Source organism: Cygnus atratus, chromosome 4 (assembly GCF_013377495.2).
Source record: "Cygnus atratus isolate AKBS03 ecotype Queensland, Australia chromosome 4, CAtr_DNAZoo_HiC_assembly, whole genome shotgun sequence".
Taxonomy (NCBI): domain Eukaryota; kingdom Metazoa; phylum Chordata; class Aves; order Anseriformes; family Anatidae; genus Cygnus; species Cygnus atratus.
Genome location: NC_066365.1, coordinates 52,262,391 through 52,536,030, shown reverse-complemented (window position 1 = coordinate 52,536,030; position 273,640 = coordinate 52,262,391). Strand labels below are relative to the sequence as shown.

Below are 273,640 nucleotides of genomic sequence, written 5' to 3'. Positions count from 1 at the left end.
AGAAATCACTATTTTGCTTAAGCAAAATCAATCATAAATCTTTGTTTTCCAACTGACTCTTTGATTGCCTGTGCTTTAAAAAAAATATTGTACTGTAATGCAAAAGAGAGAATGGAAATAACTGGGAGAGAAACGTTGCTCCCACTTCAAAATGATATGTTTAGATGATGAGCTTCAACAATTTAGTGTTCGAAAGCCGTTGAAGAATGGACATGGAGGCCATCGTTTGGTCAACAGCTGGCTCTGTCCGTGTCCTCCACCTCCTGTCCTTGTCTCATCTGCCACAGCTACAACCCACAGCTATCTGAGGCCAGTAGGGCAATAAAATCGTATAAAGTTAATATTAGGCTCTTAATAGTTAGATTCAGATAAATTTAATTAAACATTCCCAAATTAACTGCTCGACTGCACTGAGTTGAAGGAAACAACCCTTGCTTGCCACAAGCCTCCCTATGGGTCCCCGCAACTCAGCTGGCTCCAGGCCGAAGCCGGGTCTGTGTGGACATGAAGGTAGAAGCTGATTTGGGGATAACGAGGTCTGAAGCATCTGAAATGGGCTGGGGACCTCAGTCAGGAGGAAAACGGAGCCCATACTGTATGCACTGAATTTCCTTCTGTAGAGACTTCTGACAGTGCCCATCGTTGGACTACCAAAATGACCCTTCAGTTGTCTTGGCTTTTCCTCTGCTCTGCTCTCCGTGACTCTTCTGGGGCTGTAGACCTAAAAATGTGTTTCATTCTGTTTTGTTTTCCCTACTTTCCTCCTATGACTCTTTTCCCCCCAGTTTATGGCCCAAAGGCTGTGTGTCATGCCTAACCTGCTTGCCTCCTGCAGCTGAACCCCATGGAGCTTTTGGCTTTGCAGGTTGCCCCTTTTTCGGGGAACACCATTTTCCTTAGAAGCTCCAACCAGGTATGCAGCCCCTTTTGGAGGTGGAATAACGTGGCTTTGCAATCAAGGAGCAAGGCCCTAAAGTGGCAAAAAAGCAGGCTGGGTTGAGTCATCACTCAAGTGTCAAGGTCTGGGGCGATAGATGCTGCTGCACCTGTGTGAGACATTGGGGGGTGGGCATCCCTCTTCCATGCACCACCGCAACTCCCTGTGACACATTTTACAGCACCAGAGGGGTCTCGTGGGCAACAGCATGTGGTCATTAACTTACTAACTATTTAGCTCTGAATTACAATCCTGTTTTGGTTGCACACCAGATTAAACTGTTAGCACGTTGTCCTCAACCTTGATTATCCCCCCCCCAAAAAGCCTTAGCTGATACCAGCAGCTCATTTCAAGAAAGCCAAACACCTTAATTTCCCTTAGACTGCGCAACCACTTGGGATTTGACCCTGAAGCAATGACTGAGTCTTTGCCTACCTGTTTATTGATGCAAGTTTCTCTTGGTTTACTGACAACAAAGGTTTGAGATCTGTAACAGGATTTTTTCAGAGTACTCTGAGTGAGTGGAAAAAGGATGGGGAGGAACTGACCCTCAAGAAAAAGAAAAAAAAAAGCTATTCAAAACAAAGACAAAGGGCACAACGAAAAATAAGAAACCCAGCATTGCTGCAATATATGCTCTCCTGCTCCTAGAAATCACTGCGAGGAGAATATTTGTCAGTATATAGAAAAATACCCAATCTAGACACAGGCTATCAATCACTGAACATGCCTGTGTTGAAGGTACCGTGAGGTACTCAAAGAACAAAGGTGTGATTCATCTCTATCTTCCGAGCAGGGGCTAAATCTTGCGCTACTTATTCATGGAAGCAGAGCTACAGTGCTAACGAAAGCGTGCAGGATTTGGCCATGAACTGCCAATATTGCTCTGCACATTTGGAGTACATGATGAGAGCTGAGATTGGCAACTCTCCCCTGTAATCTAAACCACTCTGCAAGCAGGCTAGCCGTAATTTGCTGCCCTAAACATTTAACCCCAGCTAGTTAATTTAAGCTTAGCTCAGTTGCTCATGTTTATGGATAAAGAAACAAAAGGGAGAGCATCAAAAGGAAAAGATGACTGTGGAATTCAATATTTCAGCAGCTGTTGATAGGTAAATGTTATTGAAGTGTGGCATTCAAAACCAAAGGCCTGCATTTATGATAATGAGCCTAACAAGGAAATGAGATTGACACAGCAATTCTCTGTTTTTGTTGTCCCCTGAGGTTAGAGATTATGCAGCGCATGGTTCTGTTTTTAGCCTCTTTGGTGATTCCAACTGTGAGAGACAACGCTGCGCATATTTGTCAAGGTTGCACTTCAATCAGGTGACTCAGGAGCTTTTGGAGAGGGAACACGAATCACTGGCCTCACCAGCCTTAATCCACATCCCATGTCAGAGAGCCGTCCACTGAGCCATGGGCTTTTAGCCCCTGGTTCTCCTTTGTGCTTACTCAGTTCCTTGCGAAAATGCTTCGAAATAATTGAAATATATCCATCACAGCTACATTGTGTTTTGAGAATTACTGGAATTCTTCTCAATGACATTAATTGGTTTTAAAATATTTTTCTCTTTCTAATTAGTGCAAGATTGATGAGCAGTGGAAAGGGCATTTATACACAGGCAGACACGTATTTCCATGCTACATTTGTGTCTTAATAAAATGATAACTAACTGGATTCTTGTGCTGAGTAAACATTGGCAAGACAGAAAATATCCTATAACTGTAGGAGGAGGAAATACCCTATCTTTTAAATGGGACCATATTGTGTAAAAAAAAAAATCAACAAAAAAACTGGTTTCCCCGAGGGCTGTAAAATGGATAAATGAATTATTTAAATGTAGTTATGTAGTTAAAGGACACACAGGAAAAATGGCTTTGATACCCAGTGTAGGAAAAATTATTAATATTTTAAGGAACCAATTGTGGACATATGAAAAGCTCATTTTAATTAAAGGTAGCTTACATAGAGCAGTTTGAAGACAGCAGAAGTTGTATAGGGGACCGTTGCTTAGAATTTTTTAGATATATGTCATGAATAAGGCTGATGACAGAACACATTCATAACTTTATCCTGCCCTGTTGGGTTGGGTTTTGAATAGCACCCCCTCCCTAAGGTCTTGCACAAACTTAGTGCAGTCATGTTGGCCAGCTTATAACTGCTCAGTGGTGTTTAGACCTCTTCTTGAGGTGCTTCAGGCTTTGAGAGCAGCACCTCTGAAGGTCTGATTGCTGCTGACTGAAGGAGCCAATGCTCTGTTGGGTGAGGATCAAGCTGCTCCACCAAACCAGTGTGACTACCACCAGTGCCCCTATTCCCTGTACCTCCTATACTCTCAGACCTATTATCTGGGATTCAGAAAGGCAGTCCTTGTAGGACAGAAGTCACAGTGACCTAGAACTCAATTAGAGTAGAAAACCTTGCTTTTCCCAAGTAGAGACACTGATGTTTTTTATTGAAGCATTACCCTAGGACCTAGCACCCACACAGTTAGGTGGTTGTTCAGGAGAATTTTGTCAAGCAAGGTGAGCATATCAGTCACGGTTAAAACACAGATGGGTTGGACAGGGTAAAACAGCTGGAAGCAGGATCTTCCTTAAATTCACCCAGATGGGCGGTTTGATGGTGGTTCAAACACAACAGGATATACACGTTCAGTCACGCCGTGTCTACAAAAGCACAGCTGACTAAGTTTGGTGAACAGCATAGGTCTGGCAGAGCCACTAGATACTGCTGGTGCTGGAAGCACAGGAGTTGCACCTGGTTCTTTGCTGAAGGTGTGCTTCACCCCAGAACAGATGCCTTTCCCAGCTTTAAATAGGGCCTGTTAGGAATTGAAGGGTGTAAGATCTTCCCTGCATGTGTCTTCATCACTCTTCCGTTCTCAAGCAGCCCCTAAAACTGACATTAAATCATGACAACAACTTGTTCTTAAATGCACAGTTCAAACACTTCATGGAGATGAAATAAAGGGCTTCCTCTACATTAATAATCTTGTAGCAGTAATGCTAGTAATCCTGTGGGAAACCCCCCAGAAAGCTGTCCTCGGGGGCAAAATCATTACTTACAGTCCCAGTCCAGAAAAGAGAAAAGCAAGGGGCAAAACCTGGAATCCCCTGAGACCTCGCTCGTGCTCTGAGTGGTGTAGCACAGAATGACTCCACTGGGAGAGGTGCTAAAATCTTCAGAACACAAACAGAACCAGATGCCATATTAAAAGAAACAAAAAAGAGACAAAAGTACAAAAAGGCAAAATTGTGTGCGAGCAGGGCCAGGAGACCACTGTGGTTTCAAGCAAGAAGAAATTCTGTCACCCTGTAAGTGCTGTGCACCTGGGAACATGTCCATCACAAGCTGCATCTCCTTAGGGGGAAAAAGAAAAAGGTGAGACCAAGTTTGCTCAGTGGTGAATGTGCAGATGTTTTATTTGCAGAAGCTGAAATTCACGTGCTGCATCACCCACCTCTGCACACAGACGAGTTCCACTCAAAAGACATCCAGAGGTGATCTTGGAACAGCACCTCAAATGAATGGCATCCTGTACAAACGTATGCTTTTACTTGTTTAAATGCAAAGAATCTGAAAAAAAAAAGATGGTATGTCTGTAGTTGTCACAGAAGATGCTATGGTAATAACCGGAGCATATATCAGCTTTACTCTCATGATTACTGTATCGTGAGACCCTCTCTATGTCCTGGTCATTATTCAGCATCTTCATTATTATATTCTTGTTTCTTTGCTATGTGACAATGGGTTTAATTCTTCAAGTGGGAGGGACACACGCCCGTCAATGTCAACAGAGCAGTGACAGTTTACTTTAGCCAATGCTCTGTCCCCAAATATCTTCATTTATAGTTCAGGCAATCTTATATCCCCTAGCATCCTTAGAAATATCTGCTGGCTTGGGTGCTGATTTTGCCAGCCTTAGTACAAGAAAAGGAGATGAGAATTTAGGTAATTTACATTATTTTAATCTGGACTAACATTTAAAAAATTACCCAAATCTTTCACTCATCTGGTAGAAGAGTGGCTCTTGAAGGAAGACCTTCATTTTCTTTTAGTGGGATAAAACCCCCTCCTGCTCAGCTCTGTTAATGATGGAGGAAACCATTCTTTCCAAAGAAAGGGCTTTAGCTTACCTAATTGTTGTTTTCAGACCACATATATGTATGAAAGCAAGACATTGTGACTCCTGGAAAATACAAGTAACAAGAAAGCTGTCTGGATTTGAAAGAAAATACATTGCACAAATACAACCGGGCGAAGTATGTACACAGACATGGCCTTTCTTTCTTTCCAATTTCTTGCAGACACATCCAGAAAACAAGAAAACTAAATATTAAAATCTGACACTTGCACAGTTAGGATTTTACTGATTCACTTACATAGACATCTGATTAAAAATGCAAATGAGGCTGACTTCTGTGAAAGGCTGACCTGAGATCAAGCTTTCTGAAGACAGGCTATTTCCACTTTGCACAGAAGAAAGAAAAAAAGACTAAAGCATTTTTATTCACCTGGATGAAGCAAAAAAGAAATGTGTAAGAACTATTTATAAATATGTATGAATAAATATTTTATGATATATATGCTGAACAGTTTAACTGTTGTTCAGCAAATACATAATTTGTTAATTTTGCCTGCTTTCACTGAATAATTTATTCAACAGATCAGCTTTTTTAATATTCACTAGATGATCGGCTGATCAAATCCTGTTAGCTGAATATGTTATTTGATTTTTTTGCCCTTTTCAAAAATCACTTAGTTTATTGGAAGAACATTGCTGTGATTTATTAGAGGTATATTCCATCCAGTCCATGGTGACATTCTTCAAGAGTAACCTCTGAAGACAGTAGATTTCTTGCTCCTGTCATATGATATTAACCTTTTGTAATCCTGACATGCATTAGATGTCTTTGACCAGGGAAATAAAACCTCATGTCCAACAGCCCCCTTTTGTGTCACACATCCATGACAACATGTGTATGATGCAGTTTATTTTTTATTTGATGACTGAATATTGAATTATTTAGATTAGCTACATCAATCAATCCTGCATTCTGGTTCATCCAAGCGTCTTCCCTACAGTTCACTCAGCAATGCATCTCTGCACAGGATTTCTTCTAGCCCCTAAAATTGTCGCATAGCTTCAGAGAGACCCTGACATTACAGTGCAGAACAAGATGCAGAAAGGACAGTGTCTAATCCTTTACAAGTCAGCCTTGAAATCAATCATCTTGTGTCCCTTTGTAGCTAGAGAAGGACTTCTTACACTTCCTACTTGAAAAGGGAGATTCCTAGCCTGCTATTGTTCTGTCTTTGCACCCGGGGAGGTCTTTGGAGAGCAGGAAGTAAAGGCATGACATCATACATTTGGAGCATTATCTTATGATTTATAGTGTTATTTTACATTTTTTTTTGTAATTTTTAAAGCTTCTGAGGATGTGCTTTTTCTCCTAAGTTACTGAAGCCTAAATACTTGAATAAAGCTAGCTTTGTAAAAAAAGAGGCTGTAAAAAGCAGCATCAATTCATTTTTAAAAAAAAAATCCTTCTACAGCTAATTCTCTGTAAAACTGCTCTATAAGACCTATAGTAAATAGAGAATAAACAACAGGGCAGTAACACACGAAAGGATTGAGAGCAGCACTCTGCAACAGCCTGTGTAACTTTGTGCTGTTGCCATCAAGACTGATGCTGACATCTAGTACTCAGATGTGTGTGCCATAATCTGTGTGGTACAGCCTAATGTATTCCATATTTCAATATGCATGCATATGTAATAGGCTATATAATATTCCATACAAAAATTGCATTAAGAAAATGTTAAAGTTGCCTAATTCGGCATTTAAAAGTCAGGAAATAAAATTAAGGTTGTACATGCAACATTAACTCTGTTCCCTAGTGCATTTGCCTATGATACAGTCTAATTACATGATCAAATATTATTTCTCAGATTATACAGTATAATATCTAGATTTTTTTTTTCATCTTCCAAAGAGTGAAGTGAATTATGCAGGACTCAGCCAGATTTCTATAAGCCTCCATATGAAGAGTTTCTAAATAAACATAGACTCATCAGTCTGGAAAAGGGATGACTGAAAGAAACCTGACACAGTGTTATAAAACCATGAGTGGTGTGGAAAAGGTGAATGATTACTCACTGTTCCTTCTACTGGGAAAACTGAGGAACATCACTCAAGTAGCAAGTTTAAAACAAGCCTTTATATGCCACACACTGTCAGGCTGTGGGACTCACCACCATTGCCTGGGAGGTCCAATGTGTAATGCACCCAAAAGGCAGCAGAGAAAAATGTACAGCATATTTCTCTCCCTCTCTCTTTTTTTTTTTTTTCCTTTTTTTTTTTTTTTCATGTGTGTGTGTGCTAATTATTAAATATGAGACGTGGGTATGCTGTCCGTGCCAAGAAGTCACTGTATTGTTGGTGACTAGGAGCTGGGAGCGTCTACCTGGAAAAGGCTGGAAGGTTTCATCTTCCTCCTATTCTTTCTCCAAACTACCACTGCTGACCAAAGTTTTGGACGAGTAGCAGTTTTCAAGGTTTCCATACAAAGTAATGGATGATGATGATGATGATGATGATGATGGTGGTAATACCTGGTATTTGGGATCCCAGCCACAAGGAAAGAAGAGGTGGGTGCATGCCCCTTGTCTAGGGAAGATGTGACCACTATTTACGAGCTGAGAACCCCATCCTCTGAGCCACTTCTTACAGGAGACATTGCCGTGCCCATAATCTGACCTCCTGAGAACATTGTGGGACTGTCCCTGACTCCACTCCTCCTCACTGCTCCATGCTCTAGCAGGATCTTGCTTTAGGTCTGTAGACCAGGATGTTTTAAGAACTAAGTGGAAGACTCGTACAACTGTATCCTTCTCTGTATTCCCCCACAGTTAGAGGCACACATAGCTGTGCCTCAGTGGCTTCTCTTCTGACTCAGATACCAGAAATGTTCATTATATGATTGTTGCATCCCACTTCTGGCTGGCATGGGATGCCCTCAGTGGACCAGTGAGAGACTATGTGCATCCCTGGGAGCTGTGGACCAAAGGGGCCCAAAGGGGTGTTGGAGATGACACCCACCAGGCACAGGTTGCATTCCCACACGAGCTTGTGCCGAAGTGTGCAGCTTAATATATGACAGCACTGCCTAATGCATGGGAGAAGACTGGAGAGGGAAACTTAAGTGGGGCTGTTTTCATATAGCATGGAAGTGTGTGTCAGAAAAAAGCAGGTGGAGATGACAGCCATGTGATAGACAATATTCACAATAAATTCCATTTACCTTGCATATATTATCTGCCTGCTTCACCTGCACTGTGACTGCTAATTCATTTCTACCAGTCTTTTTCTCATGCTAATGAGGTTTAAACAATTGTTGGTAAAAACTGAGTTGCTAGAGAAATGGTCCTTTCTTTTCCCAAAATGCAGAACAGTCCTTCCTTCACTTGCTGACAGGCCTGAAATGACAGCGTTATTCCACTGGCAGCTCTAAGGTCTGTTATTTCACTCTGTTGAATCTGGGAGTCAGTATTTTATACAGTTAAAGATCAGCAAATATTAGTTCGGGGTAGTAGATTTTTGTGAAAGGCTTGTCAGACAGCAAGATATTGTATATAATTAACAGGAAATAACCTATAATTAAAAGATTATGTATGTACAAAGGTTATTTTGGGAAAATCATCGACAGTTTAGAAAATATATTAGTGATATTTATTCCTTCTGAAGTCTGAGGTTCTGCATGCCTTTGCAGATAGAGCAATATAAAAACAACATTTTTTTTAAGGCCTCAATTCTTAATTTTGTGTTCTGTAAAACGTCTGTAACATCTCAAGATTACATCTGGCTGAGGTGTCAAATAAAAAAAGCTGGGCTGTCTTTACAGAGGGAGGAGTTAACTTTCTCTACATGGAGAAAAACAAGCTTGATGCTTATGCCTGCCATGCTACAGTGGCTCATACAATAGGATTTTCAGGCAGGGAGGGGAAAAATAAATGTGAGAGGAATTATGATCCTGTGGTAAGGACTCAAACTTCCAGTGCCGACTGTGTGCAGGATTTGTCACTCACCCTGCAGGTGACAACATCACAGGAACAAAGCACAAAGGCATTGCTGTCCATGAGCACTGTTCATATGGTTCTGTCCAGTTTGTTGCTGTTATAAACTCAGTCCCAACTTGGTACTAGTGAAATCCCCTATTTAGACCAAACCAGTCCTTATTCCAGAATGAAAAGCAACAAGATGAACGTATTTACATTCCTCTTTCTACATTCCTCTTTGTACATCTTTCATCTTTCTTTTCTTCTTATATTTACTCTCCTGCTTGTTTTTCTTTTAATTTTTTGATACTTCATTTACTGGTTCATCCCACCAAGCAAACAATCCGGGGTTGGAAAATTCACAGGGGAGGGCAGCATCAGAGATTTTGGACACTGACTCCTGTCCTTTAACAAATCACACTGGGCATTTTAAGATTTATGAGATCTCAGCTCTCTGTCCGCTCTTACCCCCGAAGTTTTCTGTGCTTGTAACCTATCACAGGAAGAATAAGGAAAGAATATGGTTTTGTGATGTATCTGTGTGGTTCACAGTCTGAGCCTACGAGTTGGTCTGCCCACAAAGCAACAGAAAAAGAAACAATGCTCAAACACCTGAGATCTCAGGAGCTTGCACCTGCAGGTAGGAGCAACCAGAGAGGGCTTCTTTTGAATACCAGGAATGACAAAGATACTTAAGGAGGCAGGAACTTATGGTTTCATTTGTGCAGACTGATAGAAGCCATTAAATGTTTGCAAAGCAGTTTTTCCCTGTAACATTACACTTAATGGGAACAAATTAGCTGAAAGATATGATTGCAAGGATGGTAACAGCAGGATCCTGCGTGAGCTCTGAGTTACAGAGTGTTTTTTTTTCTGCTCTTCCATAAAGGAAAGAGCTCTTTATGCTTAACTTCTGTGGAATTGTATACATACATTTAAAGCAAATAAAAGAGGACATAACTCTTTGCCCTTAAATTGATTTAAGTTAGATGATGCACAGACATGGATGAGATGTAACTCTGAACATTCTTTAGGGCTGGCACAGTTCTTGTAGATCAGGACTTGTAAAAACAACAGGATGAGCCTGGTTATAATGAATTAGTAGAAGTTACACGGCCCAAATTCTACGTTAAATGGGTAAAATGTTAATGCTGGCTGTGAGAAAATAGAAAGTTAGGGAGAGAGCATTAGTAAGACATTCGCAGAAAGAACTGGGTGAAGATGTATCCAAACTGACTTCAGTAGCTGGGCTGTGGGACTGTTATCAAAACTGCTACTCAGTAAATCAATAAGACTTTGTGTGAGAAGAGAAGCACCCCAATCCCTAAGTCTTAAAGCTATTGCCATCAGAACGTGCACTGATGTCCAGCCACATGCTCTAATACAAATGAAATGTCTCTGAAGCTTAGTTCTTCCATGTTTCTCTTCTAGATTTGCTATATTAAATAGACTCCTGCTATTCCTAGCATCATACCTGAACCCTGTTACAACAAAGAAACTGCAGAGGACATATAATTTCAACACCACTATGCAATATTTCACAGCTAGTATATGTTGTGGACTTATGCAGTGCTCAGTTCTTACAAAAATAAAAAGAAAAAAAAAGTTTAGGGGTTTTCCCAAGACCATATAGCAAAGCTAGCAGAGCAGAATATGATTTAGGACCACCCGCCCACCATATGGCACTCACTTCTCCATCCTATGCTGCTTCTTGATCATGCTAAGTTAGTCACAGCTCTAGCAACAGAGATAGGAGGGGTTGTTTATTATCCTCAGCACAGTAATGATACCTCAGGCCACAGTGACAAGTAATTGAAACAATGGGGGTCTCAGAGATACTTAAAAGCAGAGATCTTAAAATATACAGAAGCCGGTGTAGACAAATGCAATGTGTAACTAATAAATTGCCAGCTATCTGCAGGGCAGGATTGGAGCCTGAATTCGGTCATTCCAGAGAGTTCCACAGTGCCACTTGCATTTTGCCATTTACACCTCAGAGTGTAAATCTCCATCGAGCCAAGGCTAAAATAACAGCAATAATAATAATTAGTTATTCACACATACATTTGCCTAAAGGGATTTCCACTTGCAAATCCCAGGCAGGTGAAGAGTATATTTAACACAAAGGTGTGACAACAATCACATCCAATTACAGGCCCACAGCTATGCAGTGCTGAATATCTATGGCCTGAAACTGATGAGGAGTTAATCAAGTAAATAGCGATCTTTATAAATATTGTTGACTTATTGTGCCATGTTGTGCTGGCCTGAAAATATGTTATGTCATTCTGATGACAGATTTAGAGATGAAAAACAAAACGTTTCCTCCACAGTTGTATTTGCCCTAAACAGATGTCATGGAGACTTATATGCTCTCAGGAAGGAAGGATACAATCTTCAAGGTAAGTCTTGAGCCATTAGACCCACTGATGTGTATTTCTCTGTGTTCATTATTAAATAAGATTGCATTTGATATTTTTCATTTGTCTTTATGATCTATTAATAACACTTTACCTACCCATCAGTCTGTATTTTCTGCATCATTTTATCCAGGGCTTTTGCTTTTAAGATGGTCCTAGAATTTATAGTACTATTCCATGTACTGTATGCATTTTGGGCATATATTTTATGCAGCTGAGATATATCATACTTAACAGAAAGTTTTGCAAAACCATAGTCTCACATTGTAATGAGATACAGAGAGATTAAGGCTATTTTAGTACTTTGGCTACTGGATGGCAGATGAAGGGCAATATGATTAAATGCAAGATAAAACTGTGAGCGGAGTGATAAAACCAGACAAGTACATGAAAGATTCCTCTGTCAGAGGTTTTTCTTATTTGTCATGTAAATATTGCCTGAATGTGCTATTACTGAAACTAAAGTTTGTAATTTTGCACCTAGTAATTCTCCATTAGAGGAACCATTTCATTTATCACTCTGTGATTGTCGTAGGGAGAATAGAAAATGTGACAAAGTCGTACAACAATAATCTCCCTTAACTCATGCTAACCTGAATGTGCTGTTTACTTCTAGCAATGGGCACCATTTGCCAGGGGTGAGATCTAGCAAGGTACCATCAGTGCTGCCAGCATGGCTCTGCAGTGTATATAATCAGTAGCTGGCTCCAACAAAATGCTCAAAAAAAGAAAAGAAAAAAAAAAAGAAGAAAATCAGAATCCTAGGCTCTCTAGATATTCAGTTGGAGGATGTATGTATGTATATATGATGGGTGGTTAATAAGCAGAGGAGGGGGAGCCAGAAGAGCCAGTAGGGTAAGCGTGGCAGCAAGATTCTTCCAGATCTGCACTCTTCAGACATCCCAGTGTCCCACTGACTTCAGTACGGAAGCATTAAGCTGTTTCCATCTTTGCAGGTCTCCTGTCTCCCTGGTACTTTCCACAGAGCACAGCTGAGACTTAACCACCTCCCAGAGCTTGTATGGGAGCTGCACAACTGCCCCGTTTGTTCCATGCATTTCTAGCCCCTGGGCTGGATCTAAGCTGAATGTGACCTGCTGCCTGTCCCCTGCCACTCTCTTCCCCAAGGCTCTTCAAGTCACCTGGGAGTGGAGATCTTGCTGTGCAGCCCCGGGTGCCTTGGTAACAAGCTATCTAGATGCTCTTGCTGAAGTTCTGGGGTCCCTTGTGGCTATGGGGCACCCAGGAGTAAAACGGAATTACCACTATAAAAAACCCAATCTTTTCATGTCCGTAATTTGTTCCTATGTTTGTGTGTTATTGCATTGCATTAAGCTCCCTCTAAAAATAAAAAGCTACAATTCATAATCAGAGAGAGAGAGAGAATAATGCTGGGAATCCCAGATTACTGAAAAGGAGAGGAAAAAAAACACAACACAAAATTGCTGCCTGAGATGATTAAAGACACTTCAGAATTTTATAGGGAACAGTCAAAATTGCTACTGAAAATGGTGAGAGATAAGGAAGGAAAAGGGTTGGATATCAGAGGGAGAAGTCAGGGTTCTTTTTGAAAAAAGTTGCCATATGGAAATATCCTCTCTGGTCTCCAAGAAAAAAGTGCCAGGAGCAGATACAACCAACGAACATATAGATGATCTGTGTCCCATGCTTCATTCAATCAGGCAATCAAGATAATTAGAAAGTATGGGCAAGATTGATTAATGGCCAAGACAGACATTGAGTTGACCTTTTCTTTATTACTACAGCAGTACATTTAAATAGTCTCCACTTAGTAGGGTTTAAAATAGAAAAGTGAGCTGTTATAGATATAGTAAATGTGTAACTAAGAATGCATGATCTAACACCCCTGCTCTGTAGCTTGCTTCCCACCTTTAATCTCCATGACACCTCGTCTGAATGTGAACTAGTTTAATTTCTTGAACCCGTGCTCCAGCAACAGTACTAGTTGCTACCTTAGAGGCAAGAATTGATGTAATGGTAGTAAAATAAATATAACTTTTAATGTTTTTGCATGGAAAACACAAAAATATAGGGGCCAGTGTCACTTTGTGAATTAGCAACAGAAGTGTTATCCAGGAGGTAGGACCAGGTAGGGGAGCTTGCCCAAGGCTTTCACGGTGGCACCCACTGCAACACCTGTACTGGTTAACCTGGGCTGCTCCTTCTTTGTGCCAGAGCTTCTTTTTGGCTCAGAGACCCACAAGTGGAGACAAAGGAACTGCCATGGCATTGGTGACTGCAACAGGCTTTGCAAAACGTAGAGCGGACAGATGTCTCAAGGGGGAAGAAGCTTCACTAGGGCATCTTCAGCTGTATTAGCCAGTCTCCTGGGTATGGAGGGAGAGCTAGCAGGAAAGAGACATCAGGAAGAAGAGGCATGCAAGGATGTATGCTACCCATCAAAAGAGATCCTGAGCCAAAACCTCCTGATGTTCAATGTTCACCTGAGAGGGGCTGAAAATGTGACACAGGTTGCTGGTGGCAGGGGCTGGGCTGACTCGTGCTGCTTGGATGGTGGCACGGGGCTGGCCCTCTCCTGGGCTGGGGCTGCCATCTGAGCAGCAAACTTCAGGGAAGCTGGAATCAGGTGTGTACCTCCTCCTTTGGAGAAGGGTTTAACCCACATTTTTATACAAATATCCCTTGCTCTGTGAGAAATGCATACACCTGGAAGGTATTTAGGAAAAAACAGATGCTTGGAAAAAAAAAAAAAAACAAATAAATTCACACCAGCCTGTGTGGTATAACACAGATGAAATCAATGCATTTCTCCAGACAATGTTTTTGCAGAAGTTTGTGAAATCTGCAGGAAAATTATGACATTAAGCAATGTTTACAACTATGCAATGATGTTTGATGCAAAAAGTGTTATTAGAGTTGTTCATTTGCAGTAATCTTTACCACCACTTCCCCCCCCAACACCAGCTATCGTGCTAGCTTTTAAGTTTTGTAGAGTTGAGAGCCACTGACATGTTGTATAAAGTTTTATTTTGTGAGGTATCTCTATTAAGTAGAAATAATCTTGCACTAACATTAGAGCAGACGTTCCGCTTACGTAAATCAGTAAATCAGTAAATCAGCAGAACTCCTCTGGTGTCAGTAAAACCACCTTGATTTACAGTAGCAGGAGATCTGGACCATACATAGCTTTGAAAAATGGAGGCGTGCATGCATTCCTTGTTTCAAAGGTAGGGGTGTGATTGTTTCCACCTGGACATCACCGAGCTGTGCCCAGCAGCTCCACCAAGGTCCCTGCAGGTGCAGGGGGATCAGGGCTTGCTTACAGCATGTATTTTGTGGGACTGGCTGCTCACTGAACAGGGAGACATTCCAGCACTTCCCGAGGAATGCCTCTTTACCCTATCCCATCAAAAACACCCTTGGAACGGCAATTAATTGGTTCTGGGACACCCTCCAATGCAAATGGCCGGATCCAAAGCCCTCTATTCTGCTGGTTTCAAAGGGCACCGGCTTAGTGTCAAGGGCCTCAGTTTTTTGAGGCTGGTGCTGGTGCTTTATATGCATCTGGGTCACATTTTGTCCGTGGCCAGACAAGTGAGCTGTGACCCTGTACTGATCTCGAGCTGGGTGTAGGGCCACACGGAGCCTCTTTTAACCCATATTTCAGCATCGGTATGGAAGTGAAGAGGGGCTGCTCTTATGCTTGGAGGTGCTTATTCTTTTGGTGTTTGCTGGACTGGTTTTGTAGAGGTTCTGTTCCTTGTATCACAGGTAGGTAGGTGAGACTCCTGGTCTTGGTCAAAATGGTGCTGTAATTCAAATAAATATATTTAAATAAAGAATAATTAAGAAACATCTACCTCACAATATGAAAATGAAGCTGCATTTTAAACGAGAGGGCAACAAACAAACGTTTTGGAGACTGCAGAAGGTGCCAGAGCAAGGTCAGAGCAGGGTTTGGTTTGGTTTTTATTATGCATTAAACACTCCAGAACTGGTGGTTCAGTGTGGCAAGATGCAGAGCGCTTCTGTCTGGTGCAGAGCCTTTTCCACTCTTATTGACTCCACCGGAGGCTACCAAGGGAGCTCAGCACCTTGAAAGGTGACTGCAAGCTCTGACATTTGAATCATATTAATAAAATAATTTCCCATAGTGGGATATGTATTTCCCCTCCCCGTAAGTTTCAAGTCATACCGCTCCTTAAAGTAGGAACAAACATTTTACTTATGGCTAGAATGCATTTATTGGTAATTTTCACATAAGTCAACTTATATGAAAATGTATTCATAATCCAAGCTTTCTCTATAGTGATAAAATGTTTCTGCTTCTGTGGTAGAAAATAGCTTATTATGCAAACAGCATTGCTAGTGTTACATTATGCATGGGAGTCACCTGGAGAACATCACAAAAGCTTCAACCAAAAGAAAAAAAAAAGAGGGGAGGAAATCGGGTGTTCCATTTACTGCACCACTTGCCTATTATAATTAGCTGTAAATGAGCTGATATCTGTACTTTGAAACGTATCTCATATATGCCTTGGTAACACTATACAAATAAGAAAAGCAGAACAGAATGGAAGAATATGAAACTCGCCCAGGAATGGTCTTGCAAAATGTCACCCCAATTAAAAAGGGAAAACCAGTTTCCATTTTAAAACTGGTTAGTTGTATTTACTTTGAGAATACCTTGGTTTTATTTATATAATACTTGATTTAATTCAGGATGCTGTAAGTTCCCACTGGACTGTTGTTATTCAGAATGACACTGATGAGAAGTTTGATTAAATAGTATCTGTTCAGAGAAGACAAAAAAAAAATTGCCTTTTTTTTTTTTTTAATAAAATGCTCCTTTTTAAATAAAAAAGAATTAGTCCCAGCACCAACATCTAAGAACCAGTGTCTCAAGTGGCCTTTCTTAATTTGGGATTTTAAAGTAAAGTGGGAGGACCACTGCAATAGAGGTAAATCCTCTGTGTATAATGAAATCCTGTTATTGTCCTTGTGGCACATTTTTTGGAAGTTTTGGGGCTACATCGCATACCAGAGCTCCTGCCCAGAGTAGGTTTAGCGTTGAGGTTGTTCAAGATGAGGTGTATGTGGTGTCTGTGGTCTGAAGACTGGTATTCAATAACTCTAAATCTTTCACAAGCCACAAGACTCAGTTTAGATAATGTATGTGACTTTCTCTACCAGTCCTATCTTGACCACTGTCTTTATGTGTAAAATGTTAGATCTTACAAGTTTTCACTGGATGGATTGTTTTGGCTGCAGTCTTGTTGCAGGGGCCAAATGTTTCCATTGCCTTCTCTACATCAGCCTGTGAAGTGAGATTTCAATGATGTTCTTGGCTTTGCCTGCAATCTAATTGAATAACCAGTATCCCCCTGAAACATTTGTTTTTAAAAGCATCTGGCTCAGCCAAAACCAACTCTGTTATGAAGCATTAATTCGATTAGTACTTGTGGCAATGGCAGAATGAGCATGAGCAGGGCTTCACTGCCTGTGGCAGAGCTCAACCTCAGCACTGAGCCATGTCAGCCAGCCAAAAGCCAAAGTCAGCCCCCAGGAAAACAAGATGAGATGGAGGTGAGGGAGATGCTGTGAAAGAGCTGTGAGAGAGGAACTTCTTGAAGACCCAAGCTGTAGAGAGGATCCTGAAGGAGAAGGATGGGGCTGGGCATGGGGAAGCAGGGCAGAAGGGCAAAGCTGCAGGGAAGGGACAACTGTAGAAGGAGACCAGCAGCACAGCTCAGTCCATCACTGCTGGCAATAAAGCATAGGGACAGTCCCCAGGGCTTGTACTGGGACTGGCCTGGATGGAGTATAACTACCAGTGCCTGGTTTCCCTAGCCCAGTCCAAATTTGCTGTCCTGTTTGATGCCTCTGGACGATATGGCTGCAAGTTCACCCGACCTGGAGGAACTGAAAAAGTTCTGCAGTGCATGATCGTGTGATCTCCCAATAGCCCAAGTGCTCGAGGGGCTGGTCGGAGCTCATGGGCCTCCAGGCACTTGCCAGCCCAGGATAGCACACTATGACCTTGGTACTCTCTCACTGTGACCTGCTCTGCTGGGCCCCAGGACTTAGAAAGTCCATTCTGCCCCGTGAGGCCTCACGTCAACACCACAGCTGCTTTGCTCAAGCAAGAAACTCTGTGGGGTTTAAACTGTAGGGAAGCTTTCCACATGAACCAGCTTAGACCAGCTGATATGCAGCAGTGGTGGCGGTAGCTGGTCAGGTAAACTTGGGTACTGAATACTGTGCATTTCTTTTGCTTTTTGGCTCTGCATGACTACTGAAGAGCACAGGGTAGTAGGAGGAGAAGCAGCTAAGAAAGCATCATGAGAAGAAGGCTGGAAGTTGAACATTACAAGGTGAAACTCTGAAAACTTGCCAGACACCTGGGGATGGTTTCCATCTCACTTCACCATCCACAAGACATGGAAGCCAGCAAACAGGAAGATAATTAGAAGACAATTTTGTTTTTGGCAACACTTTGATCTGAGGCAGCTCATGTGCTTAATAGTTTTCATTTAACTCTCTCTTGGAGAGATCAATGGGAAATTGTACATGGAAATGTGAGATACACTGTCCTGCCCAGAAGTAAAACCTGTTGCTAACATTGCATACATACGCTATATATATAGTATATATATACACATGCTTGTACGTGTGTGTGTGTGTGTGTGTCTGTCTTCAAAAATCCAAGAGTCAAAGCAGAGAAACATAGCCAGTGATACATTTAATGCTAAAAAGACAGTTCTGGGGTCCCACGTCTTTAGTAAAGGACAAGATCATGACAAGAATTTGAGACAAAAATGCTCACAGGAGCAACTGTTTGAGAAATCAGAATTAATTTGTGGCAGACAAAATAACATTTTTAAAAGGCAGTAACTGAAGTTGCATTATTTCTTATGGAGGTGACACTGTGGCTGGTAAGGCAATCCAGAATATTATATGAAAAGAGAGTGGCAGACAGTCATGGCCAACAAAAATACCATGTAGAAATGCACTGAAAACCAAGGTAAGCAAAGATAATGCCTGATATTTGGGAAGATATGCAAAACTGAAATGGATTAGGTTACTTTGCAAGACTGCGTACGCCAGCAGCGTGTGCACAGAATGGACAAAGAAGATGACAACAGTATCACTAGCTCAGAGCTATTCCTTCTTTGAACAATGGATGCTGCTGCAGAAGACGAGTGGAATATTAGCTTGAAATCAAACGGAACATTTATGAATTTTAAGTTGGACACAGGTAGACAAGCTGCTATGGGGCCAGAAACACTGATATTATCATGGAGATAAAAGCCAAAGGCAGAAGGAAATGAGCTGGAAATGTTGGGGTTTACACTGGGAAGCTTATCTCTACCAAGGGAGTGTGTGAAATAAATGTATGAGCAAATAATAAATTAAGAAAAAAATTAAAAAAAAAAGATTTGCAGATGTGCCAAAGGTGTGGGGAGGGATCTATTTTTGAATTACAGTTACAGGCTATTACAGTGAAAAGAGACTAAATCTGTTTGGTAAGAATTTGAGTATATCTTCCAAAAACTAGGGAGGGAAGCAAAGAAACCCAGAGTAAAACTGAATAAATCTATTTGTCCTACTTTTAGTGCTTCCAAGACAGGTTTTTTCCTCACCCTAAACCAGAAAGCAAAAGAGCAACTAGTCAAGTCATTGCTGTTGAATCACAGAGTAAGTGAAGCAACCCTTCAGAGCAGATACAATTTCTGGGCATTGCAGGAGAAAAGAGAACCTGTGGTTACTTGTTGATATATTAAGTGTAAGGACGTAAGAGGTAAAGTCTGATTCTCAGAGAGTGACATTTTTGGAAACAAGGACCTTGTCAAAGATACAGGGTGTGTGATGTGCCAGTGCCATCCAGGAAGGTCCCTTAGTTTTGCCACAATAGTGTCTGTCACCCCGTGTTGTGTCTTCTCAAGTATCAGCTGAGCAGAAGCTAGCTGTACTAGACCAAAGGAACAAATTATGCTCCTGGGCAGAGTTCAGCAGCAAGCCCACCATTCTGCACCCAGTTTTCCTAATCTCACCTGAGAAATTTGTCTCTACTTTCACAGTCCTTCTGTCCTATCTTCACCTTGTTTATGATCCCACCTATGTTTCAGCACTAGTGAGTTATTTCCTTCTCTTTCTGGCCATTATTAAATGAATCAAATGGCCATTTTAAACTGAATTACTTAAAAGATATTTAATGAACGTACTTTGAAGCTCTACTACTTTTCAAGCCTTGGGAGACTGTGTGCACCTCTGGTTCGTTCTGGGCTACTGAACCCCCCACTCCGTGGTGCCCTTTACTTTTTTTGTCTCAGGACACAGGTCTGTGTTGCTCTCCAAAGCTGGTATAGTTACAGAAGAAGACTTATCTCAGCAGGCAATTCCATCATTATTATTATTTTTTCCTTTCATAGCTTCATCCCTGCAGGTGGCTGGTAGGCTGGACTAGCTCGCAGTCATAAAGCTGCAGAGAAGTGATTGAGGAATACCATTAACCAAAAATGAACTCTGTCCCCCAGATAGGCATGACAAGGGCCCCGCTTGGTTTACTAGTGAAACAATAGGTCTGTGTGAAAACAGGAACAAGTCTCACACAACACGTGCAGATTGCAGTAATAAGAACAGAGCTACAGGTTGCTGAAGATCCTGCTGCTCTCTGAAATCCTATGGAAAAAAGACAAATATTTTCTGGTACATAAATGGCAGTATTCCATCCTGCCTGTGTGTCTGACTAACTGGTTTACTTTTTATGACATGAAAATATGCCACATCTTCATGTCCCACCAACCCCACCAACATGTCCCCACTTTCTCAGAGAATTTTATCTCATAACTTTAGAGATGAAAAAGTCCTTCAACATTCAATGTACTTAGGAGCTTAACTAGAAATGAGCAAAAATGGGTTTGAGGCATAGCAGAGAAGCAGAGACAATTTAGTGGAATTACCATTCCTCTTCCCAGAGTTGTGGTGTCATCTGTAATTACTTGGTCCGTGAGAGAGGCAGTAGCTGGGCTTGAAAGGCAGTCACTGCATCCCTGCGCCGATGAACAAGATGCTACAGGTTGTGTCGGCCCAACAGCAGGTCCTTCAGGGCTGGCACAAAGGCCAGTGGGATCATGCTGGTTTTGGCACACTGGCTTGAGGGGACTGGGTTTGAAAAGGAAGGTTCCATTACTGATGTGACTTCTGGTGAGGTAAAAGACAATTGCCATGCAGCAAGGGGTGGCCTCAAGGACCCGAAAGGGGCTTTCTGTGAGAGCCTCCCAGGGGTGCTAAGTGAGGTCTTAAGATGGTGGCTGGAAGTCAGAAAGGAGCAGAAATCACTTTGCGGGGGTCGAGGAAGGTGGAAATATGGCTGTGGGACCATGGGAAGGTGTCCTTTCAGGCTGCTAGATGAGAGGGAACAGTGCTGCTTCAGACACAAGGCTGGGCTGATAGGGTAATGGCTTGCTATAGTCAAACTGCAGACTGGGATTATTATGGCTTTAGATAAGAGCTATTAACTATTGTTAAGGTGATTGATGACTTTTATCATTTTGTTATGGAAGGAGATTCACAATCAGAGCTAATCACGGGGCATTGCAGTGCCCCTGTCTGCTTAAATGCTGAGATCTGGAGGGACAGATTGTGAGATGATTACAGAAATTGCAAGACTGTCATTTCCATATTGAATGTGGACTGGGCAAAAATCATAACAACACATGTATTGCTGAGATACCCCGCATAGGGGAAAACACTTGTGAAGTTTGCTTTCAGCCTTTGCAGAGGGAAACAAACAAGTTTGCTTACTGTCGTGTTTAGCTCTCCCAGAACACAAAGTTTCTCCAGTTTTAGCACTGTGCTACCGTGCACCTCCTATGGCATATGATTGTCTAGCTTCTCTGGTACTGACTTCTGCTACTGTCTGCAAGATTTGCTGAGAATTTGGCGTGGAAAGCTTGGAGAGAGGTTTTCCTGTGAACATATTTAAAACAAGGCTTAATGAAAATGCACCTCATGTGCAAAAGGATGGAGACTCAGATAAGGAAACAGATGTGACCTTAGTGTTGCATGGCAAAAGAGTGCTCGCATTCAAGTGTCTCCAGGGCAGTGAGATGCTTTCCAGGAACACAGACTTCCATCTTACCCTTGCACATGGTCTCTGTGAAGCCTTTTGTGAGGCTTTCATTTGAATTGTAGAAGAACCCATCTCAAGGTCTTATTGTATTTGATGGTGTCCTGGTTTCAGGTAGGACAGAGTTAATTTTCCTCCTAGTAGCTGGCAGGGTGCTATGTTTTGGATTAGAATGAGAAGAGCGCTGATAACATGCTGATGTTTTAATTGTTGTAGAGCAGTGCTTACACCAAGCCAAGGACTTTTCAGCTTCTCGCTCTGTCCTGCTAGCGAGCAGGCTGGGGGTGCAGCAGGAGCTGGGAGGGGACAGACCCAGGACAGCTGACCCAAACTGGCCAAAGGGGTATTCCATGCCATCTGACGTCATGCTGAACAATATATATAGGGGTGGCTAGCCTGGGGTGGGGGGCCGGCTGCTCGGGGATAGGCTGGGCATTGGTCAACGGGTGGTGAGCAATTGCATTGTGCATCACTTATTTCATACACATTATTACTATTAATACTATTATTATTATTATTATTATTATTGTTATTATTTTTCCTGTCTTAATAAACTGTCTTTATCTCAACTCACAGGCTTCACTTTCCCGTTTCTCTTCCCCATCCCGGAGAGGGAGGGGGGAGGGTGAGCGAACGGCTGTGTGGTGTTTGGCTGCCAGCCGGGCTAAACCACAACAGATGGGCAAAGAAAAATCCTTATGAAGTAAAAAGTATATAGGTTCTGAGAAAAAACAGATGGATAACATCATATAAGGTCTAGGTGAATCCAGCCTGGAGATCTATTCAGAAACCAGCCCATGAGACACACTCAACAGCAACATGTGGCTGATCCTACATTGAGTTTTGAGATGTCCAGAATATATCAAATAAATTCATGTCTGTGCCTTGATTTCACTAGTGATGGATGAGAGCAAAGAGAATACCTGGTACCATACACTCAGCATCCAGGAAGCAGCTGTGCTTTTTAAAGGATTTTTTTTTCCTTTGGCATTCCGTGAAGATCTACCTACCGAAAGAGTGGATATCCACTATGAAAAATTTAATGCGCAGCTCCTTTTGGAAAATGCGTGTTCAGCTTGACCTTGCAGAAAATGCGCACATAACAGTAAACACAATAGCAACAAGAGGTGCAAGACTGCATCAGTACTGGACTGAATGGGAAAGTATGAATGATGCTGGCCTAGAAAGCCAGGCTTTAATTAACTTGTACAAATAATAAATGGAGCAATAAGAATTATGTAACTAAGTGCTATGTTATTGTACATAATATTAATAATGTGCAAGACCAGCAGTTCATAATCTATGAACTGGAATGTCACCAAAGATCTACATTTTATGTTTTTGTTTGTTTGTTTATTTGTTCTTTTTTTTTTTTTTTTTCTTTCTGAATCACTCAATTTCAGCAGAAATCCATGTCCATGGATTACACCAAAGATTCTTATATGTATTTCTTGTACTTCTTTGTCATGGATGACCAGAGTCAAGAATTTAACCCACTTGTCTCGGTTCATCTGTCACTTATCCATAAATAGGCCTGTTCGTATGTATTATATGAATGGACAGAATGACACATACACAAGATAAATTTGGAGGTGTTTTATATGGCTAACTATACCTGCCTTGGGAGATGATGAGTTTACAGGGGATGGAGGAGAACCAGTCTCAGCTAGTGTGCCCAGATTTCAGACTGCTGAACAAAGGGGAAAACCAGCTCTAAAGTCTTTGAACGTGCATGCTAGCTAGATTAGATTTGTACTGATAGCTTTTGTTTCCGTTCCTTTCTCTCTTGCCTAGTTTAATATGCGTGGCTATATATGGGGAAAATGTGTCTGTGCTGGCATAGCAAAGATAACCTTGAAGAGTATAAATGAATGTACGTATTGATGGAGCAATTTGTGTTTTTATTGATTTCTTGCTGTGTCTCACTGAATTCCTAGTATGTAGAATAGGCTGTAACTATTTTGTTATGAAGAATGCTACAGAATATATTTTCCCACACCAGTTCTTAAGGGACTTGGGCAATTTGTACATGAGAATATGAGAGAAAGCATATGGTATATATTGATTATAATTATTTATCACTCTAAGTAGGATTTAGGGCTCCAACTAGTGATACAAGACTTGAGATCAAAACAAAGATGGCATATTTTCTATCTAGACAGGCAGAGCTGCCAAGATGAAAAATCGGTTTCAGTCTAATATATATGGGCATAGGAGCCTAATCTTCACATGTTATATCAGGGATCTCCTATCTGTAAATTAAGGATCCATTTTGAATTGGTGATACGATAACTAGTGGTATTAAACTGAGAACTTGTAGATGTTTCTGTGGGTAGCTTGGTTGGATTTCCTTAGGTTTGTTTTTTTGTTCTGGTCTGAGCAGAGAAATAAATCAGAGAAACGTGTTGAATGCTCAACCCTGTGCAGCCTTGCTGGGCTTCAAGAGCAGACACTGCAAGCTCCCCAGGTAGCTTTAAGGCAGCTCTATCCCAGATTTCAAACAAATCTCCATTCAGTGCAAGGAGATGAAAGTGTACACTTCTTGTCAGGTTGCTCGTGAACAAGAAGTGTAGAGTGTCCATCCTCCCACACAGAAATTAGTAACACCAGAGACACCATGCTGGGAAGAATGCACTTTCATTGAGTCCAATATTTTGTCTCTCTAAGTGCCCAAAAGTGGATGCCTAAGAAAGCACATAAACATCAGTGCACATTTAGCATGGTGCTTCCCTCCAGATACTGAAGGAGTTTCTAAGCTAGAAACTTCTGTGCCCTGTGTTTAATAAGCACCAATGGGATCATCCTCCACATATTTGTCTCATCTCATCTGAGCTCATTTGTGCTTTTGGCCTTTGTAACAACCTCTGGTAATAAACATCTCAATTTAATTATACTTTGTGAGAAAAAGTGCTTCCTTTGATTGCTGTGTAGATCTGGTCCTCTTAATTGTAAATGAACATGCATGTCAATTAATTAGTTTTTTTAAAATGGAGAAGGAAAGTCAGAGCTGCTTGTATAGATCTGGTGCGTGAGCCTGGACACTAAATTGTGGAAGCAGGCAGTGCCAAAAGCCCGATCAACTAATGGCCAGGACTGACAAAGCAGAATAGCAGCACTTTACCACTTGTAATTTTGCTAGATTTACAGGTTTCCAAGAAATGGAGAGAATAATTATGTGAAAACATAAAAATGTGTCAGAGCAATGATTGTGCGATGTGCATTACCAGTGAAGATGTGGATCATCACCCAGGTATTGGTGTGTGATGAATGCCTGTAAATGAAGACAACTTTAGCATATTTCCTCTCCATTCATTGTCCTTACTAAGACTTGAACTGCACAGTATTCAAAGTTTGCGTATACCAGGGTTTTGTATCATCATTCATTGGTATAGTATTTTCCTCTTTGTTCTCAGCCTTTTGTTACTGTTTCTTAAATGCTACATTCTCAACAAAGAAATATGGGTCTTTATTATCGAAGAGTGACAATCTAAACCTAGGCCAGCTTTTAATTCCTGCATTAATATAGAAATATGCAGATTTTACAGCAGTGACAAAATCATGCAATTTCTATGCACAGGCAAGCTGCAAAGCTCCAGATATGTTAAGGCAGCTCACGCTTGAAGGTAGTGGACAAACCCATTGACCTTTACAATAACGTGGAGGGCAAAGCATGTTGGTACCCTTAGAGGATGGGTGCCCTTTGAAACCTGGTACCTATGGTCAAAATGCCTTTTCACAAAATGGTGCATTAAGTCCAAATCTGTTGATCTTCAAGACACCATTTCTTCATCAAAGAGCCACTGAAGGGAGAAGAGGTGATGCTAGCAAGCTAGGGCCAAGAAATTCCCACAGAGCTGACTACACAGCTGTTGTCTTTAGTGACAGCCATGCACAGATTTCTGTGTTGGTTGAAAATTCCAGTAGCCCTTCCATTCTGTGGAAGACACATCATCTCAAAATTTCCCGTGGAACAAGATATCCATGTGTTTTGGTTGGCATGACTCACATTTACAATTTTATTTTTAATTTAAAATTTCTAAACTAAATAACTTAAGGATAAAATCAAATTGTTCCAGACCAAATACGTTGCATCAGATGTTGTAACTTTTTGACAATGATTTATTAACTGAAACAAAATGTCATTAAAAATCTTCCTGCAAAACATTTGAGTATTGTTATGGATTTTTTATAATTGAAAAGTTTTCTGATAGACGTTTTTAAGCACACCATATTTAAGTTTCTATGTGCTTGTAGAGTTTTCAATGCATTTTTTTAATTTCAGAAGTAAATAAATAAGGAATGATAAAGTCAAAAGAAAACATCTCTGGGTCTGAGAACATTTAGTAATAATGTGCAGCGCAACCTCAGGAAGTATTATTGAAATGGCCTGTACCCTCTGCTGATTTGCACTGAAGAGTAATCAGTTTTGTAAGCTACCAGCCTTATTTTATACAATACTCGTACGTTACTGTGCTTTCATTAATATGCTGACCACAGTGTAAAAAAAACAACCCTCTAGAAGAGCACAGGAAAGGAAAGCTGATTTAGAGGAAAAACACCAGTCAGCTATCAAGGTAACTGAACAAGGGAAGATCTTTCCCCCACTCCTCTCCTTCCTGTTGTGCCCGCGAGGACCATCTGCGTGATGGCATCTCCATGGCACCTCCTAGTCCATGTACATCTGGAGCCCAAGAGGACAAAACACTTAGGTGCCTTGCAGTCTTACCTCCTACATGGAGCTCCTCTTACAGGGAGATTTGGCTAAATCCTCCTAGGGAAGTTTCACATCTCATGGACCATTTATACCATTTGGTTTTTATAAGAGTTCCCTGTTTTCACATATCTCTCTCTGGAAGGAAGAGAGGGGTCTGGTGACAAAGGAGCACTCAAAATATATCCACATTACCAAGGCAGAAATATAAAGCAGCAATTTGTGGATCTTGAGGGCACTATGCAGACTATTAAACTAATGGAACAGCTGTTTGTGACAGAGGGGCATGGGTTTCAGGGCTTTGGGAAATTCTTGTAATTACTTACTGGGTTTAGTAGCATCGTTGCAGATGTTGGAAACCTGGCCGCTAACTGTGCAGCAACTAAATGTAATAAAATCTTTTCACAAAAGCAACTAAAGACTAGAGGGGAAAGCATTTTCCACAGGACGACACCAAAGCCATTTAATGACCACCCAGAAATGGTGCCATCTCCCCCCAGACTGCAAGAGGGCTATTGGCTAATATGTACATTTCAGAGTCTTTTACACTGCTAAGAACATGCATATATTCCTCAAATAGTTGGAGTGGAGATAATTGTTTCTCTTTGGGGGTTTCATGGCTTCAGAGCATGAAATCCAGTCAGAGGGCCTGCTAGCTCTTCAGCAATGGTCTGCAGTTGGAGCAACAATATGAGACGTAGGACGTCTGGGGCGAGAGCCCTATTCAGCTCAAACCCACAGCTCTTGTCTAGCAAGGCTGTCGTGTGGCTGTTGGGTACAAACTCCTGTGTCTCTGACCATGGTGTAAAAAACATTATGAACTGCTCCGTGGGCCAGATTCTGGTAATGACCAGGGCCTAGCAGACAGCAGATGCTTGGGATTTAGGAAGTTTCTGGATTTTGGTTGTGCTTACAGAGGGGGTCAATGTGTGCTGAACTGGAGCTTCCTGAAGAGAGCCGCATTTCACTAGACTAGCCAGATACTGAGGGGGATTTCTTTGGATTTTAGCAGCCTTTTGGTATTTAAGACCATGTTTGGTCATAATAGCAAATTTGGAATGGCGTGAGAAAACCAAGACCTCTAAGTGTTCTCCTTTTGATTATCAGTTTTTCAAGTCAAGTGTTAAATTGAATAAAGAAAGCGAAGGGTTTGTGGCTTTTGAGTTTTAAATAGCTGCCATGGTGTCTCTGAGAGAGGTTGGTCAGTCTGTTTTGTAATCCGAATACTGCTGCGATCCTGTGACTCTACCTGGCAGTGACTACACGATACCAGGCACTGGGCTCTTGTTTAAGGGTTTCGTGATTTGGGCCCAGGTGACAGTCACAACAGAAACTGCATAAAATCTTCACTTATTTCTACATAGGTATCTAAAGTAACTTCTTTCTGTTATGAAAGACTTGTTTTTCAGTACCTCTGGTCAGAATCTCATCAGTCTAGGTCTTGTATGAATAAACAGCAGGTTGTGATTTCCAGACCGAGAATTGAAGCCCCTGAAGCAAAATCCTGATCATCACATTTAGTGCCTTCCTTACCAAATTTTCCAGAAATTTCTAGAATCATGGGATTGGACTTCATTTTTTTTTAAATTTATTTTTTAATGACAACAGAGAACTTTTTACAAAAATGAACACATTCGAAGCAAGTGCACAAATGAGTGTAGATAGTGCAGAAAATTAAGAACTGAAGGGCTGTATCTATATTGATTCTGTGGTTGTTGTTTTTTTTTCTTCTAATAATCATATGGTAAGAAAATGCTAAGCTAATAGTACCAAATACAAAAGAAAAAGAAAAAAAAGTCAATGCTTATTATATTCAGCCTAAGAATGGTCAGATAAATATGAGCACTTTTTGACACATTTGCCAATATTTCCTTCCCCCCTCCTGTTAGCAACTGTCTGGTGAAACCTGATGAGTGGACATAAAGGGACAAATCTATCTAGTGTCTAACTTCAGAGGAATTGCTCGAGGGACGTATTCAGTCCATTACGGTGAGCAGGGAACGCAAGTTGATTAGAATGTTGCTGGTGTTATATGGCTGTGTTTAAAGCTAGAAAAATTATGTGTAGCACATATTGTTTGTCCCCCAAAATGTACACACAGTAGCTCACGCTCTATTTTCAGGAATTTGATTGCCTTTAAAAGTAAGCTGATTTGACATATTTTTTATTCTTCTTATTTACCTATGGATTTATAGTTTGAGGGTAGTTTCTGGGTGGTGGTGGTGAGGAAGTTGCTTTGTTTGGGCCTGTTCTGGGATGTAGCCTTTTTAATGAGAAAGACGGACTCTGTAGGTGTTTGATTAACCTAAAGTAAAAGTTGGAAACTGCTGTCATTACAAGTTCAGGAAGATTTATTCAGGCTGCATCTTTCCTTGAGAAACTCCAGTAGATCTATTTTGGTGACGCTGCAAAGACCAAACCTGGCAAAGGTCTATCTTGGAAACAAATATGTTTATTTACGTGTGAACTTTCAAAGGTTTATGAACTTTCATACTTCTAAAGTTGGCTCTCTGGAGTGTCAAGGAGCCAGAGCAGGAGCCAGCCTGTTGCTCTGTAGTTGCTCTGTGTTTTTTTTCAGAGGGGTCCAGGTTGTGACGAGGCCACTGAAGTGCTACGGCAATGAGGAGAATTGCCATGTTCCTTGCTCAGACCTACCTTCCTTTTTTAAAATTAGCTCCTTCAGACAACAGCTATATGTGTTTGAGGGGACTGACATACCAAAATCTGCCAAAAGTAAAGTAGGAAATATTGTTACATCTGAGAGGATGTATCTTCATGCCATTTAAAAGCACAGTCTGAGTGATCTGCAGCTTGGCTATAAAGCCAGACAGTTGCTCTACTGTACAGTGGTGGTGATTTGTGACCCTGGGCTACATCGGTCACTTTCACATATCCTGCACTTCAGAATGACAAAGAAATTGGAAAGTCACAAGTGGCCACAGAACCAGAGCCTTCATCTTCACGCAGTTTTTCTGGAAAGTTAAGTGGTAGATAACACTACTGATAATATAACCAGATGGCCAAAACACATTTGTACCTAGGCAATCTGTGTTGTATTATGTCTCTGAGAAATGAGAATGTCACAGGAAAATGTCTTTGGCAAGAAAAACATATTAAAAAAAATAATTTACTTCCAAGCTAAATGATGCTGGATTATGTCTGGATGGATTATGCTAGCACTCACTTTTGGGGAGGTTGCTCAGGCATTGCAGGCCCACCATCACCTGGCTACTGCCAATGAGTTGCAGACTTTCTTCTGGTCATGGTTCAGGTGTGGCACTTCACTGCAGCCAGGGGAGTTACAAACAGTGCCCTGCTTCTTCCTGAAGCATTACCTGGAGGTCACACATTGCTAGCCAGAAATAAACTACATCATTCCTAAAGGCTTTAGGGCTGCTGGCTCCCTTTCCCAAACCTAAGGGTCCTGAAATCTCTCCCAAGTGCAGCATCAGGAGAAAGCCCAGCACACAGAAGCACATTTGGGATCTACTAGGGCAGGCTTTAGAGATGACAAATGTTTTTTCCTCAGTCTCCCTCCTGCCATGGGGTACCACCAGTCTGACAACGCCTGGGTAGTTCTTGTTACTTCCCTGTCACCGCAAACTCACCTGGCATTTCAACTTGCAGACATCGCAAGTAACAGCATCCTTTTATTCATAAGGAGCACGGGCAGCCCGAACAGGGATGAACACAAATTGGTGCACGTGGGGAGTGTAATTCCAGGCATTCATGATTTACTGAAGGGGTAATTATTTTGGCCTGTCCAAAACCCAAAGCACCTCTAGAGGGCACTGTCAGACTCCTTTTGGAGCCCGTTTGCCTCCGCCGGGTTGCTGTGGCCGAGCGAGATCTCTTTTCCTGTTCAGCAGGTAAAGCATCTGGTGCAGGCATTTTAAGGCACTGATTTTAACAGAACTAAAATGTGTATAAGCAACCTATCCGTACCCAGACCACACTTACTAATGAAACCTACTGGCATGAGCATCAGACTTTCCAGAAAAAGGCAATAAAATGTATAGAAATATATATATATATATATATTCATTAAGGACCATTGTTTTGATTAATATAAAAAGCTCTTGAAATACTTGGAGGCTTACTGCTGCAAAGACCATACACAGAGAAATGGGGTGCAGACATGTTTCCATAAGCACTTAATCTCAAGAAGTAACCCACAGCAAAAGGGGAAGGAAAGGTGGTCAGAGTCTTGTGTGGGCTGCCAGTGGTGGGACTCAGGATGGGTTTGAGATGCTTTCTCCTGCCACCTTCCCTCTCCCCTGTGATTTACCTATGACTAATTAATAAGGGTTTCCCATGTTACGGATGGCTTTGAGCATTGCTGAAAATGCTGTTGCTTAGTACTCTTACTTTTACTTAAAATCAAAGGAACTGTGGGTAAAATAAAACCCCAAAGAAATCCCAGTACTTCAAGAAATCTTACTGAAAGCATGAGTTTCTGAATTAATATATCAAATGAGATAACTTTGATTTCAGTCATAATTTTTTTCCACAGTTCTCTATACTGGATAATTTTGGATAAACATAGATAAAGGAAGGAGGTAGGATGTGCTATACTTTCTAATTCCAGTGTTTTTCCTTGTATCAATATCTTTGGGGTGGATCTCACTGGAAAGTTTTCCAGCCTTTCATCTGGCAGTGTATGGAGTTGGCCTCAGATAAATATGGATGCTCCTGTCCTGATGGTGAATTCAAAGCCTGTCAAGGTAGTAATGAGGCTGTCTGAAAATAAAGGAATATCAAGAAAAAGTCCACGGCTTTAATTTATTCAGACTGCAAACAATTCAGTAAACCCCTGTGAATGTTTGGGATGTGTCAGTGTTTCCCTGAATCTGACAGTTATGGCTTTTCAGGGCACAGCTCCTATTTGTTTGCACACGCTGGCAGGGGAGACAGCGCGCTCTGACGAGCAGCGGGCACAGGCTGCTCCAGCAGATTCCAGGGATTTGCTCTCACTGTTTATTCCAAAAATAAGCACATCTTCCCCTAATAAATGTTGTATGCAAATATGGCTCAGTCATTTCTACACGAGATTTTAATTCATTCATTTAAAGACGTTCATTTTGTAGTGTATGCAAATTTGCATATGTAGTTCAGCAAAGGCAGGAGCAATCTCTTATTCTCATCACTTCTGACATTTTAATCAATGATTTACGTCTTATTCTTACATTTATTAGCCCTCTCTCAGGATGCTAAAGCAGATTATTATGCATTGATATTTCCATACATATATAAAGCTCATTAAGACTCTCTGATAGAGGGATGGCCAAAGTGCAGGAACGGGGGCAGGCATTTGGAGGCTTGTGCTTTACCTTCTCTCTGGGCTGGTTGTACTTGTTTGATAAACAACTTCCCTGTGTCATCGTTGTTCCAGCTGTACAATAGAGATAGCATTGCCCGAACTCAGGGGTGAGGCTAATTGGAGTTTTTAAAGCTTATTGAGCTCCTTAGCTGCAAGCTGCTGTATAAATATTCTTCTGGTCACAAAGAAAATTAATGAGGTGCAGCCCTACGTAACAGAGATATCATCTGTTATTTCTATTTTTCACCTGCTCTTGAAGGTGGCTGCGGAAATGGCATCCTCTTTTTTGAAAGACTGCCGTTTGTAGGTATTCATCATCACATACCTGCTGGTTTTTGACAAAATACAGCTTTTACTGCTGTTTTCTTCCTCTAACTCCATTGGCTTTGCAGATCTGAAGGAGTGAACTGCATTTTATTACCTCCTAGGCACCATGAACAGAATAATTTATCTACTCTCAGTGCCAGGTGGTCGCTCCTCTGTGAGTCCTTGGAGGGCGGTTGAGTTACAGGGATGATTGGGAAAGGCCGGACTGTAAGGCAGAAGTACCGAGGAGCAATTTTTAAGGCCTAATTTAACCTACAAGACCTTCATAGCTGGGATGACTGTGTGAATAGAAAGAAAAGAGCTTGGATCACAGACCACATTTTGAGTCTGAACCTATTTAAAATGCTTATCTGTGATGACAGAAAACAATAAGGGATTTCCTCAAAAGTATAACTTCAACTTAAAGAGTGTAGTGATAGGACAAAGGGTAATGGTTTTAAACTAAAAGAATATAGATTTAGATTAGATATAAAGAAGAAATTATTCACTATGAGGGTGGTGAGGCACTGGCACAGGTTGCCCAGAGAAGCTGTGGATGCCCCGTCCCTGGAGGTGTTCAAGGCCAAGCTGGATGGGGCCCTGGACAACCTGGTCTGGTGGGAGGTGTTCCTGCCCTTGGCAGGGGGTTGGAACTGGGTGGTCTTTAAGGTCCCTTCCACCCCAAGCCATTCTGTGATGCTATGAGTCTGTAAATCTGGCCCTGTAATTTCCTCTGATCTAGAGCTGTGTTCATGCGATCTTTGGAAATATGTTTGTTTTCATATATGCAATAAAGGCATCTCTGTGCCCTAGTGGAATCCAGTTTTCATTTCCAGAAGTGTAAATCCATTGATGGTACTTGTGAAAATCAAAATCCCAAACATATTTACACTTAGGAATGGAAACAATAATTGCGCACTTTGTGCATGGAGGTGTGCATTTGTTAACTACTACACCATGTTCTCAGAGAATGCACACGTGTGAGAAAACTGTTGTTTATTTGGTACAAATGCTGTCACAGCCACTGTGCACCCTACAAAAAGAAAATTTCTGGAGGACATCTGAAGTCTCAATTTAAACTCTCTTTCAATGGAATAATGTATGAATTGTCCATATGTGTACTCCATTCTACATTCTTTGTTTGAGTAAATCCATGTGACTGCAGTTACTGACACAGCTGACTAGTTGTCCCAAAGTAAGGATGACAGCCATGAGAGACCTAGAATATACAACTGGATAGTTTCATTGTAGGAAAGTCTGGCCCGACATCTAACTTTACTCAAGTATTTTTATGGGTCCTATGGCCATCAAATATACTCAGTTTTGATGCCATGATGTCAAGCCCAGGATAATGGGGATAAGTAGGACAAACAACTTGCATTATGAGTTTTTTTGTAAGAACAATATGTAACTATAGTGACACAAAAATAAGCATTTTTGATATTCCTGGAATGCTAAAGGTCCTAAAGAGAGATATATGCACAACTGTCAAGAAGTGTCATAATATTTTGCTGATTTCACCTCTTTTAAAACAATTAGTCAGGACTTTCCTAAGCAAACTGTAGCAAGAATAGCCTCATTCTACAACTCCAAGGCTAGACATGAAACTGAAAAAAAAAAAAAGTCTAAAAAATAACTTGATTCCAGGGGTTGGAGCTCTAAGAAAGCCCTTCTCCTCCTCTGTTTCTGCCCAGATGGGAAAAAGCACCAGTGTTTCAACCAGCCAATGGCCCTTTCTAACTCCCCAAATTAGCTTCCACAAAACTTTCTCCCCACCAGAGGAATCTTCCTCAACACTTCTCAGGGTTTCTTCAATCTGCAATTAAATAGACAGCACTGCAGATCTGAATTAATAATAACCATAGCAAATATAAACCTAAAGGAAAAGGAGGGATGGATATGGTCTGAAGAGAATACAACAAAGGACTGACTGGAATATTAACACACTGGTTGCAAAGAAACATTTGTTCTTTCTGCTATGACAAGGCAGACTCACAGCTGGATCCCCACAGAGGAAAAGGCACAGGCAGCGTAGTGCAAGCCACCAGTAGTTGCTCTTATCTTTGTTTTAGAGCATCCACCATCATGTGGACACCTTCAAACGTGCTCCAGGCCAGAGGCAAGATTGCAACGAGATCAGCAATGTTAGTGTGTTACCAGAACTGTGGTGTAGTCCCACTGGCCTCCACCATCCCACAGGAGGGTGAAGACCCTGACACATGCCCTCTTGGTTCATCAAGGACCTTATGAGAAGAAGACCTTGTTAGTGGAGGTCAGGAGTCTAAGGATGAGTGGGGCCTGACCTGAGCATGACAGCAAGACAGACTGTGGACCTCAGTTGAGTCCTTGGTTCCTACACTGCAGCGTCTCTTCTCAGCTGGGGTTTTGGCTATGAATCTAACATAAGTCACAGCACTATCACTTCAGGGACTGCTTCTCTGGTGCCAGAAAGGTCCTGCAGAGCAAACACCAAAATTCCCTTCAATGGAAAAACAGCATACAAAAAGAGAATTGGACTATTGAGAATGAACTGCAAAGTGATTTCTGCTTCTGTATCAGATGCCATTGAAATAGACACATCTTCAGTCAGGTACCCATGTTTTGAGCTTTTAATTGCACAGTATGTTGAGTCACTGGACAACACACATAGAAAGAACATCAGGTTCTGTGTGGCTGCAGAGCTTGCCGAACAGTGTAAAAACTTCTGTAGCCATTCAAACGTTCATGAAATCTGCATTTTCAGGTTTGATGTGTTTGCCAGCATCCCCACAGGTCCTAGCAATTTCTTTTTTTGGTGGTAAGTGCTACTCATTCATTCAACTTCAGGGTTTTTCCTGTGTGGTTTTAAAAGTAATTTGGCCAGAGGCAAGAGCTGCAGGCCCCATGGTCTGTAGTCAGCATTTGCTTCACATCAATCATAGCTTGCTTTAGGTTACATTTGTTTTTGAATGGAAATTTAATTTATTTAGTTATGTTAGTCTGAGAGCATCAGATTGGGCCATATTGTCACTGGTAACAAAAGGAAGCTCAAAGGTTGCTCGAAACATCAGTAATCAATCAAATAGCTTCATCCAGGCACAACTCTAAAGGTAGATGTCTGATAAGTTAAGCCAAGTTTCACCTTTCATGAGCTGTCAGTCCATACATCACCCTTGATGTGAAAAGGGCCTCATTCCCACAACTTTAGCACCATTTTTTCCATGGTGTTTTAGTCTTAAAAACAACATCTGTGCACACGATAGTCTTGGAAATTTTATACCAGCAACTAATATTTTACTAAATCAGACCTTAAGGATAGTTCTCCTTGAGTTTATTTCGTAGTTGTACTACTCATTCACTGATTTGATCACCTTTCAAGTCAAACCTTACTATTACATCCAAGCAAAAGTATCAATTATGCTTCTAGATTCTAACAGTAAGATGAAATGAGTTAAATTATTTAGTAGAATTATTTATGGGCAAGTGACTTAGTAGCCTCTGTCATTATTATGTCTCAGAATAACATAACAAATTTTTATTAAAAATAACTTTTTAATTCATTAATTATTTGGCCTCTCCTTTTAAAACTTTAATGCCAAACTTCACAGATTGTAAAATAATTCTAAGGAAAAAGACAACGGTCTCATTTATGGATGACATGAGGATGTTCCCTCTGCTCCAGAGAAGGTGTTACTAAAACCCTGGTGGTGACCACCACCATGCCCATTTTCAGTGGACTCCCCATCCAGGTGTCCCAAAGCTTTCTTCCTTTGCATTAACATGGAATTAACCTTGTCAAAAAGAGCTATCTCTAATACATGTTACTGGATATGGATCCAGATATCTTGTTCCTCTCCTTAAATTGGCTTTGCTGAAGAATTAAAATTCAAGAAAAGATGTCTCTGCGCACCAAACTTGGTTACCTCCTGATTTTTCTTTTCTTTTCTTTTCTTTTCTTTTCTTTTCTTTTCTTTTCTTTTCTTTTCTTTTCTTTTCTTTTCTTTTCTTTTCTTTTCTTTTCTTTTCTTTTTTCTTCTCTTCTCTTTTTTCTTTTCTTTTCTTTTCTTTTCTTTTCTTTTCTTTTCTTTTCTTTTCTTTTCTTTTCTTTTTTCTTTTCTTTTCTCTTTTCTCTTTTCTTCTCTTTTCTTCTCTTTTCTTCTCTTTTCTCTTTTCTTTCCTTTTCTTTTCTTTCCTTTTCTTTTCTTTCCTTTCCTTTTCTTTCCTTTTCTTTTCTTTTCTTTTCTTTTCTTTTCTTTTCTTTTCTTTTCTTTTCTTTTCTTTTCTTTTCTTTTCTTTTCTTTTCTCTTTTCTTTCCTTTTCTTTCCTTCTCTTCTCTTCTCTTCTCTTCTCTTCTCTTCTTTTTTCTTCTCTTTTCTCTTTCCTTTCCTTTCCTTTCCTTTCCTTTCCTTTCCTTTCCTTTCCTTTCCTTTCCTTTCCTTTCCTTTCCTTTCCTTTCCTTTCCTTTCCTTTCCTTTCCTTTCCTTTCCTTTCCTTTCCTTTCCTTTCCTTTCCTTTCCTTTCCTTTCCTTTCCTTTCCTTTCCTTTCCTGTCTTGTCTCTATTCTATTCTATTCTATTCTATTCTATTCTATTCTATTCTATTCTATTCTATTCTATTCTATTCTATTCCCAAGCTTTAATAGGTCTGGCTGCATTGATTTTGATCAAATTAATAGTCAAAGGTGTTAGCATGACCAAGGCATTGTACAGCAATAAATAGTAAAACAATATACAGTGTTTCAGATGCAGGAACTTCAGCCTCATTATTATGATGATCTTTTAATGTTGTAAGGAAAGAAACATTAGGTAAAGTATATGAGATGTGACTCATTAAACTTTTTGTTCTAACAGCATTCCTTGTAAATGTTTTCTAGAAATAAATAATTAAATAATTTATATTCTTTCACATATTCTATGCATCTTTTCTTTGACAGGAAGGAAGAGAAAATTAAAGAGAGAACAGAGAGAGGAAAAAAAACCCCAAACCACTCAGTAATACTAAGAAACTGTTTTGTGTGCTGCCACTGGAATCCCTTTTTTTTCTCTTGGTGCTCAAACAAGCAATCTATACACAGGGAAGGAGAGAAAGTTGAGGCAAAATAAAACTAGTACCAGCTCCAATATGCAACCTGGGGAAAAGTGGGTGTACTAAGTGCTCCTGGCAGCTTCTCTGACTCCATCGTGGTTGGAGGGCCATGAGCCTTGACCAGCAGTGACACTATAGGCTGCAAACTCAAATGAAAGGGAAAATCATGACAGACCTTGAGTGCAATCACCCCCTCTGATGTCTGGCAAGCTTATTCCAGTCAAGCTGCTTGCAATACTGCTTATGGTTGTGCTCCCACTCACATCAAGTTTTATCTTTTCCTTGGATGGAGTATTTTCCTACAAAATTGTCTGGTATGGTGTTTTTGTGTGTGTGTGTTTCATAGATATTCTTTCAGAGTTTGAAATGTCCCATCCCAAAGTGTGATTAGAATTTTCTAATTTTATAGCCACCACCTGCTGCTACTAGAAGATACAGTGAGCAACTGCACCTGATTCACTTTCTCTGTGCTATTCATACTCTGACTATATCCTTCCCACATTGTTTCTGTTCTGTGCTAAAGAACTATGATTTGTCATTGCTCCTTGTAATGGATACTCAGTCTGTTTACCCATTCTTGGCACCATGCTTTTTTTCTTTTCCAGTTGCACTGTTGTCTTTCTGAGTCTCAGATCATCACTTCTAGCACATAGCTATTTATATGCCTGCACCACACAGTTTATAATCAAACTACTTTGCATGCATCATTTAGTAGGAATTCTGTCTCCTTACACATATTCTAGTATTCAAAGGATGTTACTTCTACACTAATACCCAAATATCCTAATGATAAGCAGAAATGAACAAATCAGCAATAATATACCAAACAGATCTCAGTATGCAAGTCTTGTACATAGAATTTATTGGACTGTATATAGAGAAATTGGAATGTTTCTTCCTGAAAGTCTACTATGTAAAGTATAATTTCAGCTACTACACAAGAATCTGAGCAGACAAGAGATGCGAGGCTTTATTGCTCTCTTCTTCAAAGTTGGGGTACAAGCTATTGAAAACTGGACAAAATATTAGGCTTTTAGCCCTTTCCATTAATTGCTTATTACACTTTTCTACATGTTTTCACATTACAACAACTCATTCCAATACATGATCAGGAAAAGAAAATGGAGGCATTACAATATCAGGGAATTGCTCACCTCAGCTCAATAGCTCTATCTTAATAAATATTGATTAAAAATTAGTCTCTCTGAGGGCTGCTGAAATACATTTTCATGATATATTTTGCTCTAGAAATGCCAATACTTACTGTTCAATAGTTCTGCCTTCAGTTTACCTAGTGCCTCATCATTCTAACTTTGAGATCAACAAATGCTCCAGAGACACACGTTTAATAACCACTTGATAATCACCGTACAGGAAGAACTCTGTGCTTTGATTGTGTGTTTGCGTTGTTGCACATCATGAAAGACACCGAGAATGATCTGTTGTGGAGATCTGTGGAAAAATATCTGTTGAATTGATGGATAATTTCTATCTCTTGGATTACTGGAGCTGTAGCATTGTGTACAAAATGCAATAATAATCCTTTGTTTAAGGCTGGGAGCTCATCTCAACACATGATGTTTCTTGGAAGCCAGATTCTGCCTAGTGAAAATGAGGTCCCTTCGCCCCCCCAAGGCCACGAAGAACTCATCATTGCCTTCCTCTGTATCATCAGCTTCCAACCTGGGGAATGTATTCCAGCTGGAGTACGAAGTGTGGTTGCAGATCTGACAGAGAGCGTGGTGTTTTGCAGATGCAGGTACTGGTGTGACCAGAGGAGAGCAGACAAGGGGCAGCGGGGAGGACAGGACCCACGGTTCCCAGGGCCAGGTTGGCACTGAAGAAGCAGCTTCTGGCACTTGTGAGGTTTCATGCTGCCTCTGTGGTAGGAAGCACAGGGAACACCACCATCTGACTGCTAGCAAGAAAAAATAAGTCCACCAAGATGATGTTTCCTGTTTCTTCAAGGTTTGTAGAATATTTCCAGGTTTCTTTCTTGCTCCTTCTGTACATGACGAAGTGCCAAAGCCTCTCCTGGTTTTGGACCTGAATCCTATGGGGCCACAGAACTGGTTAGTCTCAAAAGGCATGCTGTTGTTGAAGACTGTCAGGCATTTTAAAATTGTGCAGTCAACAGAAGTTTCACTACATACCTGTAATTTTTTTGGAATGTGCCCCAAAAAGCTTTGCTCCCAAAGGATGTTCATTAAAAATGTTAATAGGGGCTTTAACAGCCAAGCTACATGAAAATGCACAGCCTTTAAGTACTGTCCTCAGCATTAATACAATTAGCAGGGTACATGCTGCATTTGTGTAACAATTATCCCTCAGTTTCTTTTTTTTCCCCTCTAGATCATCTTGCTTGCTTCAAGTTTTCTGTCTCCATGATTTATTGCTAGATCGCCTTTGTCACCATCTGCTCTGCTGTTGCTCAAGAAAGAACAAATCCCCAGAAAACATTACTGTCCAGACTAAGCACCATATAAGCATCCTTTGCACATTCAGCCAAACGTTGACTAATGGAGAGCTAAGCTATAATCACAAATTCCCTCCTTTCCCATTCACTACAGTTCAAATTCATATCAAAAACTTGGTGGAATTCAGCTATCCTCCTTGGGGATATAGGTTACCATCTGTCTGGTTTCCAGCGGTACATTTAAAAAACATTTGTCCTATTTTCATAAAACATCCTGCTGCACAGCAACCACTTTAATATCTAATTACACAGCATTATGTATCGTATGTGTCACAACCAGAATAATTTGACCTAAGTTTCTCTTATCTAGTCTAGTCTGTTTTGCTATTTTAAATTAAGTTATCCAAACACCTACAAATCTAAAAGTATGCCTGCAGGTAATGTAATTAGAAGAAAAAAAAAAAAAGTAAATATTGAACTGCCTGAGGAATATTTGGGATTTAATTTTGTAATTTATATAAGATTTCATTTCAAAAGCAAGCCTGATTTGAAACTAAAGTTTAATGTACTTAGCGTAGCATAAAAAAAAGAAAAAGAATCCAAGTTCATAAAAGCAAGCAAGAAAACAGCAAAAGATATCAATTTTCACACTGCTCACATAAACATACACAAATGCCAGAAACGTAGCAAAACAAATGTCTCCTCCCCACTCCTGAAATCTTCCTGGCTGTCTCCAGAGGCCAGTGCAGAGGACAGGCAGTCCTTCTGTGGCTGGCCAGAGAGGAGTATCTTCCCAAGCCCATCTTCCCATGGTGCTTGACATGGAGCCAGCTCAGGTCTGTGGGAAGCTTCTTGTTGACTCCCCCAAGCCTGGGCATTGCTGGGGAGCTCCAAAGAAAGGCTGGGGAGAGGCAGCCAGACTGCCCCACAGCAGTGTCCCTCCTCCCTGGCCAACCACTGAGAACCTTTACAATGCAGTTAACAATGATCCAGGCACAGATGCAATGGGATCACTATGATTGTAAGTGCACATGAAATTGCTTGATGCCAAAATCCCAAGAGGTGGTGGCATTCACCAAAGTTCTTTGCCTCGCACTGCCTTGCTTGGCTCTATTTCTCTCCTGCTCATGAAGGGGCGGTGCTCCAGCAGTGGAGCCTCCCGTGACTGGCATCTTTCTTCCTCCCAGCCATGTGTTGAAGCAGAGCAGAGTTGTCGTGAACATGGATATGGGGGTAATGGTCTGTAGGTCCTTCAAGAGATGTCGAGGGTAGGGGATAAGGAATGGAGTGACCCTTGTCTTGGAGACCCCACTCAGTTCTTCTGGGAGAGCTCTCAGCCTAGGAGCAGGATGAAAGTCTTGGGACTCAGCAGGAGGAGAAAGAGAAACACAGGGGATAAAAAAAATCTTTCCCTTTTCTACCTATAAACTCATGCAGACTCCTCGGCCAAAAGTTTTGGTATCCATTACTTAGTTGTGTCACAATATTTTTTTCTGCTGTGAAGTCCTGGAAGATTCAAATGGTGTTTGCACAGGGATAACAGTTGCAGCAGACCACTCTAGAGATGATAGATGATGAATAGTAACATTTTTTTCTTTAAGTACATGTTCTTTTCCATCTGTATCTTGTCAGAAAACAGCTATCTCATTCACAGCTATTTATATAAAAGAAGCTATAAATTTAACTAAAGTTCATAGGGAACATCAATTTTCGGGGGATGTAGTGTACTTCACCTGTAATCACATCAGTTCTGTCTGCACTGAATCTGAGACAAATTACTCAGAATTGTCCCTTAATTTCTCTGAGTCTTTCAGACAGTATGATGTAATTAGCCAAAAGAACAATGCTACTGATGGAGATAACCCACTGCACCATGAGTCTGTAGTGCAGGATTCTTCCCAAAATCTCAGTACCACCTTAGAATAACATACAACATCATGAAGCTTGTCCTGAGAACAGCCAAGCTTAATCAACTGGCTGGTGTGCACAAAGAAAAGGTCCATTCAGAGGAGGTTGTTTGTATTGTTGGAGAAGGGGACAGATGAAGTGGCTGAATAAACCGAGATAACTTGAGAGACTAACTCTGTAATTCCTCGAGCATAAATTACCTTTACATAAGGTGCATGACAGAGCGAAGAAGGCTTGCATGTCCTGGGACTGGTCATGGGCTGGTTGTATGTTACAAATATCAGTTGCCTGGTAGCAATGTCCTGAAGACACTGTGGCCATCAGCCAGACTCTCAGACTCAGAAGGAGAGGCAGGAGGGTCAGCAGTGCAGGGCAGGAGGCACACAGGTAGTTGGAGCTACCCATCTTTTGCAAATGATGATAGTTTTCATCACATTATTGGTGTTAAACTGAAGGGATGAGAATTCACAGTAGTAAATGACAGATTTTACAAACAAAGAATGATGCCACTTAAGAAACGGACACTGAATTCCCAGGAAGAATTACAGCAAAAAGGAAAGTTTGTAAATCACTCCGTTTTTAGAGAACACTTTCTATTCTACAAACATCCCAGTAGGACAGAAAAAGCTCTTTGTAGGAAATACTGCACAGATATCATATAACATTTCACTATACTGCCGAGCTAGTCAACGAGATACAGAAACTATTTGGACATTGATACCAAAGCCTATTTTCTGACTACCCCCAAAGGTAGTATTATAGTATCAGGAGCAGCTAGCTGTGAGAAAAATAATCTGATAGTCATTAAAATTTGTCTTCTGTTTCAGGACAGATTATCTGACCAAGGTCAGTATGACTTTGAAATTACCTCAGAAGAGAGTTCTTGAGCTCTATGATATACAAACCAATGTCTGAAAGAGTAAAAAAGAAAGCAGGTAAGTTCATAACTAAGGAGACATTTCATTATAAGTCTATCAGTGGACATCTTACCTCTTCAACTAGATGATAAATGAATAAATACAGAGGGACGGTGATCTCTGTTTATCATAGTGTAACCTTTTGCTGGGTGACAGAATATATAACCTTATGTCTAGACCTTCATTTAAACATCTCCTTTTGAGCACATTTGCTCATATGCCCGTGATTGCTGAAACAATCATGCTTGCACCCAACATATAAGATAACCCTCCATTTATGACTTGTCCATGAATAGTGGTCTAAACACTTCAGTAAAGACCAGATTTAACAGTTCATCCCATTTCTCATCATGGAATTAATCAGAACAACTAATGGTAAGGCAGGCTTCCCATTTAATAATCAGATAATAGCCATAAGTTTTACACACATAAAGAAACAGTTTCCGACCTGTACAGTGGGGGAGAGAGGTGAAGAAATCTGCTAAAGAAAACTGAATGTATCTTATCTTTCATCCCCTAATGATGTGAATACAGCTTTCTTTGCATAAATGTGAAGTATGCACTAAGACAGGATGTTAATTCCATTTCATTACTGCTGATAAATGGAAGACAGCGAATACACATATATCATCCCAGAACATAAATGATATCAACAAAATAATATCAGCAATAATGAAAATAACAACAACAACAACAAACTTTGATTTTTAAGAGTCTCAGACAACCAAAACTGAATAATATGAAGTGTTTTTTTTTTTTTAAATGATTTTCAAAACTGATCATTGTTTTGGTGTCTTAAGTCTCAAGAGGACTTTTCCAACTAAATAAAATACCCCTGCTGGTACAATGAACTTGAGAATATGAAAAGTGTCCTCAATTTCAAACAAGGTTTCTGTTAAACAGGTTTTCAAACAAGGCTTCTGTTAAACAGGTTACCCAAATTGTCTTTTAGGAAACAATTGATAAAATCTTCTTGGTTAGTTAATAAGATATTGGAGTGAGTCCACAAAGCACAAATGTGACTTTAATTACAAACTGGTAGGACAAAATGAGGTGTATTAGCAAAAATGAATCTGAACATTTCTATTTTGACTGCTCTAAAGACTGTGATTGCCCAAAGCACGATTGTAATCCCCACAGGATATTTGATAGAGGGTGTGAGAATAAACTATTTTGAAATCTGTGAATGGTCTAGCATATGCAGCTGAAAATGCCTGATGACTGGGTAGTGATGGGAGAACTACCCATGTTTAATGTAAAGATGTGAGAACAGACAGCTTATATCCTGTCTGAGCTCTTAGGGGTAAAGACCGCGCAATTTGCTAGCAGAAAGTTTTGCAAAAGAGTTTCTTGATACTTAAACTGAACTCTTAAGTGCTTGTGTAATAGAGTAATAATGATTAACCATACAGCATGTGAGCTGCAGAACTAAAGTTTATGCTAAGAAAAAGACAAATAGGTGGCTGTGGAGAAATGCAGTAATTCATAATTTGAAGACTGTACTAAAGAATGAAACAGCTTTAGAGCAAATAAAAAGCTTCTCACAGAAACATGAATTTAACTCTTAACCAGGTTAATCTGTGTGGCATTTAGCTGTTTCACTCCTTGGTACTCTAAATAGCAGGATTTGCAATAGCTCTATTAATCAAAGTGATGGACGAATAAAATCTTCACACTCAGCCAGGAAGGCATCAAGTCAATATCAAAATCATAACATTTTAAGTTAAAGCCGTCTATCTGGGCTTTGGAAATGTTTAGACTACGCAACTGAAAGTTAGAAACCAAACATTCGAACTAAGCTGATAACAAATGATCATTAATTAAGACTGAAGTCAACAATCTGGCTCTGAAGAAATTTCTAAGACACTAAGCCAAAAGTCTAAAGATGTCCAAAGTAAGTTCATAATAATTCATCATCAATTCAAAATGAGATAAGCTCACTGGAAGAAGCCAAACATGGATAATACAGGGGACTATTGGCCGTCTGGATGATAAACATTAACTTCTTTTCTGCGAGTAAAGTTAGCAGGGACTCAGGATTCAGCTAATTTAGGACTGATTTTTACTACTGAATAAAGAATACTTTAAGGCTGAACCTACTATTTATTACTGATATTTGTTAAGACACGTATTGAGATGCCAGTTAACTACCCAAATCAGTTGTTGGACCTGGATGTACTAGGCTTTGTCCCAGCACATATTAATGCCAACCCTTGCTCCACCTGCCTTTTAGTCTAAAACCCAACAATTTTTAGTACAGAAGAAAAAACAGCATGGGTAATAAAGTAATAAACACAGTAGGATGTGCTACTTGGTAGTAAAGATCTTGGCAGCTAGGTCAGGAGGATGATGCTCTGCTGAGTGCTGGGGATTTTCTGTACACAGAAGTTGGTGGCTAAGCAGAAGCTGCACATATCACTAGTTCTTTTGCCCTGTGCAACGGTTCCTAATTTCTTTCAACCATCTTGTGCCCTTCAAAAACCCATTGAAGAGGACTGTTGTGCTTAAGTTAGAATACCCTTGGGAGCTGAAGGAAGGGAGTTGAAGGCTGGGAAGTTGAAGGACTCTGCACCACTGGGTTTTCTCTTGAGCATTTTCTTTTGCAAGAGAGAGCACTGGGGAGAGGGTAAAAGGTTGCCCAGGCACTATGTGTATAAGCTATGTGCACAGTATGCTAGGCACCCTCCTGCTTCTCTTCCTTGCCACCATGAGTCACCATCGAGTGAGTGCTGCAGCCTGGGCCAGCCTCCTCCACCTGCAGTCGAGGCCCAGCGCACAACCTTGGTGCGGGGCTGTGAGGCCTGCAGCCCAGCAGCCATGCCAGGCCCAGCGGCTGCGCTCCTCCTTCCCTCCCTCCAACATGGTTCCCATGTGGCTGCTCTCAAATACACCCTTAATGCTCTCAGCAAAATCGTTTAGAAAAGTGATTATTCTCCTAACTTTGTGTTCATTCTCACTCCCTGCACAGCAGCCATTCATATTCTGTATTATAACGGCCCTTCTGCAGAGTGTGCTCTACACCAGCAGAAGCTGCTGCCAGAAAAGGGGACAGATCGGGGACATGTTTTCTGTTATGGACACCCCCGTCACCTTTGCTATTTGTAAGCAGCTACTGCAGTACCCCCGGCCTGCACCGCAGATGGCGGTGTGCAGTTACTTTCCTTGGCACCTTCACGTTTTAGCCAGTTCCTTGACATTTGCTAGAAAACTACTTCACTCAGTAAACAGCAAAGACGATAACATCTGAGACTATATTTAAACACTATTAATTTCGTATCTGAAATAGGAGTATTTGTTGAGTGTTTGCTGTAAACTTTACTGTAGCATAAATCCAGTTGTTTTTATAGGTCAGGTCCCAGAAGAAATCTAAGCAAAGAGACTGAAATGTAGATAAGGAAAAGAAAATTTCCTCAGGCTGTTATATATAAGAATAACAAGTAATACTTAAGAGAAAAGTTATTAATTCCCCAAACACATGACTACATTCAGCCTATGTAACTATTGTAAGTCATATTCAAAAGCTACATATTTTAAGTCAACATTATTGCTCTCCAAAATAACTAATAACACCAAAACATTTATGAATCTACTCATAGTTCTTGAAAGATTTAGTCCTTGTTAGGTCTTCTACACGCATTCTGTACTTATTTCACATTCAAAGACATCTTCTTACTCAGTATTTGCCATTACTATTATAATAATAATACATATTTCTATATATTATAATATAATAATGTAATATACATATATATGTGCATAATACATAGTAATAGCAAATACATATTGAGTATTTCCTACTCAACATATGCTATTTCTCAATAGCAATCAGACTTTGTAACTGTATTGTACCTACACTATGGTAATGCTCTAAATTGCAAAGGGTGAAGTGGGCTCATGTTTTGTTTGGCTCATTGAAGGTAGGTCAGTAGATGTTCCTTAAAGCTGACCTCCAAGACAGTCAGCTGATGACTGGCAACCAGACATATAAGGATAGATAAAGCATTTGCTTCTTCTCCCAAGAACTGGTGTGGAGATCAAGCTGGGAAAGGACAGGGAGTACCTGGGGTTTTCTGGCTTGAGCAGAAGGGTTCCTGAGGCTGACTTGGGAGCCCCTAACATCAGGCTTGTGTTAAAGGCACCAAGTTACCACCAAGCACATGATCATTGCACTCACACACAAAGATGGAGGCACAGGTGGTCCAGGCCCCTCAAGGAGCAGGCGCAACATTTGAAACCTACTGCGGTGACAGAAGAGCTGCTCACAGCCATCATGCTGGGGACACTGCAAGGTAGCCCATCTCACAGGCACCCTCCAGCTGGGGAGAGACTCCTGCCCTGCAGCTGTTAGTGTGAAGGAAGGCGCTATGGGGTGCAAGTGCAGCAGCATCTCATGTCCCATTTCCAACAAAGGCAATGGACAGCCACTGGCTAGTAGAAGAGGTTGCCCCAGAGAAACCTGTGGTAGGAGGCAAATACTGACCATGCCTGGCACTGCTGAACTGGGTTTGTGATGGTGGTGGGAGCCAGTTTGCAGTTTATCAGCTTGTCTGAGGATGAGAGATCTCAGGAGACAGCCAAACAAAGCAGCCAAGTTTGGAAGAACTTGTGAAGAGACCTTAAGAAGTTAGGTGAGAAAGGAACACAAAGGCAAATGAAATGCAGAGCCCATGAATACAGTGTAATACAGTTTAGAGACACACATTCAGGCTTCAGTTTAGACACGTTACAGGACTTTCAGTTGACTGTATTATTTCAGGAAAAGGACAGCTCAATGAAGACATCTGCTCAGTGTTCAGCTGCTATCAAAAATATTACCGGTGAAATATTTTGGAAAGAGTGTATGTGTGCCTGCTCTAGGACTTGAGTTAAAGCCAATTGCCAAGTATTACTAATCCAAAGTTTAAAACTATTATATATTGGGCTGTCCAACATAAGACCTATTTCCTGCACATCAGTTTTGTTTGTGTAAAACTAGGGACTGTGCACTTCAGACCAGAAACCCCAATATTTCTTCTACACGGCCCTCACTCAGCCGTACAGCACATGGCCACCGCAGCTTGCTTGATGCATGTGGGAAGTGGATATGGTGCTGCAGTGGGGCTGTGATGCAGCTGGTGGTGGCCAGAGCCAGAGAGGGGTTTGGGTAAGGTGAGTGGCAGGAGCCCCTGGTTCGGGGTGTGGAAATACAGCACATCAGGAGCAACAACTTGTGGCAGCTCTGCAGTTTCTCCAAAAATGATGCCAGGTTGAACCAGTCCCTGACTTGCCTTACACTGGTGGGAGCAGAGGAAGATCTCTTTCCTCAAATCTTAACTTCATTTTACCTTAAATCCTGCCCACTTGTGGCCAGAACACACAATATAGTTCTCAGCCTTTAAACTCACCTAATCCTTCACTCAGTGACTGAATAGATCTAATTTTATGTCATCAAATGTTAGCATTTTCAGACCTGGGCTGTTTTACCTCTTTGGGGGAATCTGCTGTACATAGGAAGTATTAAGAGGCCATACCAAAGACGGGAAAAATGCAACAAATGAGCAAAATCTAGCTATCTTGAATGAATGTGAAATGACATAAATGCAAACCTGAGTGGATTGTTTTCAAGTGGGTGAAATGCAGCCTGAGGAAGCAGGCTCGGGAGGACCTGTGCCAGAAGAACCGAGGGAATGACCCCATATTCAAAGATGCAAGACTTGTCCCTGTTTTCTAGCATTGGACAGTGGCTATTTAATGCTTAGAATGAATTGTTAACAGCAGTAATATAAGTATTTTTTAAATTCCTGTGTGTACTACTAAAATATTTAATAAAGTTATCTGATTGACTGAAGTGTAAGGGAGCAGTTTAATTTACCAGGCTCAGTGCTACAATGGAATTATTCTTTTAGGTCAAGAGGATCTGTTACTAATGAGCTACTTGTGTAGAACTTTGGCGTGTTAAAAACAATCTACTTGTGCAAGGGATTAGCATATTTTATAGAAATTGTTCTCCTGTACTTCTGTAAAGGATGAATCTTGCTTACGGCTTAGGGAAGTTTTCAACCGATCTATCTGAAGGTTTCTTTACACATTAATTGTTAGTTATTCTCATGCGTTAGTTTAATAAAAAAAAAAACACAACAAACAACAAAACAAAACAAAAACCCCAAGAAACTGTCTACCTTTAAACTTAGGCACATGTACACTGCTAATTTAGGATTGAAGCTATGCCCTCATGTTGAACACCATATATTTTGAAAAAAAGACATTGCATTGGTTGGTATTCACTCACTCTTCTCTTTTTGAATCTTCAAAAGTAATTTTTAGTTGGTGAGAATGAAAAACAACATTCATCTTCATGCCCTGGTAGGAACACTCTCTTTCTATACCCAAATATTATGTTCTCTCACATCCTTTCTCTCTCTCTCTCTTTTTTTTTTTTTTTTAATGATTCTCAGGATTGCAAGGAAAAAGAAGCACACACCTTGCTGCTGAGTGAAGCAAGTCTGACTGATGTTATCTCTCTTCTCTGCCCTTTCTGTAGCACTGTTCATTAATATGACTGCAGCACGAAGTCTTCTCTTCAGGGGATTAGGAAGTTGCAAGGCAATAGCATGTTGAGCTTTCCCCCTCTAGCTGGTAAACTTGGTAGTGCTTGAAAATGGTTACAGTTATGAAGATTGTTAGAAAACATAGTTATTTACTAGCAATAACTCATTCTTTCACTGCAAGTTACAGAGGAGGAGCTATGTGCCAAATTGTAGCTGATAAAACATTTTTCTACTAAATCAGTGGTCCAAATGTGGCCATTTTTCAATCTTTTCCAGTTCTCAATGTATTTCTCCACATTCAAAGCTTTGAAAATAGCTGTCAAAAATATTAAAAAAGTCAATTCTACATATCCTTTTTTACTTTTTCTTTATCATTATTATTATTTGTTTAACATTTTAATTCTATTTGTATTTTATTTGATTCTTACTGTACTAATGATCAGAGTAATTACATGTATATATATATTTCAGAATTGAGAAATGTCACTTGGAGAATTTGTTTCTGAGTTTAACAGCACAGGAACTTCAGGTTTAATGGCAAATTAAACACCTCTTCAGAACACCTGGAGAAGAGATCACAGTGCTTGTCAATAGAAGAGAATAATAGACTGAATAAGTTTCAGCATTTCTGTGAACTTGTGTTGCACTTCGCTTGGTAGCCATGAGACAGGCTATTTTTTAGCAGTAGCTGGAGTGAAGGAAGGGTAATTGCACGCCTCATAAGGTCACCAGTTCCTATCTCTTCCAGACATCCGTCCTTACTCCTGTGCCCCTAACAGCTCCATGTGCATCTGGATGCTGAAGCAGAGAGCAGCGGGCAGCACTGTGGTTGTAAGGAGGAGATACAGCCAGTGCACAGAAGTTTCTGTATTTAAGCAAATCTTTTCCTAAAAGGGACCTCCCAAGGGATAGATGGGGGTCTGGGATAATATGCCCTTTGAACAGCAATGGACACGTTGATGGCTTGAAAACAGCTTCTGCTCTTGATGCCATAGAAAGAGAATAATGATGCTGAACCTGATGGTCTGAACCCAACCCATCCGCCAGCAGTGCTGCAGTGCCAGGTGAGGGAGCAGTGCTGAGCCATGCACATGTATGGACCTATAGCCCACTAACCCAGCAGCCTGCTTCTTGAGTGAGCCAGGAGGTATTTATATCCTGATTTATCTTATCTACCTGGACAGTCATTAGGCTGAGGTAGCCTGACTTCTATATTTTCCTCCAAAAGCTCTAACTGCCTTTCCCAGTGGGTTAGTTCTGTGCAAGTGTAAGGGGTCACGTCGCATCCTGAATTTCTTGCTAGTCAGATATGTCATAAACTGCCGAGTGCGAGAGCCTGCAGCCCCCAACCCACAACAGCCCAGAGCGATCCCTCCCTCGTTGATATGCGAGGATACAACTAATACACTGAACCAGAAGCAAGGAAAAGAAAGAAGAAAAGCACATTTCCTTCAATTAAACTGCCCAAGACACATTCTGTACGTTTCAAGGCTCTGTATGTGTTTGCTGATGAGCTAAATGACCTATCCTGATGGTTACATCAAGCAAGACATGAGCCAAACCTATCCTCATCCTAGCCAATGTAGAAGTGCGGAAATATTTGTGAGTGTTGGATGATGCAGTCTCCAGTTGGTCTCTTGCAGCCAAACCAAATTGACAGGGCTTTATGCCTCTGATATGGCCCACCTGAAATGGCAGTAAGAAATGACAATAAGTCTTTTCTGCTACAGCTTCATGACTCACTGTCTTGTTTTATACTTTGCAGGAACTCCAGAACTATCATAGCAGGGAAAAAAAAAGCCCAAACCCAGAAGATCAAGAGTAGTAAAATTATTAGTAAGAACTATGAATCTGAGTAAGGAGTTTTTAATACCTCTTTTTGCAAGCCATCAATTTGGTAGAAGTGAGATAATTACTGCAGGCATGGATACGGTGATTTCAGAAGTAATTTAAGAAAAATCGTTTGATCTTGCACCAAAGTGGTGCTATAATGAGTTCTCCCCGTGGGTTTGCTGTGGGGACAGTGACAAAAGCCTGATGGATAATAATATCTTAAACCACCAACAGAATTATCTCTTCTGCCTTTTATATGACTAATCTCTCCTCCATTAGTTTTAATACTCAGCCTTATAAACAACAGTAATCAGAGCAATAGGTATATATGGGCTTTTAATATCAGTGTTTTTCATTCAAAACAGATGCTGGCACATTACCTGGAAGCTGGAAGGCTTCAGCTAAGGATAAATAAGCAAAATCACTGTGAGTACTTTGCAAGAATGTTACCCAACAAAATACAGTCTAAATGAGGTACTTGTAGCAACATGATGTTCTGAAACTGCAGAGGATGCTCACCAGCAGTCTGGATGACTTTTTCCCTGTATTCTTAATTGTTTGTTTAAAACCAATAATAAAAACAGATAGGAATAAATCTGTTAGCATCTGAAATTCTTTAAGTATGGAATTGCACAGATGATACAACCTTTACAAAAGGCAAGCAGATCAAACATTTTGCCTTTCCAGGTCAGAACAACTCAGTTCATCTGCGCCAAGCATCGCATGACATCCTGTCAACTGCATCAATATTTCAGAGAAAGGAAAAAATAAGCCCAGAGAAGTCAGTCCTCTGGAAAACTGTGCGTGTGTCTTCAAACCGTCAGGGTTCACAGTGTGTGCAAGAGCAGTACCAAAACCTGCCTCTGATTTTTATTTGGCACAAGTGCGATAAACCACTCAAGTGAGTGAAATGCCATTTATTCCCACAAATATAAACCAACCACATATGCACATTTGAGCAAATACTTGAGCCCTTACAGGGTTTTTCTTGCAAGATGGGGCAATTTGGGATTCAAATTGCTCACATCTGATAGAGATGCCCGCAGGTTACACCAGAGGGGAGCAGAGAGTAGCCTCTGCCTAAAGGGGGGCACAAAGACCGACTGATACCATTCTGTTAACCACCCAGGCACTGGAGGTGTAACACAGGAGCATAAAACCAGGTCAGAAGCTTGCTGATGGCTGTGGATTAGGAGTGTCTCCCCCTCCAGCTTCTCCCTCTGCAAAATCTCACTTCCATTCCAGCAGTGAAATAGCTAAATATTTAATATATGTGTGTTGGAATGATTTTTTTCAGACCTCCATGTTTTGTAAGCTGGTGAATTAATTAGCACGATCAACTTCTGTATGAACTGGGACACAGTTACTGAACGATTCCTACCAAAGGTGGCTTTTTCCAGGAATCCGACAGGATGGACATGTTGTCTGCAGACCTACAGCACAGCAGAGCATGGGTGAAGGCACCGTGCAGCCCTTGCTGAGCTCCTGCTCCAAGTCTCGTCCTGGTCAACAGCGAGGTTCCTTCTGCCCTTCCTGGAAGTCGGATTAAGCCTCTAAATGCCATACATTTTCAAACATCCTGTGGAGGCTGTGTTTGCTCTGAAACCACAGCGAAGTAAATGCAAAAGTCTATTAATATTTAACATCAGCCTGTAAAAACTGGGAAGTCAGAGTCGGGACAGCTGGTACAAGTTTAATTCACATCATCATTTCAAAATGAAAATGCAGAATGGGACAGAATATCACATCTTCACGTTAGAAATCTGTTTTCTTTAATATCCAATGTTGTTATTTCTGTGCCTACACCTGCTAACTAGCCATGAAAAATATTTTGCATTTATACAATTTTCTATTTGCTTTTCCTATCCGGTAGTACTGGTTATGTTTAAAGAAATGAAAATTGGGGGGAAAAAAAAAAGGTCAGGGGAAAAAAAAAAAAAGGACAGAATAGGCTAGTTAAAAGAAAAACAAACACAAATATTGTGCTTGTGGACTGTATTTGGGGTTGGCCAGAAGTCTAAGGTCTTGATAGATGGTTCTCAGCGCCGAGAGTTTTATTGCTGGTACACAGCACACTTTGTTCCTTTTGTTTCACCGAACCTGCCAACTTTTGAAATTAGTGACACGGGCATTCAAAATGGGTGACAAGCGGTCAGCCTCGGGTATACATATTCATACCCCAGCAGTAAACGATGGCAGGAGACGTAGTAAAATGTAGTTTTTGCTCCAGCCCAACTTTAACGTGACGCCGGTTTCGTAAGCACTTCTGCTGTGAAAGCAGGAGCGCCTCTTGGATAGCACGCGAGGGACGCATCATTTAAAGAAATGTTTCTCCGCCTAAACCAAAAATCCAGATCTGCTCAGTTCATTTAAAATATGTTATTTTTCCTCTAGAATAAATGAATAAGCAGTTCCTTTGGTGGTTTTCCCGACGCTTGGTGACTTGCTGTTACTCCTCCAGCAGAAAAGGGATCAGACGATCATAGGAACAGATGCGTCCCTCCTCCCCTGCCCCACACTCGCCCTCTCCGTTTGGAAAAGGTGACAGGCCTAAAAGGGGCTGTAAATGTCACGCGGTACGCATTTGCACAGAAAAAGCATCGAGGAAACGAGTTAAAAAGCAGAGTCCTAGCAATAAATAATATGTTTTGCTTGTGATTTTCTTTTCTAAACACACGGGCGATGTTTAACACGGTCCTCGCCCGGCCGGCCCCGCGTTTGGGCGCTGCGCGGGGAGCAGCGTGGGGCAAGCCCCCGCGGCCGCCCCGTCGGGGCTCGCCGCCGCCGCCCGGCCCCGCAGCCCCGCAGCCCCGAAGCCCCGCTCGGGGGGCACGGAGCGGCCCGGGCCCGACGGCAGCGCCCGGGACTGGGGCAGCAGAGGGGAAAGCCAGGCTGCGGGCGGCGGGCGGCAGGTGAGTGCGGGGCTGGGGCAGCTCGGGGGGCGGCTCCGCCCGCGGGGCGGCGGCGGGGTCGGCACGGAGGGGGGCTGCCCCCCTTCCCGGCCGGGGCTCGGCTCCGCACCCGGGGCCGCCCCCTGCCTGCCCCGGCGGCGGCGGCGGGGCGATGGCGGGGCGGCGGCGGCTGCTGCTGGTGCTGCTGCCGCTGCGCTGCCTCCTGCTGGGGCTGCTGGGCGGCGGCGGCGGCGGGCAGCCCGGCGGCGGGGAGTACTGCCACGGCTGGGTGGACGGGCAGGGCGGCTACCACGAGGGTTTCCAGTGCCCCGAGGGCTTCGACACGGCGGCCGCCACCATCTGCTGCGGCTCCTGCGCGCTGCGCTACTGCTGCGCCGCCGCCGAGGCCCGCCTGGAGCAGGGCGGCTGCACCAACGACCGGCAGACCCCGGACCCGGGAGTCACCGCCCGTGAGTGCCCGCACCGAGGGGCTCGGGGCGGGCGGGGGACGGACCCCCGGGGGCAACCTGGCACGGCCCGGCCCGGCTCGGCTCGGTTTTGGCCCGGCCGGAGGCTCCAGGTGCGGCGGGGCCGGGGGAGAGCTCCGGGAGCGGTCCCCTCGGGGTGCCCGAGGCCGTGCTCGGGTCCCTCGACGGGTCCGGCGTGGGCACGGCGAGCAGCGTCCCGAGCCGCGCCTGTGGCCACCTCACGGCGTGTAACGGCACCTGGGGCACCCGAGCCTGGTTACTACAGGTAGCTACACTGCCAGCCCCAATTTTGGGGTCTGAGGGGGTGGGAGAGGGGTGGGAGTCTGCGAAACCTAAATAGACGTGTGGCAAACGGCGTCTGCCATCGGTAACTAACACCGTCAACTGAGAGAACTTCTGACTTGTGGCCCTGGGGTATAAACTTTAATTTAGATTTAATGAGAGCGGTCAGGAGCTCTGCGAGGCTTGGTGTCTAGCGGGACTGACCCAGTGACGTGGGGCTCCATAAGCTCTTAAAGAGCATGGTTATTTCCACAGGCTAATGCGCACGGCTTTTCCTCTTCTTTCTTCTCCCAGAGCCCATCTACGTGCCGTTCCTCATAGTCGGATCAATATTTATCGCCTTCATTATCGTGGGCTCTCTGGTGGCGGTTTATTGCTGCACCTGTTTAAGACCTAAGCAGCCTTCGCAGCCGATACGCTTCTCTCTCCGGAGCTACCAGACCGAGACTCTTCCCATGATCCTGGCCTCGACCAGCTTCAGGACGCCGTCGAGGCAGTCAAGCACAGCCACCAGTTCCAGTTCGGCCAGCGGTTCGGTTCGCAGGTTCTCCTTCGCCCGGGCAGAGCCGGGGTGCCTCGTGGCGTCGCCACCGCCGCCCTACACATCTGGCTGCTTCCAGCCAGCCCACGCCGCCCACCTGAACCAGCCATCGGGATTTCTGGTGTCGCCGCCGTACTTTGGGTACCCGCTCCAGCCAGAGCCTGCCCTAGCTGGGAAGAGCTGCTCTGATTTCGGCCAGAGCTGAAAGGAGTCGCCATGGAGTAACGCAGCCCTAGGGAGCACAAGGACTGCTGCCATGGGCGTCGCACGCGATGCCAGAAGTCAGAACCGTTCGCGTGGGTGAGTTGCCCTTGAAAAGTGCAAGGTTTCAGAAACCCAGCCTTCAGTACTTTCCCGAGCTTGGATCGCAGTTACAAACGAATTATAAAATGTTCCAGTCTTAGTTCGACTGCTCTGATAGTTCAGTCTAATGCGTGCAGAACATATTCAGAGACAAATGGAAAAAAAATGGGATAAAGTTACTCGTTTCTTGGAGCTATAAATGATGCTTTAACCCTAAATGATATTAACTTAGTTAACAAACTGACTGTATTCCACGGACACAATAATCAGAATAGTGCTATAAAGCAGCAGTCAGACCGAGAAGTAACAGAGAAGTAACGTACTAAACCGAAGAGTTTGTGGATCCTAAAACAGCTGACTGCTTCCACTTCCACGAGCAATGAAAGTAAGAGGAGGTATTTTACTATAGATATGGAAATGCTTGGGATTTTTTAAATACAGATAATATACCTGAACTTACACTGCATATTTGTATTAGTTAACTTTAACTAAGATTAAAAATAGTATGAATTAGGCTTGTTGAAAACATGCGAATCCCAAGCAGCTGAATAATTATGTATGAGAAAAGCAGAATGTATTCAGTAATATCGCTAATAACTTCTCAGCATAAAATTCTAAAAATGGCATCGTATTGAAGCCTTCTTCAGAAGAAAGTATTTATTGTCGGCCTTTTGCTCAGCAACACGTCTAAGCTGGACAAACTGATCTTAAAGTTCTATTTGTAAAATTAGCCATGTATAAAATGTAAAGACAAGCTTGTAATTTAAAATGTATTTACAACATTGACAACACTAATTATTTAGTAGTCACATCAAAAAAATGTATCAATAAACTGTGGTTGGAATCGAGCATCACCTGTATGTCTTTGTGGAGATGCTGTTCAGTGAGCAAATTTTCACTTTGTTGGTGTAACTATACTGCATTGCTTCCTGTTAAAAACAGCAAATTTTGCTTTTGTAAATGATTTACATCTTTAACTGTGCACCTGCTGTGCGGATTTAATATAATGTAAATTTCTCTATATAGGTAGCTAATAAATTAATTAATATCTTTTTATATGTAACTTGAAACTTAATGTGGTTAAAACCACACTGATTAGTTGGGTATTTTAATCTAAAACATTCTGCCTTGGGAACAAATTTTGTTTGCCCTTCTACATTCCTTCATCCAAGTAAGCCAGCAGACCAAATGGAAGAAGAAAAAAGGCATCTAAAACAAACATATGCAGCAAGCAAATGGAAAATACACAAGAAAAATGTGCAGTCATTAAAGGGCTTCCCTTTAGACTTATTTTTGTGAACAAATCCAGCCTCATTCTATGTGGCAGACTCCGCGATATCAGAGGATGAATTTTCCTATTTTATGAGCCCAAAACTCCCAGGGTATAGGATTTGTTGAAGTATGTAATAGCTGGCCTATTTTACAAGTATTAGCGTATCAACGCATATTAAAATTATAGCACTTCTAGTCTGAATTATGACATATTGCACTTGGTATTTTAGAAAAACTTAATCGGTTCTTAAGAGTTGAATATAGTTTGTTTTTTTTTTTTAGCAAACATCTAGCAATTTGTATTTTAGCATTTATGGAAAAATATTTTGAAAAACTATTATTGTGATTTTTATTGCATAATTAATGATACAATCCAATAGACGTTATTGCTGGAGATGCAGTTGCTAAGGAAAAGACAACTTAATTTCCATATAACGATGCTTTAAGTAATAGGCTTTGACTTGCATGTTGTAACTGCTAATTGTAAACTAAAATAACGATACACTATAGTGTATATGTTTTATGGCATATAACAACAACAACATAATAATCTATAAATAGATGTCAGATACTTGACAAACTACTTGAAAAGTGCTTGCCATTCTTTTTAGAAGCAATCTTCAAGAAAGGGAGCAGGTAAAGTTTTGCCCACTTTTTTTGTTGTTCTGTAGGGATGTGTCCTGGTTCCACTGTGCATTTGAGGTACTATGGGTCTGTTCAGGAAATACCTTCCTGGAAAACTTTTCCCAGAATTCATCTCTGCTGTTTGGAAGCATCCTGCGTGATATATTGGTCATTCGCATATACAGCAGAAATAGATGTTAAACTATGTTGATTAAAGTACAAATGTATAATAAGTCCTTGGTAGAAAATTTTTTCACCTAGTAAATCAAGGCAAAACAGATACTACAGCTGGAAGCATAAACTTGATCTTTTTGGCTAGGAAGGAACAATTTTATTTACTTTTAAGCATTAATTAGTCACCAGTACCACTGACACGGGTGATGGATAGCTGAAATTCAGTGTTTTCCTCAAAGATCCGCTATACACTGAAAAATCATGAGTTTGACAGTCATTGACTACTACACTTTGTTAGTGTACACTAAAGATGTGAGGCTTCCTAATAGTTGCAGCAGGCTCTAAAGTCAAATTTCTTAATGTATTAACACAGGCAATGATTTTTGCTGCACTTGAATACAGTCTTACAATTTTTAGGGCTTATTCAGCCCAAGTAAAGGCTGTAAAGTTTGCCGTGTGTTGTGGAATTCAACCTAGCAGGGAAGACCTGTCTGAGCTATTTACCTCTCTTCCTCCTCTCATGCCGAGGTCAAATGTCTTTGACCTCATAAAAATTTTTGAAAAACTTGACACACAGGAATAATTCCACTGAATCAGACTGAAAAGTTTATGGAGTGCTAAGCACTTTACAGATTGGTGGCCAGAGTGCAACAAATCTTGCAGACGGGGCTGGGACTGGGAACGATCAGCTGAAGTTAAAATAGCTGTACCGGATCACCTGTATGCCAGGTGAGGTGGGGATTGCACCGTGCAAATAGATTGGCCATGAAGAATTGTAAATTACTGTTAATGGAGCTAGTGACAGTGACTTATATAGCTGAAGGGACAGGAAAGGAATTGGCAAGAATACAGACCCAAGGACTGAAATGGTCATTGCCCACGCTCGTCGTTTCCAACACGGATTTAGGCTCCAGCTTAAAGACTGAACTTCCTTCCTAATAAAAAGGACCTTATGGCATGGATATTCCTATGATTTACAGAAAAAAAAATATTTTTTTAAAAACTTGCAGACAGAACACAAATGACATTCCAATACACAATGTTAATGACTAATGAAACAGTTTGAAGGGCTAGATGTACGCTTGAACTGAAAAAAACCCTTTATATAGTACTTGCTGAACTGCTATGCCTTTTTTTGTTGTTTTTAAGCAGAGCAGGCTTAATTATTTCATTTGTAAATGAGGAGCTATTTCATACGCACTTTACTAGAGTGACACCAATCTAAGATACATCAAAATGGAAGAAGAATCACACTCAGGAAACTGATTATTGTCATTCACACACATTATGCACAAAATGCTTTGATTGCGATTAGCTGGTAATTGCATGTATAAAACCCACACCTTCTATGGGCAAAGAATAATGAATAGTGACATGAATTAGATCAGCCCTTCATTTGGTTTTCCTATACTAAGGGTTTCTTAACCATATATCTCCAAAATGTATCAAACTCCTTTGGTGCCAAGGAAAACATTACATGTGCTGGCAGGAATTTCTGAAGGATTTTATTTGAAGCTAGGTAAGAAGTATAGCAAAAATGGCTAGGTAAACTAATGGACCGTTTGTAATACTAGTCCCCCAGGAATGTAATAATGTGACAATAATAATATGACAATTTTAAAATGATTTCATTGCTGCTATTAAAGCTTGACAGTAAAGATATGGAATCAATCCTTAGCACTGTTTTTCCGTGTATTGTGATGTGTTGTGCAGGCTAAACAGAGCGACACAGACCTGCTTTTGAGGGGGCTGCTGCTCCACAACATTTATACAAAGTTTTTGATTCGCAATTACATTGAGGCGGTAATTCTGTGATACGCTGTCTTCACTCACGGAGGTAGAAAGAAATGCTTTTCTCTTCTTTTCATTCTCTCCATCTGACTTGTGAATTTCAGTGGGCTGTAGCGTAAGTCAGGTTGGTGAAATGATTTTGCTTACAACTAACATTTTCCATAAGAAAAGAGGGTAGGGACTTGAAAGGGAACCTGAATCATTTTAAGGATTATAACCTGAATAATTTTAATGGCTTTATGACTGTCAGCATAGCAGAGAAGCTGACATACTGCAAGGTGGAATCTCCTTAAGCCAGCTCCACCATTTAAGACTGGCATCATGAAGCAGCTTAAAAGATGCATCCATTATTGAGCCTAACTGCACAGAACACAAAATCTACAAGAAATTAATTGCCTAGTATATAAAAAGAATCAGTCATCTTATCTACAACCAAAACCCAAATTTGTCTGTATTGATTTTTATTCTGTGGGTAAGCACTGTTAGGCAAAAGAAGTATCTGCTGCTACTGTGGCCATGGGATACAGTGTCCATCACTGTCATCTGAAAAATGAGATGACGTTCCCTTAGTCCCACTCTACCACTTTTGTACTGCATACTTCTCTGTCAAAATACAGCATCACCACCAGAAGTATCTTAGGGCTCTGCTGCAAATCACTAAATCGCAGGCTCCCATACTCCTTTTTTGCTTGTTTGCTTTAATGTCTCTCTGGACTTCACATGAGAACTGAACAAGACATTTGAAAATAACTATTAAAAGAAAAACACAACATTTTTCTACTTTTCTTTTTGGTTTACCAAAGTAACATAAGTAGTTTCTGATACTCATGTAATGCTATTTCTGAAATGTCCCATTTCAGAAAAATTAAAGACAAGAATGATGGCATACGCATTTTCTTTTTTGAAAGCAATCCCTAGCATTTGCAACCAATCACTTCAGCTATGAGTTTTCGTTTAATGGCAAAGTTTATTCATTTTTTTTAACAATTAAAAGACAGAACATTTAAAATTTGCAGTTCAAAACATGCACATTCACCAAATGCCAAATGACATGTAACACTGCATAGAACTGAATGTGTTACTAAAAGAGAATAACTACTTATAAAACACAGTGCATTTAACATCCAGTTAAAACTAAACCTGAGAAACTACCATAAACACCGACTCAAAAAGTCTTCATTCATGCAGCTTCATAATTTCCACAACAGTTTCAGCAGTAATGGCTTAGTGGGGCTGTAAAACCTCACTTTACCTTGAATGCAAATTTTGCTTGTACATAGTGACTGCTTTCTGCAGCGGTTCATACATATCAAACACTGAAAATCTTAATGAAAAATTAAGTTGAAGTAGAAAAAACAATGTTAGTGCATTTATGGCTTCTATTCTACAATAAAGAAACACCATAAAATATGGTTTAAAAAAAATGATTCTGGTTGCAGCTTTGCAGTTACAAATCACTCAATATATGGAAATGCTTTTATTTAACCAACCTTCCAAAAGTCCCAACCCTCCAAAGTGCCCGGCTTTGCACATCGTTACTCAGCTGAGCAGTCCTTATACTTACAAACAGTCCAATTGAAGCCTATGTGAGTAACGGTTTGCATAAGCAGGAACCAGGTTTGGAATGCTAAAATATTCCTTTGTTTAATGAAGATCTATTGGTTAACAGCGAACAAACTGGGGGAGCGAGGGCAGAGGGGGGAAGGAGAAACTCATTTGTTGAGTTTTGCTACCAGTGAAAACATCCAGTACCAAGAAAGCTGAATTGACAAACTCATTTGCTTACAGAACGCTAGCTTCTGGCTATATTATGAGAAGACTTTTAACAAAGGCATTAAAAAACAGGAAGAGCAACAACCATGCATTGCCTCCGAACACTGAAAAATATCACCTCATGCAGACAGAATGATAAATTCATCAGAACTACAAGTGCTTTTACGCAACATGGAAGAAAAAAGGGAAACAACATCTCTCCTTAAATTTAACACGTACTCCAAATTACTAATCATTCCAGATGGATTTCAAAATAATGAAAATGTCCTAAGACACTTTAAACACATCTTTGTAACATAGGGAATTTTATGGATGTATGTTGACATATAGGAATCTTCAGCTAACTCTCAGTGTTTCAAAATACTTTATTTATTTTATACAAATAGAATGATGTTCAAGTATAAATCTGTTGAAACTGCCTTGCAAAAATAAGTGTAAAATTAGGAATTGGCAAGAAAATTTTCCAAATACAAATTATCAATAGGTTTGTTAAAATTGTTTCCTGTTACTCTTTTGAATCACTCATACATATATATATATATATATTTAAAAATAATTAAGCAACAGTATTTATACGGTATCTGATTTCTAAGTGGCACTGCTTCAACTTTTTGATGTTTAATTTTTAATACTAACTTGTAATTACACAGTGCACATGAAACAGATGGAAAATTCCACATGAATTCTGTATTCAATACAAATTCGAATTTTTAAACAATAAGAACAAATGCATTCTTATAAGTATTTTTGCCTAAACTGTTTTTTCTTTCAATAAACATCTGCACAATCCCCTTACTTTAACAAAGATATGATGTATGAACCAGATCATAATAGATTATATTACTGTGTACTTAACAAGAAAATAAAGTGCATATTGTATACCTGACCTGATTTAAAAAATGTGCACACATAGCTAGGATGATCTTATGTTTTAAAATTAAGTTGCTTACAAAAATGAAAAAATTAAGTTGTTTACAAAAATCAAAAAACATGGTTAGAATTGCCACATTGTCTTTTTACTATTTCCATGAAGCAGTATCTTCCTATCACTAATCACCAGACAATAAATAACATACGGCTTGTGGAAAAAGTATAGAGACAAGGGGAAAAAAACAAAAAATAAAAATGAAAACTGTACTTTGTGAAATACTACTTTCAATTCTATAAAGACGTAAGGATGAAACATTGTGATAAGTTTACACTACCTTAAAAAAAATAATCACCATCTAAGTTAGAACTGTTTTCCTTTTTAATATATATAGTGTCATTTTCAACAAACTTTTACAACTGGGAGATGCTTTTTTTTTTTTTTTTTAAATAATGTGCATTCCTGTAATTTTGTCACAATACATTGCAATGGATTTCTAGTCCTCATGTAATTTCTGCAAAATCAGTAAATAAATCATTTAGAACAGAAAAATAATATAAAAATTAGTCAGTATGTGTGGATTGGACCATTTTATGAGTTAAGTACACTGAAAGATTACAAAAGAACAACAGTGTCATGGTTAATTTCAGAAATGTTTTGAAGTTGGTCATTGTCCCTTCGATGACAGAAAATAGGGAACCCCATTTTAGGAAAGGGCCATGCCCCCAAATTTTTTCTTGCCTTAGGTCAAGTGATTTGCCCCTCCCATATTGATCCATCTATTTATCTATGCCTGAAATGGCTTTTCTGAAGGCAGTTCTTGTCTGCATGACTGACTGGCAGTACTGTTTCTAGTGGGATACGTCCCCTTTGTCCCTGTCTTCTGTTTTCACTTCTGTTTAGAGATCACTCCGGGAAAGCGAGAGGAAGACATTGCATAACATGCATATGAAATGCAGACTGCCTTCCCATTGATATGCCTTCCTAAATATGTACTTTCATATAGTGTCTTTTGTTGGGGTTTTCATGTATATTTGTAAGCTTCTCGTAGAATGGAGCACAAGAAAGTTGGACGGTGTAATAACATTACATGTCAAGTGTTTAGTTAGATGAAAGGCAAAGAGCTAAAATCACCTTTAGTAAATGGTTTTATAAAAATTAGTAAGACTGATCAAGGAAGGTTCAGAAAAGATGTGAATGTAGGACCTGTTACTTTTAAGTTGAAACTGGATGAGTTGGAGAGCAAAGAGGAAAATCTTCATCTAGCAGATCACTAAGGATGTCACTGTTCTGCTTTTCCATCTAGCTGATCTCCATTCAAGGAAAAAACTGTGATTTCTACATAATACACTGAAATTTAATTAAAAATAAAAACATCTGTTACTACAGAATAATGTATTCTAGATGCAATTACGGTGGCTTTTAAAATCAGAATTAAACATGGACTAAAAAGCTACAAGATTTAACTAATTTCTCAAATTAAAAAGTAGCTTTCTCTTATTTGAAACCTGGTGGCCATTGGGTGGTAAGCTGAGAAATACCAACTTTTACTACTTAAAAACATTATCATCACAATTTTCCTAGTAAGTGACTTTTAATTTACCCCCCCCCCTTTTTTTTTTAAATAAAAAACATAAGTATCTTTTGCTGCAGTCACTATCCTTCTCTTTTTAATTAAAGGTGAGTGTATAGGTATTCTGCTTGACCATTAAGTTCTAAAGAGGCTGCTGCAATGTATTTCACATCTTTATAGGAAGTGACTTCAGTGCAAATAAAACAGTACATATCACACTACTGAAGGGCATGGTTTGCTCTGTGTTTCAATGTATGCAATACTTTAGTATAAAAATGTTGAAAATGTAATTAAGTTTAAAAAGTAAATTAAAACAAACTTTCTTTTGAACTTACAGTATAAGCAGATACAATTACCAAATCTAAGCATTGCAAAAATAATTCAAGTTTGATGAAGGGAAGTAAGGCAGAGCAATTCTTTAAAATTTGAACAAAAATAATGTGCACTCAATTTTACAAGGTGGTATCCATTTTCAACATATGCACTATTAAATGAAAATAAGGGAAAAGATTCTATAAGGCCAAGGGTGCAATACTTGCAGTTTTTAAAGCAAATGCCATCAAGGCCACACAAATTAGACTCACTGCACAGTAAATCTTTCTTCTTGAGTGCAGAGACTCAAGCATGCAGTTCTGAAATCAGGACTGGAGTTCGTTTCCTCTCAAATTATTTCTGACAACAGAAAACATTTATGGAACTTCTTTGGCAAACGTTTGTAGGCTAGTTTGACACATATCTATAAACATCTTGACCCAAAATCTTTCGTAAAGAAGGTGAGTGAACACCATTAAGATACTATTTTTTCAGCACTTGTTGAAATGAAAGGCTTGTTATCAACTGTATTTAAATATATTACCACTTAAAAACTTCCACAGATGATAATGGTCTGTCAATGTAAAGCATGTTTAGCAATCTGACCATTACCTTCCAAGTATATGACCAGTATTGATTCAACTTCATTGTAAAATAAGCAAGCTGGCAAGATACAAGGTAAATTCCAATCTGCTTACAAAGGCTAAGCAAATACTTGTTAAAAAATTTAGAGATGGTGTGTTACAGTATAGTTGCACAGTGCTTATGTCTACTGAATACACAAATCCAAACTTTATGGAATAAGATCATCATAGATCTTAAAATCTCTGATAACTGGGCCATGGTTGTAGCTCCCAGCAAAGATCTAGTAGTCTGTCTCACAGCAGTAACTTATGAGGCCTAAATCTTGAGCTGTGTTCCTTCACCATTCCTCAGGCCTTTGTTTTGTGGTATCATATGCTCTTATTACTTCGGACTGGGAAACTATTCCATTTTCATCTTGAGAGAAAGCGTAGCCATCTGCAGATACAAACCAAAATAGAAAAAGTTTTAATCGGATTTCACATAATCCTCAATATTTTAAAGCTTTAATGAAAGGAACTTAACAAAGGGCAATATAGATGAATAAGTCTCTTTTCAGTTGTTAGTAGGTAGAAAACCCACACTCTTTCTTACATAATTTTGCAATTGTAAAATAGCAAAGTATCTTAGGAATTAATAGAATCCTAACCACGGTCAAAGAATATAGTCTAACTGGGTTTACATTCAAATATGAACATGGTCACACACAATGTCAGTTTTCACAAACACAGTATCTAATACCTACACTCCAAACATGTCTTCCTTTTTTTGAAGGCAGACTGAATTAAAACAACTTAAAGATGCTTAAAGTTTGAAAAATTAACTGCAAAAACCTACAAAATTTAACAAAATTTATTGACTAATTCACTTGTTAAAGATAATGCTAAGATCATAAAAAACAGTCCTATCCAAAGCTGTGATAGAAAATAGATAAATTTTAAAAGGTGCATTCTAGAAAGATGTACTAAAAGCCACCGTGACAAATATTAGGATACTGCATCTTTACTATACACAAATGCAGTGAAAGGTAGTGTTTTACTTCCATACTATTAACATATACTAGTTTTTCTTTGTAAGTGAACACTTACGAAGCAAATTTTGCTGCAGCGAATCAGAGCGATACAAGTTCACGTGGTTCTTCTTAAAAACATTCTTCAGTAGTTGGGCTCTTTCAGTTAAGCTAGAAAGAAAGCAGATACATGTGAAAAAAATTACTTACTAATTACACTAACCCTTTACCTTTGAGTCTGTTAAACAGGAATTAGTTATTAAAAGAAAAATGATCTTTTAAAAATTATTTTTACCTGTGCCTGAATTAAGTATTAAATAGATGATTAAAAGCTTGTGCAAGGGCAGGTTATGATGTCCAGATCCTTTGTATTGTTTTTACTTGTTACAGTAAATGCAAAACGTCTGTCTGAAGTACCGTCATGCACTGACAATACAAATAAGTGAATAATATTTTATATATTTGAGCGTGACTCCTTTAGAAACATGTGGTGTAAAGGGAAGGCACTGGCTTTCTAGAAGCAGCATGGGCTGAATAGCTCCAGGCCAAATTTCTTACAGAAAGAAGGGCTCTTAGCTTCTACTGAAACATTACCCCAGAGTGGGATAGGAAAGGAAGATGGAGGGAAAGTCAGACCAGTTGTTATCAGCTCTGTGTACAGAAACATATTTCATATCAAAACATTTCAGATTTTCCATGAGAAGTGATTTAACAAGGTCTGTTCTCTGTCAAACTCTGGAGTTTGTTTTTCTGGAGGTCATACCCAAATAATGAGCTACTATTACTACTGGAAGTGGGTCACTTCAGCCCATCTCCTTTCCAGAGCAGTACAGGCTCTACACTGCTTTTTTATGTGTTTATTATGCTCTAATATGATCCAAGAGGATTTCCATTTCAGCCTACATAGAAAACACAAGGAGTATTACGTTGGTTTTAGACCAACTGAGGCTCAAGGGACAGCTGAATCCTGTGAACTGTAGTGAATGTGTCAGGTTTCATTGCAGTTCATCTCTCTTACATTTAAAATTCTTTCAAATAGGATTCTACATTACTAAATAAGTAACAGATGGACTAGCTGTAGCTCAGAAAGTTCACGATTTTGGTAACGTATGGAAGATGCACAGGGACTGTATTAAAAAAAACAAACAAAAACAAACAAACAAAAAACCATAAAAACCACTTTAATTTCTTGCTCTAAATTTGATATTCAATGTGAATTAGAGCTTGTGTTTCAGAAAAATACCAACCTGTCATTTAACCATTTCCAGTGCTGGAAAATCCAGTCCCTCCCCATGTAAACTGGTCTAAAAATGATTTATTTTACTTAAATCTATGTAATATTCATTCTGCGTATATAGTGATTTGATTTTGTTAGTTCTGCCAGATTATCAAAGTTGTCTCTGTGTAAGGACGTGGCACGTATAATGGATTTCACATGCCTAACTTCAGTGAGTTCTGACCAGTCAAATTACTCCTTAATATTACCGCCAATTAGCTAAATAGACTACCTTCCCTAACTACCTACCAGACTAAGTGGTAGGAATGGAACTTGATTCCTTCCCTTACTAAAGTAGCATTCTATATGAGCATTATATTAGAAATGCTTGTTCTTCCTTCAATGAGCACTTAATTTTTCTAGATAAAATTGAACCATTGGCTTAAACTGGAGAGACTGGTGGTCTGCTTCCCCTTTCTGTTTCCATCCAATCTGATGTTTAAAGAACATGCCAGGAGGTCAGAGCCTGGCTCTTCTACGTTGGAAGAGGGAAATAAACTTAAATCCCCACATGCACAGAGGAAGGCTAACCGTAAAATCTACAGGGTAAGAGGATGGGTGTAGTAAACTGCTTTGTTGGCCATGTTTTGAATAGAACGGAACTTCCTTGTAAAAATGAATTAGGTACCAATTGCAGGAAAGCAGTTGGCATCTGCTGAGCCAAAATCCCAAGAACGGAGAAGTCGGAGTATTGAGATACATCTTACTCTCCATGTTTTCATATGCTATATATTTTTTTTTAAATTTTTTCCTCTTCACTGCTCCACTAGGCAATGTAGACTTTTAGTTCAGAGCTACAACTGTTAAAGTAAACTAGATTACTAAAAACGACTTAAGGACAGAGGTTTAAACCATGAGGACACACAGGGTGAATAAATAAATACCTTTACGTAAATGGGAGGGCAAAGAGGTGAAAGACCATATGAAAAATTTGATATAGATATCAACTGTATTTCCTTTGCAACACATCTGAGAAACCTTTCTTAAAATTAACTGAAAACAGCATTTTTTTGTTTTTGTTTTGACAAATGTTATTTTCTAATACAAAGCTATTTTTGTAGGCACAAAAGCACAGTAGACCTATTGCAGCATTTTGGTATCATCATCACATACCCTTATTTCAGAATGAAATATTCAGATTGCCTAAATGCTAAGCACTGAAAATACTGCCTTAAGTTTTACATGAAAATAAAGTATGCACATTTGTTAGTTTATGTATAATGAAGTTTCCACTGCATAGATCTGATTGCTGGTACAGAAAATACAAGTGAAGTACGAAACACATTTTGGAAAACAAAAGTGCTTCCAGCTACTCAGGTATTAAATTCTGTTCTATTTCTATACTTGAGGAAATAGTGAAAGCCCTTTATTATGAATTGCCTTGCTGCCATCCTAAACTTTTAAAAATCTCCATGCGAAGTCAAGAAAACATGGTTTCATAATTAACCAATGATAAATCAGCAACTAAGTTACAATGCTCATTATGTGTACCTATATGGAAAATCTGAATATTAACTATATCTGAACATGTCATGTACACTTACAGGAAAAAAAAAAAACTACTTCATATATTCCTGATCAACCATTTGGCTGGTTTAAAAAAAATAATTTCAAAGTGGCTTGAATGAAAAACAATTACTGTATGAAGCAGCATTTGTGGTAAATATCTCTGAAGACACAAGTTAGGGCTGTTATTTGTGTTAATTTTAGTCTATTATGTTACTTTTAGTCTATAAAATATAAAAATATTTTACGAGTATTAATATTGTTGGTTTTACTTAAACATTATATACTAGGTATCAGAAAAGCTTTTTTTTTTTTTTTTTGAACCATGGTTTGTACACAAAGAATATGCTCTTATTTTAGTCATTTCAATTTTAAGTGTAAACAGCTTTGTCACATCTGTTACCATGTCTTTAATTATAAAAATCATACTTTTTGTGACATAAATTTGCTACTTCACTGAAGCTGGTCTGTTCTTTAAGCTCAAGGAAATACTATTCCAACATAAAAGTTTACTTTCTATTAGAAAAGTTAGTGTCCTGGCTTTGGCTGTGATAGTGTTAATTTTCTTCCTGCTAGCTGGTACATTGCCGTGTTTTGGATTTAGGATGAGAATAATGTTGATAACACACTGATGCTTAGTTGTTGCAAAGCGGTGTTTACAGAGAGCCAAGGGCTTTTCAGCTTCTTGTGCTGCCTTGCCAGCCAGGAATCTGGGGGTGCACAAGAAGCTGGGAGGGCACAGAACCAGGAGAGCTGACCCAGACCGGCCAAAGGGATGTTCCATGCCACATGGAGTGATGCTGGACAATAAAGCTGGTGGGAGCTGGCCAGGGGTGGGGTGTTGCTATTCAGGGACTGGCTGGTCATCAGTCATCAGGTGGTAAGAAATTGCATTGTGCATCACTTGTTTTGTATACTCTTTTATCAGCATTTTATTATTATTAGTTTCCCTTCCTTTTCTGTCCTATTAAACTGCCTTTATCTTAACACACGAGTTTTACCTTTTTCTAATTCTCTCCCACATCCCTCTAGCAGGGGAGTGAGTAAATGCGTGGTACTTAGCTGCCTGCCAGGCTAAACTACAACATCATGTAAAACCTACACCTTCTTGCTCAAGATATGTTCTTACTTAATGGATAAATATATGCGACAAAAACAATTTCAATGTGTTGCCTACATAAGGATAGAATAAATTATTTGTGGCTATTTATTGGGAAAAATTCTGATTACATGTTCTTTACCAAACAGGATACAACAGGGATGCTCTTCCTGAGTCTTCAATGGTACCGGTTAAAATACCTTTTCAAATCAGCACTGGTAAGATATGAAGGATGACAGATCTTAAGACTGTATCAGCCTGTCCTACTTCTAAAAGATATGCTAAAATACAATCAGGATCCTTAAAGAACAATACTTTAAATTATTTCAATCTAAATGACAATTTTATTCTAGTTTTAAGAAAACAGAGGAAAGTGCAAATTTGGAATTTAAATAGAAAATTCCCATCCTAAGACTGGTAGGAAAACATCAAAAGGTTGAAACTTTACCATCTTAGTTACAGAATCACACAATCATAGAATATCCTGAGGTGGAAGGGACCCACAAGAATCATTGAGTCCAATCCCCATGGCTCCACATATTTAAATGCATGCCATATCAGGTCAACACAGCTCTAAAAAATCTGAAACAAATATATTCTAGCTGAAAAAAAAAGCAATTAAAATTAACACTAATACATTTCACTAATAACATGAAAATTAACACTAATATTCAAATGCCATTTAATTATAGCATCTAGCCAATGATAGAATCCTGACCTGTTATTTGTGGAAGTTGACTCTCTTATTTTGTGTTGTAGTATTTTTAAGATGGTAATGGACAGGGTGAAACATTTCCTGAGTTATCTTTCTCACTATTTCAGTTTCGTCTTAAACAGCGTTTTGTATCTTCTAAGAGCCTGCATTTTAGGCTACTTGGCATTTTATGAGAACAAATCCCTTTTTCTATTACAATATAGAATGGTACTTCCACAATTATGCACACTAGAAAAATATTAGTTGGTGCTGAAGAATATACAGTAAGGTTGTCAAAAATGATTAGCTGGGCTCACACGAAAAGTGCTGCCACTCAAGAATATAAAAGACCCATGTGCATATTTAGAACTGATGTTGAGGACATTCCATGCCAATTTAGCTAATTACTCTGCAACGTTAACTAGTTAACCCAGGTTTCTGCAACATAGATGCTAAAACAAAAAAGAATAGTTCAGTCAAGTTTCTGAAGGTATAAGTCAGTCTATGAGACCATCTCCTTAACAAAGGAAACATTCTCCTTAAAGAAGGAAATTTTGGCTCTATTACCTGAATTAATAACAACAATAGAAACATCAACGAAATAAATCCTTAGCAGATACTAAGATTCTAACATCCATTGATTTTGCATGAGACGCAGATGCTTATACGCTTCAAAGAATACAGGTTCAAAAAATGACAGGGGAGAATGAATGGATCTAAGAAAGATACTCGGGCAGGTAGCTGAAACAATCTTCATGAAGCCCTCCTAGCTATTTAATTGTGAGATTAAGAAATAATTACAAAACCATTGGTGAAAACACCAAGTTCCTCTGGCCTAAATAACAAAGAGATGTGGAAGAAATTCTGTGGGATGAAGGAATAGTGTACTGCCTAGACAATGTAAATAGCTGAGTTTGAGAACATGAGACAAGTCTTGGGAATGAAAGTTCAGAACATTGAAAATGTACAATACCTTACTTTCTTCTACATCTGTAAGATGGTCCCCTTTCAGTACTTTCTAGTACTAACATCTGCTTTCTTTTCTGTAATTTATTCTGTTACAACTTTTCTCTTTCCAAAAGAGCACAATGCATATATTGCTTTCTGGTTCAGAGCTCAATAAGAGAAATCTTGTGAGGTGTCAAGCTGAAGTTATTTCTTACCTCATATAATTTAGTCAAATTTGTTTGCTCTTGACTGGCATTAGATACAATGCCAGCTTATTCTGTTTAATTTCAGCAGATCCTGGACAGATTTTCCTGGTTTTCAATATGCTACTAGGCAGGTGGTTTTTATATATTTACTTATTTTTTATTTTTAAGTTTATTTTTATATGCTTAGGCCCAATTTATAACTGTATTAGTAAATGATGCAGGTTTAAACTCCCTTTGCCTTGGTTGTTAACACAAAGTGACAGAATTAAAATTTTAACATCAAAGCATATGAAAAGACATGTAGGCTGAGTAAACCTGAAACCTTTTTACAGATACCTACACTGAATTCTTTTCAATCTATTTAATTGGAAATTCTACTTGTTTTTGGAAAATAACCTTTTGCCTTTGATAAGTGTATGAGGCTGATGATATTTAGCATTATTATTATTATTATTTTTTAAATGAAAGACAATGATCTATGGATTTTTACAGTACCTCTTGCCATGCACAACTGCCCCAGGATCCTCAGACTTTGCTTCCAGCTCCTGAACTTCATCTACCAGTGTCTTAAAAGTAGCTCTTTTTACTCTGTAATAGAAAATACTGGCAGATTTACTTTTTTGAAAGTAAAAGATCACATTGTGTTAGTGCTTACATAAGCATTCAATATACAAATATATTTTTCTAGGTAACTGAATTAAGTTTTAAAAGAAGAAATATGATAAAGCAAGTCTAAATATATTTTATCAGCTGCTCTTGCAAAGCAGACACAAATATTTTATTTGTAAAACACATTACAATGACTGAAGCATTTAAAATTAATGGCATTTGTAACCAGGTTCATCTAAAACAATTTTATATAATTACCAGAGCTGATCTTTATTTGTTTTTGTTATAGTAGTAATTAGAACACATGCTTAATGTCAGTACTTTTTCCCGTAAACCTCAGCATTTCTGTACTCACACTTTGTATACTACATCAAAAAGTAAAGCTGTCATAGGAATACATAAAAGTCCCATCCAAAATACTCCAGAGCTGAACATCATAGCTGCCTGGAAAGAAAAAGTATAAAATGTGTTGAGGTGATGATGAGAACTAGAAAAAAAAAAAACACAACAACAAATAAGCATAGAAATATCAATGATTCGGTTAAGGGCATCAAAATCAAGTTTAAATGAACCTCTAATGTAAAACACAGCTTTAACACCTTTCTAAAATCCCTTGACGTGACATAGAAATCCAGTAGACAGTAAGCACTAATTCATGTTAAGAAGCTGGTAGAAAGATCACGCTGCTTAGCAATTTGAGAGAGGGAGAACCTACCTCTCCACGACACTGCTCTATACCACTATGCTGATTATAGACTTTTCAGATTTATTGACCCCCTCACTCCCGTCCCCCAATCTTTGTCAATACATCATGAGCACAATCTCTCATTTGCAATCGACCCTAGCAGGTAAAATGAATACTGAACTTGGCTATGGATACTGGACACTGTTACAATCATTTCACAATATAATTCAGATTGAAGTTGAGCTATCTCCAATAGAGCTCACTGTACCATTGTTCCCACACTGCTACAGGTTCCTGTGCAGCAAACTACTTAATAATGAGAACTAACAACTAATTACTTAATTATGGAAGTATGCAACACAGTGTTAAATGAAGATCCAACATGCTAATGCATGGTGTAATACTTGCAAAACATGTTACTGCTTAGTTGTATGTTTCCATTTCTATAACCCGTCCTATACTACTACATAAATATTTATTCTTCTTATAACTTGTCTGTTAACATACTAAAAACTAAAACCAAAACAAATATCATAACACATGGACATTAAAAGAAAAAAAACTTTATTTGACCCTTGTAATGCATGTATGGATACAAGGAATTAACAAAGCATGTTACTGAAGGATTGTTTTGCAGGCAATATTCAAAAGAATTTTGTAATGGAATTAGATTGCACAGAGATTGGAAGTAACATTGCTACAACAGTGATACCCTTTGAAATCTTTGTTTCATTACTGTGCAACTAACTCCTTTTAAAGGAATTTAAACCTTAGTACCTGACTAAAATAAACAATCTGAAATTTTCCTAATATCAATAAGCAGAAAAATGCAGGTAGCTTGTGGCAGCTGAACTCTGCCTTCGGAATGCACACCCCATATTTTAGAATTATACTTGGTACGTTATGTATGTAAAAACAAAAATGAATTATTTTCAGAATAAAAATCTCATTCTCAGACAGGCAAAAACTCTTACTCACTTTGTTTTTTTGTATTCAAACTCCTACTGATTCTTTGAAAAATATTAGAATGTATTTGAACTGAAAGTCTGGTAAATTTTGACAGCTATAGGATGTAGATACTGCCCTGAGATTTTAGCAATTATTTTTGCCAACAGCTGTCAGCAAAGGTATAAATACTGAGCAGTGACAGGTTCAAAAAAACCCAATTCACAGCTTCAAGGGGAAGGGGGGGGAGAGAGAAGGAAAATTTTCTATCAAGAAAATTTCTATCATGTGGAGAAAATGTATTTGCGCAGTACCTTTATAAGCAAAACATGACTTAGGACATGCATGATTAAGTACTAATTTCCTAAAACAACAGCTAAACAGCTAATAGGAAATGTCTATCACAACTACATTTTGCAATATCTTTTCTAATTAAGTAATAATTCAGAGAGACTAAGAGTTTCTTAAACAAAACCAAAAAGCATAAAAAATGCAACTTGAAGGAATTACAACTGTTACTTCCTATTATTAATAACATTTTGGTAATTTATAGGAACACAGCTAAGAGCTGTTCTTGCATTAGCCACCCTGTATTAAATGTTTGCTGGTGAAACAGCAAAAGTGATAATGTAGGTCTTAGGATGTTAATTCTGACCATTGTAATGCTAACTATGAATGAAGGAACAACTGGCGCCTACTATTCAGTCCATCCAGCCTTTGGCTTTACAAATGAACAACATGAATTGAGGAAAAAAAAAGTTTTTCTGTGTCATATTTGAAAGCCTGTCAGATTTTTTTTCTTTTACAGAGTTAATCCAAACCTAAAAGATTTAAAGCCGACATTCGCATTAAAGACAGAGGGCCTCTTTGTATTTTTTGGACGAAGAGGGGAAAAATAAAATCCCACAGAGGTATTTCCTTCCTTTCTGTACAAGAAAGCTCCCCCCTCACTCTGTAGAAAACATTTTTGTCTCTAACTTTTCACATCTCTCTACACATAGGCAGGTCATCTGGGAAATGGCAAACCAATCCTTTTCAGACAATGGCACTAACAGGAGCAGCCTGTTCTGGGGCCGGACTCTGGCTGCCTCTGTTCGTGGTTTACAAATTGTTCCTAATGTGAGAGATTTGTGGTCTATGCCAAGTTTTAGGCCTTGTGAAACCAAATGGAATCTGCCACAAAAGTGGCTCCCAGGGGAATTCAGAAGTAATCCAAAATGAGAGCTGGAAAGCCTAGTTTATTGTAGGACTAACACATCCTGCAGGGGGGATAAATAATTTGTTGTCTGCATAGCTCATGCTCAATATTAGGACTTTCTAAAAATGAAAGAAATTTGCCTGTACAGTGCAATGTATAGATTTTTATATTGGTTCTCTTTTTTTTTTTTCTTTTTTTTTTTTAAAGTACTGAAAATTAGCCCCTTTCGTGATTTAGCAGCAGATTAGAAATCCTGGATGCAAAATATTTTTAATGCACAGATGGATATGTACTATTAGGAAATTACATGCCAAAATGAACAGAAAATATTTCCTTTCTCTTCACTATGAAACGTTCTGCTGAAACAGCTATCTTAGATTTTAGAAATGATAGTCTTCTAAAAGTAGAGAGAAAGATGAAAAGAACAGTCTTATTGCAGTTTATTTCAGGTATCATCTATGTACACACCCTCTCCCTATAAGCCACAGAACTATTAAAATAATACCTCCTCAACACCATCAGACCAACAGTTTCTCTCCTCAACAACCTACAGAGACAACTTCGTTAGTTTTAGTTATCTGCATGTGTTTGTCTTCATACATGTCAAAGTACTTACTGTTGTAATACTAAAACAGATTTGCATTTAACTCCCAGGGCAGTGAACTCCCTACAAGGAGTTATAGTCATGCCTGTAGTGTTTCTTTGCTCTTTAGAGTTTAAGAAACATCTCATAGGTCCTATTAAGTAGGAACTTCGCTCATTAGGTATATTAAAAAGGCAGTCTTCCCATATTCTGAAAATGCATTCAAAGGAAAAAGAGAAAGTAGCACACAGTTAAGAAGCGGATAACTGGATATTTGCAGGCAGAATCTTTAAGTTTTTATTTGAACAAATCCCCTGTGAGACAAAAAAAAAAGTACAGTACATGCCTTCATTTTTTCCCTAGTTCCTCTTATTTTCTTCAGCTAAGGATCCTACTAGCCCATTGCAAGACCACTGATTTTCCTCACTGCAGATGGGTAATAAAGGGTGAAATGTATCCCTCAGAGGGATGAGTTATAGTCCCAATTACATAAACACAAATAACATTATGAATAATAAATACATATATAATAAAGCTCAAGGACACATGCTATAAATCCTGAAGCTTAAAGAAGCATCTCTGTGGTGACACAGAGTATATAAACATAAATGAAACCAGACAGAGCAATAGAGACTAAACCGAGACTTAGGTCTCTCATCTACAGAAGTGTCCTTAGTTCAGTCACTTTCAATTAATATTTTAATATTCTAAGTATCTGTTGGAACACATCCTGCCTTTTCCTAGAGAGTACCTTCGTCACTCAGAGCAAAAGCAAGCATCGTTTCTTCTAGTCCAAAAAATATTTGATTACTCCACAGAAAGTGGAACAGCAGAAAACATCTATTTTAGTTTTCTATTTTAGCACCCTTTCAGCAAAAAAAAAAAGGCATTACCCTGAAAGCAGAGAGAAACTTAAACCTGGCTCTTGGGTAACGTTCATTTTGAGTGAGTGCTCTTGTCATTTAACTGTTACATAAATGGACTCTTTAAAAAAATGTAGGTGATATAAGGGTCTAACTGTATGAGGTAGTTCAGGTTTGTGAATCATCAGATTAGCATTTATCTCTAACCCCAGTAAAGCACTTGAGTCCAGAAAGAGATTAAATAAAAGACTGAACCATATTAGATGTTCTTGTGAGTAGCTTCAGAACGTGTGTTCTTTTTTTCCTTTGTGAACTAAATTCACAGATACTTAATTCCATCCTTGCATTTTATGAAAGCCTAGGTTATCTGAAAAGGTATTTAACCTTTGAAAACAAACAAACAAACAAACAAAAACATCCCAAACCCATAATGGTAAATTATGTTGCCAGGAATAACTGTTATGAAGTTATCAGTTACTATTTCTGTTGACTTCTCACAGAAATAGGGATGAAAGTGCTCTCAAAGGTAGAAAGCCAGAAAATAATAAAGAAAAAAAAAGCCTTATAAGAAATAGTAATACTTGGAAATTTTTACAAAAAACATGACAGAAAAAAAAAAGGTTTCCCAGGAATTAGGAAGAGAAGCAGGTTTTGTTAGCAAAAGTTTGACAAAGAAGGTTGTGATGCAGTGTGAACTAAAAGCTCTGAAAAAAAAAAAAAAAACAACCTTCGGAAAATTAAAGAGAATTAGCCACCTGGTTTTGATATTAGACATGGTAGAAAATGTTTGCAAGGTGAGATCCGTTACATTACGTTTACTGGTGTTTGTAAGCAGAGAAGGTAAATTATTCAGAAAGAAAAGACTAGATTTTCCTTGTTTGCCTCAGTTGAAAAGATTCTATAGGGGACCCATCTGAGTTGCCTGAAAGACAACATATAATATCTGGCAAGGGGGATGTTAAGCCACAATGAGCAGATGAGTTCTGGTGGTTCTACAGATTTGTTACCAGGATGTGGGCTATCCAAATTGTAACAGGAATAAGGAGTAGGGAAAAAAGTGACAAAAATAACTGGCTAACTCAACATGACTACACCAGGTTTTAGACATTTTTCATAAATCTGGAAATAAATTTCCCTGAGATCTGAGAATGAAGTGATTTCAGTATTTGTTTACCATATGGGGTTCAAGACAACTTTTAGAAATACAGATTATCAACTGAGTTATCTCAAAAGACACCTTAAAAGCAAGGCAGAGTGCTTCTCTTTTTTCATTAAATAATTTCAAGGGAATCATTACTTTCTGAATGTTGGGGGCATTATTTATAGTTCCCCCTGTTAACACTGAGGAAAAGCACCATCAAAATTTCCTTAAAAAAGTCATTCCAACTTATTTATTATGCTGAATTCCACAAAAGTTATTAAACTAACACTCATCTGTTTTTAAAGATGCACGTGACAAGAAATATCCATTAATCGCATCTCTGACTGCTGAAGCAAGAACACAGCAAAGCACAGACAATCATTAGGTTCCTGGAGCTCATCAACGACAACGTCCTGACCCAAGAGAAAGAGAAGCCAATGAACAGAGGTGGACTGCCCAGCCTGGAGAACACAAGACTCAAGGGGTATTTACTAATGTAGACAAATGACCGACAGGAGGGTGTAAAGAGGACTGACTGCACCAGGCTATTTCCAGTGGTGCCCAGTGACAGACAGGACAAGAGATAACGGGCACAAACTGGAATACAAGAGGATCCACCTAAACATCAAGAAGCATTTTACTGAGCACATGATGGAGTACTGGCACAGGTTGCCCAGAGAGGCTGTGGAGATCTTCAAAAGCCACCTCGACATGGTCCTGGGCACCCTGCTGTGGGTGTCCCTGCTTGAGCAGGGGTTGGAGCAGGTGCCTCCAGACTGCCCTGCCGGCCTCAGCCAGCCTGTGGTTCTAAGATACTAGCTTGAATCTCCAACACTAGCTTTGGTCACCATCAGACTAAAACAAATTCCCCTGTCAAATCAGATTTTAGACAAACTTCTCCTTTGAATACCTGAAAGAAGCCAGTTACATTTCTATTTTTTTTTTTAACATACAAACACACACGCAAACCAACAAAACTTCTGTAAGGGATTAAAAAGCTGAATATTTAATATTTTAACAAGTACAATTCCATGTAAGTTTGCTATGTGTGCAATAGTAAAGACAGAAGCAAAACTTAAAAAACTAATACTGTTACAGTAGTATATTCAAATCAATTTTTCCTACAGCTAAATTATCCAACAAGGAATTTTATTGTTTTTCACAAAGATTCTGCAAACCTCAATCAAATAAGCTAAAATTCTGTACAATACATGTTTGTTCCTTAACTTCAATTTCTGTTAATTTTGTATAATCCCCTGGGTCAGACAGAGCAGAAAGAGATGGGGCTCTGGAGAATTTTAAAGTGCACTTCAACAGTACCACAATAAAATTAAGAAGTTCTGCAGATACTGAACTTCTGATTTTAATCTCAGTGTCATACTTCTTATTTCAGTATATGATTTTAAGCTACTTTATTAATTAGACAGGTGTATAAAAAAAGCCCTAACAACTCAGACACACGTTATCAAACCCAAAAGAGTCAGGAGTTATACTGGTGTGGAACTCACAAGTTGTTTTTTCTCTCCTCTGCAATTAAAGGCTTTCGACTCAAATCACACCCATATTTGTTTAAGAAAGACAACTTTACCACCGTATAAACTTGTATTTTTAATGCAATTAGTTATTGCAAGAGGACTACACAGACAAAAAAACACAGACAAAAATATAAATCCACTGGATCATAGGTTTGAAATGCATGTTGTTCAGCATCACAGATCAGTCTTCTGTGTATTGGAGAGTCTCAAAGGAAAATACCTCATAAAATATGAAGAGATTTGCCATTTACTTTTACATATTTACGCAAACTATGTGTGGTTTCAAACTGAGAAAATACTGCAAATGTGTTTAAAATACTGAACATACAATCCACTTCTTCTCTTTGCTAATATTACATGTGAAAGAAAATTATATCATCATAGAAGAGATTCATACAGTTGATTTACTCAGGTCTACAATGAAAATGTTCTTTTTGTAGTCTGTAGTGACACCTTTTTCCAACTTAAATGGCATTCCAATTTCAGACCAGGTAAATCAAAGTACTGTGAAATTAAAGAATGAATTTGGATCCAGATCATTGTCAGCAGTTCGCACCACTAAGTTAATATTACAAGAAATAAGCAGTTTCTGTGTATAATCCTACGATTCGTCCAAAACACTTTTGTAAAACAAACAAACAAACAAACCAGAAATGCCCTTCACCATGTTTTATCTGATCAGGCCAAAGAAAAACAAACAAAAAGCTACAGAAATACAGGTGAGCTTGTTTTCTTAAGTTCTACCAGATGTACTTGGATAGTTCACTTCAAGTGTGAGTCATAACTTGAAGAAATTTGACAAACAGCATTTTAGTTTGAATACTTATGAGAGGCCTGGATTTGCTTCAGTGAAACCCAGTGGATTCTGCCCTGCCTATGAGGAGGCTTCCAGGATAGCACAAAACAAAACAAATGGTTCCCACCTGAGCCACAGGATTTGTCAACAGGACTGTCTTTGGCCACACAGAATACAGCTCAAAAAGCCAGATAAGGTTTTAAAATGAGCATTTAAGGTCTCTGTGCTAGGAGACGTTGTTCTGATGTTACAGACTTCCAACTGTATTCTTTGAAAGAAAAAACATAACCAGAAAGCAACCCTTCAAACAACTGTGTGCATGTACACACATCTAAAGCTACTATATACGCATATATGCATAAGCAAGCACACAATCTCTTACTAACAAAATAATTAGATACAGTTCAAGTATGGATACAGTTTTATCACAGCGAATAAAGGAATTTGGGTAAGTGATATTACTTTGGTGTCACATTGAATCCAAATTGTAAGAGTATTTATTGTTGGTAGAAACCTCACTTTAAGAACAACAATTTTTCAAAGTTTGTTGAAAGGAATGCTTTTCCTACATCTTTTATTCACAATTTCAGAGATGGAATGTGCGTTAAGTAAAATATTCACCTACTTGAACAATGAAGTAGCCATCTTTATGTCATACCAAGCATAACACATCCTGTTGCTCCCACTGTGCTTATTGCTACAAAGGTTATTCTGTCTTAAAGAACAACCAGACAACGTTCAGTTTTTACAAATATCTCTTAAAAAACAATAACAACAAAAAACACAAACTCCAGAAACATTCTAAAATACTTCTTCTAAAAAATACAGTGTATAAATATGAAGAAAAATGCTTGAGTATGATAACTTTAATTACTTTAATTTAGAATAATGTACATAATTTTTTTGGAGTAATGGAGGCAACAAGATAACATAAAATTCACCTTTACATAGAGGGGTAGAGGTTATAATAGACAGGAAAACCAGCAAGAAATTATGTAATTTCAAATTCATTTTTTCCATAGGTGTCCTAGTACTTAAGTCAATTCCTTGTGTTTTCCATTATAACGTAGCAGTCACGTAAATGACTCTGTTATTTTTCCCATAACTACTTATGTGGGAGGTGAGATTAGTGGCTCTGATTTACATCCAAGTGAGGAAAGGATAGTCATTTAAGTTTCCCACATCCTGCATATTATTTTAAATTGCTGAGTTAAAGGCATCCACTCTTCTACTTGGTGTATGGCTTAATTTACTTGATATGCTTTGAGAAGAGAACCCCTGTGAAGAGTATCTTTCTGAAACAAGCAGGTATCCTCAGTTTCTGGTTCCCAGTAAGACTGCACACCTAACTTTTCAGCTCAGGAAGTACTGGCCATTCCCAGAAGCAGACATGAGTGTCTGGAAAATTTATACTAAGCTTCAGATGTTTCTGGAACTGAATGGATTTGAGAATTTTAAAGTTCCATTGGATCATGACAGACAATTGTGCATCTTTTGTGGATTCAGTCCTATTTGCAATAGTTAGAGTGGTTTTACACAAATAGGATAATAAATGAAAGAGAAACCAACAATTACTGCCAAAAAATTAAAGATACAGTACAATAATAATGCAGTCCAAGAAGCACATTAATTGAAAAGTAAATGTATGCATGATGATCAGCTGCTCATGCAGTGTTGTGGCAACTCAAATTTCTCAGATATACTAATTTCAAAAAGTTAATAAACACGTAAAATTGAAGATGTAAGGACAGCCTTAACCAATGTACTACCAATGTACTAATCAATTAACTACATGTACTACCTCATTATAAAAAATCTCCCGCCGAATAAGTGCTGTAATTCTGAATTCTGAAATTGGTTAAGACTTCTCTATAAAAAATTAAAACTTACTAAAAATCTGTAAAACAGCTTACTTGTTTAGTCTTCCTTTCTAGGCCATATAAACCCAACCTGTTACAGAAGAGTAAAAACTCACTGTATTTTAAATAAACATGACTACCACATTGAAGGTATATACAAAGCAAACATCTTATATAGCTCTTAGCTAGGAGAAGGATCCAATAAAGATGAGACCCGTACTAAAAACTGAAACAATATTATTTGCACACATTCGGAGATTAGTTAAAATATACTTTACCTCTCCTGACATATCAGGTGCCATAGGAATGACTGGCCACAAAGAAGAGTAGATTCCAAAAAACACTATCCAAAGTGCTATGCTGCCCCAGATAGCTATATGGCTGAACTGTTAAAACAGACAAGGAAAAAAAGAAAACAACACAATCATCACAGACATATTATGATATAAAGATCTTTTCTACTTAGTACTTACAATGCATTTCTGATATACTGGGTGAAATTTCCATGCCTAGTATTAATTTAATTCTGTTACTTCAGTTAGCTATTTCTTAAAGCAAGACGATACTTTCAGCAGTAATGTCACTGTCTTTCCATGCAGTTACCACAATTTAATTTGATACTGTGGGGAAGACCAGCAAATTGTAAGGACATAATATAATAAGTTAGAAAAAAAAACCAAACAATTATTCATCCATCATATTTTATAGTGCATTTGAGAATATGATAAAGACATTTGCTTACCAAAGTCCAATATGAGGTCTCTAATCCCGCCTTCAAGCACACAGTTAGAACCACAAACTTAAAAAGAAAGGGAAGGAGAGAGAGAAGAGGGATTCTTAATGGCAATCTTACGTAACACATACAACATTGATTTGTTTGGTTATCTTTCATGAGAACATAGAATAAAAGGTTTCATTATTTTCATACTTTATGTTGCATTTACTTGCATAAATGAAATAAGAGAAAGGATGATCAACGTCTTCAATTTAAATGGGATTTCGATAATGATATTCAACAAAGTGCTGTGTGTGTCAATGCACCTATGCAATAGGTTCGAATGCACCAATGCATTAGGATCCAAACCCAGTTTAGTAAAGCAAAGTGCAATAATTCCTATGGACCTGCAGAAATTATGGAATGGCCCTTCTGATTTAGTAGAATCTGCTCCAAAAACGTAGAACTCTCAGCAGCCTGGAAGTAAAATTCTTTTAGACCACAGGTAACTGTTTTTTCCCTCTTTTTGGTACATGTGTAAGTTTAGATATGAGGTTTAAATGCCCATTTGAAATGACCATAGCAAAATGCCGGTATAAAAGTACATCCAAGTAATGAGCTAGTAAATACAGTACTGACAATTAGCTTCCACTAATAATCTTCATTCATTTTATCTAGAAAACCCTTCATTTATATTAAGAATCTTAAACGTTTCCCTTGCCTCCTAGAACTCTGCCTTTAACTGAGTTGATAGTTGCTGATTCTATGTCATCCTGGTTACACAGAAAGGTTTGTGAAAGCTATAGTCCACTTCATCAGAGATGACAGCCACACTATAGCTATTGAGGAGATGACTACAACTGTCTACACAAAGACAGATTTGGAAGATCTAGATACAGATTCTCTTGAAGTTACTAACTATGCATAGTGACTTCCTCCAGGATTATGGTTTTATTGCTCCCTTCTCCCCTTGATCCAAACTAACAATAGCTCACTGAATCCTACCCAGGAAACAAGAAATTAAACTGGTATTTTGTATAAAACATTGAGATACAAAGACCTCTCAAGAATAGTTGTACATATATTTTCATGGTACTCTACTCCTATTTGAAATTTATGTTTCAAGAAGTAGTTCCAGGACAAGATATGAATCTGTGCATGTCCTGGACTTTGTTCGTGGATCCAAAGAACCTATATTAATTTCTGAATCCCTTTACTACTGATTTTTGCACGTGATGAATATAGACTTCTTAAAAATGGATTAAAAGCAGTAAGAAGAATGAAGGATAACTTAGCCCTATTATTTTGATTTTCCAAAACAGTGAGTGACAACTGTCAGTGTACATACAACTTCACATTGCAAAAATTTTTTCCTCCCTCAGAATTTGAAAGTCTCTCAAATCTTCATGTGTGCTCCAGACCTCCTTGAATTCCTTCCTGTGCAAGGACAGGAATACATCAACTGCAGTGATCCTCCCTCCCAAAACTTTCAATGTAAAGGGAAGGAAAGTGTGGAACCTGGAAAGCAAATGAAAAAGCAGGTTGTTCTGGACTTATAATGGTGAAATAATGGTTTCTTGGGAATTCTTGGCCATTCTGTAGGTTAACAACAAGCCATTAGATTCTTAAGATGGTGAAATTTCAGCTCTCCAAGTTGAAAACCAGTTACAGAAGGCGACAGAAGAATTGCACTGTCAGCTGTGACCTCTGTTTTAGCATTTATGGCTTGACAAAGAGTAATGAGCAGCTCCATGTTACTATATTGAAATTATCAGAAGTTAACTGATTTCTCAAGGCAGTGGAAATGTTACTGTAAATCTGAAAAACAAAGCTTTAATGTTTATGAGTCACCCGATATCACAGATGACACTCAGATGTTCTCCACTACCCTAAGATTTCAAGACTCAGCCATTAGTTGATGGGTGACAGTCCAAATGACAGCACTTTTTGAACATTCAGTTCCATAGTATCTAGTGTAATCCACTAAACTCTCAGTACAGCATACGGAACTTGTTTTCTCCTGGTGCCAAGCCTGGCTTTCAGAAGGAAAAAAAGCAGAATTACTAGTTAGGATGAATTTCTGAGATCGTTTCAGGATATAACTTCAGCTGTGGTTGCAGCGCTATGTTGAGTAATTCGGTTTAACAAGTGTACAGGGCTAATCCACTACATATGATGGCCACTGTAATGAATGCTTTAAGGGTGAAAGTGGATGCTGGCTGTCAGAAATCTTGGCTCAGGTCCTAGGATAGGTGTAGTTATGCAAGTCATGTATACATACGTAAAACTCACAAAATAAACTAGCTGAACTGAGACAGGTTGCAACTTGTAGGTAAAGTAAACAGTGAAATATCCATAGGGTCCAAACCTGGTGCAGAGAACCTCTCTCCCCAAGAAAAACCTGCTTCACTTTAAATAACAGGTTATTCTAGTAGATACAATTTTGAAGTATTTCTCAATATTGGAGAAAGCAGTGGCAGACAATCAGATAAATGACTGACTTCTAAACTCTCTGGTGTTACAAGATCATAATACAAATAGGTGATTTATGTCAGTTGAGCTACAACTGTCAGGACTGAGCTATGACAATGACTGTGACCTTACATCTTAATAAAATTAAGACTTGCAGAAGAAACACTTACCCAGGATATTCAATCCATCCCTAATGGAGATCAGTTCATCATATGACAGACTGCATGAGCAAACATGACTACTGCTGATAAAATGTGCTATGCTTGCCTTTTGGACAGGAAAAGTATAGAGTGGATGAACTTTTAACAGAATGTGTTAACAAAGAATTCTTCAGTGTGACCTGAAACAAACAGTTTAAAGTCCCTGTACAGACTGGCAGAAGAAACATTTTATTTTAACTGCCACACCAGTAGGAAATGCACAGATTGGGCTCTGGTTATTTTCTTTTATGTTCTCACATGGAAGTAAAAGGAACAGGATTGCATGTGCCCTTGCTAAGACGGATGATGGTACTCTTGGATGCATTACATAAAGTATTGCCAGCAGTTCAAGAGAGGTGATCCTTCTTCTCTACTCAGCATTGGTGGAGTACTACGTTCAGTTCTGGCCTGCCTAGTATAAGAGAGACCTGGACATATGGGAAAAAAGTTCAATGGAGGGCCACCAAGATGTCCAAAGGACTGGAGCACCTCTCCTAGGAGAAGAGGATGAGAGAGCTCAGGCTGTTCAGCCTGCAGAAGAGGAGGCTCAGAAGAGTGGGGGGACCTTATCAGTGTGTATAAATGCCTGAAGGGAGGGTGCAAAGAAGATGGAGCCAGGCCATTTTCAGTGGTGCCCAGTGACAGGACAAGAGGCAATGGGCACAAACTGGAGCACAGGAGGTTCTGTCTAAACATCAGGAAGCACTTTACTGTGAGGGTGAGGAGCCCTGGCACAGGCTTCCCAGAGAGGCTGTGGAGCTTCCTCCTTGGAGATGTTCAAAAGCCACCTGGACATGGTCCTGGGCACCCTGTTGTGGATACCCCTGCTTGAGCAGAGGGGTTGAACCAGACACCTTCCAGAGGTCCCTACCGATCTCAACCAGTCTGCAATTCTGTGAAAAACTAATTACACTCAACTTTGAAGAACAGAGGAGAGTGAGCACAAGTCTAATTCTGTTTCTCAGAGAGTTCTTGGAAAACCCTCACCTGTTGGTTAAGACTGATATCTAGTGAGAAACAGGTATTTAGCTTCAACCATTTATTCAATGATATATAAAGATTAAAAGAAAAAGCAATAATGACTAATAAGTACAAGTGTAAAAGAGGATTGCTGTTAGATTTGGGTCAAGTGTAATTAACTCTGGCACTTTAGTTGCCTCAAAAGAAAGATCCTATAAGTCTTAGTTCCGTGCAGCTATACCTTTCCTTCAAGTTCCTATTATTAATAACAGAGGAAGTACAGAACTATATCTTCTTAAGTCCAGAAACCAGCCCACATCCAGTAACCCAGGATTTTTCCAATGAGGAAACTTACCTTAAATTAAGCAGTGTATTAGTTTGGGAATTACAGTTCCTGCTATTTCAAAAATAGACAGTTTCCAGTAACAGAGAGATGCATGTTCTGCATCTTTATTTTATTAAACTACTCTGTTTTGGAATCTGGAATTAGAATGCAAAAGGTACTTCAAGGTTTTTCAAAAAGTCATCCAAGGATAATTTCTTATTCTTAAGGTACTACAGTGAATCAGGTCTTCCATACAGAGAATTGCAAAAAAAAACAACAAAAAAAACACATCTCAGTAAGAGTTAAAGACAGAGACAATAAAGATAGTCAGCTGATAGAGCATTGTATAGCCATAGCAAGACTTACAGTATAAACGGTGTTTCCCAAAAGCAGATAATCTGAAGTTTTACCGTTGCCAAATACAGTACCTGGGAAAAGGAAACAGACACTTAAATATCCACGACAGCATTATATATATATAAACTCTTATTTTTGGTACAAAAGGGGTGGCAGCAGCTTCCAGAGGGTAATAACAGAGGTTTTCACCTTGAACTGTAGTAAACAGTAGGAGATCTACAAGTTTTACAATTTTTAGTACTTTAAAACTTTCAGTCAGTTCAGACTTCAGGAGGGCCACTTGCTGACAGTCAGCAGGTCAGTTCTAGCCCATGGGCTGCAAGCCTGAGAGGCCTACATGGGAGTGCTCTCTCAGAAACCCCACAACCTTACCCACATATCTCAGCTTTGCCGTTAACATATGAACTCCATTCTGCATCACTGCATACGCTCAAACATTTCTGCATTGTGTAATGCATCAATCTCTCACATGGGTTGGCTACAGCTTTGAATTTGGATTGTAGTTTGGATTTGAGGCTGTGGTTTTAGTGTATGAATTAACATTTTGGGACCTCCTTTTTCCTGGGCTGTCTATGACCCTCTCCATGGCAATCAGCTGCCACTGAACATGCATCAAAATGGCTTTTTAGAGAAAACAGGCTGCTACCTACTTTCTGATACTTATCAGAAGTCATTATAGAATACTGAAAAGTTTTTCCTTTAATGTTCTTGGCCACAAGCAGCTGTGACTGTCTCACTCTTAAAGGTCAACCACGTACAGTTCCTACAGTTCCTAACATCATTCCTACAGTTCCAAAATGTCCATGAAAACATTTCTGTCACCTGTACCAGAGCAGACTGCCTGGTGGTTATCAGGGAAACTGAGATAACTACTAGATGTACAGAAAAGTTGCTGCATACACACTATTATTATTATTATTATTTAAATTGAAATTTTCTACAGTGTGGAAGCAAAACCAGCCCACCCCTATCGGAGCTCCCATACACACAAGTATTCCCAGAAACTGGAAAGAGTGCTTTCAGTGTGCTCTAACAAATACGGTGTTGTCTCCCAACTGTCCCATTTCCTTCTGCATCTCAGGTGCATGTATGACAGCTGAGTGACAGCACTGAGCCATCCAAGATATCTCCCTTGCATCTGTCACAATCCTACTGATACAGATATAAACTAATGGGTTGATAGGCAATAAAGGCTAGAAAATATAAGAGACAATGCAAAGGACTGTAGTAATTTATGATTTTTTAAGTACTTAACACAGATTATTATATAAAAATAACATAATTAAAAACAATTTTCTCCGTATTGTTTCAATTTACTTCAAACATATTTATATAGTTTTAGGTACATGATTACATGTATGTAATATTACTCCTACTTTTAAACTTACTTTAAGTAAAACATTTTAAATAGACTGCATCTGCTTGAGTTCTAGAAATGGTATCTTGACACTTGACCACACAAAACTGTTAGTATTAACAAAGCATTACTAAGAAAAAAAGGTATTTAGAAATTTAGTACCTTTGAAGATTTATATTTTTATTTTTTCATAACACTTACCATGCTGGAGGGCTTTTAGTGGAAACCAAAACAGAATGAATGAGTGGAAGAGGCCATTTAAACAATGCACCCAGAAAACCTAAGGGAAAAGAGAAATCCATGAGAACCATTTGCAATAAACTAGCTCTGTGAACCCTGACCTTTCTTTTTATCTGTGTGTTAGATTCACAAAATGTGTTTCTGTCAGGCCACCACTGTGAAGTAATATAACTGACAGGCACTTTCTGCCTCTTAGCTCTTCATGGGTCATTTGTTTATTTTTTATGTTTTGAAAAAAAGTGTGTATTATCTCCTCCTTTTAATTTCAAATCAGAAGGGAAATTAAAATGTATGCATATGGGAATACCATCAGAAAAAATAAGCTAAACCAGACAACTGGAACTATTGCTGCATTCTAATTAGGGAACTAAAATTACTTCAGTTTTTATAATTTACATCTTGTATAATAAGAAATAACAGAGCAATAACTCTAAGTTCTATGCATACCTGTCTACATATTTCCACATGTAAAGAAATCAGAAAAGGACAAATAATTATATCTTCCGAAGATTTCTCCTTACAAGCTCCATTCTTGAAGTGCACAGCTTCATCATATTGAACTTCCTTTAATGTGTTTGCTAAATAATTTGAATTTCACTTTCAAACTTATTTTATGTTTTATAAAAAAGTCTTTTGAAAAGAACTGTATTAAGTTTAAGCAGAAACAGTCTACTGATGCTTTCTAAAATATATATCGTAAAAAGATATAAAAAGACTCACTCAGAAATATGTAACCTGTGTCCTCCAGGATAGCAATCGTTTTTTCATTAGCAATGCATTTGACAGTCATAGACTTTACTGTAACTAACTAATGTGTATTATGAGTTAAGGTGGTCAAACAATTGAAATTAAGTTGCCTGCCTCACAACATTTTCCACAACATCTCAGCCCTTTGTTAGACTATACAACTACACTAGGCTGAATGATCCAATTTACACTCCACCACTTTGCACATTTGAACTTGTGCTACTCATTAACCTTTGTCTCTCCCTCTTGCTATGTCATTACCAGAAGTTTTTATTTGACAGAAAGCACAGGTGGATGCAAGAAAAATTAGTTCTACTTTTCCATTTTCCTGACCAATTCTTATTGTCACATGCTAATCCTTTAACCTCTGTCATGACCTCATAACCTTTGATCCCTTTTACCATAACAAACATCTGCATCAACATTCAAGGCAGTCATGTTTCCAAATCTTTAACACCAACTATTCAACTTATATAGCTGGGAATTTTGTAGACATTTACTCCTAATGAGCATTGTATGGGGACAGCCTCAGAATTTCCAATGAAGTCAACAATACATCTGTGCAATAATAAAAATTGTATTAGAGTTATTATTTAAAAACAGAACAATCCAACAACTATATCTCATGACATACGTTACTGTATTCAAACTATCACAACACAGAAGCTATTGTAGCAATAGACCATGAAAAGTCTTGTATTTGTAAAGCATTCACAGTGACACAAACTATTCCCTGGTTTCCTTACAATTTTCAGGTTTGTTTTTGTGGGTGAAAGGAAAGAAGAAACAGAATCTAACATCCTTCTGTGAATGTGGATAGTTTAGACAAATAATTCTCTCCAATTTCATAATACAATTGGCACAGACATGAAGCTCAGAACGCTGCATCAGCTCTCCATAGCTACTACAAATCATCACTTATAGGCATAGCTAATTCAATGACAAACTAAAAATGTCTCCCAAGTACATTATATAGTGACATTACTTCAAATGTCCTAATTATATGTAGAAAAATCAAATTAAATCAAATTAGAAGGAGCTCATACAAACATCACAGTATTCGTGAAATTGCAGATTCAGGAAAAAGTTTAATTCTTTCAATACAGATTATTTATGGACAAATCTATTGAAACTGTGCATATTTTATATATAACCCCTACATTCTTGTCCAATTTCATCTCCAAGATGAATGTTGACCATTTTCTACCGAAAGTAGCCTCAGATTTCCTTTGATCCACATTGATGCATTTTTAACTGCCCCCAAGTATTTTTTTTCCAAATCTCAAAATTAAACCGTAAAATCGCAACTTCAAATTGACAAAGAATAGTACAAGTCCCTCCCTGTACAAATCTAATGACAGTTTTTATTGTCCTCTGCAACACTTCTCCACAGGCTTCAGTAATCCATTTCCATATAACAGTACAAATACATACACACCAATGACAGAGAGGTCTAATCACTTCTGCCTATAGAAGACAGCTTTATTGCCAGCAGAGGAAAAAAACAGAGCTGAAAATAAATGCTTGCTGTCCCTTTCCATTTTTACTAAATTTGGATAAATACAATTTGTATCATTTATAGACAAGTATACATCTGGAAACAGTAGCAATAAAAATCCTCTCAATTTTTAACTATGAGAATATGTAGCACAGGAATAAAACAGATAATTATACTGAATTGCTATTAACTTCTGCTTTAATTACATTTGAATTTTTTATCTACCTTGGTATTAAAGTCCAGTGCATTTTGGGAAGTCTTATATAACTCGGGATATTTCAGCATGTTTTCTTTCCGGCAAGATCTCTCAAATATTCCAAGAGTTAGTGGAGGCATTGCTGTAAACATCTAGAATATAGATTAAAAAAAAAAAAACACAACAAAAACTTGAGAGGTAAGAACTTGCTTAAGGATTGCTTGATAGTTGCTTACTCAAGAAACTTATAATTATGGTCCAAAATGAAAACACAAAAATCATCTTACCACATTGTAAAGACCTATACACCATCTTTCAAAAAGAATTTGTCCAGAAAAGCCGTTGACAAAAGCAAACCAGATCTGAAAAAGAGGAGAACCATATTACTCAAATGTCTTGCAAGGTCTGATAAGCAGATTTTTCTTCGGCTTCACAAAAAGGGGTATTCCTAGAACACATTTACAACACAGTTGAGAATGTTCTGGTTTAAACCTATATGAAAAAAGTAGTACAAAAACGACATGCTTTCAGAACAGATGATGGGCAATCTAGTCCAGTATGTGAGCAATTCTATCTAAATGTGAAAGCATTTCAGGGAGGTACCTATTTTCAGAAGGAATTTTCTATTCTTTAAGCATTTACAAGTAATTTAGCTCACTGCATTTGTATTGTATTGTAAGTCTTAATGAATTCTGAGAAACATAGAGGAAATAAAAAAGAGGAAACACCTACAGAGACACTCATCTTCTAATCGTTAACAAACCTCCTAACTTACAGAATTCTTACAGAAAGCTATAGTTTGGAACTGAAAACTATTACAAATACTCCTTTCTCATAGAAGCAACTCATGAGATCATGAGGCTTTACCAGAGCACTAAATCAACTAAAATGTAATAAGCACTGACTCAGTTACAGAATATTGTAGAGGCAGCTGGAAATCTCTTCTGTTTCGTAAGTTTTATTACTTTTTGCTTAATGAATAAAAAATTTAATTTGAAAAGAATGACACACTTTCTCATGTTTTTCAGCACCAGCATACAGCATGACCACCTTCTTATACTTCTTACTTCATGTTTATATTAGTCCAATGACAGAGTGGAGAAGAAGCATGTCACTGTGCAGAGACTGTGCTACAGTGCACATTTCAGTCGACTTCATTATGAAAGTATGAATTACTACAAATTAACTGTTTATCAGTATGTACACAGGCTGGCATCCAGATAACCAGATCCTATGAACAAACTCATTCTTTTATCACACGGAGGAATGTCTGAACATTTTTGTAAATACTTTGAGATAGAAAAAGAATGGAAGTTAGCAACTATTAGCACTAAAAAGGAGAATAATAATGTAGTTAAAACTGCTGTTTGTATAACCAATAAAAAAGTAAATTTTTTATGTCCAATTATTGGAACATGACTTTGTACAAAATTACAAACATTAGAGCCTACAATACAAAGATATAAAATACAATGAAGTTTTAGAAGTCTTCTTTAGAAGTCTTCTTAACTTAATGTTAAGTTACTTTTGTTGCAGCAAGCATTCTACTTTTTTATATTACAGTGTATTCATGGAAAAAGCAATATTATTTTACAGAATTGCTTTATAGCAATTGATGAATCGGATTTTTATTAAATCCTGTGTATTTTCATTTTGGATTTTTGAAGCAGGAGTTATGATTCCACTGTGGTAAATGTAGAAGACATTTACTAGCAGCATTTTCTCAGCAGTTGAGTAGGAGGGAATGAGTGTTTGTTCATCACTAAACATCAGCACAAGTTTTTTGATATTTTACGTTAACCTAAAAGCGTGAATCTAATCCAGAACCTCATCACTACTGCTGGATACAAGTTGTGCTCCTCAACCGCCTTCTCTCTTTTCAACCTTCTGATTACAAGGAGTTCCTACATTATTTTACTCCCAAATAGGAAGATGGCTCTTGAGAGGGGAATGAAGGACAGACACCATTACATGATCTACTCCTTTTTAAGATTCTTAATTTGAAAGGGTGATGGAAAAGGACTGTATTAATAAAGAATACATGACTCAGTAACCAGGCATAAACATATACGCCTCTTTGCTCTGGTAATTTCAGGCAGTTTAACAGAAGTACAACACTAGAAATAAAATAATAAAACAAGTAGACATATATTTGAGCTGTCATAACCAAGGAGTATTTGTAAAACAAAAACAAAGAAAAAAAAACCCATGAACTTTCTGTTGTGATTTCGCTAGGCCTAAATACATATAGTGAATCTATTCCACATATGCTCTATTACTAAATGTAAGTGATGCTAAGTGACAGTTTTAAAGAAATACAAGTATTTTAATTTACCACGAAATGCCATATATTAAGTTGCTAACAAGGCTCTTTGAAATGTTATGTAGCACTTCATTCCTCAAATACCCTGTTGCTTTCAGTTTTGTTTTGTACATAATTTAAGTTAAAATTTTCAAGCTATTAGAACTCTGAAAACTGCAGTATTACTGTAGAGTTGTAAAGAAATCCTGTAACGAATAACATTAGCTTCCTGAAAGCTTAGCATTTACTTTCTTCCAAAGAAAGCACAGAAGTTACAGGCATTTCAGTTAAAACTTTCAGTGTAGTAAGGAACTGGCACAACTCTTGGTCAGAATTCCAGATACAGTCCAGGAAGAAATGAAGTTTGAGTTCTAAAGTTCATGTTGAATCTATCAACAAAATGGGTAGAGAACCCTTCAAATGTAGCTAAAAATCAGTGCCCTCTAGTAGAAACCCTACTATTTAGTGGAATACCAGGTAGACTACTATAAGAGAGAGTATTTTAAATATCTAAGAAGAAACATGGATTTGCTTCTGTTTACAAGACAGTATTTGAATATTCATATTAAGAATAGCTATGGCTCCAAAACAATTAGCAGCTCCGTACAGGGTAGAGGTTAAGGCGAAGTAGAAGCAATGGTAAGTACAGCCCTCAGCTCAAACTGTAAGAGGGGAGGAAAGTAAGTCAGATACTTACCCTAACTTCTGAACCTTTGACCCTAGCAAACAACACCCTTAACCTTACATGACAAACTCTACAGAGATGAGTACAGTATTAATAGTGACAAAAACCAGTTTCTTGGTTCACAGTTGGAAATTTAATTATGGACAAGTGTGTTTCATCCTGATTATGATGGAGAATGAAGGCAGCTGTACAGGCAAAATATGACATATTGTACATCATGGTAATTTGGGGGCAGATGCAGATAACTTAGGGTGCATGCCCTAAGCAAACTGCTCAAATTACTAATTAAGCACCCCTGCAACAGAAGGAAAGGAGATGGGTGTCTCCGAGAAGCAATTTAGACTGTAAGTTGGGAAGAAGTTCAGATCATTTTGTAGTTCAATGGTACAGGACTTCTTTGGAAATGAAGGACTTAGCTTTATAGGCTATGCAAAATGAGACGGACCTTGATGCAGGTCTTTACATTGCTAAGTTTTCAAACCATGTAATACAAGAAAGGGGGCACAGACACTACAGGCTGTATGCATACATAACTTCTGCATTCAGTGTATAACTTCTAATGTTATGGGGACTACTTCTATACTAAAGATGAGGTACATATTTAATTATCTATTGAATCATAACAGAGTGGAAGAAAAGTTATTACTGACCGCTTCTAATTTCTTATCAATAGGAGTTTAAATGTTGATAAACACTAATCAGTGTGCATGAAGTAGTGCATCAGTGTGCACTACTTTAAACCCTTAGTATTTTCTAAACCAAGAAAGTAATGGCACTTATTTCATATCATCCCATAATTGCCTAGGAAAAAGGCTGCATTTTAGATTACATGGAATCTATTATGTTACTCATTTGATTAGTACTGAGCAGACATTAAAAAATATAACACATACACATTAAGTAAAGGTAGGTATTTTTAATTATTGTCAGCTAATAAAAAGAAATTTTAAACAAACAAAAACTTCCAGACATGCCTTTCAGAGTATTATTTTCTAAAATCCAAGACAGAAGAGGCGTGGTCACAAAAGCTCCACAGACGTTTTCCTGATGTAGCATTTCTGCATATTAAGCAGCAGCTTACAAATACTCATTGAGCTCTCTGCTCCCACGCCTGATCTGTACAAAAAACTGAAAAGCGAGATTCAAGACTGGCAGTTGTCCCTTCCAAAGACATTCAATGATGAATTTCTGCCCATTCATTCACAGTATTGACATGAGCTATTAACATCTCTGAAAGATTTTGAGCTGACAAATGTTGGGTACGTAGGAATTGAAGTAGAAGTCTTCTCGTCTTTCAGAAAGGGTGTATATGATAAAATGTTTGTATGCATTATATATAAAGAGTCATAATCCACATAAAAATGATCTCTTTGCCCTTCCATCTGTTCAGCAGGTAGAGATTACTTTTTCTATTATTTTGTATTTTTCCTCTATGATGCCTGTACCTTGCATTTAAGTTTATCAGAAAGAATACAAGTGGTGGGATATTTATATTTTATTTAAGTTATAAATTTAAATATGTTTGCAGGTGACAATGACATTTAGACAAATTAAGAAAAACAAGGAATATTTTCTAAATCCCAGCTTCATAAGTTTTTCTGTAAACTCAAAGTATACATTAATAGTGCTTTGACTAAAAAGTTGAACAATTTAAAAAAAATTAAGTATTGATATAAGAGCTACTGCTAATGAGTACTTTTAAAAGTAAGATCATTTAATTAGATATTTTTAAGCTTTTCTAAAGAGTCAATAAACTTGTTGCTACTTGCATTGAAATTTATTTACATTAATAACATGATAAAGAGGAAAAGGAAAATTTAGAAAAATTTAAAAATATGTTAAGAAAAATGCATACTTTCTGGTTACACTTACGCAGAATGTGTTTCTTATATTTATAACTATAATAAAATACAAAGTTGTAAGTATTTTCAGATATTGCAACAGTATAAGATCACCAACATAAGTATCAAAATCAGAAATATTAACCTAATGTTTAGATCGTGTCTAACAGAAATATTTTTGCATTTTTAACCCATAGTATCATTGTTAATTTAAAGTTTGAATCAAATATAAATATTGTTATTAGACATATTTGGTTATAAGAAAGCAAGGAAGAAGAAAGGAGGAGACTGTTGAAGGAAAGAAGAACAGTAAATGAAGGAGGAAAAACATTTAAAAAACTGCTAAAAGGTATATTGAAAATTGTAAGGTTGCAACGTGGTCATGAAAACTACAGCTGTACATGCTGTCTTAACTATACAAACCAATAGGCGCACATTTGTCACAGCACAGTCCTCTCATACTACTGTATTTTTCTCAAGATCCCACTCTGCTTAAAATCTCAGGTGAGAAAACTAGGCCAGCTACTTTAAGGAAAGTATTCACTTCATAAAGTAGAGTCTAAAGAGGCATGGTTACCACAACAACAAGTAAAAAGTATGCCTCTGTGTAATTAAGCATGTATATAAAAACCCTAAGGATTGTTCTGAACAGCATCGTGAAGTTCAACTGTGACCTGAAAAAGGTCTTCAGTTTGCAAATTAGACAGTTAATGACATCTGCTCTATAAAGAGCTTAAGCGTACAAACCTCTTGGTAAATTTAAGGCTACTTAGGTACTGAAATGATATGAGAGGTACAGATTTTTAATAAGTATGATGCAGTACAAATATAATACTACATATTTAGTACTTAGCAATAAGACTACTGCTGGAATTTTTTAAAGTAAAAAATAATCATTCTAATATTCATCAGCTTATTGAAGATTCACTATTAGTGTTTACTGACATTTAAATGCTTCTTAAAAATCATATAGAATAATCAGAAGCTCAAAATAACAATTTTATAAAGTAAAATTTACTATACTGTAAAATTACCTCAATGATATAAAGGACTATGTTCTTGTAGAAACAATACAAGATGCATTTAGCTACTCTGTTATAATTCCAGGCACCGTGAACCAACAACAAGTTCTTCAAATACTTGAACTGCAAAAAATGGGAAACAAACATACATTTAGAACATGTATAGACTGATATTAACCCAATATTAAACTTTACTGTTACTATTTTTTATTTTTATTATAAGTTTACTATTAAACTTTACTTTTACATTTTACAGTGTAATGACTTACCTGAGCAATTGAGTAGTCTGAAGAATTAGCAGCCTGTAGACCTTCATTTCCACTAATACCAACACCAACATGTGCTGTTTGTATCATACTAACATCATTTGCTCCATCACCAATTGCTAGAGTTACTACCTTAACTTGTTTTTTGACCATTTCTACAACTTCAGATTTTTGAAGTGGAGATACCCTAAGGTATAACAGGGAAAAAAAAATAACACAGAACGTTCAAATGAATGCACTTGCAAAACATACATTATTCCTTAAAAAGGCAATAAAAACAGGTTAACTAACATCCCAGTCACTGACATCATCTTGTTGTTGGCCTTTAGGCTATATGCTAAAAGCACATTTCCTAAAAATTCACAGAAACCTTGAATTTGTGGAAGCAAGACATTAATAGGACTAGAGATATACAAATCAAACAGCAATGGGCCCCTAAAATGCAGTACTGGAATAAACCCCAACACTGCCACTAACAGTATTAACTTTGCATAACTGTAGATTGTTTCATATTTAACTTTTATGATTTTTATCTTCCTCTGTTAAAATATTTATTTTATAAATAAATAATAAGATTTTTAAAAGAGAGATGTCAGAGCAAACTGGAACAATTGACAAGTGTGTCTATGCTTGCCTTTGCTCACATACAGTATTCTAATCCCCACTGGGTTTCAGTAACGTCCTTGTAGCAATTCTAGTTCTCCTCTCCAAGTACCAGAGAACAGCTTTTCACAGGTCAATGTGGGTGATGCCCCATCAGCTGAAAAGAAACCCAATTCCTATTCTGTGCTAATTAAGTAAAATTTCTTAATCTTTAAGTGCAACAAGTCAGAAAAAGGTTGCATAAAATTTAATTGTAAAAAAATAAAATAAAACATGAAAAATAATACAGACTTTGTATGGAAGGTAGCTATTTAGTTACTTTATTCATCAGCTTATGTAACACATGCTATTAGATTTTTGAGAAGGGTACTTGGGAGGAGTACAAACTTGTGGTGAACTTGGGATGAAAGCTTCTGGACAACAATCCTTCAAAAGAATTCTTATGGTCTAAGCATATCAAGAGGTATTTCTAAGAATTTTTTTTTTAATTTTATTTGAACACTGCTGATGAGTCTCAAGACCAGCCCTATCAAGCTGCAGAAGATTCCTTAACTGAGAACTTTTTAATCTTTTCAACTTTCCAGGAACGGCGACTTATTTCCCTTTCAGAAAACATTACAGAGGCAGCTGGAGGATGGCACTTTCATTGCCAGGTGAAAGCAAAAGTGTTCACTGGATACACCTGAATTTATGAAACCAATAAAAAAATACCTTCCGTTCAATTTGTTTACTCTTAGCTGTACATTTTTACTACAGAATAATCAATTCAACATTCTTGTTGCACACATTAGTCAGAAGCCAATACAGAGTTGGAATTTAGTTTGTCTAAGTCTTTAAGCCAAACATCTGCTTGGAATTAATAACGTACGCAGTTTTTTGAAGTGAAATGTCTACTGAGTATTTGTCAGCTTCATCTGTGTTATGGCTACTCTTATTAAGAATCCATTGGTAATAAATGCCTCTGAACAAGTGAACACAGTCTGAAAACTTCAAAGAAAGTGATGTAATTTGTACTTTTAAAACCGACTGCTTAAAATTTTCAGTGCTTTTACATGGATGGAAAAGAGGCCTACGCTTTCATTTAGTCAGGATGACATATTTAAGGGATTTACATTAACTTAAAATGATAAAGTTTTTTGTTTTCATGCTCAGAAACAAGGAAAAGCAATTTTATTTATGGAAGATGGAGCATGAACAGAAAAAATATTTTGATAGAACTTTGATTTTTGTGAAACATGTGATATTAAAAATGCACATACTAGAACAGCGAGTGCTACAAGCAAATATTTTAGTTTGAAACCTGCAGCCAATTTTTAAACAACCACAAAGTATGTCAGAGCATATACCTAGACATGCATTGAAACCAGATGATCTAAATGTATTATGGAAATACAGAAGTGGTAAGGAAAATGCTACTAGAACAGAGACCTTCCTTTTGTTGTTTTATCACAGAAAAGTTAGCAATAAAGGGCAACTATACATACAAAATACTCTAGAATGGTTTCATAGTTCAAAACAACATTAATGTCTCTTCAAACAGCACAAAAGGTAGTTTCAAATCGAGGAAAGAAGAAAAAGGAACAGTGTTGACAAAGCAGTTCTACACCCATCTACTGCTTGTTATTTGTTATAATGAGCAAAACTGGAAACAACAAAACAAGTACAAAACTCCAACTTTCCGTCATTGCCATGAGAAGCATGTTTATACACAGAATAAACTGTGATCAGTGTAAGACCTTAGTTTGAAGAAGTGTTTCATCTTGGAGCTTGGCTACAAAGCTACGGCTTAAAAATAAAAAAAACTAAAAAGTCACAAGCAGAACACACTACTTGACAGAAAGGATAGGAAGATCATATGATCCAGGTATTTCTTTGGATGCTATAAACCCATTTACTTTTCCTTTTGCAAGGCAGAAAAATAGCTCTACTTTGAACATACCCATTTTGAGATGAATGTTTTATTTTAATGAATATCATTAAACTCTGTACCTGAACACAAGCACCTTCTACTTACTTATTAATCAAAAGACAGCCTACTAAGGTATATTTACAACAGTTTTTGCATTTGTGCACTCCACGCCTCTTCCTTCAAATAGATAATAAAATAGGTAGATAATAGGCAAGAAGCTTAATTTATTGAAGGAAGATCTGAATTTTGGAAGAAGTGATGCTGAATTCCAAGAATTACTTTGTTCTTGTACAAAATCCAGACTTCCTTCTCCATAGATTCTTTTTCTAAAGCAATTATAATCAGAGTACCCTACATAAAACAAAATGGAACTGCATGTAACCAACACACAGACATCTCTAAAACTTCCAGAAGTACATTAACTCTGAAAACTCACATTTATGGCACTTTTATATTGAGAAACAGCAGGATATTGGGATTGTAGACGAGCCTGAATACTTTGTTTCTGAATTTACTACTCCTGTTTTAATATACCCACCAGCTTTTTCCATACTACTACAGAGGTTAAAATAGTGAAAAATGTTCTGAGAACATTAACTGGCTATCCTTGTAATAGTTACCTCAGACACTGATGAAAATAACAGCTATTTCCACAGTTCTGGATTTTTTTATTGCATTTCTAATAAAGATATCCTATCTGTGTTGCCAATGATCTTGTAAAGAAAAGTCCTCGCTTCTGCTGACAGATAAATCGCTTGGGCTAAGCCAAGTTCTTTGAAAGTCAACAGGAGCAGTTCTTATTTATCTAGCTACTAATCACCCAACTTCCCTTTTAGTTCAGTCATTCGAATGTAGAAGAGGTGATGTACTACTCAGGAGATGTTTGTGGTTTTTGTGTTTAAAGCCGTAAAAATGCAAGTAGGCCCCAAAACACACAAGCTATCAATTATACAGTCCTTCCTTAATATAAATACAAGAATGTTAAAAGGCAAGCCAAACTGCTTTTATATTGTTTATGTTTGAAAAATGTATGTATTTCTCTTTAATCGCAAAAAACTTCCCTTGTTAAGGTAAGCCTAGAGCTCCAATAGCTGATGTTTACAGGAAAAGATTAAATGCTTGATTGCATTACAAGAACTCCAAAACAATTAGGAATAATAGTAGTAATAATAAAAAGGTGTTTCCATCAACTTCAGGAAATACAAATCACTCAGCATAGTACCTTTAACATTTCTGTGCACTTTCTGTGCAGTGTAATCTGTGACTTAGAGAAAAGGCAGGGTTATAAAATCTTGCCTATGGAGAAAACTCTACAAAAGAAACCAGATGTACTGAAACCTGCAGTTAACTGCAGTAACAATTTAAGGTTAAGATCAGTGTCTTAATCTTGCTGAGACTATTCTTTATGGATAACATGATTTTCCTGCATATATGCAACGTCAGTAACTTGGTTTGGCAGGTATACTCCTGTTTCAGGCTTCACTACAGAAATATTTTGCTTGAATGACTGTATTTGAGAATGTTAGCAACTACGTTTTTTTTTATTCCATAGTTAGAAGACATGGATATAAATATTTGCTCTGACACAGAAATAGTTTTTTAATTATTATTTGTCAATAAAAATATTGTAGAGAAAGAATAACGTAAACCTTACCTGCAACAAATAACAGCTTTGCATGACAAAGCCAAATCCAGGAAATACTGTCTCACTCCAAATGTCAAAGCATATTTCAGAGATTTACCGTCAATGATGAGAGCAAAATCATTTTCTTTCCTTAAAGCATCTCCAAGAGTACTGCAATGATGGCTAAGCGTCTCTCTTGTTCCCTATTGCACAAAAAATGTGTTGATTATTTTTAATTCCTACTATTTGTACGTCTAATAATTCCTTCAGCAATCAGAAACACTGGCATACACTTGAGGAAATTTTCTTTTGATTATGCTATCAAATAGATGGTATCCATTAAAAAACAATTTGCAAATTTGCAGCAGTAGTGCCATTAGAAACCACAGTGCAAAAGGTATGTAGGATTGCTCTCACCCTGCCAAAAATATCTAAATTGCTGTGGAACTTTTAATGCTCTTTGAATGGCAATAATAGTTGCATAAATGATTGCAAAAAGATATTACTAAAATATGTCTTCATTATTTCTATGGAAAGGAAAACTCACATACATAGACAGATACTGCAAGAAAAAAATTTTGTTCACAATTATAAAAAAAAATGGTCCTAAACATTTTGAAAAAAAGTAAAGGAAATTTCAAAGATGGTTCACAATACAATTACATGCATTATAACCAAAAGCTCTAGCTATCAGATTAAATTTACATTTTAAGGTAAGGCAGCATCAACCACACGTCATATTTTGCATTTTTTCAGTTGCTAAAGGAATTTTGACTCCCACCTGCTCATGTCACTGTTCTGTAAGGCAGTACTAAGAATTTCAGATTATATTCAGTATTCATCTGTATTTATGCAGCAGTGTTTTGTATTTAGCCTGCTTTGGGTAGGTCTGGTTAATTACAATACAGGTCTACCATAGAGTGACATGGAGTTTTCATGAAGAAAAAAAAAAGGTTTGTTGTATGTTTTACAATGAATGGCCTTCATAGAGCTACAACATTTTCTTCAAGAAAGATGAAAATTTGTGCTTATAAAAAATTCAATCTAACAAACCGTCACATCCTATGACAACAATATAACAACCAAAAAGTTGTGCTACTCCTGTGATATCAGGCATAAGTAAACAGAATTTTGTGCAGCCATCTAAAAAGAAAACATCAAGGAGAATTACAAACCTCAAACACTCTGATATGAAACTTATGATACTGTTTTCCCACCCAACTTACTCCCATAATCTGGACATGCTGTTGTCTACGGTTTTGGCCTAATCAGCTTCTACTGGCCTTCTAAAGATTTTTTTTTTTAGTAACACTTCGAAACGTCTTAAAAATGGACAACTTCTGTAACTATTTTGCGGAGTGCCTTCTTTTATTAAGAAATATTGCAATGTACAAAAAAGTATCCTTATTTCCTTATCTATCTATATCCTATATCTATATATCTATATCCTATATATATATATATCCTTATCTATTTCCTTATCTATCTATATCTTATTTCCTTATCTATCTATCTAGATATTTCCTTATCTTCATGGATTACTTAGCTTCTGACAACATTTGAACAACACAATAGCCTGTACCTGTAATATTCTTCTCATCTATTGTTTCTCCATCATACATGCAGTATAAACTCTCCTGTTTAAATTGCCCTTAATTTATTTTTTAATCACAAACAGACATGATGTCAGGTATCTCCAGGCATACCACAGGTTAACCCCCCCCCCCCGACAATACAAATCACTTACCCCAACTGTAAAATTCCTTTGCGGGCTCTATGCTCTACGTCAGCTCTATGCTGAAATCCAGTGTCTTCAATTAAAAGCATTACCAAAATATCCCTCATTTACTTCTACACCATTCCTATGAAGTGTTTCTCAGTGAAACTGAACGGTAATCAAACTATTTTCTAGTTTCAGTTTGAAGCTCACAATTGAAAGAATAAAACTATGTTTTCTGTCCATGACTAACAGTACTATACTGACATTTAGCAGCCCAAGAAGTTAATGTGGAGGCAAAAATCAATTCCAGTGTTCTTTTATGTAAGAACTTACTACCAAAACCACATTTTGTTTGTGAAGCTAAGATGATGTTCCTGGGAGCAGAGTCTCAATACAAATAATGTTGCAAAAAAATAGAAATATTTAAATGTTTTCTGGAAGTGATTCCAGTTCTACTTCACCTAAGGGATGCTAAAATGGGTGGGTGGGTGAACTTATTTTTCTTTTAATTCCATAAATAAGGGTATTTCTTCATACAAAGATCTCTTTCTACAGCATATTTTTTGGAGACAGTTCACGGAGCTGGGACAAAAGTAAAACTTTTTTTTAAACTCTGATTTCCTGTGTTTTGCATGCTAAGGTTGTAATAATGACCAAACTGCGGATACATTTGTTCTGTTAACTGTTTTACATGTCTTAGGGACAGGGGACACTGCCTGTCCCTGAAGGATCAGCATTGAGCTAGCTCCTTTTTAGAACACGCCACTGGTATGTACGAGATACTGTGCTATAACAGCAAAGGCACGAAGAATCCAGTATCACTGAAATGCCATAAAACAGCTCTCTAAGGTTGTAACCACACAGGTCCCACTACACTGTGGGGCAGGGAAGTTCTGGGTAGTCCAAGATTCTTACAACATGATACCATTTGTTCTCTAAGGTTTCATGGCTGCTTGGTTCCTCCTGTACTGAGGGAACTGGGTTGTCCAGCACCCCTCAAGGAAGCACAGTTCCACTGCACGGTAGGGCAGAGTCTCAGTATGAAGGATCTAAGCTGCTAAAAAGCCAAAGTTTTGGCCAATATCCCTTAAAAGATAATATTACAACTAATTATTATGGCCTCTTGCCAGCTGTTTTGGCATGCAGAAAAGAAACAGAAATTGCATCCACCCTTTCAGCTGCATTGACTGAAGGCTCTGTGATCACAGCACCTCCCTCACCATCTTCTGAGGCACACTTTGCTCCCACAGAGATTTCAAGGCAAATTTTGACTCAACCAGTCACACTAAAAATAGAGACTGACATCCAATCGCAACCATACAAGCAAGGAAAAACCCACAGGTAGGAGACAAGGTATATATTAACCAAACGGTGAAACATACACCATCAAACAAGGAAGAAAGCTTTTAACACAGTCACTTGTTAAAATATTGGCACAAATTTATTATTATTATTTTAAATAAACCTCACCTCTTGCCCTGAAACTGATTTACTTATTTTACTTTATTATAGTACTTTATACTTATTTTACTTTACCACATTTACTTATTCCTGAAAAAACATGACGTATATCTTTGGCACAGATGGATTTGCAAGTGACCAGTTTGCAAATGCAATTTCAGTTGCCATGACATCTCCATTCCCATGCAATGGGAACTTACTTCATGCATGTAGAGAAAGGAACTCTTGATCTCAATGTTATCTAGATACTTCAGCTTGAATACCATTATTCAGTATTCAAATTCAGTTTGAGTACCATTATCATATTAGATAATACAGTTTAAGAATAAAAAAAAAAAACATTTTAAAGATACATTGCTTAAAATATATTCATTCAAATTTTTTAGTCACCACACTAGAAATAGTTAACGTGCAATGCTTGGTTTCTGAGTTTTTATTGGACTCCTTTTAGAAGTTAAATAAAACCACCTCACTTTATTTCATGACATATGAAGAAGCATACAAAATAGTCAATTCTTTGTATTTCAAATCCATTGATTAAGTATTGCAGTAGTTCTGAAATCCATTAGTCTATGTATTATTAATTCTTACAGATTGGTTGAGGATTGAAAAACTCAAAAATTAAGGGTTTGAATCAAAAAGTTTTTATTTTTTTCCATACCAACAATCGGTGATCACAATCCTTCATAAGCTATTCAAATAAGTAAAGTAAGAAAAGAAGAAAATCGCCTCTCTCACAAGCTATTAGTGTCAAAAGTTGCTTACTGTATCAGACTGGTTCCAAGCATTAATGAATAGCTGCTGCCTGTTCTGTGTTTGGGGTTTTATTTTCAATTTTTATCAGGAAAAATATATTGCTTAAAATAGGTCATATTTAAAATAAAGTCATTGTGATTAAGTTCACACTGCAAAGTTGTAAACATGTTAAGTTGCTCAAAATATTTAAATAAATACTTATAAATTAAAAAAAGGAGAAAGTATTTTTAATTCATGTTATAGCCTACTTTTACATGCCAGCACTGAATGCTCCAGTTAAGGCATTCCCCTCTTGCTGATTCCCATACTTCCCTTTCACTTTTCTCTCCCTTTCTTTCCCTAAGTCCAGTCTTAAGCAACCTAAATAATATAGAGTAAGGTAAGCTTAGTATAATGGTTTCTCCTGAAGCCTTTTCGACAGTAATTTTTCCTGATGAGGGAATTCTTCCACTTTTAAGCTCATTTAATGCTCCCTTAGAGGTAGTAACAAGAATTATGTTTCCCCCTCCCTCTCATGGGATTTTTCATTTAATCTTGCATTCTTACCTTATCGAAAGAATCTCTTCTCTATGAAGCACTGTTGGTGGTTTTAACCCTTACCTGTACTTCAAGATCTGATTACAATTCCAGCTGTTAAACTACACAAGTACTTTTTGCCAGATACTAGGTATGTAAGAAACAAACTCAGGATTAGTTTGTTTGGGTACTACTACAAGCACCTAGCTTTGTGCCTGGATGGATAGAGTCATTACACTATATGGAATTAGCTTGGTAATCATTCTGAAGTCTATTGGTTTATTAGCTACACTTTGTTTCTGGCAGCCATAGCCAAGTTTTGCAGTTATCCATCAACATTTTGTAACAGAGACTGCGCTGTCTTCCAGTTGAGCAGTCCAAAACTGAGAAGATTAAAAAACAAAACACCCCCTCCCCGCCCTGAACAAACAAATAAAAGGACTCCCTCCCCCCTCCCCGCCAGTGGTTTAGCAGAATTTTCTGTATTTGTCCAGATAAATGAATGCTCCAAGTTATTTTTCAAACCACTTCAAACGTGATATCTTGATATTTTAAGCAGTAAAAAACCCACAATGTTTCATTAACTGAAAACTTCATGTTTTACTTACGTCAAGAGAGCCTTCATTTATAACAATTAGTCCCATGTTCTTTCTCAAAAGTTTACAGGAGTGACCTGTTAAAAACATTTTGTTTTCAACATTTTGTTTCACTAAGTCCATTAAAATGTAACAAAGTGTTTTTTTCCTTTATTTATTTATTTTTCTTCTGTAGGGGACAGAAGACTGCCCCATCTGAAATGACTGGTAAAAAAAAAAAAATACTTTGCAGTCTATAAGAATTAGACATACAGGTAGCACACCAGAATGGTCAGAACTTTCCTTGTTGCAATTTGTGACTGTTGTTTCTTGTCCTTGTGTTGAGCACCTCTGACTAAAGCACATATTTTCTGTAAATTCTTTTCAGGTAGTTGAAAAGAGCAAATAGATCTCCCTTAACTTTGGAAATCTTTGGAATGCAAGCTGCATTCCCATTCTTTTCTGTTATCTTTGATGCTTTAAGCAGAATTTGTGCTATGAGCTAGTAGTGATGTAGGCCTAGACAAATAAATATATGCTATTATTCATAAAAAAAATGACAATATTGGTACGAAATGTATTTCCTCAAACCTGAAAGTACAAATGAAAATAACCACAAACTGACTGTATCATGGGCACATATAAAGTTATTTAAGATTAAAGATAATAATACTAAAAAGAAACCATATAATCAAAATTACATTTTAGGGCACACTTAGGCTACTTATTACTGAAATGCTGATATGCTCACATGCAAAGAGTATTAGGTCTTAAATGCAGCTTTCATGTATTAATATTTAAAAATACTGATTTATCACTGTTTAACTTAGGTAATTCATGATTTCCTTTTACCCCCATTTAAAATAAAAGGAAACTACAAAAGGAAACTTCTGATTGGTGGTAAAGATTATAGTACTTTAATGAACTAACTATATGCTTTACTTTAGTTAAGATCATGGTCACTACCAGCTTTCCTTGAAAGAAGAAGAAACATAGGAAGGAAACTAAAAATACATTTTCTTAATATTATTCCCCTCTCATTGTCAAAAAAACCCAAACCATTTATTTTCCATTATTTTAAATGCTACAAAAAGCACAAATGCCCATTTTTAACTCCTCTCTAGGATAACATGAGTTTTTCTTGCTGTTACTGTTGTAATGGTGGAAGAAACTACCATTCCCCACTCTCTCCCTACCAGAGACCAAAAAATAAAATAGTATGTAAATTCTGGAAACCCATATAATAGCATTATTTTTACAAGATACCTTTCTATTCTGAAAGCAGTTTTACTCCAGCAACTTCTAAAATTTCTAAATCTATCAACAAAGTCATCAAGTAAAAGCATATATAATACCGATGTTAATGGCAGTCTCTTGTTTGTCCCCAGTAAGTATCCAAATTTTTATGTCGGCTTTCATGAGTGTCTCTATGGTCTCAGGCACTTTGTCTTGTAGCTTATCTTCAATTGCTGTTGCTCCAAGTAGCTGAAGATTCTGTGGATATAAAATATTCGGTACACAAAGTTTTTCCAGTTTAAATTCAGTTTTAATCTTTTAGTGTCTTTTGTTTAACTTTTCATGTTTATGAAAAGATTAACGTTCTTAAAATTCATGAATCAGATTAGGTAACCACTAATAACGTTCTTCAAGTATATTCTTATGAACTTTAAGTTAAATATCTATGTGTTGTGATAAACTGCCAACTGTATAGCACGAACGCTACAACTTCACCCAATTATGGGTGAATACTTTGTTCAGCAAAAGCTGTCCCAGTGCAGGGACACAAAAGTAAAGCTAACAGGGTGATTCCAATTCTGTCTTCTGCTAACTAAAGAGGGCTTACAGAGAAGCCATCCTCCTCTGTGATGTAAACAGTGAAAGAACAAGTGTCAATAGTCACTTTCTGCAACAAAAGAAATATAAATTCATGAAAAGGGGAAGAAAAACAGTTCAGCACTAAAAAAAAAAAATTGCCTACTGTAGCTGGGAAGACTCCCTCCTTGGAGACACTCAGAATTTCATTAAAGTGCTAGATAACCTGGTCTAGCTTTAGAATTAGCCCTGTTTTAAGCAGTGGGTTATGATTAGATGATCTTCTAATCTTAACTTTTCTCTATGATCATTATATAACAAAGCAGATGTTATTTCTCTGTTAACCACTTTATTCCACAAAACAACAACCCTGAAAAAAAAATTAACAGTAGCTCAATGCAAAATCAGTACTTTCTGTGAAGCAAGTTACTTGCTGCAAAAACTTTGTCAAATTAATCTTTCCTTCATTTCAATCATCTCAACTGCTAGGACTACATGATATATCTGTCAGTATACTCCTAAAGCTTTTTCTGTCAAAGCATTATATCTCAGTGACTCAGATTTCATGGTACATGTAAAGACAAATTTAGAAAAAAATTAAAACCAAAAACCATAACAAACTACCTCCCCCAAAAACAGAAACCTAGAGAAATGCACATACTTTTTCAATTAGTTCATAGCTCTCCTCAAGTTTGAGTGCTCTGTTCTGTATAGCTGTAGAAGCCCGGTGATAGACATCTAACCATTCTTGATAATCACTTTCTGAAATCTCAGCTACAGCAAAACACAGGGTTCTTAAGCCTAAAGAGAAAGCAGATAGTATTATTCAGTATTTTTTTAGTTTCTTCCTTGATATGCCTACAATGAGTAACTATTAAAAGCTTTTTTCTCCTATATTTTATGTTTGCTTGTGTCTGATTTTCAACATATTGCTGCACATCTTGAAGAAGTTTATTTCATGTATCTAAAATATAAAATGTGATAGAAAGAGAAATTTATGCAGGAGAGTAACTCTTCCAAGGTAGCTGAATTTAATACAGGTGTTACACTTCAGGAAAAAATGATAATTTTGCAAAACGTTCAACTTATCTTAAACTGTAGAAGAAACATGAAGCCAATTACACTTGCTGAACAGATAACATACATTAGATGTTTAGGAACATCACAACTGTAAGATTGAATTATACTTCTGAGCAAAAATATTCTAAACTTTAATTTTGTTATGATGGAAAGCAATAACTCTATAATGAAAGTTAAAATATATCACCACAATGTTACAAATTCCCACTTCTTCACCCCTTCCCAAATGTCCTTATGAAGTTATCAGTTGAAGTTAGAAATTTCCCATCTAGAAATCAATTGTGAATCCCATCAGATTTATTTTCCCATATCACAGATTATTCCAGCTTTCCAAATTCTTAAAATAAAATCTTTATATACAGGCAACGTTTGGAGATTTAACTTAATCTAGTAAATACTATATAAATATATACACATATATATACACAGACACATATATGTACTAGTTATACTTCATAACAGAATTTTTCCTTCACCATAAACCTAGATTGAACACTACAGTGAGAATCTAAGACTCTAAAATAAAAATAAATAAATCTCTTTTCTGACAATACAGACTTAAATTGAATTTAGAGAGACAGGTGCCAAAGTCCTAACAGTTTGTTTTCACGTATCATGAGATTCTTATGTTTCTAGCACATGAAGTTGGATTAATTCTTTATATATGGAGAAGAGCATTGCTCTAGCCAAATGAAATCTCTTGAAGCCACAATTTGCAGGCAGAGAGATTGAGGAGGGGGATAGGCAGCACTATTGGAGTGTCCTTGGTTATTTACCCACTATTCTCTAGGAGATGAAGAGCATCTTAACTAGGGATGGCTAAACACAATCTTTATTTGTTCACAGGCTTCTGCTGTGCACAGATCAGCACCAGCAGCAATTCTGAAATAATCCAAGAGGCTGGGCATAACATAATAATATAATATCGTCAGGACACAACTCATTTGTAATTCTAATATGTTAATAATTGAGCAGTATTAGGAACAAAGCTTTTTACTGTCTAGACATAAAGAACAAAAAATTCAGTTGATTTTTTAGTTTTTTGTTTAATAAGAATACGTTAGCAAGATTCGAAGAAATTAAAATGAAGTGAGAAATGACATGAGGGGGAATTATGACTAATAGGAATACAGTTTCCACGATTCTTTCAAAATATTTTAGGCAGATGATAAAACAAAGAGAAGAAATCAGCATGTATAGAATATCAGCAAACATGTCACTTGACACATTTTTCCTTTTAAACCGGAGCTTCATTTTTTTTTCTATTTTAATTAAAAAAAAAGTTTCTTTTCATTTTAATTTAAAGGAATCTTTCAAATAAAAAGTGGAAAACAGAATATCATTAAGTCTGCTTCTTAACAGACTGGAACAACAACACAAGAAAATTATACACTTTCTCTATTTATCCAAGCAGGCATTAACACTCAAGCTTAATAAGTGCTTAAATATAAATGCCAGCCATGCTAACCACTTCATTGTTGAACAATACACCAAGAGCATGCAGCAAATGCCAAGGACATACTGTACTGCTACATGAAAGGATACACATGAGAAACTTTGCAACGTCATTGGCTGTAATTTAAATCTGATGCAAAAATAAATACCAATTTCATTAATCGATTCCAGAGAGAGGTGTATTTTTTTTTTAAGATTAAATTTAGTGTTTTTGAAAGGTTAACAATTCACTTCTGAACAATAAATCTTTTCATCTCTTTAAAAGAAGTGTAAAAAAACATTTGAACAAATTTCTTAACGCTAATATATATGAGCACTGGTTTTAAAGAAGGGCAGGATTTTTCACTTTTTATTTTGATTTCATTCAGTCCAATCTGACTGCCAAAGAAAAATGGTATCATTTGTATCACTGATTTAATGAAAACAGTAGTTAAGAATTGGATTTAAATTCTCATATTAGTTCATACATGATAACAGTTATTGATATATTTTTACCTTTTCTGTAACCAAATACAACCTATACACCCTTATGACCCAAACTAACTGATCATGGTTTGACTGTTAAAAAACTGTCCCGAACTTGACACTTAGCTCACAAAACTAGATTCGTAAGGTCAAAGTATGCATCTGAGGCTTCATGTTGTATTATCAGTCAAAAGTCTTCGGTTTTAGCTGTGCTTTCAGCTTTCTTGCAAAGAAGGAAATTTATTCTTCTAATCTATTCTTCTAAAGAAAGAAGTTTTTTGTAAGTTTGAAACTCTCTAAGATTGTTTAAGGCTAACCAAGTGTTTCCTGTAGAGATCTTGATATGGAAAACAAGCAAAAGAAAGATCTCTGGCTTGCTTCTGCTGTCACCAACAAACTCAAGAGATGGTGACTACAACACTAATCAAAATGCTTAATTACACGAACCACAAGAGAAACAATTAGAGAAGTCATACGCATAACAAACAGAAAAAGGATCTTTCCTGATATAACTATATTTGATCAGACATCAGTTATGAAAAGGTAAGGAAAGCATTTTAGGTAAAGAAAATATTTTAAAGTTTGCTTTCAACTATAAGCTTATTTCTTAAAACACATTAAAGATACTTTTAATGTTCCATTAACAATGTATTAAAAAAACTGATGAGGTAAAAAAAAAATGAATTTCAAATTTCAGATTACCATAACTCTCTCCCAGCTCATAAATAAATGAAAACACTATGATACTTCACAGCACAACTCTACAATTCATGCCCTCCCTCTTCTCCTCCTCTTTCTGATATCTTAGTAAAAGGAAGAACTAGGAGCACTGATGGAAAAACTAATACCAAAACAGAAAACTTTCTACAGTTTGCTTTCCTGCTTGTCTATACTGTGGAACTTAATAATTGGCTGTTTGTATCAATAGTCTTAATTTCATAGTCTCTTATATTTTACTCACTACTCCTATTTCATGAGCCCTAATGGAGCAACTGCTTTGAAAGAGTGGTTGTTAAAAAGTAGCATATGGAAAACTAGTGACTACAATTCCTCTTACTGTGAGTGGTGACAGAAAAAAATATATTGTAAAGCTGCCTTAAAAACACTATGCTAGTCATATACAAGTATATTCACTTTGGCTGCTGTTTCTTATGCTACAGCATTCATTGTGTGAGGGAGATTAAAGTGATCACGGAGGATGAAACATTCACTAAGACAAAAAATTGTACGATATGTTTTCTGCTCTTCGGAAAAATATATTTTGTTTAAAAGCCTCTGAAGTGTTGTTTTCTTTCTTTTAAACTTACTACTGAAGCTTTTTCAGAAGATTATCTTTTAGGGAGGCATTACTAAAATGTAATTTTCTAACTTCATGTGAAGAAAACATTACAGCAACATAAAACTGCAAAACTGAATAGTTGAACAGTAACCACATTTGCATTTAGTTTTAAATTGAATAGTATCACCCACCTTCTGTAGCAAACTGCTCTAGATGTTTTAAGGTGATTTCTTTGTATTTTGAACTTTCAGCAAGGCGGTCATAAATTACAGTATCCTACAACATAAATAAAATGAACACAAAACAATTTAATAGAAAAATGTGTTTTGTAGACAATAAAAACACAGGAAAAAGTGGCAGAAAAATATGCAGTACTGTATTAGTTTACTTCAGTACAAATATATAAATGAATAGAAGTAAATTTATTTCAGTGGAAGGAAAAAAGGACACTCTAAACCCTCTGAATCTCTAAAATTAAAAACTACATCACAGCAGAATTTGTCTCTCCTACATGTTTTGCTGTTACTTCCCTTCATTTTGAAAGGTACTGTATCTTCTTTTGTCTTGCCATGTGGATTATTTTGATCTTTTAAAATGCTGTCTTTGTTTTAATATTAAGCTCAAAATGTAAAATTAGTTTTGCATAACGGTCATTCATAGGCTTTTGTAACCAGCTTGATATACAGAATGCTAACGAAAGCTTCTTGTCTTCTCTTGAGAAGATGCAGAATGGACATTTATATTCCACCAACTTTAGCTTTTTAAACCATTCAGGAATTAGATTTGCATCACCATCCCTCCTCCCCCTATCAAACATGAATTTAGATATGGACCAAGAACTAATGAGAAACCCCGCCATTCCTATATGCAAGCGTGATTAGGCTATCTTCTGATCTTATCTTCAGGAAGATTTACTTCTGGCATAACACTGATGATAGGCTAAAATTCCCAGTTCTAGGAATCTAGTTGTTTATACTAGATTATTATTCCCACCTACTGATTCATGCTTAACAACCCCAGCAAGTAAATGATATGAAACCATACCTTCATCTATTTTCGTGGACTACAGAAAGAAACAATTTATACGAAGTATAAAGGTATTAGTCAAAGTACAAAGAACATAGAAGTACAGAATGAACAGGTCTCTCTAACCTTCTTACGCAGTTAGTAAGGAAAAAAATAAACTAGTTCATCACATTAAACAACTACATAATAAAATCATGTAAACTGAAAAAGGCATCATCCTCTCCCATCCTTCACCATTTTCAATGTTTTGAAATTCTACCATTCTAACAACTTTTTGCTTTTGTACGTGTAATTGCATGTTCTTTGATAAAGTGAAAATATAGTAAAACTCACAGCTCCTTTGCAGTAGAGTCTTAACTTTCCTGTTGGCGTGCGAACTATCACTGACATTCTCTTCCTAGAGCTGAAAGAGAAATAAATGCCCAGTAAGTGGGTAGTTCATAAATATTTATATTTAACAACATTTTACCTATGAATATTGATACATAAGTTACATAATTCAAAAGAAAAGGAACAAGGCTATTCTGAATGATGTTTTCAGATGACTGGGATGGAAAAACAGTTTCGCTGTCTAATAACTAGAATTAATGCAGTTTTTCTGTGCACTTCTCTGTAGGTCTTTTTCCTGCAAAAAGGAATTTAAGAACCTTTACTGTCACCTTAATATTGTCTACTGATTGCAGAAAAGCATCTTATGGCATAAAGCGTATGTGACCAAGATCATAAAGACCACTTCAGCATTTTCTTCCTTCCCAGCCAAACAGAAAGAGTCCCTAGTATACTGTGCCACGTTACTGTCATCAAATACTTCAGAGTTGTATTCATCACACATTATTTTAAGCATGCTGAGATTTAGAAGGTGCCTTGCCTCATGTTAACTACTCTCTGACTCTCAGTTGTTAATGAGATCTATGTTTTTCTTCTTTCACTCCTAATGACTGAAGTCAAGGTAGGAATGGGAAGAAAGGATGGACAAGATGGTCACCTTTGCTTTCTGTCTTCCCTTTGAGGGCCTCCAACAAACCTACTTTAGATTCAACATCATATCCAGTCAAAATGTGTATTTATACCATAATTCTTTCAAACCTTTTTTTTTTTTTTTTTAAAAAACATCTCCACAGGAACTATTTAGGGAACAAAAATAATTTGTCATGCATACAGCTCACAGTAAAATACACAAAAGAGATTGAAGTAAATGGTCCTTTTATAAGTTCAGTTCCTGTTGGGAACTGGATCCCATTTATAGATCATCAAATAGCATTGCATGAATGGTTTCTGAAGTTCAGATTGCCAAGGAAAACATCCCATAAGTGAAATATATGGAGATAGGTTAAGGAAAGAATTTTAAAATTACTCGTGAAGTAACTGCCTGAATATTATCTTCTAGAAAATATTTTCCTATTCCACCTATGTGTGCACTTTGCTTCAAGCAGAGATCTGAGCAGCAACATTTAATTACATTTCTACTGTGACTATTGCATAAGACAGCATAAAAAGACATTAACTACTGCAACTCTTTCTCTATTTCATCTCTAATCTAAAAAATCTCAGATAAAACCCTTAGACAGTGTCCAGTTAGGGATTCACTAAGATAACCATTGAGAAATTCAGATAATCTAAATTGCAATTATGTTGCTTAAGCTTTCTTTAAAATCCTGAGATTCAATTGATTCCTGGTATAATTGTTTAGCTTATAGCTATCTTAATTCATTACATCAGCCTGAATGTTCAGCTAAGGAAAAGAGGAGGAACCTGTTATCTATCTATCTATCCATCCATCTATTTATTTTTAAACATATATACATATATGTGTATGTATATATATTTACTGTTTATACAGACACACACACACACACTTCATAGCTAAAAACTAAGCAGTTTTTTACTTGTCTTGTAATACAAGAAAATTGCAATCCTGAAGTTCTGCATACAGCTGCATGCCTATTAATCTACTGAAGATGCACCAGAGAATAAGCAATGTTTTCCTGTAACTTTCTGAAACTTGATCTGTGAAGACAGACATTGAATCTTGACTGACATATATTCTTCTTAGCAAAACTGCAATAAAGCTTATCAGCAGGACTTACTGTCAAGGACTTCTAACTTTTAACTTTTTATGAGCCTTTTCACTGCAGTGATAGTCTTATGTCTGTTTTGTGGTAAAATAAGAAACCATAAAATTGCGCTATTACATGAAACTCAATGCGATACCATTTTTTTTGTTTTACTTTCTTCACGTAGGAGAGACAATAGCTGGTAATTCCCATGGAATTGTCATGGGATTACAGCTCAGCTGAATTATTGTGAGGGGACAGGAACAGTCTTGATGGGCCCTTTGTTACTTTGCAAGGCCTATCTAAAGTTTAAGATGAAATTTTCATTAGAGTTTATCCACGCAAACACAAAAAACAAATATTGCTACCAAGGTTTTGGTACCTCTTCTGTCAGCCACTTTTTCCCCCCCCCCCCCCCCACGTTTACAAGTATCAGTCTTCAGTCAGAACAGGATCAGTACATTTTGTCCCTCTTTCAATGATGGAGAGGAGGTAAGATCTGAAATGCTCTAGAAGGCAGCCTTCTGTCTGCAGAGTACAACAGCCAAGGCAATGTGCATTATTCATAAAACTGATTGGGTCTGAGACTTGTCAAGCTATTGATGCATTTCAGACAAATTACAGTGGTATTCTACATCAAAAATGTTTTTCTCTAGACAAGGAGCTTTACCCTATAACTACCACAGAAGACTTATGCTAGAATATGGAGATGTGCTCCTGGGATGCAGAGGAAGATCAGTCATTAAATCAATAGATGATGCATACTCCAGATATTGAAATACAATTACTAGGTCTATAGTCATCAGTGAAATTAATTCTGGTGCTAAAACTTCAATTCATTCCTCTAACCAAACAGACACAATCAAAACCTCCATCAGTGGAACTGTGTGCATAATGACACATTCTTGCACTGATGTGCAATTTCTACACTGATAACGGCCATAGCTTATGCTTACTGAAACAAGGAATCGCATACTGAAATTCATGGTGAACAGCACAGAGTCAGAGCAGGGTCTAAAAAACTCTTTAGTTCCTTAAACTTAGGGTACCACAGCAGTTGTGGCATCTGAGCAAAGTATCTGTTGGAGACAAATGAAACTGAGTACAACTCATAAGGACACTAGTTACTCCACAGACATTAGCACTACATTTCAGGAATAATTCCCAGCTGCTTTAGGATTATCAGTTGTTTTCAGTATGCTCACAAACCAGCTGGACTGAAAGCTACTGCCTTACAAAGGATAATTAGCATATTGTATACTTCTGTTTTCACAGGCACACCTCTGATCACTGCAAAAACGGAGTACCGTAAAATACAACTCTACCAAGCATTCCTACAAGTTTTACTTCTGTAACTTACTTCTCTGAAGGACTACTCTATCAAATATTGACACTGTTGCGCTCTTGCTGAAGAGTCTGATCTGGTTTGTACTGGAAGGCAGTAAGAAATTAGTTTGCATTTCTTCTGGGGAAAAAAACACCCTAGAACACCTGGAAACTCTTAACTTAGGAGGAGTCTTAATTGTTACAGATTACTACTCTGAAGGTACATGCCGCTACCCATACATATGGTGTTAGGTTTTTGTCAGAATTTCTCCTGCTATGGAGCAAGGGTGACCTCTAGTGCTTCCAGCAAGTCAGTTCCAAGCAAAGCTAAACCTAGAATAAACAAAAACAGCTATAAAAGCAGAATGCATGGTAAAGTTTTGGTGATTAGTATCCACTGAAAAGCTCAGTCCTCCAGAGGCTAAGATTCAAAAGGAATTCTCCATTCTCCATGAAGTATCACTGTTTAAAATATGGTTTTAGACTGACACAGAATTTTAAGATCTATGAAATCAAGATAAAGAGCAAAAATAGGAACAAAACAGGAATCTTTTACTGCTACCCCATGAATAAAGTATGAACTTACACAAATGTCAAACTAACAATATACAAGCAGATGTGCAACATGCTTGCTAAATTTCCAGAACAGAAAGTGAAAAAAGTGCCTACAGGAAATTGAAACAATGGCGGAAGTCTGAAAAATGTCAAGTATGTCCTCTACAATATAGAAAACATTAATGTTAATTGCAAGAAGTCATTAAAATACATTCAGAACTATAAACAAGTCTGTTGCTTTTTTTTTCCCACTCTGCTGATTCTTCTGTTATGCTTTGCATTATTATTACTATTATTATTATTACATTATTATTACTATTATTAGAACTATAGGCAACTACTACTCTCATTTCACACAACCTATCCATCTACAGCCCCTTTTCTATTGCTTTGGATTTTTATTTATTTTTTGATCTTTTAGAATCTTCAAGGTAAACTCGAGGGAAACGTTAAGAGGACAAGGAAAGGCAAACAATGATCACTTTCCACAAGCATGTTTTTGAAACTGAGCAAAAGCAAAAGTGGAAAATATTAGACAGAAAGGAGATGACAAAAAATATATGCCTCTGGAAATATTTTGGAAGAAAACCAGAAGCGTGATCTTAATCAAGTGCACTATTTTACCTATGGTGTGATCACATACTATATATTTCATTATAGAAATAAAAGCCAAGCCTGCACACTTTGCCTGTACAAGTATCAAAAATGCAGATGTTTACCCACAAGGTAAATTCATAAAGTATTTTCACAAAAAGACATTAAGTGCTCAACAAGCTGCTTACCTTGTAAATTCCAGCACATTTAGCAGTTCATATCTCTCTTCTTGTCCCAGCTGAAACATAAAAAATTTGGAAATTAATGCAAAAGAAACTAAAGCAGAACAATCAAAAATAAACAAAAAACATCTCAATAGATATGTACTATGATGCAATTATTCAGAAATTATTTAATATGGCAATAGTAAATACAGCAAATTATAATGGTACCCCAAAATACTTACAGACTCTATGATTACTGAGTCAGGTGTCCTTCCAGTGAATACAAAATGAAGATGCCTGGCTGCTCTGACCAATGCTCCTTCATCTGCAACAAGTCAATCAGCAGTACTTATTTTACAAGATGTACAAGAAAACTGTTAGCTTACGCCGTGATTTAATGGATGCTTTCAATTTCTTTTTTCCTTTAAAGATTTGTAAGACCAGACTCGATGTTGGTAAGTACTCTTTGTTTCTCCTGTTAAAACTGTGATGAAATTAATTTACAGTTCACAGAAAATAAGCCCCCAAAAGAGCACATCTCTCAGTACAGTGATGAGAACACACTCTCCAAAGTTTTAACTTGCAAACTAATAAATTATGCATTCCAGTAGATGCAATGACACCGCTTCATTGAAAAATGAGACATACTGCCTTCTTTCTACCCCTAAGCACACCTTCAGGGACTCAGATGTTTGGATGCTGACTAAACATTGTTTAGAGAACAAATCTCACAATTCCTAAGTGCCTTATTCACTAGGGAGCTGCACAACGTACTTTCCCTTTTATTTAAGTTGTGATTTACAAGAAAAGAGTGATAAATCGTTCCAGTAAATAATAGATAACTTCAGTAGCTACATTCGGGAACCCAGTCTCCAATGGGCATTGGTTCTCTCCAAATGGTTTAAGACATCAGAACAGAATTAGCTCACCGTTGCTAAAAAAAAAAAAAAAAAAAAATGCTGCCATGGCCCAGTTAGCTTTATTTATGGCCCTACCACCATGCGTGTCTTTCAATTTTTGAAGGATAGAATTTCCAGATAGATAGCCATGTAGGAGTTGGGGCAGACAGGGATGACGAAGACTGAAGAATATCTGCTTCATGTCACATATTTCAAAGATTTTGCCTTGCTGCGTTGTGTCCCAAATTCAAAAGTTGTCTATGAACCAAGGTAGGCTTCAACTAGACCTTTTGTGTTATAATCTTTTCTCAGTCTCTAGTAGACTTGATCACTACTTTTATCCTATTAAAACAATTTCTTGTTCATTTTTGATTACGAACAGTCTGTGCTAATTACAATGGTTACAGAATAGGTTCACAAGCAAGGACAGTTTATCTCCTGGTTTGATTTCTATTTGCATTTGAGCACTTCCTTTGGACTTCCTCACCAATCTGATGACAGCTTATGAATGCTATATGGTTAATTACCCTTTGTCCTCATATAATCCACAGGACATCCGTATAAATATTCTAAGGCAAATCAGAAAAGTCTACATTCATATTTTTAGACAAAACTGATTCTAGCTGACACTTTTTTTTTGAGATATGTTTTCTTTTTTAATTTCAGAAGATACTTCAAAATAAACAGTACATTTTAAATAAAATTTGCTTGTTGAGGAAATAGCTTTTACTATTTTTAAAACTTTACTGTATGTTCACTCAGTTATTTGACTCTCACCTGGAGATGCTGCTTGATATACAATCTTATCACCTTCTCTTTCTGGAACTGCTGTATGACACACTGCCATCATCGTCAAAAACTCACATATTATAGGTGCAGTTGGCTAAAAAAAAAGTCAGGAAATGATTAATAATTTAATCCATAAGTAATTCAATTTTAATAATATGAACAGACAGTAACCAAGAAAATGATAATGAAAGATTTTTCTCTCTTTAAACTATCAACAATTAAATAAAGCAGACATTATCTATCTGTACACCAATTTCAACATGCAAAATAATTTCTTGCTTCTGTACTTCAATATAAGCAATGTAGAGTTTAGTGGCATTCACTATCATACAATCAAAAACAAATAATCAGAAACATAGAACAATTTAAATAAGCATTTTATAGGGAAGGTAAATCTGAATGCTGTATTGAAAATGTAAAATGATTTCACAGATTTTTTTATTATTTACTGAAGTCTCTTTGGATGTTGTTTTTATTAAAAAATATTCCTTCTAACATTACTTTTGCCTAACACATTATTTCTTAGCATACTTTTTAAGAACCTTTGGAAAGATGTAGCAACCAAATCTGAAAGCCGTTTGGAAAATACCGCAAGGTCAGGCAGATAGTTTTTAAAGGAAGATACTAAGATGAGTATCTCAGGCACTTCAAAATCTACAAAGCTGAAAGAATTTCACATGGTTTAACCAAGAAAGGGGAAAAGAATGTATCTAAGCAGAAATAGTTGACTGTTTTTGACTAAAAAGAACTAACACTCCTTATTAGTACAGCTGAAGTTTGCAAATGAATGAACTGACTCCTGAATGATTGCTGAAAAGAAACCACACCATTCCCTTCTAAATAAGATTAGTTGCTACCTCAACCAAGATTTCTCATAGCATATTTGTAGTATTTCTTTATGTTACTTTATAAAATATAATAATCTCTGAAAACCTAACCCAATTCCACAGTACAAAAACACTAATGGGTGACTTGTAAAGCTCAGATGAATTCAAAGCTTTTCAAAATCAAACACAGGAGTAGATTCCTGTCCTCTTCCACTAATGGCCCCAAGATGCTCTAAAGATGTATTCAAAAGGCTGAACTACAGATTCTTTTCCAAATCACTTATAAACACATTCAACATGTATTGGTGAAACCTCTTTGAATTCTTTTAATTTGTGCCTGAATTTTAAAGATGTATACAAATGCTTTCTTTTCTCTTTTTTAAAAAAAGGTAAATAGCTCATTAGATCTTGCTCATATTACATAGACCTAATACTGTGAATCTTCAGAGTTTTCTGGTAGATACAATCACTTGTGCACCAAGGATTCTCTAGACAACAGCAGCAACAGGATGATGCTTCTTCAAAGCAGTCCACATAACTAGCACTGAAACTGGCCTGTGCAGGTAAATACAAGAGCCCCCGCTGCTTTAGATATGCTTGAGAGTTGCACTAGCGTACCAGGCATTTAAGGCTGCCCCATTTGTAGGAACAAAATGCTTCATTGCCTGCCAGTTACCCTGAAATTACCCTCAGGGAAAGATAAAATTTAAGGAAATAGGAGTAATTTATTTACACTCCAAATATAGAACAAGAACACCTGCATTAATAGTGTAAATGTAAAGTGTAAAAAAAAGTCTCTTGTACAAATGAAAAAATAAATAGTAATGGTGGTACTGCTTCTTATATCATAAACCTTACATCATAAACCTACTAACTTTCTGTTAAATGTATTTTCTCTTTTGGGCAAAGATTAGTCTCTAGAAACATGTGACAATGACTGAACGGCCAAGGTTGGAAGGAACCTCTGAAGATCCTGTAGTCCAACGCCCCTGCCAAGCAGGATCACCTAGGGCACATTGCACAGGATGGCATCCCAGGTAGGTTTTGAATATCTTCACAGAAGGCAACTCCACAACCTTTTGGGGCAACCTGTTGCAGTGCTCTGTCATCCTCACTCTAAAGAAGTGCTCTCTCATATTCAGCCATCTGTTTCATCTCATCATCTGAGCTGATGATCTAACCTTATGTAAGCGTGTACACAAAAACAATGTATATAGTTAATTCCTGATTCTTGTCTAAGCCTGGGCACTGAAATAATTAGTCACGTCATGAGAGAAACTTAACTGACTGATCCTGAAAGCTTTGATGGACATCATGACGTTATATGCACAGCAGGACTTAAGATAAAACACCCATAGAATGAAGAATGTAAGACTGTTATATTTCAGGCTTAGAAAATTCTAAATCAACTCTACAGAAGATAAGATTAGATGTTATTTCCAAGTGGATATAATTAACATATATCAACAATGAATAATATAAAAGTATTCATGAGGGCATGCTGATTTTGTGTAAGTACATCATCTATTTTCCTTCAAAGGACATAATGTTTTGACTTAGTGAGAGCAATGTTCTAATTTCATAAAACAACACTAATTGTTTCTATATCACTTACATGATTGTTCTGCAGATTCTCCAATAGTGATGAGTCACTAAATGTCTTTTCTTCTCCATTTTGTGAACCCTGCCTAGAAATAATAAAGTAGAAAAGAGATCACCATTAGCGTATTCTTATGTGATTTGCATATGAATTGTTATGTTGCCATGCTAGGGTCAAAACACAAATTTTAGTTTGTAGATGTCACAATAAAGGGATGCAGTCACATGCTGAGAAAATGAAGTGAAAAGGAATTTGTTTCATATCCCCAAACTTTATCTAATTTTAATAAACCTTGATTTATATAAGTACACTCAAATCAAGGGAAGTTTTTCTGCTCACTTTAGATAATGCAGGAGGAAGTAAAAATCAATCTACACCGTAAGACTGGCTCCTGATCTCCATAGGAAGAGATTATTGGAACAATTCAGAACAACATACACCTGGATAGGTTATATTTGAGAAATTAGCAGCTTTGGAATAGGTTTGCAAGTGTCTGCAGAAAAGAAAGTCAGGTGCCTGAAAGGGGTAAGCAAACTGAGTTCAGACATTAAGGAAGCCTGGGTAGGGATGGTTTGTTTTCTACTGCTTGTGACCAAAAAGGAGCCTAGTAAACTGATGTATAAAGACAGCAACAATGGTGAAGTAGCAAAGGATTGAAGAGACACAGGATGGAGACGGTTCTTGAGAAACGAAGTCACACAATAACCTTCATATTGCATAAGTCTTGTGGCTGAAGCTGAGAGCTCAAAAGAAGTTACTTCTAGCAAGATCTGTTACTACAGCTGATTGTTGAGTATCAAGACAAATCAGTTGAGTTTGGACTCTCAGTGAAACAAAACAGTGCTGAAAAGTGAACCTACTTAGAGGAAAGTGTTCATTATTTTTCATTTACTTTGGATTTTGCCTTGAGTCTTAGAAGAAACTGAATATCCTCAGTGATTTTAAGTTGAAGCATAAGACACACTTGTCTCAACAGCAGTCTAAAGATCTATGAAAAAGTGAGCTGTTCTAGTCCTGCATTATCACAAAGGAATACAAAATGACAGCACTCTGTATAACTACTCAAGGACTGCTTTTTCCAAAAGTCTATTATGAAAGTGAGGAATTCAAAGCATCCTCAATCACCAAGATTTTCTTTTCTATTTTTTTTTTTTTAATGCAAAGCAGCTGGATATTGTAGTGCTAGAAGTTAAAGATTTCAGATACATTAGATTTATTTAGAGTTTAAGGCAAGCTTTGACTGTTTAAAGCTTTCTGACAGAAAGACTTCAGGACATTTTTCAGATTCTCAGTACCAAAACCACTGAAAAATATTTGCAGATATTGCTGTTTTCCAGTAGGACAGAATGTATTTCTAGTACTAAAAATAAATATTAAAAAGCTTTGGAATTTGGTACATTATTCATTTTAAGTCTAGAAATGTTAGTCAGATTTATTTAATTGTAATAGATTTATATACAAAAATAATTTTCCTAAGTAATTTATTTTATAAATATTTACACAAATTTCACAGTTTATAAAAGGGATATTTTTAACCACTATTCAGGCATAGGTTCATTTTCCTATTTTAGATGTGCTTATTGAAATTCTGATGTGTATTACTAAAAATAGCCTTATTGCATAAATATCATACAAAAACATGCTTTATTTCACTTAAGCATTGCATTAATGAAACCACTCATTTGTGCAGTTAAGAACACTTTTTTTTGTAATAAACAACTATAAAATATTATTAAATTATAAAATAAAAATTAAAAAGTAATAACAATAAGAATGTTTGTAATAATCAGGTCATAACATCCAATAAGGATCTTCAGATCAGGTAAGATTTTAGGGTGTGTATATGTACTACTTTTTGGAAATATGTGGAGGGATTTTCAAAAAAAATAAATCTAAAGAAAAAAATGTTAGTTTTAAGCTATCATATCAAGCTATTTCTTGTAAACCTTTTACATATAAGGAGACAACATATTACAGAGTTTTGGGTGATGTATCTTGCAATGACTTTCAACAAATACAATAAAGATAATTTAAAAACTGTAAATGAAATTTTGTCCTGGATTTATCTCACTTTATTTTGATTGCAAATAATTAATTTAAGAAAGAACAAGAAGGAAGTGCAAGCCATCATGCAGATGGCAGCAGAAAGGATGCCTGGACTTAGCCTTTCCTGAGGTCCCTGTTAGAAGACTAATGTTGGCCTCAAGTGTAATTGTGTATTTTAATTGCAGTTTCAGATAAGAATTAGGCAGTGCTAATACTCTAAAACTACCTGCAGGAAGCAAAACATTAACTATTATTTTCTTCCCCACTCTCAAACATAGATTATTTTTCAAACACATTAGAGATTATTACTGAACTATTGCTAGATAACAGTAGAAAACTGTGATCAAAGCTACCATAACACCAACTACCTTTATAAATGACAGAAGTCTCTCCAATAATCAATTCTGACTTGTACAGGCTACCTTTAGGATAGGATAGGATACCTCAGTAACCCTAGTAACAATTCTTCTCCAGAGTACACAACCTAACACCATATAATTCTTATGTCATAAATTCGTGTAATACTTGGTTGGCCTGCATTGACTTGAAACATAACTTCTGAGTAACATACTTTGCATCTAGCTGTGTTTCTAAAAATCTATCTCATCAGCTTTAAGCTTGAATCTTAAACACCACATACTAAATGACTTTTAGAGCTTACCAATCATCTGAAGGAACACTATAGTCCTCAGGCTCAGGGCAATGGCTGCACAAGAAGCAAAGGAGGAATAGAAACAGGGAGAGGAAAAAGAATCACAAAGGCTAAAAAAATTTGATCACATATAAAAGAGAAGTTAGTTCATGAAATTGAGTGACTAAAAAAAGTTTTAAAACCATCTCAACTGAATATTTTGATAGTGCCTAAAAAGAATAAAATATGCAAAAATCTTATGTTTCTCTTGAGACTTTATAAAATATAAATAATCATTTTTGTTTGATTGGAAGCATGTCTACTCACTAACTTACACCATCTGATATCAAAGCATTAGCCCTCTTTACAATTCTAGCTTTATATTTCAGTATACATTTTAATAATGTTTTTTGTTTGTAAATAAAAGGCATGTTTTTTTTTCCCATTATCCAAAGCTATGCTAATGCAGCTTATCTGAGTTCACAAAATGTTTAAAAACACAGCTAACCATTGCACATCAGGATTCAGCCCCATGATGACACAATTTTGAATATATCACAATTTAGAATACATTAGAAAGAAGAGGCATAGGAGACACAACAACCACTTCTATCTTTTTCTGTTTTCCAATCTCTCATCTGCACCAATACAGAGAGAGAGAGTCTCTGTTCCCTCAGTAGCTATCATGCTGTAGTGGCATACTGTAAAAAGAAACTCTGCTTTCTAAACAGTGATGCTTATCTGACAAGCATCTGATATCTATATATTTTCAAAAAGATGTGGACAGGAGCTATGAAATATAGGAAGAAGAATCAGACCAAATTATTATTATTATTTTTAGAGTACAGTCATATCCAGGTTTTGCAAAGGAGAAATTTCAGAATTTGTGCTATACCAAGTGCAGATGAAGGTATACAACAAACCAAATATTGATTTTAAGTGCCATTACCATTAGTGTATTTTTTTCATCTTAGCTCACATGGTTGAAGTTGAGCCATATATATAGGTGTGTGTATGAAACATCAGGGTTGGAAATTTATTTTATTACAGCTGTTAATTAAAAAATATCAGTATGGTTAATGCATTAAGTATCTAAGTTTTTCAAAACAGAAAGCCTACATTAGACTCTGCAAAATTAGCTTAGCATTTTCAAAGTGATCCAAACAATAAAAAGCCCAAACATCACTTTTAGCACAAGTCCAAAACTTAATTTCACAACCTCTGCCTGGTTTCTGCCCAGCTCTACAGGTGTCTAATTATCTGCTTACTGATCAGCCTAAGTCCAGCATCTCATGTACTGGTAAGGCATGCTGACATTTACAATATAGGTGCTACAGCTCTGTTCATTGCTCTAATGAATTTCTTTGAAGTAAAAAGCCTTAGAAGTCTGAGGCCTTTACAAACTCATTTGAAGAAGCTGGCTGCAACTGTTGACTACTAAGTAATAAAACGCTTTGTTTGCATTTAGTTCAAGAGGTTTCTTAACAGCAGCATTGATACTAGGAATTATGCCACTTAAACAGTATTCATAAAAGCCATCTGGATTACATGCTAGAGCACTGTAATTCAAATTCTTGTTCATCCTATGTATTGTCTAGTGCAAAAGCACGTGCCTACATAAAACATGAAGCATGGACTACTAAAGTAGCTTTTTTTTTTTTTTAATTTTGAGGAAAAACCTTTTTTAAAGAAAAAATCATCAACAGTAACCAGACACAGCAACAGGAAAAATAATAGGCATACTGAAGTTGTGTTACTGCAGTAAGCCTATCTAAACTTCATTTTTTGCTCCTGTTTCCAAAAAGACGTGTCATGACTGAAATGTTCATACTTCCTCTAAGTACCATCTGATAGTCACAAATTGACTCCTAGTTGTGCCTACTGCCAGGCATAAGTTTATTTTAACTGTGGTGTTAATTTAGTGTGTGCACATATGCATAGGCAAAAAAAGGAATACAGATAAAGAAATAAGAATATATTAAAATACCTACCCATAAGCAACTCCTGCCACAGTACATTTTTTAAACTGCATGACATTGCATGTCAGGGTACCCGTTTTGTCAGAAAATATGTATTTGACCTAAATGAATGATAAATTCATTATATGTTAATATTCAACAGTTATTTACATATGTAGTATAATTCAAGGCTATTAACAGACTAAATATATATATATATATACACACACACATATATTCTAACCAGTTCTGCAAGAATGGTTTGGGTTGGAAGAGACCTTAAAGACCATCTAGTTCCAAACCCCCGGCCATGGGCAAGAACACCTTCCAATAGATCAGGCTGCCCAAAGTCATATCCAACCTGGCCTTGAACACTTCCAGGGATGGGGCATCCACAGCTTCTCAGGGCAACCTGTTCCAGTGCCTCACTACCCTCATAGTAAAGAATTTATTCCAAATATCTAATCTAAATCTACCTTTTAGTTTCAAGACACTACGCCTTGTCCTATCATTACAGGCTCTTGTAAAAGTCCCTCTCTAGCTTTCTTGTGGGCCTTCTTTAGGTACTGGAAAGCTGTCTCCCTTCAGCCTTATCTCCAGGCTGAACAACCCCAGCTCTTTCAGCCTGTCTTCATAGGAGTGGTATTCCAGTCCTCTGATCATCTTCAGATGGTGACCCTCCTCTGGACCTGCTAACAGGTCCAAATCTTTCTTGTGCTGGGGCCCCAGGTCTGGATGCAGTACTCCAGGTGGGGTCTGGAGCAGAGGGGAAGAACCATCACCTTTGCTGGTCCACATTTCTGTATCTTTTGATGCAGTCCAGGATACGGTTGACTTTCTGGACTGCAAATGCACATTACCAGCTCATGTTGAGCTTCTCATCAACCAACACCCTCAGATCCTTCTCATAACGGCTGCTCTTAATCCATTCTCTGCCCAGCCTGTATTTGTGCTTGGGATTGCACTGAACCAGATACAGGACCTTGCGCTTGGTTTAAGCTAGATTTAATTCTAACAGCGCTTTGACTTTCCTAACCTGACCCCTGGCTGCTTGGACACTGTATTCATCCCTTGCTTCCAACCTTTGCATCTTTGTTGAATTTATAGGAAATGAAAATACACAGTACATAAATGTGGTAGATGCACAAATGTGGTAAGTCTTGATACTCATTTCCAAAAACGGCAATCGAATGAGATGACTTGAAACTTATGCTTGCTTCAATACATGGTGGTATGCTTAACTATTCCCCACTCTACATAATTTTGAAATACAAGAAACTAGCAAAGACCAATGGCCTTTCTACCTGCTCTAGGTCTCCTACTTCCCTAACATCATAAAGCTTTCCTCTCTGGAAGTATTAGTACTTCATAAATACTAGGTAAAGTATTTTAATAGTTGAAGCTAAAAGAACTGGATCTATGTATCTTTAAATATAATTCAAACATGATGGAAAGAAAAAAGTTTATTTATGAAGAAATGAAATGGTCTATGATGAAACGAAGGCTTATAAATTCTCAACGGAGGCTCAGTTAAGACTATTAAAATCAAAGACAAACTTCAGTTTTAATTCATTAAAATTTATTTTCATGAAAAATCTTTGTATTTTTAATTAAGAATTAACTGTATTATACATTATATAGATGGAACCAGTAATGGTATGTATTACTAGATTAAAAACTAGATTTAGTACTAGATTACTGGTACTGAATTACAAAAATTTACTCAGCGTCTCCAATTTAAAGATTCTGTTTCTCAAGGATTACTATTTAGCCAAAACAGCAGTTGAGAGAAATCTTCCACGCCAGGTTTACACCTCAAGATGCACTTTTTCTGTGTGGTCAGAATGGGGGGAAAAAAGCAGGAATAGCAGCTAAAAAAAAAAAAAAAAAATCAACCTTTTTTCAAAACTAAACTTTTGCCTTTCTTAAACCTGGAGATCTCTTGTGGAGAATCTTCTCTTAATAATGTGAAGCTGACACGTACTTCAGTGAAGAAACTTGCTCTTTTTGTTAGCACATTGTCCTTTGGTCTCTCTACAGAAATCTATCCCAGTTGTCCAAAAAAGAATGTGGCAAAAAAGTGAAAATGGAGATCCAAAGAAATCTGACTAGACCTTGGTAAAGAAGGAGATTCTGATGAGAAACTTAAAAAAGAAGACAAGAACTGCTGAGGTGGAAAAGTGGGGATATGAATGACAACCAAACTCCAGAGAAAAAAAAAAAAAAAATTGTTTAAAATGAGTAAGAAAAAAAACACCTTGGAGACTTGGAGTCTCTTCACCACTAAAGGAGACTGTACTTTCCTGTAAGGTCAGGAACAGAGCCAAGATTTTTGCAATCTGTACATACTTCATAAGTCCAGAAAGCAAGATCTTGTCTTCCACTCTTTGTAGTCTAATGTCAGAACATGTTAACCTTCAGCTGTTGTTTTCCCAAGAGACAGATCTTTTAAGCATTTGTCCCTGAGATTTGTTTGCTAAACGGTTAAAATTCTCTTTGTAGTTTTACACAATAAAGAACAATAAAAAACTTTTACATTCCAAAACAGTAAATTAAAGACCTAATTAGTTACGAAAACTTGTAGGCTAGGAAATGCAAGAACATGTATACCTGTGCTTATAATAAAGCTCAGTTATATGAGCACATATTTGTTCCACACAATCTGTATACCAGCACCACTTTAAAATCTTTAAAACTTTAGCATGTTTTTAAAGCAAGACTGCAAATACAGTTGGCTGAAAAAGCAAATGTAACATGCAGTTCTTTTAGAAGTGTGACCTGTACCCTAGACAGTTTTACAGAAGTCAAACTTTCATAAAATGTAGACCACGAGTGAACTCTTGTGAAATGTGATTGATTTTACAATATTAAAACGGAACTCTTAAGCAAAATGAAGAATTAATCTGAGAAAACTAGTAAAAAATATATAAATAAACACGTAAAAATGCAAGAATATAATTCTTGTTTGTTCGTTGAAATAGGTCCTCATATTATTTTAATAATTTGGATTGTAAAACACACTGAGTTAGAACCAGTAACTTTTTCTACCTGTCCAAGTTCTTCATTGAGATTGGAAGTGCGAGCCATTGCAGCAGTGTCCGTAGGTTCATAGTGCATGTCTATGTCCTAAAGAAAAAAAAAGTATATATATATATTTTAAAATTAGTCTTCCATAACTTGTTACAAAAAAAAATAATCTAGTATGTAAATAGAAAAATATACAACAGGAGACTGAACATAAAAATAAGGTGCATGACCTCACGTAAATCTATTTTACACATTTGATCAAGGAACCAGAGTTCTGAATGGTATGATTAACTTACATTTGGATAAAATGGAAAAATTGAAGGTATGATAATAAAAACACATATATTGATTTAAGGAAAAAAACAATACTTCTCCTTTCCCCTTCCCAACCCAACAGACAACCTTCCCATTTTTTATTTTAATTTTTTTAGTGGGGGAAAAGATGACACCAAAATGATCTTTATCTACTTTATGAAAGATAATACTAATAGACACTGGTTTTGTACAACAACAAAAAAAAAACACAATAAATTACAGTGGGACAAAAAAAGAGGGAAAACATGAGCTTAGCTCAGAAATAACAAAGAAATGAAACTGGACAAAACTCCACTGGACTGTACTTTCTTCTGATCATTCTGGTTGAAGGTCTGAGACCTCAGTATTAGTGATAAAGTACAAAGCACTGGAAAAAGTGCTCCAAAAAGCTATCCTGTATGTATATAAAAACACTAAATAAAGCCATATACCATGACCTTCTTGGATCCTAGTAATAATAAACTGCACACTTAAGTATTTACATTAAGAAATGTATACATAGACAACCAATCAATCATTTAACTTGTAAATCATTTGGTTCTAGAAATCTATGTATATTATAAAAATATTTACCCAATTTATGAAATATGCTTGGATAAATTTAACAACTTCAAGTGTAACCAACAAACTGATTGGAATAAGATTATTGAAGAGAATGATAAAAGTCAAGAAATTCAATCCAAAGTTGCTCGCTCCACCATCTGCCAAAAGACAAAGCAAATAAAAAAAAAATTAAGACCATACTTAAAAGCACGTGTATATAGTACATTTAGAGTACTGTCTTAACTGCTAATTTTTATAATGTTTTACGTCTAAAAAGACACTTGAGAATGAATTATAATATCACTTGCCTATAAATACAACCTTGATAAGTGTTAAATGTTTCTATTAAAATAAAGTGGAGTTCTAATTTGGAGATTTTTGCTATCTTCTCCAATGTTTGAAAAGCAAACTTTCCAGCCTTTCCTAAATGTTAAGATAATAATCTTAATATTTAATTAGATAATAATATTTAACAAGATAATAATCTTAACTTGTTTTTTTTTTTTTTTTTAAGTGGGAAACAAGCAGAATGAGATTATTCTCCATCTATCCTCCCACCTTCCTACTTCCTCCCTCAATAAAAACAACAAAACTTTATGGAAATGGTAAATCCATACCACATGAAAAGGAGAGATGAAATTAGAGAGATTAATGAAACTTCTAGAAGAATCAGAAATCAAAAAGCAGTTTTAAGCTAATTCTCCCTTTTAAAGTTTTAGATAACACAAGTAGTTTGGAATTCAAAATTTCTTTCCTAAAACTTATTGGAATACACAAATGGTATTTCTAACTACTCTGGTGCTCTAACAGTGTCCAGAGTACCAGATACTGTTAGAAATACTAGAATAGTCAATAGCGTACTTAAAATACTGAAGTTTATAACAATGCCAGCAACACTAAACTGATGATGCAAAACAAGACAAAAAAAGATTGTATTTATAACTAACAGAAAGCAACCTGCTTTGATTCCTTTCAAAGTAAGTCCTGCAGAATTCAGATGTCTTGATATGCAATGACAATTATAAACAGTAGAGGAAACAGTAGAGGAAAATTTTCTATGTAAGAATTTTATCAGCATAAATGACATCTGTTTCTGACCAGGTTAGATGAGGCCCTGAGCAACCTTAAGCTAGTAGGTGACATCGCTGCTTATGGTAGGACGGTTGGAACTTGGTCGATTTTTGAGGTCCCTTCCAACCCAGGCCATTTTATGATTCTATACATCCACTTTGAGTAGAGCTGTCAATACATTATGCTAGATGAGACCCTTTGTGCCTGTTTTCTCTTTTTTTTAGGAGCAGCCTGCTAGGATCTGACATTGGCAGCCAATATTTAGTTAGATTCTCATATAGTAAAATGTTATAGATTCACAGCATCATTTCCCAGGATAAGGGAACTTAAAAGTCACAGCAGCTTTAAATATGAACATCAGTAATAGCTGAAAACTACTTCAGTCTGGTATCTAGGAAGTTGACTGTGTTAGTGGAATGCTGATACAGAACTTGCTGAGCCGCAGAGATGTAGAGGCTTGAACAACAAAGCTTCCCTTCCTGAGTTTAGCAGCAACTTACATTGCACAATCAGGTAAATTTTATACGTGCTGTGATATACCTAGACTAATGACTTTCGTAAACAATCAATAAAGAAAAACTGATTAAAAAGAACAACACTATGTAAAGGATGGTAATCATCCACCTTTCCAAATATGAAAGATTTCACGACAACTAAACAGTAAAACATTAATACATAATTTTACAGCTTACAATTTAGATCAAGATACCAATCTCTTTCAGTATGCCTTCGATTCCATATAGCTGAACCAATAGAGCAGACCAAAGACATGGCGATAAGGATGCAGAACAGAATCAAAATCTGAATATTTGTAATTCGTTCCACGTTAGACATTTTAAGAGGTGGACTTGTTGAATTCTGCAAGAGACAAAAAACAATAGTGTCTATTGAAATTAAAAGATGTACATACACGCAGTTCTCATTCTCCAAATTTCGTGTTATTGCACTTATTTCTAAGCATTCTCCCAAATATATCATCATCATAAATAGCATAACTGTTTCACTCAAAGAAAAAAAAAAGAAAGCTTATAAACCCAGGAATTTGAGGTTTAGATTTGTGTCACAAGCACTTTAAACAATCACACAGAACACTCATAACACTAACAGCTAACAGTAAACATTTAAAATATATGTGCATACATACAACCTATCAGAGCTATAGAAAACCATTGTTAATTAATACAAACAATCAAACTTTCAAATTACTGCTTTACAAATCAGAAAAGCAATGAGACATGCATGACCAAACTGAAAGCATTCTTTTTGCTCAACAAATGCATCTTGATTTTGATATTTCAAACATCACTAGGAAAAGTAACTTCATAATTCAAGAATGTTTCTCTTCCCTTCTTACTTTGCAAATAAAGTTTCACTTTATTTTCTGACAAGAATGCTTACCTTTGTACTTGAAAGAAAGCTCCACAAGAGGACAGTTTAGGAGCAGTCAAAAATAAAAAAAGATGAACAGGCAAACTATAATGATCCAATTTGCTAATAGATAGTTTTCAAAAACATAAGTTACAAAAGATAATCAATAAATATGCTTACTAGTGGAAAAACTACTCTGTGACTAAGCAACTGGTAACCGTAACAGCTCTAACAAGTAACTGCTTTATTTTTATTGTTTTTACTTCGTAAGAAAGATGCACTGTTACCGACATCTACTATATTCATTCTAGCTATGTTTTCTTAAAGAATTTTTGTTCTATGAAACAGCAGTCTAAAAAGGTAACAAAAGAGGTAATCAAAAGAGGACCAAGCGACAAACCTGCATGAGTTTTGTGTCATGTCCTGTGTAGACAACTATCCCATGAACCCACTGAGTATTTCTCAACTGAGCTCCTCGTAGAAGAATCTGATCAGATCCCAGTGGAACAGTACTAGAAAGAAGCAGTTTTACATTTTAGCATCAAAGCTATCAATGTCAATGAACAAATACAAACAATTGTTAAAATGGTTAGCTCATTTCTCAAAATTTAGATGATTGTTGTAAATACACTAAGAACATCATTTTCAGAGTTAACTTTTTTGGTGTGCTGACTTAGAGAAAACCTGAGAGTTTAGGGCAAGTCGCAATAATATTACTTACCATTTAATTTAGACTATGGATGATAAAGATACGGTACCACTTAGTAAGCATACTGAAACTAAAAAAGGTTATTTTCCCACTGATTTAAGATTACAAAGTCTTTTATAATTGTATGCCAAAACACAACTACTCTTATAAAATTGATTTTTCCAAAGTGGTTCTCAAATTAGTTTTCTCTGAATTCTCAATTTAATCCATTCTTCCAGTCAAACACATACTCTTTGTCAACATGATTAACTATGTAAAATTCCCAGCAATATTTTCTGCATCTTCTTTAAACTGCAGTTTTCCTGTGCTCTTCTTTTAGAACTGCACTGATTAAATGAGGAATAAAAAAAATCATAGCATGTTGGACATGTCCCACTGTCTTAAATTTAGACAACTGACTTTATCCATATACTGTAGGTCAGGTTTTCTTAAAATAAAGAAGTTTTAGATAATTATCAGTCTCTTCCTGGGATAGTAGATTTCCTATTTTTGCACTTTTCTTTCCATAAATACTAGCTAGCAGTTCAGACTTGTCAATAGTGCTTTAGTGTTTGCCATTCTCACTTAAATCCACCATCTTTAGAGTTGTTTGAAACCAACATGTTATTAGGAGAGCATATAAGCTGCTTGGAGACAGCAGCTATACCTCTGATATATATGATATAAATTGAAGAAGCCATGAGATTTGGTAACATTTCTGGTAGCACAGAGAGCATAAGGTCAGTCTCAGCAAGTAAGTTTCAGATAGTAATTTCTTCTGGACCCTCATGTCCCTTCTCTCCTTTCATACACAAGCTTTAAAGATGCAAAGACTGCAAGTAAAGAAAAAACAACACATTCTTCCTCTGCTAAAATCAACAGTGTCAATAAAGTTTTTTCTTTTGTAATAAGTTCTTGCAGAAATTAGGAAAGAACTTGTTCCAGAAAAAAAACGTTTGAATGCTTTCCCATATAAAGCAAACAAATAACAAACCCTAGCCCACCACAACCTACTGTCTAGAACATTACTGTGGAACATACTGAATGTTTAAGGAATCATTTCCCACTCCCACTGAAGTGTTGAATGACATAGCCATCAAAAATATGGGACACTTCAAGGTGCATGTAAGCCATCATGAAAAGAATCAGGGGAAAAAAAAAAAGAAATATACAACATATTGAAATTGACTTGTTATCTAAATTTGAACTATGTTCTTTTTGTATTTGTCGTATGTTTGTATCATGGTAAAATTAAAAGAAAATAAATTTCCTTTCAAGTATGAAAGGAACTGCTGGGGTCTGAATTATCCAATAATCATGAAGAGTGACTCCTGTTCCCATCAAAAATTGCTCTGCACTTTTTTTTGTTCATCCCTTGCTCTGAATCATTTGGTCTTTTAGATCACCCATCAGCACAAAATCTAGACATTTAAATAATGGATTACATTCTAAGAATAACCAGATTTTTCAGTCTATTAAGGCTAACAAGAATTTAACAGACAAAAAGATGAAAGGCATATAACCAAAAAAGTTATTACTAAGTTAACTACAGATAATTGGAAACGTTTTCAACTATGGACCTTCTCTGGAATGCCAAAAGACTGTCTTTCCTTAAAGAGTCTGATGAGTTCTAAGATTCCTCCCGAGTTCTAAGACTGCTCTAAGACTCATGTGAGTTCTAAGACTGCCTTCAAATGGATACCTCTCCCTCTTGTGACAGGAATTTATTCTCAAGGGTCTGTTATTAAGAATACAACCAAAACAGAATGATGATTGCAGCCAGTGGGAGTTGTCGCCAGTAGAACTGGTGCACAGACCAAGATGATGAAGATAGACAGCAAGATGACCAGGGACACAGAAAGCCCTGATCTGCCAGGTGTCATGCTACTGATCTTCAACATTGTGACTTTATCCCATTCTATAATGCTGCTATGACTCCACAGAGCTCTAAAGTCTCTATTTCATGGCCTCAGCCTTCTCAAAACTGCTCCAATTCATCTGATTCCTCTTGTATACTATGTAACTAATGGTTCCTCTGCAACACACTTTGCTTATATTCAGTAAGGGATGTTCTCAATCTCTTCAGCACACTATCCAGCCATATTAAGAGCTACTAACTTCTAAGACATGTTTGAAAGCCTATATACCAGTGATTTTGTTATCATGCATACTGCATTCTTATCCACAATTTCCTTAAAATAGCCTTCAAGAAAATGTTTATTTTTAAATAAACATTTCATCCCTCATTTTTAACTTGTTCACTCCTCCTTCTCTGGGTCTTTTGTTTAATCATAATTTCAAATTCATCCAGGCTGAAGAACTTTCCTCCTTTCTCCCACTAACAGTCTTCACCTCCTAAAACCAACTGACATGATTCTATATGTTTATGAGCATAACAAAGAGCTGCACCCGTTGCAGGAAGAGTTAACGCACTAAAAAAAAAAAAACACAAGATACCAGGAAAACTATTTTGGCCTCTTTTAGTCTACAGATCTAGCCAAAAAGCTAAAAATTGTAGTGGAGTTTTACTTCTTTGCATACTGAGTATCTAAAACAGGAGAAAGGAAAAAAACAAAACAAAACCACTGCCTTTTTTCAGCTGCTTTTACATGAAGGCAAGAAGAAAAGACTGAAAAGGACACCCAGACACAGCAGTCTGATGCTCCAATGAGTTATAGAATCAGAGAATCACTTAGGTTGGAAAAGACCTCCAAGATCATCAAATCCAACTGTGAATCTAGCCTGCCAAGTTTATTACTTAATCATGCCTCTAATCACTACATCTACATGTCTTCTGAAAACCTCCAGGAACCATGACTCAGTCAATATAAGGAGAAAGAGAACTCATCCCTGATTTTTCAGTTTGGAAATAAGGTCAGTATCTGAAAAGAGTTACTTACCTGCAATTCTTTTTCACTGAAGGTAAGTATTATATTAGAACCACACTTCTGGAACTATTCTACTGCACAGGAACCATATTCTAAACTGAATTTCTCACATGACAAATTGCTTGACCAGCAGATGGCATGCTCCTACACATTCTTGAGGCACAATAGCCATGAGCACATTTAATGTTTCTTTTTACTCAAATTTTTAAATTAAATAATTCAATTAAAAATAAAAGCATGTTTTCTCCCTAGCCAGGGAGGAAGGACAGATGTGTGGATCTATTATAACTATTACCTTCAGAGAAGAATTACAGGTAAATGTTTTTCTCTTCTTAACGACAAGTACAGTGGAATTATAATAGATCCACACTCTTGCGACTGAAAACTCCCGGAATGCATCTGTAAGAAATCAGTAAATAAAAAATGGAATATATAAAAAAAGGTATTTAACAGTTAGTAGTATATATATCAGTCTAGAAACAGAAACATGGATAATATTGTATATGGAGAAATAGGAAAACCTATTAAACTAGAACAGTCTGAAGCACATACTACTTTAGTTCCCCTCCAAAAACATAAAATATTTTTATATACACACTCAAATAAAAGAACAACAAAAACCCTACACCAACAACAAAAATAGATAAGAATCTACTTATATTCACCTTCAATAATAGAGACAGTCAAGAAATGAAATCCTTACAAAGTGAGTTACTAGCTACAAATCCCTGAACTATTAGAATTTGATTCATACTCCTCTATTATTAATATCTATTGGTTTCTGAAGGTCACCTAGTATAAAAAGTCAAATTGCAGACATCAGATTTTACCCCTGTAATCTTCTGAAGAATGAAGACTAATACAGAATATATCAGAAATATTTTTTTTACCTCTCTAGTCTTAACAGAATAAAGACTTCATAATTTATATTTTAACTTGACTAGTTTAACAACATTTGCATATCTACTGATAGATTGAATCTATTAAGATCTTTTCCCTTGCATTTACATACCCATGCCCATCCAGTCTGATGTTTCCAACAAAGTCATAGAGATGTCGGTTTGGGCTCTCACATTCAATTCTGCCTGAAAGTCTCATCAAGCTTTCTATGTCCTTTATATCTGATGTTAGAGGCAAACCCTGTAAACAAAATTTGTTTGTCGTGACATTAAAAATCACTTTCCAATATAAAATTCTATGTATTATAAATCTGATATGGCATGACCTGAAAGGCAGTATTCCTACATGAATAGAATAGGACCACTACACTTTGCTGTCATATTGCTGGATGCTAGTGAGAGTAAAAAAGTCACCTTGGTATCTTAAAATATCATGAAGATGACAGGGTCACAACCAACCATATAACTCAGCAAGAATGTCCCTGCACAGGCACTGCATACTCAGCCAAAAACTGCCATTCCCTACCTGCTCCTCAAGTGCAATACTGGCACTAGCAGCTTCTTTCTGCAGTGCTTCTCACTCTTCTATCCTCTAAAAACAAAGCAATAACCCAGACTACAAATCCTTCAACCTATTCTCCCAAAGGAAACCCCCTGAAGTGCAAGGAATGGCTTAGAAATAAGTATTCATTCCTTCTATTTAATGCATTGAACGAAAACATTTATGAGATAGCAATAACCAATAACTTTTTAAACTTAATCTATTAAAATCTCAGAGCCTTCTAAAATGAACATCAACGTCTTAAAATGTTTTATAAGCAATAATAGACTTAAAATATTGGTAATATTCTCAAAAATGAAATTCCTACCTGTCGAATTTTTAAGTTTGTCTCACCATCTAAATTAGATGTTTCGATGTAGCACATAGCTTGTGGTTCACTATTAAGAGAAAAAAATCCTTAGTTTTATATTATAATGTCAAACTCCATTAACTTTCTTTAATGTTTTAATACCTATTCAGGCAATCAGCTTTTTTTTTTTTTTTTTCCCTTATCAAATCTTCAGAACTAGAATAATTCATAGTCAAATCTGTAAAACTACTACAATACTCCACATTGTCAGAAAAGTTTGCCAAAAGTTATCATCTTAGATCAAATGCTGCTAAAAATGCTGTATAACTTTTATTTATTTGTTCATTTTTAAGTGTTTACATGAGATTATATATAGGCACAAATGAAGTACAGTCATAGTGCCTACTACTGCATGCAGCAGTAATACAGATATGAACATTTTCTTGTAAAGGGTTTTCTTAAATAAAAGTTCATATTATGGGCTTTTTTTTGTCCAGTTTTTGAAATACAGCCATCCTTTCCATGCAATTTTAAAACTTTTTTTTTTTTTGGTGTGTAACACACAGAAGTGATTTTGTGTGTTGTATAACACTTCTGGATTTGAAAACATATAACCATTATAGAGGTGATAACTAGGAAAAGAAAAAGAAGGACAAAATGACTTTTTTGCAAGTAGATGTTAAAGAAGATCAGGTCAGGATTTCTAAATTACTCCACTCAGCTCCCGTCTTCTGGGCATAAGAACAGAGCACTTACTATTTATATTTGTGACATAAATTAAGATCCTGCAAAGAACCAGAGTCATCACGAAAAACCTTTACAACTTAGAAGAATTAATGTTTACTCTCTACACCACTTTAAAGGTAATGTTTTTTTCCTTCTTTCTAGCATGGAATTCAAGAATCAAGAGCTTTTTTCAGGTTGTGAATGCAACAGTGGCTACTGGTAAGTGACTTAACTTTATCCTCGAATCATTCTAAAACTGTGTAGGTTATTCAAACATAGTATTTTTGCAAAGCAAAACCACTAAAATGTGCAAAATCATTATCATAAATTCCTTTTAGAAAGTATTTTCTTCTTGGCAAACTTTTCTAAAAATGTAAATAACTTCTGTCTAGATTGTTTGGCTGGCATCACCTGTATGAAACACTACTACAATTCTAGCATTCTAATTAATTGATAGTAAACACAAACAATATTTTTGTGGAGCACTAAGGCAGCAAAGACATCTCAAGTGATACACATGCTTAATTATAATTACTTTAGCAGATAGCGGTGACCTCCAAAGTAAATAAATTGCAGTTAGATCAAGGCAGGCCCATTGATTTGTTAGGAAACAACGAAGTCCAGCAACAGCGCAGATGATAGCATAAAGCCGACATGTCTAAGAAACATGCATTTTGACACAGTACACAAGAACAATGCTGCTTTTGCCATTGCATGCGGCAGAGATTGTGCAACATTCACATTTGTGCAGAGGGTCCTCTACCAGTCCTATCAATAATAAACTATATTCTTTGCTGAAAATGAGTTGGTATGAATGTGTCTATTTTTAATTTGCTTTAAGGAATTAGGCATATACTTATCCCAGTGTTTTACTGTGTATTTATTTAATGACAACTTGTCTGATAAAATTTCATGGGGATAGTGTAAAAGCTTAAAAAGAAGGTCTGAAACAAGTTCTCATTTCTTGGAATCTTACCATGTATTTACACTTTAAAGGATCTGCACTTTTATCAACTGAACCTTTTCTCATTTTATAGATGTGTGGGTTTTGTCTAAGAAAGATGGACAGTAAAGCAAAGATTATCAACATATCAGTGTTCTTCATATTTGGTATACGAGGACCCACATACACGTATCCTGTGCAACTAGTTTATTCTAACCTTGATGACAGGCTGATGAGATCAGCTGGGAGATGTTCCCCATTGGTCACTTTCACTACTTCCCCTACTGCCACCTACACATCCCAGTTTGAAAATGATTAGAACAGAAAAATAAGTGATAGGGGAAAACAAAACAAAACAAAAACAAATGGACAAAGACAAAAAGACAGAGTTTGAAATTATTATACAAACAATACATGTTAATTAAAAATCTGATGACAATTTTTTCAAAATCTATTTTAATCAGGTCAGAGAAGCAAAACAACTAAAATATTTCCATTTCTATTCTAGTGGATTGTTTTACTTTAAGGTACCAACTTTAAGCTGCAGAAAACACTGACATTTAACAGGAAAAACAAAAAGCTGTTATGCTTATTTCTCAACTGACAAAGTTTCTAGCCACACCATATGCTATCAAAAATAAATAAATAAAAACCATTACAGTTTACACCAACATTTCCGAAAAGTCAGGCGACAAGAACCCTTCTAGTCAGCTTGCTGAAAATGATTTTGTATTTGGTTTCAGTTTTGTTATTTTCGATCTTCAATGAACTTGCAAGAACAAAACAGAATTAAGTCTCAGAGGTTTGTGCCTTTCCACTGTAAAAAATAGCATGATCTTAATTATCTTAGGAAACTGTAATTCTCCAGAAACTGCTATTATTGGTAAAAAGAACCAAATATTAGTCTGATATAAAACCAGGCCCGCAGACTTGCATTGCTATTGAAGCCTAAAATGTAAATGACTATCAATAAACACCTGGAAAGCAAAACTGATGAGACTTCTTGCAGAATGCATGGCCGTGGGGAGATGAGAGCTGGAAAAGGAGAGCATGTGTTGGTACACACACACAGAATTGCAGGTAATGTAGTAGCACAAGGTCGTCTCTTGGCAGGAGAGCTTCAACAGGCCCCCAGTTACATAACTAAGGAAGATGTTTTAGCTGGAAAAAAATGCCAGAGCTGGACCTACAAAAGCAATCAGGATTCAAGGAATCACCTTTGCAAACTGGATCCCAGAAGAAAAGCTGACTGGTGAAATTCAAGGTGAATAACAGTCGTAGCTGGGATTGTGTGTTCTGACAAAAGTGGGGCAATGCGAGATGAAGCGAAGAGGTAACATTCCCAATAAGTCCAGTAGCAGCTAAGTATTATTTCAACTTATCAATGCATGATACAGGATTCCCATCGAGGGACAAGGCTTGGAAAGACAGCTTTGCAGATAGGTGGATTCTTCTACGTCTACAACTACAACTGGAGAACACTGTAACGCAAATACCCTACAAATTGGATAGGGCAAAACAGTGAAGAAATCTAGGCAAAGACCCAAATGTAGGAGCTTACTCAGAAGGATTATAAAGAATGTGCTCTGAGAAGATATAATCTGTTTTGCCTGTAAGACACTAGAGTTAGCATGAAAGAAGCTATTATCAGGCGAAAATGTTCTTGCTGCATGGTATACTGTCTGTGAAGATCTTGGAGGAGTAGCACCACCAAAACTTATAAATGCTTCTCAAAATGCAGAAGTAAAAGCTTTATAGAGGATACTGAATAGAAAAACATCTGAAGTTACGGTAAACATTAATACTGAACAAAGACAGACTGTGGGAGAATTTACAGAATTACCTGGAATTGTTTAACATGATAATAATAGAAATGTTTTGAAACTACTACAGTTAATTTTGAGATATTACGGAACATGGCATAAATAATGTAGTGTACACCACAATTTGTCACAGAAACATGTAGGATTCTAACTTCATTAACTGTATGTATGAGTAGATTTATTAACTTCTGTGGTAGATGGTTTACACCTAACCCATAATTATACATATTACAATAATACTTCCACTTGTACCAGAAAAAGATAGCTGTCATTGCATAGTAAACATTGAGTAACAAATCAAAACACAATTGATCCTATTTAGATAATGTTAAAACAAACAAAAAAAACAATTCTTAGAATATATTGTCAATTGACCTGATCAAATAGATGTTGAAAAATGTTCATCTTCCACATAGTAAGATGTGGATTTCTTAAATAAAACTGTCCAAGGAAATGATGATAAACAACCTCTGATTGTCCATGTAAAAACAGTTACATTACACACTATACATTAAGTCTTGCTTTCAGTGCTGAAATTATTCAAAAAATGATTAATGAATAAAGTGAGTGTTCAGCTCAAAGACAATGCTAGTTTGATGATTCATGTTTTTTTTTTCCCTCTGATTCAACTACCAAACAGGTGACTATATCTATTAAACACGTTTCTGTTGTCTGCAATATATTCATTTTAATTTAAATATAAGATGCAATTTGTTATGTAGGTATCAAAAAGCTAGCCTGGTAAAATACAGAAGTCAATGTCCAAGTTTTAGACAAATCAACCTTTTTTGCATTACACTCAATAACAAAATAACATACTATTTTTTTTGTAGAAAAAACTGAATGGTAAACAGAATGGCAGTGTAGTTTTAGAATTGCAATTGACACAATTTAATGAAATACTGCCTGAAATGATAAATTCCCAAATGAACGGAAGATTATACTCAAGAGAAGCAGCATTTTTGTTTATTCCTTATTTCCTTGGAGCAATCACAAACAAATAAATAAATAAATAAATGCAGGGTAGAGAAACCAGCCTCTACACTATAAGCATCAGTGGGCATCTCTACCTTGATGAGAGCAGTACAGTGTCAGCAGGTATATACTCTTTGCCTTTTATTATAACTATATCTCCAACATCTACCTGAAAGAAAACTGGGAATTGGTTAATGGTCTCAAACAAAATATGTTATCCCTTTGTTTTAAGCATAGTAAATATCTACCTTGCTGAATTTGCTAGAAAGACTGTTTTTAAAATGCTTCCAGAGAAGCCTATAGGCGTCAGGTACACAAAGCCCTTGAATTACTTGGAAATCTCTTCAGTAGGCCTTATTTTGACATTGCCTATTCATTTCTTTACTTTGGTAGTTATTGTAATAAATATATCTACATTTAGAATACCTGAGTTAAAGAACAAATTAATCTACAGTGCTAATTCTATAGCCCTTACCGTGGTTTCTGCAAAGGTTTCATCAGAATTTTCACCTGAATCTTATCTCCAAATTATTGTGGATCAAATTTTTGGTCAATTTTTTCAGGTGTGGAAACCAACAAAACCAAGACACTAGATGGAAAGCTTAATATTTACTCCCTGAAAGTTACCTTTAACAGTCCCCTCCTCTAATTACTAGTTAACAGTCTTTAAAGTTCTTTTGCTTTAAGCCAAAGCAATTAAGTCAGACAATGGTAGTTTTGGCTGACTCATGACATCAAAACTGACTTGATTTAAAAATACACTTTAAGAGACAAATATTAACAAACACAAAAAATAAAATACAAAAGATGATATATTTCCCATCATAACAGTTAATTCTTCTCAGTGATACAGATTTCAAGAAATAAAGCAAACATTAGATCTATATTCTGCTCCAAAAGTCACCTTGAAAATATAAATACACACCTTTTCCCAGTGGACAATCTCCCATGCACCATTTCGTAGTACTGAAACAAAAAACAGTAAAAAAGAAAGAATTCTCCAGTTATACAATCTAATTGCAGTCTGTGTCAGATTCCTTACAAAAAGTCATGAAAACACACCACATTTACTGAAAATTTTACAGCATGCCTTGTTTCTGTAAGTTCAGGTCAAGCATCTCAATTATACAACACTTTCTTTATATGATAGATTTTGTACCATAGAAACTTATTACTAGGTGAATCAGAACAAGTTTACAGGGTTTAATTATCCATTAAATCTGATATCGATTGTATCATAATGTGGTGTTTTCCAATGAAATTAGTAATTGGAATAAAAAGTTTCAAAGTAAAAAAATGTTATCAAGTTATTATGGGGAAAAATATCAATTCAAGAATATAACTTTGCTCAGTTTAAATAATGATGACTTTCATACAGAGACGACTCATGAAAAGTCACCAGCAGGCTTAGGATTCAGCTGTTCTTACTGCCATTGATATGTCACAGAACTAATTAGTATTGCAAGCACACTCACTACTCTAGTTTTAAGCATTGCTCTACTTTAAAGTATTGCTATGATGCAAAAAACATGCCTCATTTGCCAGTTAATTGATTAATTGATTTGCCAGTTAATTTTTTTAATTAGCATCGGTTACAAAGTTACTGAAGATTGAGGTGCAAAAAGAAAATGAAAATAAAATTTATAGATATGTATCAATGCTCAGATAGCTCCAAGAGACTGCTCTCTTTTAATGTGTCTCCCAGCTTTCAAACTGTCAGGATGCTTATTTAAGCACCTGACCAGAGGATTCAATTCTTACGAAAGCAAGTGTTGATTTCATAAAAGTGGAGCAAATTCTAGGAAAGCATATTGCCTTTACATCTAAGTTTTCATTGATGTTCTTTGCAGATTGACCCTTTTCCTATATATCTACATTTCTATAAACTATTAATTAACCTGCTTAATAATTCTTCAGGAAGAGATAAGTTCTCTTACCCCTTCCCTGAAGTTTATTAGTGCTGATATGCTCAGGGCAATGGTAAATGGAGCAGTCTCCCTTTCAGACATCAAACAAGCCATTTTCATGACTGTCTCTCACCAATCAGTTGATCATTACACAAAATCCATATTAACAAACCATTTCCCTTCATTGGGAAAACTGCAGATCCAGAGTGATGACTGGTTGTAATACTGTAGTAAGGAGTTTAAGGCGCTAAATGGAAGGAAGCTGTCAGCCTTTCTTGCTAGACTTGTTACCTGCTGCTTTAGCTAGTTAAAATCAGCTCACAAATGGGTGAGTCAAATTCATGGAAACATGTTGGGAGATCTGAAATCTCAAGAGTACTCTACCCCAGCCTGATCCAATAAGCTTTTAAGCATAATTAACATGCATGACATTAAATTAAATCTGTTTTCTGATGAGGAAAAAAAAGAGTGGTGTTGCTATGAGCTTTTTATATTATAGAATACCTGCCCCATAAAGTCTTCTGTAGCCTGGCTTTCACATTCATGTCTCCCATTTTTCAGCTATCTCTAACAAATAGCTTTCAAAAGCATGCTCCGTCTGCCCTATGGAAAATTACTTCACCATCCTGCAGAATGTATGCTTCATCACATCGGAGTGCATGACAGTGTCTAGTGTCTATATGTGCAGCTAGGGAAAGCAAAGTCGTCCCTAATGCAGCATAGCACATCAAAATCCTCTAAGTTTTTACTTTTTTTAAATAGTAACAAAAATTTAGAATTAATAGAAGAATTTAGGATTAGTTAATTACCTAATGTTAACTGAGATACAGATGGTCTTTAATGAACACACAGATTAAGGAAAACCCATATACAGAATCCATACAGGCATGTATCATTTCATTAACAATCGTGTGTTTAAAACACAACTGAAGGTAGAGCTGAATATATAACATACTACTCACATTGCTATTTTTCAGGGTTACAGAATTGCTGAATAGATGAAAGCAAAATTATGGATTACTATACTGATTAACTTCTTAATTATTGTTTTGACACTGTATTTGACAATACACTCAAATATTGCTTTGAGAGTATACTGATATCGGTGTTATGTTTGTGTGAGTCCTGCATTAGCTTAAACTAGTTTCTCAGCGCTAGGAATACTTTTGTGCCAAATTTTGAAGAAATCTGCACAATCCATTTCCAGCTCATTTACCTGTATACTCAACAGTTAGGATTACATTGTTAGCATTCGCAAAAACTTCAAGATCACCCCCCTACACAACCACAATCAATAAGCTTTAAAAAATTTCCTACCTTGAGTTTGTTTCTTGTTCACCGCATTATCAGCTTTATGCCTTTTCTGAATTAAAAATGCACAGTGGTTAAAGGCTTCTGTTGAAATAAAACTTTCACACTTAAGATTTAAAACACATTTATTACTCCCTCCTATTCACCAATTTAATACACAGATTTTAAAACATTTTAAATAGTACTATGGATTATTTGTATAGTCTTTATCATCAAGAAAGTCACATTCAGTTCTAGGCTAATAGTGTTCTAGTAACTCTCACATAGGCAATCTCTATTCGAACAAATTCCTTGATCAAGGATGTGGTGTATTTATGTTCTGTAACTTTGCCCTTCCTTGCAACTGGGAGATGACTCTAACAGAGCAAAGGTCATGAAAGCATTCTTCAGGTAAGCATCATATATAGTCAAACTGTGACTGAGTAAATTTAATTTCACATCTACATAACTACCTGCAGACTTCAGCAAAAAAGACATAAAAACAAACGAAATCAACTCAACCCCTCACCCCAACATCTCTCAGTTTTCATAAAGCTGTTAGAAGCCTTTTGATAAAAATCTTTTGTTGCAGCTACAAACAGCAGTATTTTCATGGTATACTCAAACTCATATTAGCTACAACATGCTTAGGAGACTACTAAAACAGATTTTTGAATAGAGGTACAGAATTCATGCTTCTTAAATAGAAAAAAGTCAAAAGCAACATTGTAAATCGAAATGAAAATAAGCTGACCTACTTAAGAGCCATAATTCTAATAACATGATGGTATAACTCTGAGCTGCCAGGTCTTAAAAGGGCACCTTATCACTTTACAAAGACTAAGGTAAGATATTATTTTTGAAAAGATTTTCACAGATTATCATCAGACTCTCTGCAAAAAGATGGCTGATTTTACAGATAAACGGCCTTTGATCGACAAGAAGGCACAGTAAATTGACCAAAGCAGGTACTTATTTGCCCAGAGGGAGAGTCTCCTCCAGCTTGAAAAGTAACAGTTTAATTTTAGTTGCTTTCTGAGCTGTGCTGGGTGAAAATTGGAAAACTGTCAATAATCTTGCACTGCACATCACAAGTTTTGCTACCACTTCTGAACCATACATGGAAAACACATGCTGTTAGTGAATAATGTCTTCTGCTTACATCTTCTACTTCTTGGGATTACACTCTAGAAAAGGAAACATTTGGTTCTTGCGTTGAGAGTATTATGTTGATAAGCAGATTTATTTATATCAATATATAAAGTTTGTCATCTAAAAGCAGATTAATCCTGATTTAGTATCAGATGAAGATAACCATTCCTGAAGATCTTAGATATCTCACTGTGTAAATAAAGTAAAATGTAATTAAGGATGGAAGGAAAACAGACTGAATATTTTTTACTATGGAGCAAGTGGTAAGGTTTCCCAGGAAAAAAAGTACAGCTGTCATAGTCAAATATTCCTGCACGTTCCTGCATGAATCAGAAGGCAATGTTACATTTCATATCTATTTCACTAGAAAAAATTAAGATTTCTTTTTCAGACAATGGTCTGTAAAACTCAGCTGTGTATGGGAGAAATTCCCGATGTTATCATCAGCTACACACACACACACACACAAAGCCTTTTGATTAGCAGCTCAATTCTCCCAGTCAGCTACTTCAACTCATTCAGTTTCAACTAAGCACTCTAGGAATTAACTACATGCTGAGGCAATGTAAACTTAACAAAAGGAAAAATAATATGTGAATTACCTTTAGGTAATTCTGTAGTAACTAGTAATAAGAATTTTCATTGTTTAAGCTGATATATGGCAAAAACAACCAAACAAAAAACCAACCCTCAACACGTTCCCTGGCTTGTGCTCCATGCCAAACTATACACTTAGTGTTGCAAAGAGCAAACGATAGAAAGAAACAAAATGACATAAAAGAGGAGGAAGATGAGATAATTTTAAAAAGGACACTCTGTACAGTAGCAGCAGCCTCAGTTTTATATTTGCCTAGACACTGACAGATGGTGTAAGGCTGTAAGCATTAACAGCAGAATTGTTAAAAATATCTGAAAGAGTATGAATTGATTTTATGGCTTTTTAAAAGGGATTTTGTTTATGTAAATGGAAAGCAACAAAGACATTTAAGGAGAAGCCGACTATAGGGCAGCAAACACTGTAAATGCAAAACAGAATGAACACATTAATGGACACAACACTGTCTCTTGCGGGACCTCTCAACTCCTTGGCCAGGAACTTCATAAAACCCAGGCGGACAATGTATCTTGCCTACCATCCATTCTCGAAGTTAACTGAGTAGACTGAATTGAGTGTCTCAGCAGAAAAGGCTGCTGAGTGCCCAGCCACTCTCCATTTCAGAACTTCTTTGTAGCTCATCACTCTTCCTCCTGAACATGTTTCTGCACATACACTGTAATTCTGCTCAAACACAATACACCTGATGTTCCCAGGAAGCTTACTCTTCTTGTGCTGGGAAAAATTACACTAGCTGCAACGCTTTACAGAAATCATGAGGAGCAGCCCACAATACCAAGAACAGAGAACCTTGTCCTCCACATGACAAGGCACTCTCTGATATACTACATCTAAAATCTTGTCCTCCATATAAGTTATCTGCAGAACTAGTACAGAACAAAAAAGGATGAAGAAACTCTTCACATCTGAAGAATGATTTGGTAAATCAAGACAAATTCCTTAGATACAAATGATGCAGTCTAAAGCTAACTCATTTGTGTTATCTGAATTAGAGAGACACATCCTGTGATATGCTTTCAATAAAGATCTGGCAGGGAGGTACGGAGAAAACCCCCCAAACCTTTGTTGGAAGTGAAACAAAGATTGATATTCTTTTCCCTACCCACAAAATAAATTAGAATGGACACTTCCAAGCCATGACAATATCCTGTCTTTTTTAAAATTTTCATTCAATAGAATAAGAAAGCCAAACAACCACTACTGCATACAGTGACTCCAGGAAAGCTTGCCATAGGTGGATACGCACCTAGCAAAGATAAGCATTCCATTTGTGTTCCTTGCCCTGAGACATCAACGTATCACATTTATCAACAAGACTAACAATAAATTGCATTGGGCCAGAACAACAGGAAAAACTGAAAAGCCTATTCCCCTTGCTGTCTACAAAACTGTGCAAAACTGAAACAGTGAAACCACAGATTTTATGCATCTGACTTTAAAAAAGGACTCATCGGATGCACTGACCTGGATTTCACAGCTGGGGAAAACCTGTTATTAAAACTTTAAAAGTGGCAGAGAATTATTCAACAGGTTTTCTGCAATATAATCTATGAAAAAAATCAAATTATTTAGAAAATATTGCTATTAAATACTTACAATATCTTCTATTATCTCCTTCACTGCAGCTACAGCTAAAATAAATAAAAGAGGGACCAATGTTGTATAACGGCCTGTTGGTGATACATCTGGAATTTGCTATTAAAAAGAGAAGAAAAAAGTGTTTGAATTCCTGGTTGAAAACATACTTTCAATACAAGAAGCAGAACTTTCTGTGCAAACAAAGAGATGAAAACTGGATTCATTATTTAGACAGGGTGCTGGTTATTTCCAAGTAAGTTATTGTCTTTTAATCAAACAAAGCTGATACAACAAAACAATGTTTACATTTTAGATAGAACTGTGTTCAGCAGTTACTTTCAGAAGGTTTAGTATCTGCAGGAGATTCACCTTCATTTTTTGCGTTTCAAATTAAATTTAAATACCTATTAACATACAGTTAGTATAGTAAGAAATACCTAATAACATACAGTTATTTTTCTTTTCAGTTTAGATTTTTGTTAAAGTGGACACAGCTCCAAGGTATTTTTAATTCTTTCGGTTTTTAATTTCTAAAAGATTTTGTGTTATACTAGTTATTGATTGACAAATTTCAAACAGCTAAGACTACTGTAAGAAATTAGCTTTTGCTAAGCAGGTATAGGCACAGATAATGCAAGTGCATGTGTACATAAAATGAATGCAGAGAAGATGTTAGTTATGTGATATATATTGATAACTATTCGTAATTATCTTTATATTGACTAGAGTTGTTAACGGCTACATTGATAGGGTAGAGTATTCCTGCCTTAATAGGTTTAGAACAGGTAATGCAGCCCATATGACTACAAGATTTTGCAAGAGGAGAGTAGAGTAATAAGGAGTCCTCGATGTGGTTAGAACACATCTTCAATTAATCGTAAATGGTTTTGAAAAACTGGCAGTATTATTTTGAATTATATAAATTTCTTTTTGCAATGACCACAGTGGGCATCTGAAAGAAACCACGATGTTATATGCATGTATGCTATTTTTCTTGGAACAAGACGAATATACATCTGTTTTCAAAGTTACTCTAGATTACATTTTCAAACATTTATATGGAAACCAGGCAGAAAGTTAATGGACAATTGTCTCTACGTCAGCTGCAGGTCAAAGCGATCTATCACTTCTCCAGTTATTTCTGCCCTTTCATTCCTCCTTACACGTATACCCAAACATCCCCATTCCAATTACACATTATTTTCCAGGCAAAATATGAAAGCAAAGGGGCACCAGCTCACACCTCAGTTCCATTACCCTGTATTTGTTACTCCTGTTTCTGTGATGTCACTGATTGGTTGATAGCAGATGGTGGTCTTCTAACTCCATGATTGCTTCCTATCATTTCTCTTCCTACACCCAAATCACCCACCTGCCAGGTTCTCATCCAGTAATGCCAAGTCTCAAACAGTTTCAGCCTCACATTCTACATCTCCTAGCTTGAAGTACAGTGGCACCACAAGCAATGCTGCTGGACTAGCCTGAGATGCCAGGTGGGGTCAAGAGGTTGTTTGTTTAGAAACCACAGGTTTCCAGGTGGAGAAAGCTAATGAAACCCTGAACTTCTGATTTTTTTCTTTTTTTCCCTCTAGAAAATAGTGCGAGCTTCCTGTGCAGAAGCATCGTACAAAACTGCCCCAAGCACTTAGAGCAACAGCAAAGAAAACTGTATGAGATGTTTCATTTGCTGAAACATGTAAAGCAAAGGAGGAAAGAAGTACACATAGCAGTGTATGTACTTTTTAGTAATTTTTGTTTTGTTAATGCTCTCTCAGTAAGTTTCAAACATTAGCATCTTATTGTTGATCTTACCTGAAGTAATGCAATAAAAAGAAAAAATGCATTAGCAGCTCTTCTGAACTGGGAATAAAGGAACCTTGGCAGGAATGTGATTATGTTGTACTTTGCAGTGCTAAAAGACAAAGAGAAAACCAAGTACAATTATAATAGTAAGAAAAAATTTCAAATGTATTCCTTTCCTCTCAGTTATACAAGCTTTCAAATACAACAGGACCTTTTGTGATTTCCGTGTGAGCAAACAGATTCATTTTTGACTAAAAAAGAAATCTGAAGACTTCCACAGACACTTCCACACACTTCTATGATCTAGCTAACCAAGGAAAGCACCCATCATCCACGAAAAATGTGAGTTTTAATTTTGAGGTAAGAAATTTCCTTGTCACCTCTGCATGCTTTGTGGACAGCAGTCAAGCTCTGCTGTGACTCAGTTATAGGCAACAAGGAGAGGGAAAAAATGAAGAGAAAGAGGCAAGTGGTTGCACTGAGGAAGCAGGTAATACAAGACTTAAGCTCACACCTCTGACACCTCAGAACAGTACCTTACTCAGCAATCTATGGCAGACATTTGGTGAGCAATTCTGCATCATGACTCAAGAGCAGACAAAATTCTTGAGCAAGAATTATCAGGCAAGCCAGCATAATGAGAAGGGTGCTAAATCAAAACTGAGGAGCTGTGCGGCTTCTGTGCTGCATATGAATTTTCATGATCTAATGCATCTTGAAGACTAAAAAAAAATTTAATAGGATCAACTGTATTTAAACGATGCAATATATTTGAAAAAGTAATAAAAATTATAATATTCATTAAATATAAAAACCTATACCTCTCACTGAACTGAAAGTTTACCTCTTTTAAAAATTGAAAATATTGGATATCATGTGTAGTTTTGAAGGCTTGAAGAGCAGAATATAGCTTATCCTAGTGTAACTATCTTGGTTAATCCAACAACACAAAATGTTTGAACACCCATCTTTTCATCCGCCTTACACTCATTTAAGAGCAGACTGCTACCATCCTGAAACAATAACAATTAAAACAATGATACCAAAAAATGACAGACAAGACTAGTAGGAATATTTTCGACTCCTTTTAAAGTTAATAATATTTACTTTTACTTTGCATAAAATACTCAGTTTAAAGGTGGAATTGATGTATCATATACAGAGCTAAACACTGTCAAGAAACAAAGAAAAAGGCAGAAAAGTGACTTGGTCAAGAGTGACTCAATCAAGATAAGTCACACAAACAAAAAGCTTAATAAAGTATCTCAAGTCCATGACAAAAAGCCACCACATTATTCTTAATGTCTACAAAATTTCTGCATTTATCAAATGTACCTTCAGAAAACACACCTGCCTGACACAGGAATATCTTTGCCATTCAATTACTTTGAATTTTAACAACAGAACTGAAGGACATTATCAGATCTAGATATATGTTACTTATGAGCATTCAGTATGTTTCTTAAAATTAGATTAAAAATTAAAAAAAAAAAAAAAAAACAAACGAAAATAATCAGCGGAGTCCTAAAGACCAAACTGGAAATTCAAAACTAGCTTTGTAAGCAGCAACAGCATCTTTGTAGTAGACTGACTGAAAAAAGGCAGAGTTTCCAAAGCACAGAATGACATGTTCAAGCAAAGCACACCTACACTGGCATCCAGCTACCAGAAATATGTTTGAAAATCAAAGATAAACTGATCTTCAACAAATCCATACCCTAGGGATATGCCAAAGGTGCAGCTGTAAAGGTCCCATGCAGACCTTTCCCCACTCAGTTCATAACAATTCTGAAGATCAGGTTTGTATATTAAACAGATTGGATGTTCTAGTCATTGCACTTCGTTCCTCCCTCCAGAGTCAGCGACTGCTACTAGTGGCTGGAGGAAATGGCAGAGGTGGAATAAACAGGATCTTTTCTTAAATTTTGCTAAGCAGTATGCAACATTCTGAAAAAAAAAAGGTATTAACAAAAACACAAGTTAATACCTGACATGGTTATTGCAGAATTTGGTTAACTGGGGCTGATTGATGAATATAGTTCTCAGTTCTTCTTGATCAGCTAGAGAAGTTTTCTCTGAAACATCATCTGTCTTCTCATAGCCTGTGAACACAGAAGGATTTTTAATACAGATAGATAAATGGACAGAAACACATACACACACAAGACTCAAAGCACTTCACCACAACAAAAATACATCTATTGTGAACGTGAACTCTATCTGTTTCTTACAATAAAAGCGATGTTAATTAAAAAAATAAAGTTTTAGCCACTTAAACTAAATATGTGATTAAGAAAGGAAGGTAAAAGGTATGCAGTCAAGAAGCTTTGTAAAGCTATGATAATGAACAATAACTGTAAAATCTGATCAATTAATGAGTACCCTCAAATAGCTTGTGCCCCTTCATGGCAATATGAAATTAACTATGCTCTGTTGATGCATTTCAATCCAGAAGGGAGCATACAAAATAATAACAATAAAAATAAATCTTTCCCCTCTCTCAGCTGAGTGATCTTACTTGCAGTACTGGGGCAAGCAAGTATTTAAAAAGGCAGACGTTAAAAGAAATACACAAATAGTAACATACGGGAAGAGTAAGAAGTTTAGGACTAAAATGTTTTTAGTTACTGGTATTATCGGTAATCTGACAAGTATGCGATATAAACTCAGAAAATCTTCATATTGTATACAGATCATTCAGCATATTAGTTTCTAGTTTTGCATGTAACTTTTTTCTGCATTGCTTGTTGCTGAATTTAAAGGAAATTAAAGGAAAATCAAATATATAAAGGAACATTTACTATAGGTTTTACACAACTCATTCCATACTTGATCTATTTTCCTGCTTTGTCTGCCCTATATACACATAACACACTTTCCTCTTCATGCTTCTTTTAAACTAAATTGCTACACAACTATAGTGGTGTAACAATTAAGAGTTTGCATAAGAATAGAGGTAAATTTCCTACAAAAACCTTGCAAAAGTTTAACCATTAATCTCAATGTTAGAAAAACGGTTCCCTAAGAGGATGTCTGAACAATGAAATTAAATACAAAAAGTATGTGTCTAGTATAGCTATCAAACCAAAATGACTCACTAATTCTATTTATTTGCATAAATCACCTGTTCTGAGAAATACTCTTAGAAACTTCTTTGTCACAACTAAAGCTAAAACACAGAAAACCAATGCAACCTACCCTACAGTTTGATCAACTGTACTCTTCCAGTCCTCAGCAACCTCCCCAGACCACCACGAGCTTTCAAAGACAACTCAGAGTGGCCTGACAGTGAGATCGGCACTCATGGATACAGCCCAGTAGAGCCCACAACCTTCTGTATTTCCCATTTGTGATCCCTGACCTGATCCTCCCCCACCTAGGTAAGTCTTTCTTGCTGCAGACTTTCCCACCAGTAACATGAACCTATGGTTCCTGATATTACTACACAGGAAATCCTCACTGCTACATTTGCCCACGGGAATTTATCTCCTTCCTTCCGGTTCCCCAAAGGAATGGCACACACCTGACACGTTTCCAGTCCCGTCTCAAGAATACGCTTCAGAGGACGAGCAGCCAGCCTAACATACTTGCCCCCCCCAAACAGGTGCCCACACACTACTTTTTGACTTAAGGAATTACACAAAAGCACTTGGCAGGCTGAGCCAGACATTTCCTATTCCTGTCATTACCCACCCTTAGAAAGGCACCTCCTATGCGTGACCTCCAGCACGCGATTCCAGGAGCACACACAGGTGTAACGCCACTGGACACAGGCACATCTCTGCGAATGTGAGGTTGTCAGTCATCACAGCGGCACAGCCAGTCACACCAAGTCTGAATCCATCACATGGTGAGTGCACCTTCATCCCAGGTACACATCACCTTCCAGTTGCTTGATGAAGGAACGACCGCATAAAATAGCTTCCGGGAGAGCTTTGGTGGAAGAGTTGGAAACTATTCTCTCAGTACCAACCTAGCCCGAGTAACTTCAGGAAATAAGGGAAGAGTTTACACATTCTTACAATATACTACTATGATTTTGCAGCATTAGTTTTAAAGCTTCTGGAAGTATAAACCTTGAGTACAAACAGTGATAGAGTTAAAGCAAATGTTAGCAGGCATTAAACATTATATATAACCTGTTTGTTGAAAAGACAAAGGAACTATAGACATTTATTTTCATATGTTAGTATTTAGGTGTTTATTTGTTCTTCTTAAAACAACAGGTCAGCAACAAGGTGCTTAGAAGCTTCATAAACATTTACTGCCTTCCTTTCCACTACCTTGAATTCACGTTCTTCAGTCCTTACTTAAAAAGGAAGCTTTGGAATAAGTTCTGAGCCTCACATGCAGCCCTTTGTAGCCCACAGCTTCAGCAAAAGGTGTGTTAGACTACCTTCAAAGCTTTAAAGGTCACACATCTCTCTCACTTCTTTGCCTAAACTTTGAAATACATCCACTGGAGTACAGACTACACTCCCACACAAAACTCGGTATCAAGAAGTTACAATTTTTCTTCCTCGTTTGTGTCTGTATGTGTATACACATATAAAAACTCTAAGAATTCATATGACTGAAATTATTATGTTGACTAGGATGGCAAACATGCTTAATTTAAGTGACTGAAATGTTTTCCAAGCAGAAGAGACACAGAACTCTTTTCGAAACACTCTACTTTCAGATGTGATTATCAGAAAGAGTGTAGAGAGAAAACAGAAGTGTTGAAATTTTAATTCAGCATTTGATAAAGAGCTGCTACATCCCATCCCACCCTCCCACAATGCCATTTCTTTACAATATACCACTCTCGGGAATAGTATCACTATGTCTTGCTTCCACTACCTACCGAAAATCTTCTGTCAAGAGTCAGCACGCCCAGGTTTCAGTTACTCTGCTGTGCGTTTATCCCGGTTAGTAACAGATGCCTTACGCCTGGTCAGAAATCGGACACGCTCTTCTTGCTGTGAAGCTGCTCATTTTCAGAAGTGCCTGAGGTCAAAGAAAATTCTTTGCTGCACAGCTGTACAGCAAACAAAGCCTCAGGCACTGTTTCTGGGCTCTCTGCATGCCAAACATCTTTAGGGACACCCTACCACCCTAGCCTGCATGGTAGGCAGACCTAGTCTAGAACTTTTTTTTTTTTTTCCTGAAGCCTAAACATTATGTTATGTAGGTGAAGTTTCCCACTAGTTTCACAAGACGTAAGACCAAGTATTTAATAGCTACCACCTTGAGTGTGAATGGAAGTTTCTCTACATGATGCCTCCACTAGAATTACAATTAAAAATCTATTGCATTCCCAGGGTTTGTTTGTATTCTGCATCTTCAGAAAACCAGCACAAAGCATTTCCAATTTCTGCTGTCTCACCCACACTCATCTAGTATAAACAGATTAAGTCACCAAAAGCTTTCCTTAATTACAGTAATTTATTCAAATATGACCTGCAAGGAAATCTTCAGGATGTTTTATTTACAGTAGGTGAATGAAGAATATGACAACAAGTTGTTAGTACACAAATGGCCCAAAATAACGTCAGGCATTAAAATCAAAAAGGAAGGATATTACACACCATGGTAGTACATACATTAAATTGAAATGCCTACCAATCTACAGTCAAGGTGACAGGAACCAAGTCCACAGATTTGTTCCACGATTACAATGCTTCGTTCAATCTGGCACCTTATGGGAAATCACGTCTGAGACATGCATTATTTAAATTACTCACTTTCAAATACGAAGTAGGACATGTATCAAAGTACACTCACAAACTTGAGTCTAACTGCATTATCTCACACCCAGACTTTTAAGAGCTACATTTCCATGAAATTTTAAAAAACAAATCTACAGGCTAGAGCTCAACTACTGAGTGCTCTTCAGTGCAGCAGGTTACACGAAAGCTGACCACTTTGCAAAAAGGAAGCTACTAAGTGGTGTATTTCTTCCTCAAGGAGAGCGAGAATCCACTGGCATCAAACCAATCTGTATGAACTCAGCCTACTAATGAAATAAACAGATGCCTTTCTCAAAAATGTTGCATACAAGTAATCACAAGAACAAGTGAAAGGACATCCATGCTTGAGAATGGAAGGAAAATTTCACCAGATCACCTCTTGGTGAAAGTAGCTACATTTTTAGTGAAAGGGGTGTAAACAGATGCATTTAACACACAGTAAGAAAAAAAATAAATAAGTTGTCTACCATTCTGTAATCCATTAGAAAGTTCCAAGAACACTGACCCAAATATTCAGAAAGTTGACAGTTAAAAAAATAGAAAATCCTGAAGCACAGAATCCAGACAGGAAAGATAAAAACCACAACGCATGCAGAGTCAATAGCAAAGCATCAGCTGTTACATATATCTGATTATGCAAAAAATACTGTGAAGTTTATGAGTAAGAACATACGATGAAGCAATCGCTTTAACCTCCTTTTGAAAAAGGACATAATTATTGCTGTGCTACAGATGTTTAACTGGAGCCCACCTGACTCGTTTCTTGTCTGTTCATCACACCAAGTGAACAGAAAAGCATTGTTCCAGGGCTTAACATTAAAAGTAGCATCACTCCATATTGGCTCTTATCTAAGGTAACAACAAATCCTAAAGTACCACTCAGCAATAATTTTGAAGGCTTCTAGCCAGCAGGAGTAAAACTGCAATTATCACACTTCAGTTAGGAACCATGGTGCTGCTCTAAGCAAGACCTGTCATTTGGAAAGAATAAATACGTTGCGAGACCCCTCTTCCTCTTTTGCAGCCTGTAGTACTGCTGGTATTTAACCAGAGCTGAATGATCATACAGATTCTATGGCATACATTCTTACCTGTCCCACTGCCAGAAAAGCATCTGGCTTGAAAAAAGTTGCAAGTCAGCACTTTAAAAAGAATAATTGGAAAATATGGAAGAATTGGAACAAGTCACACTACTCTGACAATTTATTATGCAGAACTGGCAAGTTTGAAAGATAATTTCCACTTAATATTCAGAATCATGTCTGATAGTATATATATATATATATATATATATATATATATATTTTATTTATGCCCTTATAGGGACAAAACAAAAATAACCAATGAAACAACAACAACAACAAAAAAAAGCCAAGCAACCGACTTGAACTTTCTCCAATAAGAGAACCCATTAAAGACAATGTTTTGCTTCCAAGAAGAAAAATCCAGAAGAGGCAACTATGTTCCATCACACAGTATTTGCAGGGACTCTTCCTAAACCAGTTTTGATGACTTTACTAAATCAATAGATAAAACAACAACAATAAATTCTAAACTGTAAACACTGTACAAAAAATTTTCATATTTCCAAATTTTCCTTTATATACATGAAGAAATAGATGACTGTAAATGGAGATAGACTGTACCATGGAAAGAAAGGGGAGGAAAAAAAAAAACCACCCTCACTCAAATCACCAAAAGGATTTTAATACACTTCTCTTAATCATTAAAAACTTTTATTTTATTCTCAAAGTACGGCATTCAAAAGCTTTGAAAGTTGGTTCTGTAGCCAAGAAACTCTTTGTCTAGCAAGTCTGCTAGCTCACATTCCTGAAGAATACAGCACAGTTCAAAGATGGTATCACTATGAGAAAGAGTGTGCCTTCAGAGCTATTAGTCCTAATGCCCCAATAAAACTTTGATAACACAACTGGCACTGAGAAGCTGTCCTCTGTACCTCTGAGGAGTCAAAGTACAGGAGGGGGATTGCAATCAGCTGCTCTAACCTGCCGGCACCGCTGAGGCTGCCAAGCCTGCACTATCACTAGACACAATTTTTCCAGTGAAGCACTGGGAATCTCAACATGGTCTGCAAAACAAACTTGTTAGGAAAAAGAACAGGCTCAAGTGACAACAATGAGCACTACATCTAGTAAAATGCTATACATTCCAACAGTCCAGTAGTAGAAATGCTTAAGAATATATTAGGAACTACAAAAACTGAAAGTCTTCTGAAAATAATCTGATGATTACTATAGAATTTCAGAATAATCACCCTCTTATGAAAGTTGTCACATCTTGCACAAGTTCAGCTTCACCTAGCTTTCATACAGGCATTTGCCTCCACCAGTATGAAGAATTTGTTATTAATGTTGTTGGCAGACAGCACAACGGCAACTCAGATTTCTCTACAATCTAATATAGTTCTCTGAACTCCAGCAATACTTGAAGGAAAGCATTAATGCTTCTACTTTCAGACGATTAGAGAACCCTAATAAGAACTGTCAACCCCAATTCCACTCTCCCAGAATACATCAAAAGAAAAAAAATTAGCTTTGAATAATTACATTTCCTATTATTTAATAGATGCATATATTAGAATCTATTATATATATAATCTATATATAGCTACTATCTAGTAGCTATAAATAGTTACAACAAGCATAGTTAATTACTGTATTAACTAACTCTGTATGTCGGCTACACTACTCAAAGATTTCCCCATGGGTTTTACAACTGCAGAATACATGATGTGAATGCTATTTCTATAGCACCAAACATTTGAAGCCCAGGACAGATTCTGAATTAAGGTTACCAGTGCTGGAAACACATTGTAGAGATTTCCTAAATCAGTTTAGGAGGGCTTCCATGCCTTGAGCAAGACTTCTTTGGTAAAAACACCAGTTGTGTAGAACTGCAGGTGTTTCCTAAGGTGAACTGCAAGTGTTCTTTACAACAGGGATAACAGGCAAAAATCTATTAAAAATGATTATAGGCATGCCTGGTTATCTTTTATCAGCCACGAAGAGCACAAGATCCTGCAGAGGTTTGGGAGAATACTGCCAAAACAGTAGCTGCTTTTTAACCAAATTCCTTCCTCGATGCAGGTAACGTGTTGTCTTACAGATGTTAACTCACCTACAGTTTTTATTTTGTAATAATTTACAGACTGTAGTATTACATCCTCTGTGACTGTCAACCAATTCTTGGGAATGATACATGTGTGCATCGTTCTGACAAGTCTTGGTTTATTCTATCTGAGCACGTCAGCCGATTTCCTCTAATAACAGTATTACTATCTCTTTATGTCAGAGAGAGCTTAGTTCTGAGATGATGTCAAGGCAGTCCAGACTGATAAGGTAACTCATGATCCATGGAAAAGGTCTCTGAGGCAGAAATTAGCTGCTGCAGTGCCAGGAGAGAAAAATGAGGTTTTAACCCCATACAACACAGAAATTCGAGAACAAAGAAGGTAATATTAGGTTTTCTATCAGATCCCCTCCTGTCTCATGCTACTCTAAGGAATGGCCCAGGCTATTACAACACTTATGAAAACTGCTCTTTGTGATCTCAGTATTAACAGTGGCTTCCAAAGAACGTACAGTGACCTTGCCATTAACAAAGAGCTTCCTACTCTACACCATAGATAAGACTTCGGTGGAGGTCCCAGAAGGCTGCGTTATCATCACTTTGCACAGTGCTTATCTAAGAGACTCCTATCATGGCCAGAGACAGGGTTTTACAGATACTTTATGTCACTTTCAAGTGCTGTGGATATCACTCACATTGCAGAACTCTCAAGCCTCTTAGAAAATTGTAATATTTACTTATGAAGCACTGTTTAGAACCACAAGCGACACAGTCCACGTAAAATAAATTTGGAAGCTATTTATCCCAAAAAGGGAAAAAAAAAGTAAAAGACTCATTGACATTGATTCCACTGTGAATGAACTGAATGGAAATGAAACAAACTAGGAAGGTTCACATTAACCTATGATTGGAGACACAGTAACACTTTTAAAATGACTTCTCTTTGAGTAATGGCATGGATAGTACAGCATGATACAATGTAGCAACTCTATTGTTATGATGAAAGCTATCATCACATCATTTCCCAAAAGTTGTATTTCTTAAAAGAAATTCCATACCTATTTTCAGTCCTAACAAAGGTGTTTTGGAGAAACCTATTAATCCCTGTATTCAGCTGTTCTACAGTCATCCAACCTTGAACACTGTTCACATAAACTAGATTTTTTTTTTCCTCTTTTCACTACATCTGCACTTCTTAGAAAGACATTCACTTTTAGGGAACATCACGTTTGTTCATTTACTAATCCTCAAGATTCCTGTAAGTTATATGGTTTTAAAAAAGCACAAATAAATTGGGAAAATCGATGCTAAGCTTTCAGTGAAAACCAACTGACTTGAAAAGAACGACTGGAAAAGAACTGAAATTAAGCAGTGAGCATTTGGACCTCTAGCCAGTGCCATTATACGCCTCTGCTAATGACTGTGGGTACTGCATCACAGCTACTCTGGCCGTAAGCACATTTCAAAAGCATCCCTGGAAGTATGCATCTTTTTTATTGCTTTTCAGAAAGATGTATTCCTCCACTTTCTTGGCCAGCTAACCTTGCCTAGGAAGTAAAAGGTAGTGCCAGATATCTTCCAAACCTACTTTTGGGGGAGAAAGGCATATAAGATGGTATAAACAGGAAAGAAGGTCAAGATAACATCTTATTTCCATTTTTTTTTTCTTCACAGTCTTGCTAGCATGGGGAAAAAAAATCGAATATATATATATATACAAAAGTAATCTGTTTGGAAGAAGGAAGAAAGATACAGGGAGAAAGTTTTTACTTCCGTACATGACCAAACAAAGACAAAGGATATTCTACGCAGCATAATGGCCTGATTTAAGTGCAAAACCTTTAACATAGTCAAAGGGATAAAACCTGCATGCCCACCTCACCAAGTGCATGTCATCACGGTGACACGACTGTCATTATGTACAGCAGCAGAACATAAGCTATCCCAATGCGCTGCTGCGTTCGTATTTGTGATTTCACGCTTTATTTCTGCATGCAATAATCGCTATATTGTAATAATTCACTGCAGCAATTCTCTCTGTAAGGCAATTATGGACACGCCGCTGCTGTCTGAAGGCTTAAACCCCGACCCTCAGCCGGGCATTACAGACACCGGCACAGCCCGATCCCTTCAGGTAGGGTCTCCCCGTGCTAGGATCGCCGGCGGAGGACAATGACAAGCCGACAAGACGGAAAAAAGCGGCAGCACCCGGCCGCCACCGCAGAGGCCCGGCGGGAGCCCCCCCATCTCAAACACCCCCCCCCCCCCCCGACGCCCCCCCTCAGCTCGGCTCCCCGCGGCGCCGCGGTACCGGCCCGGCCGAGAGGCGGCTGCCGGGCGGCGCTTACCCTCGGCGCGGGAGCGGATCTCCGACACCGTTTTCTGCACCGCCGGCATGGCCGCGGGGCGGTGGCGCCCGTGTGGTGATGGTGGCGGTGGTGGTGAGGCGGCCGCCCTGCACCTGCTGCTCTGCGATCGCGGCGGGAGCCGGGCCGGGGGCGGCGGCGAGGGCTCCCCTCAGAGCGGCGGCGATCCTCACGCCTCAGGCGCCGCCGCTCCCAACCGACCGCCGCGGCGCCAGCGCTCCTCGCTCGGCCCCTCCGGAGCCTACCAACTCCGCCCCGTTCCCCCCCTTTCCTTCACGCCGCCTCCTCGCTCCGCCGTCTGCCCGCCGCCATCTCACGCCCCCCACCCGCCGGCTCAGCCTCAGCGAGCAGCAGGCGAACGAGCGGCGTGAGGGACCCGCTTCTGCAGCGAGAGGAGGGTTTCTGAAATCGTCCCCTCCCCGTGACGGGAGGGGAATGGAACGTGCCAAGCTTTGGGCCGGTGCCCGGCGCTAGGAGAACTGGGCGGGCGGGGGATGGCCGCCCCCGTCCCTGTCACCGCCTCCGTCCCCGTCCCTGTCACAGTCCCGCCGGGGGTGCTCAGCGGGTAGCAGTGGGCGCAGGGCGGGCTGCAGAGCTCTGGTCAGGCTGCGGAGGGAGGGCTGGTGCTGCCCTGCTTCACGGGAGACTTCCAAACTGTCGCCCAGCTTTTTATTTTCAGCCCCGTAATTCCCAGTGTCGCAGTCTGCCAGCCCTGAGCCGCTGTGACTCCGAGCTGCCCTGCCGTGTGGGCTGGTGGAAAGGAGATCCCAGCTGCAGGTGCCTCGGGCTGAGGCAGCAGTGGTGGTTTTACTTTGAGGCTGTTGACGTGATGTTTTGTGCAGCTGCAACAGGCCGAGGAACGTGGCCCTGGCGTGTTGTGCCTGCGTCTTGGTTAAAACAGCCACCCTCGCTGTGGGAAGATGGAGAAGAAAACAGGAAAGGGGGTAGTATTTGGAGCTGCAGGTCTTCTTGGCGTGTTTGTGGTTTGCATCCCTTGCAGTCTGCCAAAAAGAACAGTCCTGCATAGAGGAAGATGGAAGTTATGAAATAGAATAACGCTACTGTTGGCCTAGGGGTCTTGAGGGGTTTTGAGCCTGACGCGACCCCTAAAGGTCAACACTATGTCCTCCGAAAAGTAGGTAATACAGCCAGATTGCAGAGGTGGGATTTCTGCATTTTCACAGAGCGTACACATATGCTATGAAAAGATACATGTAGTCTTTCTTAACAACAACAAAGTCTTTTGTTTGATAAAGTTGGTAAATATCTCTGTAAATAGATTAAGCAGGTAGCGCTTCAAGGAGAAAAGTGAACCAAGAAATTGTTTTTATTAAACGCCTAGCTCAGATACAAGGAAAGGGGAATATTTTGCTTCACAGAAAACTGCACTGGGAAATAAATGCAGCTCTTTTTCAAAAGGCCAGCAAACCTGCTGGAGGCTCCTCTTTACAAGATAATGCTCTTCTGCATCACCCTCTGCAGGAGTCTATGTGTGTGTGTTTTGCTGAACAAAGAACAAAGACTGTAGAAATATTTCTATTTGTGCTTTATTACTGGAAAAACAAAATACGTGAAGAGAACATGCTCATCCAGTTTGAAGAAATACTTCCTATAGGTCATATTTACAGCCATGGATAGAGGCTTGGCCAAGCAAGTTTCTTTCTGTAAGAAGAAACAGCATTTAGTTTTCTGTTGAAATTCCATAGGAACCTGACTGAATTGGTCATCTAGGAGTCTCAACATATATATAACGCCCCCAGCATAAATAGGGCCTGACAATGGACATTGTGTGTTGGTTTTTTGTATGTTTGTTTTGCAGTTCATAACAGATACGTCATTGTTAAAAGGCTGCAAGCAGACGGAAACTAACTATAAATTCATATACATGCCAGTGAACGTGTGATTTTTCCTCAAAATTACTGTAGTGCTGGTGATAAATAAGATTGTCAGATTGTCAGTTAAATCCACTTTTAAATCCAATTTTATGTCTAAACTTTTTTTTTTTTTCTTCTGTAAGACCCCTGGCAAGGAAAGCTTTTACTGATACCTCTGGACAACTGGAAATCTACCCACTTGATTGCATAAGATATTAAAACAATGCTGCCAAGTGCTTGTTCACATTTGTGAATACAAAGTCTCTATCCACATTGCAAAAAAAGCAGCCCAGCAACAAAATTGGTAGCTTTATTCTTAATATATATATATATTTTTTTTTTTACTGTGGCTTGTGAATGATCAATGTCCTATAAATAAATATATATATATGTCTTTTTTGAATTTATAATAAGAATAATATTTGGAAAAAAGATGAGGAATAAAGTTCTATTAAATTTTTCTATCACTTCAAGAAATTTTCCATTTTTCCAGCTTTTATTCTACAAAGTCTCAACGGTAAGCTAAACTTGTTTAACCATTTAGTTATGCAACGGTCACTTCATCCAAATGTCTCCAAAATGTAGGAAATTCATAACTCCTTTCTTTTGTAACAGTCACCATTACTTGCAAGATTACTCTTTTCTTTCTTTCTTTCCTTTGGAAAATGAGGATATGAGCTCCATCCATTCACCTCATCTAGGGTAAATGTATTCTGTGTCACTAAAGCAGTTTCCATCCCCCCACGCCACCATTCTTGTTTTGATAGAAACAGGTCAGAAAAGGCTTCTGCAGCTTTTTAAGCTGAGAGTATGCTCTATATTTAAGGAATCCACTATTTCTTTCTGGATCATCACTTGCTTGTAATGTGCACAACAGGGATGAAAAAGGAAGCAAGCCAGTCAGCTTTCCAGCTAGGGTGTAAATTAAACAGTATGCCTATACCGTACTTTAAAGATTAGATGACACTCTATGTTGAGTTCCATTTTGATTTCAATGTGCATTTTGAAACACATTGAGGTTCTGGTGGAATCGCTAACAATTTATTATTACTTTAATGTAAGACTACCTTTTGGCACAAGAGAAGGCAGAACTTCATTTTTAAAATACAGCAGAAAAGCATACCCATGAAGAACAAGTTGTTTCAGATGGAGAAAAAGCCTTGCAATGACAGCTGAAGTGTTGATCTAGTGAAAGAAATTTGTGACAGATTACAAGTCTATTCATAGGGTGAAAATATATAGTACTTTATAGTTAATAGATTAAACTTAGCTATGATGAGCCAGACTTATCTGACCAATTCATGTTTGATGGCCTTTAAAGGTAAAGACTACTAACCCAACTGAAATCTGTTCTTGCAAACGGTATAAATGTTCTTTTTATTAGGACTTTAAAGATATATGTTTCCATTATTTAAGATAAACCAACCCTACTTCGTAGCAGTGTCCCAGCATAAGAGCTATTCCCTTTAAAATTAATGCATGTATAAATGTATAAACATGGAAAGTGAGGGCTGTAGGCTTGATGAATATATTTCTAGTAAGGGAAAATGATGTCTGTAGGTTTGAAGTTGTCACAAACTTGACACATATAAAAAATGTAATCCAAAATTTTTTTGTGTAATGCTATTAGTGTATATGAAGTAGTGCAATTTTCCTTCGTGATATACTGTCAGAAAACAGGTGGCCAGTTTTCATACAGTAGTGGAAGTGAATGTTAATACGGTAACTGCTGCTTCTTTTCCAGCATTGTCTAGAAAGAAATTACTTTCCATTGCTGATTTCCATCATGAGTCTTTTTCTGTTTAAAAGATATTACAGCAACTGGAGGCTGTGCAATTGATCTCAAACTCTCATAATATTTTAACTGATATATTTTTAGTTTAATATATAAAATACTGTCATGGTCTGGGAAGTTTTTAATGGAATTTTAGGAATAGGTAAATCAGAAATTTAAAAAGGTACAGGGAAGGAACCATTTTAGCTCAGACCAGCTAACAAATCTTTTCTCTGCCTGAATGTAACATCAAATTTAGAGATATAAATTCTAAAAGACAGAATGTGTTATGTTTCTATGAACTCCTACATAAAGAAAGGCATAATTACTACAGCAAGATTTTTACTCCCAGCTGAGCGAGAGCAAATGTTTTAGAGATCTCCAGCTCATGGACTGCTGTATCAGCTTATCCAAAATGGACTAACTAACATACATTCAGTATGCCAGCAAAGTTATTCAATATAATATGTACTTACCAATGTCTGACTGCAAGATATAAAGAAGTATTTAGCTGCTATTTGCTGATGTGTTGTTTACATGATGTTTTGTCATTAAGGGTTCTGTACCCCATTAGTCTAGCTTAAAAAGTCACAGGTGGAAACAGACTTGTGGTTTTCATTACAAAGTGTGTTTGACCTGTACAAGTAAATGTAAGTTTATATTGTATGTATCTGTTATCATTGTGAAAGACAAAACTTCTGCTTTCCTGGGGCAAGACATGTTAGTAAAAGAAACCTCAGAATCCGGAAGTGGATATTTAAACGCACAGAACATGCCACAGAACACATCAGATAATTCAGCCTCTGGGGTGATTTGTAGAAGCCTGTGAAGGCATTTCTGTGGGTTACCACCTCAGTTGCTGTATCAGTTGGCTGTTCTGAGTGTGTAAACAAAGCACTGGAAAGCGAAATATAACCAAAGAGAAACAAACCAGACACAAAGACAGCATCAATTTCCTTTGGCTAAATCTCCTTTATACATTGTTAGATTCGCAGTCATAGCACTGGAGGGAAAAGACTTAGGGATACATAATCCCAGAGCATAGACACAGATTCACATTTGCTTCCAGTAGAAATCTGCAAGGACAAGTTCCCTGATATGCCTCCTATATCCCCTTGTGGTAGCATCGAATGGTCAACATCAGACATGTTAGTTCCCAAAAAGAAATGATCTCATCTGCAAGAAGGAACTGTGCTAGGTGTGCATCCAAACTATAGATGTCCACAATGGTGCAATGCATGTATGGTCAACTTTTCACCATTTCATAGCTTGGCCTTGGAAATCAGTGCCAATAATATCAAGTGTGTTGTTAGGAACATTCATTCTGGTAAATGAAAGTGAATGTATCAGTACTTCTTAAAATCTACCCCGCTATCCTTTTCTGAGAAGCTGGTAGGCATCATATCTTTGGTGTTTTTTTTTTTCTTTTTTCTTTTTTTTTTTTAGTGTGAAGGGAGGGGAAGTTATTTCTTATCCTTTCCCAAAATAGGCTTCCCATACTTTGATTTGGACATAATAATAATGGAATAAATATAGGCAGAGAGAGAGGCTATGTGAGAAGAAAACCTTGGAGACCACTGCCGTTACTGACTATTGTCTCCTTTTGATTGTGTTATATGCTTCTATAGTTGTCACCCTGGCTTCCAAATTCTCAAATGTAGAAGCTTTCTTTTACCTTTTAAACTGATTTTAGGGTAACTTTATAATTTAGAAAGATATGCATTTAAGGATTGCATATTTATTTGTACTACTACCTCTACAGGAGCATTAACACGTGACACACTTCTGTTGTCTTCCTGAACCTGCCAAGGGAATTGTTTTGTGACCTTACATAAGCATTTGCTGGCTGCTTTCATGGCATTTCTTTGCAATTTGAGCTATTTGCAGCAAAGCTTCTCTCCTGATATTTGTCTGGGTAATGCCAGCCCCCCTGCAGTGGGATCCTGACATCACTAATAGTGTTAGTGCTAACAACAGTGATCAGCCTTTCACAGGAGGTGTTCAGCACTATGCAAGAGTGGGTCAAGATGACTGTCATCTTGGACACCATTTCTTACAGGATTGCCAGTACGTAACTGCTGTACCCACAGGACCTTGTGTGCAAGATACACAAGAAGAACAAAGTAATACAAAAGCAGACTGCTAAAGGAGACATGAAAGTTCAGGTCTGCGTGTGTCTCTGTTGACAGTTATTCACAGCTGTGGAAACTATGAGGAAGAAGAACATAATGCCTGAAATAAATTCTCTGCTAGAAAACAAGGCAAAGATCCAATCTCTTGCCACGCTACTTGGCATTCACACTGGGTTCAATGCTGCCGTAAGGTTCTGCAGGCGTCCTTTGATGTTTGTGAAGCTGCGACAAACACACAAGCACCCATTGCTCAGCAGACAGAAAGTGAAAGAGCTGTGCTGGTAGTTTCAGTGTGGTATTCTGGCAAGCAGATTTGTCACAGAAGGGAAAAAGCACAGGAGCAAAAGCACTGTTGGCACATAAATAAAATGGATCAGGAAGAGCATGGCCAACCGGATTCCTCTTTGTGGCTGATCACAAGCTTATGCAAATATTTGATTAAAACCACAAAAAAACAGAGGAAGAACAATATGCAGATGTTTACATTAGGTTGGTTTCTTCTGTGAGTACAAACCATGAAAGAAAATGTGAAAAGGGTCATGACAAATGAATTACATGGGTCTTTAAAATATAAAGCATGACCATTTAATCCTGCTAGTCAGTGATTGTTTTCACTTTCAAGAAATAGGTGCAAATGTAAGTTACGTGGCTTTACACTGATGGCAATAGTTTAATTGATTGCTACATTCCTCCGTTTTATGCTGGCTTTAACATTTTTGATTTTAAAGATGTTATGACACTGTAAACATGGAATAGCTGGATGGTGAACTAGGCCCCCGAAGTTTAGATTTAAAACAGCTGCAGATATTTTCCTGATAGCATCTGTAAAATTTTGATATCCAATTAGATATATGTCTCTAAGAGAATGGGAAGGGAGAATAGGGAGAGCCTCGGTCAAGATAAATGCTTTCAGGCAGCCAGCCACAAAAAGCACCTGTAAGAGATTTAAATTTCCATATAGATACCACCAGGAGCTAGGGTGGCAGGAATATTCAAATGTTAGTAAAGGGAAAGAAATCCTAAAATGAAAATGCATCATCAATTTGAAATCCACCCAAAGCAGGCAAGACTCTGTCAGACAAAGCAATAACCTGCTTGAGTCAGCTCTGTGTGTTTAAGCAAGCAAGCAGGTGTCACTCTCTGTAGTATCATGGCAGTACAGCATGTACTGCAGTGTGGTAGGCTGCAGCCTGGAAACAGATCTGCATGCCTTCTTGTCTCTCCCTGTTTTCACTGCACCCAAATATGAGCAGAAAGACATGTGTGAGTGAGAAAATAGTGCACGGTAGGGGAATTCTTATGTCAAAAATGCTAAATAATCATTTAGTTGAGAAACTGCAGAGCCTTTGCAGAGAAGCAGGTGATTCACCTGATCATCAGAGAAATGCTTTATGACATTTCTCAGAAAAAACAAACAAACAAACAAACAACAACAAAAAAAAACCCTGAAAATAAAATCAGCTGAAACTGGGCAAATCATGACTTTGAAAATCTGAACTTGTGCATTTTTAGTGCGGTCAGTTTGACAGCTCAGTGTCTGAAGATTACACATTTTGACAGATAGCCTGACCCAGGACCACAGAAGAGAGCAGGATTCTCCTCTCTCCTCTCCTCTCCTCTCCTCTCCTCTCCTCTCCTCTCCTCTCCTCTCCTCTCCTCTCCTCTCCTCTCCTCTCCTCTCCTCTCCTCTCCTCTCCTCTCCTCTCCTCTCCTCTCCTCTCCTCTCCTCTCCTCTCCATCTTTATTTACCATGTCTCCCTGGGTATCAGAAGGGCAATTACTGGGTTAATATTCAACAAAGAAAAAAATAATTTTTCTACGTTTTTCAAAGTAAATTTGGTGACAATTGTATGCGAAAGATAGTTATGTACACTGTACAAGTCAAAAGAAAAGGGGCTAGTAGTTAAAAACAATCCGTAAAGTGTCTTTAGCTATCAAAGTACACATCATTTAGTATATGAGGAAGCTTGTACTTTCAAGAGACTCATGGAAAACCTTCTGGTTGGCACCGGTACAGGTGCTTGTCCAAATCTTTTTTTTAGGAGTCTCAGTTCTTAGACTGCTAGGGCAATAACCAAATGTCCAACACCTCTGGCAACTGCTGGGTGTTGAAACTCATGACCTATATAATAGTTTTAATGAAAAATGAAAATAACCTGCAGAGTGGACCTTTTTGGTCTTGGTTCTTGAATGCCTTTAAAACTATAGGCAGTTTCACTGTACAGGTTACACAGCCAGTGTCACAAGTGGGAAGTCACAGAACTGGCACCCCGTTGAATTGTATAGGCTCTAATGCACAGATGACACACTGCCCATCTCAGACTTTTATCCCAAACCGACCACTTTTTGTGAGTTCCCAAATAAGTCTCATTTTCATGTTGCTATTGTGAAAACTTTCTTTGACATCTTCCACACCTCAGTAAAAAGAAAAGCTCAGAAAGAAATCCTAGATAAACTGAATGTGACAGGCATTTTTGTGGTTGAAATTAGGAGCACAATAATACTACCCAGATTTTTTTTAGTAGTTTTAAACCTGTCATATAAGTATGTAGTCAGTAAAATACAAACCAAGAACCCACTTCTGACAAAACAAAACAGAGTCCCAAATAACATTATGCTATAAATCAGTATATTTGTGCAATGACCTTGGCTCTTGAATTACCTGCTTTCTTTCTGCCCTCTCTAAAGCATGGTAGTGTGGAACAATTAAAAAAAAATTATGAAGGGTAGAGGGGCATTCTCATGTAATTTCTAAAATAATGTAATTAGTAAATGAGTAATATGATTATGTATAGCCTATGTTGGATGTACAGGACATGGTATTTTATTTTACAATGTAGTAAAAAGTCTGTCTTGATCATTTATTTAGCTCTGCAGAATCACAGGGAAGAGAGCTACAAGACTACTTAGCTAGAAAGGCAGCCATAATGCAATTAAAAGAAGTTCCAGACCTATTTTGTTTCAGGAGCTTATGAACAATTGATCTAAGAAACTAAAACATCCCATGTTCAGTTTAAAAGTACCCATTTGTTTGCACACATTTATGGCATATACATAGTTGCCCAGAGCTAATATTTACTGTTATAGAACGGCATTATTTTGGATAGATTGATCTGTCATGCTGATATAATTGTGAGCATTTACAACGCATATGTGCTTTTATGTAGGTAATAAATACATACAAGTCTGAGGAATGAGGTCATTGGCTGTGTACTCAAAACCTTGTAACACTAGCCGCTTATGAAATATTCTAACCATGTGCATTTATGAAATAGTTTTCTTGAAGAGTGTACTCAGCTAATGTTTTGCATGACCTTTAAACTAAATAATGTCCTTGTACTGGGTTCATTACAGAATGAAAAAATGCTCCATGGTAGGAGCCTCTGAAAGGCTTTGAAAGGCTCTAATATAGATAGAGGGAATGTAACATGACAGATGCCCATTCTTCTGCGTTAGGGAGGTGAGAATTCATGTTTTATTTTTGAGATGTTTGAAGTGCCAAAAAATCTCTATCAGTCTGGGTAATCAACAGTGTAACAAACGATTTGGCTCATTCTCCTTTGCTCCCTTTTTATTTCTGTATCTTTGCACTATAACAATTACATGCTATTTCTGGGTTTCAGAAACATAACTTGTTACACGATTAGTCTGTTAAATCTCTGTATGTCCTTTATTGCTTTGTTTATATCTAAATAGGCCAAATTCATTTCAGATGTACTCTGATGAAGGCAGTGGAATGAAATCAGATGAAATGAGCGTTGGCTGACCAGTGGAGATTTAGAAAGATGTGCAAAGAGCCAGCTATATGTCTTCCATTAGTCTAAAATAATGCCTGTTGTCTTACTGGATGACTTGGCAGAAACAAGATGATCACAGCTCATACTTACCAAGCACTTCAGACAAGTGGCTGTACTTAAGTATCTATCCCCAAGGGTAGCAGTTTATCTGCTCTAAATCTGAATTTAGCTGAGTGTGTCAGTTTAACATATGAGAGCTTAGGGGTAAAGATGGGCTTACTGTTTCTGTACAGATGGCATCAGTCAAGGGTGGAAACTTGGTAGAGTTCTTGGCATTGAAGCTGAAATGGCCAAGCATTATCTGTGCCTATGCATATGATAACTCTTCCCCAGAACTCAGAAACTGTAGCTTTTAAATAATGTTGGAAATATATAAGATGCTTTCTGATCCTCTCCAGACTAAACTGACCAAATTTTTGGTATCGCATTCAATCTATTTTCTCCTGGGACCTCTAAATGTTCTCATGGACATTAATGGTCGCGAGTGGGTCTGCAAGGTTGATATATATATATTTTTTAATCATGAGTGAGGAAGTGTTTCTTTTTTGCTTTGTGGGTGTTTTATTTTTGTTTGTTTATTTGTTTGTTTGTTTTACTATGACTGAGGAATTGAATCTTTTTTGACAGGAATCAGTTACAGACTTCTGAAAACAGGATTTCCTCATTTTCTACAGTGGTTTTCCACATAAATGCTGCAAAGGTCACAAACTCATGAAGTGCATGTTGTGTGCATTATGTGTTCAGGATATGCTCTGCATCAAAATTGCATTGATGCTTTCCTATCACCTACAGTGAGTGACTTCCCTGTTGTAGAGATCACTAGGACTACAGCCACAGTGCTCCAGTGCAACATCTCTCTGTGAGTCACAGCTTAATGGCATTACAAGGTCTGCAACAGCTGCTGCAGAGAGATATCTGTGAGTCATCTGAAATCCTACTATGAATAAAGCTCTAATCCAGCATCATAGCTTGTTCTGCTGGCCAAAGAAAAATGCTAAATATAAATAAATCAGTAACAGAATGCAAATAGAGTGGAAGGTTGGTAAGATTTTGGAGAAGTGAAAACACTCCATTACCCCAGAAAAGGAAAAATGAAGGGGAAGTGCAAAAAAACATTGTCCTCTAAGTGTTGCTTTTCATTTTTTTTTTTTTTTTTTTTAGTTCTCTAGAGGTACCAACATTCATTTAGACACCATGAGACTAATCTCATGTTTATCTGAGAGAAAAGAATCAGAAAATGTAGATTACCAATTGAAATGACTTACTATTGCATTAGATGTTTGAAGATTAAAAGCAGATTATTCAGATTTTGAAATACAATATTCATCATGGGTGAAGTTTAACTAGCCCATCGATTGCCACCTACAAAAGTTCCATCAGGTTCAGTAATGCTAGCTTTCATTTTATGTCTCTTACCAAGTTGATTTGACACAGATATATCTGTATATATATACAGATATAATGACTAACTTCCAATAATCCAAAAACATACTGCTTTATACATTTTCTTTTTATATTTCAAACATTAGCCTGCTGAAAAGGAGGCTCTTCTCAGGGGAATACTTGCTGTGAGCTGAAGTCCATCGAGATCACTTTCACTATCACTTCATTTTCCCTGCAGTGCTCTGCGATGAACCAAATTCAGCATTAGTGAACATAAAGATCAGAATTAACAGACTGAATGAGGTTTGTGCAATGTCTCAATTTTAATAAGGTTTGTTGTTGCTTTAAAACCTGCTGAGATAGTAATCTGTTTATGTTTCAGCAACACTAGGCACAGCTGCAGTCTGCTTAGGACCCAGAAAACAAAGAGGTCCTGAAGAAAATGGAAGTCTTTGCAGAGCTGATTTTAGGGTAAACTGTACATTTTTCCAGATAAATGCAAGAAAAACAGGAAGGAAAATGATTTTCAGCTAAACTGAATGCTTTTCTAGGAAGGGAGAGTTGGAAAAGTAAAGGCTTTGCACCTCCAGTACAGAAGAACAGTACACACTCCATTGACAGCGTCCCCTTTTTATTGACTTGTTTTCTTCATTAAACTGAAAGCAGACATGAATTTAGCTCCAGATAATTCCTCTCATTTCCTGTCATGATTTCCACAATTGTCTCTTTACCAGTAAAATATAGCTGATAATAGTTTTTGGTAACATTTATAAAATTCTTAGTATAGAACAGATGAAAAGTACTACACATTTTCCATTCTTCTCTAGTAAAGAGCAAATATAAAAAGCTAACTAAAACAAGTGTTTAAAATAACAGCTTACAAAAATGCATATTATTTTACACTCATACTAAGCACTTGTATATATTTATGAAGAACCATGCTAGTTGTGGAGTTCGGTTTACTCTAACGATTGGTAACATTGCATCATTACTCAATGTGCAGTGATGAAACAGCAACAGCCTCATAAATCAAAGCAATGACTCAGCATCCAGCACATGATCCCTGCTTTGCTTTCCTTTCCCAAATAAAATGTGGCAGTGAAAAGAAATGGATTCCTTTCTCCCATAGAGGAGGAAGAAGGAGAAACAGAAACCTGTTCATGCTGCTGCAGGCATGTTCCCCTGGTCTCAGTTCTCTGTCTGAGAGTGGCCAGTAGCTTTGCTTGCGTCACTTTTGCTCTGTCTTCCTCCCCCTGACGTGAGCTCTGTGTTGCTGCCTGGGAGAAAACTGTATCCCCTGCTGCAATCGGCATGTTGAGGTGTCAGATGCATTTGGGCACAGGCCACCCATGGACAGCAAAGTCTAAAAGGGGAAGCTGCAGAGTCATGCAAATGCACTGCATGGTACAAGTATATCAACTGGGTCAGTCAGTGCTAAGCACCACTGCTTCATGAAATGTTTGCTTGCACAGAGGCTGACACAGAGGCTCCAAAAGCTGGACCCCTTTTTTCATGCATGAAGAGTCGAGATAAAACCAAGAAGACATACACAGTAATTGGAAAATCTGATGAGTGCATGAGAATATTTTCTTCACAGATTAAATAATTCTGGGGATGGGGATGTTGCCAATGAAAAAGCATCTATTATAAACTGCATTTGACAGGTAGTTAAATTCATATTATTGGTTGAAGTCCCTGCTTCAAGTTCACCTTGTTGAGAGTAAAGGAAGTGGCCATAAATTTATCCTTACAATCTCTGACCCAAGCAGTGATTTTAGTATGCTTTTTAATCTGTAAAACGAGAATTTGGTTTTAATTCTGTGCAGGAAAACCTCAGTTTCTATGGAAGACAAATGACTGATTGCAATACCACACCATTTCTGAAAAAAAATCTAAACTGCAAGATAAAAGGAAAAAAATCTTAGCAGGCTACAATCATCTCATTATAATACATAATAATGGAACAGAAAGAAAAAAAAACAATAATGAGTGGTCATTTATGAAACTAAAGTAGGACATTCATTCATAGCATAACGGAGAACAGTGGGAACCCCATGAGATGCTGGTAATCTCTTTTACAAGAATTAGTATAGGACACTCATTCATTCCCCATTCTGCAGCACTTATGAATTATTCACTTAATCCTGTCTGGGGAGATAAATGTTGCATGTTATAGGAGCTCATGCTATGGTATTTATTAATTTGGCTCAATATTTGACAGTCTTCAAGTTTGCTTTTCCAGAATGCCAAACGTTATTGTTTTTAGTTCCCATATTTTGCTTCTTATCACTGAGTTTACAAGAACCACCCCCACCTGTGTTTCTACTTGACAAGTTTACTGAAATGAATCAATTAAAAATGTTCAGTGTTGTAAAAATGTATTGTAGACATTCTGTCTTAGATGTTAACAGTGTCTGTCAGTGACCAAAAAAGCACAGCTTATCTGGACTCTTCTCATGCCTTTGAAGGCTTTGATTGTGGTTTAAACTTTAGTTTTGGTCCAAGTCTTATGTTGACATTGGTGCAAAATTCAAACTGTTAGATGTCCGTGAACTGATATAAATCAATACATTTGATGGAATCAATACATTTGTCTGGAAAAGTATTGAATGAATCTTCATTATCCATTTTGGTGAAAAAAGTTTGGCTGATTTTAAAGTGCATGCTGGAGTACCATGCGATGCCTTCTGGCACAGATTGCTGCTACCCTGTGCTTTTCTCAGGGCTGCAGTCCTTGCAGCTCTGTGCTTCTGAAGACTTCGGAAGAATGTGTCTGGCATTCTTTTTAAAATGACCCATGGCTTTTATAGATGACCCATCTCTGCTTATACTTCACCATTGGTATATTGGTTCAAAACCAGTATTTACATGGTTAAAGTGAAAGTGTCACTTCTCTGGTGAGTGCCTTTCTTAACTGAAATTGTGACTGGATTACAGTGGGAGCAAAAGGGATGCAATGAAGAACTTCCTTCTGTATCATACAGTGAAATGCGACATGACCCCTACCTGATGCAATTGTTAATTTTGCAACCCTTTACGCCTGCAGCAGAGAGCAAAGTGGCCAAAGAGCAACTTTGCTGTGTTGGGAACTCCACCATTTCACTGCAGCCTTGCAATTGCACTGCCTGCCTGAAGCTGCAGCGGGATGAACAAACGCCCTTGTCAGCACACTGACAAAACACTGGTGGTTTTCCTAGGCACTCGCTTTCTAGGAAAAAAAGCTGTCCTTTTCATCCCCCCTGCCCCTCCCCGAAATGTCTCTCATTCTCTGTGTGTGCTTAATCTGTCATTGCTCTTGTGCTGAAAGACCTGAGGTTTTGCTCAATCTGACATGAAGCCTGTCTCTGGGAAAACATGGTGAGCTGCCTGTCAGAAGTAATTTCCTGGTGGCATCATGACGTGAATGCAACCGATTGTTCTGAAAATATATGGACATACATACTGGCTGATAATGCTGCTACGGATGTAACCATATAAGAGTACTCAGCATCTAACTGATGATCCCCCTAAAACAGGCTAGAATCAGCAAAACAATAGGATATATGCAAGAACCTGTTTTAGTGACAAGAGATGACTATTGCATTAATAGAAGATAAACACAGTTTCTCCACAGGCCTTGTGCTTAGGCAAGGTTAGCTGCCACCCTAGTGAACGTTGTATGTACACGAGTACAGGCCCTGTCAGGCCCCCCCTATTTCCAGGCTAAAATCTTTCTGAAAGCCTTTTCTGTCTCAGTATGATAAAAAGAGCAAATGCTGAACCCTCAAAAAAACATCTAAAATGGATTTTGTGTATATGTATATGTGTGTGTAGGGAGGGCCTAGAGATAGGCCTATATTTCGTGATGAGAACAGAGAAGGAAGAATTCAGGTGTTGATCATTAGTGGTAAAAGAAAAGAAATGCAGCTTCAGATAAAATGTATTTTATCAGAGGTACACCTTGTAAGAATTACAAACAATTTTCTGAATTGTATATAAAACTGTAGTACTAGAATTGTACATTATTGTCTGTAAATTTTCATTTCTGTGGAGAAAAGAAAGGGAGTGATCAATGCTTTAATACAACAATAGTTTTCCCTTCATGTTTATGAGTAGGTCTTGAATTCTCCTCCTGGGTTTTACATCATTATATTTCCACTTGACCTGAATCTTCCTTGCGCACTTTGGTTTTATGACACCATTAAGTTCATTTGGCAATGGAGTTACAGAGTTATTTTCATCCTGATTACTTCTCTTGTATGTATTTGTTATTTTCACAGTGTCAGATAGAGACTGGAAAGAAAACAAAATTAAATCAGCCCCATAGAAGTCCTAATATTTGCCTAATGTTTAACTTTGTTTAGCCTAGAGACTTTCCACTGTAAGATATTCTGGCGGTCAGTGCTGGACCTGCTTGGAAAAGTCTGAGCTACCAGTTAGGTGACATATTAACAAAACTACCTTAAGAATGCAACAGTGCAAGAGTACGTAGGATCAGGCTTCATTTAGCTTAGAATTTAGGAATTTTTGGTCAAATCTTATTTTCTATAGAAGGACTGAAATATTCTTAGGCTTTTTCCCACTTGATTACTTTTACCTACCAGAACACCGACACTGTGCTGAATGTGTTTTCTGCAGAACTGCATTGCTTCCGTTACCGCTCTTTGTCTTTCCCTTCCGTCCTTGAGGGATATTGAGTGCACTCCCTGCATTAAACATTTTTAAGAGGAAGTTAATCATGCATTTTCTAACCTTGCCAAATTTTTATTTGTCTGTGTTTTCTCTTTTTATCCGTTGTTGTTTGTTGGTTAAGTTTAATTAACTCACCTTATGGAATAGTTCTCAAATTATTTCTGCTGGCAGGCATAACAATTCATCCAGATAAGCTTTCTGTTGTAAATTAGAAGAGCTTACAGACATTTACTTCACCTTTAATAGTAGAAGTTATACTAGTTTCTTCCTTTGCCATTATAGGCTACATGTTCCAACACAATGAGAACTCTTGTACTCTGTTTTTAGGAAAACTTTTTTTTTTTTTTTTCTTTTTCTACCAAACCCTTCACATTTGAATGACGTACAACGCCAGAAGAAAAGCTGGTCAAATGTGTCAAAATTTTTGCTTGGACAGCTGATTCTATTTTATCTTAGTATTATTATTTTTTTTTTGGAGGACACTGTTAAAGTTTTAAAAATGCTGTATCTTTCTTTTCTTGTTTCCTGTTGCTATTTTATATTGGAACTTTTCTTTCCTCCATTTTTTTTCGTACTTTTCACGAGTCCCTTCTTTCTGAGATATATTATACTTGATTATATAACATACCCTATACCAGATAAGGAAAAAAAAATAAAGGTAAGTGAAAAATGAATGTCTCAGTCTAGAAATTCAAGAACTGAACTTCAAGGGTAGTGATTTTGCCTTATCTCCTGGCTTTGCCTATTTTTTTTTATTATTTTTTATTTTTTTTTTGTGCCATGAGAAACTAAGATAATGGGATAACATTAGAGCTTGTCTCCCAAACGTAATGGTAGTAGCCATAACACTGAAATTCTGTTCTACTTCAAACATTTTTTTTTTTTGGTTTAAACTAACTGCCAAGTGACCTTAGTAAAGCAATATCATGAAAGGAGCGGGGATCTGGTTGCGTCAAGATTGACTGAGCGAGCTCTGCACTCACACTTCCAGTCTGAAACATTTGCTGGTTCCCCTCTCCTTGGAACCAATCCTGATTTCCCCCTCTTGCTCTGATCTTAGCATTTCAAAACCTCGTACATCTTTGAGCATCCAGCATAAACAATTTTGGATAGAGATGGTAAAAACTAAATCTGAGGTTTTCTCCTCCCCTCCCATTTTTAAAAATAAATTCTCTTTTCCTCTCCTGTACTTTAAAGTGTCTAGCAGATGATTATTTCACTGCCTTGAATTTTGAAAGGGAATAGCATATAATTTAAATCCTATTGTGCATTGTTCTATCAAAAGATAGAACAATCTGCAGTTTAATTTGGCAATTGTCAGGATAAAATAACAGAAAAAAAATAGTTTTAGACAGTATATATATGTATTTTTCTTTTAAATAATAGCTTATATGTCATGAGAGGAGAGTAATATTAGACTTACTCTTCTATTTTTGGCTGGCTAGTTTCTAAAAATATGGCAAACTCTCCTGACAATATGATCAAGAATTGCAGTTACATTTTAATGCCACCATTGAAAATATGACGGGGTTTCTTCTGCATGAGGAAACCTACCCTGTAGGTACTGGGTCGTGCTGCAAAAAACAGCTTCCATGGATAAATGGTAAGCATTTATGAGAGCAGAAGATGTTCTCAGTGTTGCTGAGGTCCAGCAGAAGAGGAATAAAGCAGAAGCAGACATGGATCACACAGGCTTCTCTGGGATTAGAAGAGAACACTTTCACTCAGCTGCTAACCAGGTCAGCTTCCTGCTAAGCTATTATAGAAGTGCTGAGACTTCTTCTTTCTTTATTTTGTTTGCTGGAGGAGTGGTAGAATTTATCTTCGGTCTCCAAACTTTCCCCAGACTTTGTGTATTGCATGCAGCACAGGACACATTGCCCCACTGCAGAGTTAATTTGAATGAATCTGTCTTCTCAGATTAAATCAGCAAAGGTGAGAATGTCTACGAAGAAAATGGCTTTTGAGCCCTTGTATCCACCTTAGTGATTGAGTGACTACTACAAATGTTGCAAGCTCTGGGAACCAGCCTGCACTGCAGTCCCTTTCTCTGTTGGGTCCCGCATAGGGAACAGGGGAAAAAATGTTTAAATGTTTTGGCTGTATGCTCATTCTCTCACTTCCTTTAAGTCTTTTCTGTTCAGTATCCCACATTTGGTAGCATGCTTGGGGATTATTACTATTGTTAATTTTCATCCAGAGTAATTTTAGTAGCTCTGGTTTTCTGATAAACGATATGACATTACATCCTTTCAGGCAGAACAGAAAGTTGTACCTTTGTCTCCTACTTCCAGAGTAAGTGACTCAGAGTTATAAGTTGGTAGGTACTCCTCCCTCACAGCCTCTTTCATTGTCCTAAAAGAAAATAGCTGCCACCACTTCTTTGTTTAGAAAGCCTTATCCTGGTGAATATTAGATGTGCTATGAGACTAAATCTTTTTGTGACTCTCTGCCTTCTCAAAGGTCTTGGCAAGAGGATGTACAGTTTTGTGCTCACTCACATTTAGGACAGATACAAACACAGAATTGCTCAGCTGTCAAAATCAAGTTGTGTCTGTGTGCTTGCAGAAATAGGAGTGACAAGTGCCTCAGGAACTCTGATGCCCTGTACTACAATCCCTGTTGTGTCTAGTATGTCCAAGGTGAGACTGCATCCAAGTGGAGGATCCAGCTGAGATTTTAGGCTTCACTTCAGAAGTGTAGTTGGAAAACAGAGAGAAGGTTACATCTTTTTCCTGGGCAGTTAGGCTCTAGGTTGGCTTAGTCATTGGTTCATGACCTAACCTGCAGTTTGGATGTTGCAGCTCTGTTGTGGGCCCATGTCTAAGCCCACTGAAAAGAAAAAGTCTTCATTAACATTACATCTTTCTGGAAACACTTTCAGCTTAAAATAATTAGGGCACAATTTATTTATAGAGTATATATTATTAAGAAATAGGTTTACTGAATATTTCAGCTAGGGCTTAACGTATCTTTTCTTAATACCTACAGACCGTAGAGCAGAGCAGAATTTGTAATCAAATAATGCATTCCTTTCCTAGTGATTTGGTCTGTCCTGAGATATTTAACTCACATATATCTACTCACAGGTAGAATATTTATTTTCTTACAGACTATGCTGACCTACTCTCCTGTTCAATGTCTACTCAATGTGCAGTGACCACCACAATTCATCCTGATTTTGCAGTCATTATGCATTCCAAACCCCTGTTATGTGAATTAGCTAAAAGCAAGTTAGGATTATATGGGTTGGGGCCACAGCGACACCACCCTTACCTTCTGAGCCAGCACTAATTTCTATCACATTCAACAGTCAACTTTCAAGACAGTGGAGTAATCTGTATAATTTTCTTCCAGTATAATCAATAAGCACAGTTGCTAGAAGTTCAGTTTTATGTATTGCTTTAACTTTCTACATTAGCTGTTTCATTTTAATCACCCAGTTATCCTTTCTTGGCATCACGCTCACACTACCTCCTCCTCCCTTTCCCTGAAGAGAGCTATATTTAAGTATTAAATTAGCATTAAGTGAAGAATAATTTGAAATGTCTAGGAAATTAAATTTTAAGCACTGATCTAAGATGTTCTCTCTGTGTCAGGTATTAAACACTTTATCTGAAGCAATTTTGTGCCATCTAGTGTCATGTGCCACCCCGGATTACTGGGTTGAATGTATGGTCATTAAAGACATGATGATGGGAGAGAGAATAATGCTTCTTAATGTTTTTTTTTTCTTTTTTTTTTTTTTCTTCTTTCAGCTCCATGACCAACATGATATAGGAACTGCAGTCTTCTCTGCAGAAGAACACAGGTTACCATGGATCTGTTGTCAGCCTTGTGTTATGTCTATGGTATATACGTTTCTTTTCTCATTATCCACAACCAATGTGGAACTTTAGGTCTAACATTGTTAGTTTTAATGTACTTACTTTCCTTGTTTCTCCTCCTTTTATTTACCTGGGAGGAGAATTTATGATTGCAACATGATTGTGGTGGTGAAGTTGTAGGAAGAAGGTCTGAGCCAGCCAAAGGGCAGTGAAAAGCGTCACCATTAACCTGACCCAGATCTAAGTATGGCATTTCCCACAACTTGTCAGAAAGATCTGAGCAAAAGAGTTGACATGTTTTTCTTCAGTTTAGACTACTTTTCTAGTCTAGCTGTTCAGGATAGCTATTTTTATGTGTTTAGCAGCACAATGCCACAGCTAGGTCTTTACCAGAGGAAAACAGAGAGCCTTGAACAGCAGGTGCTAAAAAGTTGTACCACTCAGTAAGATTCACTGACAAGGAACATGCCACTTGGCTAAGTAACCGTACAGTATGATCCACCTGTAGTTTGAGATTTTTTTTTCAAGCTAAAGTTCATCTGGCTTCAAGCTAAAGGTCATTCAAGCTAAAGGCTGTCAAACAAAGATTTCAGGACTTTCAACATAGCTGTGTCCTGAATGTGATCTGCTGATTAGTTTATAAGACAGAATAAAGCTTTTGCACCAGTTTTCTTCCATACCTCTACTATGATCACACTAAGGCAACCAGTGCTTACAGGGGTCCACAGTGAGATCTGGATCTGGGCATTTTTGTAACTGCAGAGGGGGAAAAGTATAAATTTATATTAGATAGAAGTTGAAAGAAAATAACCAGTGACAGAAGGTCATTGCTCTAGGTGATCCTGCTCGGCAAGGGGGTTGGACTAGAGGATCTTCAGAGGTGCCTTCCAACCTTGGCCATTCCGTGATTCTGTGAATCACTACTTTGAATCTTCATGCTATTTCTTTTTTCTTTCCTTTTGCTTTTTAATACATATACATATATTTTGAATAGGCTACATTTACCAGGCCAGCAGAAGGAATCAAGAGCTATTACAAGGTTTAAACATTTCCAAGATTTTCTAAAGAGTCAGCAAAAGCCCATGCATGCCATGTACTATTAAAATCTGAAACCTGAGGTCTTGATCAAACATTCTACTAGTTTGCAGCAGATTAAACAACCGCATTGATGTGAAATAATTTTGTTTCTCAGCAAATCCAATTTTGCAGTTTCTAGCTATGTTTGTTTACAGTAGAGGCTCTCTGAGGCAGGCTTCTTTTGCTCTTTTGGTGGCCAGAAACATGCACTGTGAGACAGCTTACAAGTTCTACCTCTTTACTCTCAGTTACAGTCCAATGGCACCTTCCAAACACTCTATGCCAGACTGGGAGCAATTTACTTTCAAAACATGAGGAGCAGAACTTGTACTCAGATGGCATCCTAAAGAAATGGGTTTCACCCTCAGGCAGAAGCTTCTTGGCTCATCTCTGAAGCAAAAGGGCACACTGAGTTATGTGAACCCTGCATCCCTCAGTACTGCATTTCTTCAAAATTCACAATGCATTTTGTAAACTTCCTGACGGACAAAGTGTAAGAGTAGCCTGGTGTATTCAATAAAAGCCTTATACCAAATGGTGGCAATGATGACGGCATTAAATTGTAATATTATTCAAATGTTAATAAAAGTGTCAAACAGAGCTTTTAATTATTTGGTATACACTAGTTAGGAAATGGAGAAAGAGTTGAAGGAGCTTTTATTTCCTCTCTCAACTTTTTTATTTTTTCTGGTATGCCAAAAAAATAGGAGAGAAAAAGCAATATGTTGTGATTCATTATGTTATTCTTTTTGAGCAGCTGCAGAGAAAATAATCTGGTCACCAACTTTCAGAGCAAATCTATGGTGTAGCCCACTGTAATTAATATGGGTACCACTAATTCAGTACTGACAAAGATTATTCATTACATAATATAGCATAAAGTTCTGGATTTTCAAAGTGTGGACCACATTCAGAGAAATGCTTCTATTTCCAATCTCCAGTGAATGGTTTTCCTCTTATGCATAATTCAGAATACCCCCTTGATAACCACAAGAAAAGATTAGATGTAATAACATTAGAAAAGAATGCATTTTTCTTTTAAGCTTTTATTGGGGAAAAAAGAAAAAGTATGCTGTCTATTACCACACACACATGTTTATTTAATCTCCTCTGTTTTCGTCTACTGTATCCTCTTATGCTTAACAGCAAAATGAAGAAGGAATGAAAACATAGCTAACCATCTCTCTGCAGCTTGGAAATATCTGTTGAAAGGAACTTCACACACACAAAAATAATCTTTTGATTTTGCTTGCTAATTGGTTTACTAAGTGTGCTTAAGAAAAAATTAATGGTTATTTTTTGTGGTTGGACTTAATGATCTTGAGTGTCTTTTTTAACCTGATTCAGTGATTCTATGAGAAAATTCAGAAATTCTATGATTTCTATGAAGAACTGCCACAGGTAGTCTCATTGTCAATTTAAGTAATTATGATATTGTGCTCACTTAAATTTCAGCAGGTTCATTTGGGCCCCTCACCATGTTTCTCATTTGCATGGCTAAGAAACACAAGCCTTGTGTTCTCTGCTGCGTGGTAAAACACTTTGCCACTTTGTCTAAACACACAACAATGCACTTAAGAGCAGTGCTGTGCCTTGCTACTGCTGTTTCTTGCCTCTTAGTGGACTGTTTTTCACCATGGGCTTGGAGAGTATGGAAAACACTTGTGCACATCATACCAATTACATTGCTTTATACAAAAAATACCTTTCCCACTTCAGTTCTCCATTCCTTTCTGAGAGGTTTCTAGGTCAGATATTGCAATTTAAGAGTGAAATCTCGCTGTCACACATGGCTCAAGCAACTGATTTTTTTTTTTTTTTCCAGGGAATCTGCTGGAAATTGCAGTGGAGGAATTAATCTTCCTATAAAACTACAAAACAACTGCAGTCCCAGAATAGCAATGAGCTCCAGGAAGCCCTTTCTCAGTTACCAGAATTACTTGCATTCCTGCATGAATTTATTGCCATGTGCCATCTCACGCCCCAGACATGCTGCCTATGTAGCACAGAGAGTCCCTTCCTTGCCTGGGGACAGGTTGAAGCTAAGCTTCAACCTAAAATAATAAAGTAAGACAGTTTTGTTGTTGTTGTTGTTTAAAAAAAACAAAAACTACAAGATGCATTCCATTCATTAACTATCCATCATAAAGATAGATCTGCAAAATCCTATCTGCAGCTTATCATGGCTGTGTGGTTTCTGGTGGAAAAATAAATACTTCATTTAAATGGAATAAAGTGCTTTTCTCCAGTTATCATTCTACTCCAGGCTTTTGTGTCACAGATTGTCTGGCAGAATCTTACTATTGTTTCCTCCTGCAGCTTCTGGAAATGATCTTCTCTTCTCTTCATTAAAGAGAAATATGCCCAAAGCAGAGATGGATTTTATTTGTGGTATTCCATTGTATTTTTCCATTTTACCGTTAGTTGATTTTTAGCTCTCACTCTATTTCACTTGTGTGAACATCATTTATGTCAAGACTTGTGCAGTGCTCCGAGTGATTGTTGATATGCCCTGAAATCTGTGTCCTCCTAATGTATTTGTATTGTTAAATCTTTGATAAGCTCACTAGGTCTGAGTCACACCCCTGACTGCACATTTCAATAGTGCAAACCTGGCTGCACATGGAGCTAAAGGAGGGTAGACAGCAGGTCTTGAAGAGGTAGGTCTGACATGAAGGATGCACAAAAAGCCAATACTAATACTCCCTAAATGGCCTTGCCTGTCTTCTTTGTTAGAATTCATTTGTTCAGGCTATCCTGAAATCCACTATTTGATTAGGGAAGAAAAATATCCAAGAAAACTGCTTTTGACTTTAAGTCTGATCATCCATCTGATGAAAGGGAACAGCAGGCATTTAGATATGAACTGGCTGGCTAGTCAATGTTTTTTCCCCTCCTCCAGTCCTTCATCTTGGTATCTGAAAAAGCGGCGGCTCTCTTCCTCTGAGGCTGCTCTCCTAGTGCCAGATGGCTCGTCCCTCCTCTCTGGCTAACATGCCACCTTGGAGACATGGCATCTCCACCTGCACAGGGCCTGGATCTTGGACACCAGCCTGTGAATTGCAAGAGATTTGACTATGGTTCAAATGGTTATCACTAAAGATAAACCTTTTTAAATTTATTTTTTTCTTTTCTTTTTTCTTTTTCTTTTCTCTTTCTTTTTCTCCCCCTCCCCCTTTTTCTCTTTTTCTTTTTTCTTTTTTTTTCTTTTTTTCCTTTTTTTTCTTTTTTCCTTCTTCCTTTTTGCTTTTTTTTTTTTTTTTCTCTTCTCTATCCAACGTGACTGCAGAACACATTTCCTTTAGAGCTGGGGAAGAACACATTGAACCCGAAGCCTGATGAAGTGGCTAGCCTCTGCCTAGCATCCTTTATTTGATGAAAGATTTCACCTATGAAAGTAGCATTGCTGCCTGTTTTCCTCCCAACACTTGAAATACCTCAGCGTGAACTTGAAAGAGTTTCAGAAATTAGTTTCCTCCCTCTCCATCACTTCCCACCGCACCACAGAAATGTTTATTTATTTCAGTTACTTTCTTCAGGGGTTGTGATTTTAGTTGCTTCCTGTGCACACAGTATTATGTCTTGTGATTCATTACCTTGTTTACGGGTGTTTAGAGTCTGGAAGCCTCCTCTAAAATGTGATTTGTAAATATATCCTCCATGTCAGATGGTGAGTAAGAGAGGGCTCTAGCGCTTCACTGCCTGCTACTCTGAAAAATTATAAAGGTAGGAAATAAAACATCTGTCCAAAGAAATCTGTTCTCTGTTGGAAGATCTTAAAAGGGAAGATTAAAATTAATAGCAATGGTAAAACATATATACACACATACAGTTAACAGTAAGGTTACCAGCTGCTTAGTTTTAAACAGCAGATGCCAGACCAAATCTCCCCTTACTTTTGAGGGAGCAGAAGGGACTGACAATGCTCGATACTAGGAGGATGGCTCAGGCCATTCCTCTCAGTTCCTCTGCCCATTCCAGACCATCAGTTGAGGTTTCTCTCTGCTCAAAGCATGTAAGCAGAATTTGGCAGCTAAAAGCTGAGAGAAGTGTAATGGAGCCATCCCATGTGAGATGTAGTAGGAAATACAGTCAGTTTTTAATCTAGTTTTCTATAACTTTGATGTCATTGACTCTGCAACTATCTGTATGATTTTTTTTTCCCCTACATATTTCCTAGATTTAATTTCTCCAAGAACTGAGGAAACCAACACTGCCATAGGAAAATCATGTTGAATCTATGTATCAAACATTTTAGATCGAACACACAAATCTCTTGACTGTTGCTGGGTGAGACAACAGCTTGTCACTCTGCTTGCTGAGCAGCCATACGAAGAGAACAAGATGAACTTCTGCTAACAGATGAAGGCTGGGGAATCTGGTGATCTCTGGCTCCAACAGGCTCTAAAAAGGAAGTGCTGCCTTGTGCAAGCCCAGGAGTTTGCTCCTCTCTGCTCCTTTGCCCTCTCTCCCCATCAAGTGTGGGTTCTTTCTGTCTCATCCCCATACTCTCTCCTCCTCGGTTTTGAGACATCAGTTTCTCTCATCCTCCTCTTTTAGCTGGGAATAGTCTTCCCGAAACCAAAGCAGAAATCTGAACCTTGCTTTATTTAAGCACTGCTAACCACTGCATCTTCCAGCATCCTGGTGTTTTTTTTTTTTCCATTCTCACTCAGATCCAGCCCCTTGATCATCTGCAGCACCTCTCAATGGCTGCAAAAAACAATGGCAAGCAGATTCCTGTCTAGTTAATTGAACTGCTTCATTAATGTGGAAAAAGCTGAGCATTCCCTCCTCCACCAGTTCTATTCTCAGACACGGTGGAGCATTCTTCCCCTGCATTGCTTCCAATAAAACTCAGCCTGAGGCAGACAACCTGGCACAGAAAATTTTAGTCCAAATAGTTAAGAGTGAGAAACAAGCAACCAAAATAAGATCTTGCAATGGAAACTGCCATGTGCCTGACAATGGATGATGTTACCAGCTCTGTCTGCTCTGCATATATTCAGACTTCCTATCCATGCTGTGTGCACTGTGACATGCTCAGAGGAAAGGAATCCTTAAACAAGTGGGTTTTCTCCTTAACTTGCCCACAGCTGTTCAGCTGTTTTATCAGCATCCATGGCAGAATGTAGCACAATTTATACCTGATTATTATTGAAGAATTAGCAATAGAAGCCAGCCAAGTGACATTTTTGGATTTTATACTACCGTCTAGTAAATGTGTAACACTTATACATTAGTAACTGATTAACTATTCTGCTGAATCCCAGACCTTAAGTAATTATGTACCATTTTAAAGAGAGCAAAGGAGCAATGAAAATTGGTTAAATGAAAAAGGGAAAAAGTAGAGAAAGGCAATTCTCAAGAAGACGAGAAAAAACACATACCCATGATCTGCACTAGCTTATACTTAGAAGATACTGATGTAGCATAATGCACTTAAAATCAAAGCAGCATCAATACCTGATAGGAAACATAATTGCCCTCTTAGCTCAACCCAGGAAGAAAACTCTAATGTTTTTACTGAAATAAAAATCCTTCCAAAGGTCTTACACTTTCATAGGTTAATCACATAAGTATCTCCATGTTATGGCCAAGCATTAAGTAAGCCTTCTTTACAGACCATGTGGCAGATAGCCTCTCCCACCTTCTAGTCAATTGAGTTTGTCATCCTCTCCACAGTCCCACCTCTCTTTTCAGCCAGTGGGTTGCATGTTCATGACAATACCCTGCAAAGTGATTGGGACTGCTTAAAGATGATCTGGGGGTCTGGAGTCCTTTTCTGGTGATACAAGGCTGGCTGTCCTCAAAACAGCTCTCAGAGAGACCAGGTACCTACCAGAAGCCCAACAATCTTATAAATTTCATCCAGCAGCTGGACTGATGCTGGAGCCCTAATGGTAGAGTAAGAACTGCCTGCTGGAGACTGGGGAAGCTCTGGGGAAGGTGCTGCTTTGCAGCTGTATCTCTTCACCTCTGCTGGGAGGTCTGGACTCTGATGGCTCTGCCTTGCAAGGCTGTAGAAAGGGGGTGAACGGTCCCAAACTACTTTCAAATAACACAGAACAGGCTTACCTGGGAGAGCTTCACAGAGACTTCAAGGTAGAGGGTTTTTAACCATGACAGCAGGAGGCTCTGTGTGATTGATGTCTACAATAGAATGAGCCTTTGGAACATTTCAATATGGAGACAATATTAAACTGGATTTTTTTTTCTTCAGTACTGCTGGTCTAAGGAAGATTGGCATTTGCCTTGATCTTCTTGCCATATGTGTCCCTTGCCACCTGTGAACTGCTTGAAGTAATTTTTAAAGCCAAACCAATCTCGTCTCCTAGAAACTAGCCCTTGACAGACGATGTGTTTGAAAGATGGATTCCTGTGTCTCTTTCTAGAGTAGAGGCACCTTAGCTGTTTCTCCTTCAGGTATTTTAAAAAGTAACAATAAAAGAAAGAAAGAATGACGCTGAAAACTATTCACATTTTTCCTATTGCTATGGAAACTATTTTTTTTTTCTCCAAACATCAGTACATGCTATTATGCTTTATTATGAAACTCTGGTAAGGCTTATCTTCTTATAATGAAGAGCTTTAAGTAACTTGTATAACCTCTCTTGAATTGGTGCAAAAGTGGTGAGTCTAGACTATGAAGTAATGCTGTGTGGTGTGATTTTAACTTTAGATATTTTACATACCAGCCTTTGTGGTCACAATGACAAAGGCTTCTCTGCCTGCCTGAGAGAAACAGGGATGGGTTATTCTAAGGTGCTAGAAAGAAAGTTAAAAGTGATTTCTCCAGGTAGACACTGAAGGTTAAAAAAAAAGAAAAAAAGAAAAAGAAAAAAAAAGACATTGTTCAGTAGAGAAAATGCTACGAATATCTTCTTTATCTTCTTAGATGCAAGCATCTCTCTAGACATTCTGTTACATGCTGTTGGTCTTGCTTTTAACATCCACCATGTAAACCTCTTTTATGCTATGCTGGGGGAACCTGTTAATTCATTTCCAAAGACTCTGCCTCTGCTTGTCAATACCTGTACCCAGACCAGCTGTAGAAGCAAAACACCTTTTTCCTTAGAGAGTTTTGGATAGGCTTTATGTCCTGTCACGTACTCTGTGAACAGATATATCTGAAAAGTTAAAAACAAAGCAATCTGTGCCTTTTCTGTGCTGTACATGTCAGTTTTGTTGAGGTCCTGCAGAGAACATCTATTTGACAAATACCATTATGCCACCTGAGGCAGCTCTGACTGTTTCTGGCCAAGCCCAGGTGCACTGGTGTAGGTGTCCAGGTGTTGGCAATGGGGGGCTGCAGGGGTGGTCTCTGACAAAAGACCAAGGGCTGCCCTGTGCTGGTTCTAGGGAATCCACCAGAGGACAGAGCTGAGCTCAGCAGCCAAGATGATGGTGCCTCTGGGAAAACAGGTTTAAGAAATGGCTTTTTCTTTCTTTCTTTCCCTCTTTCTTTCTTTCCCTCTTTCTTTCTTTCCCTCTTTCTTTCTTTCCCTCTTTCTTTCTTTCCCTCTTTCTTTCTTTCCCTCTTTCTTTCTTTCCCTCTTTCTTTCTTTCCCTCTTTCTTTCTTTCCCTCTTTCTTTCTTTCCTTCTTTCTTTCTTTTTTTTTTTTTTTTTTTTTTTTTTTTTGTCTGCCAGGGCAGAAAAATAAAAACCATCTAAGATAATCAGGACAAGAGACAAATGTGAGAACCTCTGTTAGGCCCAGGAGAGCTTGGAAATATGCCTTGAAAACCTTAATTGTGTGTCCAAGCCCAGCTACTGACTAGATACTCAGCTGAATCATGCTCTCTTACCTGCCCAGGAGAAGTTCCTAGGTGTGCTCAGCACCTCCCAGGAGCCTGAGAGCTGAGGGACAGGCCAGTGCGGTACCTCCTGCCCTACCTTCCCATAAACCAGCTAGGTTCTCCTAGGACTTCTGTCATTCAGCCTTTGCTGTAAATGGCAAAGAACAGGGGAAGGTTCAGGATCAGACCTAATGTTTCTGACAAATAGTTCTTGCAGCTGCTGTTGGTCCAACTCCCTCTCTTGGGCCTCATAAACTAGAAACTACTGATGCTGAGAGGCTGGCTGCTGAGAAAGAACTGTTTCTCACTCCTGGCTCTAATCTCTGCTACCAGTGCCAGTCCTGCTGAGTCAGTTCCCTATTCTGCAGGACCCGTTTCTGAATCTCCTGGCCTCACAACTCCTTCATTATCAGATTATCATTTTTCCAGCACCTATAATCATACAGTAGGGAGTGGGGTCAAAACCAGAGACAATGCTTTTTTATTGCATAACAGGAGGTCTTTGGCAAAGCTGTATTAGATGACAAAAACAAACAAACAAAACCCCCCAAATCAGTATACCATTTCTGTCTGGACTTTATGCCAGGGCTGCCATACAACCCATTCATCTACTATTAACTGATGCAGGTGCAAGCTAATGACTTTTTTCTTTTTTCTTTTTCTTAGTTATTTATTTATTATATATATAATATTTCTTGAACAGTGAATATACTTGATTTCTCCTTTCTTCCTGGATCAGTTTTTACTGATGACATCAGCTACTATTGAGCAGGATGGCTGAGCCACACAGGAAAAATGCTCAGTTTATTATGAAGAGGGGTGACAGGAGGCAGGAGGCAGGCAGTCTGAACAGGGGCAAGGAGTAGAAATCAGCCATGAGGGGGAGTGGAGAGAGCTGAATTGTTTCTACAGACTAATACTGTTATTGGTGGAAGCTGCCTGTTGTAATTTAATGACCAAGAAGTATAATTTTGGACAAGGAAACTCAATGAGAATAGGATTTACTTTTCAGACAACTTGTAATGAAACTGTCTTTTTGACACAGACTCATACTTCAAACTGGCCACTAGCAAGATCAAGTTAGGATGAAATTTCTTGGAGTGTCTTCATCCCTACTTCAGTCTGTGAACCGGTGACTACCTGGAGTTATTTGCTTATTAGGCATCTGCCTATAAAACTGACTTATACTGGTTTGCAGCTTTTTTTTTTTTTTTGCCTTTTTTTTTTTTTTTTCCCCACAGACATTGTGGCCGCTTTAGATCCATATAGGAGCATACACTGAGGAGGTTGCATTCCTCCTTCTACCATGGAAAACTAAAGGGCTACTAAACCTTATCTTCCATGAGGCTCAACCTACTCAGAGAATAGAGGCTTTGGTGACCTATATTCATCACACACTTCTGTGTAACTTGGAACATAACTGTCTTGGAAACTAGCCTTCTGCAGTACTACTTGTGAGTGGACTCTGGGTTTTTAGATATTGGGAAGAAGCGATGACTGTGTGTGTCTGTTATCTGGAGCCACGAATGCTGGGGCCATGGTTCTGGCTTGGAGACAACATTAGAGGAGAGAAATGATAGGGTTGATTTACCTGTATCTGGAAAATCATTGGAATAAACACCTAAGATAGTTTGTAATTAGGGTGTCAGGGGAAATGCCAGATGTTGACCAGTTCTGAGGTAAGGTGGAAAAGAGCTGGATGTAGTGCCATGGACTTGTAAGCATGGACAGTATGGGGAAGGTTTGATCCCAGCCAGTGTTCATCACCATTACGCTGAAGTTTTAGGGGAGAGATTTAATGGAAATAAAACATGCAGTAAGGGTTTTAAGGAGATTTAATTTGTGTTTAAGGGTTTTTATTTGATGTAGATTCTGTTTAAATTTCTTTCTTTTTGTTTAGTGGGGACAAAACCAGGCCATAAAAAACACTGAATAATTTCTAATAACAGTTGGTGGCTAATTTTAACATATTAAAAAATTGTGGTGCTATTGAAGTAGAAAACTTTGAACACTAACCATTTTGCTTTGTCAAAATATTGTAATTTTACTGTCTTTGATTTAAATGTAGTTCCTTAAATCTCAGCTACACATAAGAGTGACTCATGAATTTAAGTGGCACAGATTAAAGTCTAACCAAAAATATTCATAATTTCACCGGAGATATTAATCTTGTCTCTCCTTTATATTGTACCTATATGTAATACAACATGACTGATGATGCCAGTAGGGTATGTGCACATGAAAAGGGAGAGATTTCAGTAAAAACCCTATGAGTTTCTTATTGAATGCCTATGTGCCTGCAGAGCATGTATTTTCTTAAAAATATCTGTGCTTGCAACTCCCGTGTTTTCTATTCTCACTTCTAAATGGGAGACACTTCGCTGCTATGCTCCTACCTGACACACACCTAACATGTTTGACTTTAAGGCATCTTTTGGAAGTGGCTAGGCTATGTATACTTAGCAGAGAATGAAAATTAAAGTCATTTATTTATTTATTTATTTGTTTTTCCTAAATGGGAGAATATTAAAGTTGCACAATCTATACCTAAATATCTGAAATGACATTTGTTTGGATACACATAGTTCCTACAAATCATACTCATCCATCTCGATCCTGTATGAAGCTCTTTGTACAAACCTTCCACTGACTTAAAATCCATGGGTAGAGAGATGCTCCATGGTTTTGTTCAGTCATAGCAACAATTTAAAATATGTGTAAATATATGCATGCTCCTTGTGTATATATGTAAAAATACATATATACATGTACGTATGTATATACCTATGTTGCAGAACTCAGCCTTGTGAAGATTTCAGGAACACACTGCCAGGATATTGGATATGGGTAAAGAGGATGGGGAGTATTATAGAGATGCTTACCAGCAGTCTCATACTTGCACTTTCTTTTGCATGGGGCAGCATGTCTCCTCCTGAGCATGGGCCCTGGGCTCACTGAGGTGAAAGGCAGGGTTTCAGTTACACCAGGCTGTTAAGTGGACCTTACAGCACACTACTCAGTAGGAAGTTACTTGCATATTCATTACTATACTTCCTTTTTTTTTTTTTTTTTTTTTTTTAAAATGCTTGTAATATTACAGAAATGCTTATGCATAATTCATTATCTCACTACTTTCCCCAGGTCTGCTTCTCCATATGTTAGCACAGTGTTTCTAGATATATGATTTATTGCTGAGTCCTGGCCCACCACTTCTACATTTCATATAGTGAATCACAAGCTTTGTTTCTCCAAATAAACAGGGATTGTCTCTCTTGATTTTTCCAGGACTTGTTTTCACCCTGTGTGTAAATTATCATCATGGTTTTGCCCCTGATCTGCTGCCATTTTAAGATCCTTAAACTGTAAATTTTTTTCTCACACAGCTCCAGTGCTGTTCCCAGAAGGGTGATGTCGGCATATGCCAGTGAGCTTCTAAGGATTTAAACTGACTCTTGTAATCCATTTTAACTTCAATGGGCTTTCTTTTTTTCTGCCTCTCTCTCTCTCTCTTTTTTTTTTTTTTTTCCTTTTTCTGGGCCTTTTCTTCTGTAATTTCCCTTTTTTGCCCTCATAATTTTTGTAGTTTTAGCTGAATCTTCACTCTCTGATCCTCTTCTTTTTCCTGGCTGTATTTCACCCTTAACTAGTCCTTTTGATTAGACAATTCTCTCGTTGGCTTGAGATGCTAACTGTTAGAGTCTAAGAAAAAGAAGAATTATTATCATAAAATAACATAGTTAAAGATGATTGGAAAAAAAGCACAGTCATGAGAAAAGAGGAGATAAAAATCTGAATATGTGGCAAAGACAGAGAAGATTCACTGCTTCTGGAACAACGAAAAAAATGTTGCAAGATGAGATGAAATCATCTGAAAATGACTATAATGCTCACTCTAAGGCAATCTCCTACTAGGTAAAAATATCAAGATGAACAACTTAAAAGCATATGAGAGAAACCTGCTGTGTTTTTCACTTCAAGACACAGAGCACATTCTTGTAGAAAACCCAACTGGTTTTTGTTGTTTTGTTTTGTTTTTAAATTATAATTTCATTTCCTGCTGCTCTTTTATGGCTCATATCTTCTATGCCATAGATTAACTTGCACAGCTTTCTCCCACTACTTTTGTAGGCAATGAAGATGGGTAAATGATAATGTGAAAAACAGCCTACCGATCCCATAGAGGGTGACATTAGATGACTCCACACTAAGCTGCAAGGAGACATTCAGGAAGCAGCTGAAGTAAGTTAAATTTGCTTAAAGGTAAACTGACACCTATGAGCAGAACAGGCATGCTTTAAAAGCAAAGCTATAATTACTGCCACTGACATAACTACTACCACTACTACTACCCCCTCCTTCAAAAAAGAAAAAAAAGTATATAGTGGTTACAAGCAAAAATTCTTATTGCAGTATTTTAATGTGTCCCATTCCAAACTTAAGAACCTTTAGAAAAGAGATTCTTGTAGGTCAGTGCCTAGAGGAAGAGCAGCAACAATTCCATAGTTAGATAACTACGGAATTGTTTTCTTGGAGGAAAATCTTGTAGATCTTACTTCATAGTGCTTAGTGAGGGAAGCAGTAGCTAGAGAACTTATGGGTTATTGTTATGAGGAGTCATCTTTTTCCTGAATTTGTGCTTTTGAATCACCCCTGCCTTTGGTTATTATCATAAAAGTCTGTCTTTAATTTGGTGCCATGTGAAAGCTTTGTATATCCATCAAGGGCTTGAAAGAAAGATCATTGCCACAATTCTTTTTGAACTCAGAATTCATCTCCAGAATACCCTCCAAAGAGTAACAGCAGAAAAGAAGATCAAATAATTTTTCTCGACCATGGAAGTATTGCAGATGAAGAATTGTTCTTCATTTTGAGCTTCTGTCTGGAACATACACTTTCATGGTGAGCAGTTGCTTTCAATTTTCTTGTATTTAAACACACACACATTACTTCACCTTATTCATTAATCACATAGGACCCGCAGGAATGGTGTCAAGCTGAGGCAGGGGAGGTTCAGGCTAGACATCAGGAAGAGATTCTTCACTGAGAGGGTGGTCACACACAGGAACAGGCTCCCCAGGGAAGTAGTCACTGCACCAAGCCTGTAAGAGTTTAAGAGGCATTTGGACTGTGCACTTAGTCACATGGTCTAAAATTTTGGGTAGACCTGTGTGGTGCCAGGAGTTGGACTCGATGATCCTTAAGGGTCTCTTACAACTCATGATACTCTACGATTCTATGCTTATACTGCTTTCTCTTATGGAGGGGAGACATACTAAGTGATTTCTGTCCACCAGGACTCACTCCAAGAATTAAAAGAGATGAAAGACTCCAAAGATCACAACTTTGAAACCAAATCAGAATTCAGATTGTATTCAAATTCACAATGCATTTTTTTTTTTTTTAACTACACTTCCATTTACATCCTTTGCAAACCCAGAAGTTTTACAGTCATCCAAGAAATGGTATGGCAATCAATGATTCTGTGTCAACGTAACCAATGGCAAAATAGTCTCCAGTGATTCATTAATTTTTGCTTTATATAGCAAGAAATTTTCCACAAGAAAGAAATATAAAATCTTCACCTTCTCTGTTTTGAAGCAGCAAGAAACATTGCCTGCCCACTGTGACTGAAACAGGCAGTAAGTAGCATTGCTGTGAACAACAAACAAACATTCTCTACTCTCAAATTAGGATTGTAATGGAAGAAGATAAGAAGACATTTGATGTCAGAAATTTAATTCCAGTACATTGACCTTATTTCCATAGGTTGAAACAGGGAGCCAGCAACTCTGGAATATTTCTGTGAAAGAGATTATCACACTTAAAGCATTTGTCCTGAGTGTCAAGAAGGCACATGCTGCATCTTCAGCTCTGCCATATTGACATTATCCTGCGTTCTATTAAAGGAAACTTTAAAAAAATGTATCAGTGGAATTTCTGAAGCAAAAAACTATATTTTTTAGCCAGTAAACTGATGTCAATAGAACTAACCTACAATTACTCTGGCTCACATGTGAAGATGGTGGAATTCAATATTCATCGAATCAGTGAGACAATTTCCATTGGTTTTCATGGATTTGGATCAGAGCTTTGTTATTTTTTTTTTTTTTTTCCTGAATCATTCCACTTGGCCTCAAACAGGCAAAAATATTTTTATTAAGTAAGTCAGAGAAAAGAATTAAAACGGTGTTTTATCCTTTTTCTCTGGGTTTACATTCTGCCTCTTGGGAAATAGATTGTTCTGGAATTTAAGAAAATGTTATTGAATGATACATGTACATTGATATTTTTGTTCATATTATCAAAATATATCACCATTACTATTTTTTTTTTCTGTCAAGAGTTCCAAAAAATAAGAGTTCCACCTTGAGCTATGTCCAGGTATTGCAGATAACTGATAGCCTGCTTAATGGTGTATGAGACATTTGAAAATTGAAAAACTCTCTCAGAATTAGTGGTGGTTTATAACTTGTGATGGCAAAGTGTATACTCACTGAAAGGGAAGGAAAGAAAGGTACTGCTGTTTATTGCAATTTCACATCAGAAAAGTGCACTGTAGAATTTTTCATTTCTTCCAGTTGCCACATAAATCTTTTTTATTCTACATCAATGGCAACTTTCAGCCTTGATTCTACAAAGACAGATGGGAGTGTCATATAATTTTGCAGTCAGTGGGACTCCCCATAATGACCAAAATTATGTTTATACTTGCAAGTCTGAGCAAGCAGGCCCTTACATTCTATCTAGGTTTATATATATATATATATATATATATATATATATGTTTTTTTTTCTTTTTTTTTTTTTTTTCTCCGGATAAGAATATGTGAGTTTGATGATGGGTACAATTCACAGTAGTGGAAAAATGTAACTACAGGATGTTCTGTGTCTCCTGTGGCACTGGATACTGCAGTAGTGCAAAAACATAATATCAACAAGTATCCTGTCAGAGAAACAGTGTCATAAAATCTAAACCTTTTGTTTGCAGGTTTGCTTTTTCTTGAGTTTGGTTTTACTTGATTTCCCATTTTTTAAATTTTGGCTTCTTGGTAGATATCTATTTAAATTCCTGTATTTTTAATTATTGCTATCATCATAAACTAAAAATGCTTAAAAAATAGGAAAAATGTTGAGCAAATACTTCTCCTATAGTTGCCTTACCACTTTCTTATATATATTTTTTTTCTTTATGGGCTTCTTTCTTTTTCTTTCTTTCTTTCTTTCTTTCTTTCTTTGTAAACTTGGCAATTTAAATTCTTTTAAATCCTTAATGGTCTTGATGCATTTTTTTTCATTACTTTTTACTTTTGTTGCTATTGCCTTTTGTATTTTTTTTCCTCTAAAATGTGTATTATATAGCCTGATAAGTTTTCTCCATTTCATTCACACTGGATATAGCAACAAAGTTTTTTGTTTGTTTGTTTATTTGTTTGTTTTTATTTATCTCATATCATAAGCACATAAAACCTGGATCCTTGACTGAATTCTAAACTGCTAAGCTGTTACTTTATGGCTTTATACGCAGTCTCAGGACACAAGGAGAATCTCAATAAAGCTTTCCTTCCTGGGGTGATTCTCTGATTGGAGATGAAATGATTCTCTATTTGGAGAAAAAAAGGGGACTACGAAAACTCCAGAATTCACAAAGTCAAAAACTTCAATGGTGTTTTAACTCAAACTTTGAACCAGCCTGTCTAAAGGCTCAACAATTATGAAAGAGATGGGTTGCTCAGCCACCACTTCTTCATGGGGAATCTCCTCATCTGTAATGTATCCGTGGGCTCTCTGGTTCCCTCTCTTGTGTAGGGTTTGAGTTTTGGCTCTAAGAACTTTGTCCATTTAACATAGATAGCGTATATATATATATGGCTCTGAGTTAACATGAATCCTATATTAATATTTATAATTACTTGTGTTGTGGTTCTATATGTAAGTACAACCATATTTATTACAATGATTTTACCATTAGTTTTCAAATCTGAATTACTTTTTGGAGAATTTAATAACCTAAACAATTCAGGGGTACCTGATCCCAAAATTAGGTATAATGTGCCATTTTATAAATCTGAAGGTTTTGGCACCTTCTAGAAAAAAATAATTCTTCCCTTTTCTTAACAGAGAAGGCCAGTCACATTCTGACTATAGCTCACCTGTTTCATCTTTTCCTTCTTCTTCCTATTGTTGTACTTACTGCTTTCACTCTTATTTTTCAAATGATGTTGCAGTAGAGTGAGTCATTGGCCAAGGACAACTACTGTCTAATATTGGAAAAGCAAGTAAGGAAAACAAAGGCAGAAAAGAAATTATCCAATTTGTTTCCTAGCAGTGACACAAACCTTTAATAATGTTTTCATTGATTACACTGTCTTCCTCAGCATTTATGCTAACAGAACAATTATTACAGTCTGTAATGTGCAGGACTTAAGCACTGATGAATGATTTACTTTGTCTATCAGCTACTTAGTTAGAATTAATTCTTCATAGTCTTTCCTGACGAAAGACATAATTATTACAATAATCATATAGCATAGGTTGTCAGTGTTTTCTGAAATACCTTGCCTAATGGGGCTATGGAAATTACTAGTGATTTTAGTCTAGCAAAAACAGAGGTTAGAAAGAAGCCTTGAAATGTGCTCTGGCAGAATTTTATAATTGGTCTACATCAAGACAACCCAGGAGATTACACAGCCTGGTGCCTGGCCTGGACCAGCCTCTCCACAGAAGTACGCAGTGAGGACAAGCCATCATTAGATGAAGCTGTGAGAGATGTGGTACATTCCTACCGAGGCTGTGGTAGGACCTCAGCAAGCACGTTGTAGGACTGAAATCTGGGGGAGAAGGTGAGTGCTAGCTCTATTTGCAAGCAGACCTCTTCAGACTGCCGAAGCACCAGGCAGAAATTTTCAAGAAGCTAGTGCTTTTCCAGAGAATGTCAACTGCTGCTGTCTGGTATTAACTAGTGCTAGCAGATGTTAACTTGTGGGAGGCATGAAGAGGAGAACGAGGGTAGCATGCTATCTAAGGGAGCTCTCATGCAGCATGAGAGTTCTGAAAGTGAAAGCCCTGAAATTCCTGGCATTACACACCTGCAGATCCACATGAGATGTCTTTGTTAAAGACGTAATATGAATATCTTTATTCTTTTTATTTTTCTTTTCCTTGGTGTTCTTTGGAGTTTACAGTTAATTTTAAAGAGCAACCGCTTATTTTGGAGTTGAATTCCTTTATTTCAGATGACAAGAAATATCTGAAACATGGTAGGACAAAAATAAGCTTGCTTGAAAAGGGTATTTTCTCTATCAGGTGCTGCCTTTCTCTTTTTCAGCTACATGCTATCATGTCAGCAGCCCCTGAAGAGAGGTAAGTGATTAGCAAATGGCACAAGGAAAATCAATTTGTAACAGCTATATAGCTGTATATATCATAGGAATTACAGAGCTACTAGTTTTAATTAGGTAATTAATAAAAAAAAGATATTGTTCTCATTACACATTCAAGCCTTTACTCTCTCATTGCTGAGAGGACACTGAATTAGCAAAAGCTGAATAAACAAGGCTTAAGGGCATTCATTTTAGCAATGTGCTTAAACACAAACTGGAGAGAAAGAGACATGTTGACAAGAAGTGAAATTTTGATTCTTTCTCACTTTCTTGTTCATGGTGATAGCTGCAGTTCCTTATGTTTACTTTTGACCGACAAAAAAGCTTTCAGAAATCCTCTTCTGCATATTTTAGATAGTGTTTCTCAAAGGAGCATGCTATGGTATCTGTTGTGTCAGACTGGAAAGAAGGAAACGGGATTGGTTTGTTAGCTCACGTTTTATCTAGACCAGAGAAAGAGCAAATGAAAGCAGGCTGGGAATGTGGCATCTTACAGATGAATTGAATTGAATTTCTGCCAAGAAATCTGAGGTCCAACTACTTATTTTATCTTGATGGTCTCTGGGTAGCTGCATCTTTATTGGGAAATATCCCAACAAAATTGGATCTTATATTTTAGATCTACTAGATTTGTTTTCAAGCTGCCTGGAGCAATCTGAGACAGGACAACCCACATCTATCTCTCTATTCTTGGAAATGAAGCTAAATTTACCTAACTGATGCTGTGGATTAAATGGAATCATGGGGGAGACCTCAACCTGTCTAAGCAGTAAATGATCTGAAATATTTTCTGTGTCGTGACTGATGACTGCTGTCAGGTCAAGCTGATGAAGTATCTCACTTAGATACTTAGGGGCGAGATCTATTGTTCAGGCTGGGCTTCATCGGGAACAAACTCCTAGTGTTTGGCACATAACCAGAAATCCCTGGTGAGAACAAAGTCACAGCTGGCTGCTCAGGTGATTACTATATTGCTGGCTATTATCTTAGTGCTATTGAGTTTGTGAAGGTTACAGTTATCTCTCACATGACAGTGTGACACAGAAAGCCACAGAAATGGAGGAAGAAGGAAGGACAGGAGAGGGTTGGGAAAGAAGGGGAAAGGAAGCGAAATGGAGCAATCCCCTTCCCTCCTCCTGAGAAGAACATGAGATACTTTGTGCAGCTAGCATTGCTCATCTGACAAAAAACATTTAAACAAATCTGAACTTTCTGTGAAATCAGTATAAAATAGCAGTGCTTAGAATAGCACACCATTATTAATTCTGAAATTGTTTCAAAGTCCCCCTTTCCCTCCCACTCCACACATTACATAGACACAGCTACTGTTATTTTTATGCTTAACTGCCAGTATATCTGAAAATGAACAATGAAGTATGCTTATACAAGAGAACTGGGAAAAAATACATACATTATTGAATTGTGCTGTCAGCTACGCAGATCTATAGCATGTATTGAGAAGATGGTTTCTTAACTCTGGGCTGAAACAGGCTGAACTGTAGGTAACAGTAGCTTGTTCAGTATTTGTAGCTTGTTCAGTATTTGAAAATGCAGATATCAATTAAAAAATTTCTACTGCCTTTCTTGCATGAAATTGTTACACTCGCATCTATCTGCTCTTCACAGAAGTGAATGTAGAGGTATAGATTTTTGTCTGAGGCTGTCAAATAATCATGGTCACCTCCTCAATGGCAAGATGTTGTTTTAACCTAAGAGCTGCACTGCTGTGATTGATCTGTTTGTGCTACTAACGCAGAGCTGGTGGGGTTTAGATATCGCTGACTTCATAAAATACTCCGAGCTTCTAGTCCCGTCAAGGTCATCCTAACCAGGGTAATGGGTGAGGAGAGGTTGTGGAGTAACCACTTCAACGTGTTTATTTACTGGGATGCCTGCCCTCCTGTGGCAGAAGGCATGTATTGCAATCGCTACCAAAAAGTAGAGGCTTGGAAAGCTTTAAGAGACCTTTGCCAATTCCATGGCAAAATTCAGTAACACAAAAATGATCTGACAGATATCTACAGAGAAGACTGGATACTGAAGAAATGGAAAAAAAACCAACAACCCTGCTCAATAACTTTCCTACTTCTTTCAAAGAGCTTGAATAGTGTTGAATTCAGCATGGAATTAGGCCTTTTGGGTTATTACTTTTCCCCAGGTATTTGGGAATGATCATGTGCTAATAATCAGTCCAAACAACTCTTAGCTTCCTACAGGAAAAAAAGTATTTGCACGTATGCATGTGACTCAAATTAATTTCATTTACCATATGAGTCAAATATGAATCATGATTGATACAAGCATAATTCCTGATCATCTTGTAATTATTTGCTCTGAAAGCCCCGTGTATATGTTTGGCTATTTTTTTTTTTTGGTATGTCAACATATTTTAATGTCATTACATTTTTGATCCACAATCTTTTTTTTTTTTTTTTTTTTCCTTTAGTGACTATGATAGTATTTCTGATATCTTTGTTCTAAATCTGTTTGTAACTCGCTATATTGCTTTAAAAGCAACCTAGAATTATTTTGAGGGAGTGAGGCACATTCTGGGCCTCAGCAATGATGGGACTGGGTACTGTAATAACAACATTGCAAAATATTTCGGTCACTGCTTTGAATATATGTGTATTTACATGCGCTGGATTTCGTAACATACATTCCTTAGGAGGGAGTTGGGAAAACCATGCAGTCATAAGTAAATTAGGAAAAATACAGTTGGTCAAAACTAGCATGGTCAACAGGTCTGGGGAGATGACAAGCATCATAAATATGATGATTTGTGCTGTTGTTTTACAAAACATAGTTGACAGTAAGGAGAGATTTGTCTTTGTATTCTTAATGCATGACAAGAGAATTCTTATTTAACTCTCATGAAATAACGTTCTGCTAGATAAATTTAACTTGTTTCCTCTGTACATTTCAGAATTCTGTTTGCCATTACTGAGAAATTCAGGTTTTACTGGGACTATTTTACTAACCAATATATGATTTAAAAATATGTCTGAAAATATTAAATTCAGGTTTGATGAAAAAGCAATAATTATAACTTTTGTTCCAGGACTCAATGATCACACTGACATTTTTGCCAGTGTGACAGTATAATGGTGGTCATCACAGGTTGGGAATAGGGTGACTGTATGTTTTTATGAAATCATACGTCCATCTTCACTGATACAGGGGGCACATGATCACTTGTTTAGACATCCTGAATGCATCAGAGGCCATTAAGGCCACTATGTTTCTTCTGTCTACACCTGTACTGAGTCCAGTCGCTTGGGTGATCCTGAAAGGTATTCAACTTGATTTTAGGACATTAATTTGCATTTGACTTCAATTTCTCATATCCCATGGTGTCTTTAACAAGTTACCTCTCCACCTTACTTTCCAACAACTCAGCGGAATATAGTGACTTTGAAACAATGTGATGCTGTGCCTGGTTAGTGCTCCCTGGGTTATATTTCAGCAAGCTGGCATGTGCTCATGATGTAGGGCAACCTTCTGCTGAAGTTCTAGCACAAAACCTGGGTAGGAAGACACAGGGAGCAAATAACCCTCGACTCTCACCTGGGCTTGTTTCATTGTGCAGTTGTATGACTTCCCAGTGTTAACTCGGCAAACACTGGCTGGTATCCTGGCCAGTGCTGCAGCTTGTCCACATTCTTCTGCTCTAGAGCAGTTCCTCCTGTCCTGAATTGGTTCTTTCCCTCTTTCCTGCACTGCACACAAGCATGCACATGAACTTTAATACCATACTTTAACACTGGGTTTGTCAATACCAGATCCACTAGCTCATACTCATTATCCAATAATCTAGATGAATTTCTGAATGTACTATTGCTCAGAAATATATATATATATTTACTTTTCTGATTCTTTTGGGTGCACAGTTTGTATTCTTTCTTTTTTTTTTTTTTTTTCTTCTAGATGTAAAAAACTACATTTGACTGAGTTGAGCTGTGATTTCAAGGCTTTTTTGTTGGTGGTATTTTTTTAATCAGATTTGTTAGCTGTTTTTAAACCTTTTTACTATATATTTTATCCATACTGAGTAATACTGATTTGTGGTCATATTACAAGAAGTAAAATACCTTAAAGAGCTGTGTGGATTACATCTGTTTAGTTACCTCAATCAACAAAACTTCTGCTCTTAAAGGGTGCAATTAGACTTGCTTGACAAAACTAATTTACTTCACTTACAACTATGTTGACTGACATTCCTTAGATTCCTGTAATCTTTAATCAATTGAATCTTGTACGAGCTTCTCCCTGATCAGTCTAGGGCTGATGTCATTCAAAATTATGCTCTTTTTGAATCTTTTTCTTTTTCTGTTTTGCAAACACTTCTTACCAAGAAACCAATAATAAACAGTGAATTTTTATGGAGTAGTTGGGCAGTTGAGAATGCATTAATTAGTATATTACAGCAGTGGCACTTATTATGCTATCATCAGAGAACATAATTAAGTTATTGTAGAGTTGCTATGGTTTCCAAAGGAGGTACAGTGCAGACTAATTACCTCAAGATGCCAGATGGTGCTAAATAATTCCTGAGCAAATGCCCTATCACCTCTGCCTCTCCTATGTTTGTATAGTAAACAAACCATTGATAAAATGGAGACTGAGGATGTAGTGATTTCCCTTTACAGGTCTCCACAGATTTCTATTTGCCCTTAGCATATTTACATTCTTCAGACTTTATTGTTTAATTTTCTCCCATCTGTGTAAAGATCCTTATGAATGAACTGCAAACAGAAACATGTAACAAATCCCTGCTGCTGGACATTTTGACTGCAAATGTTGTATCTGCTCTATGCCAGCAATTTTGTGCTGTGCGTTATGGTTAACCCTAGGATGTGGTGGGTAGAAAGATGCCTGATTCTATCCACACTCTAAGTAAGCTATAAGAGACATTTTTAAGCACCGTCAACACTCTAGATTTCTCTTTAGTGTAGAAAGTCACCACTTTGACGATCACAGGGACATCCTACAGGAAGGCGATATGGATGAACACTGGACTTTAATCCTAACCTATGGAATGCTCAAAAAATAATTTGTCTTTTAAAAAACTGCAAAGCTTCAAGACAGTGAAGTTTGAGGCTACTTAGTCAAGAGACAAAGCTTTATTGTATATCTGTGGCTGTTCTGTGTTACTTTTTCAGGTCGATAGGTTGGTTGGGTGCCTGCAAAATCTTCTACTATACAGCCTGAGAGATAAATAAACTCCAGGTCTGTATCTGTAGTAAATATTAACAAACTAAAAAAATTACCATCAAGGGAAACAACAAAATACAAGGCCAGATGTTTTTGCCACTAAGAAAAATCTTTGGGGTAGCATAACACAGGCACATGCTGTAGACCAAAAATTCTGTTTGTGTTGAATATCAGCCCACAACCAGTTGACCTGCAGCATCGGGTCAATAACACAAGTAGATCAGGCTTTGGGCAAAGCCTTTTATGCCCCATTTCTGCTACCAGCGTCATAGGATTGCCAACACCCTACCCTAAGAAAAAGCCTTTTTATTTAGTATAGCCCCAGTTCACAGTTTAAATTAAGATTTTCAGCATGGTAGGTCTAGGAAAACAGCTGTGGAAACCAAAAGAGCAAATGTTTTCCTGTCAAATACAGAGCTTGTCTATACACAGCTTGCACAGGTTTTTCTAGATACTTGGTTTTATCTAATCCATATTTCATCTCTGCACATCTCCATGGGGTTTGCTTCTCTCATAGGTCCAAACTGGTGTGTCTCTAGGCTTTTAACCTTCTGTTTGGTGTTTCACAAATTCCTCTTATGGGAACTTTTACCAGCGTAGCTAGCAGAGACATCTAATAGATACAACAGCTTGCTCAGCAGACTCTACACATTGTTTTAGGAGCCTGAAAACCTTCTAGAGACTAAGTCTGAGGTCATCAGGGAACACCTAGAAAAGAAACTTGAGGGTGTCAGCTGCTGCTAGACAACAGTGAGGTAGAGGGACCCACAAGGGTTTGGGCATGAGGAAGCTTTAGTAGCTTCTAACAGTGATGATCAGCTGCTCTTGACCCAGAGTGCTGCAAGTCTTTGTTACAGCTGCCTGCTGATTAGGCAGGGTCATGCACCCTTTTAGCCAATGCTTGGGAGAGGTCTACGTAAGAGCTATGCCCAGAGTACAGCCTCCCAGAGCCAGTAGCTTGCACAGAAGGGTGTGAAGAAGGAAACCTTGGTAGACTTCAAATCGCTATAACAGTCTCAGATATGGTGGTGGTGCTGCACTACAGAGCAGTTTTCCCAGCAGGTGTTGGACTGTTGGACCACCTCTCTCTGCTAGGATGGAGGCTTCAACACAGATAAAGCTTCAGATGACAGATGCAGCCATCCAAGTCCCAGGATGCAAGGGGTGCCTGGGACCTCTATCTGATGTCAGGAGAGATCATTCCCTGTCCTGCAGGAGGTACACAGTCTTGGAGGACCTATAACTGCTAAATGAAGGAATTACAGAAGGAAGTGAACAGGCTGTACAGTATCAGGCAAGATGAATGATAGAATCATTAAGGTTGGAAAAGACCTCCAAGATCATCTGGTCCAACCATCCCCTTACCACCAATGTCACCCACTAAACCATGTCCCTAAGCACCATGTGCAACCTTTAAAGGGAGATAGACAAGATCTTCTCTGATTCAGTGGCTTGAAGAGCCTGTGACTCCAATGGAAGCAGAGAAGCAGGCAGTGTCCACCTCCAGTGCTAAGAAAGTGCATCCTCTGGAGAAGGGAAGGATGGAAGCTGGTGACTTCAGGCACCAAGAGGAAGGCTCCTGCCCCGCCTAATGGCTTACAGCTACAAAATAGGTTCACTGCTCCTCCAAGCTGACGAGGAGCCAGATGTGCCTTCAAGCAAAGGACCTGGTCCACCTCTGGCCCAGAGGGACACGTTTGGACAGAGAAAAGGTGGTGCAAGAATGGCGGAAAGAAGGGTCTGGAAATAGAATAACTTGGAATTAAGGCATAAAACCAGGTAAGAAACAAAAGAGGGGGTAAATCTTCTGATACTAGTAGTGTAGATGTCTACAGACATTAATGGAATTGACTGGTGAACTGGGATGCCGATCCACCCAGTGGGATGCTGGAGCAAGCTCTCTTAGACAATGTGCTGAATTTACCATCAGGCTTTTGCCTGAAAAGTGTGGTAACAACTGATGGACTTGCAGCCCAGTGCTAGGTGGTCAGGAGAGGAAAAGGTGATAAAGCTGCAATTCAACGGTAGGTGTGTGCTATTTATAGAAATCTATAGAGCTAGAGATTGATGACTAACAGCTTTAAAATGGTATGCAATAATTATGCAAAATGCTATAACTAAATCAGTAGTAGCAGTATGTTTATTAGGTTACTTGTATTATTGATTAGGTAATTATTTTATTTAAAATGTATTGCTTAATCAGCAAAAGCTTAATCACTTTTGCTTTACAGCAATGATGTTTCAGGCCTGCAGGTTAGAGGGGGTGGATTAGACCATGAAATAATGATGTTCAACAAATCAGTAAAGACAAACACCATCTTTTATTTTACAATGTTGGGCTTAGGTACAAAAATACCTGTATGCATTGTCAGATTGATTAAACTAATTTATCTTTTAAAATATTTAAACAATATGAATTGCAGTCATTGCTTCAGTACAAACTCCATTTGAAAAGATTCTTTAATTTCTTATTCCTGCATAAATTTTGGTTAATTCTTGATTCCAGCAAAGGAAATAACTAAAAAGCCCAGATCCAATGAAATATTATACTTCTCCCCTGAAAGTACTAGCTTATTGGAAACACTGAGGGCAAATTTCTTTCTCTGGTCAACAAATTGCAAAAGAAAACACTGTTAAAACATCAGCTAGTTCACTTTAGGAATATGTATGCTTACCAAGATAACACATTCAGCAGTGCAGACAGTTTGAGAATAATAGATATAATTCTGGTATAATAAAATTATTTCATTATGGGAGTCAAAGAGGTATGAAATCACGTATTTGCATTACACAATCTGTTGATCGCTCAAACTATGCAATCTGCTGTTTCAAATATGTTAGGAAATGACTTGGCTGAAATCCACCTTTCCCATCTAGAGGAATTAAGTGTTTTTTTTTTTAATAGTTAATAACCAGGACTTTACTGAACACAGATAACTATTACTGAATGTTTACAAGCTAGAAATTTAAATGTTATTTTACTTTTTTTTTTTTTTAAAAGGAAACAACAAAAGCAAAAATAAAACCAAAACAACATTCTAGTGTAAACTCCACCAAGGAAAGAGCAGAGAAGGAGAAGGATGCAAGCAAAGTAGGGAGAGTGAGATGTGGGGAAGCAGACTGAACAATCGCTCAGAACAATGGATAAAAATCAAAGCTGGAACAATGGAAGCTTTGCTCAGTATGCCATTGTTTGTGCCCGCACTACTGATTTGACATAAATGTTGGATTGCATTTAAAGGCTTTTAGAAAACTAGTCATTACTAAATGTTTGCTACTAATGAAATGATTTACATAATAATTTTCTTTACTTTCATATGTAGTTAATTTTCTCTGTTTTATTTTCTAGTCAGTGGTGTTCAAACTTCCCCCAGCTTAAAATACTTCTCTCCTTTGGAGAGGGGCAAGGACAGCAAATATGGTACTAAGCAAAAAAACAAACATACATGGAAATATTTTGTCATGTATTTGATAAAATGCCAAAGAAGTTATAATATCAATATGTTTTATGTGTATATTGCATTTTCTAAAAAGATTGCCAACATTGTCAAATGTCTCTGAAAGCTTCAATAATTCTAAAATTAGGTGAGGCTGTTCTGACCCCAGGTGATGATACTAAATCCAACTAATCTGCACCAAGGAAATCTAACAGCTCTCAAATCTCTTATGCTGATTAGTGGACTTGTATGAAAAAAAAAAAAAAAGGGGTTACAATTGTGCATGGAGGAAAGCATCATCTTTTCCTTCCAAAAAGGAAAATAAGATGCATCCAGGCACTTCATTCCAGTGTTCAAGTGCTGCAACTGTAGTCATGGACAATGAAAACTTGGATCTAAACCTCATGTTTATTACAATCTAGTATTTATCAGTATAAAACAGTAATTTTACAGTAGATATGTATGTTCATAAGCACATTCATGGCTTTCTTGTAAGCTGTATTTACTCCCTATATACTACCTTTTATAGGTCTGAAAAGGTTCATTGTGGTATGAGCCATATTACATGATGACTGAAGTAAGAAACATGGAATCAGAGATAATAACTATTTCTAATTTTTCCAACTATGTTTGTCTAAAGTATTCTCTATAATTATGGGGTTGGTTTATATGAAAACGGACATCTTATGTCTCAGAAAAATAATGAATCTTATAATAATAGTAACATCTTATAATAATAATGAATCTAATAATAATCATTCTAATAATGAAATAATACAGAGCTAGTAAAAACATGGTAAGGTAGTTTTGGAGTGTTTTTTTTTTTCTACAAATTTGACAGATGAATGTTGGTAAAAAAAAAATAAATAATATTTTCATGTTAATATATATACTTTAAAAATACCTCTTAACATTCCTGACATGAACTTCATCCTATTTGTCCATGTGAATGGTAACTCATTTCCCTGCTGCAGTCTGTACTCCCCTTCAGTGGCAAGGTGTCTGAGGGAGGGAGAAGAAAAGGGCACCTTCTACCACTTGAACTTCTTTTCTCTGTGTGTTTTAACCTGGTGGCTTACTGTGGGCTGCTGACATTTTTAAAGGAGAGTAGGACTGAAACAACAAAAATAAAATTTGACAGAAGGTCTAGAGTTCAATTTCTTTCATCGGGAAAGATTGGGAAGGTGATCTGAGGGTTAACTGTGGGCCATTTCAGGTCAAGACCCTGGACTTGCTGGCTTTGAAGTACTCAAACACCTATCAATGAGACTTACTTCTGTCAGCAGGAGTCAGGCACCTCAATATTGTACAAGGTCTGGGGCATGACACAACATATATAGTTGTTTTGCTGAAGATCAGAGTTTCTGCCATGGCTGTGGACATCCATATTGTATTTAGATCCACCTTCACAAATACCAACTACCGTTGTAGCAGGCAGCAAGGGAATCCCTCTGAGAAAGGTCCATAGTGAAATATCAAATTGCTGTCACTAAAATGCTAGGTAGGACAATTAAGGCCCTGCAGACTATGGATGCTGCTGTGACCAGCAACTGTAAAGAAGTTCACCCCTGAGGTCAATCCAAATCCCAAATCCTCCCACAGTGAGGGGCAAGGACATAGTTCTTAGCAGACTCTGGTAGCTTTACAAGGGTTAAGCAATGTGGATGACTGATGGAAAACACTTTTGCACCTCAGAAACCTTGTGAAGTTATTCTACTAAAGATTAGTGAGAAGCTTATTTGTTAAGGACCCTGTAAGTACTTCCAGTAGAAATCCTTCTAAGCAAAGGGCTGATGGATTAGAAGATGCCAGATTTTTGGGTCTCTTCGCGTAACTTTTGATGTGTGCATAAGCTGGTAAAAGATTTAGTCATTATCATACACAACTAGCTGTACTGTGGCTGAGGATGTTCAAGAGGGATGCCAAGTGCTGCATGCACCTCGAAGCACTAAGCCCTGAGACAGATTTAGCATTCCTTGCAGGTTTTATGTAAGCGTCACAATAACTGGTGTTCTTAAGCAAAAAATGTGGAGATATTTGAAACATGACTGGACATGGTCCTGGGCAAATGCACAACACTTGAAATACAAGGATTGCATGAAAATCTCATCTTCTGTGAAAAATGAGGTTGGTCTCCATGTTGTTGTGGGGCAAGGTTTGAAAGTAGGAGTGTGAGAACAAGATCAAGATCAGAAAGGACAAGAAATATGCATGTGTTCAGATAGTACAATAGTTACCCACTCTGAAGATTTTAGGGGACATGACTCATGATTTTTAAATGTTTAGGGAATATTGTCAGTGATTAAGTTTCATCCAGGTGACTCTGGGACATGTTAAAATAATCTGATATCTATGCTATAGTTTAAACCACCAAAATGCTTCATTTATTTGAAAGGAATGCTCACTTGCCCAGCTGATTTGGCTCTCACCTGCATTTTTGTTCTCTGAAAATAAACAAAGCCTGCTGCAGAGAAGAAGAGAATATACCCCAGAAAATGTAAGATGCAGAAAAACTTCAAATTATCTGCCTTGGAACAGAAATGACAGCAGAATGGCAGAAGGGAGACCTTGAATCCAATAAATGCGAGTCTTTGGAGATTACAATAAAATGGGAGTCTAGTGACAGTGCATGTCTATGAAAATTCACTGTGGTATCAGCCCTCCCAGGTGCCTATTTTATCAGGGATCGTTATGCTGCTCAGTGTTCCAGGAACAGTTCTGGACAATGAAATAGCTTTTGCATTCAGAGAGGTGACATTTAGTCAGCAGGCATTTAGTTGCCTGACATAAAGGCCACTACTTGTGTTCAAAAAAAGATAGTGTCTATGTGTATTATTAACAGGAGACTATAGGTAAATTTCTAAATGAAATATTCAACAGTTCAGTCAATATCTTGGGCTTGACTTCAGTGATGGAGAGGTGATAGGGAGATCAGAAATCCTCTGAGCTTATTTAGACTGTCACTTACTTAGACTGCCACTGAACCTTGCCAAAGTCTTGATTTGAAATCTTGCATTTGTGGAAATGTATTTCAAATGTAAGAATGTAATAAAGCGAGAGTGCACATTTGAATTTGCCTCTGATGAATATGCATCACAGAGGAAATAATAGTCGTTTATGTACGAGTGTTCAGCTGAAGGATGCATCCTCTGGGAACAGATGCAATTCAGCAGTCTTCTGACCTCTGGGGAGCAGAAATAGTAAATGAACAGCTACAGTAAAACTAATCAAACCAAACACAATACAAAAGATATTCTGATCAAAACAAAAACAAAACCAAAAAATTATAAATTAAGGAATCTTGCATTCATGGGAAGAGTCTTGTAATTAAAAGGTGGCAGTACCACACGGTACTGATAATGTTGTGAGGCTGGGTGCATGGAACAACTCTGATGGGGAGACTCAGCACACAGCCATCTGCAGCACAGACATACATGCCTGCTGGAAAAACAGTGCTGAATGATGTTGCTGTCCCTCAGTTCTGACAGAGACAGAGGTAGAGATAGAGAGAGACACAGAAACAAATATTTCTTTTTATTTTTAAACAACTTTAAGGCAAATCAGAAAAAAAAAAGTTATTAAGAATAAAATCCTGTTGGCAAGTCAGTCGTTATTTGTAGAGATTTCACTCAGAAACCTGTAGATAAATTCACATGCAATTTATCATTTACTGGAGAAAAAAGCATTACAAATTTTCTTTTGGTTTCCTTGCCACTTTCTCTACCTGTTGGATCCTATTTTGGATTTCAGGTTTAAGAAAGCATATTGGTGCTGCATCAGGAGCTCCTGAGGTTTTAAAACTCAGAGACTGTTTTGACATTGAGGATTCCTGTGGAGACACACTGTCTTCCCCTTTCATTTGCAGTCTGGTTAATGGGCCTGTAAATTGAATTAGCTCAGTCTAAGTGCTCAAAATCCAAGCTAAAATGAAAGCAAGATTAGAACAGTGTATGGAGGTTATTTGTGTTTTGGTGTCTTTGATTTCCTGGGGAATGCAATAAGACCAATGTAATAATAATAACACGCAAAAGAATATGTGACTGAAGACGTGTGATTTGTTATAATGTACAAACCAGCATGTTAAAGTGTTCAAATATCCGAGTGTTGGGTGCTCAGCTGGCTAGTCAGTGTTTCGTGGTTCTAAAGAGATTCAGGGTAAGTAAAGAATCCTTCCTTCCTTCCTTCCTTCCTTCCTTCCTTCCTTCCTTCCTTCCTTCCTTCCTTCCTCCCCTCTTTTCCCCTCAGTACTCTGTTATGTGCATATACCTTTGGACAACGTTTGACATATTTTTTTAGTTTTATTTTTTAAATAGCAAATGAATGGCCCAAGGAAGAGACTGAAAATTAGACTCATGAATAATTGGATTTATGATAACAGCAATGTGCTGAATCACTTATTAGCAAAGGATTTTGAAGCTATCAGTGCTAAAAGAAGTCATCTGTTCTCCCAAGCTTTTTCTTCCTCTATGCATCAAAAAGTACCAATTTTTCTGCTAGCAAACAGAAGAGGAAGGCCTCCCTCCTCTGGTGGTGGTGCCCCCTACCCCTCTTACACTTGCCTGAGGGTGCCCTGTGCCAGCCTTTCACAGAGACTGGGTCCCACAGTTCCCTAACATGCCTATGCTGATGTGCAGATCATTACCTCTCCTTCATTTACACAGGCTAAGCTCCGAATTTTTTCAGTATAAGGCCAGGAATTTCACTCAGCATGAGCATGATATCACCAGTCACTCCAGATAATATCTGTAGATGTTATTTCCCTCCTCATACAACGAGTTTTGCCTGGATCAAACTGAGTGAGGTGTTCCCAGTTCAATGGCTGAGATCTGCAGAGCCAAAATGACTTAATGATTCATCCCTCTTGCAATTAGCTCAGCCATTAAGGAAACCAATACCTCAATCCTTTGCCCTCTGCAGTCTTTCTCTGCTCACCTCTAGACTTACTAATCGGTTAACCAGGTGGAAAAATCAAACAAGTCTCATCTCTTCTGTGTTTGTGGATGGTCCTTCTGCCTCCAGGCCTCGTAAAGAATTGACTCTGGGAATTCACAGCTACTAAAATTTCCTCTGGGGCACACAAAACAAAGCTGATGTGTTCCTGTTATACTGAAGGGTATATGAAATGCTACCCTTTTCTTTCCATCCAGGATTTAATACATTTGTACATACATAAATATTTCCTTCATCACTACTGATAGGGACCATATTGTAAATTATAAATAGCACAACAATTCAGGCATTGAGCTACTTTTCTTATCAACTAGAAGCCAGATGGGAAATCACAGTGTATGCAGATCATCTTCCTTGTACAGATGTCAGGCTACTGTTACATGGGTGAACAGCAGTGTACACAGTTGAAAAACTAACAAAACAACTTCAGAAGCTTTTGGAGTTCTTTTTTTTTTTTTTTTTTTTTTTTTTTTTTACCCTCAGCAATGATCTGGAGACATGGAGAACTAACATGTACGGATTTATCAAGTTTTGAATAAAAGAAATCCACAGAAAGAATGCTAGTGGTAACATTAGCTAGTAATAATATACCCAAATGAAAGTCCTTTATCTTATTTTCATCACTCCTATTCCCACATGTGAAGTGAAAGCTAAGCTGCATTATTATATGTTATTGTCTCTGGAGTATCTAACATCTACAATTACAATAGTGATGTGGTTTTCTAAGGAAAAAAAATGATAGGAGGAAAACACTCAATCTGATTTTCTCCTGTGAAAGCCAGAGATGCAAACAAAGATTCTAAATCACTATTAGTCATATTTTGGCTCAAAAATACATCTTAAAAATTTTATATGGTGGAAAGGCTGAGAGAGGCTTGCAAGATCTGTGCTGCAAATCAGGTATAGGATTTTGGTAGACATTTACATGCTCAGCAACAGAATTTCCATACAGTCTGTGAACAGTAACTTGTACATCTTTCTGCAGAAGGATAAATCTGGACAAAAAAAAGGCCACTTACACATTGTTAGCATTGACTCCCTCAAAGGTGAAGTCCAAAATCAAGTATTGCTAATCAAAAACTCCAGAATGGATATAAACCAGCCTGAAAAAAAATGTCATAATCTCAGAATAAAATAAAATAATAATAATAATAATAGAAATTAAGCCTACTCTTAGTGCTTGTAAATCCTTTTCATTTTTTTAGAAGTGTCTCAGAATAATTCCAGTAAAACTATATAAGTAGATCTTTCTCGTCTACAAGCTACATTTAAGAAAGGTGTTTAAATAAGGTAATGAAATGTCGACAGCTCAGCAGTAGGACTCAGCAGCTGTTTAAAAGAACATAGCAACATGAGGTGAAGACCACCATATCCAGTTAGAAGCACAGGGAAAATTTATCAATGCAGAATGCAATGATCTATCTGGAATTTGTCCAAAATATTGAAAGCAATATGTAGTCATAACACAACCTTTTTTTATGAAAAGTGCTATAAGGACTTCATATCTGTTATACATATGCATATATGCATTTAGGAGTCAGAAGACTGACAGAAGTGTGCTAGGATTTTTTATATTTTATTTAGGTGGTATTACCCAGAGATGCTGTCTGTGAGCACTGAAATCCTTGGAAGCACACCTGGGATACTTAACAAATGATAATGAGTCATGTGAGGAAGAGAATTACATTGAATTTCACCAAAGTGTTCTTCCCATTTTATTCTGGTGTAACTGAATGCCAGATTTTCTTATTTCTTACATCTTTTTTAAATTAAATTAAATTAAATTAAATTAAATTTAATTTTTACAATAGGAGCTAAGAGAAATAGATGTATGAGGTAGCTCAGGACAGGGTTCAGGTATTTCTGCTGTTTCATGTGGAGCTCTGAGAATGGAAATGATGCTGTGAAATTGTGATGTTGATTTTTTTTTTTCCTCAGTGAAGAAGGACTCTTTGCAATCCCTGAAAATTAGCCTGGAAAAGTATGTGTGTGAACATAGTTATTCTTCCCAAGAGAAGAAGATTACATGCTTTTACAGTCCTGGATGTTTCTTAGACTTTGAAGTCATTGATAAAATGATAAATTTAGTATCGATACAAGAGAGAATCTTTTTTCTAGTGAAATAGTACTTCCTGTAGAAGGTTCTTCTTCCAAATATTAGCTAATTTGGTAGAATTTGGAATGTAATATTTGATGAGGAACTATCAGATTTTAGTCCAGATTTCAAAGATGTTATAAATCACACCAAAAAAGAATGTTTTCATATCTGAAAGTCTAAGTAGAACTTGCAATAAATATAATATATAAATATTTCCCTCTACCTTTAATGTCCTCTAATCTCTAATGTTTTCTTTTGCACCTTACCTGTAATTTCCAGTATTAATGACAGTAAAGCCAATCTGAGATGTGCTCAAGCAGAGCCACTAAGGAATTTTCAGACAGAAAACTGAACTTTTTGCCATGTTTTTATGGTTACTCCACAGCATAACAACCTTTTAGTTTGAAGACAATGACTCTTGAACCTATTCTATGTTAGATTCTGACATTCAGACCTAGCACTGTAGGTGTAAGTGGAACCTCCTTCATGGGGAAATGCTTGTCATGATCATCTGGGAGGTGTCTTGGGAGACAGGTGCACACTGTTCTTAATCCTACACTGAGTAGGACATGTCCTACTCAGAGAGAAAATATACCAAAGATTTTAATGAAACTCAGCTTATAAATTCAGTCCTGTTCTTGACTCTAAAATTTGTGACCATGAAAGACTTTGGTGTCTAAGTACAAGCTAAAGCTTCTGGAGAGACAGCTAGCACATTCCATATCCAATGATGACCACTTAAATGACCAAAAAAAATAAATAAATATGGAGCTACAAACAATGAATTTTGAGACTGGCTATGTAACAGAGAAAATAAATGATTCTGCCTGTTATCAGACATATGACATGGGCCAAAGCTTCCAGTCAGTGTTCTTACTACTGCAGCTGATAAGCTAGAAGTATTTGCAAGCTCTCCTAAAGAAAAAAATCGTGTCTGTACCTTGTACAACTCAGATATTTAGCATATTTAAGAACTGACCTTTTACTTTGTTCAGAATAAATAAACAAAATATGTTTTCAGCAGAAGTTGAACTACCTCATAAAGACAGAAACTTTTCATGAACCGCTGTTTCTGCATTTAATCCAGAAGCCTGGCTCCTACAGATATATACCATGGAAAAAGCAGAAATGAAAGAACTATGCTGAAACGCCTGTCAATTTCAAATTCAAGATAGTTATTGAATACCTTTCCAGATATAACATACAGTATATCTCTCTAAAGAGTTTGGAAATGAAGGCTTTCTGCTACCCTGGCAAAAAGGGTAGCAGAACGATCCGATAACAGAAAGATCCTCTTACCTCCTTGTGCACTTGTGTGCACAGCCTAGATGCATGTGTTGATTTCCTCATTCATTTAAATCCTTCATTATATAAATTGAATCAACATACCCAACCCACTATTGCAAACAGAAACATAGACACAGAAGCCCTGTCATTCTGTCTATCAAGTGTTTAACAGAAGTTAAATAAAACCTACAAACAAAAAGAAATGACACTGTAAAGCACTTGTCATATGAATAATTAGGCATTATAATAGCAACAGTCTGCTCAGCCTGCTCTAATCTGTAGTATTTTTGTTTAGCAGCTGCTATGCCTGGCAAACAATGACCAGACGCAAGTTCTCTGATGGGTATCTGGATATATTCTCTGTGTGTCCTTCTGAGTTTTACTAAAGTTAAAATATTATCCTTGACCTGCAGAAAACTAGGCAGATGTTTTACAAGGCTAGCAAATGGGAATATTCCTTTCTGAGCAAGTGGGAAATGCACTAAATCTGTCTCAGCTAGCAACATGTTTATCCTTCATTATCCGAATCATCTACTTCTGTAATCTCTAAAGCTTCCCTTTTGATGTTATTATTCACAAATACTAGTTGTTTGTAACAGAATGAACAAGCTCAGATTTTCAAACCAAGCTACTCGCTTCCCAACAATGGATGGGAAATCTAGGTCTTTTGAGTATCTGGGTGCTGATAACTGTTCTAATTATGCATTAACAGTTATGGATTGCAGCAATATGCTTCTGATTGCTACCAGTGTAATAAAGTTAGAGGTGGTTGCAAACAGACTTTGTAGAGTGAAAAAAAATTAATATCACAAGACGTGTCACTGTGAATGCATGCCATCTGTCTAATGATGAATGACACCAGTGTAAATGCTATCAAATCAGCCTACAGATTTGCTATATATACTTAGTAACCTGCAAATACACAAAGCAAAATGGCCCCACTTACACTGTACATCAAAACAGACAATATAACACTTTGTCACAGGGTAAACTACTCTATTAAAATTATCACATATTCAGGAATGAAGAAGACATTTGCTATTTTCAACCTGATTTATTTCTTCTTTGGACATCTGTTTTCTTCCAAAAGTCTTGTTTTCATGATTTAGTTTCCACTTCATTGGTATTTTAATGGTACCCACTCTGGCATCTTTTTATTACCTTGGTCTTCTATTCTACTAATGGGAATGTCATGAGGTCTATTTTTACAGTAGTTTCTGATAGTATAATCTACATTTCTTCAGGAAAACAAAACAAAACAAATCTTTGCTGTTTAATCACTTGCCTAGATTACCTTTCAAACATTTTACTACAGTTAAATCTTGTTGATGTGTGGTCCGTTTCTGAGATGAATCTGGTAGTGCTCTAGACTTACAGAAATAAATTATGTGGGACAGATTCTCTACTTGCATAATCTGCTGAAATAAAAACATATAATATATGCATGTATATGATGAACACTGACAAGTGGATGTTGCCTACATATTAAATAAGTTGTTAGGGTTATAAATGAAACCATAGTTTCTTTCTATTCTCTTTTCTTCCATCCTGATACAGTTAGAATAGTAATTTTTGACATAATATCATTCCTCCTTAAAAACACTAAATAATTTGCCTCACCTGACCTAATTTCAGTAATTTAAAAGGTAAGTATTTAGGCTAAGCTAGTTAGTTGGACTTTTTCTACTGTCATGGAAGGAAAATACAACGGATTTCATACTGCATGTACCTTTCTGCATGGAGTGTGGAAGATTCTCTGATGTCTATCTGGGAGCACGTTGGTCTTTTAGGCTGCACTGTACAGCACATGTCCCATAAGCTTCCTCCAGTACAGTTATCTGAACTTCATGCCAAAAAAGGAAGTTAATAACTACCAAAAGCACCATTTTCTTTGTTCCTTTCAAATTAGCAATAAAGTTGAAGTGTGAGAATTTTACTGGAAAGCATTATTTAGCAGCAACGTCAAGCTAGTGGACTTGTCCAGTTCCTTGTGTCTCCTTCCTTCTTCAGACTCAAAGAATGGCTGTAGTACCTACAAAACTGTAGTACCTACATTTACAGAGTGCTTCTCTATACAGGAGAAATCTCTGTAGTGATAACTTTTTCTCCATGTGCTTTGACTTTATGCTTGCTGATCCCCTTGCCCCAAATTAATCAAAGGTTGATGAAGAAGGAACAAAAACAACAATAGCCAAATGTTTCAAGAAAATTCATAATTACAAGTGAGAAGTATGTCATTACTGAAAAAACCTGTCACATTAATTTTAATGGATATCGCTCATTAAAAGAAATAATCCTTTGAATGAATGTAACTTTGTATAGAGAAACTAGGAAATGAGGAACACAAATATATCAGCTGGCAGGATGCAGCAGCAAAGTGGGTAAGTGGGATTAGTGTCAGCATTTATTACAGGAGTTAACAAATTTAATTCTACAGGAGGGACAGAGATGCTTAGTCAAATTCTACCCATTCTGTGTTTGTTGAGAGTATGCACCCAGCAGATGGTTCAAATCTGTGCATTTTAGTTGTTTGAACTCTCAGAAGTCTTATGTCATGAATATAATCAGTTAAGTCCCTGTAATCTGTTTCCTGCTGGTTATGTGCACTTGCCCCCAAAAGACACATGTTCGCTCAGAGAAGATCCGCAGCTGGAATGTCAAGATGAAACCTTATGTGTGTAGACACTTCTGTCAAAGGGCATTCTCCAATGTGCTTGCATGTTTTTCTTCAGATAAAACTGTGCATGTAGTTTTTTTTTGTTTGTTTCTTTCTTTTAATCAGAAACAGAAATATTTTCCAGTGAGTAATGGAATTGCCATGAAAATAAACGGTGAGCTTATTTCCTACTAGTAGAGAACAAGTAGTTAACAGTATTTGAAATATTTTTAGAATGTAGTACAGTTTAATTCTGCATTTCTTCAATGTCACATTAACTTTTTAAATCACTCAGGTATCATTAAGTTCTCTGCAATACAGACATTAGGAGCTTTTCCCATTGCCTGCAATGAGAATAAAATTGTTTTTATGTTAAAGAATGTATAACATCAATTGGAGGAGATTAAAAATATTATGAAAGTGTGAAAAATATTTTTATTATAGGAGCTCAGCTTTCTTAAACAGTGACAATTCATTGCAAAGCACTAGGATTTTATTCAATTAAAAATATTAAAAATAATTTAATTACTGCAGATTTCTGAGATCACTCAGACATCACAGCATATAATGATATAGCTAACTTTGGAGTAGGCAACCTGCTAAGTGATTTTTTTAGGTACCTTCTAGCCCTATTTAGATAATTTCATAACAGACATTTGGAAATATCCATTCTGCTACAAAATGCTCTTAATTCTAAGTCAGTTTTTAGTAATAATGAATAGTATTTTTTGTCAAATATCCTATAGGCAAGTAGCTATATTACAATCAGTGTGACTCACCTCATCCCCCCAAACTGAATTTTACAAGGTATCTTATAGCTTTAGTCAATATTAGTACAGACTTTGACACAAGATGTTTTTCTTCTCTGAAAGATTAATTTTAACTCCTGTAATTTATTATTTTTACTTAACTTATGTTTTTGTGTGTGAATAATAATAGTTGATAATAATAGTGAATTATACATAGTTGATAATATAGTTGATAATACAGTGAATTAAATATAGTTGATAATATTGTGACCCCTTTCAGAAAGAAATGTGGCAACCAATAATGCTATGAAGTGCCACTAATCGATTGTGTTTCAATTTTGCACATGGAAAAAAAGTAATTTTAGAATTTATTCACAAGAAACATGACCGAAGTGCAGCATTTTCGTGTCTCTTGTTCAAAAGAAAGCTGCAATAATTCCCACCAAATTGATGAAAGATATGAGTCTGCATTTCCAAAAACCTTGGCCAGAAAACCTCCTCAGATGCTTGAAGCTCTGCATCTGCTCATGATCATGGCCATTACCATTCTCGGTTGGCTGAGCATCTTGGAACTCATTTCTTGCCTACACCTGTCTGAAAGGTAGAGATTTCAGGAAACAATGTATTATTTATGAGTCTGGGGGGAAATGAAGCTGTAAGGAGTGCGTATGGAACAGTTTTGATTCTCATGTTGTGGAATCCATCTTGTCCTACATTTCTTTTGTTTGCCCCAATTAATTAGTTTTCTCCTGTTCTTCTGTTCAGTTTCCCTTATCCCAGCCCATTGAAAACCCAAAACAGAACAGAGAACATAGTTACTGTCTGATGACAGCAGTGGCTCAATTTTGTTTAATATCACTGTGTTATTCTGCAACAAATTGAGACTAATTGCTTCTCCACTGCTCTGTTAGTTTGTGAAAATGCCAGCAACTCCAAGTGCTGTCATAGCTCCCCTCCTAATCTCTGTAAACTTATATAGAAAGGAAACTGGCGAATGAGGTCTGACTGGTAGGTGAATGAAATGTCATGATGAAAGATGTGCCCATCATTGACTTCTCTTCGGTATTGAAATTCGTGATTTTCACCTCAGATGTCATCTACATGAGCAGCTGTGACTCTACAAATCTTGTGGAAAGCTCTTTCTTCCTTTTTGCCTTCCTCAGCAAAAAAAAATTACATTTATATAAACTCATATAATGTCTGTTATTGGGTTTATCATGGGTGGGTTTGAATTTTTATTTAATGAATATAATTTCTCCCTTTCTTCTTTAGTGCTAAAACTACACAATGGCTCTTTAATATTTAATTGAAGATATCGTTTTACGGGTTTTAGTTTAAAGGTAACCATAGCACAAACACATCCATTATTAACCGCCGAACAGCAGTGTAGGTTCTTGGGGATCCTCTTTGGCTTAATATGAGAACCCCTGTCAGCAGGAAACAGTGCTGGTATTGTTGGTAAGCGTGACAAACTGGCAGATCCAATGGGCACCACAGTGGAACAATGCAAACTGCTTATATCAGTGGAAGAGAAGATGTTTAAGAGCGAGGTGAAGGCGGAAGGCGAGAAGCTGTCAAGGAAGGTTCGGTTCCGCGTGGCATCCTCTCACAGCGGGAGGGTGCTGAAGGAGGTCTATGCTGATGGGGAGGCCACTGACTCTCTGGACTCTGAATACACCAGTAGCTCGGAGACCGACCAGACCAGCCGGCTGAGCGAGGTGGAAGGGCAGCAGAATGGACACGTCGGGTCCGAGTGTGATGAAAACGAAAGCGAGCAAGATGACTTGCTTATTTTAGTCAGAGCTGCTAAAGAGAAGGGTTTTGGTACAAAACGAGTCAATATTCTCAGCAAAAATGGCACTGTCAGAGGTGTCAAGCACAAAGTCAGCGCTGGTCAAGCCCTCTTTGACAATCTGTCAAAAGTATTTCAGGTAAGTGATGCAGTACAGCTGGCTCTAGGCCCAGTATCTGTCCCTTTTAATGTTGCACATTATTCTGTTCCTTTGTCCAGATCTCTCTCTTTGACAATTTCTCAGGCTCTGGATTCAATTCTGCCTCATCCCCTTTGCTGTCTGCTGGCTGCTCTTGCTCAGCACAATCTCATTGCTCTTTCTGGTACACACTGACTCCACACTCCAAACTGACTGCGATATTTTTCTTTCAAAATTGACCTAAAATTTGCTTACCAGCACTGGGTATATTGTGCTTCTCACGTCAAGACCAGGAAAGAAACAAAACAGAGGAATTAACTGGGGCTTTACCAAAGATCTGTACAGGGGATCTGTACAAGGATGTGTCATGTTTCCACCCCCATTATATTAGTTCTAATGAGTTTGCAATGCTATCTACTGTCCCCTACAAGTAAATATGTATACTTGTAAATTCCATTGTGTTTAATCTGCAAAGTAGATCAAATTAAATGCAGGATGGCAGCAATGACTGTTTTCCCACATGAAAATTTCAGAGGAATGAAATCTTAGTCAGAGGTCTCTTTTATTAATGTCTGTTTTCCATTCATTTTATTGAAGGAGTAGAATATCTGTATTTGAAACAGTATGTGCCACACTGACCCCTTAGGCAGAGAAAAGCAGGTCTCAGAAAATTCAAGATAAAGTTCTAAAAAATTTAGTTCGTATATATAATTTACCTACATAACTATTCAGGTCTTTCAGTCATTAATATTCAAGCAAAAGAACAGGTATGCAACCAAACTCTCTCTAAAGTTTGTTAGAACCCAGAATTATGATGCTCATTTAAATTAGCCTACAGTTGGCTTCAGTGTCTTCTTTTAAAATAATTTATGCAGCTTTAAATCATGGGGAATTTGGTATTAGTAACAATAGCTTTTTGCATTAAAATTAAATATTCTAAAAGTTCTTTGTTACTTTGAAGCTAAGTCATTTCATAATACTTTAGGAATGGCTGTGGACTAGCATTCTCTTGCTTCTGAATATGAACTCACCCCCTATGCTGTACCTAGTCTTTTTGTCAGTACTGATGTTTCTGTGTGAGATGGCTCTTTCTTCAAAGATGAATCATCTGTAATGTCTGTGTTTTGTTCTTTATATCACAGAGCACTCAGAGAGCTTGCTTTCTTTCAAGCTACTCACTGAAAACTTCGAGTTCCCTCGAGTTCCCCACTCTGACAAAATTTGTAGCAAACTCACTGGGGACATTTTCTAATCAGATATGAGTTAAGAAGTGTTAGCTGGGACATGTCTGTGTTCTTCTCCCACCATGATTCCAGACACTGCTCCATGTTATTTTTCTACAAGATCCTGTTTCCTTAGAGATAAAGTTTGAAGTCCAGTGAAAATGAGTGTTTGTTTGCATATCTTTTAAGTCATATTATGATACAATTTTATGTGCTACATGGTGAGCACACAGAAGAGCAAAACACATAAGTTTTCTTTGGGGCTGATTGGAAATGGCCTGATCCTGATGTGAAATAAGATCATACTCTGTCTAGCTACAAATGGAGAATCTTATGTTAGGATAACATTGTAGGGTAATTTCTAGTTTTCTGTAGGTATTTTCCATACAGTTAATTGTGCAGTAATACCGCTTAGAGAGCAACAAGAGTTCTGCATTCAAAAATATATTAAGATATAAATATGTCTCTGTAAAAAGATAGAACTCAAAATCCCTTGACCTGGGCACTTTCCTAAGTTCACTTGATTATGTGAGACCATCTGCAGTTACATGTTTTGCTTCCCTTGGGTAAGCAACAGCAGATGTATAACAACAGCAAAGATATATATGGAATCTCATCCTTAACAAGAGCCTGTTTCTGCCCCTTTGTTGATTCAGCAGTAGGTGACCACATCATACAATTCTCAGAATCAGTGTCAAAGCAGGTGTTTGTCATCTCAAAGTATGTTCATGACCTCCTGACAGTCCTAAATCCTGAGTGCTGATAAATTTTTGAATGCAAACATTTATGATTTATTTTTTAATAGATCACTCATTAACTAAAATGTGCATGCAAGAAGCCACGTACTGTGTATGTGTCAGTGACTCTGAAAGTACTTTTTGTTGGAGTTTTTCAGCAGTGTCAGTATTAAGATTCTTCAGACTACATCTGCCCACCCCTATTATCCTATTATATAGAATAGAAAAGAACAGAACAGAACAGAATAGAATAGAATAGAATAGTTCAGTTGGAAGGGACCTGCAAAGATTAAGTCCAAATGTCCCTTAAAATAAGTCAATTTGCTCAGATATTCTGGGGATAAACAGGGATTCATTAAATGGGCCTTAAGTCACACAGTCAAGATCTTTGATGTTTGGTGTTCAGAAAAACTTCTAGTATACCTGTGATGAAAGCACTCCTATGTATTTGAATATTCCATGGAATACTTGTCTTTTTGAATATTTTTTCCACATTGACTAACTACAGCCTTTCTACAGAATTGGTTTAGAGAGCTCCTTCCCATAACAGTCTCATCCAGAAACCTCACATCTTCTGGAGTTTTGGGGAATGTGAATACTGTGAGGCATACAGGCAGTATTTGTAGAGGAAAAAAAATGCAGCTATTTTTATTGTATGACACAATCTTGGCCTGAGAATGTATATATACCACCAAATAGATGTACAGACCCAGCAACATCTTCCTGCAACCACATGCCAAGCACTTCCATCGCCAGCACAGCCACCAAATTCCAATTTCAGGCATTTCTTAAGAAGAATTAGGTCCCAAGTATTAGACTGTCCAATGACTGTCCCTGGACATGAGCTGCTGTGGCATGGTGACAGTAGGAGGTGTCTCCCTTCCCCCTGGGAGGAGCCTGGGGGGCCCAGCAGGAGCATCCATGTGCAGCTGGGGATGGCACAGCTGTGGGGATGGTGTGGGGCAGAGAAACGTGTCTGGGGTAGCATCTCTGCTCCATGGTAGGACATGTTAGGGATGAAAATGCAGGAAGACATCAGCCCAGTTTATGGGAACGGGGTTTCCATGACAACCCCTCCAGCCTTTTCTTTCTAGGGGCAATACCACAAGGAGAACATTCCCATAGCAACCATCCCCTGGAGCAGGCAGGCTGCTGGGGTTCCCCTGTGTCCAGCCTGTTCCACCAACATGTCCAGTCTGGCCCACCACCATGTCCAGCCTGGCCCATGCAGCAGGCAAATCCACCTCACTTGGGACCTGAGGGCTGGCCTCAGCTCATTCGTACAGGCTGACGCTACAGTGCTCAGGTAGTCAGAAATATTTTATCCATGAGAAATGATCACAGTTCAAAACCCTGATTAAAGGAAAAGACCAGGAGCTCCTGGTCTCCCTGTTCATCCACCTTCTCAGCATGAGTGAAATTATCTTCATTGAAACATTAAATCTGACCACAATGGCAGCTCCAGAGCTGGGGAAGTGACTTTCTGATTGCAACAGGGACATAAGCTCTTTCTCTGCATATATAAAGTAATTATTTTCTTCAGCACATGACTGAAGTGTTTGTTTTCTAATACTTAACAAGTGAATAGGTTTGAATGCATCCTATATTTTCCCATACAAAGCAGAACAGAAATGATACTTATTTCCTTGAAATAAATGTAATTCTCTTCATAATTACTTTGTGTGTGTATATGTGAGTGTGTGTCTGAACAGGCTGTCCCTGTGATGGCTTCCAGATGATGCGGAGCAAAAATCCTTGGATTGCTCGGTATATTGCTAAGTAGTGCAATGTTCATTTCATGTGAGACACTGTTGTGCACTGTGCACAGCAATGGAGCTCAGCCAGAGCTTTCACACAGGTCTCCCCTCATTCCCAGTTTCAGCACAGATCCTTTCCTCTAATCCCACACTTACACACTCCACTGGCCTTCCAGTATGCTCTGAAAGGTCACTTTCTGCTAAATTAGCTACAGATCTTACCCAGGCAGGGCCTGCTGACGTCTGTTATGGAAGGGCAGGCCTGGTTAACAGACCTGATTAATGCCTTTCTGAACATTGCATCAGAATGGATATGGGTGAAGAGACAGACATAATGTGTTTGGTCTTTATGATATTTTCCAGTACAGTATCACAGGTAAAGCTAACATTTAACGTTACAAAGTGCAAGTCAATATTCAGCCAGATAAAGGATTAGCTTATTAATATTTAAAGAGAGAGATGGGAAAGAAGAATCAGGCAGAGTGAAGAATTAGGTAGTGTTTGTTAAGAGAAGGAAAGCTTCTGGGGTGGTTAGACTCATTGCCATCTCCCTTTGCTTGTTAGTGATCTGGAGAAGTGAACACGCTACAATACATGCAAAGCTCACAAAACCTGAAGGGATGGCTAATGCTAAGACACAGAGAAAATAAAATGAAAAACAGCCACAAAAGTAACAGTGTTCCAAAGAAGGCAGATGCTGCAAAGTACTGATAAAAATGTTTCTGGTGTAACAGTAAAAGCAAAGGCCTTAGGTTGGGTGGCACACTGTATATCACTCTGTCCTCTGAAGTGTATCACTGCAATCCCCAAAACTATGGGCAGAAGAGCGGGGAAGATGTCTGTGGTTTTACTGGAGAAGTCATGAAGTAACATCATTCCCCTCCACGCTTCTTTGGTGGATGGTCAGGGCTGGTTGTGCTCCTGACTCTCCAGCATCATTGCACTCTCTGAACTCAAAAACTTCTGCTAGGACTGGACTAAGTTTGTTAGAGGCCTCCTGAACTTTCCCTTCATATTCTTACCCATAGACACTGTCCTGTGACTCCCAAACAGGCATAATTTGCAGAAGGAATTGACATGCTGGATTCCTAGTACCTGCCAATAGCAATGTCAGGGAAACCTGCTCATAAACTTAAGCCACAGTTTTTGCCACCCCAGTGAGTTGTAGGTACCTTCTCTGAGATATAAAGTTCCAGTGTTTGTTCTTAGTGTTCATGAATCTGGAAAACTAAGTATTGAGCAGTATAGCACTGAAATCCACCTAAGAATAGGAAAAGTTATAATTACAGAGAGTCAAATGACTACAAAAAAAGTATTTTTTACAGAAAATGCAGTGTTAGCAGGTCATCTGGATCACCGCTGGAATGGTCATACTGTCTGTTCACCTCTTCCTTTGTACCTTCCTAAGTGTTTTTATCTTTAACCACAACACTTGGGACAGTGATTCAATTAATTCAGTTGATTAAGCGATGGCTAAAAATGGTCATTTCCAGAGCTGGTTGCTGAACAGCCACACCGATTCAAAATGACAGAAGTTCAGGTCTGTCATTTTTTAACAGGAGCCTGGGATTGGTCAGTACTTAGGATATTAATATTGTTATCACATTGTCCTATAAATCAGCTTTCATATTCTCCTATAAATCAGCTATAAAGCACTGAACTCAGACAAGTCTATTATTAGTATGTTCATGATATTTTAGTATTTGCTGTTACTGGACTTGAAATACATATTTGACTTAGACAATATGTAAACAGACTTTAAACTATCTAAACTTCTAAAAGTTATATGCAAGCTTGGAGTTTTAAAAGACTTATCTGTCTCTTCTTAAAAAAATATAGGTAAGAATGTCTTGATTTTTCAATGTACTCAACATTGGAAAGCTAAGCAACAAAACCATGGTTATATTTATCACCTCTTCAAGACTGAATCAATAACTGAAGAAAAAAACACTGGGCTTTTGTTCTAGCAGTCTGATCATCATGCCCTGGATGTCTGTCCAACATGCCAGAACACTGTATGGCCTCAAAATTACTCTTGTTCTGATATGTTTTGATCCCAACAAAGGATCCATAAAAGAAGTCTGTGTTCTTGAGACACTCAGGTGTCTCAAGCAGAGGCAAACCCCACAGACAGTTCAGACAATTAAACCTTCCTGCTCAGTGTAAATATATGGTTCTGCTTCAGATAAGCATGTACTTTGCTTCTGGAATCACACCTACATTTGCAGATAAGTGCAAAATGTTACAAAACTGAACTGGCATTTCCCTGCTGGTTGTACTATTTTTATTCATTTAGCACAGGTAGACAGGATCACAAAATGCAAGGCAACTGAGAGCCAGCCTTTGTGCATTTTGCAGCAGAAGTCAGGCATCAGTGATGTGAGTGGTGCAGTTTTGAACCTCGACAGGCTTATCTGTGCACTCCAGCGTTCCTTGAAACAGAGGCTGTATTGGCACTTCCTAGCATGGGCCTGTGAATGCCCTTGACACTTGAGTCTCATGTACAGCCAGACTCTGGCAGGAGCAGGATGGGAGCAGCAGTGGGGAGATCATTTTGCACTTTGTTTGCACCTTCTCTCTTCTGCTGATAGAAAGCAACTTCTAAGAACTAACTGCTACTGAACAGAGATGTCTCAAACTCACCTCAGCTGGAGTCTAAGTGCCTGTGGTCCAAGAGTGAGCAGCCTATAGGAAAAAGCAGAGTTGTTGCCCTGGGCTGTGAGGGACAACACAATTACATTTTTCGCTCTGTGAAGTCTACACCATGTGGCTACTTTCCCAAGCAGAGTGATTTATTAATAAGCCTCACCCCCAGGCTTTATCCTCTGCATAACAAAGTGCAGAGCAAAGAAGATATGCTTATACTGCAGTGAATACTTATATATGGAATACATATATGCAGTATTAGAATGAACCAAGACTTTAGGAATAGATTCAAAAAAAGATAGGCTTCTGAATAAGGACTTACAACTAAATTGATTTCCCTAACTCCTCTTTTTTTGCCACCTTGTCTCAAAGGCAAAAAAAAAAACAACTTTTATTAAGGAAATTTTTACTAATGATCTGCCTTGGCCACGTGCCTCATTATCTCGGTATTGACAGGACGTGACACGTACCTCCTACTCATGTCCAGTGGGAACCACAAAATAGGCATTCCTTTGCCTGTCTCACCTGCAGGGCTTGATGCAGTAGGTATCCTCTGAGCATGCCTGGTGGATCAGATCCTACACAAAACGTACATAAGCAGATGCTGCTTTGTTACAAAACATGTCTGCAGGAGGTAGTGGTGGGAGTAGTTGAGTTAAGCAGTCATAAGACAGCGTGAATAAGTTGCTGGAGCGTGAGTGGGGGACAGGCTTGCTGACTCTCTACTTGTCATCCCAAATACTATACTTGACTCCCATTTCTCTCTCTCTCTCTCTCTCTCTCCCCAGTCTTACACTTTATAAGGTCATGGCATTACTACAGCAAGAAAGTGTCCTGGAAAAGTTTGGAACCTGTGACTTACTAGTCAGGGACAGGAGGTAGAGAGCAGACTGAATCCAGGTAGACAAGACCTGAGAGACTGCACGTAACCATGTTCTGCCACTCTCTGCCCAGCTTTAAATCTGAAAACAAACAAACAAACAAAACAAAACAAAACCAAAAGCATTTGCTTTCTTTTTGAAAGAAAGAACTAATGTGCTTGTTCTCAGGCAATGAACACAAATGCCAAATGGAAAAAAGTGCCTTCTGGTTGTACTAAGCAGTATTCCTAAAAATGTTGCCCTCAGGAAATTCTCTGAGCTGAAAAGAATCATAAACTTAGAGAGTATTAGGAAGAAATGCCATATATGCTTTCCATCCTCTCTTAATTATCTGTCTGGTAGATGACCTGGAATACTAGATGAACACTGGTGCTGAGCCCAGTTGCAGCTCTGGTATTCTTACATAATGTCACTGCAGAGCTGCTCAGGAAGGTGCTCAGCCTTTGAATGAATGTGGAAAATGCCTCTTCCTTTAAGCTGACCTTATTTTTGACTGAAAAAGAGTAATGTTAAGTAAACTGCTTACCAAAAAATTCTTAGGACACTAGTGCTGAAGTTCTTTCTACTTATTCTAACAGTATGAAATTTGTTTTTCTGAGAGTTGGCCTCTTACAACAGAGATAAAATGATGAACTGGTTAGTATTAAATGTTAATTAGCAGCAATAACTCTTTTTTTTTTTTTTTTGGCTAAAATCAGTAACTCAGGAGGACAATTAGGAAAAAATTACTTTTAAAGTATTCTTAAAACTAGGACCATCAAGAAGAGTTTAGGTTATTCTCTCTTCTTTGATATGGTACAACATGCAGCCTGCTAGCTCATTTGCTGTGTCCTCTTGCCCATAAATGTCTTCATCCTTTGACACAGGACAAATGAAGTCTGTGGAACAGTTAAAGCTGAAAGTTGAAATACAGTTTTCTACAAATACGAACCATCCTATATGCTTAGTTACTAGCATCAGTCTTGTTTATTTACATCTAATGGTTATGTGCAAATAAACCACCTTGCAACCAGATATTTAAGGGTCCTCATTGTACCTGATTGTCTTAGGTGAGGTATATTTTAGTTACATTTGCAAACATGGAAGCAAATATTTTAGGGCTACTAGGATGATTAAAGGACTGGAGCACCTGTTGTATGAGGACAGGATGAGAGAACTGGGCCTGTTTAGCCTGGAAAAGAGAAGACTGAGGGGAGACCTCATCAATCTGCATAAATATATGAGGGGAGGGTGTCAAGCCTGTCTATTTTCAGTTGTGCCCAGAGACAGGACAAGAGGCAATGGGCACAAACTGAAGCACAGGAGGTTCCGGCTGAATATGAGAGGGCACTTCTTTACTGTGAGGGTGAGAGAGCACTGAGACAGGCTGCCCAGAGAGGTTGTGGAGTCTCCTTCCCTGGAGATATTCAAAACCCGCCTGGATTCCATCCTGTGCAATGTGCTCTAGGTGATCTTGCTAGGCAGGGGGCTTGGATTAGATGACCATTAGAGGTCACTTCCAACCTCCATTTTGTGATTCTGTGATTTTGCTAGAGTGGGCCAATTTGTCACTAGTTTGCACAGCAGTACAGTTGTGCAATTGTAAAAATATGCTAATAATGAGGATAGAGCTCATTTCTTTCAAAAAATGTTAGCTTCAAATAGTTAGAAATTTTCTTCACCTTAGTGGTATGGTTCTGCAGGTGTGTACTGATGTTTTTCATTTCATGCCATAAAAGGCATTAACAAAAATGCTTATTAACAAGTTAATTACATTACGATTCCATGTAATTTACAGATCTCAGAACTACTTCAGATCTGAACTAGGATTTAGAAACCCTTTGAAACACCAGTATTTGCAAAGACTAGCTAGTCAACTTTAAATGTACACATGCTTTATTGGTATTCTGTTACAGTGACCCAAGTAAAGTGTATTTTAGTAGTTGACCAAAAACACATTTCAGGCGTCACCTGCTGCCAATTTAATTGTCATGTATGTGTCATCTCCTTTCTTAAGAGAGAAGAAGTGAAACCATCTTTTTTTGCAGATAATGCTTGCTAGACTGTTCTGGTCTGTCAGCAGCCTGCTCTGACATTTGTCTAGTACTGTTGAAAGTTTATTACACACTACACCAACACAAGGTTCGTGATTAACAGTTTGAAAGAAAGAAGTGGTTAAAGAGATACTTCTTTTTCTGGCTGGAGCTTTAGCCCGTGACTGTAATGTTCAGCAGTGCCATAAGTTGGTAGCTAAAGTACAATAAAATATGCTTAAGAATGTAATTTGCAGCCAGAGAGAAAAAGGTTTGACTTTCATGCATGAAAACCCTCTTCATTGCTGCAACATCCAGTGCTAGATATTACAAAGCATGAAAGTCAAATCTTGCTAAAATTTTCTACACCTTATAAGGTAAATAGTAATTAGGACAACATCCCCAGCCTGTTGATTTTGAAAAGGAGTAGGAAAAATATAGCTTCCCAACCAAAGAGGCAGTCCTGTGCTTTTGCTTGGAACAGTTAGTCATATTGTAGAGAGTTGGCCACAGTACAAGTCTTTACAACCTCCATCATACAAAGCAACAGAAATGGTCACAGACGAGCAACTGGAGTCAGTGAGGTATAGACTTATTTCACACATGACAAGAAAGATGACAGAAAAGCCATCTATATTGCTAGTATGAATTGTGGAAAACATTTTAACAACCTTAGCACAATTTTGCTTTGGAACTATATCTAGGGACACCATCCATCAATAATGTCAGAGAAGTATGTCTTCTATACCACAGAAATGCCACATGAAAACTTACTCTTCCTCCCCTCATCAGAAAGAAATATGGGAAAGCTTACTGGCCAATAACTGCACAAGTTTATAACAAAATACAGTGTTATCTTCTGCACTGACAAATCAGACAATGCTGGTGCAAAGGCAAAAAAAAATGTTTCTTTGGGATTGACCCTGGTAAGCTTTTTGGAATGCCACTGATTGCTAATATTTTAATGAATTTTAACAGTTGTGCAATAGTATTTAATAAAAATGTATTTCCCCGTGCAACTTGTGCATGTACATCAGAAAGTGGACAGTTTCTAAACATGCATACACAATTGCAGATTTTAAAAGAAAATGTGTTCTTTTCCCGCCCGGCTGCTCACATCCTGCTCTTGGTGTAGTGCACCTAAATTCAAAGGACTCACCCTTCCCACACAGGCATCTGTGAAGCATTTCATTGGTATTCAAGTGCAGAATGCCACAAGAGACAGGAAACATTCTTCCCTGATTAAAGAAGGGAATAATGTCTGATTTAACCATTATTGCTAGAGTTCGTTCCACCTATTGCAGATCTTAATCTGCATCTTGAGAACTTCCTTTTCCAGGTGTTGGCTGATGTTTTCAATCAGATTTCCAAATGTGTAATGGAGAAGTCAGTTGTTCTTCTAAATCCCACCATTGTCCAACAATATAACCATCTACTCAGTCCCTCCATGTCCAAGCTTAAGCTCTCATGAAGATTTAAAAGAGATGGCAGCTCCTAAATTACCTGTTCAGAAAATAGATTCTGTTCATTTAAATGTCTGTGAAATTTTGCTATGTTGGCTAAGATTTTTGCAACTGCCAGGTGGTCAGGCCTTTTGAAAATCTACTTGGTGCATGATGTTCTCATGGATCTTCATGTAAGAGACTGCAGAGTGGAAGGGCACTTTTACAGCTCAGGATTTGCATCTGGATACAAGTGACAGTCTATTTTTTTTTTTTCTTTTGCCACCAACTGGGAGCAGCCTTGAAAGAAGCAGTTCCTTCCAACAGGTAGTTTTATCGCAGCTGCTCTTGCAGCTCTCTATTAAAGTCACAACAGATAAGGGCAAGAATTGACAAAGAAGAAAAGATGTCAAGTGAACTTTCTGACCATTCTTTCATCCTGTATCAATTATCATATTAGTAGAAAATTATGCAAAAAGCAGAAATGTAATCAGTACGGAGTTTCAACATTGCTTGAAGATGTGATACGATGTTAGAATAAATGTTGTTACTTTTTTTTTTTTTTTTTGGGGATTAAATAATATCTATGCAAAGGAGACAGGGAAATGTTGCTCCAAAAGAAAAGCAGATAGCTAACTTAAATCACCCCAGCATCTCCATTTCTATTCATATTCTTTGACCACAACACATTTAACTACATGACATGATATAGATTATATCCCTATTATAAGTACATTATTATAGGAAAATACAATTGTAAGAATAAAAATGTATGTTTTATTTTAAAACTATACATCTCTGGACCAAATCCTGATTTTGACTAGAGCATAAAGCTGCTTAAACTGTCCCTGCTAAAAAATTTTTACCAACTACAGATGTGATATATACAGAACACCTACATTGGCAGCTATTTTGCCTAACAGGTTGGGGTATTCATTTGAAGCATACAACCTCTTACATTCTGATTTTCAGACATTTTATCTATTTAGTTAAAAAAAAAAAAGACAAAAAAAAGCCTACAACTTATTTTTTTTTTGTCCAACAAGAAACCTATAACTGTGCTGCACTGAGATATAATCTACTTTTCTCACACAGAAATGGTGGATGAGTCATCTGTATCTTTTCACATCAAAGCTAGGAATAACAGTAAGGGTTATTCCAGGGCAGAGCTAGTATATTTATGCTGTCTAGGAGTTGCATCCTCTTTGTCTGCATAAAAATCTCCATCTCTGCCTTTGGTTTTGGAATCCATTCAATAAGAAAAGGAATGAAGCACCTTATGTGTGCAATGCATATGGCTCTTTAATTTAAAGAAACAAAGATTGAGTGTATAATGAGTAAATAACTACTCAGAGTTTGAAGATGAAAGTACCAAAGTTCTAGATATTATTAAGTAATGAAGATATAGCTGAGAGCATAGTTCCAATTATGTTAGGTAATTTAGCAGGGAAACACGATCCTTTATCTCTCAGTGCTAATACAGAACTAAGTAGTGCTATAACTTGAAGAGATTCCTGTTCATCACTTCCGTATTGAGTGATAAGGCTCTCTGTTGTTGTGGAGCAAGGTCCGAGTCAGCACTTCATCAGCATTTTGTCAAGCTAAGCATTGCTCAGCTTTGCTCTTTGTCTCATTCAGAGACTTGTGGAACATTCGTTAGCGGACGCAAAGTGCTTCATGGTTCTGGGGGAGAGAATGCTCACTGTGCACCTGAAGAATTATTTGCATATTCTTTAACTGTGAAGCACAAATGACAACTTCAACTCATAACAGAATAGCCTGTTTTTATCTCAGCCCAGATGAGTAACATCTTCAGGTAGTATTTAAATTGGATAGAACAGTGGGAAAGAAAAAGGGAATCATTTTCCACATAAGTGGCAGAAGTTTGGAAATGAAAGCTATGCATGCCGGGAGGGTGCTGGTTTCCCAGTTTTGCTCAACACTTCTTGTGAATTTCAAGATGCCAGTGCAATGGCCAGTTGCCATTCACAGGAATACAGTAAAAAATTAAATAACTTTTGACAGAAAGCTTGCTATCTGCCAAGCATAAAAACTCCAGGGTATATCCCAAATCAAAGTAATATTCATTCAATTTTTTCCTCTGATTTTCATAGAATAATTTAGGTTGGAAAAGACCCATAAGATTATCAAGTCCAGCCATTTTATTGCATAGGAAGGTAAATTGTGAAGAATGGATTACAATTTAGAATTTTCTCTACTGCTGCTACTTGCAGTTCAAAAGTGGCACCTTAATCCATTTATGCTATTGCATTCTTTAGCTGTTCTGAGTGAGCAGTAGTTCTGCTGTGTAAGACAGACTGACCCCAGAGTGTAATTGATCATAATTAAAAGTAAATTTTCAGCTGACTTAAACATAACTGATAAGAGCTTTCCTTGATATTGATTTGTACTTATACAGTATCTTTAACACTAGAAAAATTAACTGTTTCAGCACTTGTGCAAATAAAAAAGTCATGGACTATTGCGGTTTCCTGATTTTTTCTGATATACTCAAGGCAAGTCTTAGGAAAACAGAACCATTCACCACACAAAGCATAGCTTGGCCAAGAAGACAGAGGCATGTAATATCATGAGCAGGATCCCACCTGCTAAACAGTTTGTTCTGCAGTCAGCAGTGTGATGAATTATATTTGTAAGAAGCTCAACAGGCTAGAGTTCATTTTCATAGAGCAGTAATGCCTTTTAATTAAACAAACTGTAACTGGCATTTGGGAACTGCTGGAAGAATCACTATGTGAGCAACCTGCACCTGGCTGTGTTTAAATGTAAAATGATTGTCAGAGATCCATGTATGCATTATTACACTATTATTAGCATCTATCAATCTCTCCAGCAGTGTAAGGTTACAAAGGGAATATTTTAGAAAGGATGAGTGAGGGACTGGTGAAAGACAGGAGAAAACAGAAAGAGTGATTATTTCTTCAAACAGAAATCAACCTGCCAAAATAGGAAGGGGTAGCAACCTTTTCTTTTAAAATTCATCTGTCTACCAGAGAACAATAAACAGGGTTTTCCAAAGCTGTTGCCAAAAAGAAATGGGCTGGAGTAGGCACAGTCATTTTCATGACAGCAATTTGCTGCTGATCAACACAACCCTGAAGTATGAAATGTTCCACCGGGGGAAGCAGCAGTGATTACAGACAGATGGGACCAGCATGCTCAAACCAGGACTCACTCAGAGCCATGCTGTTTGCTGACTTTTTCACATGATCTATGCTCTCAAACAGCTTCATCTTTATCTGCCCACCCTCAGAAAGCCTTGCTCTGCTTCACTTCTGGCTAAGGCCATCCTTACTTATAGGATATTCTCAGATAGGACACAAGCTGTACAATGATCCTACATGGACAGACAACTCAATATTCAAATATCTTGAACAGTGTGATAAACATAAACAAGGATAAAAGCTGTTTTATTACTGAAGAGAGGATTTGGGACCTAAATCTAAGCATACTGTTTAAGACAATTATTTTGTTTTGTTTTGTTTTGTTTTGTTAGTAATTCAGGGTGACATCATGGGAAGTGTAAATAAACCTTAGAATTACCACCAGCATTTGAATAATTAGCAGAACAAGATGCTTCTACTCATGACAGGTAATCATATTTGAAAAATCGTACTCATATTATTAGAAAGCAAGGCCCAAAGGAACCTTACAATGTGAACTGAGAGTAATATAACAGGCAAGAAAAATATTTAGCAATTTTAAATATTTTATGAACACAGCCAAGTACAAGCAACTCTAGATAAGTTTAACATTTCTGTTTGGGCAAGTGGTGAAACACTAAAGACTAGTCACCACTCTTTCAAGTTGACCTATATGCTCTCTTTTATTTCCAGCCCATCTTGTTTTGACTAGAACCAGAAAATAAAAGGCTCAGAAAAAATAAGCACATAAATTCAGAGTGTTTTTTAATCTTGAGAAAAAGTTCAATTTTATTGAAACTCCATTCTCATTTTAATCTGTATCTCCCTGTTCCCAGTGATAAGGAGATAAAGGTGAGATAAACAGAGAACAAATGTTGAATAATAATTCTTTTCCATACTTGTAGGTATAACTTTTAATACGAAGTAGTATCCCATAAACGTTAAGAAATAGGAAGTTAAATGGTATAATCTAGGTCAAATCTTCTAAGAATAAAGACTAATTCTTAGATATCCGGGACTTGTAAATTGTTTAGAATTGCATAATTAATATTAACATTCTTTTCATGACCCATCTGTGATCCATTGTTTCAGTTCTCTGGTCTTCCACACTATTTACAGATGTATCTTTAGGTAGGCAGATGCTATGCAGCTCCAGTCATACATTTTTAATTTACGGATGGCAGCATTTCTCTAAGTGATATGCAGTAGACTTTTTTTTTTTTTTTTCCCTCTCTTACATTAATTAATTTCTGTTTCCAAGGTGCTTTGGAGAAGTAGCAATGATCTTCCAATTTGCCTGTTCTCCATTGTCTGTGACAGAAAATTGGTAGGATATGTTGCGAATCACCATTTCTATTTTCATACTTTGACTTCCCAATTTTCCAGATATTTAGAAATGTTTATATTTTTTGCATGTCAAACGAATGTGGCATAAACTTTTATGCAGTTGTTCTGCCTCTCTTTGAAGTAATACAATCATAAACCATCACCAAGATAACTTAATACAGTGAAAGTTCATGCTAAAAGACTTCCAAATGGTCACACGATTCATGCAGCAAAATAGTGTTATACAATTTTGTAGGCATTACGGCTGTATACAGGCATGTCACAACACAAGCTATGTCTTCCAGGAATAATGTTCTTCTTGCAGAAACAGGAGGTTTACAACTTCAAAATACCTATATTTTAGCCTCCTCTATGGTGAATTTTCTTCCTAACTTTGTTGTAACTAGAAAAAACTCTAGAATAATTTTCAACTAGGACTTCAGTCTGACAACAAGGGGATTTGAAGTTTTGGAAAATTTTTGCAGCTACTACATCTGAATTTTTCTGATATTTATTTATTTATTTATTTATTTTATTTTAACTCCTCTGCATTTCACTGGCACAGCCTACTTCTTAAGACATGCTATTTAAATTTAAGGAGCAGTTTTAATTATTATTTCTTTTATGCAATAACAACAATGCAAGATATATATGTATATGTATATATATGTTATGTATATCCAAGAAGCAAATCAAAGAGCTTATATCTCCTGTAAGACTGTAACATAATTTTGTAGAAGTATAGATTTCAATTTCCTGATCCAGCAAATACATCAAAGAGAAGTTTTTTATAATGCCACTCAGATTGTTCAGCTGAAAGCCATTTATCAAACATAGCAGATGATCAAATGTTAGTAACATTAGCTCTTCTACCACCGCACCTGAAGAGAACAATTGTTTCCCTGGTTGTATGTAAGGTTACAGTGAACTACAATAAATCTTTCAACACAAAATAGGCACAGAAAGGAACATGGAATATCTCATTGCCAAAGAAAATTCATTGTTAGGACAGGTGTTGATGTCTGCATGATGTGTTCTGTATAGGTTAATGTAGGTATTAAACATGTTCTTGTTAAACATACTCTAAAACATCTATTAGAAGTAAAACATATTTCAGAAATTGTAGCATTTCCCCACTGAAATTTTGTTTTGCTGGAAGAAAAATCTCTTAGAAGTTAGTGCTGCTCATTGTCTCAAAAGATCCACTTTGCAAATACTATATTTGTAAGTAAAATTATACCACCACTGTTCCTCTTGTATAGGAAATCTTGGTCCTCTGAAATGACTGATCAGGAAAGGCAAGGTAAAGGAAGTTTAAAATAAGTGATTTAACTGAGAGCAGTTTTAAACTTTCTTTACTTTCACCTTCCCAAACAGTTCATTTCAGAGATGACAACATTATAGTTATTGAGTTAACAAATCAAAGAACAAAACTGTACTATACGCTGGCACAGCTATTGAAAGTTGAGAAGCTATCAAGCTCTTAGTGCAGATGAAAATCAACATCAGAAAAAGCAAGTGTACCTTCCATTTGCTTTGAGGCCACTTTGCTCACCCAACAAGCAAACACTGTATTTAGTAAAATAAATACACTGAGAAACTGTCATGGAGCTTCACCCAGGTTAAGTCACTTCATGGATGTGCACTGAAGAAAATGATGGTCCAAGGGTGGCAAAATCATTCTATGAGACTTGTTTCCAATCAAGTGATAAATATTTCTCCTTTTCATAACACATTCAAAACGCATTGCAGTACTATTCAGTTTATAACGTGAATTTCTTTCACTTGGTGCTGAGCATTCTCTTCACCATGTCTCCTCATACTGAGATGAATCTTGGTTATCAGTTTGGACTGGCTAAAAAACTCCAAATGTTTTCATTTGACATCATTAGTCAAACAAATTGATATAAAATAATTGTCCTAGAATAATGCTTTGTGTGGTTTATAATGACTGATATACTCGAAACTAAAGTGATCAGACAACACTTAAACTCTGATTTTAAGTACTACTTAATTCTGGAAACATTTGTCACTAGATACTCATTTTGTAGGTGAGATCATAATAAGAGTGAAAGGTTTCAGGTATCTTTTTTTTTTGTGTAACAGCCCATAGCACACTTTGTAAATGAAGGGAAAGTGTTTGTACACCTTGCTGAAACTTGGTTTGGATATTACCTGGCTACTGACTTAAAATTGCAGTAGAAGTTCTTGGCTATAAATAAACATTATTTTTGTATGGTGATAGTATTGGTTGATAACAATTTTCTGAAATTAAGTTCTGTGGATATTGCTGTATCTTAACAGATAGTGTTGTAACTTAACAGAATTGCATTGTCTGGAATTAAGTGCCAGATGTTTCCACTGTGGATGCAGTGGACTTCCTTTGTACTAGCAGCGGAAGTTTCAAAATTATTAGCAGTCTAACATCAGTACAGGCCAGCTGTAACAAGATTACTTGTGGGACAATTTGTCTAGCTCTAATACTTTATTGTTATTTGTCTTGTGCATCCTTAACACTGTATTTTTCTTGGTGTCTTTATTGTGTTGATGAGTGGAGAAGAAGATGCTAGCAAACTGAACCACAGAGATCTCTGTAACAGCTTATATATATATATATAATTAATTATTGAAAAAGAATGAAGTAAAATCATTTAATAAATGTCCATTAGGGTTTTTTTTTTTTTTTTCAATGTTTACTACATTAACTGAGAATGATTTTAACTACATTTTAAGGACTGTATGATAGCATTTTTCAAATTAACAATAGCAATTATATTTCATTTATGAGCAACATTTTGGCAATTTCTTAATATCTGTAGCTTTTAGGACTATATTTTGGTCATTATTACTTGCAGTAATAATTTCTTCCATTATTTTTGAAGAATAAATGAAATTGCCTGCTCAAAAAAAAAAAAAGAGAATATGACAGATGTTTTTTGAGATGTGATTTGATCCTCTAAATGCTTAGATTTCTTTATATGTCATCAGCTATTAAATAAATGACTGTGCTGAATATAGAGCATAAGATACTCTGTGGATAAAAGGTACCTTAACATTTCTTTCAAGTCACTGTCTTTCCTTTGGAAAGAAAAAGAAAGATGAGATCTACCAGGCTGATGAGATCTGTAAGGTACAGAAGATAGAAACACTCATCTAGTGTAAACAGCTAAACTATTACCTGTCCTAACCCATCCTATACCCCAGACTACCTAAAAGTAGATGTTACAAGACAATCTAGGTAAAATTTGTCTGTCTTCAGGCCTCTTTCACCAAAACCAAGAATATTTCAAAGCACTGCATGATGTTAGATTATCGTTGGACACTGCTACTGAAGAACCTTTTCCAAACAACTTCTAGTGCCTTGTGTAAACTACTGAGGGCAAAACTATTTTTGGCTTCTTTTGCTTCTTCCCTTTCAATATTTGTGGACATTGAAACTGCAACAATGAAATCCTTCTCTTTTCTTGCAAAAGCATTCAACATTTCCAAGAGAGACTTCCCAGAAATTCTCTCCCTTTTCCTCTGGAAGGATTTCTTGGAGATGTCAAGTTGGTAAGCATGAAGAGAGAGAAGTAAAGAGTGAGTGAGCAAAAGAGGAAAAAAAGCATTATGTCGCAGTGTGGTTTCTTCCAGGGAGAATTTCAGGATAGATTAGAATTACTTACAGGAATTAATTTTTGCTTCTGATTTTCAAAAGCCTCATTTATTCCTATCATATGCAAAAAGAAATAAATACACTAATAAGAAAATACTGATAGGCATCCCAAAACATGCTAAATAACATCCAATTAGGCATGGACAGATACTGCTCTTTTTTTTTTTTTTTCCTACAAATTTGAACACTCTATTAAATTTTGCACTGGCTGACTTCCTTAAGTAAATCAAATAACTTTTATTTTTATTTATTTTTATTTTTTAACCCAGAGTCAGTGCAACGCTGGTAGCAGGCAGCTTTGGCTTTAGAAAGTACATGCAAGCAGAGGCATCAGGGTCTATTAGAAACCACAAACCTGAGGGAGATGTTCTCTTAGCTGGAGTGGGGTCACCTGAGAGCAGGCTGTATGAGTGCGTGCAGGAAGAATGGTAACAGGAACTATTGGGAGGTGAGCTCAAATGTAGTCTTTGTACTTCATGAACCCTTCATGAACCCTTAATGAACTTAATGAATAGCTGAAGCATTACAAAGAGCTGGGAGAAGCAGGGTTGCACCCTGTACTCCATTGCTATGTTATTGCAACTATTTTTTCTGGTTTGAAGTGAAAACTCTTTGACACCTCCTGCACAGCAGTCTGTTCTGGAGGGTATGTGGGAAAGCCTACAGGGGCAGAAAAAAATGCTATGTTATGTTGTGTTATTTGAGGAACAGAAAGGGTCACAACACACATATACACGGTGTGAGAGGTTGGACAGGCCTCCTTTTGTTTTCCGAGTACTCAGTCAACTGACCTGAATGCTGAGAATAATGTTATAAGCTATTTTTGTTTTCCATAAAATGGCTTGGGATTCTTTTGGAAGAAAGGAACTATATAAAAATCACATGTAACATTATTACTACTTCTGTTATTTTCATCTGATATTCCCAACATTGATATATGATCTGAGAAGTAAAAATGAATTACAGACATATATAAAGAAACTATACATATGCCTTAAGCATAATGAAATCCTATATCTATTTTATATTGCTGTTGATGAGCAATTTTGAAGATGCCAGCTTTAGGGAGGTAAAAATCTGCTGTTTTACAGTCTGCACTATATGGCGTATGTATAGGCAAGAGAGACAAGAATTGCCCAGGAGCTAGAAGATCAAACAATTCAGTTTCCTGCTGGATCTCAGCCTTTCTCTGTAACTGTGACCAGCTCCTCAGAATTAACTAGCCCTATGAAACTGAAACAGAAAAAATTAGATGCTTCATGCCCTGTGTTGGAACATTCAATCAAGCAGAAGAACAGGTTCTCCTGTACCGCTTTTGGAAATGGGTATATTCCTAGGGCTGCTGTTTGTGGAGGAGGAGAGTGCCAGAAAGTAGGCAGACAAGAGGCACACAAGTACTTGTGCTATTTTGAAATCTGAAAAAAAACAGTGACTGAACCACTTTCTTGAACATAACAAAACCACTGTCTGTGTTTGAGACTGTTCCAGTCTCTCCGTCTACCTAGTGTAGGGGTGCAGCTCTTGATGCTCTCATTTGTAAATTGGTATTGATACATCTTACCAGCTTACTGATGGTTATGAGTATGATAACTGGTGATACAATTTCACTGTCGCAATGACAGGGGGTCACAGACTCCAAGTCCTACAGTTATGGTCCCTGCAAATACCAAACTGGATAAGAAAAAGTGTAGTGTTATCAAAGTGATACTTTTAAGAGAAGGTCAGGACATGGTTTGACTCGAGTATATGACCTGCTATGTTGCAGAAAATTAGTCTTTATTTTACAGTGCACTACTAAAATGCACAGATTCTTGTATTTAATAAAGTTCAAGTTCTGAATTTTCCCAAATGTTGACATAGTGCCAGGTCCTTGAAGACAATGTAAACAGAACTAACAGCCTTAACGTAGTAGAGCACTTTAGAGAGTGCTTAAATTAAAAAATAAGTGAACACTGTGCTTTTGCTGCGTGAGCCTATGGAGAGTTTGAACTACAAACAGTGAAATGGAACAGAATGTGATTTTGTACTGAGACTTCACACCGTGGCTGTTTGCAATTCCTTTGGTATGCGTAAACAGACCTTACCTGCCAAGGAAAAATATGTTACTTTGGAACATGACATCCATTCATTGCAAGAGGTCTTCTGGCCTGGGAATCAATGCTTTCTGAAAAATGCCATTAAATCTTTAGTTTGAAATAGACAACCAACAATGACAGACCAAAGGGACTAGTTCACAACTCTATTAGCACTGTATAATGCTGTAGAGTTTTCGCTAGACCACAGACCTTCAGTCTCCAGCCATCTCTTTCAAAGAATGTTACACATTTTCATCTAAAGAGTGTCTTGGTGTCTTTCATTAAATACTATGCATTTTGGAAAATATGTATGTTCTGAGGAAATGTCATGTAAAAAAATAAAAACATTTTGGTGATTGTTTTTTACGTTAACTTTTCAGAAAGAATACATTTGTTTTAGTACACATTTAGTATGGATTTTGGAAGCCTTTTAAAAGTCAAAAGACAGTACAAACTTTTCAGTCTTGCAGAAATTAAATGTTTATTAATTTTTTTTTTCTGCAGAATTTCTTCAACAGTCATTCATAGCTGCCTTCCCTTCTGAGTGTAAAATAAAAAATTCAAAACAAATCATAATTAGAAAACTACTGTTAGACCACAACTCTTCTTGCCAATTATTGATACTGATTCAAGCCCTAAGTTATGCAATACCAGTTTTGAACTGAACGGCTTGATTTAAAACTTGTAGATATGCAAACATGTATGAATATATATATATGCGCGCATGCATTCATGCATACATATATCTATATATACATCTTTTTTCTTGCGCAACATTTTCTTTAGATCATGAATGTTGCATTTACTCACTGAAGCATCTCTTGGTGCAGGGTTTGTAATGCACTTTAGATTCCTTCTTCAGCCGACTTAATGGATAGGAGATACTTTGCTGGTCTGATAGCATCTAATTGCAAAACCAAGAGGTGCATATTTCAGTAGAACACTGAGATGTTGAAAGACGATATTCTGAGACAGAGAAGGGCATATCAGCCATTGATTTAGGTCAATGAAGCAATTCACTATTGCATGAATAAGATTAGTTGGATGTTATACCTGAACATAGTAAAAACCTTCTAAAATCTCTTATGTGATAAAAGCTGGCATTAAAATTTGGGCTTTTACTTTTGGCAAAGTATTATACAAGCTCATTAATCTTAGCAGAAAAAGATTCTGTTTTTACTAAAAGATTTCAGTTTTTACTAAAATAGAGTTGCTTATATAAAGTAAAATATAGAGCTGTTTTTTTGTTGCTTGTTTGTTTTTTTTTTTTGTTATTGGAAACAAGTACTTTAAAAGTGCAAATTTGCAGGTGACACCACAATTGAAGTAAATTATATATGAGTATGAATATAAATAGATATTCTTTTCACACCAATGAGATTAAAACATGCATTCATACTTCTGTCCAGAGGGAAGATTAGAAAAAAAAACCAAACATCTCCTGATGACTTTCAAAGTGTTGCTGTCACAGTTTTCCTTTGCAAGCAAGTAGAAATGAAGCTAACAACATGGATATTCCTCTCCCTGCTAGGCTTGTCTATTTACTTGCTTGCAGACATGGTCATATACAAAGGCTTTCAGAAAAAAAAAAAATTACAACTGCTTTATGAACAACCCCAAGGTGCACCAGTGGTCCTTACACAAGTAGAAAAACGTCAGCTTGGACCACTTCCTCTGCTCTGAATTTGGCCAGATCCCAACTGTGCTGCAAAAATATCCATGATACGAGTTTTGGTCCAAAGAACCACTCAAAGTCAACAAGGCAGACATAAAAATGTCATAAAAGATATTAAAATCTATAGCCTTGGGAAAGCAATTCATGACAAACATGTTGAAGAAACAATCCAGTATTATTATTCCATAATTCATTTTATGATTTTCCCTCACAAATAGGATTGTGTTATCTACGCAGACTGGAGGATTGGTCAGGGTCAGCATAGATACATGATTAGCAGAGGAACACGGACTTTTTTGCTGCTACTTCAGTTGCAATGGGATTTTGAAGCTAGGGTTAAGATACATTGGGGCAGATCTGAGCCCAGAGACATCTACGGGAGTTTTACAGTGTATGAATTTAAACAGCTTTCAGAAGTACCATGGAAACGCCTGGCTGTTACACAATATTTTCAGAGCTACTGAGAAGTCTGTTATTATTGTTGTGGCAGCTGTTGTACAGAAAAGGTAAATTCTCAAATACACTTTGAGTGTGATTCCCAAATATTTCATGACATTTGTGCAGCTCCAGCAACATGCCTTGCTTAAAAAAAAGGCAAAAAAACAAAACAAAAACAAAAAAAGTGTTGAAACAACTTGGAGATTTGTATATTTGTCTATTCCATAATATATTTGCTGTTGAGTACTTTCATTAGCTACCAGGATTTCTTTTTTAAAAAAAGCTTCAGAATGTCATATATTAGTGACCTTGTCTTTGTTTTATTGTTTACTACATTTTGTCTCACTGTCTGTCTTTTATATCATATTTCTTGCATTATGATCTCTACATTTAGTTTGTACTGCTCTAAATTTGTTGGTACCCCACAATTTGGTTTTTGCTTTATTATCTCTTTTTGGTTATTTCTGTCTTTTCATCTCTTTTTCAGTCTCCTTCATCCCTTCTTTTTGCTCTGTGTTTTGTTTTAAGAAAAAAAAAGAGAAGAAAAGAGAAAAAATAAAAAAGAGAAAAAAAAGAGAAAAAAAAGAGGAAAAAAAAAAAGGCAGCTGTTCCTGAATCACTGAGTGGCATCAGTGTCATGAAGTCATGTAGGTTATGCTGCTGCTGTTGCTGTCTACTAGCTGGTCCCAAGCAAAATTTAAGCTGTTCAGATTGACGCAATAAAACATCCAGTGCCTTTGGATGCTTCTTTGGATGTTGGTAGCACGATGCTATTAACTTGTGAGCTGTAAATGATGCAGAGCATTGAAGCTAAAGCAAGCTTATTTCCCTCTGCAGCCTTAAATCTCTTCCTTGACAGTCTTTCTCTATGGACAACTTCTTTGAAACACACTCTTGGCCCATGTGCAAGATACTTTCTGAATCTGACACAAAAAGTTGCTGCCTCTGGCCAAATGATTTTCATAAACTTCAGGTTTCAATGAGAATCCCAGTTAAGTACAAGAAAATGGTCAATGTAAGTCACTCCAGATCTTTTGGTTTGTACATTTTTTGAACTTCCACAACCTAAGCAAAGTTTTGTCATGCCCATTAACCCAAGAACTACCTTCTCTTTATCTTCAGCTAAAATTTTCTATGCAAGTATGAGTCATACAAGATGAATTTAATTTGAAGTTTGTTACATTAAATTGTAAATATTCATTTTCAAAAATGTCTTTCTATTCATTTGCTTACATTGCTTGCCATTTATTATGTTTTTTCAACAGTTCCAGCCTAGGAAGGAAAAGCAGAGTGTTCAAACATTATTCTGCTGACTTATTTCAAAAGCATATTCTAGCAACTAAATATTACAGGCTGTAGTTGGTGAATTGGATAGAAAAATAGGAATTAACATAGATTCTCATTAAGGAAAAAAAAAACTAAAACAAATAAACACATGTAAATCTCTCAATTTTTTATATTTTTATATTTTTTTTTTTTAATTACCAGTGTGGTTCAGGACAGGTGAGAGGAAGGATTTTCTCTGGTATGATAAAGTCCTGCCAAGGATAAATTATGTGCGTCTTTAGCACAGAAAGCAAGGCATTTAATAAAATTTCCCTAAATAATTATTTAATCAATGCCCTTGATATTTCTTTGCAGAGCAAACAAGAGCTTTTCTTCACTGTCACAACAGGGAAAAAATAAAGGAATAAGCGTAAAAGTGACTCTGTGTACACACCTTCCACTTGATATCTTTCCAGATTACTTTAAAACTTTCCATTTTTCCATGTCTTCAGCTGCTTATTTGTATGCTACAGGGACACCACAGCCCTGATGCTTCACTAGATAATGACTGTCTGTATCTCTCCTGCCAGCCCCTGCTGTCTGGGAACAAACAGCATTAAAGATTAGAGCTATGAAGCAACACGAATTTCCATCCTGTTGAATGGTTTTCCACTTCAAAATGTATTTTCACTCCAAAGAGGAGAAAACAATGAGTATGGGAAATTATGTTGTGAAAGAATATTTTAAGACCTCCTCTTGGTTACTTCTGCAAAGGATGAACTCATCTTCCTTCCATGCACAGTTACTACAATATTTGGCAGTGTCTACGTAGATTACTTGTCTTTTAAGCAGAGGACAAGCTAATCCTTTCACTAGGGATGTGTGAATAATATTCTGGAGAAGAGTCAATTTGCAGTAGAGATATAACAGATTTTCAGCCCAGAAAAAAAGACTAGAGAAAAGTAGCTCTCTTTCTGTAACATTATTTATATATATATATATTTTTTCCCCTAAAATGAAAGTTCTGAATTCTATTCAAAGAGAAATAAATACTGACATATGACAACATGCTTCTTTCCTAGGATGGGAGATGGAAAATAGGTAAATTACATATATCTGCAATTAAACTTCCCGCAGTCTGTAAGTGATCTGTAAAACTCACATGTTCTTCTGAGAATTCTTTGCTGTACATTGAACCATGTAGACATCTTTTTAAATAGAATATGTTTTTAAAGAGACATTTTTCTTCAATTTAAATAGTAAGATAAATCATGACCTCATTATTTGACAAAATCTCCAATGGCTTCCACACGGTTTTGTCTTTACAATTATTGCATGACATAGTTCAAAAGTATCCATACACCCATCAAGCTTTGCTTTGCATAGATTGCTACAGTGCATTATAGGTATATTTACTTATTATTTTCTGACTTGTGGTTTTACTCCTGGAATAGCACTGAAATAATGAAATTTCCTTTGCAATATACTATAGATAACTCAAAAACCTTGGAAATGTCTTACTAACTTTTAGAAAAGCAAGGATTTTAGCTCTTTATTGGTACAGAGTGTCTTTGATTAGAGCAAAGATTCTCAGGCTTTTTTAAAATGTACTAGTCTCTCTTGGACAAAATAACCCCTGTAGTATTTACATTCCATAGTTTTCTTCATCATAGAAATGAAATATGAGGTATAAACTTATACCTATGAAGAATTGGCCTGCATTGTAACTTATTACAGCCAATGGAACTGTGTCCCCTAACTACAGTGGGCTTTGATTTGGAGACTGAATACACACAAAATGTACTTTTTAATGTTGGCTGGATTTTAGAATGATATAACTTGGGTCCCCACTAAAAAATTAGTGATAAATCTGTCCCCTCTCCAATCATGATCTAGCTCAGCATGGAGATAAAATATTCTATGTCAGTGTTGGTTCATGGATGTGATGGAGCTTTTAGCTTTAGCTCTTGTCCTTGCTGAAAGGAGGCTGTTAACACCTTAGCTATCAAGTCTGGACTTCATCTGGATACTACCAGACTGTGTTTGTATAAACAAACAGGAGTCACTGTTGTAACAGAATCAGGCAGTTTTAAAAACAGTGGGGAGCCCTGCATTCAAGTTTCTATTGTTTCTTTGTAGAATTTGTGCTTTTGCAAATGAAATGGGTTTAACCCAAAGCATTGTGTCTTACGGCTTGGGGAAGGTTGGTGAATCTGTGTCCACTACAACAACAAAAGAGTAATGACTTATTCAAATTTGGAAGCCCACCAGTTCTAAAATATGTCTGTTTCTTGAAAATGTTGTGCTTGATTAACTATCTCCAAAGCTTTCCAAAAGAAGTAAAGTTGCACCTTACTTTGATAAGCAGTTTAAATTGCCTTAAGGTGGTGATTACAAACAGTTCCTCACACTCCATCTTTACATTTCAAAAAAGTACAGAAAAGATTGTGTTTCTCTTTTTTGCTTAAACAATATTTTTAATGAAATTGTTCAATATTTGGATGTTATTACAGCAGCCAGAAAAAAAATAAACTGTTAACACATCATATACTGCAATTGGAACTTATTTTTTTTCTTTTCCAGGTGTCATCAGTGCCAGAATTTGGCCGTATAATAATTTATACAACCAGTCTTCGTGTGGTGAGAACCACCTTTGAAAGATGTGAACTGGTTAGAAAGATCTTTCAAAACCACAGAGTTAAATTTGAAGAAAAAAATATTGCTCTCAACAGTGATTACGGAAAAGAACTAGATGAGAGATGCAGGAGGGTGTGTGAAGTTCCCTCCCTCCCTGTTGTGTTTATTGATGGCCATTACCTTGGGGTAAGTAAAACATGAGACTATGAAGTCTGTAAGAATAGAAGAAAGTTATTATGTTTTTATGAAATTGTTTGCAATGCTGGAGTGATGGGAACAAAGACAGAGGCCCCTTTGTGGGATGTGTTGTACCCATCCACACTGGCAGGTTTGATGTAAAGACACAAAAGAGCTGGGGAGAGGCTTTCAGGAGGGGAGTAAGATGAAGTAATGCAATCTAAGTGATGCTGTGTTTCTAAGAAAAGAGTTCATCTTTGTAGTTGAAACCATGGAAATCTAGAGAAATAGATTTTTTTTTCCTCATGAAAACTTGGGTATATTATTGACCCAGGAAAATTAACACAGAAAACATACCTGTCATTTAGAAATAACTGTTGAATATGAGAATGTCTAACAGCTTGGAGCTTAAGAGCTTAAACATGCACTGAATTTTATATAATGTAGTCTGTATCAAGCAACTATAATCAATGGGTTTTAGGTACAGAATGGTTAATACTTAAAATCTAGCAATAAAAACAGCCTAACTCTGCTCTGTTGTGAGACATAACTCCAAGTAGAAAACTATAACTGAAATTTGTACGTTGGTACTTTGTGTCTAAAACTGCACCTTTGTATTAGGGATAACCTGTTCTTTAGAAATGTTTCTTTCATAAACTGAAAAATCAGAGTTTAAAAGCAAAAAAATCTGGAAAGCAACCAACAAAATAGGTTGGGAGCTCAGAAAAGGTATTTGTCTCAAGTGGTGAAGAACTAGCAATTAACACCAACTGCAAGATCATGATTTGTGGAGGCAAACTGTATTTAAACACAGCAGGGTTATTTTGTTGGTATTGCCCAATGCTTTCATTTTTATAAAAGATTTAAGTAATGGAATAAAATGCAATCAAAAAACAGCATACAATTGGTGCTGGGGCTGCAAAAATGCTCAAGCACGCATTCTTCCCTTCCTTTCGTGGCACTGGCAGGACTCTGCCAAACTCTTAATGCTATGCTTAAGGCTGGTTTCTCTGAGCAGTCCACTTCACCAGACAACACTAGTACTTGCAAAATGGACCATGCGCAGGGTATTAGCAGACAGAGAAATTTAGTTCACAGTAGAGACTGCTTTTATCAAATTCCTGAGACAGAGAGCTCTCCAACCAGCCAACAACAGAAGTCCTTCTTAGAAGAAAAGCTTGAAATTCACCAGGATTCAGACTAAGATTTGCTTACCTAACTGTCATATTAATAATAATAATAATAAAAAATAACAACACAATGAGTTATGACCAAGTCCAAGAAAATCTCACTGTGATCAATTTGTCAAAGCAAATCAGGTAAAATACTGAAATATATTGAATAAATTATTTGCTAAGCTCTAGCTGATGCCCAATTATAGTCACTTTGGTGTGATGGATGGCCCATAAATTCACTGCTGCTTCTTTTTTAGAAGATCATGGGAAACTTGTCTTTAACAGATGAGCAACAGTGTAACAAGCAATACAATTTTATTAAAACTATTTAATTATTTTATGAGATATTTAACAGACATATAGAAAGGAAGGAAAGTGAATTAGGAAGCTAGATAAATGTGGGAGAGATATCAAACTGTCAAACTACCTGCTGACACCAGTAGGTAAAAAGAAGAAAGAATTTAGTGTTCTGGTCTACACACATTTATTACAGCATGGAAACTCCATTCATATTATTTAAGACAAGAAAAAGTACCTGTTGATCTGGTAAAAAACAAAATAGGCCAAAATCAAATCACTGAGGAAGAGCAATAAGTTGGAGGGCAGTTTACATATCAGGAAGGTTACAAAAGTTTTACCAGTCTTTCAGGATCTGGCCATGAAGCAATCACTCCTCAGCTATTTCAATGCCTCCTGGATGTGACACCTTAAGAAGACAACTTGTCAGGGACTCACAGGGCAGCCTGTTGGCTGCCTCCTGCACTGGGCTTGTGTTTCAGCAAAATGTGATCGAGAACTCACATGGAATTTGGTCTCGTTGGTAACAGTGGACATTTCTGTAATGGCTTTTATGATAATTATATTCTGATATGCAAATGTAAAACAGAAATCCAGAAGCCTGGTGTGTCAGTAAATTAATCATGCAATATTTTCTCTCTCTCTTGCTCTCTCTTTTTAATTTTGAATATTTATTTCCTGGCAAATCCCTCCCTAAAGGAGATTGCATGTAGCAACACAAAAGAGAATCTATATTGAGCCAGGCACCTTTCAATGAGTCATAGGATAAAAAAACACCCTAATTAAAATATGAAGAGTTTTGAAAAGGGACAAGATTATTTTTAATGAGATAAATGTAACAAAAGCACCAGAACACAGCATATGTGCATGTGACATAGTACACGGTATTTGAGCTGCTCAGAAATCCTGACAGGGTTGCTAGAGTACTGCAAGCTGTGTGGATAAATCTTCACAATACTGTGGAATTTATCATTGCCTACACAGGGGGAATGAGACAAATCAGCTACTTGGGCAGAAGCAATAGAAAAATCATATTTAGTCCCTGTCAAGTAAAGTCCTGTGTGCTGCAGCACAGCAGGTTTTTTAATCTTCTCATTTCTTTCAGGATTGAATCATTGTATTTTTTGACACATGCTGTCTAAATATCAGTCTTTCAGGAAATTGCAGGTTCTTTCTGCAACATGCTACTTACCATCTGATTCCCCACCACCACCCCTCCCCCCAGTTTCACCTGAGGCTGTCTCCATCTCTCCATCTGAAATGGAATTATGCCATCTGCTGGGGCGCCAAAGCAGAATATAAAATAATTTCCAGAAAGCAGAAAGCAGAATGCAATGCAGGAAAAAAAAAAAAAAAAGGAGCATTCTCTTACTCATACAAAGGAACCCAGGATCGCTAGAGTTTTATGTTATCTAAAAGCCCACCTTACTGGAAAAGGGATGCACATTAAAAAGACAGAGCCATCCCTAATATACATATTAGCTCATTATAGATATTAATACGTAATGCATTATATTTTAAAAATACATTTGTTTATTTTTCACTTTAAGCATATGACCAAATTCCAGTATTCAGCTGCCTTTCACAGAATCACAGAATGGCTGAGGTTTGAAGGGACCTCTGAAGATCCTCTAGTCCAACCCCCCTGCCGAGCAGGATCACCTAGAGCACATTGCACAGGATGGAATCCAGGCGGGTTTTGAATATCTCCAGAGAAGGAGACTCCACAACCTCTCTGGGCAGCCTGTCTCAATGCTCTCTCACCCTCACAGTAAAGAAGTGAGCCCTCATATTCAGTTGGAACCTCCTGTGCTTCAGTTTGTGCCCATTGCCTCTTGTCCTGTCTCTGGGCACAACTGAAAAAAGACAGGCTTGACACCCTCCCCTCATATATTTATGCAGATTGATGAGGTCTCCCCTCAGTCTTCTCTTTTCTAGGCTAAACAGGCCCAGTTCTCTCATCCTGTCCTCGTACGACAGGTGCTCCAGTCCTTTAATCATCTTCATAGCCCTCCTCTGGACTCACTCCAGTAGTTCCATGTCCCTCTGGTACTGAGGAGCCCAGAACTGCACACAATACTCCAGGTGTGGCCTCATAAGGGCTGAGTAGAGGGGGAGGATCACCTGCCTTGACCTGCTGGCAACACTTTTGCTAATGCACCCCAGGATCCTGTTGCCCTTCTTGTCCACAAGGGCACACTGCTGGCTCATGGTCAGGCTGCTGTCCCCCAGGACTCCCAGGTCCCTCTCTGCAGAGCTCCACTCCAGCAAGCCAGCTCCCAGCCTGTACTGGTGCTTGGGGTTATTCCTCCCTAGGTGCAAGACCCTGTACTTGCCCTTGTTGAACTTCATGAGGTTCCTCTTGGCCCAGCCCTGCAGCCTATCCAGGTCCCTCTGAATGGCAGCACAGCCCTCTGGGGTGTCAGACATTCCTCCTTTCAAACTTATTCAAAACGTTTTCAAATATGTACATTTATTTTTTTCATGAAGAAACAACTTCCTACTTAGTCTACCCATCTGTAATGACTCTACAATGGCGTGAGTTTTACAGTCAAAATATTTTGACTCGTTGGTTATGACCATTTACTAAGAATGATAAAGCTATTTTCGTAATTAACTTTAGAAAATACCTGTGTAAAGTATATTTCTTTATGAAAATATTAGCAGTTTCCTTTTTGCCTTTTTCCAGTGGTCATTTATGATTAGTAGCTCTCAATTGCCTCATTGTTTTGCTAGAGTAAACACATTTTCCTGACTTTCACTTGATGGGGTAAATATGGCTCTGTGGCAATAAAGTTATGATATAATTATTGCATTCACTCATCTGCTTCCTCTGTTTTGCAGTTTAACATTTCAGGAACAGCAGGGTTTAATTGCATGTCCTCTTAATACAAAATCTGATAGCTCTTTGCATATCAAATCTAACTTTTCTTATGCTACAGTCACACTTTTCTCAGTTTATTGGCAGATTTCCAGGTGTTTAATCAAATTCTGTACGTGTCCACAACAGATACTTGGGTTTGTCTATTTCCTGCAAACCCAATTCTCTCACATGGTGGTCAAGGTTGGTTTCCAGCCCACTCTCATTTAACATTTCAGTGCTGTGTTAATTTCTCTTTGAATGTAGGGAATGAAGCAAAAGAGAGGCTGTTTCCCCAAATCAGCAGGCAGTCTAGTACAGCCAAATGCAGAACATTTGCATACAAATGCGTACATCTACATGCATTCCTTGATGAGGAATTGCATCACGAAAATGGTAACAGGTTACATTTATGATGGATTATCAACAAGCTGGTTCAATAACAAGACAGAGCTGGAGCAGTAGGAAATTTACTGGGCTTGTCCTAGTTCTGCAGATAGTGGGACCATGCCTGAAATATGATGCTAATTACTAAATATCTCAAGGGAAAATTGGGAAATATTTTGAAGCAAAAAAAAAGTTTAGAAAACCTGTTGAATTATTTAGCAAAGTCTGTAGCATTTGATTTTCAAAAGAAATCTTCTCCTGCACCATGGCTGTGAGATATTTAAGAGCTATTAACTATTTAAGCTGGCAGATAAAGCATTAACAGGCTGGTGCTTCAAACCTTTACCTGGTTAACAAAATGTTTGTTTGGAGGGACAGATTCTTAACTGTTTCACATCCCTTTGTGGGTAATTGTGGACTGAGCACAATCTAAGAATAAAAAGAAAGGTGTCACTTTCTGGTCAGAAAGCAACTATTGGAAATATTTAACAGGTGCTTTCATTACTGTATTAATTGCAGGCACTGAGAATTAAGATTCACAGATCCAAAGAGTAGATTAACCTCTGCAAAATATCTTTTATTCAAATTTCACTTGAGGCAGACATTAATCACAGAAGACATACTGAAACACTTAAAAATGTTGATAGACATTTAGAACTTTGGTTTTTAATTTTAAAGCTATAATAATAAGACTTTCCACTTTGGAAATAACACAGCTAGCTGATGAATGTCATCTGAAATATAAATCCTTTGAAATATCAATCTGTAATGGGAAACCTGTCAGATTTTTAATTACAGGGCTGCAAAAGCCAGTCAGCATTACAGTACAGTACCATTGTATCACAGACCAGAAGTCACAGGCATGCTTTTTGCCAGCTGTTGCCACGGAGAACAGATCCCTGTCTAAATGAGGGCAAATCAGGGTTTGTCCAGATTAGGGAATTTGCAGTGCCACAATTACATCAATAAAGCTCCAAATACTTAAAGTTTTTTGCCTAGCACAGGCAGTGCAAGCTCTGTCTTAAGCCACTGCAGAGCATTCGAGCCCAGAGCTAATACCCTGCGGTTCTTGGCAAACCCTTGCTTTGTTGTGCCAGTCACTCCTGTTGCCCATTCTATGTGAAAATAGAGAAAAATTAGAGGGCAAGTGTGAAGGAGGCTGGTCGACTGCTAAAAGCTTCTCTGCTGGGGACTCAGAGGGCTGTGATGGATATGTTGAAGCTGGTATACACTGTGCCCATGATATATAATAGATTTCAATAGAGGAAGATTCAGCATAAGCAATGCTAGCTGATCTGAGATCTGAGTCTCCTGTCATCTTCCACAAAATTAAACACAAATAATTAACTTGCAAATACTTTTTTTTTTTTAATCTCTTTGAAAGTGTAGCACTGAAGGAGTAGCATTCACTGCAGAAGTTGCACTCACATCCACTAAAATATTAATACCTTGCTTTTTAACAGAAATGCAATGCTGTGATTACAAGCATCTCTGAATAAGAAACGTGAACATGGTAAAGAAGTCAGCAAGGGACCTATTTAGTATAACATCATACACAGAGTCAAAAGTGTTTTTCTTTGTAGAGAGCCACAGCTAAAAGACTTTGCAGAGGGAAACCAACCTCACTAGGGTGTCATGCAAAATCCCTTGCAATATTTCTGTGCCCCTTGGCTGATTTTTGTATTACATACTGAAGTGGTTCTGTACCCTGTGCTCAGCTATTAGTAGAGCTGTGGGCTTCTTCCCTTCTCCCTGCTGTGCACCTTGATAAAAGCTCCATCTGAACACTAGCTGTGTGTGTGTGTTGGGTCCCTGAGTCCCTCTGGGGTTGGTCTGTGACCATGGCTTTCCAAGACAAAAAAGGGATACTGGAAAGATGATGCAGCATGGGAAGTCTCTAGCAAGGCACTAGTCCGACACTAGCACATACGTTACTGACGTATATGCTCCCCGGCATCCCTTCCTGTACCTCCACGTAATGGGGAGAATGGTGCTGGTGAGGAGCAAGAGGTGAGAGCCCCTCAGGGCCCTGCAGATGACCATGGTGAGCTCATAGTAATGGTAAGTCTTCGTTGTTTGCCAGCATTCCACCTCTAGCATCCCACCACACCTCCCAGTTCATGTGAGGTCTACAAAAGATGAATTTTAGCAGTCTGGGCATTCAGAGACCTGAAAAATGGGACAATGAGATGTCATGAACCCACCACTTGTGGCCAATTTCCCACAGTAGCGAGTAAGCACAAGACAGTGAGGTGGGAACATAGGTCTTATCTGAGCTCTGCTGTGAGCTGGCTTCATGACTGTGCAATTCCCTCTGTGTATGCCTCAGTTTCCTTACCTTTTGTCAATTTCTTCTAAACTGATTAAAAGTGTTTGTAAGTATTCAGTAATATTTAGTACTCAGTATATTTGGCTATATAACTGAAGCGTAAGCATTCAAATATGTCCCTCTAATTGCAGAGGGAGGAGAAATTAAATTAATTAAAGAAAAGGGAAAAAGAGATTTACATCATCTTTGACATTTTTGTTTCGTCTGCAATAATCTCTCAGCCTTTACTTTCAGAGGGAAAAAAGAACTACTTCAGTGCTGTCTTGGTTCAGATCACAGAACCCCTCAGAGGCCTAATATACTCAGACGAAATTATTATTATTCATTGTTGTGTCTGACTTTAATGTTGTTATGGTATTTTCATTACTCTTTTTCTCCTTCTGTTATACATTAGGCATATTATATCTTAATTCAATGCTCAACTGCTATAATACTTGAAATAAAATTTCCTCCTCTCATTTAGTTGCAGTGTCTGATGTGTTTTATATTTATATAATTATAATTTTTGACATAGTAGCTAGACATATTTTTTATTCTGTCAGGAACCACACCCTGTAAAATAAAGTGAACACAACCAGAATTTCCAAGCCATGTCACCTTTTACGAAGGGGAAGTGCAATATGACACTTGGTAACTAACCTCAGACAGTTCTACCATAACAATGATTAGATTCTTCTTTCCTTCTAGCTTTCCTAAGGTTGACCTAATTACAAAATGCTTAATGTGAGTCAAATTTGTCCTCAGCCTGTTTAAATTTTCAAGACCAAATCTTCTAATCGTCTTTGGCTTTTCATGTTAAACTGGCTGACCTTTTTCTTCTTCTTACTAATAGGGTGCTGAGAAAATTTTGCTAATGAATGAATCTGGGGAACTACAGGATCTCTTAACCAAAATTGAGGTAACTATTTCTGCAAATAATCATAGGGAACATACATTGAATACTTGCAATTGAGAACATTTTCCTGAATGGATTCTCTTTCTTTTGTTATTCTTTCTTCTTTATTCTTTCTTCTTTATTCTTTCTCTTTATTCTCTTTATTCTTCTTTTATTTGTCTTTATTCTATTCGTTATTCTTTCTTTTCTATTCTTTATTCTTTCTCCTCTATTCTTTCTTCTGTTATTCTTTCTTCTGTTATATAATGATCCCAAATGCTGGTTTGTTTTTTGCTCTTTGAATAAATGATATCTCAGTATCACAGCCTATTAAGTTTGAGAAAACTCGGTGATAACACGAAACCCAAATGTCCACCTATCTATATTTTCTCTTATTTGTCACAGCAAGAAAGGCAGGTAATTTTCACTTTCCTATAACTTTTGACAACACCTTTGATATTTAATCTTCACCATGTCCCAGAGGAGCCAAGCCTCTTGTGTGGATGCTGACCCACTTTCTGTGTGCCACAGTGAACATGCTGAGATGTTCATGCACATCTCCTGCATTCTGGTTAGACTTGAAAGTGGACATCTAGAAAATCTGGGCAAAAGTTGGAAGCTTTCAGTCACACCAATTTACACAAAATTACACAGACCTCATATTACAGATTATTATGCCTTTCTCCAGCTCTTGCTTTGCCTTGTTAGTTCAAGTACTTTGGGGCTTATTTGTCTTTAGTTTTGAACATTTGATATACTCTCCCTGAGGACACTCGGTCTCAGTGTAAGACTACTCCAACTGCTTTGCTCTAAGCTAGGATCTCTATTGGTTATCACTTTTCTGCTGCTCAAGGGACTACCTGTCTTCCTTTTGGTGGCGATATCAGTCATAATGTCTGGGTTATATGGATAGCTGTGGGGAAGAAATGTATTTAGAGTTATTATTTAGTTGTCTTGAAATCACTTGTAAACAAATTAAGATAACACATAGACTTAAGAAGTATGTAATTTCCACATTAAAAATAGATAACATGGATATGATATTTGTTAAAGACAATGATGAAGGAGTAAAAGAAAGCTGTATCTAGTTGATTTATCCCCAAGATTACATCTAAAAGGTTTCTTTTTCCCTGTGTTTAAACAAACTACAGCGTATGCTTCCCTAACATTCCTTCATAGTAGCTCTTTGTATACAATCTTATGTTGAGCTTTTCACTAAAAGAGAATCCTCTTTTTGGGGAAGCATGATTTCTCATAGCCAGTTTCTTTCCTAAACTCCTTCAAAAGTTACGGTCAGGTTGACCAAGGAATGTTCACCTCTGCTTTATTCCAGGTGTAGATTGGGCATTATCCAGTAAATTGAGGACTGCCTCATCTTTTTGGAGATATAAATGTCCCTTCGCAGTGCAGGTGTTACCTTCTGTATTTGTCTGCCCTGTTCTTTAACTCAGAAAAGCTTTCCGTGTCTTATTACTCAATGTATGTGGTTCTGTATAGAATACAGAAGAGTCTACTGGCCACATTAAATAGCTAACCAGAAACTATTAAACAAATGTATGCATAGGATGAATACATTCAGCATTACTGCTGTCTGACAGGTGACTGTCAAATGGGGACTAAAAGCTAAAACAACTGTGCATTGTTTCTTAGCTATCTTAGCTTTCTACATGAAAAGGTAGCTATTTATAAGCATAAGAAGTAATAATGAATTTAATGATTACAATAGTATCTTAAAATGTTGAGATTAATTACAATAATGTCCAATGAAGTAAACTTCCTTCTTAAATTATGAATGACACGTGCACTCCTGAGATAAAAGAGAACAAAAATATTACATTATATACTTCTAAACATTGTCCCTGGAGAAGTTAATAGTAAAAGGAGTTGTATGTCCAGTGAAGAAGAATTGCAAATTTATGAGCTACAGTACAAAACAAACAAATAAATAATAATAATAAAAAATCTGATAGTATTATACTGCATTTCTAGTTGTTTTGTCCCTCATAAAATTTCCCATATAAATTTGATCTTTGTTTTACAGATGTATATATCGCATAATCTGTTAGTCATGCTGTGTCTTCTGCTTACCTATAAGGATAAGCTAATGGACAAACATATCAAGCATATGGCAAGAAAGATTGATGGAAGTGTTTTGCAAATCTGTTAAGAAAAAATCTATCATCTTAAGAGAGATTTGCACTGCAGCTGCTGTGCACCAGCCCAAATGCTGTTGTATCAACAGTACTGACAAGTGAAATAAGTAGGAAGCTACTTCTACATTACAATAAAGATTCAGAACAGAAAGATACACCAACATGGCAGCAGCAGCAAGACTGTTGCATCATGCCTTTGTGACTGCCTCAGTACAACAAACCATGAACCCTGCTGGGACATACTGTGCACTTTGAAATCTGCATTTCACCTAATCAGACCCATGTGAAAATAAGTTTTTGTAGATTGTGAGTCAGATTTTCCGCTACATCAAACTGACATGGACTTCAAGGCAGCTGAAATGACTTATGTCAGCTAAGACTCTTTCCTTTCATCTTATGCTCTACATTTTTTGTATGTTCATCTAAATTGTCAATAGATGAATGCTGTTTTTACTAGCTTTGCAGCAATCTCTTCAGTTTTCTCAATGATGCTAAAAAAAAGGGCTATGTTAGTTCTATGTATTTTAGTATACTTTGGTAATAATTTTTGACTAATATTTTCAGTGGTGTATGATTCCTCAGAGTAACACTAACAGGAATTTTATGGATTACTCTTCTTCCTTTATAAATAAATCTATAAAGTCTTTACTCAACAGTACAATATTAAACCTAAATATCTGTGCTGTGGTAAGTACTGGTCTACTTTTCATTTATCTGGTACAGAACTTTCAAGCAATCACTAAATAAATTAGCAGTATTTTCAGTAACTGTAACTTAAAAATGTCTTCAAAATCTCTTCCTGTGTTCTCAATCATCTTTAATCCATCACAAAGTATAGTAAAACTACTGTTTTACTCATGAAATAAGAAAATTGAGGGAGCCCAAGTCTTGTCTGCAGCAGTTTTCTCCAGGTATAACTGCTGAATGTTAATGATCTTTCTCTTTTCTACTTAAAGCTTCAGCATTCTACACCCATGAATTTGAATACATCACTTATTTCCTAAAGCACTCCTTGTCAGAAGCTATGAATTGCTTTTTTTTTTTTGATATGATCAGCTCTAACTGTAATAGGAACAACATATTCAGCATGAGCATGTGCAAATGATAAAAGTCCTCACATCTTAACATATGACATAGAAAAATATAACATCAGCATAAACTGCCTGGAGTTCAGAATCAGTCAATTGCAATACCTATTAGAATTGATCTAGGTCTAAGACTACATCAGAGCAAGCCATCACTTAGCCAGCTTTTTTGACAACTATCAGCACAGGCTTCTGAGGTGTAATGCGACTGATGATCCCACAGTGAGCATCTCTAACCATTGCACGTGGGTCTGTATAGAGGCAGACGTATGGGTCTTCTGTGGTGGTATACCTTGGGATGGGGAAGTGGATGTTTCTCATGACAGAAACCAAAATGTGTTTCTGAGAAGCAGTCCTGGAATCTTCTTTGTCCTAGAGATACAGCTGTTGAGAAGGTAACATTGTGATCTTTCTTTCTTCTTTGAGCAGAGAGTCCAGCACCCTCATGAGTGCCTCTCTTGCGGGGGCTTTGGATTCCTTCCGTGTTCAGTGTGCCATGGGAGCAAGATGTCTGTGTTTCGGAACTGCTTTACGGACTCATTCAAAGCCCTCAAGTGTACTGCTTGCAATGAGAATGGGCTGCAGCGCTGCAGGAGCTGTGCAGGCTAAGAATGGCATCTCCACATGTGCAACCCCATTTTATTGTACTGCAGCAGTTTGTAATATGATTTTTTAAAAATGAATCTGTTTATCTAATTCAGTCAATAAAAATCAGTTTATAGTATACTTCTGCTGGTTTGATCATTGGAGCCATCTAAACATGACCATATCGTGAATCTTGAAGAGTATGTTTCTACAGTCTTTATAGAGAGATTTGTTGTCTACTGAACGTACGGTATTATCAGCCACTTGGGTGTGAATTCTTCCTTTTTTCTATACAGAACAATGAGTAATCTAGTAATCTAGTGAGAACACATTATAGCTTTATAAATTGCATGGAAATTTCTGATCAGGCTGGTAACTGTTATGGTTCAAGGCCTGGTCTATGCCCAGACAGCTCCATCTGTAAATACCTATGGCATTTTTTGGTGGGTTTCCCTAACAAGGGCACAAGAAAGTCAGTGGTTAGTCTGAATGCACGGGGGGTTTTCCACATTGGGTATATTCCAGTTTTGAAGTTCGTGAGCAGTCATGCACTTCTTGAGAGTACCTTTTAACAAGGTAGTTTAATAGACAGTTACTCTTCTGCTACATTGACTGCACATCTGCCTTTATAATATTTTGGGCAAAGCATAGCTGTAATATAAAGCAGTATACCTACAGCTGCACAAAGTGTGGCTTGCAAAAAAGTCTCTTCTGAAACTTTATGTTTCTTGATACCTTATTTCCCTTATCTGAATCAACAGAAAAGAACTTTTCCTCCACCTTCATTCCACTTGCTATATCTAGAGGTAGTAGTTAGTGATGAGTTGGAGAAGTTGGACTAACTTATATTTTTGAATTTTGAATATAAAGGACTTATGTGTATTCTATGAGATATTAAATGTGCAGGCTTGAAAGTGCTGTAAGAACCTACTGCTCTTCTAGCTTCTATAGTGAGGCTCAGAGGGAGCATCTGGATCTTCTGCATAACATGAGAGAGATTATATTTTCTACAGAGACCATCCAAAAAACTTAGCAACACCACAGCTATAAAACTGAATTGCAGGTGTGCTTAACTGAGTGAATGTGGAAGAAATTAAAAAAAAAAGAAAGAAATAAAATAAAATAAAATCTTTTGTTTCTTCTTGTGTTTAATACCACCCTGTAACCTTTATTTCTGGCTAATATTGCAGTCCAGACTGGTGTAATAGGGAATGAAATATAACACAAAGCAGAATACTGATGCTTAGAACCATCATTTCTGTTGCATGAAAACTTATTTTTTTAAGATGTTAACATACTGTGGCTCTAGGGGGTGAGAGTATTCATGGTAGCAAATAACAGACTTCAGATGACTTAAACATGTTCTTGAGGGAAATTATTTTTGAAGAAAATGCTAGTGTATTTGTGATTTTATAATTCCACAGTCTTTATCCTGGAAAGACATTTACCTGATGGCATAGATCATGTCACTGTTCTTCCACTGAAGTACTACATGGTTAAATTGTTATAACTGATCAGAGTAAGGTAAAAATTTTCATTGAAACTAAATTCTTCATCACTCTGGAATAAGGGTTTGAAGCTGTTTTCCTCACCTCTCAGGTGATGAGAAAAATCATTCTCCTAAGAGTGAGATGAGTAAATTAAACCCAGTTCATTCCATGGCCCAGGGGCCATGTAAGAAACCTAGAGAGACTATCCAAGCTTATGTACTACTGTTAGAAGTAACAGAGACATTTCACTCCTACAAGCAAAGATGAGGCAAAACTATTACGGTTTTTTGAAGAAGAAATGATGAAAGCAAAATGTCATGTTTTTTAGAATATTTTTAATAAACTAGGAGATAACATTATAAAACCACAGGGCAAGTAATGATCATAAGTAGAGCAATCCTCAGGCACTATCTGTTTTTCAAGAAGCCTATGAAAAATTTCCAGTACTAGAAAAGATCTTGTGTTTTTTTCTTCTGTTATCAGATGAATTACCAGCCTTTTCTCTCCAGTTATATTTTCCTTGTAACAGCCTGCATGAAAACCAAAAACAGATAATAATTTGTTGCAAGAGGAAGCTTTTACTACATGGTTTGCTGTCTTTGCTAGAGCTTTAGGTCTGGTTCCTCAGCTCACTCCAATCAACCTAGAAGCACTGAAGTCAATGGAATGATTTGGAAATTCCTTGGAAATGGAAGATTTCCAAGGCAAGTCCAGGAGCCAGAGAGTCAACAGCAAGAGCATCATTTCAGGGGTATGATACTTTCTGGTGTAAGAGATGTATTGGGCAGGTAGTAATATGACTTTTAAGCCAGTATGAGAACAGAGAAAGAATGTATTTCTGTTCTGATTAGAATTAGCATAGCATCATTGATTCCAAGGAGTTAACAGTAGTCTCCTCTGATATAACAAATAAAGCCCAGTTGCATCTTTGCACAGGAAATTTTCTATTTGAAAACACATCAAGCTTGTTTCTGACCCCCTGCTACACTGAGGTAAGGAACCAAGTAGATGTTCTTTGGCTGACAGCTCAGCATATTAACATATATGAGAGCAAGTAACAGAATAAGGTAATCCCTAGGCTGTCTGTATTGCAAAAATAATCTTTTTGATCCTGAGAAAGATAAAGGTTTGGAGTTCTCAGTCCTGTGGCCTCCATCATGCTTTCCAGTGGCTATGCATCCCTCATACTGATATGCTACAGCCATCAGGTGGCCTGGCTTTACCAGGATTCATGCTGTAGGCCACAACATAATTTAACTCATTGTCTGATTTTGCTATAAAATTAATTTCTCATTTCCCTATTCCATGAGCTCTAGTTACTCTTTATTTTCATGAAAATGAAACGAAAAACAGAAATTGAAATGCTGCAGGGAAATGGCTTCCACATTAGAACCATTTGAGATCTCGCATTCCCAAACTTCATGGATAAACTAAGGCTGTCCCATGGCAAAGGCTCCTACTGACTGACAAATAAAGGTATTGTTTCAGGTATAAGCAACAAACTCTGCCACTACTGCTCTGGAGATTGCATACATCATTCTAAGTAATTGGCCTGACAAATACAATGTTGCAGTATACATACATATATACATATATATACCGTGTATATATATATATATATATATACACACATATGTACGTATACATACATATATACAGTATATATACATTGACCATCAGATTACACACATTTTTGTGGCTTCAGGATATTTTTGAAGAAAATTGAACTAACTGCCTAAATAAAGAAACTTAAAAAGAAATAAAAAGGGGTGTTTAGAAGAGAGGGGGAAACAAACCAGAGCTGACCTATGTTCCTGTTTCTAAAGTTTGCTGACCCCAAACACAATTCTCTCAAATTAATTAAAATTATTCTAGTGATTTAAACACCTGTTTGATTGGGTTTAGCTTATCCTTTACTAGTGAAACACTGTGAAAAATTGAATTACCAAATTAACTCTATACAGTACATAGTATAAATGTCTCTTAAAATAATGCACTGTATCTGGAAGCCCTCCATGTTGTTCACTCTGTGAGTTAAATCTCTGCATGCAGGAATTCATAATTATGAATGAAAGGAATCTGATAGGTCTTTGTACTGAGTCTGGCTGGGATGGAGTTAACTTTCCCTGCAGCAGTCCATACAGTGCTGTGCTCTGCACTTGTAGCTAAAACAGCACTGGTATCACACCAGTGTTGTGTCTATTTCTGAGCAATACTGGCACAGCATCAGGACTCCCTCTAAGGCCCCCAGAGCCAGCAGGCTGGTGGGGAGCAAGAGGTGAGGAAGGAACACCACCAGGGCAGTTGACCTAAACTAACCAAAGGGATATTCCATACCATGTAGTATCACACTCAGCCATAAAAGGTGGAAAAAGGAATAAGAGGGGAGGGGTGAGCTCTCGTGAAAACGTCTGTCCTCATGAACAACGTTGAGGCTCTCAAGGACGTGGTCAAGCATCGCTTGTTGGTGGGAAGTAGAGAGTAATTCCTTTCCTCTGCACTTCCACACAGCCTTTGTCTGATTCTTTTTTCCCTTTTCCCCTTTCCCTTTTTCCTTTAGTTAGATTATTTAATTAATAATAATTTTCCCTTAATAATTATTTTTCCTTTAATTCAATTATCTTTATCTCAACCTGTGAGTTGTTCCTTTCCTTTTCTTCTTCCCCTCCTCTTCTGAGGAGGGGGAGTGAGAGAACAGTTGTGGTGGAGTTCAGCTGCCCATCTGGGTAAAACCACAACAATCTTGAAACACGAGAAACTAATTCTGCTGTAAGTAAACTTACATTTGAAGAAAGCTTTCTACTTTTGATATCAGTGACACATGAAAAAACAATCAACAAATTCCTGAAAGGTTTGTATTTTTATTAATGAAAGTAAGAAATTAATTTTACTGAGTTGGTTTTCACAGCTTTTGTGAGAAAATTCGTAATGGTAGACACTTTGGTTACCTTTTCCAGCTATCGCCTTTTTATTATTGCATTAAATTTAATTTTATTCACTTAGCCTTAGATACATTATTTGACCACAAAAGCATTCAACAGGGAACATTTATGCCCTAAATAATTTATGAAGGAGAAGAATTTAGATTGCTTAGCTTACTTTAAATAATTTACAGATGATAGTAAAAGACATTGTAATCCAACAATAATTTGAAAAGTAGAAATTATTAGAAATAAATCTTTATATTTAATCCTATTTTCCTTCCTTCTTCCATTAATTTGCTTGGGGGTGATGAATCAGGAAATAATTGCATTAGATGGAAAGGGCTGTAAAAAACTTGCAGCTTAAGCTTCTTCTAGCTTATCAACTCTACTTTGAAAAATTGCTTTAGAATGTGTTAGAAGAATTATGAAATCCAATAAGTTCTCCACTCAAGAAGATCCACACTATAATACAACATATAATGCCTGCCATTTTTCTCTTTTTGAGGCCTCCTAATTTTTCCCCTGAAGGAAGGATCATCTTTTTGAAAGCAAAGTTTTATTTAAAAAAAAAAAAAAGATTAAACATTAAGTACAAGAAAAGTTATTATAGTTTACTGACCTGAAATTTGAGAGTATATATAAAAGAAATATTTTTCAAGGCAATGCCCTCTAGTAGGTGACAAAGAGTTATATTTTGATATGGAGGAAAAAAGCAGATGTGATTTCTCAAAACAAGCAAGGATTTTATGATCATTCAGAAGGGCTGACTATAGCTGTTATTTTTATTATTGATCACGATCTGTTCAAAGTAAACAAATAATGATCAGTAGAAAATCATCAAATCATCATTAAATGTCAACATTCATAAAACTATCACTTAAAATTTGCTGGTTTATCACATTAAATCTGGTGGATACACTCTTGACTATCAGATACGAAAGAAATTCCCTTCTGATCTCAGTTCCGTTAATTTATGAATGAGTGAGGATGACAAATCTAGGAAGCATCATCTAAATCTGAGTACTCTGTTTTATTCTAGTTTCAAGACAACTGGACTTTAAAGTTCTTTGGTCTTACCACAAAAGTTCATTTGTGCATTAGTTTTCCTCATCCAAAGACAACTGGGAATAGCACAGTAAGAGAGAGATGTTATACTTCAAGAAAATCCACCAGATCTGTGGGATGATATATTTATGCTAAACCTTATACATCAATAGGGCTGAACTGGCAACTTGTACTTTCTACTGCCTCAGGGGTCTAGTCAGACAGACAGGACATAAAATCAATACCTTAGTCTGCACAGTTATAAGACTCAGCAAAAACTTGTCTTTTTTTTTTTTTTTTTTTTTTAAATATAAGCACAAATATAATAAGCAGTCATCATCATTACTCATGTCTTTGAGATATTGCAATCATTGCATTTAGTATTATAGGACAATCATGCTGCCTCTCATTGCAGACTGATGGTAGTATACAGTAAGTTTTGCCTGTCATCATAATCACAGAAAAAATTTCCATGTATGCTATCAAACGATAAAACTGCACTTTTAAACATAAGTAGAATATTATTATTGTTATTCCATACATTGTTAAGATCTCAGGAATACTGACAAAGAGAAATATGTCAGAAAGTTTAGGCTATGGTTCTCTTCCCTAGTGTTTTGAGAGACCTGTGCAGAATTTTGCAACAGGCGTCCTTGATATTTGATAGAGTCCTCCTGCAATATCCCCTGGCAATGCACACAGTATACCCAGACAGCTGGTGTTATGCTTTCTTTTCCATGTCTCATGTTCTTTTACCAGATTGGGACATAATGAGCCTAAATTTGTCATTTTTTTCTCACATTCTCAACTAAATGTTCACATCCTGTGTCAAAGAAGAGCTAGCAATAAAATTCTCTCCTCTCTTTATAGCCACTATACTGGTCTTCCAACACATACTTTGTGAGCAATATGGTTTGAAAAACCCTATAATATTTTTCTGTATTTATTCTCCACTCCTTTATCTGGTCTATGATGGTAATAACTCTTTCCTATTGCAGCTTGTGCATCTTACAGAGCATCTTGTGTTCAATAATGTCAAATATGTCACACTGCACTTTGCCCTTACCTTCAGCCAACTCAGTATAGCTACTTATTATATGATTTATAGCCTCAGAATATAGCCACAAATCCTATTGTCCCGTCTTGGAGCTTTCCTACCACCTGCCTATGCTGTTCTATAACTTATGGTCCAGAATATTTTGCTATACCATAACTCAGTTTTACAGTTTGATCCCACATTCACACATTTCATCTTCTCTTCCTCAGACGGCTTGTTCATACTGTTTAATAGAAATAGTTTATTCCACCCTGTTATGCTAAATTCACAACTGGTGTCAGGCTTTGTCCTCCACTCATCCTGACTTTGGTGGGGGTATTAACCTCTTCTAACCAACTGTCTTTATCCAATGTATGCCTGCAGAGCAAAAGTGTATAGCTAGAGTGGTGAACATTTTTTTTTTCTCTTTCCCCCCTTAACTTCATAGTGGGATTTATTTTCAAGAGTTTTATCAAAATGACTTTTTTTTTTTCCCCCCAATATGGAATTTCATATTGATAACAGTAATAATTACAAACTGATAACGGAATTCCTGTCTGTGGATCTGAAAGTATTTCATAAACAGTGAAAATCATCACAGCAATTCTGAATGAAGAGTCAGACTTAGTATCCCTGCTTTAGCATCCTGGCTTTCCTCAGAGGCAATGAGGGAGAGAAAAATTAATCTGAATCTCCAGACAAAAGTAATCTTTGCTAATGCTCACATTCGTGTAGAGGTTATTAGGCAGAAATTGTAAGTCTTCTGTCCCCTAAACTCTTCTGTCGCCTAAAAAGTTCCTTTGAAGGATTCAGCTACCCCCCCCCCCCCCCTTTTTAAAAAAAAAAAAAAAGAAGAGTATAGAGCTTGCCAAAAGTCTGATATCTGAAAAGCTAGAAGTTTCTGAGTTTTCTAATTTCCTTCTTCAGTTCATGCTGTTAGATACCTGGAAATACCATGCTGTTAGATACCTGGAAATTAAATTGTTAAAGATATCTATAGCATGGCTGTTTTAACATTTAAAATCTGATTGCATACAAAAAACCATATATATTGTAAAGTAAATTGAAAAGCTTTGTGTTGTAAGTTTACTACCTAACTCTGATCAGGCGATTCACCATGTCATCACTGTTCATTAGAAACATTAGAAACAGACATCAATGGTAATTTACTGGTAGCAAGTTTGGTAACATTTTCTCGTCTTTATGGGTATTTGATTCTTTTTATCACTATTAATATTTTCAGCAGTTGTTACACTCAGTGTTTTTACATGGCAGTACAAAAGGATCATATCACATCTGCAGAAACAAGGATTCATGCTTCATACTGACAGAAGTCACAGCAAGTTTTTGGAAAACTTTTTTGGTTCTGAGCATTTGTGATTAATGATGCTTTTTTTTCCCTTGTAATCTGCAGTTGAAACAGGATAGTTGACTTTGGATATTTTTTGTCATTTCTCACATATATATAAGAATTTTTAAACACTGTTTATATGGACAAAATATTGGAAAATGTCTCATCCACAAAGGGCAACTACTACATTAATTGCAAAAGAAAGAGCTAATGATGACACATGTATTAGCTGGATACTTCATCTAATTAAAAGAAAAATAACAACCACCCTTCATGGATGTTTGTGTGTTTTGCTATTAAATGTATCAATCAAATTGAGATTATTAACTAAATACAATTTACCTTCCTACTCTTATGCACTTTTGTTCTAGAGCTTGATATGTGTCCAATCTGTTCAGAATGCTTTTTCTTAATTGAAAGATTATGAAAAGCTGAGATAATATTTACCACAAGTAACATCAGTGGCTGAAAAAAAACACCAAAAAAACAACAAAACAAAACCCGCCACAAAACAGCTAAAAACAAAACTCAGAGTAATAAAGCCCCATTTTCTTCCTTTGTTTCTGAAGGAAATAATACAAATGTTTGTCCCATTGTTCTTAGCAATTAACAAGTTATCCTGTTGACAAGCATTCCTCATTGACACTTTCAGTCCTGCATGAGACACGGTGGACTGCAGCACTTCAGCGGAGGCTTTGGATGCCACATTATGCCACTTCTACCTCCATGCCTGTTCCAGCCCCCTGGCAGGATGGCACACAGAGCATATTCGAAGCAGTAGCACCTGTGTATTGGATGCAGTAGTACCACTGCTAGTGTACCTCCATGTATAGGCCAAAATCTGCACTGTAGCCAGGAAAACACATCCAATCTTAGATAATGCTGTTGTGATTCACAAAATAAACTTAACTTCCTGTTATGTTACACCGTTACACAGCCCAAACGATAACCATGATTTTTTTTTTGTAATAGTTTTGAAGGAAATTATTCTGTTAATATTTCATTTTATATGATCTGTTTTAAGGTTAGAAGTTATTACTAGTAAATGTGTACAGACCTATGGCTAAGACAATGTATTTCAAATAAGATGTAAACATTTCTGTTCACATCTAAAAATATAAAGGAAATTTAAAAGCCATCTATCTTAAGCATTCTGTCTAGAATGAAAGACTGGATTTCTGCAGTTATACTTTTTCAATAACTTTGTTTCAGTCTTTGGACTTTGTTTCAGAGAGATGGAGCAGAAGAATGTTTTCTTCTATTTAAAAGATACATTTACTGACTAGCGGTGTGTATAATTAATTGACAGATATTTATTAATGACATTATATGCTGGAGAGAGAAGTGTACTCTGTCAGTATAGTTCAGTGTGAAACAAAGAAAGAGCTAAGGTGAACTCATTTAAAATGCTCTAATACGTAAGCAAACAATAGCACATTGATTGTTTATAATACCTAAACAATCAATAGCATAGTGCTCACAGATAAAGTAATTCTATTAATTTGTCTTGTAGTAGAGAATATAACCTCGTAATCATAACTACCAAGGTGTCTCTATATACATACATTTATATACTTAATTTTATTTAAATAACAGTTATGTCCTTCTCTGACTCCTGCTCTGACAATTTTAGATTCCATAACCCAGAGATATCACTTGAATTAGAAAAATTGTTTTGCTTCTGGGAAAATTTCCCTACTTTCAACCCTATATCCTAGAAGTGTTTTCTCTTCCAGTGTATTCTCAGGGGTATAATCTGAGAACATCATTCAAAGACCTCACACGTTCCCCTCTGTACTCCCGGAATGATCTTTGTTATATTTTATTGTGTCTGCTAGCTTCTCAGATTTTCTATTATGGAAATTTTTCAGTCATTTTCTTTCTTTCATAACAAAGAATCTTGAATTGTTCACAGAGGTCTGAGTTTTCCCTTATCAAAATAAATTCAAAAAAAAAAAAAAAAGGCAACCTTAGTGGTCTGAGCAAGGGGAGAATAATTTCACACAGACTTTTTCCTCCTTGAAGAGGAAATTATAACAATTTTTGCGATCATGTCTAATTTGTTGTTTGCTGGACATTTTCACATTCTTGCAGGCAAATCTTGCTACACTGAACATTTTCACTTTGAAGTACACTATCTAAGTTAAATCTTATCCCTTCACTTCTTGGTCAGTTCCTTTTATTTGTACTAAATTAATTTCTAGTTTCTACCATGACAGTAATCCACTTAATATAATTAAATAAGCAAAAAATCTGTGCTTATATAGCAATTATATTGTGCAACTGTTACATTACTAATGGTTAGAATAATAAAAAAGATATTTTGATACATAGCATTACTGGAAACAGTTTTCTAGAGTAAGTGAAGAGGGGATTTCTTCTTTCTTTTAGAAGTAATTGATTATTTATATATTTATTTTTTAATAACAGGGAAGTTAGCCTGATTAAATCTATCAGAACTGTATAACAAATGGAAATTGTTGTCTCAGTCAAAAGACAATGATCTTATGATGATATTAAATGTACATAGAAACTAACAGCAATCCCCAAAATAGTATTTAAGTAGTGCTGATGTATAACTTCACTAAAGAATTCAGGAAGATCTAAGATGACACTGTGGTCTCATGTTACCTGTAATAAAGAATGGGTTGACTTGCACTCTAGCATTAACTGTGAAGGTCTTTTCTCTGATTTTTTTTTTTTTTCTGAGCAGAAGAATAGCCCTTACCCATCTGGTTGAAGGAGTGTGGCAAATCAGAGTAGACAGTGACACTGTGAGACCTGTAGCAGAAAAAATAGTGATACACTGTAGTTTCTTTTACTTATTATACTTTCTGGACTTTTGGGGAGCTTCTAGCAAGTTGAGGATTTTCAACACTGACCTTATGTTGCAAATGTCTTTACATTACTGAAGGATATTCTCTACAGCAATTGAACTCATAAATGCATTTTTAGGATAGATTTTTGGCAGCACTGATTTCTTAAAAGAAACAAAGAAAAATGGATTTGCCACTGTAATAGATATAGATAAGGCTGGGACCAGAAAATGTTACCTAGATATATTCAAGGTTATCTGCAGGTAGTCATTTGAGGGTCTATTTTTACTTCATTGGGAAAGGTCATGAAATCCTGAAAAAATATTGCTGGGAAACGGCAGACTGCCCATAGTAATCATGGAAAGGGAACATGTCTTCCTGACTGAATGCAACTGAAATTGTGGCGCAGCAAAACGGATGTTGAAGGACTTCTGGAGCCCCCTTAAAGAAATTGATATTAGAAGCAGAAGTGCAGAAGTGTTATTTAATTTAGGGAAAATACTGATACCTTTGGGAAACACAGAACAGCCAAGAAACATCATTGCTTTTCTCTAACCTTGCTTAATGATACTTCTGTATAAATGATGTAAATAATACAGAGATTGTTGTAAATGAGAAACATCACGAACAGGACTGAACAGACAGTGAGACCATACTTGTTTTGAAAGAGATGGTGTGGATTTTATGTTCCTGATGAAAATTAAATGTTAGTTTTTAATGTACCTATCTTACTCCAAGAGTTTTTTTCCCTCTAATTTTAGCTGCTCTAAGCTCATGATTTAAGTGCATATCATATAAAGCTCATGATTTAAGTGCATATCACATATCATGAGGGATCAGTTAGATGAACTGGCTGAATTTTATTGATATGATGGAGGAAATCCCTGTTGTGAGGATTCGTGGTGATCCAGGACAATAGTTTAGATTCCAAAACTGTGCAAAGTATTTATTAACGTCATACCATCATTTGGTCCTAAATCCATTTTTCACACCTAATGTCACATGAAGCCCTAGTATCTGCACTGACTAGGAGTCCTGGCCTATTACATTACCAAGTATATCAATCTGAAATTTGACACAAGAGAATTATGTAGCCTCTGCCATATGACACACATTGGAATCATCATTTCAGCAACTCCTGATCTGTGTGGAATGTGAATAAAATATTGTCTGAAAAAAAAAGCAAAAAAAAAAAAAAAGGCAAAAAAAAAGAAAGGTGATACTGGTCTCAGCTTGGACTTTGACAGTTTTGACACACATTTATTGTAGAGCTGGATGTGAACCAGGACATTTTAAAATGTATTGGAGTTTTGGCTAATTTTTCATCCTCAGAGTTAATGTGCTATATAAATCAGACAATGGAGAAAAATATTGTTCTGTTTCTTTATCCCTGAAAAATTGTTAATGAACAAAGTTTTTGAAGTAAAGTTGTAAAGTCTCCTTATTCTTCTCTAGATATGAGGAATAATAAGCAGGTAGAATTTTACAAGTAAGGCAGTACAAAAGTTAGGTTGCTTCTTCAATGACTTCCTAGAGTCTTGGACCAAGTGAAGAATGCAGACATGTCCAAGTCTTGTCTATTCTCGTACGCAGTAGGCATTATTCTTTTTAGAGTTCAGATTATCTTTTTAGAAACTAATCTTCATCTTACAAGAAAAATAAACAAACCTTTGGATTTGTATCAAAATTATCATGAACTTTGAATCTTCTCATGTTATCCCAGCATCATACAAAATTATATTCTTCAACAGCAGCAGGAATCTGATTAAATAGGTGTAAGATTTCTAACCCCCCATCCCTGTGTTATGAGATGAATTGCAAGTTTGCTTACAAGAAAACCGAGATTGTAGATATTCTGCCACAAATTCCAAAAGATTAAATATTGTTTTGGAATTTGCAATAGACACTGTAATTAAAAAGGCTTGAAGGAAGTAAAAAAAAACAACAAACAAAACAAAAACAAAAACAAAGCAAAACACAAACTACCTAAGAAACTCCAAACCCTAAAACTCATGCTGCTATTTCCTTCTCAATTCTTTAGTCTGGATAGACAAATCCAAAGCATAGCTGCTGAATGCCCTTGACACCTCTTGAAATGCCAAGAGGGGTCAGGACCTCCCAGAAGAATTCCTAAGTGAGCATGTAAGATAGCTGAAGTGCTTTCCTTTGATTTCCTACCACTGTACTGAATTATGATTAAGATGGGAAAAAGATGGAACCTGTCTTTGGCAGGATAGAGATCAATGTCTTCTTTATATGTCCACTCTTCCTTATGAATGCCAAATGCTTGGTGTTTTCTGACCAAGAAAGCACACAGTAATGTGGTATGTGGAATTACAGCCAAAAGCTGCTATGTATTGTTTGTGCTCTGAACTTTCACATCACAATGGCAGCTGTTTCTGGAAATGTGAAATACCCTGATTGTAATATCAGCAATGAACTGCAGGGATTAGAAGAAATTTCAATAAAGAGAACGATATAGTAGGAAACAGTGGTACCACAACGTTGATGAAAACAATGGAACCAGAATCTGGAGCACAGCAGAGAAAAATGTTCTTTCTAGTATC

General features: G+C 37.3%; 3 protein-coding genes across 5 annotated transcripts; 2 read left to right on the top strand and 1 right to left on the bottom strand.

The window, feature by feature from the left end:
• Positions 1–53,598: 53,598 nt before the first annotated feature.
• On the top strand, positions 53,599–54,942 carry SHISA3 (shisa family member 3). The gene is made up of 2 exons (XM_035555155.2): positions 53,599–53,896; positions 54,491–54,942. The coding sequence occupies exons 1-2, from the start codon at positions 53,599–53,601 to the stop codon at positions 54,940–54,942; spliced, it is 750 nt and encodes a 249-aa protein (XP_035411048.2).
• A 4,916-nt stretch (positions 54,943–59,858) lies between these two features.
• ATP8A1 (ATPase phospholipid transporting 8A1) lies at positions 59,859–161,928 on the bottom strand. Of its 3 annotated transcripts, XM_050710416.1 has the most exons (37): positions 161,502–161,643; positions 152,319–152,433; positions 150,341–150,440; positions 148,547–148,645; positions 145,210–145,255; positions 142,911–142,951; positions 139,405–139,478; positions 137,537–137,606; positions 136,781–136,908; positions 132,593–132,704; positions 131,517–131,682; positions 129,784–129,911; positions 128,917–128,994; positions 125,902–125,990; positions 123,941–123,985; positions 121,249–121,321; positions 118,795–118,900; positions 117,361–117,443; positions 117,143–117,192; positions 112,759–112,828; positions 111,591–111,675; positions 107,782–107,921; positions 106,664–106,802; positions 105,342–105,406; positions 100,311–100,483; positions 96,148–96,331; positions 95,891–96,001; positions 90,316–90,390; positions 90,058–90,180; positions 87,549–87,627; positions 86,000–86,061; positions 81,704–81,760; positions 81,240–81,347; positions 71,712–71,800; positions 71,243–71,335; positions 65,098–65,189; positions 59,859–64,447 (listed from the first exon to the last, which is right to left on the bottom strand). In XM_050710416.1, exons 1-37 carry the CDS (start codon positions 161,548–161,550, stop codon positions 64,350–64,352), a joined length of 3,495 nt encoding a protein of 1,164 aa, XP_050566373.1. In that variant the 5' UTR covers positions 161,551–161,643; the 3' UTR covers positions 59,859–64,349. The 3 variants fall into 3 exon arrangements, with proteins under 3 accessions (XP_050566373.1, XP_035406363.1, XP_035406354.1); XM_035550470.2 differs by lacking the exon at positions 123,941–123,985 and having other exon boundaries at positions 161,502–161,928; XM_035550461.2 differs by lacking the exons at positions 123,941–123,985; positions 139,405–139,478 and adding an exon at positions 142,081–142,154 and having other exon boundaries at positions 161,502–161,786.
• Positions 161,929–221,109: 59,181 nt separating this feature from the next.
• Positions 221,110–260,436, top strand: GRXCR1 (glutaredoxin and cysteine rich domain containing 1). The gene is made up of 4 exons (XM_035552704.1): positions 221,110–221,556; positions 248,437–248,676; positions 256,548–256,613; positions 260,257–260,436. The coding sequence occupies exons 1-4, from the start codon at positions 221,110–221,112 to the stop codon at positions 260,434–260,436; spliced, it is 933 nt and encodes a 310-aa protein (XP_035408597.1).
• Positions 260,437–273,640: the final 13,204 nt, after the last annotated feature.

Bases quoted from the DNA above. Each gene is read 5' to 3' on its own strand.
- GRXCR1 (XM_035552704.1), top strand. From the start codon at position 221,110: ATGGGCACCACAGTGGAACAATGCAAACTGCTTATATCAGTGGAAGAG. The intron at 221,557-248,436 runs GTAAGTGATGCA...TTTCTTTTCCAG, and splicing joins ATCTGTCAAAAGTATTTCAG to GTGTCATCAGTGCCAGAATT. The intron at 248,677-256,547 runs GTAAGTAAAACA...TCTTACTAATAG, and splicing joins TTGATGGCCATTACCTTGGG to GGTGCTGAGAAAATTTTGCT.
- ATP8A1 (XM_050710416.1), bottom strand. From the start codon at position 161,550: ATGCCGGCGGTGCAGAAAACGGTGTCGGAGATCCGCTCCCGCGCCGAG. The intron at 81,348-81,703 runs GTAAGCAAATGT...CTGTTTTAACAG, and splicing joins AGACCTCATATTGGACTTTG to TTCAGCCATATAGCTATCTG. The intron at 71,336-71,711 runs GTGAGTACAGAA...TTTCTATTACAG, and splicing joins TTTGATGTAGTATACAAAGT to AGTAAAAAGAGCTACTTTTA.
- SHISA3 (XM_035555155.2), top strand. From the start codon at position 53,599: ATGGCGGGGCGGCGGCGGCTGCTGCTGGTGCTGCTGCCGCTGCGCTGC. The intron at 53,897-54,490 runs GTGAGTGCCCGC...TTCTTCTCCCAG, and splicing joins GGACCCGGGAGTCACCGCCC to AGCCCATCTACGTGCCGTTC.